General features: G+C 40.1%; 9 protein-coding genes across 18 annotated transcripts in view; 7 read left to right on the top strand and 2 right to left on the bottom strand.

Moving 5' to 3' along the window:
• Positions 1–572, top strand: part of gprin3b (GPRIN family member 3b) — a 5684-nt gene extending 5112 nt beyond the window's left edge. The window contains exon 2 of the mRNA XM_049571328.1: positions 1–572. This exon is cut by the window's left edge and continues 2286 nt beyond it. Within this exon, the coding sequence (XP_049427285.1) occupies positions 1–17 (17 nt within the window). The 3' untranslated portion in view covers positions 18–572.
• A 14069-nt stretch (positions 573–14641) lies between these two features.
• On the top strand, positions 14642–48212 carry zgc:154142 (uncharacterized protein LOC555481 homolog). Its single transcript, XM_049571303.1, has 25 exons — positions 14642–15039; positions 20505–20635; positions 21350–21443; positions 22884–23024; positions 23270–23367; positions 26085–26211; positions 26654–26866; positions 28799–29011; positions 31397–31537; positions 34843–35088; positions 35260–35445; positions 37534–37643; positions 39130–39230; positions 39951–40228; positions 40439–40602; positions 40701–40884; positions 40993–41211; positions 43873–44007; positions 44090–44311; positions 44418–44600; positions 44852–44964; positions 45833–45927; positions 46196–46485; positions 46650–46810; positions 47330–48212. Exons 1-25 carry the CDS (start codon positions 14889–14891, stop codon positions 47525–47527), a joined length of 4194 nt encoding a protein of 1397 aa, XP_049427260.1. The 5' UTR covers positions 14642–14888; the 3' UTR covers positions 47528–48212.
• A 401-nt stretch (positions 48213–48613) lies between these two features.
• On the top strand, positions 48614–123038 carry fam13a (family with sequence similarity 13 member A). 3 transcript variants are annotated; one of them, XM_049566711.1, is made up of 26 exons: positions 48614–48865; positions 57990–58185; positions 61764–61973; positions 64996–65173; positions 69204–69351; positions 74271–74360; positions 75175–75261; positions 80380–80612; positions 88054–88095; positions 99152–99193; positions 99308–99502; positions 101512–101716; positions 105662–105720; positions 106060–106102; positions 111857–112010; positions 114272–114337; positions 116600–116816; positions 117052–117193; positions 117495–117576; positions 117684–117889; positions 118068–118151; positions 118755–118850; positions 120249–120332; positions 121081–121277; positions 121533–121634; positions 121753–123038. In XM_049566711.1, exons 1-26 carry the CDS (start codon positions 48839–48841, stop codon positions 121874–121876), a joined length of 3309 nt encoding a protein of 1102 aa, XP_049422668.1. In that variant the 5' UTR covers positions 48614–48838; the 3' UTR covers positions 121877–123038. The 3 variants fall into 3 exon arrangements, with proteins under 3 accessions (XP_049422668.1, XP_049422678.1, XP_049422685.1); XM_049566721.1 differs by lacking the exon at positions 114272–114337 and having other exon boundaries at positions 48615–48865; XM_049566728.1 differs by lacking the exons at positions 114272–114337; positions 120249–120332 and having other exon boundaries at positions 48617–48865.
• A 928-nt stretch (positions 123039–123966) lies between these two features.
• On the bottom strand, positions 123967–160824 carry herc3 (HECT and RLD domain containing E3 ubiquitin protein ligase 3). Its single transcript, XM_049566740.1, has 25 exons — positions 160732–160824; positions 157891–158243; positions 154246–154405; positions 153691–153767; positions 152437–152658; positions 151167–151258; positions 150632–150762; positions 150224–150375; positions 148976–149049; positions 148088–148212; positions 147867–147926; positions 144350–144461; positions 143569–143758; positions 141576–141739; positions 141314–141427; positions 140963–140989; positions 140755–140853; positions 140442–140612; positions 140211–140354; positions 138451–138617; positions 134914–134980; positions 132266–132348; positions 129650–129833; positions 127462–127564; positions 123967–126608 (listed from the first exon to the last, which is right to left on the bottom strand). The coding sequence occupies exons 2-25, from the start codon at positions 158111–158113 to the stop codon at positions 126400–126402; spliced, it is 3150 nt and encodes a 1049-aa protein (XP_049422697.1). The 5' UTR covers positions 158114–158243; positions 160732–160824; the 3' UTR covers positions 123967–126399.
• A 1842-nt stretch (positions 160825–162666) lies between these two features.
• ppm1kb (protein phosphatase, Mg2+/Mn2+ dependent 1Kb) lies at positions 162667–173210 on the top strand. The gene is made up of 7 exons (XM_049571281.1): positions 162667–162822; positions 164282–164800; positions 164956–165056; positions 167027–167192; positions 167360–167504; positions 169589–169723; positions 171212–173210. Exons 2-7 carry the CDS (start codon positions 164337–164339, stop codon positions 171341–171343), a joined length of 1143 nt encoding a protein of 380 aa, XP_049427238.1. The 5' UTR covers positions 162667–162822; positions 164282–164336; the 3' UTR covers positions 171344–173210.
• A 1327-nt stretch (positions 173211–174537) lies between these two features.
• On the top strand, positions 174538–185603 carry abcg2d (ATP-binding cassette, sub-family G (WHITE), member 2d). Its single transcript, XM_049567872.1, has 12 exons — positions 174538–174664; positions 175966–176129; positions 177679–177894; positions 179012–179071; positions 179167–179281; positions 179868–180020; positions 180110–180267; positions 181665–181816; positions 182027–182128; positions 183004–183254; positions 185334–185416; positions 185585–185603. The coding sequence occupies exons 2-12, from the start codon at positions 176032–176034 to the stop codon at positions 185601–185603; spliced, it is 1407 nt and encodes a 468-aa protein (XP_049423829.1). The 5' UTR covers positions 174538–174664; positions 175966–176031.
• A 5997-nt stretch (positions 185604–191600) lies between these two features.
• Positions 191601–202479, bottom strand: pkd2 (polycystic kidney disease 2). Of its 2 annotated transcripts, none has more exons than XM_049571403.1 (15): positions 201497–202479; positions 200512–200625; positions 197889–198022; positions 197168–197418; positions 196818–197042; positions 196314–196542; positions 196049–196219; positions 195026–195207; positions 194813–194933; positions 194633–194731; positions 194019–194140; positions 193798–193915; positions 193515–193675; positions 193148–193295; positions 191601–192457 (listed from the first exon to the last, which is right to left on the bottom strand). In XM_049571403.1, exons 1-15 carry the CDS (start codon positions 201918–201920, stop codon positions 192254–192256), a joined length of 2703 nt encoding a protein of 900 aa, XP_049427360.1. In that variant the 5' UTR covers positions 201921–202479; the 3' UTR covers positions 191601–192253. The 2 variants fall into 2 exon arrangements, with proteins under 2 accessions (XP_049427360.1, XP_049427357.1); XM_049571400.1 differs by having other exon boundaries at positions 193515–193678; positions 201497–202476.
• Positions 202480–205607: 3128 nt separating this feature from the next.
• Positions 205608–217052, top strand: g3bp2a (G3BP stress granule assembly factor 2a). 3 transcript variants are annotated; one of them, XM_049571408.1, is made up of 13 exons: positions 205608–205780; positions 207802–207920; positions 208005–208086; positions 208566–208739; positions 208992–209082; positions 209220–209325; positions 209451–209631; positions 209958–210059; positions 210809–210911; positions 211003–211062; positions 211244–211375; positions 211494–211621; positions 213756–217052. In XM_049571408.1, exons 2-13 carry the CDS (start codon positions 207826–207828, stop codon positions 214035–214037), a joined length of 1536 nt encoding a protein of 511 aa, XP_049427365.1. In that variant the 5' UTR covers positions 205608–205780; positions 207802–207825; the 3' UTR covers positions 214038–217052. The 3 variants fall into 3 exon arrangements, with proteins under 3 accessions (XP_049427365.1, XP_049427364.1, XP_049427366.1); XM_049571407.1 differs by having other exon boundaries at positions 205608–205796; XM_049571409.1 differs by having other exon boundaries at positions 205609–205796; positions 211494–211612.
• Positions 217053–224808: 7756 nt separating this feature from the next.
• Positions 224809–250869, top strand: uso1 (USO1 vesicle transport factor). Of its 5 annotated transcripts, XM_049571395.1 has the most exons (27): positions 224809–225052; positions 227754–227840; positions 229730–229794; positions 229924–230000; positions 230257–230268; positions 230544–230597; positions 232871–232971; positions 233060–233162; positions 233334–233389; positions 234272–234392; positions 234519–234697; positions 234799–234939; positions 235033–235121; positions 235201–235355; positions 235985–236190; positions 236342–236362; positions 240397–240507; positions 240781–240899; positions 241440–241621; positions 241726–241847; positions 241940–242078; positions 244296–244462; positions 246608–246664; positions 247040–247138; positions 247233–247337; positions 247554–247769; positions 249977–250869. In XM_049571395.1, the coding sequence occupies exons 1-27, from the start codon at positions 224987–224989 to the stop codon at positions 250049–250051; spliced, it is 2925 nt and encodes a 974-aa protein (XP_049427352.1). In that variant the 5' UTR covers positions 224809–224986; the 3' UTR covers positions 250052–250869. The 5 variants fall into 5 exon arrangements, with proteins under 5 accessions (XP_049427352.1, XP_049427353.1, XP_049427355.1 ...); XM_049571396.1 differs by lacking the exon at positions 230257–230268; XM_049571398.1 differs by lacking the exons at positions 230257–230268; positions 230544–230597.
• Positions 250870–253525: the final 2656 nt, after the last annotated feature.

The following is a 253525-nucleotide window of genomic DNA, read 5'->3' as shown; positions in this document are numbered from 1 at the left end:
CCTCCGTCCTCGAGTAGCACAGCACAGAGGTAGCCAATGTCAAACTCCTCCCTTTTCCTAGAGGTCAAAATGTTTGTCCTCCCCTCATCATTGCAATGCCAAGTGAAAGCGTAACGGGACAACGATCCCTGTAAGTAAGTATACTGGAATGTTGTAGCATAAAGAGTCCAACTATGTGTGATGTTTGTGATCAAAGAAGGTAGGAAATAGAGATATAAAAATGAACAACCCAAGATTTATTTTCTAGAAATAGATATTATAAAAAGAGAGAAGACTTCTAACAGTTTTTAAATAACAGAGGCAATAATAGTGAAATGCATGTACATTAGTTACAACGGCAGTGGTGTGACCTGAGATGAAGTCACCGGTCATGGGGTTGACATATTACTTACTGTCAGAATATTTGTGCAAATATATTAAACCAACATCTCATTGCATTTTGGTGCATTTGGTATATGTTTTTGAGGTGTTTTTTGGGGGTCCTATATTTATAAGATTGCTGTATTTTCTTTTCATGCGCATTTCTTTTTAGTGAGTGATTACGTTGTGCAAAAAAGGGACTGTATGCATACATGCGCTGTTTAATCTCTGTTCTTCTTTGGTTTTCTATTAAAACAAGTAAAAACTAAGTTGAGCTTTATATATTCTTCATTTTGGACCTCTTGGCAAGAACTTAGGTGCTTTGTTTGTGACATTTTACTCCTTGACAAACAGGTTTTTTAATTTATAGATATTTGTTACATATTTTATATACAACACAGAACTAAACAGCTTAGATAAAATGGGTAAATAAAAATAAATTATAATAGTGGGCACTATGTCCATCCCCAAACCTCATCACCAGACAGAAATAACATGAAATATATATACAAACAAATAGCAACAGAAAACATGATTCGCAGGAAACGTAGAGTTTGGCTAATCCAGGTTAGGAAACCTTTGTCACATGGAAGATGACAGCATCGGTCCAATGTACTCTGAGGCCCGTTTCTACCAAACACTTTCAGTATGGTACCTTTGGAACGAAAAGTAACCCTTCAGACATGGCACCTAGACCCTAGCGTTTCCCGTGCAAACAGTAAACTGCTCTTAAACTGCTCCGTCCAGCACTCACTGTATTTCCGCCTTTATCAATCTGCACTTGTTTATCGTCCAACGAACGGAGTTACACGTCGACATTTTCAGAACAAAATAGAACAGGCTGCAGTGAGAGTCTCTCTCCATGGGATATTTAAAAATAGCGGGTTTGTGTATTTAGTCCTTCTCAGGCAAGCTAAGGGGTTTAGTGTCGCCATAGCCCACAGGAACAATGCGCCGCAATGTTTTTCTTTATATTTTCTTATATTTCTTTATATTTGAATATATGCCGTAAATTAATATATATAAAAGCTTGAAGATCCACTCATTACTAAAAGTATATGTGTCACATAAAAACTAAAGTAATGGTCAAAGTTGTCACAGTGATATTTAAGGTGTACTGATTGATTCACTTCATCACCTCAGGCATTGAGTAACATTACAAGTTTACGTTCTACCTTAAAAGTCGCCGGCAGTCGGCCCAGTGAATTAAGTTATTTTTGCTCCAACTACAGCTGCGGCAAGAGGCAGCAAAACTTCCTTTCATTTTATAGTTACAGTTTACTATTAAAACTCTCCACAGTATGAACAGTGGTTACAAGAGCTTCAAAACCAGCCACAACTCAGCCCCGTGCAGAGTGACCGTCTGCTATTGACCAATCAATGGGCTGCAGTGTTCACAGCTCCACCCTTTAGTACCAGATCTGTGTGCTAGGTACCCCAACAGAGGGGGGACTAAAAATGGGGACGGTATGGAATGGTTCCATTGGTACCATCCACAACAAAAAAGCGCACCAAACTGAACTGTACTGTACCATACTGCTTGGATGGAAACAGGGCTTAAGTAAGGGTCCCAAACTTTATAAAAAGCATCCACTGAAGAGTGAAGCACACAAGAAAATATTCTTTGGGAATGTACTCCATTATAAGATTGTGCTACGACTTTTTTGATGGAGAGAAATCCTTGATCCAAAAGAGAAAAACATTCTTTTTGGCAGCAAATGTCAATAGATTGTCTTGTGTCTGATATTTATAATATGACCATCTGGGAAACAAAGTTGGAGGTACATGGGGTCTAACTCTATTGGAACACCAAATATAACACACAGTTTATCCACAATACCCCACCAAAAGCTTTGTAACCTCATCAAAAAGATTTAACACAGTGGGGCTTTACAGGAATGCTCATAAAAAGAAATAAAGCCTGAACATTAAAGAAATAAATCACACGCATCAATAACTCACGGTGAGGTAGTGTGTGTGTGTGTGTGTGTGTGTGTGTGTGTATGTGTGTGTGTCTAAGCCAAGTGCACATGTCAGGGGATGTGAAAGCAGCACGAAACATCAACGCAGTCCACAGGAGATACGAGAGAGTGACAGACTGCAGCTGAGAGTAAAGATACAGTCGGTTGTAGACTGTGCTGGATAAATTAGTGTCAAGCTTAATGAGACAGTTTCTGATCTCTAACGAGGGCACGATGTTTGTTCAGATGCTAGTTAGCTCCCAGCTCTTCCCTGTTTTAATAACAGGAGATCAACACCCCAAAGTTTTGCATGTGGGCCTAGTGATAAACATTTGAAAGCAATGCAAGCTTTTACATGAATCCACCAGTTTGCATTGCTTAGCTTTGTGTGGACAGAAGATCTACAGGGTTCAGTCAGCCAGAGAAAAACATTCAGTGAATTTCTGTGAAACAGTCTTATAGGTCAGTGAAGGGCAGGAGAGGAACGATCTTGGGGATGTTTCGAAGAACAAGCTGTATTGTGTTGGGCTATGCCTTGTTTTGTTGTAAGGCTGAATCAGAGATAAGATTCTGAGCAGATCAACTGGAACAAGCGCAGAGAAGGCTAAAAAAAAAAGTCTGTTTTAGTTTTATCTGCATTGAGCAGAAGATATTGTCTACTGCTTATTGTGTATTGTATTGTCAGTAGTGGAGACCTGAGTGCTGAGGATGCTAAAACATGCCTTATCATATGCAGGCATGATAGCAGTAATATAAAAGCATACAGGTACAAGGGCATTGTTAAGATCAGCCCAGTAGGCAGAAGAAAATGTTGGCATTGTGTTTCTCCAAACCACATTTACATTTGTGCGTTTCATATGTGTCATGTTACTGTTTCTGAAGTGATGTAGTATATGAGCTGACTTTGTAATCAAGAGGTGGAGGGAATGGTGGATGGCTTGCCACTAAGGCGAGATACCTGCCACACTGCAGAGCACAGTTTCAAACCATCAAACAACAAAACCTGTTGTGACTTAGTGAGTCGTTGGTGTGTTTCCAGCTGCTTTTTAGGCACCAAATATGGGTGTTTTTAGTGACCCTTGGCCGTTTTTTGGGCGGCATTTCAGCTCCGAGAAATGGATGTTTTTAAGCAACCCGTAGCTAATTTCCGAGTAGGGATAGTGCCATTAAAAGTGGTTGTTTTAACAGAGACATTGCTGCATCTCCTGTGGTGATATAACCACAAAAAGCTGTTTTTTACCAAGACATCATTGCTTTTCCAGGGAGGATTGTGCCACCAAAACTAAGCATTTTAAGCCAAAACATGATCTTTCCTATACATATCCAAGTGTTTTTTTGTGCCTAAAAGTAACCACACATCCACCACAGCATTGCTGTAACATGAAGTTTCAATGCGTTACTCAATAATCTACAAATGTAACATACTCAGGGTGTGCAGGAACACACAATACCAACATTTTCCTCTGGCGATTGGTTTGTTAGGACACAGAGACTTTCTAAATCTAAGATAAGACACCATTAGTCGTGATTTTCAGAAGTGGTACTCGAAAGTGAGTTGCTGGCCTACAAACTTGCAGTATCTTTTCTCTTCATTTCTTTAAGGCTCTGCACACCCACACAGGTTTTCAACTTGTAAACAGTGTACACATCCAAATTAAGACTGGGAATCTCTTTTTCTCCCCAGTGCTCAGATATAACTGACTTGGCACCTAATAAAACAGAAGTGCCTGAAAACCAAACAAACATAGGGGACTCATGCCAGCAAAGTCCCCCTCAGTTTTACTTCATCAAAGCCAAATTTAATGGAAATAGTGTTACATTTTTTAACCCTCACACTTCCAGTTCTGTAATTGTATCACAGCTTCAAGCTGTTTGCTGACACTTGCAAGTCGTGAATCTTTCCCATCACTAATATCCATTTCATGTGATGTGCACGGGGCATAAAACCTCCAGTCAGGTTAAAATTTGATGAGGCTGTGCTGCATATAATTAAGCAGCCTGTAGACACCCACACAGTTCTGAGAGAAGATCTAAACACATAACCTAAGTGAAAAAACCTGAGTGTGTTAAGCCGGGTAGCTTTGTTTTTTAGCAAAAAATTTGCTGTCTCCGCATCCGGATAGTAGTACATGAGGCAGATAATCTGAAAATAACATGGCCCTGTCTCCTAATGGTGCAAGAATCAGGAAACAACCAATCAGAGCCAAGGAGTCTCTAATGCAGCTGCAATCATGTCACTCACTGCTTGTGAACTGCAGTTTAACTGTCAAACTAGGCAGTGCTGATCAGAAATATGAAACAAGATTCTGTTACTTCATTGCCGATTTCTGGCATCTAATGTTTTCAAAAACGTATTTTAGTGTACTGTTTAGCTGTAAAATGAGAAAATTGCTCCTCATCTCGTCTTGACTGTGTCCAACATGGCAGCCAGGTCACAAACTTTCTCATTCTACAGCTGAACAGAACAAAAATATGTTTCTGAAAACATCTGAGGTCAAAAATAGATGATGCACTGACGGGATCTTGTTTCATTTTTGACCAGCACTGCCTAGTTTGACAGTTTGACCGCAGTTCACGGAGTTCATGTCAGTTACTGACATGATTGACAGCTGCTCTCTCTGAAAATGACCTGTGATTGGTTAGATATTCTAAAGCCTGACAACAGAGCCAAGCAGAGTATCAGAAGTCTAGTGTTCTCTCAGACCACTTGAATTACAATAAAGTATATTATCGGATTTTTGCTAAGCAACACCAACATTAAACGGCCTACCCAAGCTTAAAGCAGGGTTTAGAAACCTCAGGACATGGTCTGAATAAATTCCAATTAACTTTGTTTAGAATAAAAGCAATTAATAATGTCAGATCTTTGGAAAACTGTAAAAATGTATATTTGGAAAATAGATAGAAATAACAGCCATGTGGTGAATATTTTCGATTAGTTTTGTTCTGTTAGTTCTGATTAACTTTAGGCAGCATGATCCTTTTAGACTTTCAGGCAGGTAACCTAGCAAATCAGATGCAGTAACCATAAAATGATGTGTTATATGATTTTAAATGGAATATTCTGGGGTTCTTGTTGCACAAAACAAGACATCTGATGACATCAAATTGGGCTTTAGGAATTTTCTTGCTATTTTCTGATCTGATTTTGTTGTTTACTCAAAACAATTAATGTGTTTTCAAAAGGCTTTGTTTCGACTAAAACACTTCATACTTTCAGAAAACCATTCTTTCATAGTGAAAACTTCCTTTCAGTGTGAATTTACTGTCCTGACCAGTGAAACGCTGATTTCAGGCGACTGCTGTTATTGTCTTAACAAGCATGTCACTTCCTGTTAACATCAGGATGTGATAGCAGGGAGGAAAAAACTCCCCTAAACTCGTAGTCTCTGTCACAACCTGTAAAGTCAGACTAAAGCGCCTAATCTTTAAGCCCTTTTTTTAACGATCCACCAGGATCAGAGGACACAGAAGTTGTGCTTATATCTGTCTCGCCGACCTGCTCAGATTTGTGTAAGAACAAGAAGCTTCTCTGGAAGCTGCAGTAACCCCCATGACCTCTTTACGTACTCTTATTTAATATAAGTCTCATCCTACGGAGCCGATGGAAGGGTGCCAAACTGACATCACCAATCTCAGTCATGTTAAGTAAATTCAGCCTCAGGTAGATTAATGTCTCGCTCCCCTCCTCCTGTTCCAGCCGAGGTCAGTTTCTCCTTTACACATAGACTCTGTCCATTTCTGCGTGCCCGCCTGGTCACCAGCCTTAATTCAGATTCTTTCACTCTAGCTTTAATTAGCTTCTGTTTCAATTTTTAATAACCCCCTACTCACTGTGCCGTTATGCCTGGTTCCCATTTGGAAGTGCAGATTAGATTCGGCCACAGGCGGCGGGTTAGCACAGGGGGAGATTTATTCCGATGACAGGGAACGTGGAGAGGGATTTCAAAAGCACATGGACACATACCACCCACTGCTGTCGTTACCAGAGGACAGCATTCAACTTGCTCTCAATATTCACCTTGCTGGCTGTGTGATCCATGCCCTCCATGGGTATTTTAATTAACACATACCTTGGGCACATAACTGCACTCATATATGGGAACAGATACCCAGCAGTGGAGCATACTGTTGATCCAGTCATCTAAGGCACACACTGTGAGTCATAGAGCTGTGCTGGGTTTGAATCTGTCCTGCCAACTATAAAAAATTAAAGGATAAAACTGGTGTTATTATATATTTTTTACAGTCAACAAATCCTATATGTCCAAAACCATTCCTTCTCTGAGAGGAATAGGTCTACATTTTTGGAAATATGCTTATTCAACCTGGTCTCACTCCAAAGATGCTGAAATCCGGCACTTAGGCAGTGACTTTCGCTGTCAGACACTGATGTAAAAAGCCATCCTTTCACCTTGGCATGATGTAAATATGGCGCCCAGTGGCGTCAGGGGGAAACACAGCGGGACAACAACGAAAGTTAAGGCAGTGGATGTCTGAATAGGGTAGGTGGAAGTGGTGGTGGATGGATCCAATAACCACTGACTTACACCTGAGAGGCTGGTGTTCACTTCCCGTGTGATTGTAAGGCCATGTAGTGCATTTATTTTGAAAGAGACTGTATGTAAATTGTAAATTTCCTGTGAAAATGGAAGTGTATTTTGAAAAGACAATGCATGTAACAGGCTGAACTCTACATAGTGGCCCAGAATGTCAACCACCAACAAACTCAGGGTACCTTGCATGTCGTATGTTGACGTGGAAAGTCTGTGACCAAACGTGGATATGTGACGAGGAATTTGTTTTTGGGTGGAGAGTTAGATGAGTAGATTCTCACCATTACATCTGCACAGTAAATGTGAAGCTTCAGCCAGGAGTCGCTTAGCTTAGCATAGCATAGCATAAAGACTGGAAACAGAGGGAAACAGCTAGCGTGGCCCTGTCCAAAAGTAACAAAATCCGTCTACCAGCACCTCTGAAGCAGTGTCCAGCGCAGGTCTGATTTTTAAGACCTGCTGCCAAACCGGATCTGTGATGTGTAATATTGCATCTGCCTCGCCACCCACACACATGATCAATCATATCCACAAGATCTGTGCCCGACACAAAATAGTAAATCTTAACCATGTGCTGTTAAAATAATTCGCTTTGGCAGCACTTTTCAAGTGATCATTTTTGGGACATTTCATACATGTAAACTAAGATACTTTATTTTAAAAGGAAGGTTATTCAGGAAATACAGTTTCTATGAATATGTTTTGCCTTTTCTCATAATATTGAGCCGCACAGCTCCTCAGTTAACGTGCCTGTTTGTAACATACCTGATAAAGTCTCATATTCCAGATGGTGCAGAAGAAAGAGCCAACACACAAAGTCAGTGGTCAGAAGATTAGAATATTAAAGCATGATATTTATGAAAAATATTACCCACGATATGACTCACAGGTTCTTTTTCTCAATCCAGAACCAAACCTGCAAATAAAATTCAAAATACCACTACCGAATCACCTATGTCAGTCACCTGCTGGGTATCCGCGGGTACCCAACCTGATGCAAGATGCCGCTCTAAAGCTCACTATGTTACATCTCATTTGTTTAATGCAGCTTGTTAAGACAGACTTTGTGAAGTAATTTGTTCAGATAAGGCAAGGCTAGCTGCTTCCACTTGTTTCCAGTCTTTATGCTAAGCTAAACTAAGCTAAGCTAACCAGCTGCTGGCTCCAGCTACATATTTATCACACAGACGTGACAGCTGCATCAATGTTCTCATCTAACTTTCTGCAAGACAGTGGATAAGTGTATTTCCCACCCCTCTAATACTTATGTCTCCTCATACGGTGGCACTCAGTCTCAAGCTACTGAAACCTTAAAACTAGGTCACAAATGTATTGTTTAATTGATTAAAAAACTCTCATTAATTTCCTACAACAACTGGGCACTGTAGTTTTCATCCAACAGGAATAAATAGTACATTTGTTGGTGACTGTCTTCAGCAGTGGACTGACACACATTAAGTGCACTAGTGATTATTTACTCCAGTAAGACAGTGCATGTGGGACTGAGTCAAATTAAACTACATGTTCATCACAATGAAGGAGCATCTTTAATCGTTTTTGGGCAATAATGGAGGTCTGCTGCACAGGGAATGAGATGCATCAGGCTTTAGCCACGGTTATTAGGATCAGTTTATTTCCATGTTTTCATGGGATTTAATGACATTAGAAAAATATGGAATATTACCAGCTGCATCCTTCAGAGCTCAAAGGCCCTAGAATAAATGAAAATGTATTGAAACTGCAGTAATGTTCACAGCTATAAAGAATATACTGCCTGTAAACTGTCATGTAGTAATTGTGGGTTTTGTTTAGCCCCAATGATCCTTAAAGAAATGTTTTTGTCGTGTTTACCTGTAGCTCCATCTCACTGTTAAAGCTCTGTATTTTGTTTTTCCTATATGCAAGATGCCATAATGAGTAATTGCACAACATATCTGTCACAACTTAACACTAAAGTGTGGAGTTATGTTTCCATTTGGTAACTCTTATTTTTGTATTTAAGAACATAACTTTTAACATATAACAATGTGCTTTTGGAAACACTGGTGATTAAATTAAATATCTCTGAGACACGACAGTGGTGACAGCTCAGCGCTAATACCCAGCTTGAGAGCGAAATAATAATCTCTCAAGTGTTACCACTTAACAAGGAAACTACCAGGCTGTGTCAGAAGATAAAATTAAAGACTGATAGTCCGCGAGAGGCAGCAGGAGCCCCCTGTTACAGCCCAAGGGCCTCGGCTGACTCACGCTGAGATGTTGAAACTAATGATACTAGTGCTCTGGGCAAGCACAGGCTGCAGGAAAACAGCAAAAAAACAGGTAGTGGTTTGAAATATATACTGGATATTGTTGTTTATAAAAAGAGAAAACATTCACTTAGATTCCTTTGTGCTTTTACAAGGTGGAACATTGCCAGACTTGATTTAAAGGTCCAGCGTGGAGGATTTAGGGGGCTATATTGGCAGAAATGTTAACTATTATAATCAGTTTCTTTTCTTTAGTATATAATCACCTGAAAATAAGAATTGTTGTGTTTTTATTACCTTAAAATCAGCCGATTATATCTACAAAGGGGGCAGATCCTCAGCTATGGAGATTGTCATGTTGCACCACTAAGTTACTACAGTAGCCCAGAATGGAAAAGCAAACACTGGTTCTAGATAGGGACATTTGCGTTTCTGCATCGGCCACCGTAATTCTCCATCATGTTTGGCACGTGGGTAAAGTTTTAGTTGGTTGCAATTTGCAACCTCACCACTAGATGCCATTAAATCCTACACAGTGGACCTTTTGAAGTTTGCAAAACTTTCAAATTAAAAGAAGACAAGTGCCTGGAATTATTTGCATCTTGCATAAGTGTAAGTTAATCTATTTTATAGACTTATCATGAGCAAAGAGATTTGCAGAGACCAACACATTTTCACTCCAAACTCGTCACTTATTGACGTTTTAGTCATGGACTTTCCAAGTCCACATATGACGCACAAGGTACCCTTGGTGCATTGGTTGTTGACGTTCTGGGACACCGTGTTCTCTTCTTTGAAGATACACATCAGTTTTCACGGGAAATTGAACGTTAACATACAGTCTCTTTCAAAATAAACGCACAACGTCAATACAACACTGCAAACTGAAGTTTTTCTTCCTGAACAACAAACACATGTGGTTGGGTTTACGCAACAAAAACAGGTGGTTAGGTTTTGGAAAAATGAACAGGGTTTGGCTTTTGAATCTTAGCAGCGCACACCGCTCTCTTGGGTGAAAGTTGGTGGTTGTTGGACTCATCCACCACCCCTCCCACCTGGCCCCCTCTGACTATCGCCGCATTAACTTTTGTCCTTGTAACAGCAACCAGCCGCGTATCATGCTGCGTTAAAGGACGCCTTTTTTCGTTGGTTTCTGACACTGCAAGTCACTGCCTAAGCACTGGATTTCGATGACTTTGACATAAGAACATGCTCCAGATACACAAAAAAAAGACACATAGCTTGTTGAAAAGACATAGTTGCATACACTCCACATTACGTTATTGTCATTGTAGGTTTTTGCGTTGACCTCCATAGTTGGCAGCCCCTTCGGTGTAAGCATCATCAGAAAAACAGTTTTTTAACGTGTAACTGTTTTATTCTGTGTTTTTACTAAATATCACTATCTCTGTTAGTTTTGGGGAGGAAAAGACCACTGCAGGTGATTCAGCTCACAGTAAAAACCTCTGGAGCATCTGACTCTAAAAAAGGTGAGCACATGTTAGCAAGTGCTGGGCTAGCAGCCCGTCTGCACAGTGCTGAACAGCGTCAGAGAGACACTGATTTGATATATGAAACTTCTTTATTCAGTGTTTTTGCCCGTTTAAATCACCTATTCTCTTTGTTTTGGTGAGAAAGAGACCTCAGCAGATAATTCAATTCCAAGAAAAAAGCTCCTGCACAATTAATATGGAAGAAATTTAAACCAGGAGAAGTTTCAGCCGGTTGCAATCTGCAGTCCTTATCGCTAGATGCCACTAAATCCTACTAAATTTTGCACACTGTTTGTTTAGTTGAAGAAAAGTATGTTGTAATGAAATTAACCTGTGCACAAGTCAAAGCATTTGATCTGCAGATCTTTATCGATTCCTGAATCTCATTCCAGAGAGGCTGTGTTTCTAAGTTAACAATTAATAACAGTCTAAACATCTTAACATTTGAGGGTAATTTGAGACACCAAATTAGGGATTCTTGAGTGGGTAGGGATTACACACTATCTTCCTGACTCAGTTTTATTTGGATGTCACTGCAACATTTCAAAGTGTAAACACTTGCCATGTGTGTAACTCAGTATTAGCATCCTCGGATTCTGGGGGGAATTCAGGGCAGCAGCAACATTTCTGAGCTATAATTGAAGTCCCACGGATAAGTTGCTGTCCTGGTATTGGGATTTGAGATCTGCTTGCAGTGACCCAGTTAGCTCCACAAACACATTAGCTTCTCCAGCTCATATAGGAACCCTTATAGAAACCCTGCAGATGCTACAGCACTTGGACAGAAGCCATCGCAGTTATCCAGACCATCATCAGGATAAAATCTATCCTCTCACGGATCATTTGCAGCAATATTAGATCCACTTTTATCATGGGAATGAGTGTTAATTACTATTTACAGATCATATTTTGAGATTGTGGAGTGGGTAATTAGGGGTGGCTGGTGATCACAGTGTTGCCGTTTAATTCGGCATAACCGGGGCTTCAAAACTGCTCTGGAGGTTTAACAGCTGACTGTTGGAAGCTATGAATGTTTCAGCCATTTGTGTGCTGTTTTTCCCCGATCGATTTTCATCTTCTGTGTTCTCTTTCTCACACTGTGCTTTCCCCCTTTCAACTCCCGACACCCCATTTTGTCTCCAAGCCTCCATTTTTCTGTGTCCCACACGCTCCTTTTTCTCTTTGACGATGATATCATAATGAAGCCAGTAACAGTGAGGTGATTAAAGCTTCTGCTGGCCTCCGCTCTGTAGAATATTTCCCATGAAACGATCTGCTTCTGCTAGCCTTATTTATCCCCGTATTGTATCAGCCAGATAGCTGCAAGTGAGGCTCGTCCTCCTGATGGCCGCTCCGTTCCCAGTGGAATATGTGGCCTACATTTGTTTGTAGTGCAGCGTTTGGCTCTGTGAGTGTGTCCCTTTGTCAAACAATCCCAGTTTTCTGCAGCCTACCCCTTTTGTCTCCTCAAACATTCACTGTTTTGTCCTTCCATCTGTCTGTCTGTGTGTCTTTCCTCTCGCTCTCTCTGTGTTCTCTCAAACATACTGTACATGTATTCAGCATTTTGGCACTCATCATTGATTGCTTACCACTCAGCTCACAAGCACATGCCCTCATAACCTTTATAACAGAGCATACATGTGCACAAGATGTTTGAAAAGGAAACCACATGCACACACACACATACACACGTACTGTATATACACAAAGGTCACCTTCCCTGGCTTCATTAGAGACTGCTTTATTATGGCTGACAGATGTGCCCATAAATCATAGGTCCCCCGGTGGAGCGAGAAGATCCAAAACAAACTGAGCACTGATAAAGGTGAAACACAGTGAGCAAGAGAAGGGTTGAAAGATGCAGATAAGAATAAGTACACACATATCAATATACTGGAGCTATTGACAATTTCGTCAATAACAGGTTTCTGCTATCATACTGCCTAAAAATGAGTTTCTCCCCGTTATCTTAAGTGTCTCCACGGAGAGCCGAGCAGCTTTTGTAACATCGCTGCCTTTTGTCACAGAAAGAAAATGGAAGGAAAGTCTTTATCTTTACAGGAAAATGAAGTGTTAAAGGGGAAAGACCGACAGTTTTGCTCCTTCATTCTGATATATTCAGAGTGAGTCTGATAAAACCCAATCAAGCGTCTTTGTACGGAGACGAAGATCCCTCCTTGTGAAACTCATTACCTCTGACCTCAGTGCTTTTGTGGCAACGCTGCCTCTGTTACTTGGCATTGTCTGCGACACTCCAGAGGAAGTTAATCCTGCGCTGAGAAATGAACTCTTTTAGGTCTGTGAAAAAAAAAACACTCTGATAGACATTACACTTAGGACTTCCATTTTTGAGTGTGCAAGGCAAAAAATGAGTCTTGAGCAAGCAAAACTTTTAAATGGCGTTATCTTCTTTTAACTCATGCCCCCCCTGCTCCATAATTACTCTAGATTATCTTTATCTCTTGTGCTGTAGCCAGGAGTGTAGAAATACTAAGGTCACAATTCAAGTTTACTGTTGACATTTGTGCTATCTCACTATCAGCATGTCTCCAGCAACGTGCACAGACAATTTGGGGGCAGGTGCTCAAGCAAAAAAAAAAGGACACCCCTCTTGTAATTACAATAGCACATCGTTTACTTACTTACATATTTATTTATTTCAATATACAACAAGCAACACTGAGGCTTAGGGCAAACACTAACATTACCTGACTAGCTGTCACCAATGAAGATGCTGCTCTGTGGGGCACCTGATTTGAGTGCAGTAACTGTGGCTGTGACAAGCAAAGTCAAAGTGGAAGCCCAGCTGGCACCGGACGTTAATTGACGTCAGAAGAGTGCTGGACTCTGGCGTTGGACAGATGATGAATTTTGGTTGAAATGAAAATTGGGTTGACGATATTTAAAATGTATTGATTGAAGATTGATTTTAGAATTTCAACCACACATTTCGATATTAGCATGAGACATTTCAAAGACGCTGGGTTTTGGTCACATAACAACACAATTTAAAGATCGTTAAAGCCAGCAAACTATCGTCGTGTAATCATCGTCAGTATTCTACATCAATCTAACGTTGGCTTTAGACATCCTGACATTGAATTTTGGTCACAACCTAAATTTAACCAAATATGAACATCTAAAAACAGTGTTGGCCAGCTCGGAGGGGCAGGGGCTCGTGTGGTCTCACAGAATTAGAGGTCAAATGCAGTTTTCAGGCATTATAACACTTTTATCTGAAATTGGATGCCGTGGACCAAATTAAAAAAGCTAAAAGAAGGAAAAATTGTCTTGCAAAAAGAGCACTTATCTGGTCAGAGGCCAAAGAGGGAAGGGCTTGAGCACCACCCGGGATCTGTCTGTGCACCTGCCTGTTGTGAGTCATCCTTAAAGAGCTTTGAATGGTACTATGGTTCTACAGGAAGACAATGATGAAACCTTTATTGCTTTATCATGGCAGCAACGGCAGGTTGCTTAAACCAACAAATTAAAAAAAAAAACAACAAACTATAATAAAACACCAAGGACATAAACTCAGGGTATCTACACTAGGCTACTCACAATCTCTGGTCACGGCCTTTTGTTGATTTAAATCTGTTGACTATCAATACATTTAATGCTGAGTGTTGATGTAATGAAGGAGCTATAAATAAAACATTCAGTCATCAGTTTTTAAGATAATGAATTTGCTGCTTCAGCCATGAAAACGCTGCTCAACTGTGGTAAGCAGCGAGAATAAGAGACACAGCACTTGATTCACAAACTGCAGTGTGTGATAAAAAAACAATTGAAAAAAAAAAAATTAAAATACTGTATTGTTGCATGATTTTTATGTCCAGCTTGATAATCCCAGCTGAACCTTGTTGCTTATTTCCCCAGCAGCCTGTACTGTGGTCTTTAAACAATGAGGACACACTTCACAGTTTATCTCTTGATACTTAAAGGAACGGTCATGCCAGTAATTATATCTTGTGAAATAGGAGTTGTGAGAAATGATCATGTCGAACATTTAAAGCCAGTGTGACAGGTTTGCCTTTTACCTACCATTTCAGTCAGTTCCCTTGAAAGATATCTTGATGGTCTCTTGATTGGGACACCACTTCCATCAATACTCATTAGCTTGTCGTTATGATACTGTATGATTTATGGCTCTTCACACCCAATACCACATCTGAAGGAGCTCAAGGTTCATCTGTGCTGTCAGTTATAAGCTGGTGAATTGTTGGACCCATCACAGTTTGGTGCATCTCCACCACTTGGAGGAAAATGGACATGGAGAAGGGTCGTCGCCGGTCCAAGGGTATGAGCACCCTGGAAAAGTGTTTGATATTTCTCTTTGTGGCCATGACCTGCGCCTGCATCGGCCTTGTGGTTGTCTACTTCACTGAGAAAGCAGACTCTGATAAACATATAGAAGGTGAGTGTGTATGCTTCATAAATGCATTGTATACTATTTCAAAAATGTCTCAGAGGCGAAATACTTTACAACTTTTCAGTGCATAGTTCTTCTCAGATAAGATAAAGCAATAGTCCTTTTATGGCAGTGTTGTAATGGTTAACATTTCACAAGAAGAGGCAGAAAAAAGTCTGTTATTTAAGGTTTCACTGCCTTATTCACATCTTTGTATCAAGACATACAATGTGGTGAACATTTCAGTAGCTGTGAGGAAATACAAAAAGACAGCGACAGTGTCTAAAATCAGATTGTCACTGCATCAGTGACTGAGCAGCACTAAAACCTGTGTTGTCAAAATGCCACCACTTTAGTCTGAAATGTCTCAAAAATTATTAGATGGATTGCCATGAAATTTTCATCATCCCAGAAGGATTTATTGGACTGATGTAAATGTGGAAGTGCCAAAAACTGCAGTTCCTCAAATGGCCACTTGAGGCCAGCTCCAAAACAGACACACCCCATAGACACCCATGTTAAAATGTCCAACTTTACAGCAGAAATAAATATGTTTACAGCCTGGTACAAAAAAATATTTCGGACTCTGTAGCTCATTTCCCTGTTCTTGACAACTGACCAGGGGGTAATTTTTTATATAACTCACCAATTTACATTTTAATAAGGCTTGAAGTTATGCCTGATTAAGGGCATGGCTGCTTTGAGTGACAGGCTCCACAGTCTATCGTCCCTTTTACACCGCCAATTTAGGGCAGGAATATTGCTCTGTTATGCCGCCTCACCATTCTGTATATAAGGTACGATCGCAGACTGGGGGGACAGAGTGGTCTTGCTGTATTTAAAGGACAGCCTGCAAGACGGGATCATGAGCAGCATGGGTGTGAAATTTTGACAACGTGTTATGATTTGTAGATCACGTAGATTTAAAAAGTAGCTGTTAGCAGTTAGCGGCTATCTCAAAGAAGAAGAACAGCAGCTGTAAATGTCCAAAAATTGGAAAAACAATGAGATTTGGGAGCTCCTACCCTCCGAGCAGAGAGTGAGACCAGCCACCATATAACAGGGACAGTAAATTATTGTTATTGCCATGCTAATGCCATTGTCTTTTAGAAAGCGCTGATGACGTGTATGTTTTATGTCACACTAGAGGCTGACCCTGTTGTATTGCATGTCAAGTCCCTCACGCCTCTTTTGATTCTGATTCTGTAATCACACACACAGTGGAATGATGCCAGCAACATTTGGTTCTGTGTAAACATGCAAAGGAGGCATAAAGAAGGGACTTTGTGGTGAGCTTATAGCACGATCTCTGTGTAAAAAAGGGCTTAAAAGACAGATCCACCACTCACTTCTCCATAGCTCCACCCTCTTGCCCAAATATAGTCACTTCTGGTTTCAATAATCCAAGAGGCACAAACCAGTACAGTCTATAGCCCTATTCATACAGGACTATCTGGGAACGTCATGTGATTTGTTTTTTATCATACTCAGATATGTAATGATGATTGCTGGCTAATACGTATGTTGATGTAGTCCAGTATCAAGTCTCTGTTTAATCATGTAACAAGACAATACGATTTACACTGTAGCAGCTAGTTCTCTCAAAGCTGACAAGGTGGGGACATCTGTAAGTGGATGTAACATAAAAGCATCAGTAAGACACACTGTCGGTAAATATACGCCTAAAACTTTGTTTGTGAACACTAGGCTGTCATAATAGTGTGCACTAGGACACATGGTAGCTACCTTACACTACTGGTCAGCATGTTAGCTTTGTTAGCATGCTGATCTTAGCCTGTAGCTCACAGGACCACCAGCGTGGTTGTAGACTCTTGCTGTAAGATTTTTTTCAAATGTCCTGTAATTTGAAATGTTCCACAACCTTTTCAGCAGCAAATATGAGACCAGGATTTCTGGCAGAAAATCAATTGGAGTAATACAACTTGTCAGAGAATACTTGGTGGTAATTTGTTGTGATGTGAAAGATGTGAGTTAGGATTGTTCCAAGCTGTTTTCAGCCTGCAGGAAAAAAATATGTTGGACATGATTAACATTTCCTCAGTGAGATGTATTTTCCTGTCCTCCTCCTCTCTTTCCTGCAAAAAAAGGTAGATTGCTACAAGTATTTTTTTCCATGCCTGACCCCTTGAACTGTCCTGCTGATTTCATAGTAACAAATAGTAACAAAGTAGTTACCTCCTCCTCCACTCCTCCTTCAGCTCTCTGCAATTCCCTTTGTCATTTTAGAAACCTACTATTTATTCTGATATTAGGCTGGAAAGAGGCTCCTTCTGTGTTAATGGTTTTGTGAGAGCGGACACGTTTCTGCTGCCTTGTTTTGTCTTTGGAAACTGAAGCGAGAGAATTGTTTTGGTTTGCATGACAGGAGTAAAGTGGTGAAATGAATATCAGCTGTACCAATTTGCTTTTAGCATCACAGCCTTTCTACACACCTAAATAAAAGAGAGGCGCACATGTTAGCTGATAGAACATGCAATGAGGAGTGAGGACACTGGTGCCACTTATTTTATTCATTCACTATTTCAGTCTATCTTCATGAAATACATTAAAAGGATCATTGCCCCCAAAACGAGACGGCTTGTTTTACATAACAGAACAACAAGGTGATTATGTTGACAGTTATGTTCCGCCTAAATGACAAAATATATTCCAGTTGTTTTGTTGTTTTAAGCACAGCTGAGCTCCAGACTCCCAAACAGAAGCGGCTGCAACCACAAGGGAGAGCGTGCTGCTGCTGTGGATGATGACATACTGTATAATCAATGCTGTTACCAAGGCATCTCAATTGATTTTAATTTTTTCCCTGCAGATGCCATAAGGTGTTGTTTTAGTTAGTAGAATTTCATGGTAAACATCTTACCTCTGCACCTGCTATGGTGTTGTTTGTATAACAACACATCAAATTGATGTTTTTAGCCATGCAAATTTCAATTTGTCCAAATACCTGCAAACCTAATGACATTCCTGTCAGCTTCAGTGGTCTATTTAGTGCTAATTAGTACATGTTAGCATGCATCCCCATTTCTAGATTTTCCATTAAAGACAAACATACCAGGAAGACAGTGTAACAGTTTAAGGACATGGCTAATTGCACAAAAAAAAAACAATGAATTGGGGGAGGGTTACACTGTTTCTGTTTAACACATAGTGTGACCATAAGAACGCAAGCATGCACACGATCCTACATCAAGACATGATTTCCTTCAACATATAACATTACTTTACAGAGACGGACAAGATGGTTGAGACCAGGAGTGAATATTATGTGTCAATAAAATGACATTGTATTACAAAGAAAGGAGGGCATGAGGTTGTGAGTCCAGAAACGGCCTGATTGTAGCCATGCTTACAAGGTTCAGAAAGTCATTTATTTAAGTTAAAACAACTGGCCTTTCTAACTTTCCAGTTCATAAGTTGCTAATGCTAATCAATCATGCTAATGCTCAAGTTTTTGTGCAGATGTAAGCGTTGGATGCCCAGGAAGCATGTAGCTAGACATAGACATAGAGTGCACACCATAGAATGGTGTGCAAAAGGGACCCCACCTTCCCACAACCATACCAGCATCAGCCTCAAAGGGTTTGATCTATTTTTTAAGGTCTAGTGGGGGTATGTTATGTGCAGTATTTTCAGTTGTATTACCCAGAGTCTTTTTTTTTAACTTTAATTTTATTACTTATTTACAATTTGTTGTAAACATATTGAAACAAAACAGAACTAGAGTCTCACTGAGGTAAATTATATATAGGGAATTACAGTACTCATCCTAGTGTTTACCTGAAACCCATGTTTGCCATGACCATCAAGAGATTTAGGTGGTGTCTCTGGGCCTTGAATTCAGTCCATTTGGTCAATTTTTCCGTGAATTCTGATTTTTGGAGTCTCAGTAAATGAGTCTTTCCATGTCATATATCTCCTCAACAATGTCTTTCCAATCACTTAGAAAATGAGAATCTTTTTGTGCCATTTCCTGGTAATAGTCGTCTTCTATGTTGCTCCCAAAAGGATTTTGATTAAGTATTGATCCTTACGTTGAACAGTTTCTCTTGTCAGGTTGCTTAGGTATAAAACCTCCCATCTGTTCAGTATGGCATATCCCAATATTACAGTACCTTCAGTTCAGTCCATAAATCATTCCAGTATTAGTGTATTACCCAGAGTGTTACACGTGTGGACAGTGATACAGAGTTCCTCTAAATTCTGTTGGGTATTAAAAACTCAGATCTCTGAGTGAGATACCCAGGTCTTGCTCCCATTGCGTTAGTTCATGCAGGACACGGAAGTCATACACCCCAGCTGTAACCAGCTGATTGGATCATTGCTTCTAATCAGTCACGCACCAATCACAACCTATTCTCATAACAAGGCGGTCCATTTAAATATGGCTTCCTACTCACTGATCCTGGCTACGCTAATGCTGCCACACACACACTGCTGCTGGCAAAGCTTTACCTCCTCCACCCAGCTTCCACCTTTCTAATTCAGAGTCCTAACATGGCTTAAAGGTTAAAAGGGTATTTTATGTCTTGCTTTGGCCCCACTCTTGTACACCCTGGGGGGTTCTCTGCATTGTGCTTCCTGTTTTGGTTTAGCATGCTGCTTGTCTGATCCAGGGAGCATCTTAAGAGTGGAGCCATCAGCCCCAAATATAACTCTATTTGTAGTTGTTGCAGTAAATGGTTAAATCTATGACGAGAGTGCTCCTGACTGATTTTTATTAAGGGAGGAGAGGTTTATGTATACCTGAAAGTCTTCCCTTTTCATTTACAAGTTTTTTTGGGGCTGTTATCCAGATATTGATGGCAACCTATATAGGTAACTTTTGATGTTATTTTTGTGATAATAGCTTTTACCTGCAAATAACAAGAGAGGTGATTCATTCAGGCTGAATTTTGTTACCATTTTGCAAGATGTAATTATGGTATTGTCCTTCACAATCTGACCTACTGTCAGATTTATGTTACGTCCTTGCAAAAGTCAGTCAACGGGTTGCCACCTGCTGAAATAAGCAGATTAATTGTTCGGCTAAATTAAAAGTTAGCATGCTAATGTGAGAAACTAAGACAGTGGCCATGGTATATTTCAAACCTGCTAAACATCAGCATGGTAGCCTTGTCATAATGAGCTTGTTAGCATTTTGATGTGAGCATTTAACTTGCAAGTACAGCCTCACAGAGTTTGAGTTTGAGCTGCAAGAAAATAATCTCTTTTATATAAAATTAAATAATAAAATAAACTCTAAACAGAAATTGTAGAATCCTCAACCTGACCTGGTGGTACTGACTTAGCAGCAGTAACAGCAATAGAAAAGTTTTGAGTTTCCTAAGCACTTTTCTCAAAGAGTTCATGCAGGGTAGAAGCTGTTTAACTGTAAAATAGGGTTTATGTTGCTGTATTTAAAAAAATACACAACACAGTAAGAAGCTTCCTCCGTTGTCACACATTTCCAGGACCCGAATCAGGGTGTGGTGGTCCTCAGGAGCTGTCTGGAGACTCGGGCACTTTCACCAGCTTTAACTACCCCAATAGTTACGACAATGGCAAGAGCTGCACCTGGGACATCACCGTGGACGCAGACAAGGTGATCAACATCACTGCTCTCACAAACCTCCATCAATAACAGTCCCCTTTAGACTGTCGTAAACTCTTCATGCAAGATAAAAATGTACAATCAGTCAGCAGATGACTGATGAGCTACATTCACTGTAAATATTTTTCAAGGAGAAGGAGGGGATTTTTCTGTAATGGCCCAAAATTATTTTTCTCTCGAGCACATTCATCTTCTTTATAAGACAATGCTGATCAAAACAGTTCACTCATGTCTCTATTTCAGACAGACAGGGTCTTTTATGGTGTTTGTGCCTGTGTGTCTAATCAGTGGAGTTTGTCACTGTTGGGGAAACTGTCTTATGTGAGGCCAAGCAGTGGAGGACAGCTCGGATGAATGCAGTGGCAGCGTCACGGACAGATGGCTGCCTTGTCTCCTTCATTCTCCTCAGCTCTCCTCCCCACACCCACAGGAGCAAACTAAAATCCTTGATCTTTCTCTGTTTGCATGGCTGCCTCCCTGCCCGCCCGATGCAGTGGCTGCTTTTGTCTCTTTATGTCTCCATCTTCCCTCTGCTTTCTTTCAGCACACATAGACATACATACAGAGGCACACCCTCGAGTACATGTAGTCACACAGACACACACTTATATTTCACACTGAGCTCCTCTCGCCTCTCCTGTCAGCAGCCAGACTTCTCAGATTTAAAAAAGATGGATGAAACACCTCTGCATGTTTCTGTTGCAGGTGATCCAACTGTGGTTTGAAGAGTTTGCTTTGGAGGAAACCCAGCTCTGCACGTCAGACTTCATCACACTGCGAGACTCTCTGGGAACCATTGGTAAAATCTCGCCTGTCCAACCTGAGGGGGAAAAGAGGGGATAGATAGATAGATAGATAGATAGACAGATAGATAGATAGATAGATAGATGGGCATGAACACACCAGCTCTTTCAGCCTGCAGTGGCAGCTTTGATGTCATGCCCAAATCAGCCCATCCATCCATGGGCAGACTCAGCTAGTGAGCCACACAGTCCTGCTGGTCCACTGCACACTGCTCTACTTACAATAACACTCCGCTGGTTCTCCATCCCGGCTGCAGAGTTTAAAGCAGCGTATTGGGCTCACACACATCTTTGGTTTCAATTTTGATCACGGATCATGTATTTTGTGCTCTCTGTCAGTTACTTAGAGGCGAGTTAACCAGGCTGGGGCACAGGCTCAAGTAAGAGGAGCACATTTCAAAAATAAAATAAATAGCTCTGTGTGTTTTTGTCCTTTGTGGTCATTTTGTGTGTTGCTGTGGTCATTTTGTGTCTTGTGATCATTTTGTGTCTTGTTGTGGTCATTTTGTATCTTGTTGGGGTCATTTTATGTCTCATGTGGTCATTTTGTGTCTTGTGATCATTTTGTGTCTTGTTGTGGTCATTTTGTATCTTGTTGGGGTCATTTTATGTCTCATGTGGTCTTTTTGTTTGTTGCTATGGTCATTTTGTGTCTTTGTGCTCATTTTATGCCTCATGTGGTCGTTTTGTGTCTTGTTATGGTCATTTTGTGTCTCTTACAGGACATTTTGTGTTTCAGTGTGGTTATTTTGTGAATTTTTGTGCTCATTTTGTATCTTGTTGTGATCATTTGTTTTTCATTGTGGTCATTTTGTGGTCGTTTCATGTCTCTTTGGGGTGAATTAGTGACTCATGATAATTTTTGTGTCTCGTAGTAATTTTGTGCATCTTTGTGGTCATTTTGTGTCTCGTTGTGGTCATATTGTGTCTTGTTGTGGTTATTTTGTGCATTTTTGTGCTCATTTTGCATCTTGTTGTGATCATTTGTGTTTCATTGTGGTCATTTTGTGCATCTTTGTTGTCATTTCGTGTCTCATTGTGGTCATTTTGTGTCTCCTTATTGTCATTTTGTATCTTGTTGTGGTCATTTAGCATGTCTTTGTCATCATTTTGTATCTCTTTTTGGTCATTTTGTGTATTGTGGTCATTTTGTATCTCACTATGGTCATTTTGTGTCTTTTTGTCGTCATTTTGTGGTTTGTGTTTTTCTTATACTAACAGCCTAACTACCTATCACCATCTCACTCTGGTCGGGGGGCATCAGGGGTGTCTAAACTAATTCCAGGGGAGTCTTGCCGCAACACTGAAATGAATAGCTCCATGATCTTTCTGTAGAGTTCCGTTTTGAAAATGAAAATGTCTGTCCATTGCATCATCAATAAAACTGCATAATTGTGCTGTGTCTCTAATATACATGATTTGTGTGGTGTTTGTAGGTAAATACTGTGGCTACACCAAACCAAAGCCGGTGGTGTCACTCACAAACCGCCTGACGGTTTACTTCGACACCAATGACAGAAAAACAGACCAAGGATTCAAGGCTCATTACAAAGCTGTGGCTCCAGCACTCGCGCCAGGTAGGAAGATGAGTGGAAATCCATTTCAGCAAGAAAATTGCCTTGGCTCTGACATAATGTTGGATGTCTGTCTTATAAGTATATAATTGACCTAGAAAGTAAATGTTATAGAAATGGATGCTAGATGAAGAGAGGGTTAGGGGAAGGGAAATGAAAAAGGGGGTGGGTAGGTGGGGATGGAGGGTATATTGCAGGTATCCTTGAGGTGCTTGTGGAGCTAAAGTGCCCTCCATCCCTGCTGACAGAAATAGCTGGAGCCGGTGGCTTTCTCCAAGGTGACCAGGGGGATCTGATGACCCCAAGCTTCCCACAGCAGAACTACCCGAATGGAGCACTATACCAGGTATGCACATACAGCAGGTACACAACAAGGAGAGACAATAAAAGCAAATGCGACAGCTACATGGTAACATATATTTAGGTTTGTTTTATTTACATCTGAGGAAACACTGCTGACCTTTATCTGAGGATGTTAGGCTGTAGCACATCATACTGTACAGTGTTCATTCGTCGACAGACTGGTAATGAATGTTAAACAGAATATACATTACCAGGAGCATTAGTGGAACTATTTTGTGACCAATACTTCCCTTAAAGCTGTTATAATTTATGTTTTTACATTACATTATTGATCCATGACTACACGTATATGAAAGTGGTCGATCGTAGAGGCAAAGAGAATTATCAGGGAATTATCACCTCACTCTGCTCACCTTAACAGATTATTTTAAATTCTTTTAGGTCATTGTTTTGGATTTTTTCTTTCTTTCTTTTTTTTTTAGTTATGAGTATTGAAAGTTTTACAGTTCTTTCCATTCCAGCCTTGTCTCACTCCCAGACCATCAAAATGTGCCACTTTGGCAGTGTCCCCAGCATCAGTGTAATAACGCCATTGGCAACTCGATTGTAAACCCATCCGTGTCATTATTAGACACTCTGAGAGACAGGCGTAGTTTAAAGATTGTGAAAGTGTGTGGGTGGGTCTGACAAACATTGGTTTTTGACCCAGGAGACATCAGTTGAGGCCTTTGTGAGACTCAAAGCTAGTTTGTAGCAACACACTAATGCCTTTCCAGTTGCGTTTGTGCCACTCAGAACTTGGTGTTTTATAGCGACATTTGTGATCTTTTCCTCAATATAACCAAGTAATTTTGTTGACTAAACTAAACTGCAGACCCCTCTTACCACAGAACCCCTCTGCGTCAAGATACAACTCAAAAGGCTGCCCCCAGCAGCAAAATATGCAGCCCGTGCTCATTCCAAAGTTGTCCAATACCGCCAATTTGTCAGTGATTTCAGTGTGAGACACCTGACGCCAAACACCACCTTTACAGTGTTATGATATGCTGCCAGTCGGCTGTATGGCACCTGCCGAGGGAGGGGTAGTGGATAGGACCAACAAACCCTGGACTTTCACCCAGGAGGATGGTGTTTACTTCCTGTAGAGCCAAACCTTACGTTTTGTTTTTTTTTTCTAAATCTAACCATGTGGTTTTGTTGACATCCCAGCATTGGTAATAGCATACCTGAACTTCAACAGCAGACACAGAAGGATACTTAGACATAGCAGTAACATGTAACATGACATGGGTTGAGAACATGTTGAAATATGACACGTAGGCAAGTAGGGATGAGATCGTGTTGCCAATTCTGCCAACATTGCATGAATGTTAGTGGTGCTGGTGACCAGATTTTTAAACTTAGACCCTGATTCAAGCCTTATGCTTATTTAAGCTAAGCTAATCGCCTCCCCTGCTTTATACTTAAAGGTATATTATGCAGGATTTCCTTAAAAATAATGTATAAACTTATACAAAAGCAGTTCCTCTCAATCATCCCTAATGACCCACTAGAAGTGTGCGGCAATGTATTTATCTGCAGAGACTCTGCCCTCTGCCTGTATTTCCTTTTTTTCTTTTGCTGTGTTCAGGATGTTTTTGGGCGTGTACCCCCACAGTGCACAGGTGAGGTCGAGACTTTATAAAAAGCACAGAAAACACAGCACAGAAAAAAAACGCAAATATAGTGAACAAGAGTAGATCCGGGGTTGATTACACTTTTGCTTTCACTGGCGATATTGTTTACTAATAATAACTGACAATTTCTGCATAGTATACCTTTAATATATAGACGTTAGTAGAAATTATTAATAGAAGAGGATAAGAAAAAATATTTGGGAGGCCTTTATAGGGTCATAAGAATTAGATTTATTTTAGCAAATTCTGTGTATTTCCTTATTTACAATATGTAAAGGAATTACATAATTTAATTGTTACTCTGAATCTCTGGATTGAAAGATTAGTCATTCAATTGTTTAAAAAAAGCAACACTGATTACAGCATTTTTTAATTTAATTTAATGGCTGCCATTTGTCTATCATTTGGATTGTGCCTTTAATAAAGTCCATTGATGAGGTCAGTTCAGGTTTAAGCTGACATTTATAAATCAATGCTAATTACATCTACTAATCACAAAAGAGGATCAGTTAGAGAGAGAAACAGATGAGTTATAGAGGTTTTTATATTTTTTCTACCAGAGAATTTAGTTGTGTGGATTGTGCAAATTTACTGCAACTCAATACTAAGAAGATGCCCTGAATATTAAATCATACCATATTACATTTACTATAGTGTTGTACACAGTGTTTTAGTATTGATTAGCTCGTGGTCCTAAACAAACCTAAAGATTTTAGATTAGCATTTCAAAGTAAATCCATTAGTTATGGATCTCAGCGCAGTTGTCCTGACAGCATTTGTGGTCTTGATCGATGATTAATGCATCTAATTAAATCAGAGTCAATTTTGATGTCAGGGTTTGCATGCTGGGTTTGGACGTGGAGTCATATGGTGTCATTTGGCTGTCATCATAATTTCATCTTTCTTTGCTTCAGCTTGACAGGTTGCCACCTGTCCAAACAAGAGCAGAGTCAATGATGAAATTAGTTATGAGTGAGAGTGTGTCAAAATGCAGCCCGTGTTGCAACGATGAGTTTTAAAAGGGATAATTGTTTGTATGCAGATACAAATAATATGTGTGTCTTTTGTTTCTGTGTTGGATCAGTGGAGGATCACGGTGCCTAAGGGTGAGAGGGTTCGACTGACATTTACTTCCTTTGACCTGGTCCCTGAGGCCTGTGGAGACTTTGTTCAGGTCTACGATGGCCACAAGGCCGGCTCTTCTTCATTCAGTAAGCATGATATGAGTATGCAGTGAGGATTACAGGAAAGGCCTCTGGGAATAATAAATATGATTAGTATGTTTGAGATTTGCAGAGGTTTTAGAATATACCACAATATTTTCACATATCAGTACAGATTATGTCAGAGCTGGGTGTGTGATTATAATGCAAAGAATTTCAGAACAGACTGTGGCCTTTGTTCTACATTAGCAATGTCAACTATGTGGGTCCATGAATAAAAGATGAGCTCAATTAAAAGTTTGAGAAGTTGTACAATGGACAGAGGGTCTGGAGTCTATTTTAAACTTAATGAATGTCTGCATGGACTCCATTGTTAAAGCAGCATTGATTAGTTGTAAATTGTCTGAATTAAAATTTGGGGATGTTGCTGTTATTGCACAAGCCTCTGTTGTTGTTATTCACTTTTTAACACTTGTAAAATTCATCGAAGGTAAATTCTGTGGGGGCAAGATGCCACAGCCAGTGGAGTCCAGTGGCAACACAATGGTGGTCCGCTTCAAATCAGACAACACTTTGACTTCTAAAGGATTCAGTGCGACTTACACCAAGTCCAGCCTTCCACCTGTCACACCCAGGCCCACCACACCCAAGCCCACCACACCCAGGCCCACCACACAAACCACTCAGCCTCCTACAACTTCTGGTAAGCATTCGCTGCAAACTTCTCTCTTCATTTTTTTTCTCTTGTACACTTAAAATAAACCTGTAAGCTGTAAGCCATATATCAGCAAGCCTACACTTCTCTGTCTTGGGATTTTATTTTCAATATACATCTGTTGCTTAAACCTAACCAGGTGTTTCTGTTACCTAAACCCAACCACGCGTTTCTGTTGCCTAACCCTAACCAGGTGTTCATTCATTCATTTTCTAACCGCTTTATCCTCTTGAGGGTCGCGGGGGGGCTGGAGCCTATCCCAGCTGACATCGGGCGAGAGGCAGGGTACACCCTGGACAGGTCGCTAGACTATCGCAGGGCTGACACATAGAGACAAACAACCACTCACGCTCACATTCACACCTACGGACAATTTAGAGTTATCAATTAACCTAGTCCCCAATCTGCATGTCTTTGGACTGTGGGAGGAAGCCGGATCGAACCAGCAACCCTCTTGCTGTGAGGCGAGAGTGCTAACCACCACACCACCGTGCCGCCCCTAACCAGGTGTTTTTGTTGCCTAAACCTAACCAGGTGTTTTTGTTGCCTAAACCTAACCAGGTGTTTTTGTTGCCTAAACCTAACCAGGTGTCTTTGTTGCTTAAACTAAACCAGGTGTTTTGCTGCTGGAACCTAACCATGTGTTTCTGTTGTCTACACCCAACCATGTGCATTAGTTGTTGGAGGGGGAAAAAAACCATCAATTTGCAGTGTTGTGACCTAGTGCGTTTATTTTGAGAAAGACTGTATGTAAATGGTAAATTTCCTGTGAAAACAGAAGTATATTTTGAAAGAAGACAATGCATGTAACAGGCGTCTGACATAATGGGCGTCCCAGAGCGCTAACAACCAACACACCCAGGGTACCTTTCTTATTGTATGTGGATGAGGAAGGTCCGTAACCAAACGCCGATATGTGACGAAGTCGGTGTGAGAATGTGTTGTCCTCTAAGCCCAAATATTAAAAAGTAAGCTATTTAAAAAGTGTGCAACTGATTAATTCATTTCCCTTCATTTCTTGAATCAACTAACATTTGCACTATTCACTCACAGCAAGCTGACACCTAATTCCCAGATCAACTTTGTTTGAACCAATCTGACAGCAACCAGTCACGTTGCAAGAGATGTTAATGGTACTTTACTGAGTTTTAGTTAATTTAATAGGCTACATATTAATATTAATGCTTTACCAGGCTAAGCTGGTGTGACCCTGTTGTTAAAATTGCATTACATTTTGCGTAGAACATATTATGACTTGTTCAGGACTTGTAACTCAAAGTTTACAACTTAGGATTTGACTTGGGATTTGAGTCCAAATACTTGAGACTTGCTTGGTCCCACTTAGTCCAACCTCTGTCAGATATATTTCTCTGCCTTACTGCCAAACAGCATCAGTATCGATATTGCTGCTCGAGCTTTCCAAGAAAATCGTCCATCACGACCTTCATTTTTTTCAGATGACTTCAGAGCTATTTATCAGACAGACTAAATCAATTATCTCTTGATGCACGATTAACTATAATAACATTATCTATTTGCTCACATGATTTATGAGTGCTGTTTTTCTGGCCAATGAGAGCTTGTTGATATACATTACATAACTGTTATGCCTCCCAGTGCAGCTTTCCCCGCAGCTCTAATCAAGTGACAGCTCCCAAACAAGGATGGATGCAAGCTCTGTGTGTAGGAGTGGGGAGATCCCCCTTGAGGTTTATCTATTCATCACTATACTAAAGCAATTGGCAGACAGACCAGTTCTCTCCAGTGGCCAATTAGGGTACTACATAATGAACCTGTTCATGGGGCAGTTTTGTATCAAAGCAAGCTGGTCCTAATCAGTTATAAAAAGACAGTAAACTGGAGTATTAACTGGAGCTCAGAGGCACAGAAAACAAGCTTTTGTTGTCTGTTATTGGGCAGGAGGTGGTCCAGCAATCCTCCAGGGCCGTAAAGGAGTGATCCAGTCCGTGGGTTTCCCAAATCCATATCCTGCTCATCTGAGAAGCTCCTGGAAGATATCTGTGCCCAAAGGATTCCTGGTTAGACTGCAGATCACTGACATGGCCATCACAGGAGAGACTGGACAATGCAAGGAGGACAAACTGGTCATCTCAGATAATTACAGCCAATTAGGTGAGCCATGACATAATGTATATATTAATTCCGTTTTTTTAATTCTCATTCAAAGGAATACTTAACCCTTAAATTGACCATGTGTATGACAAGCACTCACTGTGTGGTAATTTACCTTGTTTTTCTCACATGGTGAATGCAGAATCCAAAAAGTCTCATTTCTCCAGTCCTATGTTCAGTACTTCCCAAACACATGCATTTTCACGAAAATATCACGATTTAAAACATGTCAGTACATGTCAGTCTCGTGGCCAAGTAGCTTACTTGGGAACATGCATGCATATGAGCTCTGGCTGAGCACAGTTTTAAGTGTTTCTGAAGTGTTTTATATTTTTGGCAAAGATGCATGTGTTTTGGAAGAACTGAATGTACGACTGGATAAGCAAAATTTGGATTATACTGCACAAGTTTTGTGAGAGTTTGTAAACTGATGTTTCCTTATAGCTTTGCAGTTGTTAAATGCAGATTCCTGATTACTTCAGTTCAACACAGATGTTTGCCTTTATTGGATTCCTTAGTCACTGTGGTGGTATGCTAGAAAACAAAGTGTCCACATATATCCAAGGTAACACACAGACAGTGAGTAATTGATATACAAATGATCACTATGCAGGTGAAGTATTCTTTTAAAGGAGCTGCATTTGACATTCAGAGCCTGAACCGAGACTGTCTGCACATGGCTCTCAACATGGAAGTGGCTGAGCCAGTGGCTAGCAGCTAACAGTGCTAACAGCCTGAACAGTGCTAACAATGGTAACAGTGCTGACAGAGTCCTGGAGGGTGGGTGTTCAGGATCACATTTTTGCAATGATGCTGTCTCAGTATCAGCAGTAACCACTGCATTAGCTCTGTGCAGAGCAGCAGCGATTAGCTTGCCAGTGGGATACTCACATAGGGACTCACATGCACTCACATGCTACCACAATAGCAAACAGATTAACAATTAACGATTTACAAGTTTCACATTCTGCATATCTGTGTGCCTTTAAGTTTTGACTCCCAAATGCATCTCAGATCATCTCAGAAAATTTTCACTTTTTCTGTTAGAGATAAACAGAGCAAACAAGCAGCCCAACAAGCAGTTATTTATTTATTTATTTATTTATTTTATTTGTTTATTTAACAGGGACAGTGCACAGCTCTCAGCCATACCGAGTTAGCTACTAGCTAATTTTCATCTGTAGTCCCTGAGAAGGAACAGAAAACATATAGTGTTAAGACAGAAATCTAACACTATAGTATAAAACAGACAAGCACACATGGATACAAACAAAAACATCGTCACAGAGCAACATCTTCAGACAACAACAATAACAAAGTTCCACACTATTAAGACACAATGGCAACAATAAAATCACAATGTTAAGACACGACAATAACAACAAGATTACGAACCAGTGAACAATGAGCCAGTGTTTGACAGTTTATGATTGATGGATGCATGATTGGGTTGATTTTAGCCATGATTTTATCTTGGATTAAAAGCCAGTAAAGATACTTATCTCTCTGAGATTAACATTCTCCTGTTCAGAATATAACCTGCTGTTAAATATGAGGACTTTGACTTGTGTTTGTTGCACCTTGCTAACAGCTCTGGTGCTACAGCATAGCTCAATATCTGCCCCCTGCTGTAAAACTGTTGATTAGGATCTTCTTTGCAAAGAGCCCAGCAAACTATACATTGCCTCACCTCATTATTCACTTCAGTGGCTGCAGCGAGGCTGATACAGCGTTATCTGTTGCTGAGTTCTCAAGGACTAAAGCACTGAGGTACAAGTACACATAGGTGGTGAGAATGGTGCGTCCTAAGCCTACTGTTATTTCAGGAGTGTGTGTGTAGATATGTGGAATGCAGAGAGAGATGAAACACAGTTCAAGGTTTTGAGTGTGAAAAGTCATTAACTTCAAAAATCCCTTAAAGCGGGACAGAAATTAAATTAAATTAAACTTTAAATTTACAATTAATGACATGCATCATAGCTCATCAGAGTCTTACCTGGTCTGGTATGGACATTAGCATTTAGTGGCTAATGTTAGCTTCTTGCATTTTAAGAGCATTAAATGTTCAGGCTGTCTGTTGTGTTTATAGGCTCTTGGTAAAAACAGTGTTTTTCTGCTGACATTGTGTTGATGAAGTCACACTCACACACAATAAAGTCACCTTCATTTGTTTGTGTTTCAGCATCCCCATCACCATCCATCAACCGCTAACCACACCCGACACACTCAGTGTCACACCTACTTACACCCAGTAGTGCTTACAGTATTTATCACTCTCCCCTTATCCATCTCCGAAGCATCACACCATTCCCGACTTTACTCTCTCCATTAACTCCATCTTTTACCCCCGTCCTTCCTCTCCCTCCCTCCCTCCCTCCCTCCCAGGCACACACTGTGGCTACCTCCTTCCCCCGCTGGTGGTCAGTGCCAGTGACACAATATCTGTCACCTTCCAGTCTGACAGTCGCCTCACAGACCGAGGATTCTCTGCCAGGTGGGATGCTGTGTATCCTGAGGATATCGCAGGTATGCCAAGGACTTACACTCACACACACACACACACACACACACACACACACACAGAGGACACTGTCACACCTGTGGCACAAACAGGAACACACTCACACCTGAGGCATCTCATTAAGGTTAAAACATCTCACTCCTCTGTCACATGTGTATAACAGCTGCTTGGGGTGCATTCTGAATCACGTACTTTTTTACTTTTAGTATGTACTGCAGCTTCCCTTAAAAAGTATGTGCAGTCAGTATGCACACAATCAAGACATATTACTGTACCAGCTGTCAGTAAGCTGTCGAGCTGTCATCTGCGGGTTAGTCGATGTGCCTATCGTCCGCTGCGCAGAGGATCGTGGGTCAGAATAGCCAGAGAAGCACACTGGCTGACATACTGCAAAATCAGACCGGATGTAGTAGAACATCCTGGTATTTTCGGTATGCTGCATTTGATATACTATGTACTGGGACATACTAAATGTTTTTTTCTGTTTATTGTTTATTTATTTGCACATATAAGAGGAACAAATTATAGAGAGAGTGTCTTAGGGAAGGTGCAGGTGAGGTTAGAAACCCGAGGAGGGCTTATAAATTGACCCCACCCTGACCTTGTTTAGTCAAGGAAAATGAATAATGTACATCTTATGGGGTAAAGAGTAAATACATAATAATAATAATAATAAAAATAATAAATAAAATAAGGTTAAATATGAGAAACAAAAATGAAATAGGAAAGAAGAAATTTAAACAAAAAAAATTAAACGGATCAAAAAATTTTAAACAAAATAACTGTACCACGATCGACTAATCCTAGTAAACTGTTAAACATAGTGTTTAAATAGTTTCATCAATAATCTCTTTTTAAATATAGACAAGGAGGGGGTGTTGTCTGCAAGATTATGATGTTCATTCCACTGTGTGATCCCTTTATATTTAATAGTGAATTGCCCTCTGCTGCTATGGCAGTGGGGGAGATGCAGGTGTCCTGCTTGTCTTGTTGCATATGAGTTGATACTGGAATTCCTACAAAAATATTGTTGAAAGTGATTGGGTGATTCATGACTTTGGTGAATTGCCTTACAGATGAAAATGCAGATGTGCATGATACTGATATCAGATATGGTTATGATCCTCAGTTTAGAAAATAGAGGAGAGGATGGAGCATTAGTGTTTGAATTTGTAGCCGCTCTAACAAAACGTTTTTGGAGTAAGTGGAGTTTATGGAGTTTGGTGGGGTTTGTATTAGCCCAAACAATATTACAGTGGATTAGATATGGGTATATTAAACTGTAATATAAATCAAATAAACTGGGTCTATTGAGGAATGAACTAACTTGGCATACGTTATAGCAGTGGTTTCCAACTGGTCCAGCCACTGGGTCCAGATTTCTCCTTAGTCATTACTTCAAGGTCCACACAGTTCAATGTATTCAGTATCATACTCGCCTTTGGCCATGTCCTTGAGCTAGTTTGCTGCCTCTGCCATGTAGCTGTCCGTTAGTCACTAAGTCTACAGCAGGGAACAGCACTTCAAAATAAAAGCTCTGTGCCGGAAATTCGCTCTACTTCAAAATAAAGTGTGTTTTTTTACAAACTTGACATTCTTTGGGGGTCACTTGTGGGCCATTCAGAACTGGCCCGAGACCCACCAGTTGGGAACCACTGCTATATAGTATGGTAGTATGGCACAGTTAGTCATTGTGTAAGCAGTATGAACTCAGTGAAAACACAGGTCAGAGTACAGTGAAGCATAAAACTCATGATAAAAACTTCTTTATCTTTTTTTATGATGATTATCAGGCATGAAAATGATTCGAGACCTCACGTATAAAGGTGAAACAAGTTTCCTTAGTGAATATAAAAATTGATAAAGTAGCTATATAACAGTGTAGAAAGACTTTTTCACAACAAAATGCACTGCTTTTTACTCAAATAAAAATGCATACAGATTATCAGCAAAATCTATTTCTTGCTCGAATCAAAAATCTCTTAATCGACTAGTTTAGACTGTGCAGAATTCAGCTGCCAGGCTTTTAACCAGAACCAAGAAACGTGATCACATCACTCCAGTTTAGCGTCTTTACACTGGCTCCCAGTATGTTTTAAATTAAGGCTCTGCATGGTCTCTCTCCCAGCTGTATCTTCAACCCCTTATTGCAGTACACGCCAGGACGTACTTTGAGGTCCTTGGGCAGAGGTCTTTTGTCTGTTCCAGAGGCCCGGCTGAAAACCAAAGGGGACAGAGCGTTTGCTGTCAGGGCCCTGAGGCTCTGGAACAATCTGCCTGAAGAAATCAGGTCGGCCGAGTCAGTGATCTCTTTTAAGGCCCATCTTAAAATGTACTTTTATCAGAGAGCCTTTCCTGATTTTACTTGAGTTTTAAGTTCATTTAGACTGTCTTTTATTACATTAATGACATGCAAAGCACTTTGTAACTCTGTTTTGAAAAGTGCATTGGCTCAACGACCATTTTCTAATTCACAATGAATATAAATTGATTCACACTGGGGAATTTTTGTACTTAGAATGTAAATATGATGCCAGAGTGCATAAAAACATAAAAATAGAGCTTGTTTATTTAAATAAATAAATAAATAAATAAATAAATAAAAAGTGCCAGTGGAGGATGCAGGGTCCAGACTGAGCCCTGAATGTCCTCAAATCCCAGAAACGCCCCTGCTTACACCTAAACCTGTGTGCTGCTGATGCTGCTGCAAGTGGATTTGCCCTGTTTATTTCTTTTATCTTATATATTATTAATAACTGTTTATTAAGTGGCCCCTGGCCTCCTGTCATTTTGCAAAAGTGGCCCCCAAGCAAAGCAAGTCGAGCAACCCTGGTCTTACGCATAACAACATTAGCTTTATTTTATTAGCTGAGTATTTTGTATGTAAAATGTTTAATGTAGAAAAAAATAGAGGGGTACAAAGTTCAGTATTTGCTTCTGAAATCTAATAAAGAAACCTATAAATGACCACAAACTGAATTAAGGTATAAATACCTGCAAAGTAGTCTCACTCTATTAATACATGAGTACTTGAGTAAATGAAACACCCAGGTTAATACCCAGAAATGCTCTTTTGTTCTGATAACTTTTTTTATACTCTCCTAAACTGCATGTATGTATCAGCACCAACTAAATGAGTTATAAATTTAGCTTTAACCAATCAGGTTAAGCTTCTACTTTAGCATGATCCTTTGTTTACATTTTGTCATCATGAGATTTACTCTCAAGACTCTCTTTTCACAGGCAGATATTGTAGCTCATCTACACTTATCTAATTACGATCACCCATCACTCCCTCTTCCCCTGTCAGAAATCCAGGGCTGTGGCTTTTCTTCCAAAGAGGAAACCGGAGTTATCAAGTCCCAGAACTGGCCCATGAACTACAAAGCCAACACCGAGTGCATGTGGAACATCGCTGTGCCTTTGGGGAAAAAAATCACACTGACGTTCACCCATTTTGACCTCGAAGCCAAAGATATCCTGACGTCCAAATGCTACGATAACGTAATGCTGTACGACATCAATGGTTTGACTAATGCGCTGCTTCAAAAGTATGGTAAGTTTGTTTGTGTAATTACTACATGATCCCAAAACTGATAGGATTTTTCATGAGAGTCAGTCACATTGAAATCACAAGGAATTAATTTACCCCATTTCAATTCACTTTAGCAGTTAATTGTAAACCTCTGTGTCACTTCATTATGGACAAATAACTCTTTTATTTTAGGTCCATTTTGTGGGACTAAGCTGCCTCGTACCATTAAGACAAGAGGCACCAGGCTGGTGATCCGTTTCCATACAGACTTGTTTACTGAGGCCAAAGGCTTCAGGGCCTACTGGACAACAGACCCCAGTTTGCCTGCTCCCACTGAGCCGCCTGCTCCGACCAACCCCTGGGACAACATCCCCATAGGTGCAGTATCTATCTGAGCCTGAGACAGTTTTCAAACATGTGATTTACACCACAATGTTAAGAGTTCATTTAAAACTGTACAAATATACATGTTTCATGTTAACAATAGATTAACTTGTAGTGATGAACCCACGTGACACTGAAGTTTTCCTCAGCATTGTTTTGGTTCTGTAGCTCGCAACTAATTTCTCATCAACCCTTATTTCCAAGCACAGCAGCTGTTTGCAGCACTCAGGCTTTGATAAAGTGATGGTACACACTTCCTGTTCAGCACCAAACAGCAGACAGAAAAAGGTAGCGTCGAGCTGGTGAACATAGTCGAGTGTGTTTGCTTGGATTACGAAACAGAGCTAAAAAGAGAATACCCATTCAATTTAAGTTTTGTCACATAAACAGATACACAATTCCAAATTAAGCTAATGTTGGTCATAACTATTGGATGTGTAGTTACATTGCAGTAATTTAAACAAGATGTTGTGTTTTTGTTTAGTTACATTTCCTCGCAGAAGCTGCTTTATCAATGAAAAGGGAACTACGCCCATTTTCAAAATTCATCCATGTTGTTCCAATGGTCTAAGACAGTCCAAAAATATTAGTAAACATGAAGAACTCTCACCCAAATCTGAAAAAATAGAGTGCTGAAACTCATATACTTTCTGTCTCATGTACTATACCATCATGGATATACTGACAGTTTCAGCAAATATGACATAAAGTTATTTTAATAAAAGTCACCAGCTGTAGCTTTAAGTGCCAAAACAATTAGTCAGCCATTTTAATAATTGATTTAATACACTTTAATACACTTTCTGTTGACAATGCAACATAAACAATTCAAGTTTCGGCTTCTATGTGAGGATTTGCTTCCTTTCTTTGTTGCATAATCACTGTGAATACAGTAGTTGAGTTTGTGTTTTGGACAACTTATGGACTGAACTACTAATTTATTTATTGGAAAACAGTAGACAGACGACCTAATACTGCAAATAATAGTAAGTCACAGCCCCAGATATTACCAGATTTCACATAGCAGCAGTATACTGTAGTACAACTAAGTATTTTTTACAGTAAATGTGTATTTTATCTGCAAAATATGTCTGATGATTTAGCCTTAAATTTAATATTCTGTGGCGACTGATCTCTCTAGTTATATCACACACTGTCTTCAGGTTAGCAGAGCTGCATTTTCCACCAGTCACACTGACCAACATTTAGTTTCAAACAGCTGCTTAGAGGCTGCACAGAGGCCTGCCTTTATATTCATGCTCCCTCCTCTCCTCACCCCTTCTTCACACCCCCCTCCTCTCCCATCTCCCCCTTGCTGCGCCCAGATGTGCAGTAAAACAAGGTGATATGATGTGCTGAGAACACAATGTGAAGTGGCCTAGTGCTTCACTCTCCGTCCTAGCTGGCTGTCACCCGATCCTCATTCTTCACCCAGCGACGAGCCCCAGGTGGCCCAGGCGCCTGCCAAGCCAATTGCTGAAATAGAGTTTTATAGATGGACTCTGCTGCCTCTGGGGGGTTTTTTCCACCCAGTCTCTGACCAGAGGTGCCCTGTGTGCTGGGCGAAAGAAGACAAAGACAGAGTGAGAGATGAAGGGGAGAAAATGTGGGATAAGAGTGACTGGGACAATTTAGTGTCAACTCCTTAGACCACCAAAAGAAATTTATATCTTCATGCGTACTGATGTTGTGATGTCGAGGAGTCTGGCCTGAAAATGGAGATTTATTTATTTTTTTATGTCTAGTCCATGACCCATTGTTTGGTGACAACAGGAGCATGGTATTATGTTTGCATGTACACTGAATTAATACATTACTGCAGACTAGTAGATTAGTGAAAGCCAAAAACACATGGACAGGAGTGTCAAGCTGGCATGGTTAATTAAGTATTTAAAAAAATATGAATGAGAGCATAAGTGCCAGTGATCTAAACCCACATCCCTACAACACACAGGTTTATCAGTTAGCTGCAGATATCTACTGTATATTCAGGCTTTGTTTATACACAAACAAACAAACAAATGAATACATGCAACCAGGCACAGGATGGATTACAATGATTTTTTCCCCCTTATTTCCTAGAATGGCCCGCCACATGTGGGAAACCAGCCATTCCTCCTGTTGTTGTGTCACGCATTGTGAACGGAGAGACGGCCAGGCCGCACTCCTGGCCCTGGCAAGTGTCCATGCAGGTGAGAGACTGCCGCTCATAAATGTAGAGAACATTATGTAAGAATGTACAGTACAGGATATCAGTGATTGAGATACGGCAGTTATTGATTAATCCTAATGTGATATTACTCACTCATTAATTTTTTTTTAGGTGTCATGCCTATTTTGGCTGATTCCACAGACTACTATACAGACATAGAGAAACTATGAGAAATTATAAATAAAACAAGAAGTATACAAGAAAAAAAGTGCTATATTACAAAATATAACACCATATTTACCAATCTTACTACATAATGACGAAAACTCTGTCTGGGTGTGTCTGTCTGTGTGTGTGTCTGTTCCACGTTTTTCTACTCACTGACATGGTCAATCTATGTGAAACTGCACATAGGTATTGAGGATTGGAATAGGTAGAAGGTGACAAAGCTACCAATGGGTATGGACTAATAATTATAAAAATATAAGAACATTTTAAGAAAATACAGAAATATAAGAAGAAATTTAAGAAATAAAATATATTAAATATGTACAAATACATGCATTGTACCAAAAAGTGTGCAAAATATAAACGCAAGAGTACAAACATCTTCCAGTCTTACATGTACAAAACAAAACATGTGAAAAAGGAAACAAAAGAAACAATAGAAACACAAACAAATGGACAGTAGAAAATTAAATGGAATTCATTTTCTGTATTGTTTAGACAACACATTGGACAGATCCTACTTTTCTTCTTCTAAATTAACATACCGTCCAGTTTCAACAGTGCAAGGTAAAAAAAAAATAGATTTCAGCTGAGCAAGTAGAGATCTTTGCTTTGTAGACAAATAATATACAGCACAATTCTCCACATCATATTCAGTTTTCATCAAAAAAGCAGTTTTAGTTTAGCCCATATATCGTCAGCCTGCTGTCCTCTGTCCTTGGCAAACACAGACTCTCTAAACAAACCAATACTGAGCTTTTCATTATTAAAAAAACTCCTGAATTGTAAAACAATGTGAATATATCTTTAAACCAGGAACCAACAATTTGTTTACCTCATAAATATTTGCCTCGTCAACCTACTTTCATCCATATCAAGTAAGCAATTCCAAAACTGAGCTGTACATATCTTACAACAAGCCTCACATGATTCCCATCCCATGTCTCCCACTGTAGCCAATTTTGGTGCATATTTATGGACACCAAAAAATATCTCATGGCACTGTAATCCTGGCAGTATAATCAAGTACAGTGCATATCAATGAGTAATGTATGCCATCCTCATATGTCCCTCTATTATCTCATATTAATTGACTGATTTGATATTTATTTCAAACATTTAAAAAGATGAACATACAATCAGGCAGACAGAAAGAAAGTAGTAACAATGCCACTACTAACTGCATTGATATACACTTTCAAAAAATGACATGAGTTAATTATATCTGTATTGATGGCGTGCATGTAAATATCTCTAATGGCTTCTTGTGTGCTTGTCGTTGTGTGTGTTTGCTTCAGGTCTGGCCGGCCAGTCGTCCAGAGCCCACGTTCTTCCACACCTGTGGTGGTACTCTTATCCATAAGAACTGGGTACTCACAGCCGCCCACTGCTTCATAAAGTAAATGTTCTGTTTCATCATTTTTATGTACAGTACATGCACTTTTTTCTTTTTAAGAGATGTTCAAGTTGAAGCCCAATCAGCTCCCCTGGTAGAGCGGCTGCACCATGTCAAAGCTGGGTTCTGACTGCAGCTGCAAGGGTTTGATTCCAGTCAGGGCCCTCTGCTGCATGTAATCCCCTCTCTTTCCTCTGCCTTTCCTGACTCTCTCCAGGCTATCACTATCCTCCCTTCAAAAGCAGAAATACTGAAAAAATGAATCTAGTAAACAAAACAAAAAAAAAAAAGAGCTAAGTACAGAAATCCAGATTTTTATTGCCACTTTATTCCGTGAAGTTTTCTCAAACTTCCTGGAAGCCCATTTGTGTAATCTCCGAAGGCAGTTGTTGGTGTCTGTGCTTTCACCTCAGGCTTATTATAGTGAAAAAGCAATGCCTTGTTAGTGATGCCTCAACGCCTCGGCTAATGGTCGACAGAGGAGAGAAATGCTGGTGCACTGAGGAGCCTGTGCACTGTACATGTAGTTTACTGCTGTGAGCAAGGAGGTAGACAAGGTTATGTGCCACGGAGAACTCAGAATATGCTGTGTATGGTACAAATGTATATGTTTTTGTAAAACCAGAGTCAGCTTCTGTGGTGTAGTGACAGTGATGTACCTTGAGGTGGCCTGTACACTGTGTGAGCTGATATTATTGAATAATATGCTGATTTCTTACACAGCTACGCTGATGAGCTGCAGCGTTGGCACATGTGCCTCGGCAAACACAACTTGAACAACACGGAGCCGAGTGAGCGCTGCTTCAATGTGACTGGCATCTATCGCCATGAGGGTTTCAAGTATCCCACAGTGCCCACGGTGGAGTTTGACATTGCTCTGGTCAGGTTAGACGGGGAGGTGATACCCAGTGAGGAGATCTCGTACGCCTGCCTTCCTCCTGACGATGAAGTCCTGCCTGGGGGCAAGAAGTGCTACGCCACCGGCTGGGGAGATGAGACCGGTGCTGTTACATATTTAAATTCATTATTTTATTCATTTAATACAATAATACACCTCTTGAGGAGACACTCAACCCTCATAAGTAAAAAAAAAAAAAAAAAAAAAAAATCCTCTTTGCATAGTTTGCATGCCCTCTGCTGGACTTCAAGTGCAAATACCTCCTGTTTATGCTCCACAGTGTGTCAAGCTGATGTTTTCTTTGGATTATCAGGTGATTCAGTGAATCCTAAAGTTGCTGAGACCCTTAACCAGGTCGCTCTGCCTGTTGTGCCGTATGAAACCTGCAAGAGGATGGATTACTGGTGGTTCCAGGTTAAGACCTCCATGATCTGCTGTGGTTACACCCTGCCTGATGAGCTCAAGTCCGTCTGTCAGGTAAAACAAGTCAATGAGATGATTTCCACATATCTAACTTTACTCTAACTTGTATCTAACAACATGCTGATGGTGTTTTTGATTCGCGACTTTGACAGGGAGATTCAGGTGGTCCTCTGGTGTGCCAAGATACCCCCACCAGTCCGTGGGAAGTTCATGGTATAACCAGCTTCGGCCCTATTGGATGTATTATGAATAAGAAGCCCTCCGTGTTCACCCGCTTCTCCGCCTACCTCCCCTGGATCAACAATGTCATCCGCAGAGACATGTACAATGAGCACAGTATGGATCCAGCCGGTCTATTCTGATCACTTTGCTTATAAACTAAATAAGGTAGGCTACAAAGGCAGAATTTATTGCCGGTTTTCACCTTCAGTCTTTCCTGTGTAGCATCCGGCTGTGGAGGGCCAAAGGACTTGAATGGTACAGCAGGCACCGTGTTCTCTATGGGTTACCCTGGCAGCTACAACAACAAAGCCAGATGCCAGTGGAACATCCGGGTGCCCTCCGGCAAACTGGTCCACCTCCATTTCCAGAATTTCTCCCTGGAGGAGAGTCAGATGTGCTTAAATGACAAAGTCAGCCTCAGAGACAGAGCAGGAAGTTTAGGTATGTGATTATCTGCCTCCTTTTTCTCTCCAGCTGATAATGAATTTGCTGAGTCATTCATTAATATGATTGGTTTATGTTACTCTGCCATTACTCCAGTTTTATTACCAACTGCGACAACATCACAACCACTGGTATTGTTTTCACATTGTGAATCTGAGAGAGAGAGAGAGTGTGTGTGTGTGTGTGTGTGTGTGCGTGTGTGTGATCATGACAAAATGTGGTCCTGGAAACACCTATTGTAGCAGGAAGTACCACAGAAGCTGTTTTGAGTACTTTGCCAAGTGTTAATGTATCTCTCTGTGGTCAGATTTTGTCGGCATGATAGCGCCACAACCGAGCAAGATACAGTTATGAAACGTTACAGGTGTGTAGTTGAGGTCACAATGAAGGTTGAGTTTGAAGATGGGTGTGGTACCAGCAAGAAGACTGGAAGTAGGAGGGGTAGAAAGCAGAGAAAGAGCCATTTCCCCGCCACTTCACGCCCATGGCTCACATTTGTTTTAAGACACAGATCGCTGTGTTGTGGCTGGAGACATCCCGTCACAAGATGGTCTCTATTAGTTATGTATGAATGAGGAGTCCAGCCTGTTCTCACTCCTACTTCGTCAAATATGCTTTGTCAGTGATTTCGGCATCAGGTACCGATGTACAGAGACACTCTTCGTGGTGGTATGATACACACCAGGTAGTGGCTATTTCTCACACTAGTGGCAACGTAGTATACAGAGTAAGAAATTCTTTGTGGGGTGTGTGAGAATGGAGATGGATGGGTCAAACCAACACTGGACTTTCACCCAGGAGCCCACTGTTCATTTCCTGTGTGAAACCAAAAGTCAGTGGAGTTATTTTAATAACAACGCAGTGTGCTAGTATGTGAAGCATGCTATATAAGTGACGTATGTCACCAATGTGATATTAAGTTAGTAAAAATTGTGCTTATTTTAAGCCAAACAAAAAAGATGTTTTTTCTAAACTTAACCATATGCTCATGTTGCTCATCAAATTTAAGGAAATAGATGTAAAAATTAGCTACATAGTAAGTTATTTTGAAAAATACTGTATGCATGTAACCAGCAGAAACTGTATATTTCCTATGAAAATAGAAATGTATTTGGAATGCATGTAATAAGTGTCAACTGATATATTGTCCTTGAATGTCCAAAACCAATGCAGGAGACTACCTGTTGCATCATATTTTGACATTCAGGTCCACTGACAAAGCGTGGGTATTTGACAAGTTGGGATGTGAACAGGTTGACATGTCATATTTAGAGTAATCCATGTAATAGCTTTTAACATATGTCACTCTGAATCATCATCCTCATGGTAGCACTAGAGGAAAAGTGTCAGACACATCAGAGTTAGTAGCATGCAATCTCTGAGGACCACGAAATATCTTCAGAAAATGTTGTGATAATCCATCTGATACAGGGGTGACATTTTTGAATGGGGGCAAGATTAGATCATGTGAAAATACCTGGAGGCCAGCTACTTTTCGCATCATATAGGTTATTATTATTAAAAAAAAAATCACAAGCAAACAAGACAAATGCAACTGTTTCATCTGTCATTGAAAATGTATTAAACTTTCTTCCGCTCCTGAAAGCAGTGGTCCTCGCCGTCAACTTTACACTTCTTTGCTATGGTCACGTCTGCTACCTAGCAGGAGATGTGTGCTGTTAAGTAATTTAGACCTGCTGTCCTCATTTGTAGCCACTTTTTTTGTGCCAACTAGTGGCAGTAAGACCACAATACACCAATCCATGTAAAAACAAGATGGCAGCCATCTCTGCCAAGTCAGTCTGCAGCTAACTCCAACACAAACATGGACAAGGTACAAAACCTGATCAAATTTAATGGTTGAAACTTGTTTATTTATGATGAATAACATTTGTAATTTGACATGCCAACAGATGTAACCAATTCTAGCAACGGTAACGAGCTAAGATGCTGTTAATTAGAAAGTACTTGTTTGAAGACATAAGGAATTTATCTTCACCCAATTGAAGGACAGTGGGACTTTATTATCGTTGATAGTATTTAGGGTTTTTTTTTATACTTATCAGGTCCTACTGATCCCAAATAGCTAGGAGAAATTAAAAAATACAAACCAAACAAAAGTTCAGGATTCAGGAGGCTAATAGAAATATGTCACTCTAACAAGGCTGAAAACGTGAACCAAAACGATGTCTGTCACTTTTGTCATCTGAATAAATAACCAAGTATAAATAGCTCTATGAGATAAAATCATAGAAGAGAGGCCATCAGTTGGATTTATATGTTAAACCTGTAGTGTCAGGCTGCTCTTTGTCTCAACAGTAAAGAATCCAAGGCCCCACCACATCTTGTGTCAACCCTTCCACTACTGAAGAGTGGAGATTACATATAAAAACCTTAAAAGGTCAAAATAGATAACTGCATCTGCGTTATAAGCAGCTTTCCCATTCTTTGGAACTTTATAAAATCGGTGTGCAATGGCCTAATTTTTTTTTTACATTGCATTAAAAATAAATGTATATAGGTTGTGCATGTATATTAAAAAAGGCATAGGAAGCAATAAAGATGTTATTATACTTATAACATCATATACAAGCTCTTAGGGACAGAGGTTCCTTAGAAATGTCAGCCTAACAGTTCTTCATGTTCATTTCTCCTCAGGCACACACTGCAGTCATGTACCGCCTAAAGACCTGGTGAGCGATGGAGACATGCTTCACATCAGCTTCTCCTCCAATGACAAGGTGGTGGACACAGGCTTTACTGCCACCTGGAGGGCAGTGGACCCTACAGAGGGTAAGACAGGAGAAAAGTGTATCTGACAAGACGCTGAGGGAATAAGACTCCACTCAAAAGTAATGCATCTCATTTGTTTCAGCCCCTTGTGGAGGGAGCTTCAGCAGTAATCAGGGTGAAATCATATCTCCTAACTGGCCCAATGACTACCAAGCCCAGTCTGTGTGCACGTGGCGCATTACCATTCCTTCAGCAAAAAGTGTCCATGTAGCCTTCACTCACTTTGAGCTGCAAGCTGTTAACATGTTCGGAAATTGTGTCGACTACGTGGAGATCTTTAATGGAGACAGCATGGCATCACTAGGTTGGTTATTCTTTTTGTTTATTCTCTCTACCTTTCCTGTACAGGTCAGCGTTATCAGCATCAATGCCTGCACAATGAAAAAAACTCTTTGTTATGTGTTCTGCAGGTCGATTCTGTGGCTTTGTCCCTCCACCCACGATCACCATCCCTGGCAACACAGTCGTCATTCGCTTCCTTAGTAATGGAGCCGATCAACAGAAAGGCTTTCGTGGTTACTGGACCACTGATGCCAGTATTATCCCAACTTTGCCTCCTCCACCTGCTAACCCATGGGACAATATCACTATCGGTGAGTGTAGGGTCACAGCGGCCCCGTCTCTGATGTATCTGGTGAGCTTCCCAGTTTCAAAATAGAGCTTGGTGAGAGATAAAATTAAAAGGTTTTGCTCCACTCAGATGGAAAAAATTGTAGACAAAAGATCTAAAAGTGGATTACCTGATGTCTGAACTTAATGGGTCTGCCACTGACTCTACCTGTATGAATACAGGCAGATGATAGCTTATTTATAGATCATTTAACTTTATATTTTCTCTTCCCAGACTGGCCAGTAGATTGTGGAAACCCAGAGGTGAAACCCAGTACAGCCACCCCAAGAGTGGTTAATGGGGAAGAGGCGATCCCCCACTCTTGGCCCTGGCAAGTCTCCATGCAGGTACTGTCAGCTGTTTCTCTAGCTCTGTTTACACAGAGATTGTACTATAGGGCCACTACAAAGTCCCTCCTTTATGCTGCCTTTGCATTTTTACACAGAACTTAACAACTTAGGCATCATGCTGTTCCACACCATGATTTTGGACAGCATGCCGCCATTGCAGAGGCAAAAGAGGCATGACGGGGGCGTCGGTAGCATAGTGGATAGTGCCAGCGCCCCATCTACAGAGGTGATGCCTTGCTGCAGCGGTCACAGGTTCAACTCTGGCTTGCAACCCTTTGCTGCATGTCAACCCCCACTCTCTCTCTCACCCCATTTCAATCTCTCCTGTCCATTAAAGGCAAAAAAGCCCAAAAAAAAACCTTAAAAAAAAAAACAAGAGGCATGACAGGCATGACATATACTGTAATACAACAGCATCGGCCTCTAGTGTGACATACAACATACGCGTTGGCAGCAATTTCTTAACAATAACAGTGGCATTAACATGGCAATAACAATCATTTACTGTCCCTGTTAAATGGCTGCTGATCTCGTCCTCCGCTTGGAGGGTAAGGAGCAAACAAACCTCATTGTTTTCCCAATTTGACATTTTCAGCTGCTGTTCTGCTTTGAGTTAGCTACTAACTGCTATCAGCTACTTCTTAAATCTTCCACGTGGGTCCCATGCATAACACGTCTTGCTGCCCATGATCCCGACTGTCCCATTCATAAAGATGTCACTACTACTGTTACTGCCTTCCATCCCGCCTTAAAGGCGAGAAATTTTCACCTTGAAGAGGCAGTGTAAAACGGACTTTGTGTGCTTGATTAACAGCCATAGAGGAGAGACTTTAATTTGTACAAATGTATATTTCCTCTTCTCCAGGCTACACCGATGTTTCCCATACCTTACATGCACGGTTGTGGAGGTTCCTTGATTCATGAAGACTGGATCCTAACTGCTGCTCACTGTTTCATGGTGTAAGATGCAACCACAGAAACACTTACAGCTCACAGGCTTGTTTTGGAGATCGTTGCAGCCTTTAAAATGCCTGATTTTCTAACAGACTGCAATGCATGTTGCAATGTTTGTAGGCGTCTTTTGCCATTAAACTTCGAGAGAAAGTGAAAATTGCAAAAATATTATTGTAAATTTTATCTTTATGGTTATCTTATTTTGTCTTGCACAATCGCTGAAGTGAAAAGTAAAACTGTAATTTTCACCTTCAATATTCCACCTACTTTCCAGCCCGCTGAATAAACCCTCCTACTGGCGCATGTGTCTGGGGAAGCACCACATGAACTCCTCCATGGACGTTCCCTCGGCAGAGGAATGCTACAAGGTGGATGGAATCATCCGACACGAGGGGTTCGTCTATGAGCAGGATCGCACCGACATCACCAATGACATAGCCCTGGTGCATTTGGCTGAGCCTGTTAATATGACGAGGGAGATCAGCCCCATCTGTCTGCCCAAACCTGGGGCTGTGATGCCTGCTGGGACACCCTGCTTTGTCACTGGCTGGGGAGACGAGAAAGGTAGAAGTGATCATGCATTTCATTTTTCTGTAAAAGAACTGTAGTCGTGATGCTACCTACAGGAACTGGGGGTAACAATAGACGCAGAAGTGGGTATCTCTACACCTTACTATAGCCGCCTTCTACACCTTCTACAGCAACATAAACTTTTACATCTGTTTTAGGTAACCTGTTCCCCAAAGTGTCAGAGAAGCTAAATCAGGCAGCCCTTCCTGTAGTTGACTTCCAGACCTGCAGTAAGCCTGCTTACTGGTGGGACACCCTCAGACCCTCCATGATCTGTGCTGGTTATGAGTCCCCAGATGAGCTCAAGTCAGCCTGCCAGGTGAGACGACACTTTCAGAAAAACTGTTTACATGGATACACTGGGATTTAATGTAAGGGGGGATGATACTTTGTTGTTGATATTCTTGTCAAACCTTCTCACAGATTATGTAAATGATCTGGCATTTCATGATTGGGTCGCCCGTTATGTAACACCCTGTAAACTGTTTTGTTTGTGATCAGTCAGCCTTGATCGCAGTTTTCAGGCGTAATTGGACAAAAGAACATTATTTGTTTGCCATAATGAGCAAACATTCTAGCATGGGCATGGGAAGATTAGAAATTTAGCAAAACACTTCAGAACAGCACTGAAGCTTTTAAATATCAGTAGAACTTTATAGGACACAACACTGACATTTGCCACCCTGAAGAAAACTGTCACATTTTTGATAAACACTGACCTTTACAAATTCCAGGGCACAGACATGATTCATAGTGAGCTGTCAACATCAAATGTTCACCAATGCATCTTCTTACCAGTGCAGTAAATCTTTGGTGATTTACTTCTGCTCTCCCGCAGGGTGACTCTGGAGGTCCCTTTGCCTGTGCGGCCGCTGGAACGAACACGACCTGGGAGGTGCACGGTATCGTCAGCTTTGGACCTCGGGGATGCATCAAAGACAAGAAGCCGTCAGTGTTCACCCGCGTGTCTGCCTTCAGTGACTGGATCGACAGCAACATCAAGAAGTTTATATATGAAAATGGCAAAACCAACTAAAGCCTAAAATAAAGATTTTTACAGTGTTTATTGCTGATTTCTGTTTAAAGTCTTTGTAGCTTTTTATTCAGGGTTCAATATTAAGTATTGCTCTCTGCAAGAGTGTGCTGACTCATACTGTTAGGCTATAGGCATCTTCTCTGGCAGCAAATATATTGTTTCTATTTAATTTAATATTTCCTCATTTTTTACAGTTCACAAATTAGATAAACATTGCACCAAACATTCTGAGGAAATAAAGACAAACAATTCAACTATCTTTGGTTGGAAAGATTCATTTTGCAAACAGAGCAATAAAGTTTACACAAAACTAAAACTATAAACTTCACACTGAACTCTTCTATGCAATTCATATCATTCAGGTGTTGAAAGAGACAGTTCATCCCCAAATCAGATGTTGTGGCATTTGAGCGTACCTGCTGCGCATTTACACTGGAAACAATGAATTTGAGGGCGCAAAAAATGCAGCATGTGTACGGCCCCTTACATTGCATGATATTCTAAAGAAGGCAGACATTTCTACGGCCGATATCTCCTACACTTGGCAGCTCAAACAAAAACAATCTAGACTGATAAAAAGTGCCCCGGGTAAGAGGAGAAATATGTGTTTTTGATTTGGGGGGGAACTGTCCCTTTAAATTACATGTGGATGTTTAAGATTGTTGTACAGCTTTATATAATTAAAAGTAATGGTCTGATTACAAGTATAAATTCTGGCAAATTACAAAAATAACAGCATACTGAAAGTGATTAAGCATTGCAACCATGTTTTGTTTTTTAAAAAATAAAAATAAGATGAAATTCCTTTTATGTTTTGTCATTTAAGTGCAGCTAGTTTGCACAGCAGCATGACTTTGCTTCTCCTGCCAGCTCTCATAGTTTACAGGCTGCCTCCTCCTTTCCTCCCTCCTTACAGCCAGATGAATCCTGCAGGCACAGATTTAAAGTTTTGGGTTTTAACCCTTTAATCACATGACCAGGCCGCTCAGCCAATGGGAGAGCTCGGCTCAGATTTCAGCCTAGGAGGAGAGAGGGGAAGAGGGAGGAAGAGAAAGAGACAAGCAATAATCTGTGCTCATGGGTAGGACAGCTCACAGTGCGCCGGTTCTGACAGCACTTCTTCTCTACACCCTCTCTTCCTGTGCTGTGTTTTTGGAGTATTTGGATGGCACATTTTAAGATGAGAGGGATTCCCACCTCTGGGAAAAGTCCAAGAGTTTGTCCTGGAACAGAGTGAGGAGAGGAGGAGGGAAGATAGCAGCAGATTTTCCCCCTCATCTTTGCCTCCGCAGGCGTTTCTTGTGTGGAAGAATGGGGGCAGGAGCTCTGACCATCTGTGTGAGTAAAACCCTGAGTTGGCTCCAAAAGGCTTCCCATTGAACCTGTGATTAAGGGCTGAAGAATGCATAGCGGGACTGTGTGTCTGCACACTCTTTTGTGATGGTGTTTAATGTTGTGTTTTAAAATGTCAAACAGGGACAAATCTCTTCTCCCTGCAGTAAAACAAGCTTTCCCTCCCTAAGTTAAACTTGACTCACTAAATACATGACTGCTGGCAGCAAGATGAATACTTGTACTTGTGGTCTCAACAAAGAGAACAAGTCTGCCATCTTTTTACAACAGTATACCAGTTTAAGAGCAAACATATGGATAAATACACACATTAAGCTTCATGTTTCCTGTCCGTACCTGTCATGTTTTCCAAGCAGTGACTCAGTACCTCAGTGAGGTCACTTTCCACAAAATTCCCATCATGGAAAAAGTGTCTTTACAAGAATTAAATCACTTTAACACACTACTTTTTAAAACTGAATGTCTCTGGCAGTATTTTTTTTTTGAGTTGAGCAGCTGTTGCCTCAGCTCTGGTGCTACCAGTGGCTCCAGTGGCCACCCACATAGGGTGAAAGAGGCAGGGACAAGGGGGAGGAAGAGGGGGGAAGGCTGGGGGAAGGAGGACACATGCTTGGGCTTGCCATGTCTTCATGAGAAAGTTAAAGACAGAAAGATGGCCTTGCTTGTTAGCAGTTTATTTGTGTTTTTAAAAAGACTTGTTTATCCACTTTAACTGAACAAAATGTTTCAGAGAAATGTTTCGACCAGACACTGGAAATGTCTGCAACAGCTCTCAGTGGGAGACGGGAGACTTTCAGCAGTCATTAGCTCCCAGTGTCTCTTTATAGTCCCTTGACAATAGGTGTATTTCTCTCTGCCGGAAGTTGTAGTGTGATAATATTTTGAGGATGGGGGAGGGGGGAAGGGGATGAGGATTATTAGGCTAATCACAGCAGACTGTCCTGGGGAACAATAGATGCAAATGGGCACCAACAGGAAGTGTTTCCTTTCAGTCTTTATTGTTTTGGTTCACACTGGCTCTAAAGCCAAGTATTGCCAAAAGACAACTCAACAAGAACAACCTTGAAATGAACTTTTAAAGGAATACATCAAACCCCAAATGATCATTTGTATATCAGTTACTAACCCCGTGTTATGTGAAATTTGTGAAGGAAACTGTTTTATTGCAGGCCTCCACAGTGAACGAAGAATCCAAAAAGAGAGAAAAATGTTCATAAATTGAAGTCGTAGGGGTCCATGTTTAACAAAAGCAAAACCATATCAAAGCCTTTGTTTACAAACTGTTGCAGTGTAATCTAAGTATCATTTATCCAGTCATATGCCCAAACAAACAGCCCTTTCAGGGGGATTTATACTTGTGTGGCAGACCCTACGCCATAGCCTATGCATGTGGCGTACGCCGTTGTGAGCATTTATACACGTGCAGTGGTGTGTCTGTGTCGCTCTGCAGTTACACCTCCAAAACTCTAGTTGGTGGCGGAGGTTTCTGTGAAGTGCTGTAAAGTTTAGTTGATTCAAAACACACCCAAAACACACATTAAACATGGCTTAATAGAAACAGTTTCAAAAACAAGCACACAAATCAGCTTCACTATAACTCGCAGCATTCACAGACAAAGTATTTGTCTTTTGCTGGACACATTTTCCCCACAAATACAAAATGCTAATGTTTTTAGCACAAGCCTATGGCATTTTACTTTGTATAAATTAGCTTGGTGACAAGCGGAGATTTCCTCTGCTCATATGAAACCGGGATACATCCCAAAGTATAGATCCCCGAGGATAAGTCACACACAAGACTTAAAATGCAATTTTTGTGGAGGCTTTATTTTCATCACAATTTGTTTGTTATCTGTGAAATTACAAGTTTTGTTTCCACTGAGGGAAATGGTTTTCAGCTTACAAAAATAGACAGGAGTTCTGCGTTGCAGTGACTTGTGTTACATTTTTGGGGAGGTGCACATCAGGCTACAGTGTAGGGTACGGCGTAGGCTCTACGTTGATGCAAAGCGTACGGCGTCGGTACGGTGTTGATTCGATGCAGGAGTATAAATTCTGCCTTCCTTTGGTGTATATGTGAAACTTATGTATCTTATCTTTAAAGCCGGACTTCATCGACAAAAACAGCAATTTTCCCTTCCTTTTTCCTTCCTGGTCTACCTCTGCCACGATCAGTTGGTTTGTTTGTATTAATGTGGGACTTTGCTGAATCTTAAGTAACCCTGTAAAATACCAAAGTCACACAATAACACAAGCAAACAACCGATTGAGGCAGTGGTAGACCAGCAGCTCTGAGAGCTGTACCACGAAGCAAGTTCAACAGAGCCAGGCACTCTTTGCCTGAGCTGGCTCGACAAACCCTAAAGCCTCAGTCAGAGATAACGGGTACCACAAAGGTGGCTATCAACTTGTTCTCTTAACCCGGACGTTCATCTTCTAGCGCTCGTTCACAAGAAATGAGGCAGATGACATGATCAGCACGTCATTTGACAATAATCAATCACCTGCCACCTACTTCCTTTTAAGAACATTAAAAAAGTATTTCACTAACAAGCAACACTGTTGCTTCAGCTAAGGCGTGAGGGGAGTGCTGACAGAAAATTGTGTGAATTCACAAGTTCATCTATTTATATTACCACTCCTGACACACACGTGACAGCTGCACGTTCTACAGCTCTTAAACTTTAAACTTGATACAGCAGATTCAAACGTTATACTCATGTATTGCATTCACATATACTGTACTGACATTGTCCCATCGTGAAGGAGCAATGAATTTTACTGATTAAATATTAACTGTGGAAATACCAATACACTAATTAACTTCCTAAGCTGTGCTCTATTAGCTCTAATATACCAACACTGTGAAACAGACTTCAGCAGATCAGGACCAAGCATAAAAAACATATTTCAAAGTGGTGAAATTATACTGCATTTCGCATGCAAGTAAACATCATACTAATTATAGTGACCTATGAATGTATGATACTAGAATAGAAGGCTCATTTTATAGCCTACGCAGGCAGATGGACTAGAGGACACTACAGACATGTTAAATAATTCAGTAAGAGCAAGAACAACCTTAAATAAAATAAATAATATTCCCTCTCAGATTTTCTGCATCACTGATATACAGTGGGCTCTGTGTAAAATAAAAACAAAACCTAATGCTATACATGCAGTAAACGGTACTGTGATGCTGCTGTAAGTGTACAACTGTGTTTGTTAGCATTCAAGTAACAGTTACATGGACCTGAATAACAATAATAATAGTTTTAATGAGGCTTATCCCAGTTATGATAATATCTGGGATATGGTTTTACATGAGCACAGAGAAATCAGGTTATTCATATCCCCTACATGCAGTGAGTAACTATTATATGGTTATTTTGTGGTTCAAGTATTCCTTTACATTTTGAATATTAAAAGCGGTGCTTAAAGGAAGGGGAGCGTTAGTTCAGAGGGAGGAGTGTGATGTTTATATATACTCAGTTTATGCCTACTTTCACACTAAAGCAGCAACAAGTATGTGTTTGCAAAGCGAGCAACCAGGGTTTTACATGTGAACCAACACTTCCGCTCAGGTGTGAGCGTGTGAACACAGATTACATTGTCTGCAAATTGGGCCCCTCAGATTTAAACTTGTTTTCTCAGTTGCAATTTACATAGTTGCAGAATGAAAGTTGTTGCAGCTTTTCGCAAGATGAGGAAGCAGCATCTGTCATATTAAATCACTGTGCCAGTCACCAAGGAGTAATTTATGTATATGTATTAGGGTTTGCGAGGAGCCTTGTGGTTTGCTTTGTCTTCACCCCAAGAGCATTTTATCTTGTAGCAAGCCTTACTTAGATTGTGTTGTGGATGCTCACTGGATTATAGACCTTTTTCTTTTTCTTAATCTTTTCTATTGGTAATTTTTCAGAATGGACCACAAAACTTCAATTAATAGCCCAGGCTGTTATTTGTTTAAATCACTGAAATCAGCAGGCCTCTGTTTAAGACAGGCCTTTAATTCCTTTTGCATACAACTGTTGTTCAGAAAAGATGGGAAAAACAAATTGTTTATTTAAAGCACTAACTTGTTTAAAAAGTATGCTTCAGATAACATATCAAATAAGAATCATTTATTTGATCCACCTTCGACAGACAGCACATCAGAGAGACGGGAGTTATGCCACTTGAGGATTACAGCACCTGGCATACCGACACAGCGCCACTTTGTCCTGATAAAACAATACTCACAATTTAGGATGGACTTTTATGAAAAAACCCCTTTTGATTCTTTTGATCTGAGGACCCTTACGGACTAAAGGAATATGAATAACTTACAGGATTATTCTGTAGCCAACAACCCAGTTTAATACATCAGAAGAACTTATATTAAAAAAATGAGCTGCTTGGCAACCAGTCCAGGCGTCTAATTGAGATAGCCGTTTATTGTCAAAGTGTGTAGCCACACCGGGCTAGTAAAAGAAACTGGGTGTTTAATTGGGACTAGGCTTGTAATTGAAGTTTTAGGGTACTTGTGAAAGGGCACTGGATCACTGTCACAATATGTAAGGAAGTGGGGTTTTTTATTGGCAAGGTCGTTTGTGTGTTCATGGTGACTTAAATCTGTCTGTGCAGGCTGATAAAACCAGTGCTCCGTTAGACCTAAAAATACTGTTTTTGTGCATGAGGAAGATGTTGTAGATCAAAACGTTGCCTTTAAAAGAGACAAAGAAAGAAGTAATCTAGCCCACAGTGTTCAGACCTCATTTGATCCCTGCAGAGAAGTATTCTTGCCTTGATGTGTGTACATTCGATCTCCTTTTTCTGTGCATAGCTCAATACCAGTACGAAAGCGTATGTGTGTGCATGATAGTAGAGACAGATTAAGAGGACATCTGTTCATTAAGGCCTATCACAGTCAGATAAAGCTCAGACTGGCTTAACTCTTAAACACCTGCATGAGTAGTAGTAGTACAACTGGAGCTGGTTTGCAGTCCTTGAAGGTTCACCTACTGCTACTCAGACTTTGCTTTGACCTATTAACATTATTACCAACAATAAACTGTTACATCTATTGAGTAAACTCATAAAACTGTATGATCTGTTAATCTAAAGTCGTATATTGATTAAATGATATGCACTTAGCTTTGAAAAGATGTACTTTAATCACAATCATTAAGGGCAGGGCAATATATCGATATTAATCTTTGTTAATATAATGATATCGTCTTACATTTTATATCCACATTACTGATGATTTTTTTTTTTTGAAATATCATTGTGTAAATATTTTGTGAAAGCACCAATAGTCAACCCCACAATATCAATATCAACATTTGATCAAAAATAATGTGACATATTGTGAGACAACTAGGGGTGGGAATCACCACAGCATCTACGATACGATACGATGTTAGTTTAATTTGTATTTGTAATATTAAAAATATATATAATAAAAAAATCAATACATGGCACTGTGTGACAATACGATATTGCCACTCAAAAATGTCACGATACTATGCTGTATCGATTTTTAATCCCACCGCTAGGCACAACACGTTTGATTTTTTTCATATTGCCAAGCCCTATCATCATTTAAAGTTGCGTTACTAATCTTCTACACCATTAAGACATATCGATACACAGATTTTTAGGATAGTTTTTTTTTTCTACGACACAGTTAAAATAATATTCAGAGAATTATGAACTTGTGCTTCACTTTGTGTTACAAATACAACCACAGCTTTGTCACCTACTCAAATCACTCATTTATTCATACTATACTGCTAATATCTTCTCACACCTGAAGACCTACCTAGCCTATTATAAAATACAGTATGACAGTGCAGTTTAGCCCATTAAGTGGTGCTTCTTTTCAGGCAGCCATCCAAGCATGAAGCAGTCAAAATTCGAGTGTACTTAATAACCATTTCACGTTCATCGGGAAGGTGCAACTGGCATATTTTATGCACCTGTCAGAGAGGATGACTGAGCACCATTAGCACACTGTCTGCAGAGGCCCGTCAGATGCATGTCGTATTAGCGCTGCCAGAGCATCTGCCATGGTAAAGATCTCCTTAGCCATCTTAGCACCATCTGTGAAGTGTGTTTTTAATCAGCTGATCTGAGCATGGCACATCCTGTACCCAGTCTGTCTAAACTCTGCTTCCTCTTCACCACCCACTGTTACCTTCGCTACATGGTACTGTGACAAAATCATAGCAGGGGCCTCTCATGTCACTGTACGGGTCAGTTCACCCTTTTGCAGCAGTGAACTCTGGAACCACAATGTCACATGGTATTGTCGTAGCCATGGATACAAAACTTTGTTGCTCTGATCATATGCAGGAAGTCTTTTCCTCCTCACCCCGTGCCCAAGTCCTGCATCTGGTTTGTGTGTCTTAACTCTCTTGCTTCTCATGTTCTGACTAAACATAGTCAGAAATGTATTATTCTGTAGTTAAATGTGCCAAATGAATTAGTGCTCAGTGTTTACTCTTTGAGGAAGACAATACGAGTGTGTGTTGTACAATCTGTGCATCTATACACAGAGATAGAAACAGCATGTGGCACTGTTTGCCTTGATAAGTTATCAGATAAGACATACTTAACAGCTGGCGAATGAACACAATAAATATATGCTCAGGCTTTACAAGGTTTGTCCACTGAGGAGAACAGGCACAGACTGGCAATTTGGACACAGCAGTGGTGGGAAGTAACTAAGTACATTTACTCAAATACTGTACAGTTTGATATTCCTGTACCTTACTTCAGTATATTCATTTTTCTTCTCTACATTCAAGAGGGAAATTATAAACTTCTTTCTCCACTTTATTTAATGTGATGGCTACAATTAAGACTTACTTTGCAGAATATGTTTTTACATACAAAAATATACAATGAGTTTAGAAACTGTCATGTATAATTTGTACAAAACTACGACAGCACATTGCTGCCATGTCAAGAAAAGACAAATTGTCTTTACCACCTGGCAACCATTTTTAACTTTTTGTGGCAAATATGGAAGCTGAAAAATTGTAATGAAACATGCTATACTCTCTTATGTCACACAAGTTAATTAATTTGTCGTCATTTTTCTCCTTTTTATTTATTTATTTTTTTATTTTTACGTAGATTTATTTTTTTAAATTATTTTTTATTTATTTATTTTAGTATTTTTATTCATTTATTTTTTCTCTATTAGATTTCTTTTGACGGGTCTGCCTTTCTCTGTTTGTTCCTGGATTGATGGGTGGGTGGGGTTGTCTTTTTGTCCTTACTGGTTCTGTGTTTGTACCACTAATACAAATATTTTTTTTATTGAATTACCAATAAAAAACAACAACAAATGGATCAATATCATTTTATAACGTGAAGTGGTGACAAGATGTTTTTTACATTATAACAATTAGTTACCATACTAAAGCGTGAAACGTTTTATGTTAAAACAAGATAGAAAGTACATTTTTATAACTAGAAAAGTTTCTTGTCATACTGTGATAAGTTTGTCTGTCATAATTTTGTGATTATATCTTAAAATAACAAAAACATCTTGTTAACAATAATCCTTTCACATCATACCATCATACTGATCCATTCTTCTTTTCCTCACGTGGCAACTTCTCTTCTAATCTAGTCAATGGTACATTAAGTGTTAAAATGAGCTCGACCTCAGCTAGCAGAACAATCACTGCAAGTTGCTGGAAACATCAATAAGTCCAAACTGGTAGAAAAATATTTCCGCACACTTACATCTATGCAGTGTTTCACTTTATTGTTGAGCTTTTGGTGATGTTTGCTCTGATGAAGGTCAGATAGACCGAAAGCTCAACAATAAAGTGATGTAAGTGTGTGGAAATATTTTTCTACCAGTAAAAGTAGCAGCACTGCAGTGCAAAAATACTCCATTACAAGTAAAAGGCCTGCATTTGAAATTGTACGTAAGTGTTGGGATCAAAATATACCATAAGTACCTAAAGCAGAAGTAAACATCATGCAGAATGGCTCCTTTCAGAATATATATAGGATATCTATGGAATATAATTATTGATGTATCAGTGTGTTCATCACTGTAAGGTTGTGACTGGTTAAGGTAAAACTAATTTCTTGTACTAAATTTAATGCTGGGCAGCTTGATATATGATAAAATGTCTTGTGTTTTTGGTTGATTTATGATTTTTTTTGTGTTAATAATCTGACTCTTCAAAGTAACTGTTGCCAAATAAAGAGTTGTTGTTGTAGAGTAAGAAGTAGAAAAATTGGCTTCCATGATGTAGTGGGGTAGAAGTATAAAGTACTATTAAATGGAAATGCCAAAGTAGAGTATAAGTATCTATATTTACACAATAATGCGTCAATAAAACCGATCTTGGAATATGCTATTAATATCCTACTTTTACCTAAGTAAAGGAACCAAATGCACCACACACACACACACACACACACACACACACACACACACACACACACACACACACACACACACACACACACACACACTTCACCAGATTAAAAGAAGTTTCTGTTCAAAGAGCCCACTCTTTTATGCTTCCCTCTAAGCTCCACAGACTCCTGAAAGGCACACAGTGGTTTCTCAGAAAGTTCTCCAGTAAAATCTTTTTTATCTGCCAGTCTTTCATATCCAAATGCAGGAATGTGGACTAATAATCCCCCCAGCTCTCAACACACTCAGCACACTACCCATTCAAATGAATAATCATGGTTAAGACAGCTGAGCATCACCTCACCTGAGCTTACTCATCTACATGTGCGCACCTAATGTCTATTTGTGCAGGTGTGCGTGTCACTCTGACAATGCCTTTAACCGAAGGTGTTGCGTGGTAACCTGATATTTGTCGTAGCAACACACACGGCCAGCCCTCCCCTTTCCTCTCAGCTCTCAGCGCACCCTGTCCTCTGTCATGACAGTATGACAGTGCATGTATGGACTCCACAGAGAAAACACCACAGACATTTTTAGTCCATGGAGCAGAGTGAGCCTCCCTCCTCCAGGACAGGTGTCTCTGCTGCAGTGTCCAGCCCGATGCCGGCTGCAGTGCAGCCCTCTGTGCCCATAGTGTCGGTGGCTGACTGCTGCTGTCTGTTCTTCTCCCTGCAGCATGACAAGACAGCGGTGCAGGTTAAAGAAGACATGAAGAGGATGGTCCAGATACCCATACTGCGACCCAGGACAGTGACAGCCAAGCACACCAAAGTGTTTGGAGTGTCCCTGTTAGAGCTGCACCAGAGGGGCCTGGTGGAGGGCGGTGTGCCCCTGGTGATGCGCAGGATGGTGGAGCATCTATGCAAGCATGGTGAGGAAAACACAACATAATAGACTAGAGCAAAAAAATATTGTAATGCTTTTTTGTTTTTGATGAGTGAGCACTAGTACTTTCATGGGACACATGGAGGGGCAAGGCCAATTAAAGCTTTAAAAACAAGTAAAATTTCAAAATCAATTCTAAAAGATACAGCAGTGGGGTAATGTGATCCATTTTCCTTGTTTTAGTCAACACTGGCTGCAGCATTCTGGATTAGCTTAGTTTCCTTATTGAGGTCAGGGTCACACACTGGGGCCGCTTTTTAAAACGATAGAGTATTAAATATCAGTGAAAATATTCAAAATACACATGATATAAAGTTTAAGGAGCAAAAAGCAAAAACAGGTATCGTTACTCCATCACTCTAGAGTAATGGAGTAACGATAGAAGTTGGATGAGTACAAGCGTTACTAAAAATGGATTGAAGTGGTGGGAAAATGCAGATTGCACCTGATTATTGATGTTATTGTCACAAACTGGCTCAGTGAATGTGACAAGCAGGGAGTCCACACTTAATTTATTTTATTAAACTAAGATTAACTTAGGGCGGCACGGTGGTGTGGTGGTTAGCACTGTCGCCTCACAGCAAGAGGGTTCCCAGTTTGATCCCGGGTGTGGGAGCCCTTCTGTGCGGAGTTTGCATGTTCTCCCCGTGTCAGCGTGGGTTCTCTCCGGGCACTCCGGCTTCCTCCCACAGTCCAAAGACATGCAGATTGGGGACTAGGTTAATTGATAACTCTAAACTGTCCGTAGGTGTGAATGTGAGCGTGAGTGGTTGTCTGTCTCTATGTGTCAGCCCTGCGATAGTCTGGCGACCTGTCCAGGGTGTACCCTGCCTCTCGCCCGATGTCAGCTGGGATAGGCTCCAGCCCCCCCGCGACCCTCAAGAGGATGAAGCGGTTAGAAGATGAATGAATGAATGAATGAAGATTAACTTAAATAACCAATGGAGTGTGTAGGTCAGCAAAGTCAGAAATGACTGCCATGCGTGGATGTGTGTCAGGTGTGCTGTGGAGGTGTTGAAGGTGCAAACCAAAAGCAATAATGCCAGGTGGATGTCTGCTGCAGGAAGGGAAAGAACGAGTGAAAACATGAGGCAGCTTTTACAACCTGGAAGGCCTAGGTTAGCCCAATCAAGGCAACAGCCCTCCCATGCCAGTCTGTTATATATGATATAATACCAGTATAATCATTAATTTAAAAAAATGCAGTACTTTAAAGTACAGTATCATTAATCCCACCAAGAGAATGATTGCTACTGATGTGTTGTCAGCACAGATGATAACAATAACTTTAACAAAGGTTTATGCAGACTTGATGCTCAGGATGGTGGATAACATTGCTGACTGGAATGGCGGCAAAAATATATCCAAAAAAATATAAAAAAATGCCAAGCAAAAAATGTAACATATACATCATTTTTTAAAGATAATGCTTGAAAGCACACTGGTAGGGATGGCACTTGGTGTTGACCTACTTTATGATGTCCTGTACTCCTTTTGCTGCACCACTAGATGTCAGTAGAAGAGGGTGCAGCTTTTTCCTCATGGCTACTGAAACTACAGGCCCCTGCATGTGACTTCATCTGCTCTCAGCCATAAATAAAGACTCTATAATAAAATAAAAATAAAATCCTCTTTGGTCCATTCAGTTTGGGGTTTCAACGTCTATACGGTGTCTGCCTCCGCCACAATAACGTGGATGTCAATGTAATTGTGTTTATGGTGTCCAGGGTGCTTAACATTACATTTTATATTTTAAAAGAAATCTAATGTATTTTCAGTAACGGTGTCCATGTAGCTCTTAATAATCTACAGTCCACACTGTCAGCTGGTTTAATTGGATCTATTTCTTAGGTGTAAAGTAGTTCCGAACGGCTGCTCACAAACTGTAGATTATTCAACCCTTAATTGTTTTAAACGAGGGACGTTTGATCTCCGAACAAACAGAGACGGTTATGTGAAAACATGAGCGAATACAGCCACATTTAGTGATTGAAATAACTTTATATTAAATTAGTTTAATGTAATTTGAGCCAACCGGCCTTTTAAACACAGCACTGACAGAAAATAATGGATCTCTAGTAGCATCTAGTGGACGCCATGGAGACCTACAACAACACTGGCAAACTCATGTTAACAGCTAACGGTTAATTAAGCTATTAGCTAGCTAGGATGTAAGTTAGCGTACTAAATGAAATTTGAGCCACAGGTGTCAAGCCACAGTGCTGTAAAGGTAAGGCTACTTAACCATGTTTGGTGTAGCTTCCCATTTCTAACGTTTTCCAATATATTTTATCCACTCCTCTGTCCAAGAGAGACGTTGGAAATAATTAACCTTACAGTTATCACTAACTGCTAACTAACTGTCAGGAAGCTAACGTTAGTGTTAGCAAGAAATAAACCGTTTGTGGCTAACATCAGCTTCATTGTTTGATACTTAACCTATCTATAAACAGGTAACAGTTAAAATGCAACGTTAGCATAACCTTCATATTATTACTGAAAAAGTCTACAGTGTCTATTGTACTCCGTGGTCTCATCTGGTAGGTTTATTAACTGTTACAAGGTAGATGGGTAACTCACAAAGGAAGAAGTGGGTATACTCTAAATAAACAAATGGCTTTTTGGGTTATCCTCTTCCTGATGGGCAGCATACTTCTTCCAGGAACACCATATTAATTAACAACCTTACTGCAGTGGTTGAAATTTAGCTGTCAAGGCAATATAGTATCGTCACATGGGCAGTTCAGGCTTTCCAAAGTCCAAATTAAATAGTTAGTACAGACCCAGATGAGTGGTTTTCATGATCACATTTTGTTGTAACAAATTACAGTACCTGTCAGTGTTAGACACAGCTTATGCACATATATTCTGTGGGGCTGCTGCAAATATTAACAATGCATACTTGCACACTTTTGCAGCTGAATGAGTAACCTACATGTCAGCCATGCATATACAAAGACACAACAGTAACACACTGCTTGACACATACAACAGCGTTTGTTAATGTGAGACAGTCCAAATTCAATAGTTAGTCCAGATCCAGATGGGTGATTATCCTGTTCTCATAGTCCCAGTAGATTACAGTACCCTTAGCCATTTTTATCAGTGTTAGACACAGCTTATGCACATATATTCTGTAGGGCTGCTACAAATATTAACAATGCATACTTGCACACTTTTGCAGCTGAATGTGTAACCTACATGTCAGCCATCCATATACAAAGACATGACAGTAACACACTGCTTGTCACATGCAACACTGTTTATATATTCCAGTGGCTTTTTGGCTGATAAGTGGGTATGCTGTAAACTGCTAGAAAAAGAGGTGGGTATACCCCATATGCCTGTGTATACCCTCCACTACACCACTGTGTATAAACTTTGGCCTGATGATGGTGCTAGAGGAAACACAGGTGCTACATGACAGATCATGGGGTCAGAAAATCATGACAGATCAAAAATGTCACCCCGAGTTAGCTATCTTATTGAATAGCTGATAGATCGGTTGGCTCCTAATGACATGAATCATTATCATCATACTGTTTTTTTCTGATTATTCTCCAGCCTTGCATCAGAAGGGTCTGTTCAGAGTGAATGGCAATGTGCGTGCTGTGGAGACCCTTAAACAGCGGCTGGAGAGTGGAGAGGACGTGGACATTCTTTCTGAATCTGATTGGTGTACAGTAGCCAGCTTGCTCAAACGGTATCTCAGGGACCTGCCAGTGGGTCTGGTAGACTCATCTGTCCAACAGGCACTGATACAGCACCACCAAGGTGAGAGAAAGTAGTTTCTGTTGCTGCAATTCCTTTTTATGTGCTTATTTTAACAGTTATGGGCCTCTTCACTTTTTAAGCAGTCATGTGGTACATTTTCATAACAACTTCCTTAATCCACAATATGATAGTTATACCCGCACGAGTGTAGTGAATATCTGGGTCATGACTCTGATTGGATGATAAGCAAAGCTATCTTTAGGTGCTGAAATGTACTATTAGCACTGCAGTCATGTGCACTGGGCAGGGCATATAAAGGCACTGCAAATTCTGTGTGTGTGTGTGTGTGTGTGTGTGTGTGTGTGTGTGAGAAATAGAGAAGGAGAGTTTATATGACTACTAGATGAGTGATGGACCTCATGTTTCTGGCAATAATCTTGGAGGTCATAAGAGGTAAAGTGAGTGATTTGGCAGGGGAAGTGTCTGTGTGCTCGCTCTCTGCTCTCCTCCATCACTGAGTTCAATCTGTTTAATGAGAGGAGAGTGCACATTTTGGCTGCAGTATTTGGTTTTCCCTCATAGACCCCATAAATATCAGCCTATTTTACAGGGCCTGTGGCCAAAAGCTGCATTAGATATTAGCTCTTCAGTGCAAGACTTGGGCATAACTACTGAGTAAAATGATTTGGGTGTGCTTTGTAAAATTGGTTTGGCCGGTAGGCTACTTGGTAGATGTAAATCAAACATCAAAGGCATTTGATGAATGGATGGATTGTGATATGAAGTTACAGACTGATTAGCTACACATAGACTGCACAATATATTTGTCTGATGTGTCTTCAGTTAAGTTAAAAATTGCTGCACATCTCAATAAGGATAGTGAGTCTGTGACCTGAGTTATACAAGTAAACCAACAAGCTTCATACCATTATTCAGTTACTGTTTTGATAATCAGTCAGTAATTTTGATGTAATTTATCCAGTTTAAACTCCCAAAACAATACAGTGTGTTGCATGTGAGGGATTTTACATTTCTCAACTAATGTTTTCAATTAAATATCATTATTAATTGTGAACTAAATACCTGCAATGGTACTTGCCAGTAAAAGATTAGCCAATTATAGGCATCACATTGAGCTCTGGGAATTGTGATAGATAATTGTCATTATTTCTGACATTTACTATCTGAAAATGATTTAATACTTAATTGAAAAAATAAATGACCGATTAACTGACAATGAAAATACTCATTAGTTGCAGCCCTGAGTGGTTATCCTCTTCCTGATGGGTAGCATTCTGCTTCCAGGAAGGCCATATTATTTAACATCTTTATTGTAATGGATGAAATTAAGCTGTCAAGGCAAAATAATATTCTCACATGGGGAGTTCAGTCCAAATTAAATAGTACACATTCAGATGAGTGGTTTTCTTGTTGACATAGTTGTAACCGATTTCAGTACCTGTCAGTGTAAGACACAGCTTATGCACATATATACTGTGGGGCTGCTTCAAATATTTATACATAAATGCACACTTTTGCACCTGAATGTGTAACCTACATGTCAGCCATGCGTATGCAAAGACACAACAGTAACACACTGCTTGACACATACAACAGTGTTTGTTTATGTGAGACATTTAGACATTTATTTAATACTCTTTTGTAATATTATCCACATAATTAAGCCAAAACGGCTCAGTTTTTTTAGCTAGTCAAAAGTGCTCCCTCCAATATATAACATATGCCATAACCATATACATATACACACACATATATTATTATATTGAGCATGCTCGGTTTGCTATTTTGGTATGAGATTGTTTTTTAACACAGTACAACAATTTCAACCATCTTTTTTATACAAACAAAGGTTACTTCTTCTTTAATGTGTTTTTGTTTCAGTGAGTTCTCCGCATTTTTATTGTTGTGGATCGATTGTTTGCAGCCACTGCTAGTTATAAATTAAAAGCCAAATATTTTCAACAGATACTCCTCTCTTTTTTTGTCCACCATTTCACTTGTATTTTCCTCAGAACAGAACAATAGTACAGAACAATGTCGATATTTATGCTGTCGTGTTTTGTTACAATAGGTGTTTCTATTCATTTGAAAATCAATATGTTGTTATAGAAAAATAAAATAAATAACACTGGTTTTTACCTTTTATTTTCAGTGTAATCTCTGAGGCAAACAAAAGCGTGTGCGCAGCGTTCAGGTGTGAAATGTTTTGCAATGATTTGGTCCTCTGATTATCTGGGTTTATGATGGTGTGTCTGGTGATTTGCATCCTCTGTGTTTACCTGACCTTCACATATGTGTCACTGCATAAAGTGTGCTTTTTTTTTTACATCCCTAGTTGTTCGTTTGTCTAATTTATTAACCTGTGAAAACTTGATGAACCTCTGATGAAAAGTAGCTTGAAAGCTGCCCACAAAATAAAAACCACACACACAAGCGACCATTTACTCAACAAACTTGTGCATGCACACTCACAATCTGAACTTTACTCAAGAGCAGTTGTGATCACCGTAAGCCATTATTCCCTCCTCTCTCGCTCCATGTACTCATACGCACACATTCCCGCGTTCATACTGTACGCACGCACGCACACACTCACGTAGACGCACGCAAGTTTGCGTCACTCATTCATTCGGGATCAGAAGCTGTTTATCCAACTCTGACCCAATTATGTGTCCAGAGTAATAGCATCAACATACTTTAAGGCTCTTTGCTCTAATGCTCACGTAGTTACCACAACTCGAGATTAGATATTACAAAGAGCAGGTGGATGGAAATATAACTACGTTCTGGAGACCGGCTGTAAAACTATAACGATCTGAACATGTTTCACTAAAAGCCAGTAAATCATAAGAGTAAATCTAGCTGCTCGTGTCACTCATCATTTGATCGATTTTGGGTGAAAAGACTTGAACAGAAATGGTTGCTTCAAGCACTGGAGCATTTATCCACTTTTCTAGTTTATATTTTTTATTATTATAAGTTTATATATTTTTTTCTGAATGTAAACATAAAAATTAATTATGACCCCTGCCTTTGACTCTGATATCTTGTGTGTCTGCAGAGTGTGGTGATGATGTCTCTTGGTCAGATATGAGAGACGTACTTCAGCAGCTTCCAGACGTACACTACAGCCTCCTCCGCTACCTCTGCCACTTCCTCACCCTTGTGGAGTGCAACAATAAGGAAAACCGTATGACTGCCTTCAACCTCGCCACCGTGTTTGGACCTACTGTCTTCCAGTGAGTTGAAACTTTTATAAAGGTAGATGTGGTCAAGCTGTCAATACAAACACACGTGGACCAATTTCACCATTGCTCCAGCATTCTCTTATTGATGTTTATCCTTTGTACCGTTGGCATTTATTGTCAGTCTAGTTTCTTCAGACACTTAAGAAAACTTAAAGGGATACTTTGCCAATTTTCAATCAGCTCCGTTAGGATGTGGGTAGCACGTGGAAATGAACTGTGGTAAACTTCCCTCCATCTTACCAGCGCCCAGATCTCCCTACTCATCTCCACCTGAAATTGCATCATCCAGTGGATTAGCGCTGGCTCTAGGGCTGTGCTCGAACTACAGATTGTACTTCTGCACCATGAACTCAGAGTATAGAAGCAGATTGAGAGAACTTCCGCCTCATGCTGCTCGAAATGAGGTTGATGGAAGTGATCCAAAGCAGTTCAGTCGGGAGAGATTTGTTTTTTGTAGTAGAAAGAATATTTATTAACATGTGCACATAAGTCTTTGGCGATTAGACCCCATAGAGATGGTATGATTTAAGGCAGGTGATGAATCCACAGTCAAATAGCGAACCCCCCGTGGGGTCTAGACGCTGGTGGTGGTAGAGATGGTAAAGAGGAGATTAGAGGAAGATGGAGAAGTGCAGAAGATCTCGTTGAGTAGAGGAATGAGCCTTTGTTGAGCTCGTTCTGGACTCTGGATAAGATGGCTGGGGGTGAACTGGATGAGGAGGAGGGCGCAACAATTCTGCCTAAAATGATGGCTGACAGCAGCAGAAGAGAAAGCAGGTATAAAATTTTGCAGTCACATCCTGATTGGCTGACTGAGATTGTGGTAAAGTTTGATTGGATAACTAGAAGAGTGAACACCCATAGTCAGCTGATTAGAGGAAGCAGTGGGAGTGGGATGGAGAGAATTGTGAATGGATGAGCACAAAGAAAATCTCCCTGATTGAACTTAAGCTGAGCTTCATTAAAGATAGTTGCAGAAATCATCAATCATCTAAGTTACTGGATTGCGAATTGTCATTTAAAAAGTTAAAGGTGTTTTAGTCAAAGTGTAAGCCATAATCACACTTAAAATCCAATTTCCAATTATTGGGTGAGAGTTAAATGAATGCCTCCGTCTGACATTGGTTTTAATGATATACACTCAAGGGCACAGGAGACGACTGTTGTTGCAACTGTTTACAGGCCTCCTTTAGTGTGTTCATATCCTTGAAGAACATAATTGACATTCCTGAAAGTTTTGGCAAGTTTGGTGTTTTTACTGTGACCTTTACAAAGCATGTTTGTCACAGTCTTTAAATAACAGAGAAGACAGCGTGGCTTAGTGTGGAAAAAAACAGGCATGTAGACAGTCGTGATAGCTAAAGCTGAAAGATTCAATCACCTTTCCCCTATTTCTGTTCAGTGAGTCAGATATTAAACATTGGTTTCCTATGTCAGAGCAGTAGGATGAATAAGATGATCGCACTCTTATAACATGCAGTACATATTGAGTAAGACTATGAACCGTAAGTCAGGTTTTAACCAATAAATTGTAGGTTTTTTTGTAAATTTTGTCAATCATTTAATACAAAAAAAAGCCTTTTTGTAAGTTGCGTGAAATGAAATCTATGTCTTGGACCATATTCCAATCTTTTACCCTTACAGTACAACCATTACTGGGGAAACACCTACGTAGGTTAACTGAGAAAAAACTGGTACATGAACAAATAAAAACACAAGTTAATCTGAGGGTATTAGCATAAAAGTATTTGTACATATTGAGCACACTGATGCACCTCTCTGTACTGGTCTCTGTCTGTGTCCAAATATTCAGCCAACAGGTGGTGCTCTAGCTCATTTAGAGAAGATAAAATCATGACAGTGTAGAAGCCTGCTAGGGAGACTTGCATCACATTACATTACACCTGAATGTTTCGTCAATACGCTTCATTACATTACATTCATACACTCTTGTATTTAAACTACTGCACCAGATGTTTAACTTTTCATTACATCATCTAAACACCACACACAATAAGTCAAGAACAGTAGATGAGTCTAGTGAACACACATGAAATAAATTTTCTATCACATATATGAAACGGTTTCATTGTGTTCTCACTGTTCATAAATAAATGATGCATCACTGGCTCCAAATCTCTGCAGCTGCTGAACTAAGTACCTCTGATCTCACTGGTCTATTTATGATGGGTTTACTGGGTGATGAGTTTCAAATCATAGTCGCACATTTCGGCCAACAGCTAGTGTTCTCCTGACTGGTGACTTTGGGTATCTTCCAGTAACAAACTCAGATGTTAAGGCTGGGGAACCCTGCAGGATAAAAAGATCAGGTTTTACTAGAAGGAACGGAGAAGAAGAAACTGTAGTGGGTACTCTTTCATACTGTACAAGCTGTTCTCTTCATCAGAGGCTGTACGTGCGTGTGTGTGTGTGTGTGTGTGTGTGTGTGTGTGTGTGTGCGCTGAAGTTATATAATTAGGCTTACAGCCCAGTGTACGTATCGCACAGCTGCTCAGTAGCATCAGTCATCTAGGCCAGTCATGATAATAATGTTATTGACGTATTGAAGTAGGCAAAAATGATCAAGGTCATGTTGATACATATGTATATATCCATATATGCGATATTGCCCTTGTGTGTTTGTTTACATGAGAATGACACCAACATTTTAGACGACATGATGGAAGAATAAACTGTTGGGTTTTCCCACCCTTTGTAAGACCAGGACGCAGTGGGTGGGGCTCAGGCAGCTCCAACACGTACAAATACCGACACACACATTTATTTATGTTTCATTTATTTAGGATATTCTATAGTTTTTCACATTTCAATTCCAGTAGCTGAAAATTTGTAAGAATTAAAAGTTCATTGCCTTTAAAAGATTGTTCTTGTATCATTATGCTGTTATATTATGATGATATCACCGGCATAAGATGGTTTTAAAGTGACAGCAACACCAAAAGTAGTTATCATGACAGGCTTACAGACATCGTACTCAATGTGTCAGGTTGGTTTGTGAGTGGACTTGAGCGCAGATCACAGACAAAGAAACAGGTGGAGTTCAACAGGTTTATTGTCATAGTACTATAGATGGAGAAGGGTTGAAGAGAGGGGGTGACTGGAGACGGCAGAGGGAACAGGTGTTTGGAGAGGGGCGTGGCAGGTAGACTGGCATAGGAAACGACCAAGCAGTAATGCTTAAGGGAAACTATTCTCAAAGATACATGAGCTTGGCCTGAGCGTGGCTACTTGAGACTGGATCAGTGATCTGGCGATGAGTGGGAGGGAAGCTGGATAAGTTGTGGGTTGATGAGTTGGACAAATGATGAACTAATTACAGACAGGTGTGTAGGGAGGCTGGGTGTTGGAGCCATAATATAGTTTTTGTTTGTTTAATTTATCCATATCTCAACACTTGGTATATAAAAATGAAGCTGAACACAGGGTGGAGTATTTATGTGTGAAGTGCGTATAGGTGAGCTCCAGGTAGTGGGAATCAGGTGTGTAGAATGGGAAGCAAACAGTTTTTGACCATGTTATGGAAGCATGTTGAAAAGCGTTGGCATGGAACGGGATAGACTGCCATATCTAAATAGATAACATGCACTGGACATTGGTTTATTCTTAGCTCAGAACACATGTCCGGAACAAGTTCACCCGTTCGCCCCTTAGTGGCTTGTTTAGACATTTTGTTTTTTTAAAAGTCACTACACTGGGTCCAGATTGTCCAGGATGAGAATGAGACAAACACAGATACAAATGCGGGGCACATTAGGGTGGCTGAATTCTTCTTTGTCAATCAGATTTATGACTGACTTTTAATTTCTGTATCAAAATCACTGTTGGATTATTTCAGTGCTGCAAATGAAAGAAAAAAATGAACTGATTAAATTTGCAACTTTATTTTTACTGCTAATTTAATTGAATTTTGATTTGTTTAAAGTGCAACTGTCATGTAAAAAATTGGATGAAATCTGAAGTGTCTGCTGTAATTTTTGGGTTTTTTTTCCCTCTTCTCCAGCGTGGCTCCTGGTTTCGAAGCAATGAAGGACCAGAATATCTGTAACAAGATCATGGTCAAGCTCATCCAGAACTACAGCAACATATTTGAGACCGCCACAGATGGAGGAGGCTGCGCAGAAGAACTGTCGACCCTTATTACTGTCAAGGTGTTGTATACTCAGAGGAACACCAGATGCTAATGTTTATATGAAGTGGATCTGTGCTGGTGGTCAGCACAATGTAATGCAGCTGGTAAGACAGCTACTGTGAGTCACATGCTCTGTCCACGCACTTGAAACAGTATGAGTTCTTCTCTGGCCTACGACCTCACCCTGTGCCCATCTATTGGAGGAGCAACAGTTGAAAATTACAGGCTTATATAATGTCAAGCTTAAATTGATTCAACTATTGATCTTATATCACAGCCTCACAGGGAAGACTCCTCCACAGGTAGCTGTTCTGGGTCTCTGGATGTTGATTTATATTTGCTGCTTCGATGGCTGATGTCTTTATTGATTAGCTAGTTTAACTGGTCTGCTGGTTTTCCTGGCGGCATCTTGCTGCTGCATCTGTAGCTAGCTGAGGAAAATGTGCCTGCGAGAAGCAAACCAAGCAGCAGTTGTGTAAATATATTTTGGTTATTATTTATTTTCAGTACATTTTTCTTGTTTTATGAGAGAGTTGAGCAGAGCAGAGTTGCAGCCAGGAAGGTTTTCTCTCTCTCTCTTTTTTTGAATTTTTATTTCCAAAATTGAGGGTTAGTTCTTTGAAAACTGTGTCTCTCAAAATCAGCAATTTTTACTCAAGCAAAAAAAGAAAGTTTTTTGTGCATTGTTCAGGGTTTTATTGGTTTATTTAGCATCAAAAGTCAGTACACTTAATTTATTAAATTTATTTATAAATTCCTGGACAATGACTCCTCCCCCAGAAAAATTCTTGTGGGTTGAAATAATGAATCTTTTATTGTATTTAATTTTTTTTAAAATGTCTTTATTGTATTTAATATATATGTATGTATGTATGTATATATATATATATATATATATATATATATATATATATATATATATATATATATATATATATATATATATAGATATATATATAGATATATAGATATATCATATATATAGATATAGATATATACTTTTGGCCTGTACTGTATATATATATATATATACATATCTATATCTATATATATCTATATCTAGTACAGGCCAAAAGTTTGGACACACCTTCTCATTCAATGCGTTTTCTTTATTTTCATGACTATTTACATTGTAGATTCTCACTGAAGGCATTGAAACTATGAATGAACACATGTGAAGTTATGTACTTAACAAAAAAAGGTGAAATAACTGAAAACATGTTTTATATTCTAGTTTCTTCAAAATAGCCACCCTTTGCTCTGATTACTGCTTTGTACACTCTTGGCATTCTCTCCATGAGCTTCAAGAGGTAGTCACCTGAAATGGTTTCCACTTCACAGGTGTGCCTTATCAGGGTTAATTAGTGGAATTTCTTGCTTTATCAATGGGGTTGGGACCATCAGTTGTGTTGTGCAGAAGTCAGGTTAATACACAGCCGACAGCCCTATTGGACAACTGTTAAAATTCATATTATGGCAAGAACCAATCAGCTAACTAAAGAAAAACGAGTGGCCATCATTACTTTAAGAAATGAAGATCAGTCAGTCCGGAAAATTGCAAAAACTTTAAATGTGTCCCCAAGTGGAGTCGCAAAAACCATTAAGCGCTACAACGAAACTGGCACACATGAGGACCGACCCAGGACAGGAAGACCAAGAGTCACCTCTGCTTCTGAGGATAAGTTCATCCGAGTCACCAGCCTCAGAAATCGCAAGTTAACAGCAGCTCAGATCAGAGACCAGATGAATGCCACACAGAGTTCTAGCAGCAGACCCATCTCTAGAACAACTGTTAAGAGGAGACTGCGTGAATCAGGCCTTCATGGTCAAATAGCTGCTAGGAAACCACTGCTAAGGAGAGGCAACAAGCAGAAGAGATTTGTTTGGGCCAAGAAACACAAGGAATGGACATTAGACCAGTGGAAATCTGTGCTTTGGTCTGATGAGTCCAAATTTGAGATCTTTGGTTCCAACCACCGTGTCTTTGTGAGACGCAGAAAAGGTGAACGCATGGATTCCACATGCCTGGTTCCCACTGTGAAGCATGGAGGAGGAGGTGTGATGGTGTGGGGGTGTTTTGCTGGTGATACTGTTGGGGATTTATTCAAAATTGAAGGCACACTGAACCAGCATGGCTACCACAGCATCCTGCAGCGACATGCCATCCCATCCGGTTTGCGTTTAGTTGGACGATCATTTATTTTTCAACAGGACAATGACCCCAAACACACCTCCAGGCTGTGTAAGGGCTATTTGACCAAGAAGGAGAGTGATGGAGTGCTGCGGCAGATGACCTGGCCTCCACAGTCACTGGACCTGAACCCAATCGAGATGGTTTGGGGTGAGCTGGACCGCAGAGTGAAGGCAAAGGGGCCAACAAGTGCTTAACACCTCTGGGAACTCCTTCAAGACTGTTGGAAAACCATTTCAGGTGACTACCTCTTGAAGCTCATGGAGAGAATGCCAAGAGTGTACAAAGCAGTAATCAGAGCAAAGGGTGGCTATTTTGAAGAAACTAGAATATAAAACATGTTTTCAGTTATTTCACCTTTTTTTGTTAAGTACATAACTTCACGTGTTCATTCATAGTTTTGATGCCTTCAGTGAGAATCTACAATGTAAATAGTCATGAAAATAAAGAAAACGCATTGAATGAGAAGGTGTGTCCAAACTTTTAGCCTGTACAGTGTATATATATATATATATATATATATATATATATATATATATATATTATATTTATTATAGGCTAATGTCAGTTGAACTGACATTAGCCTATAATAATGGGCTAATAATAATAATAAACTATCCACCAATGTAGCATAAATGTTTCTAAATCTTCCCAATACTTTGGAAAAATGAGTGTCTTTAATGCAATCTACAGCCCGTGTAAAAATATCTAACTTATGCATATTTCACCCAGGGGGACCTCATGTGAATATAACAGAGAATCATAGCTGTGTGCTTTATAGTGTTACAGTGCAAACAGAGAGACACTTACCATCTTAGTTTGCATGATATATTCTTAAGACTTCATTGTTTTTATTCAAAATGCACTAAGGCAGTGCATAATTAAGCAATATCACACTCGAGCTTGTGATGTTATACTCCTATACCTGCGGCCTCGTGCCTATGACCGAATCACAGCCGTGACGATACACAAGTGTAACATCATGAGCTCGAGTGTGATATTGCTTTTATACAACAGTTTAACAGTTAAATAAGCAAGGCTGATTAAGAAATGTTGAAAAATGAGGACAAAATAGATAATTTAAGCATTTTATTTGTCTTCCGCCAACAAAAATAGTTCCCTCAGGACTCCGCTGTCACCGTTGCTATGTAACGCAGACATGGTGCGCCAGGCACTTGCTCTTTATACACATTTATCTGCACATTTCCATTAATTGTGCAGCCGGCGAAATAAGTCTGTGGTGACTGCATGGTGGACTGTCGCTTCACAGGCACAGCCGACTCTGCCTTCTGATCTGACAGTATGTTGCTTTTCTCCAAGTCATTGAGCTCCGCTGATGAAACACTGACAAACCTGGATGTGTGCTCAGATGGATTCAGCTTCTCCTCTCCCTCACCTTCCTCTGATGACCATTCATAGTTCAATTCACAACTTATTTTAGGAAATAAATCCATATTTTTGGCTGTTTGACAGTGGATGAATTAATTAGCCTACAATGCAACTGCTGACCTAACTGACACTAACCGTCAGTTTTGATTCGATTGTTGATTGCAATCAGCTGTGAGGCGGAGTGATACATACACAGTGAAATAACCGTGATGTTGTACTCCAATATCGTCACGGTTTTACTGTCTCTCGACCAATCAGATTGCAGGGCCGGAACTAACTGTTGTATAAAATCACAATAAATTTAATTTTGTTCCAGTCCAGTAAAAAAAGTGAAATTTAGGGAGTATTTGCTGCTCGGGTATAGCAGCAGTATGATCAACTATCATCTTACATGCAGAACTGTAAAACTTTGGCACTTTTGGAAAGACATCCTTCACCACAGTCTATAGCAAATGTCTTGATAGTTGATTGATGACAGTGTTATTGGCAAGAAACGTGACACAGGCCATTTGATGCCATCGAGATTTAGCTCCCTGTGTCTTTGACCTATCACCTCTTCTCTCAGGGTACCCCTCCTACCGTTTTTAACGTCATCAAACATAGTGTCAGCTTCCCATGTGACACTCTGCTTACCATGCAAAATAAAACTGCTGAAGATGTTAATATTCAAGAAATTAAGTGATCATCACATGCAACCTGAGCTCATGAAATGTAAATGTCCAGATTCCTAGTAGCTATAAAATAAAATGGACATAGTGCAGATGTGGTGTCATTTTTATGTAGATAACATTTCCAAATGTCTGTGCTGTGTTGTGAATACCTGTAAGGGCACAGCCACATGAGACCCCGCTGATCTATGGGAAACCCTCTGTCAGAATGAGATTGTCTTACACACAAACATGCACACATACACTCACACATAAACACTAATGCATATGCACAGGCACGCATGGCCTACTTAGGCCCCTTGGCTCCTGACCCTCCTGTTAATGCCTTTGAACGCAGCACGTGTTCACCGGTGTTGCCTTTTCTCTCTGTCACAAAATGCTCATGAGCAGCAGGACAGCAAGAAAGTGTTTATGTTAGTGTATGTGTTTGTGGATGCAGATCAACCTGTTAAAATCTATTCTGAACCCTGTTGTGAAGGCTCACAGAAGACAAGCAAAAGCAGAGCACACATACCCAGGAGTTCCTCTAAAATGACTCCCTCATATGTCATAGCCACTGTTTATGCCACAGTTATAAGAGGACAAAGCTTCCTGGCCTCTGTTAAACATGATCTGTTGCTCCTTTTTTTACTCTACTGTATGTTAGATGTGTATTACAAATGTGACCATCTTCTTCTGTCCTCTTTCTAGTCTCAGGAGGCACACGTGACAGATGCAGACACAAAGAGGTCACCCAGCCACCTCAATGCAGACACACAAACACCGGCTTCTCCAACAAAGGTGTGTGATCATCTTTACAACAGCATGTGTGCATCTTTGTGTATGTGTTAATACTCCTTGGTGTACCTGTCATGGAAGTCTTTGAGTCTGTGTGCTGTGAAATGCAGTGTGCTTGTTTATGCATGACATTCCCGGGTCAAACTTGCATGAGCCATTCAAATTCCCTCACATAGTCCTTTTTAACACCACCCATGTGATCTGTGTGATGTGATTAACATAACATGGGCATGTTTTGGAAAAGCTGTTTCCCAGCACCAAAGCCATTTCTGTGTGTGTCTGTGTAGGTTTCTGTGAGCTTTAAAGATGTTATCAGTGTCAGCTGACTCGTGCTTACTGACGACAATGGTAATTGGGTCACTTGGGTCACAATAGATGGTGACCTTTATAGTAATATGCTGCTGATACTACTAAAAATTATCATTTGTTCTCAGGATAGGAGTCTTTAGAAGAAGCACTTTTCAGATTTGCATGTTACACTTGCTAATACTATGAAAAAGGTTCGTCTGTTCTAGAGAAAACATCAAGTGCACTGCAGGAGCTATTGTATTTTTAGTGTTGCATTTACACTAAGTAGAGTTAGAGTTTTCTCTGGGTACTTGAGCTTCCTTCCACAATTCAAAGACATGCAGGTTACTCAGTTATACACTGAGGAAAACATAGTCATGAATATTATATTCCATTTATGTCAATATATCCCCCTAAATCCTACACACTGGACCTTTAACTGGCTTTGTACTGTTGTAAAAGTAATGTTTCTTTGTATTTGAAATCTTGATCTCTTTATTTTGCATTTTCTCTTCTTACTTTTTCCAAGGCTGGACAAGAAACCCCACCACCAAATGCAGAGATTCTGAACAAATCCTCCACCAACACTCCAAAGGCGAGGCAAAGGAAAAAGAAGGTACAGAATATCACAGTTTGATACTGTCATTAAGTGCTGTGATTAATTGTGGTTGTATAAATGGGATGGCCTAACAGTTTAATACTGTCTATATTTCTCACTCTTTCCCATAAATACTTCCTGCTTTCTTATCTGCTGCATTGCCTTGGTGCTGCTGATTAGCCTGAGGTCATCTTGCAGACAGCCTCTGATGCATGTGGCCTCGTCACGTGACGTGATTTGATAAAGGCAATCTGCTGCAGGAAACAACAACACACTTATATGCAGCGAGAGGCAAACAGGGGCTGCGGTATGCCATTCAAACTGTGTTGTGGTATTATTACAGATGGACCCTGCCATTAAAGCGGCATTGGGGCATGAATTTAATTATAATTAAGGCTCAGAAATTTCCTGTTTGTCCACATAGTAATGGAGCTCTGGCTTCATTATTATTGTTATTTTTATCAAGGTCAATATGAGAGCTACATTTAACAAGGTAAATACTGTATTCATTCACGTGTGTATATGTGATAAAGCAATGAGTAATTTTTATGAGTTCGGCTTCAGTTTGACAACAACAACGGATATTATCTCGCTGTGGTTCTTTCAACTGCAGTTGTAAACAATGCTCTGATGCCATAAATGCAGTGAACGTATCAAGGCCAGTGTCACTGCAGAGATAAAAGAAATGCTGACTGACAGCAAGATAAGCTCAGGAGGGTTAAAATGTCCGATGCTGAAGGATGTTTGTTTCCCTCACTGCCTCAGTGAAAGAGCTTTGCTATAAGCATAGCTGTATGTAACTAAACCTTAAGCATGCATTTAAATACCTGTAGTTACTTCAACCTTCTAACCAAGACTGTAACACTATCTCTGCTGCTTTTACTGTGTGTAGGTGCACAGCTATTCACCAAGCTAAACACACTTGCATTAAAGGTTGATGGCAGCAGAGATCCTTTGAGGTTTCTACTGAAAGCAAGTGTGAAACTGTGAAACAGTTTGGGACACAAATTTAATGACGGACTAAAAGTACTGTTAAAATAAGTTAGTTAGTAGGATAAAGGAAACTGGATTCACAAAAGTATAGACTGCTGCATCACCACTGAAAGATCAACATTAAGTTCTCATGGGTGGTAAAACAAATAGATACTCATCAGTTAGCCCAGTAATTCAATTCAGTAGTTAACTTAACTTGAATGTTACATTAGCAATACATTAGTTCCAGATAGCTTGTATGATGGTAAGCATGGTTAGCAGTACATTGATCACAGAGAAACTAAATTGTACTAAATCACAAGTCAATAATCATAACAGCAACTGTAATAAAAAGAGAAGTGCCCCAACAAGGACATTAGGGGAGTAGGAGATGCTTACGTGGACAAGGTCTGACAAAATGGTGGATGTAACAACAATCATTCTAGTTATATAGCACTTTTCAGAAAGAAGTTAAACAGCACTTTACCGAGTCATAACAACAGGAGAAATTACCAGATAAATAATAGATGAAAGAGAGATTTGAAAGCTGAAACAGAGCTAGCCTGCCTGCTCCTCCTCCAGCAGGTCATTCCAGAGTCATTGGGCTGTGATTCCAAAGGCTCTGTCTCCTCTGGTTTTTAGCCTTGACCTAGGAATATCTAACAGACCTCTACGAGGTAGTATTCAGGCTCAGGAAGGGGTTAGTAAGTCAGTGATTTAGCAATCAGCAGTGAACTAATAGAACAATATTAGGAGTTTGTCTTGTTGGGGACATTTTGAAAAACTAAACCCATTAACTGCTGTTTCATATAGCTACAGCTGACACCAACACTGTCTCCTCACTTCATATGAAAATGAAAGCATCATTTACTGAAAAATGCTTGACCTTCTTAATAATTTATCAAGTCATTCATCATCACTATAAATATTAACTTTTACAGCTGCATTTACCAAACACTCCTCCTCTATAAAATCTGTTTCACTCTCAAGGCCAGACTTTGCACAGATTTGGCCTTGGTAATTGCAACTAAAGATACAGTTAAAAGTATACGTTTTAGACTGATCGCCACTCACACACTGTCAGAGCTACATTGTTTGTTTGGCACTGCGGTGCTGCGAGGCAAAGGTGAGATAAAGTAACAACAAAGTGTTGCTGTATTATCAGCCTTAGGCCAACAGACACACCCACGCACACTCAAATTAGAAAGCCTGGAGCATGCCTGCTGTACCTGTTTTTTTTTATTTTTTTTATGATGGTAATTTGTGTTTTGTTGAACACAGACATGTTTATGTCCATACATGACCTTTGGACTCCAAACTGTGCACAGTTATTATGGGTAGATTAGTATTATATTATTCCTTGTTGTTGAATAAATACAGCATTGAAAGAAAGCCACCAGTAGCTATAGGAGGACCACAAATATATCTGAATATTTTTTTCAGAATGTTAGCTCATACTACTGCTTATACAAACAACCACTGTTTTGAAAACAATGGGGAAAGTAGTCGTGCAAGCAGGAACAGTTATGGATCATATTGCATAGACACTTTGAATGAGCTGTCACCAGCCAGTGAACAGAGATTGGTTTACAGGGGTACGTGTCATTTAAAGGCCAGCTACAACCGTCTTTTCATTGTTGCAGATTATAGAAGAGAAAGTAAAAGTTCTAAATATTTTATTTGGCAGTCTTTTGAGAATTTAGCCACAAACCTTCAAATTATTAGTTAATCCATGATTTAGAAACCAGGTCATATCCTCATTTTGGTCTGTCAGGCTTCTTTGCCATCTGGCCTATTTAGCTCCCACTTGTTGTTGCTCTGTTTGAGCTCTTTTTTATGCATAGGCAGAAACTGAGAAGCAGGACAGGAGGCGGCATGACGGGTCAGTGGTTAACACTTACTGACCTGCAGTTTGATTTTTAGCTATGTCTGTTTGGAGTTTCCATGACTGTGTCTGAAATCATTCACTGTTTAGTGTATAGCCAGTATATACACTCTAGTGAATGATTGTAGACACACTACGTCATTCATGTTATTTTGTAGTGTGTGTGTGTATCAAGTGAGAAATATTATACCCTTCATAGTGGACTCAAATTAGCTTTGAACTCACCATAACTACCATCATGCATTGCTCAGACGTAATACGTAAATTTAGCACTCACAGTGCCAGATGACAGGAATGAAACAAGTAGTGTTAGTCTACTGTAAATTTTATAAAGAAACTAGTGGGAAATTGAGGACTCTAAATTTGTTGCGAAGTAGCTTGCATTTGTCACTGATCAGATTTGTTTGATAAAGTTTTTATAGATTTTTCCTGTAAAGTAAAATAGTTATACAAAAACAAAAGCACAACAGACAAAACGCATAATTGGAACACCCCAACTACATAAATTAACCATTCATCTCACCAACACTGTTGTAGTTCATTCCTTTATTCAATCCTTTATTAGTCCCACAGTGGGAAAATCAGCACCGTTGCAGCATCAAAGAGGACAGTGCAAAACAAGAAGCATCAGTAGAAAACACAAAGTAATGTAATAAGTAAACAGTCGCAGTCACATTATTACACACATGAAGTATATATGTTACACAGTTTAAGACATAGTGATATTATGCCTGAGTGATGACTGATGATTGTAAACAGTAAAAAAGCAAATTATAATAAATATACAGGCTGAGATGGTTGAACTCACGTTATAGTACATATGGAGTGTGGATATTTAGTTTAGTATACACTTTTATATTTATTATGTATAGATTGTATATTATGGTATGTATTTTGCACCTGGATTTTTTAAACAGATTTATTTAGTCATCTTATAAGTATAGTACACTGAAATTTTGTAAACATAGACAAGACTTCTTTTTTTTTTCTTTTTCTTTTATACATCCCCACCACTCCCACCCCAACCCCAATGGTCCTACAAAAAATAAAATAAAATAAATAAATGAATAAAAATTAAATAATATAAAATAAATCATAATAAAAATAAAATAAAAAGTTAGAAAAAAATAAAAATAAACACACACCTTCTTCCATCTTAACATAATGGTTGAGTCCGTGACAATATAGAGGGAAATGTAAATGGAAAATAATCCAAAACAATCCCTAGTTAGATTAAATGTCAACATGTATTGACAGCGTGTGTACCATAAATAAATATTTTATTTATTCTGAAATGTCCTCAGTTTGCTTATGTAATCAATCATATTCCACCTGGATTTTAGGATGAAAATAAACAAGCTAATTTCCACATTAATTTTTCCCTTTTTTCCTTCCTTTTCCTGCTATGTGGTTTTCTGTGGATGACAAATTTAGCTAAATCAATTTCAAAGCCCTGAGGGGCAAAATCCATACCAGGTCTAGCTGAAGAAGCTTGTGGAGCTAATTATAAAGATTCACCCATTAACTGCACCACTGACTAAATGGAGGCAGCATCCATAGATTTTAAAACAGCCCATTAAGTACAAACCCAAATGGAAATGTTCTGCTGATAATTGGTGTAAAGAAAAAACAAAGTAGGCCTTTTAATTCAACCAACAGGCGTTTATCCAGAGCCAGGCCTCTTTTAGCAGTGGGTGTTTTTGACCATTATCAATATTAAGCCTCTGGCGTCAGACCCATTTCATACTCTGTTTACCACAGCGAGCAGGCTATTTGGCCCTAGTGTTCATTAGCAGGCATACAAGTCCTCTCCATATATACTAAGAGAAAGCTCTGTGACACATTCTTTAACACTTCTCCCAGGCATCCTTGGTTGAGACTCAGTAAAAAAAATGCAGAAGGGTACTCACAATGTGGCTGTAATTAGGTTAAGGTTCTTCTCCTACACTACAGTCGGCGGTTCACGCTGTTTATACCCACTCAGGGTCAGCACGGTAAGACAAACATCAGTCTAACCTTACAGCTTTACAGGCTAACCTTTTCTCCCCTCTCCCTTTGTGGGTCTTTTATTGCTCCATACTTCACCTCAGGAGATCTTCAAATGTTTTATAGTAACCTGAGAAAGGGCTGAAAGCTCCAGTGTGTTACTCTGTACGTGTCTCTTGATTGTGCCAAAATGTTCGCATTTGTGTATCACGTACCTCTCGTGCTGTCTCATATTTCCTGTCACGAGACTCACCTGTTGTTTGTATCTCTCTATCTTTCTCTCTACGAAATAGGTGAAGAAAGGGAAGAGTGACGGGATGACTCAAGTCATCCCTCAGCCCAGCCACTGTGCTGGGCTGCCCCGTGCAAGGTCCCACACCATACCAATAATTTTGCCGCTGACCTCAGAGCTTAGAAGTCCCAGTCCAGAGCCGATGGAGACAGCTCACCAAGACACCGCAGATGCTGCTTCACCACTCAGCGAGTGCGACATTAGCCCCTCTGGCAGCATGGATGCCATCAGCAGGTCAGTGTGTATGGTCAGAGAGCATGCACCTGTGTCTGTGTCAAATGTTTTTTGCAAGTTGCAGAAATGGGATAATAGTAATTTTACAGAAATTATTTTATGATCCATTTTGTTTTAAAACTAGAGCTTAGAGCCATATTAATGGTGGATGTTCAGAAATGTACAGAGATTAACCGACAATTTCAGACACATGTTCTGAGTTACATCACTGGAAATTAAATTCATTGCAGAGTTTAGTCAGAGATTACTATTTATAGACGCTTTATGTGCACTTTAGGTATCCTCCATGCGCCACAAACAGAATTCACTTACTCTGTGAAATACAGTCAGTTCTCTAGCAGTTCATCAGGATCACAGTCTGTAGATGTGATCACTTAGCACCGCTGTAAAATAAAACTTACGGTTATATAACACAAAATAAAACTTCACTGCTACGTACATAACATTAAACTATTGAACAATTTCTGTTTTAAATTTGTCATGTCCATTATAATTTTAATGTGGAAAACTAGTGCGGGATTGTAGTGATGGTAAATAGGTTATGACTGCTGTTTGCGTAGGTGATGTGCTGTCAGTTGAGTGTGAGGATGAAGAATCTTGACAGTGATCAAGGATCTAAAGTCCAAGCCTGGTGGCAATGCTTCTTTGGCATGCAAACAAGCCTATTATAAGAAGCTGAAACTGGAACCACTTGGTGTTGAGTGTCCCCGGTCCTGGAATAGCAAGACTACAGCTGTGTCTGTTGTTGGGGCTCTTGTTGCTTTAACCGGGAGTTTAGGTTAGCATTAGCCTGGGCTGTGAACACACCGGCACTGTTTGGCTGAAAATCTTACTGGTGCACTGTTTCAAACCTCTTCTCACACACTTCATATCCAGAGTTTATCCACTGTGTATGTTTTCAGTGATTTTGCCTCCTGTGTTTAAAATATAGTGACGTTGAGTGTAACCACTTAAAGATAAGGCATACGTAGAATCTGTCGCAGTGGAAAAACTATAAAGTATAATGTGGAGCAAAGGACAAAATGTCATATGTGTGATGTAGAAGGTGAGAAATGATGACGCTGTTTTGGCCTCTATTACGACTTGGAGGACAAACTGCTGACCTTTAGTTTGACATTAATCAGGGTTTAAAACCATGTCAGCACCAGATCCATTAACACATTACATAAAAGTTTAGTATGACACAACCAGTGGTGTGCTCTCACATACCTGGGTACTGAATTTCAAATCTCACAGCACCTGCTCATGTATTTTTTTATTATTAAATGAATGAAAATAATAGATACTAAAACATAATTTGCATTACAGGTTTTGTGGATTGTATTTTTATCTTAGAATATGTAATACTTTTTTCTAGTTTTATTGATAATAGCAGGTTTACATTATCTATCAAAAATCAAATACTTTTTAGGCTCTGTGTTTGAAAAAGTCGACCTTATTAAGTTTTTCTTTGCTTTTTATCCCCAAGATAATAAACAGTATTGCATGTGCGACCTAAAATTTGCGAACTCAACAAGTGTAACCATGGTCTCTTAATGCAGCAGATGTTTGTGTCTGCATTAAGTGGCAAATATAATACTTCAAGGTGGTAACAGCTTTCCTCACCATGCCAGGATACCAATAAATCTGCGGGTGGATTTTCCCCACACCCTGAAATCCTTCTTGTCAGGTCGCATCGGGTGACTGATGTACAGACAGCGTGACAGGGGACCCCAGCGAAGTGCGTCAGCTCTCTGGTATTTACAAATAGACGCTGGCAGTGTGCAAAAAGCGTAAAATGACTTGACCATCTTTAATGCAAATGTTTTTGAGTGAAAAACATAGTTTCAGTAACTGTGAATTTGACACATAAAGTCATGGCAAATATATGATAATTTTCCATAAGTGTTTTAATATCTGTAGAGGCTCTCGTGCAGACTTGTCAGCTTGCTCTCACTTTCCATACAGTGATATACATACTGTATGTATGTGTGAGACAAATCTGTGTCAGCAGAGTGCAGCACACACAGCACAGGCCACAAGTGAATTCAACAAATCCAGAATGACAAAGTGAAGGAACTACTTTTACCCCAACATGCTGTATTCTGATTAAAATGTGTTTCTTCATAGATATATACCTTTTATTCATTTTCTGATATTGAATATGAACTCAAAAATTTGGCAAGTATGTTCACACCTTGTTGGTGGTAAAGAAGCAATTGAAATGTATCTGATGAGAAGTGTACTAGATTTGACACATGCACCCTTCTTTCCAGGAACTACTTCTGTCCTAAGGGACACTGCTCGCTCTGGTCACATCCAGCACCGGCTGGCAATCAAATCATCATTCTCAGGGATTCCTATTAGTAGTTTCACTTTTAGATACTCTTGTGTGTCAAAGCTGTGACCGCTCTACTGTAGCAGAGCACGGGTCCTAAATCTGACTGTGGTTAACATGTTAACACTTTGCCTCCTCTCTATCAAATTCAGTAATCCAGTAATACTATGTGCCACAATGCTCTCACCTGCACTTGAAATACGACACCAGCCTCGCTCACCACACAGGTCACATGAGCCAACATAGCAGCATCATGTGAACTTATTCTGTTCTCAGCATTGCGTAGTTACATGTAGGGGATGCATACTGGCTTTTGTGTGGAGTTGCCATGGTTCGCTAAATCTTGTGATGTAACCATCAGGTTTCTTAGAAGCCCATTGGATATAGGTGGGGGTGAGGAACATTGCAGTGTGGTGTGAGTGCAGGTTCCCTGTGGGTGTAAGGGCATTGTTGGCTGTCTGTCAGGAAGTGTCATTCATCAGCCTGAAAGCCTGACAGCACATATTTACAGAGGGAACCTGCTGGCTGGATCAGACTGGTTTTCCTGTACTTTTCTTTAAATCTTATAGAAGACATTGACCCTTAATCATAGAGAGATTTTAGGCATTTGAAAAGTCTCAGTCAACCAGGTCACAGGATATCAAAGGTCATCCAAGAGGCTTCTTCAATTTTCTCATGCCTGACTCTCCTCACCGGTAGAGAGAGCTGAGGCCTCTTTGATAAGTGGCAAATTTCCTCAAAGATGCTGTTCTAGATGTTGCCCAACAGAGTTTTGATGCTTCATCAAGTTTCAGTGATAGACCTGAGGGAAAGTCAGATACCTGGTCTGATGGTGAGGGAAAAAGGATGACTGCAGGCGCTCTCAAGTCAGTAGTCAAAATCATCTATCGTTTTTTTGCTTGTGCTATTACCCAATTAGTTGATATCAGAAAATTAATTGGCAACAATTTTAATAACCATTGAGCTAACGTTTCAAGCATAAATGCCAAAAAATTTGCATATTTTAGCTTCTCAGATGGACACTTTTCAATATTTTCTAACAGTGTGAATTATTTAAAATAACAGATCCATATCACGTCTGTAAACTCATCTCACTGGTATTCCTTAAGTTCACTTCAGAGCAATCATTAGTGCAGAGAAGAAAGCGTTTTAGAACGTTGCAGCGGTCTGAACTGGCCGGTCTGAGCTCAACTCAAGCCGGCTCATGGTGTCACCTACAGCTCAGCTGGTCAAATCGCTGGCAGGTTTTAGAACGTCAGGTACATCACCTGTTTCAACAGCCAGTCGGCTTGTAGTGAGGTCTGCTGGTCAAGTCAAAATGACCGCAGATGGCATTTTTGCTTGCCATGAACTGAACTGGCAGGTTTTAAGATGTTGCAGACCAACGTCTTGCAAGTAGTTGTTTGTTTCAGCTCGTCTCCTGGCAAGTCTTTGGTCTGAACTGGGCTTTGAAGTCAAGTATGTGTCATTTTGCTTTTAACATCAGTGAGGTGCAGCAAAGGTAGTGGTCGCAATATATAGACTTGACACAAAACAAGATGTATGTCAGAACAGATCATAATTCATCAGTAAATCGTTACACTCTTGCAGGTCTAGCTTTCCCTTAGTTTAAATCCTGAAGCATTGTTTCTCCGTGTTGTTTAAGGCTATTTTCTCTGACAGAATAATCATATATACCAAGTACAGCTTCACCAGGCATATCCAACAAATAGTCTAGGCCCTGACCACCACACAGTTTGTGATCTGAGGTATTTTAAGAATGTCCAGGACTCAACTAAAAGTTGATAGTTTGAGGGTCCTGAATGGACTGGAGGTTAAACAGAAAGCTGAGAGCTCCATGCTTACCATTTGTTTTGCAGCACCAGCTCAAAGAATAGCTTCACCCAACCTATTTTTGAATAAAAATCGTGTAAAAATTGATTGATGATTAATCAAGTCATTACAACTACAATATGCGGCACTGAGGCAAAGTTGTAGTGATGACACCTCCAAAATAGAGTTGTTAAAAGTGTTTTCACATCTGAGATTTAATGAGAACTTTAGACTTCAGTGAGTGTTGTTGCGTGTTGCAGGGGGATTTTGGAAAAGGTACAGCACGACAGGGCGGAAGGAGAGAGGCCCTGCCAAAATTTACTGGCGGATTATTCAAGTGACCAGCATCCGCTCAACCAGACTACCTTTGTCTACACATTTTAAAAAATGACCAGAATGACCAACTTGTCATTGGTAGTTTTCCGTTGGCCCCAGAGGGATCAGGCCTTCTCCGAATGCCCCTACAAAGCTTTCTGTTATCCCCTCACTAAGGTAGTGGGTAAGCAGGATTTCCGCTTTTGCAATTCACAGCGGCAGTGACGGCACATATTATTTTAATACGCTTGCCAGACTGTGTAACACCAGTTAAGAACATGGGTGTGGGGTGAAAAAACATTCGCCTCTGAGGCTCTGAAATAATGTGAAAGTGTTTGTGGTGAACTAAACCTACCCCTAAAAGTGCCCCTAAAAGATGGCTGGAGGAACACGTGCACATTTCCTGTGCATTGTGTGATTTCAGAAGGTTTTTTGAGTTCAACGAACTTTGGCCCATTTTGATTCCTGTCTGACTTGAAACCTAAATCCATTGTTTTGAACTTGTAGAGGTGCTGGCTGAATGACCAAAGTGGTCTCCCCTCCCCTCAACACGCCTGCCCCTTTTACTGTAAGCCACATGAAGGCACGTCACGTACCAAAGCACAAACATTCATCGAATAACTCCACTCAATAACAGCTTTCTTTCTGTGTTTGAGAACATCTGAGACTGCTGTTTACAATCTAAAATCAGACTGATGTTTATTGGCACAGTTATCTCATACTGGAAACTGTTTCAATTTGGTATTTGATATCTTAAAGAGGGAAAGAAAAAAGACAAAACCCAGCAAAACAGAATATTCTCGCTGCTCTGTTGAACATCAGCAATATATGTGTCTGCTCCTCTTTGCTTCTGCTGAGCCAAATGTGATTCCGGGGGGAGTAAGACACACACAAATCTTTCTTGAGATATTTATTACTGGTAGCTATTATGTCATTATTTAGAACATCTGGCTTTTTATTATCAATTATTCTGTTGAATGTTTTTTGTAATTCATCTTTGCTTTGTTTTGTTCTTTTAAACACTGGAAAACTGTGACAAATTACCACCACAGTTATGTCATTGGACTCAAACGATAAATACTCAGTTGAGCAGTTGATATGTCTAAAACGTTACTCATGCAGTGCCTTGTTTGTCAACATTTTTGAACGTGAACTTCTGCCCAAATCCTTTCTGTTGGGCATTTGTAAATTGAGAGCATTGTTAGAATTTTCTGGAATTTTCCAGCACATGTTCACTTGTACGTTAGCATCCACAAAAAAGCTCCATTGGGAGTTTAAACCGACGAATAGTTTCCCTGTTGTGTATTTTACAGAGAAACTGTAGGCCATTTTCACATCAGACATTTTGACTTGTCAGAGTAGAAGAAGTGCAGGTGTTCAAATAAAATTTACACGCTTACAGTTTTTATTTTCAGGTGATTATACACTAAAGAAAACATACTTATTCTATCATTTTCCATTCCCCCCTAAATCCTACACACTGGACCTTTAAAAGCCGACAACAAACTATAAATCTGGTTGACTTGCTGTTTTAAAAATACATTTTAAGGGTATTTTTCAACCTGGTCCCTATTTTCCCATGTTTTTGTGTCTAAGTGACTCATGAAAACAACAGTTTTTGAAATTGGTCCAGTATTGAACCACTGCTGCCAGCAGCAATGAAACAGGCTGCAGCGTAAACACTGAGTGCAGGTGCGCCATGTCAATTTACATCCATTAAAAGTGCTTGTTTTTTCCACTAATAGGTTCAGATTGTTATTATGAGTGTGTTATGAGCATTACGGAACAAGGGTCCAGAGAAATTAAACGTTTATCCATAAATTTGTTTGTTCCATTCTGTGTTGTGTTCAGGTCTCGCTAACGCAAAGTCTCGTTCTGAAATCCCATGAGAGGTGACTTGTTGCAGGACGATAAAGGTGGAAGAATGAGTGAGAGTTGGAGAGAGGATTGCTGGTATTAGTTTGTTGTGTTGGAGTACAGAAAGCATATCTTACTCGTATTTAAAAGAATTTCAATGTCTATCACATTTTGCCAACGTGAAAAAAATCTGTGAGATTTCAGAACAAGGCTTCTCCTTTAGCGAGACAGAAGAAGGAAAAAAACATGGAAAATTGTTGTATTTTTCTGTAGGTTTCTTTCCATAATGATGTAAGACACTCATAATTACTATCTGAGCCTGTCAAAGGCAAAAACAAGCACTTTAAATGTGTAAATTTAGGGGTGCAACTGCTCCAAGTGGTCACATTGTAGCCTGTTTTGTGTCTATTGGCCACAGCACTGGACCAGTTTCAAAAATTGTTGTACCCATGAGTCACTTAGACACAAAACATGAGAAAACAGGGCCCAGGTTGAAAAATACTGGGGTCACCCTTTGACATAAAGTTTAGTTGTCACATAGTGGCTAAAACATCAATAAATTCAATAGTAAATAACAAATTAAATCTAAATATATCAAATTAAATTAAATGGTATAAAGACAACCTTGGTCTAACCTCAAGGTGTTACATAGTCAGATAGTTCAGGTTTTGTTGCAGTGTTTTTCTTCCTGCTTTGACTTTAGAGAAGATAACACAGTATTCAGCTCTGCTTAGGCAAACAACACTAAGTGATTATGAAATTTTCAGCTTGTAAGCACCAGGATATGAAAATGTTGAGCAACCTCAACATTCAGTACCAACACCGAGTTCCTCTTATCGTTGCATAATTTCATCATGTGTCGCTGGCATACATCCAGAGGCAGCAGCCAGCCTATATTCTAGAGCAGCACCCATTTCTCTTTTGGTTCATAATAATTACCAGAGACAAGTTCCACAAAGGCACTGATCTGTTGCACTGCATAGCTATTATTCTGCAGACAAAAGCCAGCCTTATGCTCCTATTTTCAGCCCCAGTGACATGTAGTGATGGGGGTCGGGGGGTTAATGTTTTTATGCCGTAGCACCTCATAGCCACACTCTGCAGGCCAATTAATCATGTGTGTTTGTTTTCATATTTCAGCTCTCAAGATGAAGAGAGGCCGATATCTCCTTTCTACATGAGGTAGGCGTTCTCTCTTTGCACTAGGAAGCTGGCAGAACTTGGTGAGTGTGTTGTTTTGGGCTGGAGGAGTGGGGGAAGTGTGCTGCCTTAGTGCATTATCATTGGAAACAATGGAACCATCGGTTAGAGAGAAAGCAGGGCGGCGTGCACATGCAACAGTTTGCTCACCACTGTTTTGGTTATTGTGGCGGAGGCAGACGCAGCACATGTTAAAGACTCACCGCCCAAGGAAAAGACACATCTGGGTGAACACACAGAATGATGTGATGTTTAAGAGCAGTGTCAGTATGTTAATCCATTTATTAAAATATTTAGGAGATTAATTCATAATGAAAATATTCTTTAGTTGCAGCTCTTCATTAAACCAATATTACTGAATCTAATACCTTTCTGTCATTAATGCTAAAGTGAAACAGAGTCTTGTGAGTAAAAATGAGCATATTACAAGTGAATGAAATTACAGTATGTATCCAACATACAGTAAATGTTTTTGAACGTGCAAGTGGAAACGTTGCAGCACAGCCTGACCACATCTACGTGATAGTCAGCTGTTAATCATCAATGACCCTACTGTCATTGTTTCCCATTTAGCCCTCAGTGTGTGTTGACCTAAAGCCCTAAACCTCAGCAGATTGTCTGGCTGTGTCAACGGCTGCTTCCTCAGTTAGTCATTTGGAGTTGGCACATTTTGTGTTGTTTGCTGACATGACCTCAGAGCTGATATGGCTGCACAGCGGCTGTTTGTATGCATTTTTTTTAGCATTGCTTTTCCCTAAAACACAGGATAATTGTTAGAGGAACTAGTGTAACGCACACAGCTGACGAAGAAGAATGCTGCACAACTTTAAAAGCACTTCATGATTCATATTTTATATGAATTAGAAACCCATAGTCTGATTAAATCTTGTTGCAGGTAACATGTACTTCAATATCTTTGTTGTGTAGCAGTAGCAATCATGGATATAACCAAAAACAACAACAAAAAAAACCCCTTTGCATAAATTTTGACTAGAACATCTTGTCCCTTGGTGATAATGTGATAAAACACAAATCCTTTTTTTTCCATGACGGGAGGTCAAAGGTCCCAACTGTTACTCTAATCCAAGTCCCAAACATGTGGTCAGTCGTAGGGTCAGCTGAGTACATTATGTGTACAATATAATACATAACTGTAACCTGTTGAACTGTGGTATTGGATATGTAATATAATCTCTTTGTATGTATTAATCTCTGTACTCAGCATACTCAGTAGTAAACTGGGAGATGGCATTTTACAACACTACTCACATTTTGCAAGTCACATAACATCCAATTTAAATTCCATTCATTCACAGGTCTCTGTAACTCATTATATGGCATATGCAGGAACACAGGAAGTATGCATACATGTGTATATGATATAAAGGAATACAGTAACCATGTATGTACACCTTTGTCTACCCAGTGTATGGACGCTGTACACATATGTATTGAAAATGTCTATAAAACTTTTTCTTTTGACTGAAAATAGTTTATATTTGAACTCTGTGGGTATAGTTGACATGTTGAGAGGACGTGAAGGTTAGGATGTACGGTTATTGTGTTCACTTTGATGTTTATTCATGTTTCATTCATGATTCCATTGGATAGTCTCTCATAGTTTTACATGTTTTCACACGAAGAGTGGCCAAAATAGTTGTTTCAAATATATATTTTTTTTTTTTTAAAAATAGCTTGAAAGAGAAATTCAAATCGTGGTTGCTTTAGTTACAGTTACAGAAATGGTTGGACACACAATGTTGGAAAATGGTGGGATTGGGGGGGGTCCGAAAGTAATCATATCCTCTGGAAAATTTCTGAAGAAGCATACTGGCACCTTAACATAATCATGAAGACAGTGTTAATTTGCTGATGTTTACCATTTTCTTTGTCTTAGTTTATCTTAAAGGAATATGTCACCTACAAAATGACCATTTGTTTGTCAGTCACTGCATGTTACCTTGAATTCCCGAAGAAAACTTTTCTCGCATGCCTCCAACGTGAACAAAGAATACAAAAAAGCTGAACATCCTTCATGAATTCAAGTAAAAGAGGACCGCACAACTGTATCAAACATCTGTATACAAACTCCCATACAACTCCTGCAGTATAATCCAAGGATGGATGGATGTTTTGACACAGTTTTGCCAGTTAACTTTAATTTGTGAGGAATGTTTGCTTTTTTTATTCTTCACTGTAGAGGCATGGGAAAAAAACAGTTTTCTTCACAAATTCAAGGTGACACACGATGAGTTGCTGATAGACAAATGGTCATTTTGTGGGTGAAGCATTCTTTTAACATGCTCACATTTGTTAGTTAGCGTAAACAAAAGGTACAGCTGAGGCCAGTTGTAGATACCTAAATGCCATACTTAAGTAAAAGTACAGGTATTTTACCAGAAAATTACTTTAACAGAAGTTAAAGCCGCCTATTAATATTACTGGAGTTAAAGTCTTAAAGTATCTCATATTTACTGTACTTAGGTATCATACTAAATGTAATTTAAGCACTGAAAGTAAAAGTACAAGTAAGTGAGCAAGCACTTAGAATTCTGAGGATTATTAAGGTCATTTCTCCTTAACGTGAGTACAACCTTCAAAATGGGGCAAACATTACACCTGAAGATAAACAAGGTCTTCATGACAACTTCTCATGAAGTTTGTCTCATTGTTGAGTGAAATGCTGTAACCAGCATGTAGCATCTGATCTGACATGCAGCCTTGGCTTCACTGGAAATTGAAACTTAACTGCTGCTTTGTGAGCCCTTGCTTGCACTTGCCCTTATGTGATTAACCTATGATCTAAGTTTCAAGCTGCAACCACTGATTTACCTAACCTTCCGATTTTATTTTGTAGTAACAAAGTAATAAAGATGCTCAGGGGAAATGTGTAAAGTAAAAGTATACATTTTATCTTTGTAAATTAGTGAAGTAAAAGTGAAAGTGTACAGAAATCGAAAAAGTCAAGTGAAGTACAATACTCCAAAAATACAGAAGTATTGTAACAAAGCCAATAGTTGTTGGAATATTTCAGACCAGACCAGTGTGCTCAGCTAAATGTTTGCTTAATTTCTCAAATGTGAAGATTTGCTGCATTTCTCTGTTTTGTGCCATTGTAAACTTAACATCTGTGAGATTTGGGCTGTTGGTTGGGCAAAGGAAGCTCTTTGAAGATGTTGTCTTGGGCTTTTTTATACACTAAAAGGTCAATCAATTAACTAGAAAAACAAGTTAGTAGTGATAGTGATGTCATTTGTTGCAGCCACGCTCTGACATCTGTGAATGACTAAGACGAGTGTTTGTTGTCACTTTCTCTGTCTAACTCCCATTCACTGCTCTCGCTCACGTTCACCAATGACTAACTCAATGGCCTACTTGTACTTTGTCACATATGCTCACACATACCGTACGGACTTTCTCTCCCTCTGCTGAGGGCTACTTGCATTCCTTCACACACAAAGACTCTCAGGCTGCCACATGGGAGCTTAACCTTAGCCCAGTCAAAAAGGATCATAGATCAGCATAATTTTCTTCCTGTGTGTGTGTTGACCAAAGACTCTAAAGGTCCTGGCTAATATCTGACTGTGGTGTAATACTGGATTACCTGAATGGACGCCCCTGGGTACACAGTGTGGAGGCTTTAACTGGTATAAGCTACTGCTTTAGGGCTTTGGAGTTGTTTCCTCCTTGCTTTTTATGCTGTAAAGAACACTTGACTTTAAAACCCCAACACAGACACAATTACTGAACATATTATTTAGTTCTTACTATTATTTGTGGAGCAGTTTCCTTAATTAGAAGGTCCTGAGTGAATCCATTATAAAAAAGCAAACGTTAAGCTCTTGTTATACAAAGACTTGCACTGCTGGCTTTTTAAAATCACACTCTGAAACAAAAATAGCACAATTATGCAATTAAACTGCCAGACCTATCATTTCATTACAGACCTGACTTTACAGTAAATCTTACCGACACCATCAAACTAAAAAAAGGAAAGGAAAAAAAAAACCAATTTTGTATTTTGAGTGTGTTAAGAAAATAAATATTCTAGTTCTGAAAAGAATAATTCACCATTTATTTGGGGAATTTTTTTAATTGTTCACTTTCTTGCTGGGAGTTAGATGAGCACTCTCATATCTGACCTTTAATATAAATGTGTAGCCAGGACACTCTTTGCCTAACTTAGCATAAAGGAGAGAGGAGGAAACACTGAGCCTGGTTCTGTCTGAAGGTAAATATGAAATAAAAAAAGATTGCCGCATGGATATTTGCACAGGCTTCTGAATTAAACAACACTCTGCCAACATCTACTGCTGGTCAGTCAGTTTATCAGCCTTGAACTTGACAAGATTTAAGTGGACACATTTTTCTAAAAGAAACTCTAACTTTCCCAAGAATCACTTAAATGAAACCAGTGAAGCCAGGGATTTCTACCTGCCAAGATAATCTTGGTGCTTAACCTAAAGATGAGTTCAAGACTGTACTCCCACTGAAGGCAAGATTTATGGATTCAGCTCAGCTAACTTTGACCCTGGACCTCTGGTGCACAGCCAGAGGTGGGCATAAACACAGACCCCAGTCAACCCCGACATTACAACTGAAAAACAGGGTTGAACCATTCATCTCAGGTAGACTGTTGATAAATTGGAATATGGAAGTCTTAATGAAGCGTGCCAGCCAACAGAAAAAGGCAACACAAAAAAAAGTTGTATGGAGCAAAAAGGGGGGGGGAAAGCAACCGAGATGAATCAAGCTTTAACTCAGGTTGTAAGAGATGCCACCATCAGAAACATGAGCAGGAAAACAAATTATACTGCTTCCCAGATGCTTTGGTCTGTGAGATAAAAGAGAACATTATTCAACTGATAAACACCCTAAAATTAATCAAATTATTCTACATATGGGAGCCAGTGATGTATGTATGGAATCTCACTGAACTGTTTAATTCTTTGGACATAGTGGAGGCTCATTATTATCAGTGGACAACAGCCAATAGTCAACAGGGGGATCAACCTGCCAAACCTGCAGTTGAAAGGGATCAACTGCATTGATAACTTCAGTCTGTTCAGGAGACAAACACATCTTTTCACGGCAGATGGTTGCTGCTTAAGTAGATCTGGAGTTAAAGGACTGATGGAACATTCTGGATTCAGTCTGCGACACCCTCAGCCAGGCCTCAGATTACACACCTGAACAGACAGCTGCCTCAGCACCACAAAGACAAAACATCACAGCCTCAATGTCAACACCTCCTAATTCCTCCTCCCTTCACTCCCCCCTGCCTCACCCCTTCTGGAATTCACTTATGAATATGGAAGTGCTGGTTAACGCTGGCATAAAATTCCCCCCAGTCACTGCCACATCCTCTTTCTCTGCCCCAGCCAAGCACATTGTGTAACACCAACTTTGCTGATAATGCAAACGGCAACGAGAGAATAGCTCTCTCCTGCCCGGGTTGACGAGACTGGTAAGTCTAACCAGATCACCAAATGTTTTCCTCATCAGTGTCCTCACACCTCCCCTATAACAAACTAAGATCAGAGATTAACTTGGTGAGATGTTAATGGATGCCACTAAGCTGCACTGCCACATCTCAAATGACCGCTGTTCAGAATCAATGGCAAGCAAATCTGCCTGGCATAAGCGCAGACAGGAAAGAAGATGCCTAGGGCAGACTGGATACCAGTCCCACATCTGCTACCTCCAATGTGCCTCCTCTGTCTTCCATTGGGTGTGGACCTACTGCCTTATACAGAAGCCCTCAACGAGGCCTGGAGCAGGCTCTTCTTCTGGACTTGGTGTTACTATTCCTGTTTTCCTGTACTTGCAGATAGTTATCAAATATTACAAATGCCATTGACGTGGTTGCCCCTGCTGTAGTAAAGGACATCTCTGGTAAGAAAAAAACCACCAGGGAGAATTTTCATGCTGGTAAATACGAATGAAATGGGGCGTTGGTGGCTTAGTGGTAGAGCAGGCGCCCCATGTACAAGGCTGTTGCCGCAGCGGCCCGGGTTCGACTCCAGCCGTTGGCCCTTTGCTGCATGTCACTCCCTCTCTCTCTCCCCCTTTCACACTTGTCTGTCCTATCCATTAAAGACTGAAAAAGCCCCAAAAAATATCTAAAAAAAAAAAAGAAATACGTGTGAAATAGAAATCCCCCTCCTGGAGGCTTGTGGTCCACATTGTGTTGTTCTTCAGCAGAAAAGCTAAGGCTGATTGACACATCATACAGTAGCTAAAGGAGTGGCAATGACTTCACCAACGGCTTCCTGAAAAGTTCAGAGGTTTTCAGCTAGAAGCACTTGGGGCAACTACGCAAAAAAGCCGTAGTGCTCTGAAAAAGGACGTTGGGCGCGGCACTCTCTCCTCATTGGGAACAACTGAAAAAGACACTGGTGCTCGCAAAAGGCATGTGAACACAGGCTCTTAATATCCTCCCTACAATCTTTTAACAGCTTTTAACAGCAGTTGAAGACTTCATCCCATAGGCCCCGAAAACTGCAGCTGTTGAGCCACTCTTAATAAAAGAATAATCTCAACAACTCACGAATAAACAGTTATGACCCATACAGACTCCTCTTTTCAACAGCTCAGCCGTCTTCACCCAAAACAACAGTTTTGATGTTTTCCAGTCTGGATTTCAGCCACACCACAGCACCAAACCTGTTCTTGTTAAGGTCTTCAGTGACGCTGAAATCATTTGAAATCCTGACTTAAACACAGACAATGGACAAGTTTCAGTCTTGGTATCATTCGATGTCTGTGCTGCATTTAACACAGCCAACTGTCACATATTACTAGACGGACTGGAAAACTGTATAGGACTGTCTGGCACAATGTTAACCTGGTGTAAGTCCTCTTAGAAGGATACTTGTGTAATAGGTAATTACACATCTGAGCATATAAAAATTACATATGGAGTTCCCCAGGGCTCCATTCTCGGGCCTCCTCTGTTCAAGATCTGTGTGCCTCACTTGTGTCTTATCTAAAGCACCACCTTGCTGTGAAAGGTGCCCTACAAATAAACTTGCCTTGCTTATGTATATGTAATTTCTGTTGTGTAAACCGTCCACTGGCCTCAATCCAAGTTCATGTTTGCTCTTTCACAAGTGACTGGAGCAGACCTTGACTGAACAACTGTTATTCTTACACATATTGTTTTTAAAAATCCTCATCAGGGGTAAAGTTGGATCATTGTCATCCCTGTAACTAATACAAACAGAAGCAAGTTTGTTTCCCATGTTGTAGTTAAACAATAATTGTAGAAAGGCAAGAAGTGAGCCTAGTAATAAAACTTAAAAGCTCTTATAAAGTTTTACAGCTTGGAAATAAAATTACACAATGATTGTGTTGCGAAATCATGAGCTGATCAGTTCCTGAATAGTCACTTGACAGGGGTTGGTGGTATGATTTTGTAGTTGTGGAATTTATGTGTTCAAAAAGGATTTATGGCTCAGCTCACTCGTATTTTGGTGGTGACATTCTCATTATGTTTCTGATGCAATGACTCATCCCTTTTGCTATATGGTCTCTTTTGCCAGTAGTTTATGACTCAGACTGTTGTTATTGGACACCAGGCCACAACACTGTCTCATACCTGAGCTGTTTCACACTGTTGCATCTTTAGTTTTTTCCAGCCAGTAATGTGACTTTCTGTGGTAATTTACCAAATTGCCACACGACGTCTTTACCGTACCACCCCACAGACTATTTGGGACGATGATAGCTGCCGTGAGATATTTAATTACTAAATGTTTCACATTTGACACGGACAGGCAGTCGCACTCAGCTGTTTATTTCATCAACATTCTAAATGCAGCACAAGCAGATATATAAGAAAGCTGATGTCATGTTACAGACCAACATGGACAGTTGATTTGTTCGTTTATTTCAGGATGTCATGAAAATGATCTATAGTCCAGTATACTATAGTTTCCTCTCTTCATTTCTGGGAAATTTTTCTTACAAATCTAGGTTCTGGACAGTGTTTTTATGGTTGAATTATTGACTCAAACACACCACAATGGCTCAAACAATCCATTTGCTTTTGACATTTTTATCAGGATCAACGACCCTTAACTCTTTGCATTAAAGTGGGTCTTGAATCCAGATTGTACCTAGATATGATTTAACTGGTTGACAATCAGACCTGGTATTAATATGTCTCCAGTGTCCACTTTGAGATCAAATCACTCTGTCCAGCTCAAACAACCAAACAGTTTTAGCCATTCTCCACTGTTACTTAGCCATTGTTTCGTAAATGACTCGGTTGTGATATGAATTGCCAAGTTTTGCTTGTATGCTTCTCTGAGACCTAATGTTAGATAAATCAGAGCCAATTAGGAAGATTAAGAGGGCAACAGCGAGATCGACGAGGATGAAATAGGCCTACCTGAGTGAAAACACGGTGATTGACAGGAAGAATACATTACAGATGAAGGAGACACTGCAGAAGTGTTAGCATCGGATGAGGGAGAGACCCTACAGCTTCAGCGTCTGGTTGGGGAGAGTTGCTGCTGCGTCGCTTGTTTGGAACAGTCACGCCATTATGTGTTTCCGCCCACATAGTTTGTGTATGTGTGTTGAAAATACAGTTGCATTGACCCTTATGTTCAGTGTGATCATAATGCCTCCCTGACCACTTTCAGAGGTAGTTTGGCTAAACAGATCACAGTCCGTCCTTAATGTGTTTTTTGTGTGTTTACACCTGTACTCATCAGGTGGTCAAGCGTTATCTGATTAAAATCCAGTCACCCAAAATGTGTTTTAATGCAAGGTGTAAAGGGGTCAAATGAATCGACTAATTATGATGACATATAACAAGAATTTGACGTTAGTTGTCGGTAGTTCTTAATATACGTGAACACATAATCCTGTCTAACACCAATTATCTCCAACAAGGGGACTGTTCTCCTGTAGGAAATAAATCTGAGGGATCACAAGATGGTTAAAGGTATACTACGCAGGAATTGTCGGTCACTGTTTTTAAACATCGCCAGCGAAAGTGAAGGCCAACCCCAAATTCACTCTCACTCTGCATCGGGCTTTGTTCGCTTCCGTTTGTCAGCACTGTGCTGGTGATATTTGTAGCTGCCTTCTTGTAAAGTACTTACATGCTGTCCTGAACACAGCAAAATTAAAAGAAAATAAGAAAACACAGACAGAGGGCAGAGTCTTTGCTGATACAACTCAAGGCATCACAGAACAAAAAGGTTGGGCACCACTGCCTTAAACTGTCACAGCGTCAGTGCTAAAATTGCAACACAGGGCATGGTGCATTTCTTGAGGTGTAATAACCGTCTTACCCTGGCACATACTCCAATATATAATTAACCCTCTCATCACTTTTATATCAAGAGCAGATTGCAGCACAGAGTACAGTCCTCGAACGTTTTGGACAGATCTTCAAAAAGTCCTGTCGTACAGTATTTCAGGCCTTAATGCTTCCACTGCACCTGACATTCGCAGGCTTTAAAGTCTGAGGTTAAGTCATCATTAGTAAGCTATTAAACCGTTTTCTCTTGCTTTAACCTGTTTCGTTCACTGCCAAGTCTATTATTAGGTAGTGAGTTAATATTTTTCCCACAGTGCCCTGAGATAATCAAGCCGTTTAGTCTGGTGACTCTGGAGCACCTGTGAGCCTCAGCTGACCTAACTTTGACTCCTCTCTCACCCCTCTTCATGTTCTAGCTGTCTGAATAAATGAAACTAAACTTCAAATGTTTAAAAATGTCAATAAAAATATACCCACCATTTATTGCCCTATGTTTAATGATGTGAATTTGTTCAGCTCATCTAAAGGATCATCCGGTTATCACACGATTGGTGCCACTTTTTATCTGATTCACTGTCCTGGCTTACAGCTTTGATTACGTCAATTCAGGTCTGAGCCATTTTGCGCAGGTTCACCACAGTCACCTTCACAGAGTACCATCACTTCATTGTTATCTCTATCTTTATCAGTGCAGCGTACTCTGAAAAGCTGTGCTATTACTGTCAACACCACTGTTTATGGAAGATTTTGTCAGGTCACCCCTACACACGTGAGTTAGCTGCATTCCAGGAAAAGCAGACATGACAATTATCGGTTTGTGAAAGCTGTGGGGTCTTTTTGGGGAGTGAAGATGAAGATTGGTGCAAAAATGGCAAATTAGATTTGTGCAGTCTCTTCAAATAAGTTCTTCAGAAAGTCTTTAAAGGGATACTTTGCTGATTGTCAACCAGCTTTGTATCATAACATTGTCACTAGTATGTGTAAATGAACTGTGGTAAACTTCACTCCAACTTACCAGCACCCAGATCTCCCTGCTCATCTCTCAGCTTAAATACATTGGATGATGCACAGGCTTTTGATCGAACTACAGATTGTACTTCCACATTTTGTATGCTCGCCACCACCAGACACAAAGAGTATAGAAGTGTAAGGAAAGAGACTCATATAGCACAAGTATATTCATCTTTCTACTACATAGACAGTCCATTCTTATGAAAATTCAATCTTTCTAGTGGTGAAATACATTTTTAATTGTAGTAGAACAGTTGCATCTAATAACAAACCAAGCTGTTTAGTCAGTATGATGACGCTACCGTCTGACTTTGAATGTAATAGCAATTCACTATCTTTACATCTACATACAGATATATTTAATTTGATATAGACACAGCCTTTCCATATAGTATAATGGCCTGTCATTTGTCATTCGGTTTCCTGCAGTTTACATGCCTGTGTGTGCATGCCTGTGAGAACAACAAAAATGAAAAATACAGATGAAGCCAGAGATCAGTATGGAAAGTATTGACCATACACTCTACTGTAGGACTTATCGGTAGTCATAGAGGCTGGCCACTTTGCTCCCAGAGGACCTACTTATGCTCTGAACACAGCTCAAGTTAACACTCACTCATGCACACTAGATGCCTTGATCACCTAGGGCCAGAACCAGAGCCTGGGGGATTTTCAGCGTTGCTCAGTGACCTGTTGTGACCACCTGTTTCAGCAGCTCAAACTCACCTTCACTTCTTGTTTTTCTTTCAGTAACCACCTCTCCCCTGTCCACTGCACACCAGATGTGGTAAAGTAAGTGGACTTATTAGCATCACTATAGTTTATCTAGAGATAATTTCTTATATTCTACTTTTTATGAAACTTATTGTTCCTTAAAGCCCATCATTCCTTTTCTTGGTCCTTCAGTTTTCTGGACAGGACGATTCGCTCAACAGTGGAGCAGCACCTCTTCGATGGAAACTCTGTAGGGGATCAGAGTTCAGAAGACTCTGAGTTAACCCCAGGACCACAATCTCCAAGGGTTACGCCAACTGCCCGACAGAGACGTCGACACCAGAGAGAGCAACAGGAGGAGGGGCTGAGACAGAAAGAAAGAAACAGGTACAGTGAGTTTGTCATCATCATGAGCTTGGTAGCTACCAGCATGAGATTAGTGGCTTGTCTTTAGTAGCAACACTGACGTGCGCTGGAAAAATCTTGTTCTCATCACTTAATTTTTGTCTGTCATCGTGTCCTTAATATCTTCACTAGAAAATGTATAAGTATGTATTGGAGATATGTTTACTAAAAAACATGTTTTCCTTCATATTTACCCATCCACTCAAAACAACAGAACCTTTCAGCCCACCAGTCACACACACTGAACTATTAGATTAAATCACGAGTGGGTAGCTTTCACATCACAAGATATATTAATACATTAAGACAAAACAAAATGATAGGAAATGAATATATACAGAATAAGGAGTTAGTATTCCACTCAGTAGAAATGTTGGCCATAAAATAGGCTAGCCAATTTACCAAGTTCAGGAAGTTTTAGTGAGATATGCTGTAGAAGTTGCCTGATACCACACACAGTTGTCATCTCGTTACACTCCGTTTCTATCTTCAGTCCGAGATTGCATCCACTATGACTGATTTCTGTGGGGAGGGGGATTTGTTTTCTCTAACCAATCACTAAAGACAACATACACGCCTGAATCTTGCATTATTGTAAGTTCACACTGATGCATTGCCATACCAAAATACCTATTTTGCCAGGGTTATTAGAGTGGAGCGGAGCGAAGTGAAACAAACAACCATGTCGGGTGATATTAAGAAGACGTTGATTTAGAACAGCCTCAATAGCACCTTCTGTCTTGTCTATAGAACTTGCCAATATTGTTATCACTCCCCACTGGGTCCAGCACTGCTTGACAACAGCGTTATGGTACATGTCCACAGCATCCGTCATTTCCACACTTACCATTTATTGTCTGTACAAGCAGTCATACAGTGCATTCTGGTAGAGTTTCTAGAGATGGGGTGTTCCCTCCTCATTTGCATAAAATTGAATGTAGGCTACTTTATGCAAATCAGCGGAATCTGAAGTGACTCGCTGCCACTGGAAACAATTGTCAATCAAAAATGAAGACAGATTCATTTACTGCATTTCTCACCTCTTTTCATTTTCATAACACAAGAGAAATTCTCCAAACGAGCCACCATGTTGGTTCAGTTTAAAATTTGGGAGCAGACAGTCTATGTACTTAGTGGCACGCCCATCAAGCATCCAGTGCTGGGAAGCGGCATGACTCCTCACGTCCAAAAATGCCCCTGTGGACACGTACCACTAGTCCCCCAGTGGGGCGCATCTGTTGTTTTTTATTTTAAAGTGCTGTTTCATGCCAGATGAATCAGTCAACTCGACCTCAGTGGAGTAGGTGCATTTAAAGGTCTGGCCCCAGGTAATTACAAAATACCATCTCTTGTAGAAATTATCAGTGGAACCTCTAAAGATGTATTCATTTTTTTTCTTCAAATATTTCTTACTGGATTGACAGATGATCCTTTTCTCTTACCGACAAATATGACTAAGACGAATATTTTTTGCACTATGATTTCCACAAAGCAAAATAAAATGCCATTCATTACTAAAGTCTGACCTCAGCGCCTCTCTGCAGATGCCTCTATTTCCAGTTGGTGGTAACAGTAAACATTCATAAGGTTTCATTCTGTGTGGTAAGCTTGTCCACTGAGATGTGGTACAGTCATAACAAGTGGAGTCATCGCAGTAAGAGGCTAATCCTTGTTGATGGAGGTGGGCAAGAGTCTGAGCGATCAGTAAGACATGGATTAGAGGAGTGCATTAGTCCAAAGAAGGCAGAAAACGTCAATAGGAGTGTGGACAGTAAATAGACAGTAAACAGAATTAACTTAAAGCTAAACAGCACATTAGCTGCTGGAGAAGGTATAAGTAAATGAGTTATCAGGATGATCTCAGCATTTAGTTTCCTGAAGCATCTCTCCCAATGTCAAGCTGATGAATACAGACCAAAGTGTGCAACAGAGAGTGAGATGGAAGGCAGATGTCTCATTTCCTCACCGTTTTCTTTTCCGTCTGAGAGCAGAGCTGCATCGGTCCAAGCAGACACCAACAAGGAGAACATCCCGTCGAGCGGTGGGAGCAGTGCAGGCAGCGTAGGGGAGAACACGGGCAGCAGCGTGGACTCGCAGGGAGGCCAGAGTGGTCACGCTGAGCGCACCCCCAAGCCCAGGAAGTCGAAACACAGCCCAACACTGGTGCAGCTCACCGACAACCAGGACGCCCACACGGTGAGTCATCACACTTTTCTCTTCATCTCTCTCTGTCTTAGTGATGTGTCTCCATCTTGGCAGCATCTCTCCCACTGTTCTCTGTTCAGTAGATAACTGTAGATATAGTAGGTCAGTAGATAACCTCGAGAAAACAACTTTCTGTCAGTTGTTGGAAGCAATATCTAGGCTATGTTTTTTCAGTCTGCAGGGAATTCTGAAATCTCATCCAGTTTTTACGCATCAGAAACTAAATTTTATCAGCAGTTAACAGTCATTACAAATAGCATCACCACAGATGTTTTCCTCTAATGCATTGGTTGTTCAAGCATTCAGCTCAGCATCCTTGTCATCCTTATTTCGGACTCACTGCAAATAATCAACAGTTGCAGTTAGCAGGAATCAGTAAATGCAGACAGTGGCGTGTTGGACGATGACAGGAAACAAGATGCAACTGCCTAATGGTTCCCCTCATTGTACAGCAGCTTCTAATATGCAGCATGCCACACTAATTGTAAAACTCCTTTTCCAGAAGCAGTGCTAATGTAAGGGCCACTTGTGAGTGTGCAATTAGCTGCAGCTTTTATCCACCAAAGAAGATGATGATGCACCAAAGAGCAACTTGACAACTATTGTCATGTTGGTACTCGAGACCACAGTGTAGAGTGCTCCATATTTGTGTCATGTAGAGGGGAAATGATTGTATGTCTCTAATGCAGAATTTATTCTGTTTGCTGAAGCCTCTGAAGGTTTTATTGTCCTCAGTTTCCATCCTGAAGGAGATTCTGCTAGGGCTGGGTGATACCATGAGAAATTTATCAAGAGGTACAGATGTTGCTCTACCATTTTTACCCAAGTATCCTATTCCTCAGGGTGAATTAGATAATTTTAGGCACTACTACAAATCAGTGAGCAGGATTGTTGATAGAATCGCTGGATTTGCAGAATTTTTGCATCGATTTATTGATTTATTTATTGAAGCACCTTGATTTTTCAGGCATTTCAGTCACAGGATTTTGCAATACAAACAAAAAAAACAGACCATTCCTTCTGGTTATTTTGTCTTAACACCTTCTCAGTTGAAAAATGTATTATCATATTAATATTGTGATATAAAGTTACTATGACTTGATTTCTGGTCCCGACTGTCCATAGTATCAAATATCAGAAGCTGTCGACCGCTAAAAGCTGACATTGAGTGCTTACTTGAATTTGTATTCATATTTACTTTTCCTTTAATCAGAAAGTTAAAGATTTAAATCAAAATGTCCATTTATACTGTAGATTATTTAGGCACAGTTAGAGCTTGTTAGAGAACATTTACCATTTTTGAATTTGGCTTTTTTTCCTCAAAAGAAATAACGGGTGGATGGATGGATGGATGGATGGATGGATAGATAGATAGATAGATATTATACAATACACCATTAAAAACATACACACTCTTTTTTATATATGAAACAGTAGTGCAAATAGGCAGGTAGGAGCTGCTAGACCTGAAACCATTCATGTGATTCGTCAGTCAATGGCAGATAATTAATTGGCAACAACTTCCCAGTTCCCAGTGGTGAGTAGATGACTCAAAATCTATACTCATCGTAAAAGTACAATTCCTCCCATAAAATATGAATCAAGTAAAGTAAGAATTACATTTGTAGAACAGATAATTAACCAATTTAGGATAGCCCATACAATTGATATAAGAACAATCTCCCACTCTATCATAATATCAAAGGTTAACATTACACATGATAAATTAACAAAGCTAATGTTAGCTAGGTAACTACATTTTCACCTACAGTATGTGCAACTTATGTCAGTGTGCTTGCTGAGGTAAGAGGAGTAGTTTTCAAAAGTGGAGATCTCAGCCACAGCCGGCACTTCGTTATGTAACTGTTGGGTTTTTCTTAGATTCTGGCATAAAACGTGCAGCCAGATGTGGTCAGGGCTGGAGGCTGGAGCCTGCCTCTTGTTCTGGGTTTTACTCCATCATCATTGCATTGTAGTCAAAAGACAGGTGGTGCTTCCTTTACTTCCAGGCAAATTGGTATGTGCACCAGAGGTGCTCCTTTGAGACGTGCTATGCCTCCCTACACTCAATCCCCACATTTAGAGCAGACTCGCTGTGAAGAAGATGGCAAATGTAGTGAAGTAAAAATTAGGTTACTGGCTCAAAATGACACTTGAGTAAAGAGTTGAATTAATGTTTAAAATAAGGAACATGAAAAGTACTTGTTCCTTAAAAAATACTCTTATGTGCGTTACTTGCAATGCGTCACTACCCACCCATCGTGCTGGTTCCAGCATCTCAAATGTGAGGATTTGATAATAGACCATTTCAAACCGGACAACATAAACATTCTAAATGGGTCCCTTTGTATTTCCTGTTTGAATGTATGTTAATGCAGAAGCTGACAGGAAGTAAACAGGGACCAAAGTTGTTGCCCTAGCAACAGAATAGCAATGAAACAGTCCATACCATTCTAAATTAAATATCTTGAGGTTTTGGATTGGTGGTCTGACAAAACGAGTACTTTGAAGTCATCACTTTCCTAATCTCTCAAGACAGATTCTGCAATTTACATTGTAGTAAAGGAAGAATTTTTTTTTTTTTTTTTTAACCGATGGATTTCCAGATTGTCACTTCCCTGACATTTTAGAGAACATTAGATTAATCTGCCATAATCAGTAGATTAACCAATGATGAGCTTAGATGTAGCTCTAATACATGCCCTGACCTATCTCCTGCTGTATCTCTACATGTAGGTTAAGAGTTAGGAGTATGAGACGATGGTAAAATATTCAGTCAGCTATCTCTGGCCTGCCATCCAAACATACAGTGAGTCATACCCAGCAGTAGTGTAGTACGGTCTATACGAGGAGTATTTGAAAGCAGTCAAAGTCACGAGGTGGACATGGTGTGAACCACGTAGCTCCAGTTACTTGATCAAGTCTTTACAGACTCTTCTTACACCGCAGCTGTATGAAGGCAAGTCAAGTTACTATTCAGTCTTGGCTCATCAACCATGTGTGCCAGTGTAAAATGTATTTGACCAACTGATGCAAATAGATTAATTCAGTTTACACACTAAAGAAATTGAATCCCCACGCCAGTCTCTTATGTAACAGTATAGACGACAATCGATGCCTTGACATACTTGAGGTCCACTCTATATGTGATAGCTGGCACAATCATGATTGGCTGGGCGGTGGTGTTGCTGAGTGGTTGATGGCAGAGGTTTCATGTTGTTGAGGATCTGCGTCTGTAAGTGTGAACAGCTGTCTCTGAATGTGAGCTAGTTATGTCAGGAACCATTGAGGGTAATTAGGAGCTCTATAAGTGTCTCAGGGGAGTTACCCCTGGTGCCGTTGATGTCGAGCAACACGACACAACATGACACAGTGTATGTAGTATTTCTTTCTGTTTAATCTTTTTGATAAATACATTTAAGTTGTGTTATTATACAGTCATATCAAAGTTAATACATTTAATGCTTAAATTGCACCACCCAACGCTCATCTCCAGACTCCACGTCTTTAGCTGGATGTGTTTAGCCATGCTAGCTGCTCTGTGGATGTCAGTGCCAATCGGCTCATCCACCACTTTGGTCCAGAGTGAAATATATCAAAAACAACCACAGGATGGATTGTTGTGAGTGTTATTTTTAATTTTGTTTTCCCTTGGAATGTTTCTATTATGCACCAATACACCAAAGCAAATTCCTTGCATGTGAAAAGCTATATGGCATTAAACCAGATTCTGATTCTGATTTTAAGTTGGGCTGCACAATTAATCAAAACATTATTGAAATCACACTGTCGCCAAGCGCAATATCCAAATTGCGGGAGCTGCAGTTTTTTGAGAAAGGTCAAATGTGTCACAACATGTAATACATGAAGCATAGTGGTGCTACAGATATGACCCGGCCTACAAATCATGTTTGAAATGTGTCTGTCTTTTTCCAGTTTAAGGAGTGTGTTGGTGAGAAACCTGGAGTCAACCACATGGACGCATTTCAGAAAGGGTAAGCTCTTCAAAACTATAGCTTGATCCCTTTGAGGAATTAAAAAAAGTAATTACACTTGGTGAACTGCCTTTTCTCACAACTTTTACCTTTCACTATAAAGCAGTTGTAGCACCTGGTACCTGAATGTTTGTTTTACATTGATAAGCTACTGGCTGCAGCTCAGTCTGTGATCTTTAAGAGATCTATGTGGCAAACTGTGATGTTTATAGTGTATGCTTTATCTGATAAAGACAGGCAGCAAAGATAAATGTATTTGTATGTATAAACTCTGTGACTGATTGGTGTCATCAGTCAAAGCTTCTTTTACTAAAGTGGGTTCTCTGTTGGATTTTTCAGGAACGATATTTCAAGAAAAGACGACCTTCCTTCTCCTTCACAGGTAAGTTCAAGTTCATGATTGCCTTCCTTTGAGCCTCTCTCTCTCTCTGTTAGGTTGAATTGTTTATTTCAGCTCTCCTCTTTCCACTTCTTACACAGTGGATCCGCTCTACCATGCAATGCCACTAGAAAAAAACAAAAGTTTCAGATTTGAGGGAGACAGCTGTGGAACAAAGGGAAGGGCTGGGTGTTGAATTTCAATACTTGTTTGGTACTGACTGAAATGTGTCAGTCGCACCAAGGTTCAGAAACTTCCAAGTCCCAAACACATCAAATACTTGCTCAGACTTGTACTTTATTTTACTTGTTCCTGATTTAGTTAGTAATTTTGCCAGTTTTAGAGTTTGCTATTTAAGCAAAGTTCTGCTCACAGTTCTGCTTTTGATTGCAAATAATGTGTAGAAAAATTATTGCTTCAGTATCTTACATAAAAAGAATTCAAATGATTTCATGTAAGACAAGTTAAAAAGACATTAGACAGCATATGAAATGAACACAAGGCAGGATAGAAAGAGTTGGATTTCAAAAGAACAAAACAAAATAGGAAAATAAAAGAAACGAATAAAAAATTGCAGTGTGAGATATGAATTTGACTGAACACGAAGCAGTGGCAGACAGAAAGTGTAAGCACTTGGAAAAGCTCTGTGATACTAGCCTTCACAACACAGTGTTACTCACCAGTGTTAGTGTCACTTCTGCAACTGATTTGTTGAATAGAAACTCCACTGCAGTTCCACAGAAACATATAATTTCACCTCTGACAAAGGGAGATTTTAGCATTCTTGCAAAAAGGGATTTTCCTGCCGTTAAACACACACACACAGTTGATTCTCAGCCAGCTGTTCAAAACATTGCAGAAAAGACTTGCACTTTTGATTTGAAGTTTTGTGTTGCTGTCAGTGTGAGCAGAAGGAAACAAGTCACCTTCTCCATCTGCTCGTCTCCAGTGTTAATCTGGACCAGCAACGCTGAACAGAATCATGCAGCGCTGCACCAATATGGTGAGTCTTTTTTAAGCAGCCCAGATGGATTCTGAGGCTTCAGCTCCGCCGCCACCACCACACTGTGCCACTGAGCGGCCATCTGGAGCCCGTGTGGCGCCGATCTGAGAGAAGGCTGGCCCAACAGCCTGTCAGCTGGCCATTAAAGTGCGGGATATCACACAGACATGATTGTTACTGTCAGGCCATCTCTGTCTTCCTCTGAGCTGCAGTTAGTTGGATTAGTTAATAGACTGATAATGTGTGCATGGTGACCTCTTCACCTGTGGCAGATTTTTATATACACACTTAAATTCTGTTTATTTGACTTAAATACACAGTATTTTAGTGACCTTGCAGATATTGTGACCCATTTAATTTGCTGATTAACCACTCAGTAGACTGAAAGATCAAAAGTGAAATCAGTAAATAGTTGTTCGATAATCGTAGTTGTTTCTCAAACAAAAAATGCAAAACAATCATTTGCACCTTTTTAAATGTTTTGTGCAGTTGCATGGATAACTGCATATATCTGTGTTTTGAACTGTTGGTTAGGGCTACAACTAATGGTTATTTTAATGTTGATTAATCTGTCGATTATTTTCTTGTTTAATCAATCAGTTGTTTGGTCTGTACAGTGTCAGGAAATGGTGAAAAATGTAAGTGTTTCCCAAAGCCCAAGATGACATCTTTAAATGTCTTGTTATGCCACAACCCAAAGATACTCAGTTTACTGTCATAGAGGAGGAAAGAAAACAGAAAATATTCACAATTAGAAAGCTGGAATAAAAGAATTTCAACTTTTCTTTTTTCTCAAAAAATTACTCGAACTGATCAATTGATCATCAAATTAGTAGCCGATTGATTTAACAGTTGACAATTAATCAGTTAATCGTTGCGGATTTACTGTTGGTCGGACAAAATAAGGCGTCACTTTGGACTCATTAGACATATTTGTTAGAGTTTTCTGACATTTAAAAACTAAAAGTTTGATAAAATGATCAAATGCAAAAGTGAACAGCGAATTTATGAATAATGAATGTTGTGTGAAAGAAAAATTCAGGAAAACACTTCCTCTATTTGGCATCTTTTATTGTGATGGAACACATGAGCCCTTAATCTCAGTATGTTGCTGTGTTGCACGTCTTAGTACGTCACTGAGTGTCTTGTTCTAGCTTCAGTCCCTGTAAACACACACGACTCCCACATTAACAGTTGAGAAGATGTATTTAGTGACTTAGTAGTGAAAATGTTGAAACAGTTTTGTTATGCTACTAATTATGCAATAGCCAGTAGCTCTCAGTTAAAGTTAATCAGTCTGTGGAGCAACACAGTTTTTTGACCTGTGTGCCAAGTTGAGGGCAAACAGAGTGAACACGTTGTACCCACGACATCAGAAAACTGATATTTGGGAGAAGTGACAGTTGCAGAGTTTTTTAGCAGCTCATGTGTGCAGGTCAGGTTATCTATCGTAGTGACTGCAACACTGACAGCTCAATTATATGCCAATATAAACATCAGAGTAGATTTTATTTTGCAGCGGATAAAGTCTTTTACTTGTTGAATTGAACAGAAAGTGTGTGTGCATGCACATAGATGTGTTTTGAAAGTGTGTGGCGAGAGCTCGACCACACAAAGATGGTGAGAGAGAGCGAAAACAAAACAAAGCTATCAGACAGGAAGTCTATGTCAGGCCAGATCCTCCACTATTTGTTGGTGTGTGTGTGTGTGTGTGTGTGTGTGTGTGTGTGTGTGTGTGTGTGTGTGCGTGCGTGCGTGCGTGTGTCCAAGGTTATACGCTTGTCTGTGTGCCATCTCAGAAAAATGCCCCCTAAATTCCACTCTGTTTGTACACTTTGTGTGTAAGCCCCCCAAACACAGCTTAATCATTATCTAATGCATCCCCTCACCCCCCACTCCTCCGCGCACACACACACACACACACACACACACACACACACACACACACACAGTAGCTCTGTCTATCTCACCCCTCCTTTGCACCAGCTGGACCCCTCATGATGATGTAATTGTGGCTCGAGCGTGTTTCAGTGAACACAGTGGTTGATGTTACAGAGAACAGAGTGCTGTGTGTGTGTGTGTGTGTGTGTGTGTGTGTGTGTGTGTGTGTGTGTGTGTGTGTGTGTGTATACATTTGTCTATTTACTTGAACACAGCAGGATCACACTGAGCTGGAACATCTGTGCTCCTGTTAATCCACAGCATTACTCGTCAGAGTATCTTGAAGTGGGTTTACATTGTTCTCTCTGCACTGATGCCAGTGGTTCAGTTCATTCATTGATTGATTAATCAGTTAAAATAAGCAGGATAATCTAATCATCAAGTCTTAAAATATGCACTTCTTTTATCAAACTGTGATAATGACTCATTTGCATATAAAAGGATTTGACAGCAAGAGTGCATGCTGCTGAAGGAACTTTGGTCCCTTAAGAGTCTGAAAAGCAGATGATATAATTGTAGATGTATCACGTGACGAGATGTGATTCATCTCTTACCTCTGAGACCTTACCATTACATAACATTCATCCAGGAGACTCTTGTGTTTCAAAGTCTAATGAGTCCATACTTTAATTGCAAGATGGCAACACTTAGCAAGATGGCACTTAAAGTGCAGCAGTTAACAAGCAACGAGTTTAGAACAAAGCCGACACAAGCTGCTAATTAACAAGTTTTTCTTTGATCAAAAACTTTCTGATTAATAAGTTACTCAAGAGCAGGCTGCTGTTATGTTAATGAGCAAAGATGTAATGAAGTCTTTAAATATCTGTGAATATGTAACACTTTCAGTTTGGATTGTTCTTGATAAATTTGCCTCAAAAGGTGCTAAGTAGAACAAAACCAATAACGTAAAGGGATAATTTGCAGATTTTCAACCAGCTTTGTATCATAACAAGGTGCGATGTATGTGGAAATGAAATAAACTTCCCTCTGTTTTATCAGTGCCCAGATCTCCCTGCTCATCCCTCACTGATTTTTGGCATTCTTCATTGGCTCTCATGCTGTTGATTGAACTACAGATTTTACATCCGCATTTTTGTATATCCGCTACCACGGTCACAGAGAGTTTAGAAGGGGATAGACGGAGATAGCCACCTAGCTCTCCATCATTCTTAAACTCAGACCAAACTTGGATCAAACTTGCACCCTCTGGGGACTCAGAGGTTTTAGGGTACTGTGATAAATGTGCCATTCTCAGATGATGTATAATTTGACCAGATGTAAGCAGTATTTTCAGAGTCACATGACTTTTTTGTATTCAGCACAAATTCAGCTCCAATAACTTAACAATAACTAGACAGTGCTGATCACATATATTCAAAAATATAAAAGATTCTGTCACTGCATTGCCTATTTCTAACCTAAAATGTCTTCAGAAACATATTTTAGTGCACTGTTTGGCTGCTATATGAGAATTTGTGAACAGGAGGGTGCCATGCAGAGGCTGAAAATACTGGGATCAACCAGTGAAACTAAGCAGTGCTGATAAAATAAGATCTTGATAGGAATACGGTGACGGTAAGAGCTGCTCAAGGGGGAATTCCTGCTGCTAACAGGAATTCCTGCTGCTAACACAGTCTGACTGTTCTCTGGGCACTAATACGTCTCTGTGTCCTCTGTGATTCCCGTCACATCCCCGTTATTTCTCCTGTAACAGCTGAGGAGACGTGATAACTCACTGTTTGGCCGCACAACACACACACACACACACACACACACACTTGAAACTAATTACGCTGTTGCACTGTAATCTCTCATGAACCTGCCAACAACAACAACAACAACAACAACAACTTGGTATCATGAACAAAAAAACAAAACAAAACAAGGGCTGTTGTAACCAGATTCAAGTGCACCCCTTCCTGTAAGCCATCTGTGGCATTTATGAGGTCTAGTAGCAGTGTGTCTTGATCTGTTTTTCCTAAAAATAGCTTGGTCCCACGCCCAGACAGAGGAAATAGGACCCCGTGGGCTTACTGCTAAGTGATCTGTGGACACTTTGTTAATACATTACCCGCTGAGTATGTTGTTTCCCTAAATTATTTACATTACACCAATATTTGATTAAACAGCTTTGATTGAGGATAAGTAAAGTGGAGTTTGAGATAGAGGGAGAGAGAGGAGAAACTGGTGGGTGATGAGTAAACAGTGGGAGAGCTAGAAGAAGTAATGAGGTGCTGGAGGAGAAGACCTGCATGTAATATCTCTGCTTTAAACTGGATGTTTGTCTGCAGGCAGAGACAGATAGGGAGAGAAAAAAACCACCCTGTCAGCCTACGTGTGCTGGCTCACAATCTGTTTGCCTTTTCTTTTTTTTTTCTTTTTTTTGTCCTCACCTCCTCCCGCCCTCTCTGTCTCTCTTACACCCCATCCACCCCTCCCTCTTCTCTGCCCTTGCTGCTGTGAAACAAACAAGTCCAGAGCAGCACAAGGGTGGGGAATATGTGCATGTCAGGCAAGAGAGAAAGCGAGGAGGACTACTGTAGGGAGAGAAAATAAGAGAAGAAGGGAGGGGTGAGGGATTCCAGGGGGGCTGAGGCACGAGGCGGAGCCTATCCACTCCTGCTTTCTCACACACAGCCTTAGACAGATGGGCGGATGTTTTGGCCGCAGAGGCAGCCAATTGCGAGCAAGGAACAGCCCCCTCCGTTAGGGCAGGGCCAGTCTGTGGGAGTGTGTGGCTCAACTTAAAGAGTGTGTTCACAGGCTGGTCATCTTTGTTGAGCGCTCTTTTCTTTACTCTAATGGTTGTGCAGACGTCAAGGATGAAGATCCAGGAGTCGCCTGTCACTTGTGACACGGGAAGGATCGGCGGTGGTGACGTGCGAGGCTCTGACCCGGATCACGAGAGCTGTGAGGACGTGCCCCGGCTGGACCTGACAGCACTTACTGAGGAAAACAACTGGGGAGGTGAGGCTACAGGCCATCTAACTGTTGTTTTTTGTGCTTGTATTTTTCTTCCACATGCAATGCTTTATTTCTTAAATAGGTCCAATGCTATCTGGAATACACGCCTTTTCACACAAACATGCCCCAACAACCCTCCACCCAGCTCTGCACATGGGTGTCTGGGTAGCAGCTGCACACCTTCTGCTGCCTCTCCTGCTCCTCCTCCTCCTCCTGATGCAGCTCCTTCTGCCTCTCCTGCTGGATTTAATTGTAAAAGATCCTCTTAAGTTCTCTAGCCACCTATATCTGGAGGAGAAACACTCGCTGGAGACGTGCTTGTTTGTTCGGCTGGCAGGATAAATCAGCACGGCAGACAGTGTGTTGTTTTGTTGCTGCTGTTGAAGTAGACCACATGGGAACCTTGAATCTTGTAATCATCTCTCAAAAGAAAACATGAAGGTGTAGCTAAGCTTAGAGCCCCTCCTGTGGTTTTATATTAAACAGGATGTATCAGTGACTAGGCAAATTCTGGCAATGAATTGTTTCCAGACTCAGCTGCTGTAATTCACAGTCAGAAATCAATCATTAATAGGAGGTGGAATGGTGATAACAGTGAACAAGGCAACTGGCTCTAGAAACTTGGCTTATATTCGGAGAGTTATTGATCCTGGTTTAAATGTTCAGACTTGTGCTCCATTTGAAGTCAGTTTAAAATTGACGTTGTGAAACGTTTGCTCTAGCACTCCCAGATTAGTGATGGTGATTTTGCAATCAATGGCAGCTTTGCACGAGATCAAATTTTAATGCATCTAAGAAAGTATGTCAGGTTATTTTTGTCATTCCTAATGCAGAGTTTGCAGAAAAAGTCACGAGAGCGGGATTATTCCTCCTCCATTTGGAATCCGTCAGACCTCCTTTGAGTTTTGATTAATATGTTTGTTTATACAGTGGCGTTGGCGTTTGTGCAGAAAGGAAATCGTGCACAATCGCTGTGCACTGAGACTGTGATTGTTTTGTTAGGATGTTGCGACACAGCAGAGGTGGGTGGAGGTATCTGCGTTGAGCAGTGAAAGCCAAGCATTTTGCTGTACTGTACACTGGAATGATAACCGACAGGTTCATTTCCACAGTTACATACTGGTAAAGGGCATATTGCAACATGCTCTGACATCTTTTCCGCTGCAAACACTGGTCTTCACTCCCACCACCACTGTTTCCTGTTTGATGTGGCAGTCAGAGCAAAACTGTTCCACGCCATAAATCTCTTAACTTCAGCAGCCTCGTGTTTGGAGCATTAGCAGACCATTGCTTGTTTGTGGAGCTCTCTAGTGGCCAAATGTGATAAGTGAACAACAACAGAGGCTTGTGAGAGGTTGTTGTTGTTGTTGCTACGTGCAGCATTTGCAGCATGAGACAACAAACTGATTCTTTAGTCTCTATTAAGGTATAGTGTTAGTTGGATTAGCTCTCTCAGTGGATACATGGTGTGTGCATGTAATTAAAAAACAATTAACTTGAGGGAGTTGGTAGCAGAGGGCAGTTTTGTAGAGTTTGTTCAGGAAATTGACTGTCCAGATGGCTGTTAAATGCTGATATTATGAGGATATTTTGTATTAGACGACTTGCCTGGTGTGTGATTTTTCTTGGCTTTTCGCCTTTTCTGAAATCTCTCTCCGTACATTCTGTCCTGAATACATAACTGAGTTCATGGCAGCGAGGACGCCACAGGGAGCCTGAATGATTGGCTGTGACAGGCCATTCAGATACAGTACAGTATCTCCTTTAGGTACCACCACTGCCACTACACAAACTGCAATTATGTAGGTGAAGGAGAGCCAAAGAGATTTATGTTCTGGCGAAATAGGCCAAGCTGAATAGGCAGTCAGTAAAGTGGTATAATGGTAGTAAGTACTGTGTGTGCACGCTGTACAGAAGGTGAAATACTGTACAAATGGGCTTGCGAGTGGGTGAGGGCATTAGGCAGTGGTGCGAGGCCTTTGTCCCAGTACACTTTGTGCCAGCGCCTGTCATGGTGACCTGATATTTGCCGCCGCTCTGTCCTTGCCAGCGATTGTGGAACGACATTAACAGGCGTTTCATCAAGAGTCTGTAGCTCATGTGTCTTGTTAATTAAGGGTTAGGGAGATGCTTGTTATTTTGATTTCCCATATGGGGAAGGGGATGCATGTTGGTCCTTTTCTTACTTCTGTTTCTTTGTTTTCATTCATTCATCTTGTCCTCTCAGACTCCTTCTCATCTCCACCTCTTTTCTCCTTCTCTAGATTCTCCCTTCATTAGCACTCCTTTCCTTGATTTCAAAAGTATTTTCCATTCCAGTTGTTGTGATGGTAAGTGTTCCGTTACCGTCAGTGTTGACTGACTTTGCTACAAACAGCATATCCTGCGAGAAAGAAAGAAAAGGCTGTCTGAGTGACCTTTTCCACTGCATGGCAACATGCTTGAATGATCTGGAACATTGTGGCCGAGCGTCTCACACTCACAGCAACCTTTAGTGAAATGGCAAACTGGCTTGTTTCTTTCTTTCTTTTTTTTGTTTCATTAGTCTAGTTAATCCTGAACTATCCACAAGAGGTTGATTTAAAGGATTAATTTCAAATGCCATGGAGCCTCAGTGGTTGGCTACACTGCTCGGCATTTTGAGCTAGATAATAGCCCTCAAAGGAAGACATTCGCCATGATTGAGAGTCTCACCTGCCGCTGTGAGCGAGAGCTAACATGCCAAGAGTTGTGACTTGATAAACTGCACGTACTTAAAAGTGCAGGAGGACCTGCGGGAACCAGAGCTGAAATTTGAGCTAAGTTGCTTCTCGTACAGCCCAACTCACCCCAGCTAAGAAAAATATGCATGTGCCGTTTAAAACTGAGCGTTCATATTTACACGTGTGCTTTCTGACACCTTGAATGTTTGCACTGACGGTTGGTTGCCCTCAGAGCTTGTTTTCTCTACCTCCATCTCTTCTCCCTGTGTAATGACTCCTCTGTATATTTCTAAAGTCTCCTGACACCTGATGTAACAGGTCTCACCTTTTCCATAAAATCTACATTATTGTTCCTGCTGAGTTTTATGTTTTCACATAGTTTCTATAGAGTTTTCTCTTCTTATTGTAACAGTGAACTCTCTCATCAACAACCTGATATTTCTCTGCCTCTGTCTCGTCTTTCTCTCATGCCCATGTGCTTTGACAGACAGACACTGTGCTTATCTCTAACCATGCATAGTGGAAACTAAAACACAAACTCATCACCAAACCTCTCAACAGGGGTCGCGCCCTGACATTATCCCACAGAGAGCCAGGCATTATTAATAGCCCAGGGATTGTCAGGGGTATCTGCATGGCTATTTTCACCAGACATAATTATTGCCAAAGTGGAGACTGTAACCAGGGGATGAACAGAGAGAAGCAGGGTGGGCGTGTCTCACCCACAGTTTCTAGAATAACATCTGTGTCCATGGAGCCCCACAGGAAGTTTTTTTAGTCCCACGATGGTTACAGAGAGAGCAGCTTCGTCGTGTCCAGAGACTTTCACATAGACGGAGAAGATCCAAAAAGATGTTAGATGGGGGGGAAATTACTTTACAATGTCTTGGAAGAGAACAAGTGCTGATGTTTGGAAAATTAATGCTGGACTTTCTCAGAACATTTGACCCATCTTGTGTGTGACTTGTTTTTTAAAAAACAAACAGATTTTAGCAGGAAAGAAAAAGCTGGTTTCATTTTGGATGTGGTTTCAAGTTGGCAAAAAACCCACATTTGTTTTATCTAACAAACTTTCTCTTGTTTTATTAGCAAAGAGCAATCTGGACAATAACTAATTTAAAAGTCGACTAGACTAAAAGTAAGATAACATTTAGAAAACAGTCAAAATTGAGCACAATTTAATCTTAAAGTTTAAACATTGTCCGAAAAAACATTGCTTATAAGAGCCATTTGAAATCCTTAATCCCATTTTTCCATAACCAAATCATGCTTTAAATGCCGCTGAAATGTGTGGCTCTTTGCACTGTGTATTATGAATGTCATCCTGCAAAACATGACAACAACTCACTAAATAAAAGTTAACAACATCTGTTTACTGTGTATTTAACGTCCTGACTCATCTCTGTCACAAACAAACACAGAGACATACTCAAGCGGTAACTCACTCATGTGTGAGGGCGCAGGCATCCCCAGTATTTTCCACTATTTTTGACTTTTTAAAGAGAAAAAAGTTATCTGTTAGCCTAAATTTCAGTCTCAGCTCCACTGTCAAGATAGTTGTAACTGGTTAAAAAATCAACCCTAAATAGAGTCGACAAAAGAAATAAAAGGATTCAGATTCATAAGCAGATTTGATACTGGATTTAGAGTTCAGTATATCATGTAGTTCTGTAACTACAGAGCTCTCATGGTTAATATGGTGAATCTGCTGTTTCCGGACTAAGACAAGCTTTTTGTCTGTCCGCCAGCATGCAGCACATTTCCAAGAACCCCGGACTAACCTGTCTTCTATTTGCATTGTGTCAAATATCTTGTGTCCTCTTTCTGACAGCAAAACAAGTGTCACGTGTTATGTTTTCACACAAGGCGTGTTTGTTTGTGTGTTTCTAGAACCGGTCCCAGCCTTCTCGCCACTACAGAGGGAGAGCATGGACCGCGAGGAAGCTCGACTGTCCCCTCACGCTGGGGGACGTCTGATCCGCCAGCTTCTGGAGGAGGACAGTGACCCGATGCTCTCCCCTCGCTTCTACGCCTATGGACAGTGCCAGCAGTATCTGGACGACACTGAAGTGCCTCCCTCGCCACCAAACGCACACTCATTTGTCAGGTAAACACTTGACATGTTTTTTTTGTTATGTAGAAGCAAGTAGGAAAAGGAGCTGTCAGTAATAATAGAGTTCCTCTCCGGGTTTTAATTAAACGCCTAAAAAGTCTTTCCACGTAACACCGAAGTTTCCAGGCAGAAATGTTCAGCCGTGGTCTTGTATATAAGAAACACCATTTGAACATGCTAACAATTAAAAACTTTTTTTTTTCGCTGGATGGGGTGTTTTTGTCTCCAGTCGCAGACGGAGTTCGTCTCTTGGCTCCTGTGACGATGAGAAGGAGGAGCTGACGTCGGCCCAGATCACAAAGAGGATCCACGTACTGAGGAAAAAGATTCACAGGTTCGAGGAGAGGTTTGAAGAGGAACGTAAATACAGGGTAAGAACAGTAGTAACAACCAAAATCGGACTCAAAAGACATTTTCAGAAACCATAAACAGGGTCGTTGACTGTCTGAAGAGACCCCCATGACTCATTAAATTTAATTGTAAATAGAGAATAGAGGTTGTGCGACTGTTTTTAAAGGCCAATTGCCTCATAAAAAGCCCACTCACAGCTCTACTTGAGATTTATGGTTGATACAGTTACATTCACGTGAGCAATGATTAGAGGTGCAGCTGCTTTATTTTGAAAGACGAATCTGTTCTCATCTGTTCTATCGCTTTATTTTGTTCATCCAGCCATCCCATAGTGATAAAGCTGGAAACCCAGAGGTGCTGAGATGGGTTAACGAACTGGCCAAGCTTCGTAAGGAGCTAAAAGGTAAGACACGGAAATGAGAAGCACTCCCAAAACAACTGATGGACTGTCTGTATTGAGATAAAACTAAAATCAGGACAGCTCATATATAGTTTCCTTCTCCTCATCAGAAAGCAAACTGATGAAGTCTGAAGAGGATCTGCCACCTCTGACCCGCCAGCGCAGCAACACACTGCCCAAAAGTTTCGGCTCTCAGCTGGAGAAGAAACCCCCACAGGAGAAAGTGGCGAAGCCTCCGGTGGAGAGCAGCCTGGAGACGATTCTGAAGAGGCTGCAGGAGAAGAGGGAGGAGGTGAACCGCCCTGAGGACATCAAGGTAAGACCACGACAACGTCACGCACTCACTAGGCCGGATAAATAAAACATAGACCGACATATCCAGCAAATGGATGTTTCGTGTAAGATCAACAGCATACATTTTTAAAGCAGGCAGAAACACTGTGAACTAATTTCTGAAATGTTTTCATGTTTCACTTCCTGTTCCCCACTGACAGGATATGACACGGGAGCAGATTGGAGCAGAGAAAGTGGCCCTGCAGAAAGCCCTCCTCTACTACGAGAGCATACACGGTCGACCAGTAAGTCTTCCTTCGAATAAACAAACACAGACACACAGATACACACAGCCTCCTCAAAAGGCCGACCCAAACTGTACATCAGATCTCCTGCCAGCCATGTTGGCCCAAACACGAGAACATGTTGTTTACCACTTCAATTGTGACCCAGATTGCAAGTCAAGGGTGAATAATGTCTCGAGCCAGTGTGTTTATGTGGTTAGCTTTCACAGTGAGTGGGTTTCAGCTAAAAATGAAAGCATGGATGTGGTTTTTTTTTTTTAATCTTTGTTTGTATTCATTTTACAAAACATTTGTTGTCACAACAAACTGAACTGTAAATGAGCTGTGACATTTTTTTTTTTGCCATTTAATCCCTCGTTAGTATTGTTGTATATCAGGAGGCACAGCCGACCTTTCTGTCACCTCCTCACGCTGTGCTCCTCTATGTTTTGTGGTTAACGACCTTCACGCTCTAAAGAACAGGCCTGTTGTGGGCTGGTGTGGGTTAGCTGTCATTTTGTGTTATGTTAGCGCTGTGGCTAGTTAGTCTGCAGGGAGACAGAGGAGGCCAGAAAGAAGCTAATGCTTTGCTAACAAGGTGTGCCCCCTCTCTTTCTGCTTTAGGTCACCAAGAATGAGAGGCAAATCATGAAGCCCCTGTATGACAGATATCGCCTGGTGAAGCAGATTCTGTGCAGAGCCTCCACCATCCCCGTCATTGTAAGTATCGCATCTCAGCCTCCCTCCCTGTTATTTTCTATTTTCCTCCACAGCTGCCCGTTTGTTCTGCCGCTCTTTGATGAGCAGGCCGCAAAGATACCCACATTGTCGAAGCGTCTGCAGACACTTAATCCCAGCTCATGTTGGCTTTAGTCCCTGCTGTGGGAGCCCGTGGCAGTCATGCCACAGACGTGTTATCCACCTTTCTAAGTCCAGCTTTAGCAGCTCAGCGAGTCCCCAGGTCGTAAAGCAGCTCATAGGTGGCAGATTGAGTTCACAGGATGTGACATCATGAACAGCTGAGTGCAGGGGAAGGTCAGAAACTGCAGAAATCGTCAACTTCCCCATGATGCGAGGACTTGTTTGCTCTGAAGTGTAGACAAGAATCAGTCTTGTTAATGTCACTTAGTTGCATAAAAGGACGAGTGTATATGCTTCCTTTTTACTAGTATTTGTATTCTCCACTATTTGATAACCATTTTTATTATGTAAGATATGATCTGCGGTATATATCCGTTATATAACGCACTACTGTTAATCCCCATCATGCAAATTGGGACCATTGCCATGGAGTTATGATGCAGCTTTTAACCCTTAACAAGCACCATACCTAAAATAAAAACTGTACCTCTTTGACATGATTATGGACTCCCCAAAATTCAGACTTTGTTTCCTGAACTGAATGTAAAGAGGCAAAAACATGGTGGAAAATGTATTTTTTCTCCCTGTTTTTAAAAGTGTTGTTACTTAATTCTGTATAATTCTGTTTCATACACACTCCTGTTACAAAATAAGGAGCAGTCGTGATATTTAGATCTTAAAATCGTTTGCATTCATGAGGCTTCAAACAAGTCAACTTACTCTAGTCTTGCCCCACATTCACAGCGCTGTTAAAGTTTAAATGGAATCGAGTTAGGATTTTTTATTACTGTCATTTGGACCTCTTGTGAAAAATCCGGTGGCGTTAAAGGAATGCTTCACCCCCAAAATGATCCTTTGTATTTCAGGTGCTCACCTCATGTTACAATGAATTTGTGAAGAAAACTTTGCTTTTCTCGTATGTCTCCTCTGTGAATGATATATCCAAAAACTGAGGAAATGCTTGATGACTTGAAGAGATACAGGAAACATGAACTAACAAACTCTCCCACAACCAGTCATATGCTCAGTGCCTCCCAGACACATACATTTGTCCCAGGTGCGCTACTCGTCCGTGCTCAGTCAAGTATTCCTTTACGTTGAAAATTAAATGTAAAAAAAAAAAAGAAGGGAAACGTCAGTTTAGACAGAATGTGGCAACAACATGAAGGCACTGTGGCGTTTCCTCGTGGTTTTGCTGTAAACACCAGCGTGAGCGTCTCAGCGTGGTTAACGCCTCCTTCTTAACCGTCACCACAGGGCTCTCCCTCCAGCAAGCGCAGAGGTCCACTCCTTCAGCCCATTATCGAGGGCGAAACCGCACTCTTCTTCGATGACATCAAGGTGAAGAGCTGCTGCTTGAATAATCAGTCGCCAGCTACCCCGCCCGCCCCGCCCCCACCTCCCTCCAACCCTAACTCCCCCTCATTTACCCACCATCCACCCCTCTAATGAACCTGATTGCTGCCTGTTGATTGGGCGGTTGCCTGTTTCCTGCCACCAGCGCCTGTAGAGACGTTGAATCAGTAGCTGCCTGGACCTGATGTTTGAACTGCTCTGTGATTTTTTTAGCTGTAGATGTTGTGTTTTAAAGGATTGCTCTGGTTTATTACAGCTTGGGTCTTATTTTTACAGTTTTGACCATCATTTTTAACAATAATTATATTATTAATTGTCAGCAATGATAATAAGCAAAACAAATGATGATCAAAGCTTTAAAAATAGCACCCAATTGTAATGAAGCAGAAGGAATCCCTTTACATGTGTGTTTAAGGCAAACTGTAATCAGTCTGTGTATTTTGCTGGCTGTAGTAGTTTCAGGATTTACAGAGTACATAAAGCTGGTTCTCGGAGTGTGTGTCTTCTAGACATGCCTTCATTAACTCCATCCATATGCACTAATGAGTATAGACATGAATCACAAACCAGGACCATCGAAGTGCATTGTGCTGCTGTACTGTGGTGATTTTGAAGCATTGGTGACTAACACTGCACGACCCTGATGCACCGCAGTGTTTGAGCCTGGAAGCCGTCTGACAGCCTCGCCTTTCCAACACTTGGCCTCCATTTGACCTCTTTGTTGTTTCTGCAGGAGGAAGAGGATGGCTCAGAGGATGACGGGGACTCAAAGACACAGTTCACCGTAACCGTCCGGCCTGACCTCAGTGTGCTCGGCTTCCTGGACCACATGGAGGAGGACGCGGACGGTTTCATTTCACCTGTGGATGAACTTTCACCCTCTAAGCATGTGACGGACATGAGGCTGTCCAACCTGCACTCCGCCACTATGTAAGTTGCTAAAAATGACACATAACAACAACAGTGGTAGCGTCACACTAAAGGAATCTGGCGGTACCTACTATGTCACGCTAGCTTCTCAGATTGGGCTAAATAACGCTCCAAAATTAGGCAAGATTAATCTCATTTTTATATTGGTACTTTTACCTAAGCTAAATATCTGAGTACTTCTTCCACTACCTTAGACACATGTAAATATTATAGTCTGAGATAGTTAAGTATTTCTATTCTACTCTAATCTTACAGGGAGGAACTCGTGGAGCAACTCCAAGAGGCCCGGGAGGAGAAGAAGCGACTTCGCAAAGCTCTGAAAGAGTTTGAGGATCAGTTCTTCAGACAGAACGGAAGGTAAAAAAATAAAAGATTACATAAGGACAGAGTGAGAGGGTGTAAGAAAGGCATTCACATAATTGGTTTTCCACTGCAGAACCTCCATTTCTTAATGTTTGTTGTCTTGTTGCCATAGAAACGTGCAGAAGGAGGACCGCTCCCCGCTGGCAGTCGAGTACAACGAATACAAGCACATTAAAGCCAAACTGCGGCTGCTGGAAGTCCTCATCAGCAAAAGAGACTCCACTAAGTTCATCTGAGACAAAAATGAAAGACTCTAAGAGGACTTTGGAGATTGAGTCGAACACATCTCACCCTGTTTGAGAGAAGATATGATTTTCTTTCTCGTTGCCATCTGTGCCGCTCTTGTATCTGGCTCGGGGGTAAACTGTTCACCTGGTAATCTGTTGAGCTCAGTGGGGTTTTTCCTCTGGAGCCCGCAGAGAGCCGGCGACCCACGACTGATTCAGAGCGACACAAAGTCACCTGCTTCACCTTGAGAAGTTCGCTTTCAACAATAACCTCACCTTCATGAGAGGACGTTTCTCCAGACACCCACAAATAACCTGAATCACACTTTTATTGCTAATAATTTATTTCTATCCTTTTGAATGTTTTTATCAGAGAAGTTATTTTTCTCACACTTTACTGTAGAAGAAGTCTTAAAAAACTGTGTAAGTAAAATAACAGATATGAAATTATTGCTATTTTTAAAGAAGGATTTTTGCGATCAAGAAGTGTGTATTTTTGTAAGGGAGACGTTAATATTTGTATAACTCCAATCAGCTTAACAGTATTCACTAATTGAATAGCTTTCTCTATTTCAGTTCTGACCATCATAATATCTGAGATAATCTTTTGTTGCTTCCCTAGAAGTTGAATCGAGTATTTTCTCACTAAAAGAAATGGTTTAAAATATTAACACAACCCAAAGACAGTGACTCAGAGTACAACCTATGAACCAAAATAACTCATTTTCAGTAAAACAGCTTATTTTTGTGATCACTGGTACTTAAGCATTTGACTGTTTTTTGTGCATTGACGTGCTTTTTTCCCATTTCCTTACTGTCAAAATAAGCTATTTCTCGTCTTGAAATCACTGGTATGTTTCTGCTCACACTGATAAACATTGACAGACGTTTGTGAGATGACTCCTGCAGGGCGGCCTGTGTTTCCTTCTCGTCCTCTCCGGAGCTCGTTTGGTTCTTTTGTAAATATGGATTACTTATGTATGTTTACATTTCTGTGAGCGAGTACATTTTTCCTTCCTTTCTCCAAAATGGATGATTTATCAGTGTGAATTTCGTTTTTACTGAATGTAAACACTGGCGAGGCTTAATGAATTTTGAGTGTGTACATTTTAGTACATAAATTGTATTTGTATTTTGTATATAATATGAATGAAATCATATTTTTACTGAGTTTTTTTGGCTGTGTGGATTTCCTTTGAGTGACTGAGTTGACGTGGAAGCATTTTAGGTGAAGGAAATTCCTCTTGTGCACAGTACATCACTGTTTCAGGGCTGTGAATAACAATTATTTTTCATTTTTGATTATTCTGACAATTATTGTCTTGATTAACTAACCTATAGTTTGGTTTAAAGACTCAACTGGCACTGGACGTCAATATGATGTCAGAGAGATACTTGACTGTTATGTTGGACACACGTTAAATTTTGGATGGATTGAAAATGAAGTTGACAATATTTTAAATGTCTAAAGATGTTAGATTTCCACCTTGTGTGGATGTGAACATTATGATGGTTTCCAAATGTTGGATTTTGGTCTCCATACCAACTAAATATTGTTATTCCTTTGTTGAGATGAGGTTAGCATGAGAAGTTTGGCAGACTTTGGATTTTACCAAACAACAGAACTTAAAACCAACAAAATATCATCTGTTGTCAATATTCGATGTCAAATTCACATTGGCATTAAACGTTGTCCTGACATTAAATTTTAGTCACCCGATGTCATAACATAAATTCAACCAAATACCAAGGTTAAATAACACTGGTGACCAGCTGGTGATATTCAGTTTACAATGATATACATAAATATTCTGTGGATCAATTACTGAATTTGTTCCAGAAAAATCAAGCTGCTAAAAACAAAATGTAATATGTAAAAAGATGGTAAGTATATGTAATGAGCTACAAAGTAATTGTTAAACATATTTCTGTCCAATAATGCAATCACCAAACACTGTATTGTTTTATTTAAAAAGTTGGCTGGAACACAGAGCTTTGTGTAGATTTCAGACAAATATGCAAAATCACATTTTCTTGTAGCACATTAAAAGGTGCAAAAAAGTCAAGGGCTGCACAAACCTTTGCATAGGACTAAACTCTGCAGGAGAAATGAGCTTTAATTAGACAAATACTGACTGAACATGTAAGAACATGTGTGTACATGCAGTATAGAGCTAAGCAAGAAGATGAACTGTCCCAAGAAAACATCTCAGAAGAGTCCACTGTTTAAGACCTTTAGAAGAAAAGCCCAGAGTTATCACTACATTACTGGGCTGTTTCAGATTGTTATTGCTAAACAGATGTGTCAGTGTGACCTGGTGGGACACATCAAGTCATTTACTGTCTCAAGTCACTTTGACACCACTGTCATGTATGAAATATATAAAAAATATATATGTATATATGCAAGACCATGTCACACACTTCACGCCAATGCACGATCTGATTAAACATTTGGATTAAAGAGGTTTGACTGTAGGAATAAATACAGTATCAGGGCAAGATGTGCAACAAACTGACTAGCGAATTAAATAAGTTATCTGCCCACACTGTTAAATACTGTGTCATCCTCCAAGAAACATTTTACAGTCATAATTTACTTATCTGCGACTTGGAAACAAACTAATTACAATTATTAATTTTAATGAGTAAATATTTTGTAGTAAATGCAACTTTTGGACATACATACATTTACTGGCTTTCTGGTTGAGAAGTAGCTTAGCATCGTTACATGTGAAGCTACAGCTAGCAACCGCTTAGCTTAGCTTAGCTTAGTTTAGGAAAAAAGACCGGAAATCGGGGAAACGGCTGGTCTCGCGCTATCGAACAGTTACAAAATCTTTTTTTTTTTTTTTTAAGTTTTTCTTAAGTTGAGAAAGCATCATTTTATAACTCATTTGTTAAGTCTGTACGAAAAAATATGTATAAAAACGACAAATCGCCATTTTACGCAGGGTTTTGTGCCGCAGTATTTCTTAGCGCGGCGCTGTTGCTAAGCAACCAGTGGAAAAAGTTTGTAGTGTTATGCTGTATTACGCGACCCGTTACATCCTGTGACCTGAATATGCTTTTAGGCTATATAAATTCGTAACCCTATCTAAATACTATGATGGCACCATGTTTGGTAACAGCTATCAGAAGAAGGCATGCACTAATAATAACTAATTAATAAATGTTTGCTATCTTAAATTAATTTCATCATGAAGTCATACCTAATGGGTCACAGAATACGGTGTAACACCGATATCAGCTAAGAGAGAGCGGGTACATAACGCCACGTAAAACGGTGAGTTGTTGTCTTTACACCCTAGTTTTTGTACGTATAAAACAAATAAGATATAACGGGTAAGATAGTACACTTAAATGGTGGTGGTACGTGAGTTTTATTCCCGCTGGACAGAGCCAGGCTAGTTGTTTAACCCCTCTCTATTCTTTGTGCTAAGGTAAACTAAGATAAGATAGGCTGGGCTAAGCTAAGCTAAGTAGCTGTTAGTCGCCACCTCAGATTCAACAGTCAAACATTAAAACCTAACTCTCTGCCAGAAAGCTAACAAGCGTATTTCCCAAAATGTCTAACTCTTTAAATGACAATCTGGTTTTTGCTCCCACTCAAGAACATGCACACAGACAACAACCACTAAAAATCAACTTTTAAAGTCAGCTTCTCGTGTAGGTTTTGCTGTAGAAGGCAACACTGTTGAATGCAGGTTCAAGACAAAGTCAGCTTCTCTGTGATCCACAGCTCGAAAGGAAAGAGGGATTGCAAATAATATTCACCATGTTTCACCTCTCTGCCTGCTGAGTACTCCCACATTGTCCTTCTTTAACCTCAGGCAGAGAGGACATGCTGGTGTCCAGATTTAAAAGGATCAGCGGGACAAACACTCCTCCCAATGTCAAGGGTAAAGATTATATTCAAAGTGCTATTTACATACATATATACACATTTTTATATTTTGTCAAAAAATAACCACTCTATTTAACCAAGTAAAAGTAACAAAAAGCAGATATATTGTCTCAAGATAATAACAGAATTATTTAAATGTAAAAAATAGAATTTAAGGAGCTGAATATAAAGTACAAAACAAAATAAAATAATTAAAGACCAAAATAAAACTACGCAAACGTCCAAAAAGCCTGAGTTTCTCAACCTCCTCTGGCCTTTGATTTTTGGTCTTATATTTTTTATGATCCCAGGTTCTCATGTAAATTTAAGTATGTCATTAATATTTCAGGAGTGTGATTAATTTCAAATAAATATCCATACATCAGCATTTAAAGTATCTTTCAAATGGTCCTTAAAGATTGAGAAACATGGCCGAAAGCAATGAAAACATAATACTCTGATTTATATAGATAGACCTTTCAGATTCAAGACGCTTAACAATCTTGTGAGATACTCTTGTGAGAGTATATAAAGAGAGTGATCTTCCTGTGTCCCCAAGTCCGAGTCCCACTACACTCTTTTGACACTGACACGGGGGTCATATTGCTGTTAAAGTGCATTAAAGCTGCTGCAGGTCTCCACCTCCTCAGACCAGGCTGAAACCCTCGTACTGCTCCACAGCCCGAGTGAGACGGCGGCGCAGGATCTCTTTGGTCTGGTAGCGGGGCATGTCCAGCAGGTTGTAGCAGGTGTGGGCCACTGGCAAGTAGTGCTCCTCCGCTGTGGTGGACTGGATGACAATACGCAGGCTCTCCATGCCGTGGATGGGGATACGATCACTGCCGGTCAAGAACACTGCAGGCAGGAGACAGAGGACAAAGTAAGAGTCAACTACTAGAAAAAAATTTCTAAGCTCAAAATGTGGCTGCATGACCTTCCAAGCAAGGTGCTGGTTTGACCAACAGGAGCAGTTTGGGGTTCAACCTTGCTAACCAAGCTAACAGCTAGTATTAGGGTTATTTCCACTCTCTCATCTAAGTATGGTCACTTCTCATCACTTCTGGCTCCAAATATCCAAGACAGCAAAATGCCAAACTCGAGGCTTCAAAGTGGGGGTCTGCAAACCAATCGATGACATCATCATGGCTACATCTGTTATTGTATACAGTCTATTCTCTTGCGCTATAACACTTCAACATGTGGATAGGGGGACCTGGAACTAAAACCCTCAACCTTGCGATTAGTGAATGACCCGCTCCACTTACTGAGACCCTTTAAAATACAACCCTACTGATATCAGATTTTTAAGACCAATATTAATATTTTAAGAGTTTAAAAATCTGATAACAACATTGGCTGATAAATAGACAAATCATTTTGTTCCTCCTAGACCTCTCTTTCTTCTCTGGGGCTAATGGCTGAAAAAACTAGGACAATTCCTTGTGCTGTCAGATGTGACGACTTTACTGTATCATGTAATTTTTTTAATCTTATCTCTAATCTTTTATAAGCTTTTCACCTCACACCACACTGGAGTGATTTACCACAAGGCTCTTTAAATTATTGTCAGGTGTGAGTTATATATAGTAGTATATTCTCAAGCGAGAACAAACTGCATATTATTATAGTATTTACAACATGTTTGAGGGCGAGAGCGTGAGAATTAAACTGTCTTGCACTTTGAGCAATGAGGCAATTAAATGCTTACATAAGAACTGCTTCTTCTTCTCCAGAGAAAACTCGTGGAAAACCTCCCAGAACAATCTGACTGTTGGATGAGTGGCTGTGTATTCCCCTTTGTAAACAGCGTTCTGCGAAGAGAAAAGAAGTGGTGATGAGAAGCATTTCCCCGTTTAATCGTCATTAAAACATTTCCTCTTTTGCAGCAATTTTTACACATCATGCATCAGTTAAACAGATTCCTCTGAAATATGCATGTACTTTGGTAGTTTCTGCACCTACTGCATAAATTTTGTATACAAAATTTTAGAGAAGTCTCTCATATTTATGTTGCGTAACAATCCCTCTAAGGTTTTCCCACCGATGTAGTGTTGTAATCTGCACAACAGCGACACAAGTGTTGATATAAGCAGTAAAATATGTGAAACCAAATGCTGAACTACAAAACAAACTACCACTATTATTCACATGAATACAGCTTTTTTTACTGTTAAATTGGTTTAAGATGTGAGCACTGTCCCTGCTAAATAAACTAATAAAATAAATAAGAGCTACATTATGATTAGAGATATTTAATTGGGGATTTTATTTATTAGTTGTAAATATATAATTTTGAGAATTTTGGCTAAAAGAATGAAAGAATGAGATCACAGATACAAGTGGCCGAAATGAGTTTCCTCTCTCGGGTGGCAGGGTCAGCCTTAGAGATAGGGTGAGGAGCTCGGACATCCAGGAAGAGCTCAAAGTAGAGCTGCTGACTTCTTCATGTCGAAAGGGGTCAGTAGACGTGGTTTGGGTATCTGATCATAATGCCCCCTGGGTGCCTCCTGCTCAAGGTGTTCTGGCACGTTCCACTGGCAGGATGCCCAAGGACAGACCCAGAACATGCTGGAGGGATTACATATCTCATCTGGCCTGGGAACACCTTGGGGTCCCCCAGGAGGAGCTCGAAAACGCTGCTTGGGAGAGGGACGTCTGGGGGGCTTTGCTTGGCCTGCTGCCCGAGCGACCCGGCCCCAGATAAGTGGATGAAAATGGATGGATGTTTATTGCTGTAAATTTATCAGTCTAACAACATCCTTTTGATCTTATGTTTTGTAATTTATCATTAGTCTCTCTATATTTTCAGTCATGACAATTACGGTCCCCTGAGTATGAATCCTGTTGACTTTGGTGATCCCTAACTTTTCCTCTAATAACACCATGAGGTCGACATTTTTAGTCTTTTATTCAGATACCTCAGCAAGTATTGGACGGTTTGATGTGAAATTTGCAGTGTTGGCAGAAGTACTCAGATCTTTTACTTAAAGGGACAGTTCACCCCCAAATCAAAAATACGTATTTTTCCTCTCATCTCTAGTGTTACTGATCAGTGTAGATTGTTTTGGTGTGAGTTGCTGAGTGCTGGAGATATCGGCCGTAGAAATGTCTGCCTTTTTTCAAATATAATGGAACTAGATGGCACTTGGCTTGTGGTGCTTAAAGTACCCAATACATTTGAAAAACTCAACAGCAATGACATCTAGCGCCATCATCAGGTCCGAATTTTACGTAGTCCAATACTTTGGTTAAGACTTAACGTCTGCAAAACTAATGACATTCAGCCTCAGCTGTACTTGTGTTTAGGGCTAATTGTCAATTGTCAGCATGCTAACACGCTAACCTTAGATGTTAAGATGGTAAACACATTTTACCTACTGATGTTGGCATTTAGCTCAAAGCACTGCTGTGCCAAAGTACATAGCCTCACAAAGCTTTTCTCGGTTACAAAAATAAATAAAGTTAAAAAAAAAAAAAAAAAAAGATGTTATATATGTCCAAACTACAAAATCTTTTATTGTGTTGAGCAAGAAGAAACAAAACCTGCAGCTGCTGAACAGATCTGTCCAGTAAAAGTCAGTGAAAGTTAGGACGAAGTCATGAGTCATGAGTTTCTGCTCATTCACCACTGTGGCTGTCAACTAACCTGCCAGATGGTGATGATGTATAAATCAAATGTACAGCTCTGTACAATGAAACGTGATCATCGTCACAAACACTCGCATCACAGCACATTGAGGGTTCCATGTTCCAATCCAAATATGAGGTTTCAGTGTGTTCACTGACCACAAACAGGAAGTGGTTTGCAAATTCTGCTGCAGTACAGTAACTCAGAACTTGTGGACTCATTGTTACAACAAACACTGCACATATAGATTTTCAAACCCCACACCAACCTTCTCCATCTCCTCCCAGTTGTAGTTATTGTTGCCGACCACCATGGCCATCAGCTCAGACGGCTGGAACAGCGACAGGATCTCACCCCCGCACACCTTCAGGAAGCCAGATGAGAACGCCGAGTACTGCTCGCTCACAGAGTCTGAGAACACGTAGCGCAGGTAGGCCTCGACAAACTCCTTCCTGTATCACACACACACACACACACACACACACACACACGTTAACTAAACATTCAGGTTATTAATTCGCTTGGCACAGATGCTGTACGCTCATGAATCAGTTTATAAGAAAATAAATTATTCAGACTTCAAGGTGTGACTGTAAACACTGGCTTCCTCCTCTATTGTGTATGCGTTTGTGTGTGTTTCTGTATGTATGTAAATGTATGTGTGTGTGTGTGTGTGTGTGTGTTATGACTAAGTGGATCATTATTTCAGCCATTTTTTTAAGATCACAGCAGTTCATTAACAAACTTCTAGTCCAGCCTGTTTATATCTCAGTGAGCTGTGACTGCCGAAGTTGCTCAGGTAGATTAAATCAATAATCTCTTCAGTTATATCCAACTATCCACCTGTGAGTCCATCATTACAAATGCTTGCGGTGCAGGTAAACATTACTGAGCCCTCTAAGATTTATTTAAGTTTTAGAAACCACACTAAACCTAAACCGCATAAAATGATGAATTTAAAAAATAATGTAACATTTCAATGTGATACAATATTGCAGCCATAAAAAGCAAGGCATGTATTAGTTTAAATGCCTCCATAAATATAAGCATCATATAGCATCAGTGAGGTATCAGAACAATTTACAATCAATTTTATATTCATTTGAATTTTATTTAAAAATTTAATAAAGTATTCATCACTGATAAATTCATTGAGATGAACAACATGTAATAAAATTAATACTTTAAATACATTTTGCAGCTTGCTGGTAGTTCAACTACATTCATATTTGCGCAAGTAGTCAAATCCAAATTTTTTACGATTTTATGTGTAGCTAACTGACACTACAAACAATTTGTACTCCAGGTATAGCAATGAATTCAGTTGAGTTCAAGGGTGTGACTTGAGTTGAGCTTAAGAAATACGTGCAGAGAAAAAACAAACAACCAACAGCCTGTCACATACTGTACCTGCAAACACCGTAAGAAACAATCACTCACACCTCTCTCTTAAAAAGGTCAGAAGTTGAATTTCAAATCAGTGTAATAGGATGAGGTATTCAGTTCAAAACCCTTTATAATTCATTTTATTTATATGACGCAACGTACTGAGCGGCAGTCTTTCCAAGTTTGTGTTTACCCATCAAGGATCAACGGTTAACCTAACCTAACCCAACCTAACTTGAGTTTACATGACTTCACTTCACAGTATCAACAACAGCTTTAGCAATGAGGTGTTGACTGATTTACAATCCCAAACAGAAAAAAACATTGCACTGTTTTGAACCCTCTTTCACCACTCTCACAATATAAACCTGTCCTTAATAAAATGATGTCTTGCTGTTTTATGACATACAGCCATATCATCCTGTTTAAACAGGAAAATAATGAAAACAAGGAAGCAAGATGCTCCAAAAATAATATTAATAGACTGAGTTTCATGAAGTAAATTAGGCTGCAGGGGAAACCTGCTTCTTAGCTTCATATAATAAACCAGCATGTAAACACTTGGAGTAGCATTCCTGGAGCAGATGATCATATAAAGAAATCATAAGCTGACATCAGTTTGTCGATAGCAGGAAAAAAATGTTGGAAACAGTATTCAGGACAGTCTGAAGCCTTTTTGCTCACAGGAATTATTTTTTATATATGTTTACCTCATTATTTGAAACTCTGGCCACCTTTCATATGAACATTCAACACTGTAATAATAAATATATGACATAAATTAATGAAAAGCATAATAGATCCCTACAAATCCAATCACACCCACACTTTATGAAGCCCTGCGAACACAAACACTCCGATTAACTAACCTTCAGTCTCAACTAAACACGTCTCCCTCAGTGTGTGTGGATGTTTAACACCACGGCACCAACCACTTTCTCTGTTATTTTTTCTGTTATGAGTTTATATGTGAGTGTTGAGGGGATTTCACAGGAACAACTTGGGTCACTGCCACTCTCACCATCTGTTCATCACCAGAAGCCAGACGTGTTGACACCGCCCACACCGCAACTCTCCTCGGACTCCTCCACATAACACTGTAATCAATGCCACTGGCACAAGGACGAGCTGAAGAAACAGGGTGGTGATGGTGGAGAATAACACGCTGGATGGCGCTTAAAATACCAAAATCTTTGTTTTCTATGTTTTCAACACAGAGCATGACCTTCAGACGGAACAATGGCAGACAAGCTGCCAGCTGTGTGAGCGACATGATAATCTCAGTGCTGGAGAAATAATATAATTAAAACCTCGGAGTCATGTTTGTCTTTCAGACATAACAGAGTGTAGAGCAATAAAAATATTCATGACACAAGGTCATTTCGAATCAGGACATGAAGTGAAGGAAGAGCTGATGAATTTATTCTTAAAAAAAGGACTGAATCTGCTGAATTATGGGCTTAAACTATCAGATATTTGATCCATCAAGCTGCCTCACCTGTTGTTTTTGTCCACACTGATGCTCTCTCCTCCAGGTATGAGCTCTTTGACTTCTGTCATCCCGTAGTTCTCCCTGGTGATCTGACACATGAACACAACAGCCAGTCTTAGAACAGGAGTGAAGTGTAGACATTACATATCTTTTTCTTATTGTCAACAAATTCAATAAAAAGACCAAAACTAATATGAATTGATCGTGGCAGTCGAACATTGGTGGATCGTCTAATGAACCCATCTAATATTAGATCACATTCTGGGCACATGAACACACACACAGAGCGATCACCGACGCAAGTTTAAATAATTTACACAATAAATATTTTTTGTTGTCATCTCTGCCAGGCATAAGCCTGAAGATCATGCATTTGATCTTGCGTATGTGTGTGTGACTGTGTGTATGCGTCTGTCTGCAGTTTATCTCGAATACGACCAGACAAATCAGTCTAATAGTTTGTGTGTACATTTATGACTGTATTCTCAAGAACCTCTTGTGGTTGCGGTGATTCATAATTGTTAAGAAACCTGTTTTATTGACCGTTCTATATCGTCACTGACTGCTGACTCGTCACCTCTCTTAACTGGCTGGTAGAAGCGGCAAGTTTTTCCAGAAATCTGCTCGGCTAATAACAACAAGCCTCACCTGGTCTGTTACAGGCCACATTTTGGCCTTTGTCTTGTCTCAAAAACTGACATCCACAGAAAAGTTTAGTCTCATTTTGAGCATTTTAAGCCTATTACACTAGCTGCTTTTAATAATTCCAATCATTAATATTAATGATTCTGATCTCTGTGTTTTTGGAAGCAGATTGGAGCCAGATTTCGTGGTATTCCCTGTCACTACCGCACACACATTATCCTGCTGCTGTAAACACAAGTGCACTATCTGTGTATTAATCCGCAACTACACATAGTCGCTAAAACTACTGCTAAAAACTGCAGTGTCCAGCTATTTCAACAAACGATTTAGCCTTTTTTATTTATTTATTTATTGTTTATTTGATGTGGACATCACAATTGCATTGGATGGACCAGATGCATTGTTTGAGTGTTTTAGCACACATGCTAATTCGCAACACTTGTCCACAGGAGGCTTTTGAAATGATAAAATAATAAATGTAAAAGGAAAAGAAAAGAAAAAAATGAAGGGTACAGTAACATACAACAGTAAAAGAGAAGTAATTTTTCAGATTAAAATAAATACATAAGATACAAAGCAAAGGCAACATGATCAAGTAATCAACCAGTTAAAACTATCCATGTGAGCACTGTTGTTTTGATTTTAGCCATTGTTTAAGTCCTTTGTTAAAAGCATTATTGTTGATCTCTAATTTTAGTTTAGTGGGTAGAGAGTTCCAAAGTTTTGCCCCCTTTACAGAAAACAGACTGACAGAATGAAGTCTTGTATCTTGGGACAAGACAATCACCACTGGTGGAGGCTCGTGTGGAGCTCTGACGCCTGATGGCCAGTTCAGAAAACAGTACTGACACATGATTATTTAGACATTTAAAAAACAATTTAAGAGTACTAAAATTCATAAAAATTTCAAAGGTGAGAAAGTTGTGTTTTCTTAAAATGCGGCAGTGATGCCATCTCATTGGTTTCCGGTCCATGATTTTTATTGCCTGCTTGTATATTGAGATTATAGGTTTTAATGTGGTTGAAGAAGCTTGTGACCATGATGTGATGCATTATGACAAATGGGAAAAAATCATTTCATGCATGTACAGTTTTGCAGCTTGATGTGACAGGTTCCTTCTAATAAAACGAAAGCAGTTAAGATTTGGTCTAACCTTGTTACAGATGTACTTAACCTGACTATCAAACTTTAAGTTCTTGTCCAAAATGATGCCTAGGTACTTGACTTCATTCACTTCATCGATGATTTCCTTCTTAATCCTGACCTCAAATACATCATATGCGGGCCTTTTACGCATGGAGAATCACATGGATACAGTTTTTTTGACATTAAGAGTTAGATGGGGTAACTCGAGCCATTCAGAGATATTCAATAAAGTCTGTGTCAGATGCTCACCTGCCAGGCTGGGTGTTTTAGTGGACACATAGATGACCGTGTCATCAGTGTATATCTGGCAGTTGACATCTGGACAGCAACTTGGTAGGTCGTTGATATACATTGTGAACAACAATGGACCAAGAACAGACCCTTGGTCTGCGGTGTGTGTTTTTAAATCAAATCAAATCAAATCAAATCAGCTTTATTTATATGGCACTTTTCATACAACAGTAACACAAAGTGCCTCACAGAGGTTAAAAACAACAAAGATCCAAAACAGAAAACAAAAAGAAAAGAGAAAACCCAACCCTCCGACCCAACAAAAAGCTATTTAGCTCATAAAATTGAGTTAGTAGCTAGGTAAAAATGATCTAAAACAGAGACATAAAATGCATCAAAACTAAACATGAAACGTTTTTATTTTTATTTTAAACTTCTTCAACAGAAACCAAAGGGCTTGGAGCTGGGTGCCACAGACAGGGTCTGGAGGTCATAAAGTTTTAAGAGGATTGTTACGTTGTTGGTTTCTGGTCTTTTCATTTAATTGGGTTGATTTGTTGACCATAAAATACCCTAAATGCATCCTTAAAGTTAGCATAAAAGAGAGAAGCAGGTGAAAAGTTGCACTTACAGCAAAGTTTAAAAGAAACGTCTCCTCCACATCACCTCCTTCATAGTCTAGAAGCTGTTGTAGACTCCTGCAGAAAAATAAACAGAAGGAGTGGATGTCTTAAAGGACCAATATGATTGACACATGATCATGTCAGTGGAGTGATGTTAAAAAAAAAAAAAGGTGAAGGCAATCATCATTACACCACACGGTATGACTCTAGCCAAACATTTCATATGAGAAATGGCTCCTTTATGCATATTATTATTGTGCATAGCTGAGTAGTTTATTTATAGTTGAATAGAATATATCTCTGACTCTGTGGGATCTTACCTCTGCTTTTTCCAACATATCACACAGTTTATTACATTCACCTGCAGATTTAAATCTGTCCCTATTTGACTTATAAAATGAAAACCAGGAGCAGCTGTGTCTGTCCTACAGCTGCATGGATCAAACCAACATGGTCTGTTAGATTAAAAGTGAAGTGGAAACATATTAGCTAATAACACCACAGGAAATGACTCAGAGGGAGTGTTGTGTTAGTTTTCCTGCAAACCGCATGCTGGATATTTACCACCGAAAACACAGGAAACATGGAAAGAGGAAGTGAAGCTGGCAAAGGAAATGATAATTAGTGAAAGAGGATTAGATACTGTCCTCTTTTAATTTGACCCCAGCTACATAAGACAATAACATTAATTAGTTTTGAGCCACTGCATTTTACAGTTATGTAAACAATGTCTTATCTCTTTCTTGTCAGTGTGAGGTAGCCAGTATTGTGGCTTTAGTCTGTCGAACTTGAACTGCTTGAACTTTTCCGATAGTTAAAATTAAAGCATATTACATAAAATGTTTCTCAAGATCACGTCCTTTAAGGTGGTGTTGACTCTGTTAGTGTCACAACGTCTGCGCAGCCCGTCTTTTAGTTTTCAGAGGACTAATCTCAAAATCAACAGTCAACTAGTCTCAATCAGGCAAAAAGGAAATGCTGATGCTTCCTGCTCCAAATTCAATGAAAAGGTATTTCCCACTGGCAGTCAATTTCACTGCTCCTTAAACAAAAACACACTGGCTATGCAAGCTTGCTTAATAATTGTACACTATGTAGTTTCACTTGTAGCCAGAGAGCAAGAATTTCTCTTTGAGGCTTTTTTGGCGTAACCTGACGCACCAGATGGATTGTTACAAAAATCCGCCAGCGAGGCCATCATTGGAAACTTTTTGGAAAAGGGCAGGCACTTTAAAAAAATACTTGGCAGGTGACCGGATGAACCATCTGTCTATATCCGTCCATAACAGGCCAGTTGGGAGAAGAGTGAGAAGAACTTTTCCATCGAGAAAAGCCTTCAGTTCCTTTTCCTCTTTCAATGAAGAAATACTCTCTAGCTCTGATATAACTGACGCTGTTGCAGTAAATTCATCGCAATGTCAACTTGCGTAATAAACTCATAGCAAAGGTCTGAGATATTGCACTCTTCTTGATTTCTTTGAGTTAGTCATAGGACATTATCAGCAGAAAACTACACTTAAAGGGGAACTAATGTTTTTTTCAACCTGGGCCCTATTTTCCGATCTACTTTTGTCTAAATGAGTGATAGGATGTTCAATAGTTGACAGTTGACATTTCTCTAGTACGAAGCTAGGGCTGACCTGCCTGCAGTCCATGAGCGCGTGCTATATTAAATAATAGGGCACTCAGTCAGTGTGAAACAACGCCAAAATACGTCCAATAAAAGTGATTTTTTTTTTCCACACAGATAGGCTTGGATTGTTAGTATAATTATCCGACAACTAGCTGGATTCGGACATGTTCCTCTGCCTGTTGCAATTTTAGTATATGTGCTACCGAAGTAACACTGCTCCCTCTCTCTCCTCGTCCACTCTTCAGTTTCAGTGAGCTCTGCATCCGTGTACGTCCGTGTACTCCGTGTTCAAATAAACACGGTCCATCCAGATCCAGTTGGTCAAAATCGGGTAATAATTCGGACGTTTGTTGTGGCAAGTCAAAACAATCGGAGAGTGAAAGCCTGGCTCTGAAATCTCATGTCTCGCGAGATTTGAGTTGTTGCAGGAAGTTACCATTGGAATGACCTTACACACGCAAGGAGTTACTCTGTTTGGAGTAGTCATGGCTGAATTTTTACCCAATTTTGACCAACTGGATCTGGATGGACCGTATTCATTTGGACACGGAGTACACGGATGTACACGGATGCAGAGCTCATTGAAACTGAAGAGCAGACAAGGAGAGGGAGCAGTGTTACTTCGGTAGCACATATACTAAAATTGCAACATGTCCGAATCCAGCTAAAAGCAAACAAAGACATTCATTTCTCCTTTCCCTTATGTTGTCGGATAATTATACTAACAATCCGAGCCTATCTGTGTGAAAAAAAAAAACACTTTTAGTGGATGTATTTTGACGTTTCACGCTGTCTGAGTGCCCTATTATTTAATACAGCGCGTGCTCACGGACTGCAGGCAGGTCAGCCCTAGCTTCGTACTGGAGAAATGTCATATATTGAACATCCTATCACTCATTTAGACAAAAGTAGATTGGAAAATAGGGCCCAGGTTGAAAAAAACATTAGTTCCCCATTAAAGATGTATCACTTTTTTTTATTGGTGCCTTTTGTGCTCTCTTAGATGTTCAGTTTATTCAATAAAAGAATGTTGGACATCATTTCCTGTTATTTTTTAATTAATTAAACAATTTGTCGTACTTTAGGAGTATATCGAAAGCAGCAGAAAGGCAGAGCTGAGTACATTTTTATATTGTTTATCATTGGGATGGAGTTTTGATTTCAAAGGTGGAGGGAACACAGTTCAGACACAAATCCTCAAAAAACTTCTATAATTTGGGAGGTTTGGAAATTGCAAACGTTTCTGTTGAGCTGCTGGCTGAGTGTTTAAATCATTTTGAATGGGAGCACAAGAAAAGGGCGGAGGATGAGTTGTGGTTGCTGTTTCTGCATGGTCCTATTGCGTGCAGTTTCTCCTGTTTTTATATGTATAAATATATATGCAAAATACATTTTCGGACTGTTAACCGTGGGGTTAACACAGCTTAATACTGCATTCTGAAAAAGTGCATAACCCACGTCCCCTATGTACCTCGCAAAATTACACCTGTTAGCCGCATGTTATATCGTTATTGCGATTTGCAACATTAGTGTATATTTTCCTCACATCCTGCAGCCCTAGCATCCATGCTAACCTTATTGTTGTTTCGAACAAACAGCGTCTTCACATTGTCACACACCTAAACCACATCTGTAGCTGCCAGTAGCTCCTCTCAGGACACTAATTAGTCCGAACCACTTGTGGTTTTGACACAAATGCATTGAAGCGTGACAAGATGGATTCTCGCATGATCTCCCAACATCGCAACAATCCAGCTGCCGTGCAGGGTTACTATTTACTTCCTTTTTAAAAAGAACAAAACTAAAGCCATAACAACTTCCCACAGTGAAATGTCTAAGAAAAAACAAAGCTATCATCTGTGTGAATCTTATTGCTGTCCTGCTCTCCTTAACAGCTCAGATGGGATGTTACCTGGCCTCAGTGGGGGAGAGCTCCTTGAAGTCCTCCAGCGTCGGTGGCACATCGAGCAGCTTTTTGTAGAGAACCAAGGGGAAGTGGAGGTCCACCACCGTGGAGTTGTAGATGGCCAGACCGCAGATGATCCCGATCAGGTGAAACCAGTTCTGTTCAACAAAACACTGCAAACACACAGATAAGAACATTATTTTACTGTTGCTTCTCTGTACTCATCTAACATCTACCAGAGCACACATCACAGTGTACATCAGCATAACTGATGACTCAAATAACACACACCCCACAACTATAGTATGAGCATGTCCCTAAAAAATTTCTGTTTCTTTGTGTTTCAAACATTTTTCTTCTACTCTCCTCTTCAAACTCTGTTCCATGACATCTGAGTAAAAATAATGAATGTTTTCAGTTAATATAATAAATAAAAGCAGCTTGATGTTGCACAGATATAAAAGGTCATGATGATTTGATCTGTTTCATTGCTCAATCTTCATCATTTGAGTTAAGTAACCAGAGGGTCATTAAGTTCAAGGACACATTTTTCTTATAGAGGTGAGTGTTTTGTAAACCTGAATGTTCCCACTGATGTAACACCAAGAAACAGATGCGTTTCTTGGAAAATACAGCTAAAGGTCAAACAACAGCCAAAGCACACACTCTGGAGACCCATTATGAGATTAATGCTATCAAGTACTGTCAATTCTTTTTTACATAACTTGGCAACCCGTCCTCCCCTCCCATCTCAAATTATTTATTAAAGGTTCTGTATGTGACATTCAGATCATTAATATAGCAGCAAACCACTATTTGTGTTGTAATGATATTGTGTGTGTGTGTGTGTGTGTGTGTGTGTGTGTGTGTGTTGTAACCTGAGCTTCTCCATGGTTTCTTGAGGTAGAATGTCTGGCTGCATGTGCATGTTAGTGCCTGTGTGTATCACACTGGATGGCTTATCATTGCCACTTCGCACTGCGCTCATACAGGGGTTATTGCTGCCATTGTGGCCGGTGTCATTGTAGAAGCATAGCACACACATAGATTTGAATAATAACTAGATATCAGATGCCACAATGGCGCTTATTGATTCCAATGGAGTTGCTCACCTGGTGCATACGCTTAAAGTTTTCTAGCCTCTGGGTTGACTTCCACGGTATGCGGCCCACTAAGTATGAGTTCTTGTCAGCTCATGGACTTTACATTGTGATGATGTCACAGATTTTTAAATTGCTTTTCTCGGCTTGAGGAAAAATTTACCAATATAAAACCACCATGGCTCAAAAATTCAGAAGAGTTCAGAAGAGAGATTCAGTTTGTGGTGTCCTGTCAACAGACGTCACTTTTACAGTGGTGGTTAATAGGGAAAATGCTTTTTGGGCCACTGGGGATTTTTTGCTGCGATACAGCGTGTGGCCACTGTGAGAAATTTGCTGGAAGGCTGAGCTGCTTTCCTGGGGCCCTGAGCACCCACCCTCCAGTTCCCCCAAGTCTGACAATGAGTTAGCTTTTTTAAATTTTATTTATTTTTTGCATTTATATGCAGACATCTGTTTTTTAACTAGATTTAACTAAATGACCCATGCACAGAAGAAGAAGTCTTGGCCTGGACATCCACTGGCTACACAGGATCAGCCCAAAATATTGGCCCTCACCCCAAGAGGCTGTATCGTCATCAGATGATAGCCTATGGAATCTGAGACTGGAGCCCCTTTGAACTGTATAAATTTAACCATTAGCACGTGAATACAGGATTATCTTACTTTGTCTGAGAACCACAGCAGGTTGGACTCTTTGTAATGTGTGAACATCCCATACACAGGATCCATCAGCTCCTTTAACAGCAGCAGGAAGAACTCTTTTGTTACTCCACCTGCATCCACGGCCTCCTCTCCATCAAAAATCACCTGGAGGGAGGAGGAGTGGGTGATGTTTTCTTTTATCAGAATCCTAGATCTGCAGTGACCTTCAAAAACTTTAGACGTAACTCTCACCTTGAGCGGTTTCTTGAGGTCCACATCAGAGTACATGGTGAGCTCACGTAGTGTGTCACTTACTAAATGGTTCCTGCGCACATGGAGCACCAAGTAAGGATTCCTAGCAAGGTGGGGTTCCAGCGTGAGCAACATGAAGACGTTGTGTAGGTTTGCACCGCTTACTGCCATCTTTGTAACAGTCACAGGTTGAGGTGGCAAAAAGCAAGAAAAAAAGAGTCAAATTTTTTAAAATACTTTTACTGAGAACAAGTGAGTTAAACCTCAGTGATCTAACTATATAAAACCACAAGATCAGATTTACAGCAGGTACCTGCATTTGCAGTTCAGCGTCTGTTTGCAGCATGGTTGTCTTGGCTTGAGCGTTCAGTATGAACGGGTAGGCACATAGGTTCACCGCGGGAAAGTCACTCTGCAGAGAAAATAAGGTCATATACTTACAGCATTTATGACACCACAAAAAGGTGATCAAATTAATCAAATATGTAACTTTTGATGCTCAAGTACAATCTTTAAAGTACCTGTGAAGGGGAGGATGATCCCACTTTCTAAAATACAAAATGAAAGAAAGTCATTTGACCTGACTTACAATGAAAAACAAGGTGAAGAGCAGCAACTGTAATGAGATTAAGAAATCCCTTTAGGGCCCGAGGAGTTAGAGGGGCTTGTCTGTGAACTTAGACTCTGATTGGCCAGCAAGAACTGACAAACAGCGACACACCCCTAAGCAGTTCTGGATAAGATTCCTCACTGTCTCTGCAGACACTGGGAATAACATGAGTAAGGAGCATGTGTGTATGTGTGTTTGAGTAGCTTCAGCAGATGTCAAGTAACAAGGAAGTGAAAAATTGTTGGAGAGCGTCAGTACTCACAATGTCAGCTTTACTCAGAAACCATTTGAGGTAGTCTTCCTGGATGTCCACCAGGCTGGTGATGTCAGGGATATAAAAGCGGTTGTACTCTACATGGCGGGCCTTTAAGTTTACCTGGTAACAGAGAACAAACACCTGCCTCAACTCCAAGAAATGTCAAGGTACACAGTAGGACGATTTGATTGATTTGAAGGAAAAGCACATTTCCTCCTCAGACTGTACTGAGGGACAGTGTAGGCTGATGACTTGTTCGTGTGGATACCTTGTGGAGTTTCTCCAGCAGCCTCAGTGTGGCAACAAAATAATTTTCGTAGAACACCGGTACGAGCAGCGTCTTGCCTCCTGTCAGCATGAACACAACGATGCTCTTGTACATGTCAACCATTCTGGTGAACACGCTGCCGTCCACAAAACACCACCAGTTATCTGCAGGGGCAGAGACAAAGGTCGAATTAAACGACAGAACAAATACCTGGCACTGAGAAAACATGACAATATTTTCCTACAACCACAAGAGGAGTGTCTCCATTGATCTGTCAGTGTTTTTGAACGTTTCTAGATGTAAACATGTTTGTGTTCAAGCTTATTCACGCACAATTTTGAAACCCATAGGCTTTTATCTGATGATGTTAAAGCGGGCCAATATATCAGGCTGATCCGGAATAGCAAACAGATATTAGGGCCAAAACGTCCTCTAATGTGCACTGGCCATTTCAAATCATGTAGGCAGATAAATTAAATAATGATATCTCATTGTTAGATGATTACCAATGGATTTCGAGAGTGCATTTCAACCAATGCGTTCTGCCTCTCCACACAGACTGTTTACCTGCCGTTCAAACGAGATTAGTCAATACTTCTCTGACAAACGGAAAATAGAACACTTTTGATAACCAAATCTTGAGCTGTTGTCTACAGATTCTGCATATATAGGCAGATATATGTTTAAAGAGATTAACTCATGCATGAACAATAAATGTGAAAAAGCAGGGCCCACATACATGTACTGTTTGTATACTGTATTTGCAGGTATCAGAATGCTGATCAATTGAAGAACTTGTTGAATGTTGGAATGGCATCTAGAAAACCCTCCCCACCATACTGTTCAACATTGAAATTAGAGGGTCTCGGGACAATCCAACATTTACGCCCGCTTCGCACGGCGATTGGTCAGATGTGAGTTGAGAACTTCTGTCTCTAGCTGTCTTCTTTCATTCTTCACACAGTTAGTGCAACACCATGAATGTCTTTAACTTTTTAAATTTCTTAAACTTTTTTTAATCATCCCAATAATGTGGCTTTTGCCACAACCAAAACAATTGTTGGATCAATATGAAAAGTATTGATGTTAACATTTTTTGCAAGGCTTAACAATGGTGTTTAAATCATAGACTGTAAAAAATAATGGACATAACTATCGTAACATCACCTATTGGTATGTGGACTCCTGTTTAGAAGCCTTAGGTTTGGCATTTTGGCCGCTGCCATCTTGTTCTTTTGGAGACTGTAGCGACACCTCACAGACAGCCTAACACTCAAAGTGGCCGCAACCCTAACTGTGCATAACTTTAACCCTAAATAAAAATGTAAATGGGTGAGTTATCTAAAAATTCACCTCCTGAACAGTTGTCACGAAGGGAGTGATTAGCTATAGAGATCAAAACCATTTTTTGTACCCGGCTGTAAACGTGTTTATTTCTGCTGTAAAGTTGGGCATTTTAACATGGGGGTCTATGGGGACCAACTCACTTCTGAAGCCTCTAGTGGTGATTTGAGGAACTGCAGTTTTTGTCACTTTTGCACTGGCTTCATTATTCAATTCCAGAGGTTGCTGCTCGACTTAAATAAATATTACGATGTTTCGAGGTAGTCCTAAGCTGAGATCTTTTTTGGCTGTGTGGCAAACCGTTTCTTTGGTTTTGATTCTTCTCAGCTGAAGAGCATTGCTTACTGAACTTTACTACTGTGAAAAGGACATCTGATTTTACCAAATATCACTGTTGGTTTTAAAACCAATCCATCAGACTATATTTCCTGTATTTCTGGAATCATGTTCTTGCTTGTTGGTGTTAAATAAGTGACATGGATGAGGATGCTGACGAACTATAGATGATTAGTAATGTGGTGTGATGGTGCCACAGCTGTTGACATAACATGATGTTCTGTGTTCAGTGTTCTGCTCCCTAAGACGCTTTTAAATTACTTGATTGTTATACAAAAGAAAAACTTGTAATGAGTGCATGCAAGCATGATACCCAATACTTTGCTGGGGTTGGTGTCTAGCCGGAGGATGGCCATTGCCAGCGGGATAGTGAGGCGGATGTAGTTCTTGGAGTCCATCAGGGCCGGGTACTCGGACAAGATGAGGTAGATCCTCATGGCCTCGACATCAGGAGGAGAGCGCGGCAGCTGAGGGATCAACAGACTCTCAAAGCTCTTGGTAGCCTGAACAGAAGAGTTGGGCACAGAAAGAGAGAAGATTATGTTTAGTTCTACTTTTAATTAAACATGTTTAAGGGGGAAAGTATTTGAAATGTATTATATTAAAATATGTTTGAAAGCTACAAGTATTAATAAATAAACCAGATAAATTTATGAGATGTTTTTCAATTCCCAAACAGCTTGGATAAAAAAATATCAGTCAGTAAATTTTGGGAGAGGCTTTTAGCGGTTTGAAATGCGGCCTCGGTCTCCACACAGATTATAATTCATGTTGAGGTGCATGGACCCCAAAGCTGTCATTACTGAGCTAATGTTAGATGTTATGACTCACTGCTGGATCTGCCGCAGAACTTGGTATACTTTCAAAACAAGACCAGTATTCACATTCGGATATTTTCTTAAAACCACAAGCTCAACATCCAACAAAGTTCCTCCTTTGACTGCTTCATTACAGTGACAAAAACCCAAACAGGAAGCTAGTTTGAGTCTTCATTCGATATAAAATCTGAGTCATGTTAGGCCCTTGCTCAGAGGAGAGAAGAGATGTTATTACCTTGTGCACATATAATTTTTAAACACACTATTCATCAGTACCTGCTCCAGAAGTCCAGAAAAGGCCGGTTTGTTGAGTGTCTCAAATAGCGTCCTGACAGAGTTTAGATCGATGCCTGGGATCTTTGGGTTGGTTTTGAAGTGGGTGTCATCACTGAGAAAGTAAACAAAGACACGATTATGTGTCCACTATCCATGATGTCTCACTAACAGGGTAATAATAGGTCAGAGCTCAGATTCAGGGACTTTGCCGTAAAGCCTCATTGTGAAAGGCACACGCTACTTTGGATTAAACACCAACGGTTAGATGAACACACAGCCTAAAGGTATTAATGTCAGTCTCTGAGCAGATCTCCTCTTCAGCCGGGTAGAGTTGAGGATAGTGAGTACAAACTGATGAACACGCTTGCACAAAGCCAACAAAACCCTTCGGCAACTATTTAGAGTGTAAGCCTTCACATTCTCCAAGCACAGGTTTTATTTAGTCATAGCACAAACACATCAGATCTGATCTGTGGAGACTGTTTGCCAAACAAAAAACACTGATGCAGATATTACACTGTGAGCACTGATCCACTTTATTTTGGGAACTACTACTACTATACAGGATTTTCCGACACAACAACATACTATATACAGTAGACTCATACAGGAGTCATCACATATGCCCCACTAGAAGTGTGTGGCAGTGTATCTTTCTGCAGACCCTCTGCCTTTATGTTCTTATGTTCTGTGTTCGGGAAGTGTATGGGTGTGTATCCACCCATCTTTGAGGTGAGGTCAGGGCTTTATAAACAGGTAGCAACTGGGTACCAGGCCATGAGCAGCAGGCATCCAAGAGACACAGTGCCAAAGCAATGCAAACATAGCAAGGCAACAGGCCAAACGAGAGTGAATCTGTGGCTTGTACTTTCTTTGGCGAGCGTGTTTACAAACAGTAACCGACAATCCTACACGATAAACCTTTAACGAACAACATGAGCAGTCTCATGGATCTCAAATCTAAGATGGATACAATGAAAATGACGACACAAAACAAACAAGTTTTAGATCCCTGACTACAGTTTACATATAGGTCATGTTTTTGCTGACCATTATACAGTTTTATTGATGTGTTTATGATGTGTTTTTACCCTTCAGTAGGCAGGTTTCCAGCCATTTGTATGTGATATAAAACTTTATTAGTGGACTTTTGAAACCTTAGTGTAACTTTTGTTGCAGACTCAGGGCCATATCTTACACCTAGCGCAGAGCTGCACATCTGTCATTACTAGTCTCAGACAGATGCAGTTGTCATTTTCATGGCCAGTGCTGACATTGTGTAAGTAGCAAATGTACTTGTACCCATCTGTGCGCCAATGGGCGTGTCATTTTTAAAATAAGGTGTGGTCAGGTACATTGTTGGCATATTGATATTTTGAGGCAGCAGGAAGTGATTGCACCATTGACCAGAAAAATCCAGGTCTAAAGTCAATCACGGATTATTTTCTTAATATTTAAAAGGCACATTTATTTTAAAGTAAGATGCGTCTACACAGTCGGGTTCACAACACGCTTACACTGTCCTTGTTACAAACACAGGGACGTGTGGATGGGTTGTGAGTGGGCAAAATGAAAAATCAGGTGCACCTGTTTTTTAAAAGGAATGGGAGATGACACTAGCCAGCTGCATTCATGTTGTCTCAAAACACACCCTATAATAAATTAAGGGACTGAATACAACCCCTTTGCCCCTTGTGTCGTACTTTGTACCCAGATATGCACCATTTAATTAGCAAAAGAGGGCGGAGCAAATCTGTTTAAATGTAGCAGCAATATTTCAAGATTATGTGCTTAATGTTTGACAGGTGATCAAGATGATGAGTATTGTTATCTGTAGGTTTGACCAACAGTATATGTGATGAACACAGAAACAGCTTAATTAAAATATACTATAGCATCAGACTAAGCACTGTCAAATTTGATTACAGCATTTAAAAAATATCAAAATTATTTAAGTTTTTGTATGACAATGACCAGATTCAAGTAGTTATTGTCAGTGTTTGTGTATTCCTTATTCAACTTTTTTTTTGTTGAGTGTCAGCTACTGTCTCCATTCATTTATTTTTGTTTTCACACGTGGGTGTACACTTCTGAATTATAACAGTAATATCATTGTGGAACAAAATGTAATCAAATCACGTCATATTAATCCCCCTCATTGTTCCTTCCCTTTCTCACATGGCTAGTGGCAGAAAAAAATATTCAGGTCTTGTACAGAGATACTCTGTTACAAACACAAGTATTAACATTAAAATATACTTAAAGAACAAGGGTAAAAATGGCCCATTTCAGATTACTGTATAATATATTAGTGGATAATAATTATTGATGGATTATTGTATGTATCACTTTAATGTGGCAGTTGGTAAAGATGGGGCTGAGTGTATCTACCTTTTATGTTGCTGGTAGTTTTTGCTAAACTTATTTGTAGATTTTTGCATTTAGAATCTTAATCTGCAAAGCAAAATAAATGTAGTTGAGTAAAAAGTGCAACATTTGCCTCTTAACTTTAGTGAAGTAGAAGAATAAAGCAGCATAAAATGGAAATGCTAAAGTACAAGTAAGTCAAAATTGTTCTTAAGTACAGTATGCTGGTGGTTTCATTGACTTATAATTTCTGGTGAGTGTCACTTGGTTCAGAAGACGGTTCAGTATGACGTAGTTTAGGTTGTCTCCATACTTCTGTTTTCCACCCGGATGGCGGCCACAGTTCATTCCCTCAACACGATAAATATCTGCTGATGAATCTGTCCTAAAAAGCCAACACACCTTCACACACACACTGACAGTGACCGAACAGATAGCATCTCTCCCAGCCCTGACGATCAGCATGTTTAGGTGGATGAGACATGGACCCTGTGAGGTCCCGGCTGAATCAGTTCCCAGGAGTCTAGCCTACATGAGTCGCACCAGGTCCACAAACACATGGTGGAGGTGCAGATAGACTCAAAAGTGATGAAAACCTTTTTAAGTATGCTGTACTGTCCAATTTAATTTGATAATATATTCTTCAATCAGTGAACAAAGCCAAACAGATACTCTGAAGACTAGTCTGCTGTGAGAAAAGCGACATGTCTGTAGCCTGTACGAAGGCCTCTGCTTCTCCCTCTAGACGGCAGGTATTAGTTTCACCTCCACTCCTGAACTTAAGTGCCTTGCACACAGCGCGGTTATGTACAGAAGATCCATTGTGACCACCTTGATTAAATCTTGTATAACCAGCATGGGGCTGTTAAGCATGATATCACCTCCTTATTTGTTCCATTTGTACTAGCAGTCTGTGTTTTGTGCTTTATCCCCTCACCATTTGATGCTTTAAAGCAGGGATACGCAACTTGATTTGCTCGGGGAACACTTTCACAAAATGACAGGGGGCCAGTTGATGTAAAATTGTTGTAAAATAGCAGAAAAATGGTTAATCTTAGTCTGAAAAGTGAAATACAAGAATCTCCAAACTGTATTTCAGTACAGTACTTAAGTTGGGCACTAAGTCAGTTATGTTAATGTGGTGGTGTACCTTTGGTCCAAGAAGCTGGCGTTCCAACAAGCAGTAGAGGAAAGCTGAATTATGATGTCACTGTGCACAAAAACAAAAAAAAACAGTACAGAGAACATTAACATATATTTGATTTATTAAAATCAAGCCAATTGATACTACACATCTATATGAGAAGGGCCATTTTAATATACAGTACAATCAAAAACATTTCAAACAGTAACGTTTATTATATGACTTACTTTGTGACACTTGAGTCTGTGCTGTACATCAGCTTTAACCTCCATGAATTTAATCTTTCATAATTGATTGGGGAGAGTGATCTACTGATATTTATCACCCTGAAGTCTTCTGGGGGGACACAGTTCTGCAGAGAGGAAGATAAACAGAGATAAAAATCATGGACATTTGGAGGACTGAGATAAAAATCACGGACATTTGGAGGACTGTTTGAACTGGTATTTCCACAGTTTGAGCTTCGGTCTGGGTTGTGTCTCTTTCCTCCACTAAGATAACATAAATAGGCCACGCCTGAAGTCTAAATACTCTGCTGTAGAGCCTGAATGTGTGTTATGTCTTTATCAGCGCACATTCCTGACAAGTTGCTCGAAATTTGTAGCAGACAGTTGTTCCATATGGAGTACAGCTCCTTTGTAGGAAGTGGGAAGAGCTTAGACATTAATGCCACCCTGTGGTGAAACACTGAAACTGATTAAATGGAAAGCATCATCAAAAGAAAAGTTATTTTGGGGGTCTTTTTTTTATTAAGCTGCTTATTTTGAAATTGTTTTAAATCAGCATTTCTTCTGTAGTGATTGTGATTAGGTTGAGGTTTGTGTTGAGGGTTAAGTGCTGATGGTAAGGCTAGAAGAAAGGTTCAACTTACAGTCCAACTTCAAGAACTAACTCAGGTTAGACGATACAGTGTGCAGTAAAAAACAGTGTGCAGTAAAATGCTGAATAAGATGTTCAATTGCAAAATATGCTGCAAAAGTTAGGCTTTCAAGTCTGTGATTACAGAGCTGCAAAAACTGAGGGGAGTGGCAACATTTAACAGAAAACTATAGACAGTTACAGGCAACAAGCTGAGGAGGGGAAAGGGTTACTAAATTCTTAATTAAATCACATACCTGATCATTGGAGTACAATAAGAAGCTATGGTCTCCTCCACAGATGATTTTGGTCACTGTATATTGTCTTGATTCTAATAAAGAGAGAGAAACAGCAGGTTAGCTGGGAAACAATGTATAACAGTTAATCAAATAATTAGTTTGAGTAGATGTAGTTCTTGCTTTTTGAAGCATTTTCAGCTGTGGAAATTGTATGACCATGAGTATACTGCTGATGGATAAAGGATAATATATTGTGGCAATAATCAAAATCTGAAAATCTAATCTTTGTAAAATAGTTTTCATGGTCAACTTCTATCTTAGAAAAGATTCTCCTGTGTCCCACATCCACTGGATTATAATTTCAGCAAACACACATCACAACCTAAATTTTGATCATTGAAATACCACAAATAGTGTTCATCCGACCAGTCAAAGTCAAGTCACCTTCATACACTGGTGGCAAAGGCTACATGCAGACTGGAGGAGCCGGAGATCAAACCTCTGATCTTCCGATTAGTGAACTACCTGCTCTACCTCTGAGCCACAGCCGCCCACTTTTATTACAGTTTATTAAGAAAAATCTGTCTTTAATCTTCAGTTATTAACCTGTACATCAGCACTGCCACAGTCAACATGACAGTTAAGTACTCATCTGGCACTAATGGGACATTTCTCTACCATCTGTGAAAACTGTAACAGGTTGTTATTAGCTGATTACACAACTTTATGCCCTCCAACTAAAAGCCAATGTCCCTTAAGTTTTGAGCTCTCTGAAGCTCAAATTTTACCTATGTTTATTTCAACTATGTAGCACTTTAAAAAGCAAACAGGTTTTGCACCCAAGTGCTTCACAACACATACTGTATATGCCTACAAGTATAAAGGCATATGAGTGCATAGATGTTGTGGAAATAAAGTTGATTTCATATAGAAACAAGTTTAAATATAATTTAAATCCAGTGAATCATGTAAAAACAGAAAAACAGCTTAAACACAATTAAAAGATGGTAGATGCATCTTAAAAGCATCGACAGACTCAGCCTGTCTAATGGCCTCTGGCAGGATATTTTTATGTCTATGGATGACTGTAAAGTGGTGATAAAATTTTCGCCCATGTAGTTTGTCTTCATATTTGCAAATAATACATTGAACAATTAATCATGCCATAAAAATAGGGAAAGTATACCTAGTAGCCAGGCATTTCAAAAAGCCATTTAAGCCACAATCATATATGTCATATATGCTGTAACAAAGTCTTCTGCTTACCTGTTTTATGGAAATTCCCAGTCAGAGAACTGGACTTGACAGGAAATGGGGTCCTGGCATCCCCCAGTATTCCTGTGCCCAGCTGGCCGTGGCTGTTACAACCAAACGCGTACACTACACCAGTGGAAGGCACAAACGCCAACGTGTGGTGCCTGACAAAAGGGGAAAAGCAAGATTTAGGATGCAGAGGGACAGACCCTGCCTCTGATACACTGAGGTCATTAGTTCATTAGACAAATTAAATGTCCCCTTGATCATAATCTTTAGTTTTTTTGTTGATACTGTGTCAGAAAGTTGTTTATAGTTGACACAGTTTGAGCCTCACAAATATATCACTGTACTGAGTTGCATCAGGTTGTACATGTGTGCAAAATAAAATGGTCTGTGTAGGTTTAGAAGAGATGGTACCTGCCACAGGTGATCTGGGACACCTCAGTTCCCATGAGCTCCAGCACTCGTCTGGGTAAAAGTTCATTGTTGGTGGAGCCGTGACCAAGCTGACCCCACGAGCCTTCACCAAATGTAAACAAGCCACCGTCCTGCCAGAGACACAACACAGAAGTCACCTTTCTGTTGTTATTATGTGAGACAGATTCCTGGAATAGTAATGCACTGAGTCAAAGTAAAATATTTTGTTTTTCTACTAGACTACACTTAAAGCGCATGTGTCAGGTGCTAGATTAAGATTAGTGAGGGTTAGGCAGTCTGGCTGGAATAAGATTTAGATTTTTATCTGTACTAAAGGTCACGTATTAAGTAGACAGTCACGACAGCAAGAATACTCAAACTGATCTGTCAAATATCTGACAGCTGACCGCGTAGCAATTAACAAAACTAGACTTTCTTATACTTGGTGGCATTCTCTCAGAGGCAGCAACACATGTTTATATCATGTGAATCTATTAACTGAAAAGCACTGGTGGGGGTTTATCTGCAGACGTACCTTTGTGAGGGCTGCTGTGTGCTCATCTCCACAGCTGATGTGAACAACTTTTTGAGACCTCAAAAATTTGATGTGGCACGGGACAGCACGGTCTGAGGGAGGTAACATTAAGAAGACAACTAAGATCACTCTGTTCTACTGTGTGGTGTATTTACAAATGAGTGATACAACTTTGAGGAACATGGTAAGTTCTGCATTTGGATCTTGTACTGTAGTTGCAATTTATCTGTGGCTTTGCTGTCCAATAGTTTTGTTTTTTACTTCTGCTTGTATATTTCCTATAGATGAACACTTGAGCACAATCCCATTTCTTATTTTTAACCCTTTTCCTCAATTCTGAGTACCCCTTTGCCCCTCGGAACAGTGTTATAAGGAGTAGTGGTTGAAATCTTCCCCTATGAAATGGGCAACCCTCCAAGACCCTGATATGTCATCAGTATCATCATCAGTGGCATCTGTGTAAATAGACACGATTATGGCAATAATGGTATTATCACACTGACATTTACCATTTGTCTGATGGAAATAGAAAGCATGGATGCTCCTGATTTTCATGCTCTCAATCGATCGAACAAGTCATCACAAAAAAAAGAACTGTTTCATTACCAAGCCACTGATAGTTCTCTGTAGGCTAACGTTAGCAGCCTGTAGTCCTACCCTGCCAGTCTGCACTGATATTAGAGGAGTGGCAACACGTGCAGCCACTTCCCTGCTGAACTTAAGTCAAATTTTGGGCGTCGTTTGCCATCAAAGTAGGGGAATGGGACATGGAAATATGTCAAAATGTGGGACTATCATGCACAAATCAGCAATAGCAATGGAACGTCAGCTAGCTAGCTAGTTAGCCACCAAGACATCAGTATACTACTATCGATTTCTTTTTTTTGTTTTGCTTGTTATAGAGAAATCGAACATAATACACATGACAATACAGTGGTTATTGTAATATTTACATCTTTTGTGACAAAGAAAATACATTTGTGGGTTTATTTGCTCGTACAGCCATCTTCAAAATGATTTCTTACAACACTTGGTTTGAAGTGAGCCTCTGGAAAACCTTCCTATGGAGGGCCATGTAACCTTAACACTTTGCCCTACCTTTGCCCCTAAGAAACGTGAGACCGCAAAATGAAGGAGTAAAGGCTAAGTGGTAGTCGCAGTTGGTGTATTGGGATTGAGCCTTAGTGCTCCTATGAAACATACACACTTCTCTCTCCAGTGTCAAAAAAATAATGGAAGTGTCTGCCTTCTTTATCCAGCTGATTATTACCTTGTTTATCATTGAGACCCAGTTGTCCGGCTCTGTTCTTGCCCCAACCAAATACAGCCCCGGACAGGGAGAGAGCAAAGCTGTGGTCTCCCCCGGCGGTAATCTGTGCCAGAGGAATACCTGCCAGAGACTTCAGGGGGTGAGGGGACAACTTGCTGGGCTCCCCTCTCCCGAGACCGAGCTGACCACTGGTGTTCTGGCCCCATGTGAACAGCTGGCCATCTGAGAGTGACAGAGAACAAAATACAGGTAACTGTACGTTTATACCCATTATCACTAGTGCAGGCAAATATAAATTTGTTTGGTAACGTGGCACTGTCTAGTTCTTAAAATAAATACATCTCTCACAGACCACTCTCTCTCTCTAGCCAATCTGTCTTGTTGCGTCACAATCTTTTGATACCAAAAAATAATCTTTAAGAAATAACAGATTGGAAAAAAAGTTCTTAAAATACATAAACAATGGCTGTGTCCCAAATCTAAATGTACTGTAGTTTAGTTTAAAGCAGGCGTTATCAGTGTACACAGACCAAAATGCCTCTGGACACAAGAACCAATCAGAGCAAGAAAATGTACGACACAGCAATGAGCGACACATGCAAGTTGAGGCAGTGCTTAGTTGGTTGTTCAAGCAGGGGGAAAAAAAATGGTCGCCGGGTTACAAAGTTTCTCAAATTACAGCTAAACAGTGCACTAAAATGTGTTTCTGAAAACATCAGAGGCAAGAAATAGTCAATCCAGTAACAGAATCTTGATTCTTATTTGAAAGTGTGTTGCACTGGATGGAGCAGAGACTAGTGACACTGCTCTGTCAATCATCTTAGACATCTGTCCCATATTAGATAAGCAGTTATGATTGGCCTGCCCAGGATCTGGCAGATGGAAATCAGTTTGAACAGGAGGGAGACCAGACGCATCTGCCACAGCAAATGAAACATTAGCTCGCAGAGTCGTCTGGTTCCCAGGCTATGTCTGTGGAGATTTCCAAATTCATTTGATTATCAGCAAATTACAGCTTGTGCTGTATTTTGGAGGGCATGTTTACTTGACTGACAGGAGTCTCTGTCACAGTCAGCTTTTGTGATTGCCAATAATCAATTAACTGACTGAATTTCACTTACCATCTTGTCAGCAAAGATGAATTTGAGGTGCATTCTGGTGCAGAGTTGAAACTATGAGTCTAATCTGGATATGGACAGAGTCTGGACAAAACTAAACGACTCATGTGCTAGGAAGAGAATGTGTCTTTCACACCTTTAGAAAGTGCAATGCAGTGCTGATTCCCACACATTACTTGAGAGATCCGGTGGTCACACAGCCTCTTGACCAACCTAGGAAAAAAAACACTTGTTATCAAACTATAAAAACATGTCTGAAGCTACTCAGTGCTCACTCTGCAAATTAAAACTCATATTCTCCTCATTTTATCAGCTGTCAGAAGATTTCATTGAATGCTACCATGGTGACATGGCTAAAGTTTGGAGATTGTCCAGCGTAAGAGACCTACATTTATTGGCTTTAATTAGACAGTTTTTATGTTTCTGAAAATGTCTAATTCATAACAGACAAGTCTCTGAGCCTAACTGTAAAGCCTGCCCCAACTTCACATTTATAAAGGTTTCACTGTACTATCATGGGAGCAGAATAATTCAAAGCATTGTTATTTTGGATGTATGGCTTCCTACAAACTGAACCCAGTCATAGCGCTTATACCCAAACCTCCAATCTCTTCAAGGTCATTTTCTTGATGTCTTTTTTCTCCTGTCAGGCTAAAAGCTTGAATTCCTCTATAGTATGTTAGTCATTTACCTTGGGATTCGAACAGCCGTCTCTGTAGTCCCCAGGCCAAGCTGGCCCCCTTCACCAGCTCCCCACGCAAACACTTGACCCTGCTCATTCACCGCCATGGAATGGGCCCGACCACACGACACCATTGTTATTGTCTGAGTATCCAGAGCTCCTACAAACTCTGTGGAGAGGAGGAAGAGCGTCACATGTAAGCATGACATAAAATTGGGTCAAAGTATGTAAAGAGAGCGTGTAAATGTATGTACTGAATTTTCATTTTCAAGTACATTGGGTGCACACTAGCCTGGCCCATGATTGTCATACTTTGTATGGTTTTACTTGCAGTTAGCAAACTATGAATCAAGATAGTATTTAATTTTATTCCAGGATCTGATGAAACAGAGAGCACTTGTCATGCCCTCATGGACCCAACCCATGTGAGGCATTTAGCATGGGCATTTCATTTTATCTTTTGGACCACCCAAACTTAGATAGTACCTCGACAGAAAACAGGCATGTACTGTATGTAATATTAACATAATAACACCTGATATTTAGGGGCTGGGAAGGTATAATAATAGACATACACAGAAAAATATCTGAGTCATCTGCGCTTTCAGCATGCGCTGTAAAAGTGGGCTTGTCTCCATCTGTGCCACACCATAGAAAACAGAGCAGTGCAGCAGGAAGCACTTGTGAGGCGGACATACTGTCGTGCAGATAATCAGAAACTGTGTAGTTGGTATTAAGTTTCCTGCCTGGTTTCCTGCTATACAGCTGGTTTATCATAGAGGGTTACAAATGCTACAGTTGCTAGAAAAAAATTACAAATATGCTGTGGTTTCTATTCAGATTATATTACAGTATAATTTTAAAACATTCAATCCACAATCTACATTTTGTAGGCTTATATTCAAGTCACTAAACACACCTGATGAAGGCCTAAAACATAATTTTGTAAAGTGATTACAGTGCTTATGAAAGGTGTGGGACATCATCCAGGCACTTTCTATCCCACACATTTGTCACCAAGGTTTTTTTATGTTAAGGTATGCAAGAACGTTCTCCTGAATAGGTCTGTTTATTTGCTCAAGGTCCAGTGATTCCTGCATATATTCATTGTTGTTACAGCTTCACCCACATGCCCATACAAAGTAACACAAACTTCCACCCACATGATACCACCACAGACCAACCACTGTCTGCAGTCACTTCACAAGCCATGAAAGTGTTTCAGATCTCCAGGATATGGTTATGTGGCTAGTCGTGCAATCTGATGTTCCCACTCAGAAATGGAGGCAGTCCATACTGACACTCTGTACAGTTTGCTTTGCATTCAAACATTTTTTGCATACAACTAAATAAAATCCATAAATTATGAAATTAAGCTTGTGATATTGACACATTTTTGCAAAAGTCATCCAGATTGTGTGATATCTAACAGCTGTAAAACAGGAGAAACTTACAGATACCTGCAAAAATAACCTTTTTCCTGCATTTTTGGAAAGCTTCATCAGTTTTACACGCAGAAAATCATAATGTTGTAACAACAGCACCATGAGATATTCTCAAGAGTGTGTAAGTCTACCACAGAAATTCAGTTGTAACTGCTATGATATATCTGTTTTAGTTTAATATTACTTTTCAGATCAACAGGGTTTCGTGGCATCTAGCAGAGAGGTTGCAGAAGTGAAACTTCTCCCATGTGCCAAGCATGTTGGAAGACTATGGTTAGACTACATGTGACGCTGATTTCGTCCCTTGTCCCTTTCTTCCTTTATCTGCGAGTTGCCGTTTTGCAAATTCCCTTTGTGACAGGAAACAACAACAACCTCCGAGCTGACAACTTACATCCTGAAATTGGCACGTTTTGACAGAGATTTCGACCGTGCAATAAAGAATGCCTGCTTTGTTCTTCCAGTAAAACTGTTGTAGAAAGCAACTTGTGAACGCACCTCGGAAAAGCTCTGAGAGTCTCACAAGACTCTCGTGCCCCCATGTAGATTTGTTTTCTGACATGGTAAGTTTTTAGGTGATTAGAAACGAATGAAAACATAGTTATGTATATTATCCCAGCTGGCATCAGATGTCAATATGATGTCAGAAAGACGCTCAACTCTCACATTGGACCGACGTTACATTTTGGGTGGAATGAAAATCAGATTGACGATATTTTAAATTGTTATTGACGTTAAAATTTCACATTGTGTGGACGTTAACTTTATGAATTTTTGCAGACAGTGGGTTTTGGTTTCCATACCTCGTGACTAAATGTTGTTATTTTAAGTCAAACTGTGACACGTTTGGATGATGGTGGATTTTGGTTATTTAACAACACAACCTAAAGCCAACAAAATATCGACATCATCTGTCATCAGTATTCTACGTCAAATTGATGTTGGCAGTAAGATGTTGTCTTGACACTGAATTTTGGTCACCTGACGACACAACTAAATTCAACCAAATGTCAACAATTAACGACATTGGTGGCCAGATGGGGTAAATCATTTCTGCCAATAGATGCCTCTAAATCCTACACGCTGGACCTTTAAGCCCTTTCTAACACCAATGTTTGCTGTGTATCAACAAGACAACAGCCATGCAAGTGGCTCCATGAGGCTGAAGTCAGGCCCAGTGAGCTAAATGCTAACACCAGCATGCTCACATGCTCACAATAATAATGTTTACCATGTTCCCTATCTTAGTTTAATCTGTTAGTATGCTAACATTTGTTAAATAGCACTAAACACAAAGTACAGCTGAGAATGATATGAATGTCAGTGGTCTTGAAGGTATTTGGTCATAAACTAAACTGTTGGACAACACGAAATGTTGACCTGATGTTGGTGGTGGATTAAAAAGCGAGGGGGATCAAAGTTACTACAGTTAATCCTCTTGGAACCATAAATTGCTCCAAATTTTATGTCAATCCATCAAATAGTGTCCTAAGACATATGCTTGGGGACTCTCAGGCAAATTAAAACGAAATTTAAAACACTGAGACCAGATAAGAACAAGGTAAGACCACAGATAGTGACAAGATAAACAGTGACAAATAACACTAAGCATAAATAATAATATTAGGTGTGTCTTGAACATCAGTAAAAGGCAGCATCGAGTTAAAGCACTATTCAAGTTATTGCACAATATAAAGTGCATGTGCTCAGCAGATAAAGGTCTATGTGTGTGAGCATGTGTTGTGGAGGAGGAGGGTGATGAAGGCTACAGCTCTGGAGAAAAAAGCTACTCCTCAGTGTGTTAGTCCATGTTTTTATGGTCCTGTATCTCTTTCCTGATTGCAAGGTGGCAAACAGACTGTGTGGAGACATTTCGCTGTGAATCACAAAGGTTAACCACATGGTGGCACTCAAGCAGACGTCAGGGGATCATTTGCCTGTGCAAACTTTCATGGTGATCGTCTAGTAGTTGTCAAGGTGTTTCGATCTGGAACAAAGTCTGTCTGGCCGACAGACTGTCATTGTCATCCCTAGAGCCAAGCACCACCAATACAAACAGCCTTTGTAAACACACCATGTCAAGTTCACCCACATTCTGACACCTGCTTGGTAGCTTTCCACTCACAGTCACTGACAACAGTACAGCCGGGTGGTGCTGTAATGATTAATCAGAGGTCAGTGAATCTACTGTTAGCGCCTCAAAGCTTACCTGGGGAAGTGCCTGGTCTGTCGTGGCCCAGCTGCCCACAGCTGTTAGAACCACATGTGTACACACTACCATCATGCAGCAGGAACATTGAGTGTTGCCCTCCACAGGCTACCTCTTTCAGTCCCCTGCCGCTGAACACGTGACAGTTCCTGGGCTCAAATACAGGGTTCCTCTCTATACCAAGTCCCAACTGTCCATCCTTTGCATTCCCCCAGCACAGCATGTTGGCGATGGGGAGAGGGGATGAGCACCAATCTGAAGAGGCAGAGGGAGTGACCGCCAGATGGAGGAAGACCAAAAATGTTCAGGCTTGAGAGCAGCCCCGCTTTCTCCTCTTCATGTAAATTCCAACCCTGGAAGAAACAAAACACGGGGTAATTATTATATCATCTTTCTTTACTGACCACACATACTGATCACCGTGCTCTATGTGTAAACCTGTGATGTTTTTTAAGGATAAGGTACCGGTTTAGAGGTGGGTGTGGCTGTGTGTGAGAATGATGTAAGCAGTATGACAGAAGAACAGGGCCGTGTGTTTAAATAAACCCTGTCAGTGTAATCCCGGCTTAAGCAGCTCCAAGCAGTCCCGCCTTACTGTCCATACACATGCTATACATGCATGTTACTGACTGATTTAGCTTTGGGCAATAAAGAAATGGGAAGAGAACATGATAAGAAAAACAAATTACATAAAACAGGAGACAGGAAGACAAGGAAAGGTCACAGCAGCTTTGAACTGAACGCAGGAATCTGTCACCTCATCAAACTAATTCATTAGAGGCTTAAAGACCAGGATTACCGAATAAATTCATACCAAGGACAATCACATCTACGCTGTAGACATCTGACCCCAATTTGATCACTTTGATGTCCATCTGACCTTAAATTTGAAAAGCTGTTTGCTCTCTGTCTCTACTGTAGATCAGATCTGTGTGAAGAGAAATAGCACTCTTGTATATACGCAACTGCCAATTTGCTTAGTACATTCAGCTAAAATTAATAAAGTCAAATGCATAAAAAATAAAATGATGAAATTATCATTACAGTTTAAATATTAGTTGATTACTGACAACTGCAAATTACTTGCTGAATACTTTTATATTAATGCATTACTTGTTTAAAGGTCCAGTGTGCAGGATTTAGACATTTAAATTGGCAGGAATGGAATATACTATTTATGATTTCTTTAGTATATAATCACCTGAAACTATGAACCATTGTGTTTTTGTTGCCATTAATATCTACATATGGATCAGGTCCCCTTCCACAAAGTCTGCTATGTTGTTTCTACAGTAGCTCAGGATGCACAAACCAAGCACTGGCACTATTTGCCATTTGCGTTTCACATTGGCCACCGTGGTTCTTCTACACACAGAAGAAATTTCAGTTGGCTGCAATGTTGCAACCTCACCACTAGATGCCACTAAATCCCACACTGAAAATATTTTTTACACAAAATAACAAAACATTAACCAGTTCTAATTTCTCAAATTTGAATATTTGCTCAATATCTTAGTCCTTTACACAAGTAAATTGTATATCTTTTAGACTGTTGGTCAGACCACATAATCAGTCTGACGATGTTAACTTGAGCTCTGAGAAACTGTTTCCACTATTTTCTCGCATTTAATAGACATAATGATAAATGGAGCAACAGATTAATCGACAGTCGAAATAAATGTTTACTGTTTGCTCTAGTTATGATGTTCAGTTTTTGTTTAAACTGTTACATATCAATGACAGTAGACTAAATATTTGAAACAGCTCTCAGTGTTTGGTATTGGTATGGCTATTTGATTAAAATGTTCACTGTTCACTAGATTTTTCTTACTGTTTTATGTTTGTATGTTAGATTCTAGGTTGCTGCTCACTCAGTTTAATACGATGCAACTCAACAGCACAATCTTCCATCTCTGTAATGAGCATGACATTGAATCAGCAATCAAAATTAAATTCTTACATATTTTCAGTCACATTTACACAAAAAATTCTCCAGCCGGACAGACCAAATAACTACAATAATAAATAGCATTTATGACAGTGATGAGATTTTGCTTTCTTTTTACATTTAAACACATTAAACTTAAAATCAGCCATTTCCCCAGCAGCAGAGCATATATATAGCAGCAGAGCATATATATATATATATATATATATATATAGGTGTGGTCTGAAATTTCATGTAAGGTGGTGTTAAAAAGGTCTTTAAAATTCTTAAATTTAACTTATATCTGTAGACACCCTGAAGACAGTAATGAAAATGAGCTGTGAGACCACAGTAAGTAAACACTGAATAAAACATGAAAACTTTATCATAGCTAATTTTAGCTCACCATAACGCCCCTAACTTCATCTCCCAATGGACTGTTTGAATCCATGTTAATTGCAGGTGGATTACATTGTCATTATCAAACATCACAGTCACTTTAACATGGATCCCGTTCAGTTAGCTGTGTTTACTGTACAGTGGTCCAGCATTATCATCTGTGAGGACATGTATTTAAGGTTACGTTAGCTTGCTGTTAGGGAGAGAGCGAAGAGGAGTGGCCTGCGTTGTGTAGACATTATTAACACAGTGTGCAGGCGTAGCTGAATATCCGTCATGACATTAGCTGGTTGAACAATTCACTAACTAAACGGAACCAGAACAGACAGTTTGATGACCCACACCAGCCGTTACAGTTAATAGTTAGCTATTTAACCTTAGCGAGCTACAGCAGCGCTAACTGTCAGTGTTATGGCTAAAAACACAGACACCCGCTGGATAACCGATGTCTAAACTGTATATAAAACAGTGCTGATATATAGATGATTCATCCAAAATTAAAATAAGGTGTTTACCTGCACAGATGCATTCTGAAATTGGGCGTCTGGTTTCGGTTCCGCTCAGAAAACAAACGAGGAAGTACCACAGCTGACTACGTCACTGGCAGGAGAGCTGCGATTGGCCCGCCGACCAGGAAGTGCAAGTGTTACAACAAATTCTGTGACCCATCACATTCTGAGCTCTGTGAGTCCTATTGGACTTTTTCCAATACAAACGTCTCTATCTTAACTGGATCACAGATTTTATTTTGATGGCAGCTGTTGCAAAATGGTGTCTACACAGTATTAAGGCAGTGTCACTCATTTTGATAGATAGCTGTTAAGAAAATAATAACCAATAGACACAGAAAGAGACAGATTTTAATAGTTGTTATAAGGGAAACTGTAGTGTATAGAGCTGTTTGAAAGTGACTTCTAACATGCCAATATCTAACTCTTAAGTCTTCTAGTGTAAAATTATCTGAATCAGGCCTACATTAAAACTAGAATCTGCGTTTTTCTTTTAATATGATTTTCGCAATCTGCTGCTGCTGCTGCTGCTGAAAAAGTAGGCTTGTGTATTGTATTATGTTGGTCTATTCTGTACACATGGCATCTAATACATGGATCCCTCCTTAGTTGCTCTCCCCTCAACTGAGGTTTTGACCATTTTCTTTCCTCATTAAAGGGTTTTTTGTGGGAGTTTGTCCTTTTATGAATTGATGGTGTAAGGATAGAGAGTGTCATATGCTCTACAGATTGACAATCCCCTTGAGGCAAATTTGTGTTTTGTCATTTTGGGCTATATTAATAAAATTGACCTGTTTGACAGAAGTAATAAAGTTGCTCATGCTTGGAAGCATTAGAAATATACAGACAAACTTAAAATTACTTCTTATATCTCAAGCTGAAGTACAGTTAGACATTTGTTACAAAAGTACCCATAAAGTCCGCACTTACAGGCCGTTTGTGCTGTCCTGCTCTGGATATAGATGGACAATAACACAGTCCCTCAGTCTTCAACTTAATGGAGTCCTATTAGCAGAGCAGAGAGCAACGTATCTTTGATTTACAGGCTATTCAGGCTTGCAACAGAAAACTATATTATGTGCACAGGCTCCACTGTGCACCATTAGCATGTTTCTCTAAAGGTCACTGTCAACCATTAGCCAAAACAGAAAGGCATCTCAGACAAGATACAGCTGAGTTACTGTAAAAGCACAGACACCAGTATTTGCCCTCTGTTAAGCTTCAGGCTTAGAGTGTGCAACCAAACTGGTTATCATTGTGAGATAGGTGGCCTGAATACCTCATGTTTGAAAATAAGTAAGTTGAGCAACATCTTTTTGATTTTTCCCACATGTATTGTCCTGTATGTAAGGATGAAACAGAACATTTATTTCACACAGCAGTGGGCTGCTGTAAATACCCAAGTTCTCATGAATAACCACGGGTAAGGAAGAATGTAGGGTCTGGATGATTGGACAGTGGAGCCTGAAACAGACACAGATTTCAATGTGTGGATCCATGAAGTCAGTGAATGAGGAGAACTGATTACAGAGTTCAAATGTGAGAACAAATTAGTCTTTCAGATTGCTATAGATGTAAACTATACCACTGCATGTTCAGCTGTTCCTGTATTTGCCCTGATAGATGTGTACTTATTTATTATATTAAGTCCAATATGAAAAGGTTTGTCCTGTGTATCTTATATTGTTTTATACTGATTTGAAATCACACAGTCAAACTCCATAGAAGCTACGTTTAGTACTAAAAATAACATGTAATAAAAGTAAATGCTCCTCTGGCTGATGGAGGCCGGAGCCCTCTGTCTATGCTACGGCTCTGCGGGAGGCCAACGATGCAGATTGTTGATTGGTCCATACAGCTGTCAATCACGGTTTCAACGACCAATCATCTGCAGGGTGCTTGGGGCGTAACAGTGGGCGTAGAAGATTCTGGGCTGCTGATTGGCGCGGCCTGATCACAGGCCGTGTTTGATAACATTGAGAATCCAAAACACTGAGACGAGTCGAGGACGGCGGTTTTTAATTCAGTTTATTAGCGAGCTATTCTCAAGAAATCAGCGGAGGCCTGAAGCGGTTTAATTAATCTTAAATATCTAAGGTATGACTTTTATTTAATACACCAGTGAAAGGTCAAAGGGATGGGCTCGGTTATGTGGGACAAACTGCGAACTTCTAGCTAATGCTAGCATGAATTTAGAATGCTAGCCGTCTAGCTAGCTCGTTAATGCTAATGCCGCCGAAACGGAAAGCTAACCTTAACGTTAATCCAGTCGCGCTTTTCGTAAATGCAATACGATTGTTGTTGTTGAAATATTCCTACCGAAACACGGGCGCAACCATGGTGGCGCTTGTGTTTATATTATCGTGATGCTGGGGAACTGTTAGCGCAATCAGCTATCAGGAGTTGCATCATTCATGTGGCGTTAACGTCGATGTTAACGTTAATGTTGTTGTAATAAATATGTATTGCGCTAACGCTACTGCTACGTTTTGGGTCTTGTTGGATAGAAAGGTCGCAGATGGAGTGTATTTATTATTTCCCGATTGTTTTCAAACGTTATGTATACATTAGCAGTGATTTAGGTACGTTAATAAAACAGGGGTCATGTAATAATAAGATTTGCAATAGACCAGTTGACAAACGCAAAGTGCTCAAAGCTATACATGTGTAATAGGGTTATTTGGGGTCGTATTTTAAAGATGTAAACTCAAGCGATATGAGGCTGCACCTAGCTCTTCATTTTTGATCAATCTTATTTTTTTATTTATTTTATTGTGTGTAGAAAATAGTGAAATGTCCATCACAATTTCCCAGGGCCAAAGGAAAGGAGATTAAACCTGGAGATAATCGGTTTGTTTTTAAGGAAAAATAAATTTATGCTAAAGTGAACTGTTGTGCAGCAGTTGCAATACAAAGTAGGAAAGAGCGTAAATAATGTAAAATGTATATAATAAGATAGAAAATGGCAGAAAAAATAGTAGGCCAAGTAACAGTAAGGAAGAGCAAATATTTGGCTTTTTCTGTCTAAATGATCGGACAGGACCATTTGATCAATTATAAAAACAATTATTGATAAATTTTCTGTCAGTCAGACGACTCTTTCAGCTTTATTCAAGACCTGTCATAAAGGACTGCACATTCTGTTCTTAGCTAGGTCACTATTTTAAGCACCTTTTGTAAACAAATTGGAGCTTCAACCTGTGCTTCAGTCAATCAATCAATCAGTTCAATTAATTTTATTTATAAAGCCCAATATCACAAATCACAGTTTGCCTCACAGGGCTTTACAGCATACGACATCCCTCTGTCCTTAGGAACCTCGCAGCGGATCAGGAAAAACTCCCCCCAAAAAAACCTCAGAGGAATCTCAAGTGTTTACCCATCAATCAATGATTCACTTGAGTGATTTTCCAAGACTTTTAACACACACAACACAGGGCTGGTAGCAACGGCTGCAGCATTTTAGACATTCTGGTATGGCCTGAGCAAGCATGTGATGTTCATCAAAATTCAGTGTCCAGTCTAACTGTCCTATTTTTCTCAATTGTTTGGACAGAAGATACATCTACCTCTGCATCCAGTGCTTCTCCGGTGTTTGTGCTGTCAGGGTGATGTCAGCAACTTGTCTCGCGCGCCTAGCAAGGTGCAGTGGTCCTCAAGTGGGACGTAATAGTCTTTTACAGATGATCCCACTCCCATTCCTGCAGTACAGCCACCTCCAGTTAACACTCTTCAAGAGACAAATTTACAGCCCTTCAGGAAGTCGGCCCAGCAACACGCGCTTTGATCCGGACAGCAGTGGCCGCCCCACTACCTGGGATTCATTTGGCATCTGGGACAATCGTATAGATGAGCCTATCCTGCTGCCTCCCAGCATTCGCTATGGCAAGCCCATTCCCAAAGTCAGCTTATCGAAGGTAGGCTGTGCCTCGCTCATCGGCCAGCGCAAGGAGAATGAAGACCGTTACAAGGTTTCCCAGTTGACTGACAACATCTTATACTTTGCTGTGTTTGATGGGCATGGCGGACCAGAGGCAGCTGACTTTTGTGAAAAATACATGGAAAAATTCATCAAGTAAGGAAGTTGTTAAATATGCTGTTATCACCTATCTAAACCAGTCTTTGTCACAGGAAATTAATTGACTGATTCCCAATTTCAACGTCTGAAATTGCTAGATATTCACAGTAGCTGACATTCTGATCAATGTCGTCTTTTGGTTGTTGTTTCAGGGACCTTGTGGCAGAGGAGCCTGATCTGGAAGTAGTTTTAACGAAGGCCTTCCTTGAAATAGACAAAGCTCTTGCAAGGCACTTACACTTCTCTCCAAGTGGTAGGTTCTTTTATGTTACATGGACATAGATAAACTGTGAATATTTATACGTACATGTGTTTATGTAATGCCACTTTTTTTTCTTCTCTCTTTAAAGCCTAACTTACTTATCTTACCTAGGCTTTGAATCCTTGGATATCCCAACTGACATGACCTGAGATCTTTTGGTCAGAGGTCTGTCATTTAACCCAAAGTTACTCAATAAGTCAGCTACAAGTAGAGCAAACACTAGTGCTTCACTGCTTCACTACTCATCTACACACACAGAAAGGCAACAAATTAAAGGAAAAACCTTAGTTCATGTGTGGATAAACATACTGAATGTGGCTCTTTCCATGAAAGAGCACAAACAGTCACTGAATGGTGTTCACAGTCACCAGATCCCAATCCAGACAAACACAAGTGGGAGATTGTGTGCTCCACTACCAGTGGGAGACCCAAAATGAGGGAATATCTTTTGAAAGAATGGCACACATATCTCTCAGTAGAGGTCCAGTGACTTGTAGAGTATATGCCAATAGACACTGAAGCTGTTGTGGGCATCCAACACTTCACAAAGACTCTTAATGTTGGTTTTTCCTTTAATATGTCACCCAACTGTTGATGTGTTATTTCACAATTTGCAAAGTATACTGTTTAGCATGGGCATTGAAACTGATATTCAGGGTAATTTGAGCACCGCTCAAAAAAATGAATGCAAAGCATTTCTCTCAGTACATTATGTGGTCTGGTTTGCCCTTGTCATTTAGAAACTTTTAAAATTAGCTTGACTTTTTTTCAAACAGCATTATGTCTGATTGATATAAAAGCTAGTATACATGTAATGTGGCCATACATCGGCCACGCTGTGTGAAATGTCCCAATATGCTTGTGTGTGTGTGTGCATGTTATCTACGGCAGCTGCTGACCCAGCTAAGAGCTGGAGGCCCTTGGCACCAATGTGGATGACGAGAGGCTAGATATTGAAGGAGAGTCCAGCGGGTCCTAAATCCTGGACTACTGGAAGGTTCCCTATCTTTCTCTAACTCCTCTCTCTCTCTCTCTCTCTCTCTCTCTCTCTCTCTCTCTCTCTCTCTTCCTTTTCTTCTCTCACCAAGTGTTTACCAAACTTCTTGTGAGACAGTGCTTCAGTTTGACTAGTTGTATGAGATGTATGTCGTCAGTGTCCATGAGATGTAACATGTTTAACATGCACATTAGGCTAATGAAGCAAACACATAGCTTAAAATCTCAAGCTAGTCGTCTCATTTATCTCTTTGGAGATAGAAATGTCTAAAGCAGCACAACAAATATCAGCAGATTAATCCACTTAGTGACGTTTGATGCTGTTTTATTAAATTTGCAAGCCCTTAAGGAACTTAAATATCTGCTGCTCCAATACTCTTTGCCAGATAAAGTTGGCTGGAACCATGTTCCTGAGTTTACTGTTTAAAAGACATCTTACTGTTTCCCTGCACTACTATTACTAAACACCAAGTAATTATTTGATATCACTTTCCTTATGACAGATTATTGCTGAATTATTCACATTTGTAACTCTGGACAAATGCATGCAAAACATAGAAGTAAAACCCACCCTCTCAGGAAGTATTAGAAGTAGTTTCTTTCTTTGCATCAGTTTATGTGTTATTTTTTGGTATATTAAGATCAGTACTGAGCACTGATAATTGTCAGTTAACATTCATTATTTTAAGTTTCAGCCTTAGACTTAACTCTGCTGTAAAGTCTGCTCTGGACCTCAACTCTGTGCTGAAACAGTTCGACGTGCATGTGTGACTGCCTCCTCTATTGTTTACTGTGTAATCTCTAGCTCCACTATCTGACTCCCACCCATGTGCTCATGTTTTAATGTGTGGATGTGAGCGTGTGAGATACACCATGTGGATGTTGTGAACAATGTGGACCGTGACTTTATGTGTGGATCTTTATGGTTCGTTCCTCCTCTGATATGTCCTTTTATGTCTCTGTAGTACCCGGGGTGAACGCAGGAACCACCTCCACCGTGGCCCTGCTGAGGGACGGCATTGAGCTGGTGGTGGGCAGTGTGGGTGACAGCCGGGCCATGCTTTGCCGCAAGGGCAAGGCGCTTAAACTGACTGACGACCACACTCCTGAGAGGAAGGACGAGAAAGAGAGGTACAAAGACGTCAGTAATGCCACACATTTAAAGGTGGTGTTACTGGTGCTGATGGAGTTGTATCTACAGTAATGAGAATGATAGTGTTACTGTTATTGTTAAAATCGCTCTTTCTCTGTCAGCTGAAGTAAGGTATGTACTTCTCTTTCTCTGCACCTGCCTCAAGGATAAAGAGAAGTGGGGGCTTCATCACCTGGAATAGTTTGGGACAGTCGAACGTCAACGGCAGGTTGGCTATGACGCGCAGTATCGGAGACTTTGACCTGAAGAAAACTGGGGTCATTGCTGAGCCTGAAACCAGGAGAGTAACGGTAGGTTTATTAAAGTGGAGCTTGTCGCACCTTTAGATGATATTTTAGATGTGTTTGAGTGTTTCAGGCTGATTTATACAGGATTTTAATAATGTATATATAACCTAAATAATGCGTGCTAGCTATAAGGGGCGGTACTGTCAAAAATTCAGCTTCTCAACACAACGTGCGTAGAATCTTTTTATTGTTGATAATGTTTGTCCAACAACGTAACGGTTCGTATTTATGGAAGTTTATGGATATGAAGCAGTGCCACTGGAAATGGTGGGGCGGTGTAGCGTAGTTCAAGCAAGACAGGACCGTAGGACAAGACAAAGACGTTTTAAAATGGTGGAATGTAGCGAAAGACTTATCCGTCCACTTGTCACAATGTACTTAATGGTTTCACAGACCACTTCCATCTACAACGCTGCCTCTGTTAAATGGTACATTATTACAGCCTTCTCCACCGTCACAATAGGCCCATTTCCACCGCAGGAACTTCAGGGTAATTTTACGGGGCCGGGGCCATTGGTGCGTGTCTCCACCGCAGGAACCACCCCCGAAGGACAGAGTTCCGGAACTTTTACAGGGGCTAAACAAGTCCCTGCCTCGGAGTAGGTACTCAGAACGGCCCCGAAAGACTCCTGGCTGGGGCTTGGGGTTTACTTGGTGCTGATTGGATATACTCAAGGAGGGATGTGACGACAACAGAAAGCAACAAAATAGCCGGCATTTTTAAAACTCAGCAGACGAGGGTTAGCTCGTTCATATAGCTTTTGCCGCCATGTAAAAAAACCTCACTATATGGCCCGTGAAAAAAATATTCTTTCCAGCAGATATCTTAGTTACAGCATGATTGAACTAGCAAAGCAGTTTTGTGTTGCTATGTGTGGTATTTATTCAGTTTTGGGAAATCACGATGTCTAGAAAGCATCAGTGGCCGCAGCAGCAGCAAAGCTAACATCAGGATGTCATCTGTTAAAAGCCTCCCGTTGTCGGATACGACATGAAACTATTCCAGTTAGCTCAATCATGTTGTAACTAAGACATCCGCTGGAAAAAATATTTTTTCACGGGCCATTTAGTGAGTTATTACAGACACCGCCATCGGCTAACGGCGTCCCTATGTCGCCCCGGTCAAAATGGTTGCGCAACGATTACGTCACATCCAGAGGCAGCCCGTAACTTTACAGGAACCTTCCTCGTACTCCACTCAGTGGAGACACGGCGGTTGAGAAGGCCGAACGAGAGGACGTTCCTGTAGTAGTTCCTGCCCCCCAAATAGTACCAGGAACTTCTTCAGTGGAAACGGGCCTCATGTTTGTAGTTCTCAGAAACTTTTGACTCTAGTGCCATCTAGTGGATGCATCTATGCCAACATAAAGGACACAGAAGTATGTGGCCAGTGATGGTTAACATATCTTTCGGTACTTAAAGGGAGTATAAAGTCTTAACACAGACTTTTAACAAACACTCATAACATAAACGTCGTTTATTTGCATATTTTATCTCCATCGTAATAGTGATGACGTAAAAAGTTAAGGTAATTATTGCACTTCTAGATACATATATTTTTGTAAAGACATTCTCCTACATGCAAACATTTTAATTCTGTATAACCACATTTTTACATTGTCATCAACTTGTTAATTTGTCTATGAAGACACTATAATTAGGTATTGATTTAGAATTTTAGGGCCCATGTAAGGTCTTGTTGAATTTAGTTTCTCGTATAAATTATGCTTCATTTCCACTGCATGGTTCAGCTCTACTAGTCCCATTTTTGTACAACTGGCTTTCCTAGGTTTTATCTCCGCCTCACTGTGGGCTGCTAGGTGGGGTGTTTAGTTGATTGTTATAGCCACGTTGCAGGCTGTCTTTTTTTAATGTGCAGGATGTCCTGTGTCACACAAGTGACGTTTCTAGTGATGGTTCTCTCTGACAGTCAGTGGTCTGTAGTGCTTTAACTCAGCGGGTCGAGTCGAGCTGTGCCATACCACGCAATGAAAAGAAGACTTTATAACAATAATTCAGCGCTGCTTGGTGGAAAATAGTCTTTAAAAGTGAGAAAGGTTTCTTAATGATGCTTGTTCTCTCCTCAGTTGCACCATGTCCACGACGCTTTCCTGGCACTAACCACAGATGGCGTTAACTTCATTATGAACAGCCAGGAGATCTGCAATGTCATCAACCAGTGCCACGACCCCAAGGAGGCAGCTCAGAGAATATCTGACCAGGTGAGACATTAGCACTTGGCCTTTAACTACACCCTCATGTTGTATGTAAAGTAGAAGAGTTTTCTGATTTGAATGGCCATGGCTTTTCTGCCTTACCAAGCGCTTAAGTTTATCGGCAGGCATCTTTGAATTGTGGCAGACAGCTTTATGTATTTATTAGGATTAAAGTTATATGTTTTGTTAGACAGACAATCAAAATCCAACAAAAGTGTCCACAAAAATTACCCTTCCGTCACACTTAATATTTTATGGAAAGATTAACTCGTAGCATATACACTGTTGAAAGTCTTTCAGAAAATAAATATTATTTGCATTACTTTGTTTAGGTGCTGTTAGACAGGGGGCGGTTGCCACCAGTAAAATCAGCTCCTGCATTGTCTCCCTTGCTGTGGTTTATGTGGTTGCCATGGTCATATAACAAGCCGAGGCATCATGTTTGAAAAATTGATCCATTATAAACTCTGAATGCTGTTGCAACAGGCTGTTTGATAGAATCTATTTTCCCCTTAAGAGGATAATTCAGTCAGTGTGTTATTACCTTAAGTGGATGTCAGTCGACATGCCCCCAGTTTGGAGAATCAGGCTGGAGTCTGACACAGAAGCTAAGCAGTCTACTACTGTGAAGGGGTCAGTATTGAAACGTATTCTAGCCACCTAAAAAAGGCCCACCTAAAATCAATTAGTATCAGTTTAATAGCATGTTATATGCAGAATATTTTCACTGCTTTACCTTACTGTCAGACAGGGATTGCTCTCTTTAAAGCTAGACTTAATTGAGAAAACTGATTATTCAACATTGCCAAAAACAGAAGCAGTTGAAAACAGCTGATCCTACCACTGCCTCGATCAGTAGGTTAGTTTGTGTTCTTGAGTGGCTTTGCTGTCTAAAATGGTTAGTACGGATTCAACAGAGACACCCAAAAACACAAGCTAACTGATTTAGGCAATAGTAAACCAGCAGCCCCTGTTTTCAGCGAGCCAAAATTACCGTTTTTGTCTGGTGGCTTTTAAGACAGCGTAGCTGGAAACTGAAGCCATCAACGACTGCCTTGCAGAGCAGCAGGCTGTGTGACGGAAAGATAAAGCAGTGAAAATACTCCCAATATAGCCTACACCTAAACTGCTGTAGAGTTTTTTTTAGGTAGGACTGTTTTTAGGTGGCAAAAATATGTGTTGCTGCTGACCCCATTCACAGCAGTGCATTTCTTAGCTTTCGTGTCAGCACTTCTGCCTATTCTCCAAACTGGGGGCAGCCGACAGACATCTTCTGTATGTAATACACTGGCTATGGATAAGCAACCCATACAACTCTATAGAAAAACATCTAAGTAGAGATCAATGCATTATTGCTATGGAGCATTAGGTCATCTCAGGTCCAAGACAGTTGCTCCAAGTGTTGAAGGAGTAGAGCTAGCAAACACCCCGTCAGCAAACCTTTTCACACATCTTCATGCTTTTTTTAATCATGATGGTCCGCCTCTCTCTCAGGCTCTTCAATACGGCTCGGAGGACAACAGCACAATTATCGTGGTGCCCTTTGGTGCTTGGGGAAAGCACAAGAGCTCGGACACAAGTTTCTCCTTCAGCAGAAGTGTTGTGTCAAGCGGCCGCTGGGCGTAGTCAGCAGGATGTTGGGTGAAAAGATTGCGGTCTGTGGACCTAATTAATGTGTGCAATACAATCAAACAGTGCCCTTGTGAAAACATTATAAAGAGTGCGTTTTACCCAAATAATAATGATTATAATAATACCTAAGGGTTACAATGTGTTAATTAGAGTAGCATGATATTCATCAGCCTCTGTGACATAAGAGGCAGTGAATTCACGATGTGCACTAAATGAAAAACATCCTCTTTATAACACGTTTTACTCTACTGGCGAGCCAATGAACATAAAGGTGCTTAAAGCGAAGAAGTGTTTGAGTGGTAGACGGGAATTCATGATTACATGAAAGCAGTCACTTGTTCAAATGTAGCCTGTTCTACATTAGAGAAGATTTTAAGACCGTCTGCCATTCAGATAATTTTTTATGTGTTTATCCCAAATTTGTATTTTTTATTTTCATGGCAACTCGGAAAGTTGCCGTTTTAAAGAAATTATACATCTGGATTTTACCAGTTGTTTGACGCCTGCAGTCTTACCATTTCTCAGTGTTAAGGTTACGACCACATTGATGGATGACAATGGGAAAACACAATAGTTAAACTGCACTCATTTGTCAGATGATTGAAATTAATTGAACCCTTGTAAAAGAATGTCCCGACTTCTGAAGCACCATGACCTGCATGAGGAGGTCTTGATGACTGTATGTCACTTCTGGAGTCTCCTCTTTGTCGTTTGGGTCAAGAGCTAAGTATTGCTCTTCTAAACTCGTCCCAATTTTGAGCCCAATTGCACAATCGCGGCGGTTTGCGAGAAATGAACCCCGAATGTCCTGTGATCTAGTGAACCTGTGTGAATGGACTTGCTTGATGCTATTTATATAAAGAGCATTTCAGTGGCTGAATTAAAATATTCACGTTTCATGCAATTTAAACTTTGCTCAAGTTTGTGTCTGTGTTCATATCTGTACTGATTTGAAACAGGTTGTGTAAGGGCACTAAATAGGTGTTCAGGGTACAGAAGTGTACAGTGTATGTTTTGTAAATAATTATATTTATTTACATCTGGAACACTGATAGTTCTCATTTATTTAATAACACGTCTAAAGACAGTCTCATATCAGAATATGTCACACATGCAGGACCTTTGCTTGGGTGCTCGTATTGTGCAAAGCTACATCATTTTGATTGTAATTCCTCATTTACAGCATTTACGTGTCACTCTGAGAGATGGAAGCACATTTAATGCAACACTAAAGAAATGTTCAGCTAAGAGCCATGTTTGACAATGTGAATGTTTGCTTAAATGCCCTCCATGACTAAAAGATACAATCAAACCCTGCAGGGTATCGGAGTAATCAAGCTGTGTGAGTTGTCTTGGCTGACCTCATGTGAGAGGACACATTACCAGTGTAAGGCAGACCATTAGATCGACCATACTGTTTTTGTTCACCGTTGATCTTTTGTTTTGTGGTTGTTAAAGCTAGACAAATGCACCACTTCATATTTATCATTGTTCTATCTGTGAGATTTGCAAATGTTGTGCAGCCATGATTGTTTTCCTCAAACACCACATGTAGATTCTGTTGTACATAGTTTTCCCCGCTCATTCACATACTGAGTGAAACCATAACTTATTATAAGGACTTCGTCTTTATAATTATAACGTCCTCTTTACAAACTTCCTCATCTGTTAAAGTTATCTATCAGTGTGTTGAGTGTTTATTTACTGTATATTTGTTTCACTGCCTTTGAAATACAGTCATTGTAGCTGTGGACCTGTACCTGACTGGGACCTTAATGTGACTGTTTCAGAACACTTTGTTAGTACTGTATTTCTGGTCTTAATGGCTTGTGACACTTCAATTAAAAACTGTACATCCAAAGTTATGTTCTCATGTGTTTGTTATAATCTGTTGTATGTGGTAATAGTTTATGGGAATGTGTGAAACATACATTTAAATATTTTACTGTACTATGTCAATCATAAAACCATAATTTAAATTATTTACATTTTATGTAGGTAAGTTGTGAGTACTGGTGTGAGACACCCCAGATGAAAACAGTTTTTCCATGAACTGGTCAATTCTGATTTATTTACACATCTTCTTTCAGTCAATTTGTGTCAATGTTGAGATTTGTTTACACAGACCAGTGGAAAGAAAACATCCAAAATACACATTTAGCTGTTTATTTTAGTTCAGATTTATGTTCTGGAAATGTATGCAAAGAACATATTTGATTAGATAATTCATCAGTTGCATGTAAAAACAAACTAGAAAAAACCTGTAATACAAATAAATAATTGTCTTAATGTAAGTAATCAACTGAAAAAGTTGCACAGTGATATTTGTTAAATTTTTTACCCTAGTGTCCTTTTTGTCTAAAAATGTATGGAATTTTATAATACATATCTTAAAAGGCCATTTTCTAAAAATTAGTTTCTTTCTCATACTCTGGGCCAAAAATCTCAACTTCAGTAACAATTAAGGTTTTTACAGAGGGATTTGTTAATATATTATTAATTTATATAATATTTTATTCCTAAAAAACATGGCGATCATTTTCTTATTTATATATTTGTATTTGATTTTATTGTTTTATTTTAATATATTATTCATAGTCTAATTTATATAACACTTTATTCCTTAAAAAACATGGTGATTATTTTTATTTTATTGTTTAAATTTATTTATTTATTTATTTATATTTCATTTTTTTTTCAAGGCTGCTGAAAGTATTTTCTGATTTAAGGAATTTTTATAAAGAAATACCCAAAATTTTCCTCTGTAGAAACCTTTGACTCATTACATCCATCAACAAAATGAAACAAGAATTTTTAACCTTTCTTTATCCAGTGTGCAGATTTCTCCTGTACAAATCATTGCAAATCAGCACACATATGATTAGATAATGCATCATTTAATCATAACATTTTAGCGAACTTGTACCACAAAAATATTTTACTGTAAGTAATCAAGTGAGGAAATTTAATGGTGGTGTCTATTAGTTACAAAATGTAACCTATTTACCTGGAGTGTCCCCTTAACGTTCATTAACTATAGACTTAAGGTCATTATTGATGGACCACACAAATAAGATTATATGTTTTTTAAAACATTACTGTGCCATAGAAACCTTTAAGCTGTCTGGTAACTTTGCTTTGTGCTGTGCGCGCTCCCGCGAGGTGCATGCGGTGCTCGGTGGTCAGGAACAACTATGCTTTATCACCAACCGATATATCGGTGTACGGTTTTTGCCAGCCACTAACTATCAAGACACAGTATTACCATAACCGTACAAGACTTCGTTGAATTTAGCTAAGGGAAGACCGGGTAAGGTTAATGTCAAGTTTTAAAGTTAACGTTATCAGTCTCCTGTTATAAAAAACCGATGGGTCCAGTGAAAGACAGGTAACGTTAATGTAATACCTCTGTGTTCTCACAATAACCGTTATAACAGTTATCAGCCTCTGATGTCTGGCTTCATTAGTAATGTTAACGTTAGCTTTATAACTGAAGTTGGCTCGAGCTAATTAGCCAGCTAGCTTACATCGGTAGACAAGTTTTATTGTATATTGAAACAGATAATTACGCTAACAGGCGCTAATAGTATGGCCACTTTCTGCGCATTTGCTTATATATGCTAGCTATTCTTTTAAAACCTCATTTTACGTTTTAAATATAATGAACCGTTTGCCTAGCTAACCCCAGAGTTAGCCTAACTGCCAATGCTAACTTGTGAATTCCCGCCGCTTGCTTTGCTAGGCTAACATTAGCTAACGAACAACTACAGTATCATTAGCCTATGAAACCGTTTACAGTTTGTTTTTCTAATTTATCTTTTAGTCTGAAGGGTATTGTATATAATGTTAGCAGCTGCTAATAAAAGAAATGCCTCTTTTTTACGTTAAAGGACCAAGCTGGTGGTTTTGCATGTTTTAACTACAAATTAAAGATGGTGTGTAGACAGACAGACAACTGTTGGCTAACTTTTTTGCAAACCATGGTGCTGCAAGTGTTGGGGTATGTTTTCCCGTCCAGTAGTCATTGATTTCCATGCATTTAAGAAATAAAAGAGACTTTATTGTCTGTCATCCATATGCAGTGCAGTACAGAACACAGAAACAAAACTGTGTTTCCCTGGTGCTGGTGCAAAACCAAAGAATTAACAAATGAACAATGTGCAATGGACAAGATACAAGACAAGGTACAGACATATAGTGCAATAACAAACATGGAGTGCTACAATAGAAACATAAATACAAAAAGTGTAAATAGAAATGGAGGAAGTATAAACATTCATAAAGTGACAGTGCAGTGATTTGTGTATAGTTTGAAATGAATTACTAAGCTCACGAAACTTGGCCAACTTGTGTACTCTATCATAATCTGCAATAATACTGGTTTATGTTCAAAATTATTTTAAGTCTGCTCTGCTCTTCCAAGCAGTGATAATGTAATTAGACAGATAAAAACTGTGATAAACTCTCTTTGATAAGTTGCACATCTGTAGTATGTTGCATAAGTCTACCCAAAGGTTTCTCAAACTGAACAGAAATGTTACAGGTATGAAAATACTCTCTCCATTTTAATCATTTATATTTGTGAGTGGTAAATAAAGGGTTAAACCTCTGTGCAGCTTGGTAGGATCCCAGCTGAGTGTGGGACTGGATGGTGAGGCACATGTCCCTGCTGTCATGAGCTGATGTTAGTCAGCCTGCACAGTTTCTCTGCACCAGCAGCACTCCTGAAGGCTGCAGCAGGATCTCCGCACCAGCAGCCTTCTCACACTCTCACAGCCCGGTAAGTCACTGTCACAAAACTTTTCACTACTTTGCAACATCATGATGGTGGTGATCATTTTCAGAGGATTTCTGCAACACGTGATTTATTTGTTTTAAATTTTGGTTCTGCAAGACTTGGTTTATCTAATTGAGAATGGAGCACGAAAATATTCTTACTAAAAATCAATAGTTTTGGTGAGAGAATCAGTGCTGTAGACACTAAAGTCATGGTTCTTGTGTGTGGTTTTTATTGGTAAGATAAGTTTTTATTTGGCTTTTTCTGTCTGTTTTCAGTCTCTCTGTTACCCACAACTTCAAACTATAGAGTTCCTTACAGAAAATATAGCCATTTTTCCCTTTTTTCAAACTATACCAAGGACACAGATGTTGTGTGTTTTATTGCTGGTTAAATAAGCTCAGTTTGAACAAATTTAATTTGTTTTCAAATTGCACTTTTTGTCTTATTAACTGATCACGAGTGGAAAATCAGGGTTTAAGTCATGTAGTGTGAACTACATTTTGAACCCCAGTATATGTCTGCTGATGGGAAGTTTTTCTTAAATGGTCTGTCCTTCTTTAAAGTCTTAAGTACATCAGAAAATGGGAGATGTTGAATTCTTTTAGCAAAAATATGACATGTCCTCACATGATATAACATTATAACATGCAATAAAGATACGAGACAGATATATTATTAAAATAGAATAAGTTAGTTCCATCCGGATTTCATTTAACAGTATCTTTAAAACTATTAAATAAAAGGAGTATTTCACAGGCATACCTTTAAGAGACTCAACACCACTGCTTCAATCTGCGGTAATTTTGAGATATATTTATTTTGAATTACTAATATTACCATAATAAACACTGATAGATCTATGTCTTTAGCAAAATTAAGTATATTTCCCTTTAAAGTGTTACCTAAGGCAGACAAGCGTATTTTCAACCTTGCTTCCTATAAGGAGAAATGTGTATGAACATTTGCATGTTTCACACTCGCATGATAGTTTATTGCCCTTTGAAAAATACTGCGGAAAAACTAGTTGGATGTTGAAACATTGCTAATATTTCATGGGACTGAGTGTGTTGCTGTCACATTATTTTCCCCACTGAGGTTTTTGCCATAACCAGCTGTGCATGTGCAGTACCTGGTGTGGTTTCCTCCACCATCACGTTTTAAACACAGGGTTTTCCCCAGGAATTTATTTTAGCTGATGTGATACTGTAAGCCACACAGATCATAACACATCACCTCTTTTGGTCAATTAATTTGGTACATAACGCCCTAAACAATCATAAAGACATAACTTTGGTTTAAGAAATTGGCAATTTCTACATACATTTAGGAACTATGATAACTTAAAAAGTGGAAAATGACAAAGTTGGTCATCAGGCTAAATTCTGCCAAAAAAGTATTAAATATACGACTCCTCTCTGGCCTTTTTTGGAGTATATCACAGGGCGGCGTGGTCATGGTCGTGGTCACATAAGTTGGTAACATATTAGTAGGCTAAAGGATTGATTTCCATCAGATCAGTGTCATCTGATATGGTTTGTTTTCTGCACAGGAGAATGGAGAGAGCCAATCACATCAACATTGCAATGATAGAAGATATCGGCACCAACGGGACAACCGGGTCAAAGGTCGTCACAGCCATGGACCAGAACAAGCAGCCGTGTGGCTCCACTGTGAGCTTCCATAACATCCAATACAAAGTGCAGCTAAAGAGCGGCTTCCTCTGCAAACGGAAAACCAGTCCCAAGGACATACTCGTTGACCTCAAGTCAGTTGTAAAGATTGTAAAAGCTCTTTGTCTGTTCATCTTTGTCAGTCATGTCTGTATGTACACATCTTATCACCTCACACGTTAGTATCCTGCACCTGTTGTGGAAAACAATATCCAAAAATACATAGATGTTTTTGACCTGTGGCACATTGAGCAGTTGTAGTTTTCTCTAATTATTTTCAGTAGAAAGTCAATTAAATTTTTAGTGATATGGTTTTACAGATTGTTGCTAATTTATTCTTACTTAACCAAACACACACTCAAAACTGCCTCAAATAAATTACGAGCATTTTCTAAGCAAACAAGCCAAAATACGTCATTGACTTTCAGAAACACATAGTTCAATTGATAGTTTTTGGATCATTATAAATATATATTACAATAAATCTAAATTTGGGAGACTGTGTTACAGCTAAAGCAATCCAATATGGCTCATTGTATCCTTACCCAAAGTAGAACAATAGTGAATGGACTCTTAAACTTGTTTCTTTCTGATGGTTTTAAACACAGCTGACATTTCCCATGGAAGAATGAATAATTTCACACAAATTTCTGGGCCTTTTCCCGCCTCAGTGTTAATTATATGATATTAAGCATGGTTTCTTGCATATAATCTCTCTGATGCACTAAAGAGCAGTCTGCCAGGGAAGCGAATTAAACACTGTCACGTGATCCTTTGTCAGGCTTTTATTCAAGTCTTTTAATTCCATTTTATATCACTGACCCTTTTCTGCTATTGTGTAACTGTTCGCTCTGAAGTCCAAGGATTTGCTTTTCAGTTTTTACACCTCAGTATAGATTCTTTTTTGTGTGTATGTGCAGCATTTAAGACATATTTATGATATCTGTGCAACTGCAAAATCCTTTTATCAACATTATGCTCTTTGGGATGAGGGAGGGAGGAAAAGTGTTAAGAGGAAAGATCACATTAATCCACTTGTTTCACACTTCTAACATTTGTAATTGCAGAAGTGATACTATGATGTGGAAATCTTAGCTTAAACACCATAGGAATTAATGCAGACCCTTTAAATATGTCCCAATCTTTGCCTTTGAATTCTTTTTTTTTTCATGTTAAACTGGTTACATAGAGCTCTGTGTTACTGTCTTGCAGTGGAATTATGAGACCGGGTCTCAACGCAATTCTTGGACCTACTGGGAGTGGAAAATCTTCGTGAGTATCACACGGATCTTCAAGAAGAAAATGTATTTAAAAAGTCACCTGCATTTGTTGTCGATATGATTGTTAAGTGTTGTTTTTGTTCAAAGATTTTTGGACATTCTGGCTGCAAGAAAGGATCCATCGGGTCTCTCAGGGGAAGTACTCATTGACAAAGCACCACAGCCTCCAAATTTCAAGTGCCTCTCTGGCTATGTGGTTCAGGTGCATTTGAATTCATACATTTACTTAAATCTGCATGCACTGATTTGTTTGTTTTGATCACTTGTTTGTGTCCACCTGATATTTATGTCTGTTACTCACTCCCTGGTTTGGTCTCTACCAACTCTTGAGACAAATAACTGGCACACACATATACACATATACAGGAAGAAGGAGCTCTCTCAAACACACAAATGATGCTCTTACCATGCAAAAGTTTTCCTTTCACTCCTCATCAATAACGTTCCCATTCAAAATTGTCCCACCATCTGCTGGCCTGACCGGGCCTGAACCAAAACTGTCGTTTATGTCATACTTTAAACCAGGGGTGCTGAGGTGGACCAAATAACACTGGGCATAGCAGACGGCCCCGTTCATTCTTAAAGTACTGCAGTAAAACTATGTTGTAACTTTAAGTGAAAAGAGGTCATTAGATTAGTGCTAGCAGCTTTAAATACAAAGTTTGCCACGTTCTAAACTGTTAGGTCAACAATTCTCTGCATAACAGGTCTGTGGAGATTTAAGCTACAAAACAAATGATCCTCTCTGTCTCTGACCTTTGACCTCAAGCTCTTGTCTCCCTTCCTAGGAAGATGTGGTCATGGGCACCCTGACGGTGAGGGAGAATCTGCGTTTTTCTGCAGCACTGCGGCTGCCCAGCTCTGTGCCTCAGAGTGAGAAGGAGGCTCGAGTCAACCACCTCATTAAAGAACTGGGTCTCACCAAGGTGGCTGACTCCAAGGTAAAGATACACACATGTCTGAATGACTTATCCAACCTTCAAGACATGAGGTGAAAGTCAGGATAGACTGATGTTTGCGTTTTCCTCAGGTGGGCACACAGATGACTCGGGGAATCTCTGGAGGAGAGAGGAAGAGGACAAACATTGGCATGGAGCTGATTATTGATCCTTCAGTTCTCTTTCTGGATGAACCGACCACAGGACTGGACGCCAGCACGGCTAACTCTGTCCTGCTGTTGTTGAAAAGGTAATAAAACAGCTTCTCTGTTATTCTCCTGATTTTATAATGGATTATATTCAGAGTCGAGTTTTAAGCTTCATCCGTGCCCTAAAACTACACTTACATCCTATGAAATGTAATTTAACCTTAAAACAAAATTATATGTACATGTATATGTCTTTTTTTTATTTAAATCATTTTATTTGTCACATGAAATTAGAGATGTACCGATACCACTTTTTCCTTCCCAATACCGATTCCGATCCCTGAACCTTAGGTATCTGCCAATACCGAGTACCGATCCAATACAGCGTGTTATCGGAGGCATTTCCGATACTAGTATCGGTACAACTCTACATGAAATTATATGAATACAATTTCAGTGAATGTAATCTCTCAGTTGCTTTATTTGTGCATTTAAAACGTTTTGGCCTGCTGTATCTACAGGGGAAAAAGGCCATTATCTGGGTGGTTGGGATCTTTAATGGTTCTTCCAGCCATATATTTGCAGTGCCTGGTGTAAACATCCTTTAGGCAGGGTAGAACAGCACCTATAGTATGTTCAGCCGAATGAACCGGTCTTTTCAGGGCCTTGCGGTCCTGTTCGGTGCTGTTTCTGTATGCTCTTGATGATGCAGGAAGAGAATTCCTCATTATTTGAAGGGATATTTCACTGTTTTGGTCTCTGTCCATCGTATGTATTGCAGCACTGCTTTGATTTTTATTTTCATTTTTTATTTTTTTTATTTATTTATTTTTTTATTTTTTTATTCCCAGAGGAAAGGATTCTGGCTTTAAATGCGTCATTTAAATATACATGTCGAGCCTAATAGGCTTCAATCAATCAGTCAGACTTTACTTGTATTGCACACTAGTGTGCAATATATTGTTTTTTAATTTGTTTTTTTCTTTTTTTTATCATCATCACCATGTCAGCTGCTGCAATAAGCACATCATGAGAGACTGGGATATTGCACTCAGATTTTTTAAGTTAGTTGAAAAAGAGTATCAGTAGAAAAACTTCACTTTGAAATGTAATTATTCTTTATTTGTTGGCGTCTTTTGTGTTTGATTCAGTGTTTAGTTTATTTAATATAAGAATGTTAGAAATAATTTCCTTTTAATTTTTTGAAGTCAATCAATTTGTTGTATTTTAGCAGTATACTGAAGACAGCAGAAAGGCAGAACTTAGCACATATATACAAAAATATCAATATCAAAAATATCGTTATCACAATATACAACAATATTCTCGCTTATTTTCCTCATATCGTGCAGCTCCGGTAGGCCAGTGTGCAAGTTTTTCTGTTTTAGCTTTAAAACTTTACTTTGATTAAAATCTTGTTCTACCACATTTTTTTTGCAATTACAAGGCATCTTTATTGTTTTTATATTAGTATATGTTTTACTATGTGTCTTTTCAGGATGGCCAGTCATGGAAGAACAATAATCATGTCCATCCACCAACCACGATACTCCATCTACAGACTGTTTGACACTCTGACTCTGCTGGTGGGTGGTAAAATGGTGTACCACGGACCAGCGCCAAACGCTTTGGACTACTTCGCCAACATTGGTGAGTATGTGGAAAGTTGTTATCAATACAACATACCATCTGACATTGTTATACCGTTCCTGATGTTTCTAATGTCACCTGGAAATACACATAGGTGGTTGTGCAGCTTTATTCTCATAAATGGTAGTAAATAAATCAGGCAATTAAAAAAACTGTCTTGATGAAGCATGTTCTGATATTAAACACTGATCATTGTGATCTGTGTCTCAGGCTTTCCCTGTGAGCCCCACAACAACCCAGCAGACTTCTTTCTGGATGTTATTAATGGAGACTCCACGGCTACTACCATGACCAAAGTGCATTGCTCAGAAGGTAACACCATTCATACACCGTAGCATAAATACTGCTGTCAATATGGTGTATTAAGCAAGAATTTGTTGCTGCATTGTCTATTTCTCCCGTAAGATGTTTTCAGAAACACATTTTAGTGTACTGTTTAGCTGTAAAATGAGAACGTTTACGAGCCAGCCTCCATGTTGGAGAGAGTTGACTGGAGTAGAAGTCTCAACGGGCCCAAAAATTCAACCTGAAACCGAAATGACCCGAGGGACTTGAAGCCCAAAACCGGCCCGGCCCGACATCATCACGCACATCACTGGGTCCGAGCCCGACTGAACCCGAGTTGGGGTTTTTTTAAATGGAAGGGGTAAAAAATGATGCTCCCCCTGTGCGCCTCAGCAGTCTGGCTTCCCTGGCTTAAATACAGTATCTTTAATCACTTAAAGTCAACCAATCATTCATATCCCAAAATAATATCACCAGACAGACAGGCTTCAACGTCAGCGTGGGGGAGAGCATGTAGCGCTGCGCCACTGCATTTAATGAGCCGCAGCCGCTCTCAACACTTTTCCTGCACCTGAACGCTGACTGACTGACTGAACTTCGCTCACACTTCACAGCAGCATATCTTGTTTTAATATTCTTTTTTCGTCAGAACGGAATTCAACATTCTTTATTTTTAGCCTCGGGTTGAAATTGAGAACTCTAGACTGGAGTACCAAGCACCTCCCCCAGGCTGGACCAGCTATCTCATTTTAAAGCTAAACGGTACACTAAAACATGTTTCTGAAAACAACTGAGACCAAGATTTTGTTAATCCAGTGCTTTATGGGATTAATGGTGTCTTTGGGGAAAACTGTTTACAACACTTCAATCTGTCATATTCCTCCTGTATCTCCTCTGGGCAGATTTGGACTTCGAGGATTTCAGTGGCTCCAGGCAGAGCATCGAGGAGCGCCTGGTGGAGGAATACAAGAACAGCAGCTACTCCAGCGACACGAGAGCTGAGCTGGACCGCATCGTCCAGGATAAGAAGTGTATCTCATGTTCAAAGTCCCGCACCATCACCTACAACAGCTCCTTCTTCCACCAGCTACGTTGGGTTCTTAAGAGAACCTTTCAGAACCTCATGCTGAACCCTCAAACATCTGTGGCCCAGGTATACATCACCATTACTCATTTTAAACACAAAACTCATCATCTGTGGTAAAAATATGACAGTCATGAATTTAAAGTCTGTATAGGTTGTAGCTGCTACTGTAGGAATGCGCGCTCAGCACTGGGCCTGCTGTGGTAGTCCGCCCGACCACACACACACACACAAACACACACACACACACACAGTGACAGGGCTAACTGTTGGCATCACAGCTAATGTTGTAAATTATTAACGGGTTTAATGTTTCCGTGTTAGTGTGAGTTTGTTCGGGACTATTTAATGGCTCGGTGGTGGATGTTGGTCACTGCTGTTCTGTTAGCTTGTGCTAACAAGACGGTTTCTGAACTGTCCGTTCGCCAGAGGAGAGCAGCTCTGACTGTTTAGTAATTAAAAATTAAAAAAAATAATAAATTTCAGTCGATACCTTAAAGGTTTAGAGTACTGATACTCAGACTTAGTATTAGGTAATTTATTTGAAGTAAAAGTAATTTTCGGTTGGCAGCAGCTACCGTACGTCCTGTTACACCCCTGTTACAATTTGAATAATTCATCCTCTAAAACTCATAAACAATGTACAGCATAGATTTTTTTTAAAGTTTTAATTCATCTGATGTCAAAGTCTCAAGACAGTTAAGTAGGTCCTCATTTTCGTGACTTTAATGTGCCTCAGGTCTAAGCCTACAGCTCTAAATTATTGATCTGATAACGTCTCAGTTTTTGGTTTTTATGTTAGTTTAAACATGTTATTATCACTTTTACTTTGTTCAAACAGTCCAAAAAGTGAAAAAAGCAGAAAAATAAGCAATGTCAGCGCTGTTATCATCTTGAACAGGACACAGTGACAGCACTTTGGAGGGGTCAAGACTTAATGCTCTCATTAGTCACCCCATGGCGGCAAAATGCCGTCAGAAGTCTCCTCACTTTAGGAATTATTAACAGCTAATTGGCCCTAAATAAGTCAAAATAATCCTACAAGAGGGGCTCTAGGTGGAGTGGGCGCGTTAATCGGCTTTGCTGACTGTTGTGACCCCACTCTTGCCTCTTAGGGCCAGGATCTGAACTGATATCATATCTGGCCAAAGCCCCTTGGCCCCGGTCCTGGACTCATCACATGATGGCATCATGACCTATCACTCCACTGCCCCGCTTTCACATGAAGGGCTGCGGGGAATGAGGTGAAAGAGGCTCAACCTTAATAGCTTATCCCTTCACCCTGGGAACCGCTTAGTCCCGTCATAATCTGTAAATTGTTAGGATTAAAACTTGTGTCGCTTTCATTTTCTCACTCTTTTCTGTTGTCCCCCCCTCACCAACAGGTCTGGTTGTTCTCGCGGATATGCCGGTGTGGTGGAGGGGAAGGGTGTCCACTTGACCCCTGATCCCCAGAATCTGACTTTTCTGTCAAAGAGGACACTGTTTAGGTGTTATTTCCATTCATCTAAAATAATTTATAACAGTCCACAGTTAGAAGAACTGAGGCGACTCCACTGGTTGCAAAAGAAGTCTGATTTAATAGAAGTCTATGAGAACATGGCCCCACTTCTCACTTGAATTATTACCCCAATAAACATTTTCCTAATGAGTTGATGTTCTCAATCACTAGTTTTAAGTCTTCTTCAGTGCAGCATGATGTTCATTTTGTATATTATGGTCCCACATAGAGTAAAAATTACAATAAATCAGGGTATGCTTCAGGGTGTGGCTACCTTGTGATTGATGTTTAAGATGTGTAAAGAGAACTGGACACAGCGTTGGGAACTGGGCCCTGTTCATTCCTATGAAAGTTGGTCAGTGGCGCATGAAGCCAAAGAAGTTAAACTTCCCATGTGTACAATCACCCAGATCTTCCGCATTGTTGGGTCCACAGAGCAGACACACTAGAGACTTTGCTTGCCAACTTCCGTGGCTAACTTCCAATACAGCCCTCCAGTAACTTGAATGGTGATGAGATGATTTAATTGTGCGGCTCTTCTAGACACTGAAATGATATTGGACTAATATATGCGAATTGTACAAGCAGGTCTTTCTTGATGGTTGTCACTGCTTCTATTAAAGACTCTCATGTTTGTGTCTGTGCAGCTGGGAGTCCACATTTTCCTTGCCCTCATCGTAGGCGCCATTTTCTTCGGGGTCAAAGACGATCAGAGTGGTATCCAGAACAGGTGAGAGACCTGCTGAAGTACATGCTGCACATGCCGTCCGAAGTCTGCTTTTTTTAACATCCGAACACCCAAACCTGATATATTTACTGTGCACAGAGGGTGGTAGTTGCTATCGTGGACAACAAGGTCATGTCCTCTGTGTTTTATGTTGGAATCTGTGTTTTTTAGCAACCTTAGGAAAAATTAGATCATTCTACAATGAAAAACTAACACAGTGGATTTTTTTAGGCAGATGTAGAATTTTTAAGACTCAGTGCACTTAAATTTGGCTTCATTCAGGCATTAAAACATTTTGAAGACATTTTAGACATGACTTGAGTAATTAAATAAAAATAAAGAATACATTATGTAATAATAAACAAAAGAACACCCAGCTATCACTCAACTCTCATTTGAGTAATTTACCTAATCTCACAGTTTTCCTCATTGGTGCAGACCTCCTCTTCCTCTTCCAGGGAAATTATACTAATTTAAAACTATTCACTGCAGCAGGGCTGACTTGTCTAACTTCAGCAGTATGACGGCTATAATAATCTGTACATCTGTCATAATGTGCACACAGGGATAATATTTAGATCATGTGGCTGTCTCTCATGGGCATATTGATTATTGCAACATGTTTCCTAACAATTGTTCAGGTTTATAAGCCAGTCACTTGCTTTTAATTCCTGCGTAACTAATCCTCTTACTGTGTTTTATTGGGCACAACCTGGTACTCACAAGTCCAGTGAAGCACATCAGAAAACTCAATGGTCTCCCTCTTTCTCTTTGTGCATGCTTCAGTGGAATATAAGGACCTAATGTCATTATATTCATGGTCAATGCATAGGCAGTATGGCAGACTGTGGTGAATGCGGCTTAAATGCCTCAAGTTATTCAGCCGTCCCTCCTTTTCATTGGGTGCAGGGCTGTAGTGGAGTCAGTCACCTTTTAAGTCCCTGTATGTACATACGGACCACACCACATTAAGTACTATAATCTGGCTGTTCTTTAGCCAGCTCTCTCTTAAGAGTCAACTCTTTGTTAGCATAATAGGCAAAGCTATTTAATTTACATAACATGTCTCATTAGAGTTAAACTTAGCTGTAGTGGAATATAACTAAGGACAGTTTTCATGTACTCTACTTAAGCACAGTATTGAGGTACATGCAGACTAGTGAGTGTTTTGATTTTATGGGATTTCTACTTCTTTAAGGCTACTAACAGAATCTTTGTTCTTGTTTGTATTTTGTTACCTTTGGACAGAGCCCGGCTAGCTGTTTCCACTCTTTGTGCTAAGCTAAAATAACCAACTGTTGGCTGTAGCTTCATATTTACTGTACAGTCCTCTCATCTAACTCTCAGCAATACAGTGCATGAGCTTATTTCCCAAAATGCTGAACTATTCTTCTAGCGGGCCAGCAGTCATAGCCAGTGTTGTGCAAGTTCACAAAGTTTAGTTCACACATTAAAATTAATTAGTTCACACTCATTTCTATGTGTTGCCTCAAAATCATTGTCGATGTGGCATAAGGTGGGACTTGTTTATTCAGACCTGGCGGGCCCAATTTGCATAAAACAAGATCTTTTTTCAGTCGGAATCGGTACTGATTTATTTTTACAACTCTGTCATATAAATTATATAAAAAATATCAGCAGCACTGTGCTGTGATGTCGCTGTGATGTCACTGTTGTCTGAATTGCCACTTGCACTCGTAGCCATGCAGGTGTTGTACTGAGGTCTGTTTCCAAAATAGTGCTTCTCTCCTGTTAAAATGTGGAGAGAAAATAATGATTGGGTTTTTTTTGCTGTTTTTCTTACAGGATGGGCGCCTCACGCCAACAAATTGAAAACGATCAGATAAATAAGATTTAAACCAGCTTAGTGCTGAACCTTTTAAGCCAATTAAGTGATCCAGTCTCTGCAGCAGAATTTGATGGTCAATTGTGTCAAACGCTGCACTAAGATCTAATAAAACAAGTACAGAGACGAGTCCTTTGTCTGAAGCAATCAGAAGGTCATTTGTAATTTTAACTAGAGCTGTCTCAGTGCTATGATGCACTCTAAATCCTGACTGAAATTCCTCAAATAAATTATTATCCTGGAGAAAATCACACAGCTGGTCTGCGACTACTTTCTCAAGGATCTTTGATAGATATTGGTCTATAGTTGGCTAACACCTCTGGATCCAGGGTGGGCTTTTTTAGTAGAGGTTTAATTACAGCTACCTTAAAAGACTGTGGTACATAACCTGTTAATAAGGATATATTGATCATATCTAATATATGAGTGTTAACTATAGGTAAGACCTCCTTAAGTAGCCTAGTTGGGATGGGGTCTAAGAGACACGTTGATGATTTGGATGAAGAAATCACTGCAGTCAATTCTTGAAGAGAAATTGGGAGAAGCAATCTAAATATATATTAGATTTTACAGCTGTGTTTGAGGTTAGATAGGTACTATCTGAGGGCAGGAGGTCATGAATTTTGCCTCTAATAGTTAGAATTTTGTCATTAAAAAAGCTCATAAAATCATTACTGCTAAGGGCTAAGGGAATACAAGGCTCAATAGAGCTCTGACTCTCAGTCAGCCTGGCTACAGTGCTGAAAAGAAACCTGGGGTTGTTCTTATTGTCTTCTATTAGAGCTGAGTAATAGTTTGCTCTGGCATTGCGGAGGCCCCTCTTATAAGTTTTGAGACTGTCTGTCCAGATTAAACGAGATTCTTCCAGTTTGGTTAATCGCCAATTCCTTTCAAATTTTCGCGATATTTGTTCGCGATATTTGTTTTAACTTACGGGTTTGAGAGTTATACCAAGGAGCGAACTTTCTTTGCTTTTTTAACTTCTTTTTAAGAGGAGCTACAGAGTCGAGCGTTGTTCGTAGCGAGCCTACGGTGCTATCAACAAAATGATCAATTCGGGAGAGGTTAAAGTCGGCACGGGAAACCTCTGTTACTGAAGGTATTGGTATTGAATTTAACGACGAAGTAATCTTTTCCTTAAGTTTTGCGACAGCACTATCTGATAAACATCTAGTATAGTAACTGTTGCTGAGTGGCGTGTAATCGAGTAAAAAGAAATCAAAAGTAATCAGATAATGATCCGATAGCGAGGGATTCTGTGGAAAGACTTTTAGGTTATCAATTTCAATTCCATACGTCAGAACTAGATCAAGGGTATGGTTAAAACAATGAGTAGGTTCATGTACACCCTGACTGAAGCCAATGGAGTCTAATAATGAGATAAACGCGGTAGCCAGGGAGTCATTATCAACGTCGACATGAATGTCACCATGCCTCATTTATGAACTACAAAACAAACAGCTCAAACATTGATTGTAACATTGTAATTAAGCAGTTGGGACTGGTGTTATTTCAGATGTACAGGTGAGCAGTATCTGGACTACCTGGGAATAGAGTACACCACCTGGGGACTGTGGGAGAATCATGTGGCTCTGACCGCAATGACCTTCATATTCCTCATCATCGCTTACCTGAAACTCCGCTATATCAAGAAGTTCACTTAAATGTGTGATTATGTATCTTTTATTGTTGTCTTCAAGGAACCAGGCAGGTAAATGTTCAAAAAGAATTTCACCAGTAAAGGAATAGTATGACATTTTGGGAAAGACACATACCTTCTTTTTACATGGAGTAAGATGAGATGATTGATGCCACTCTATCAGGCCAGTTCACAGAACAGATTGAGGATATTACACAAGTGATATCACAGCGCAAGCATGCCCATAAAGTCATTTTAGGTAGTTGTTATCAGGATGCTGTGTGTTCAAGTGTTGATTCTCCTGATGCGTTTTGGTTTTAATTAGAGGAATTGACAACAGATTGACGACAGATTGATTGGCTATGTGTGGTGACTGCGATCGGTACTCAGCATAGCAGTGATAGCTACTGTGCAGACTGTGGCTCCAAGTGATGTCACCAGGGTAAGATGGCAGTAGCTGTACCCGCAATATTTTGGCTTCATTTTTGTACAGGGGGAGTTAAGTGGAGATGCGGCGTCCATCTTCATATCCAGTCTATTGTTACCACGAACTTTCTGAAGATGTTAATAATTTCACATAAACTGCGTGTGGCTCTTAGAACTGATTTTTGTGAACTGTTTTTCTAATGAGGCTTTTTTGCAATTTTCCACCAAATATATCCATATTACCTAATTCACATACGTGCAAACAGAAAAGGAGCACCAAGTGTGGAGTGTGAGTGTGGGGCTGGAGCCAGGAGGCAGTTAGCTTAGCTTAGCTTAGCTTAGCTTAGCGTAAAGACTTAAAGTAAGGAGGAAACAGCTGACTGACTTAGTTCGAAGTTCATTAATAGATCTTCCGCAGCTAAAGCTTACTCGTATGTTGTTTGTTTAATCATTACACAAACGGAAATGTAAAAAGCACTTCTGCACAGCATTTCTGTTGGTTGCCTGAAAACCTCACTGTGACAACAAGACTCTGGGAAGTCACTGTGTCTGGCTGTCATTTGCCAGGCAATAGTTACAGCATGTATCTCAGTATTAAAACACAGACTGCTGGTTTAGCTTTAGAGCGTATTTTTTAACTATGACAAGAGTCAGGCTAGCTGTTTGCCCCTGCCGCCAGTCTCTATGCTAAGCTAAAGTAGCCTTAACACAATGTTTACATATTATCTCCTTATAAAGTTGTTATGGTGAACGTGTTAGCAAACAGTAGCCTGTTTACTCATCCAGCAGACAGTCTGCTGTGTCCAAAAGTCATGGCATGAGAGTCAACCATAACAGTAAAGCTGCGTGACTTAAAACCAAAACCAATTACTTTCTAACAATGTGTTTCATTCTTAAATTATAAAAATGTTAATTAGCTTAAATTAGCAGTTTTAATGAACAGATATGAGTATTGATCTTCTTATCTTACTCTAAGCAAATACACAATTTTTCCCAAAATGTCAAACTGTTTGAGTGTGTCTACGTTTTGCACTTAAATACTTGGATATTCAGTACAGGTAAAATAATACCTGAATGTAAACATTAGTGTAACTGTCATTGGTGAAAACCATGTGTCTCTGAAAAACTTTTTAGGAGCTAATAATAACAATGTTCTTTATTTTTCACAGTGTTGAAGTGATTTTAAAGCCCAACAGAGAGTTTTCTGACAGTCGTTTCAAGATTATCACAGAACATTGACGTGATTATGTGTGATGTGTTTCTTATTTATGAATATTTACATTTACCGTATTATTTTAAAACCAGATTATGCCTTTTTTCAGTACTTTTGTAACTCAGTAATCCTGATTATTCAACTTTTGTACAATTACTGAATCTTTCTTAACTGTAATTGAGCACTGATTTTTTTTTTTTTTTAATAACTGTAGATATTGTAGAATTATATCACATACATTGTTAGTATGTGTATTTTTTTGTTCTTACCAAAAAAAAGTCTATACACATTTATGTTCTGATGCAGCTTTTTGAAAACGTATAAACATTTTCACTTAACGTCAGACTTTGCGTTTTTCTTTCAGTGCAGTGTGTTCTGATGTTGACATACAGCAATTGTATGTAAGTGTCGGTAAAGTTTTGGATAATTATCTTATTTAAAAAATACTTGGCAACACTTTACAGGTCTGTAATTTCAGGATAGTTTCCATGGAAGTTTTCTTAAAGGTGTTCTTTCAACAACTAATTATAAACTATAAACTTTAAAACTGCAGCTTAATACAGCGACCAAAATAACATAATTTTGTGTCTATTTCTGTAAGTGTTACTGAATACTTAAATTAAATAGTACAGTATTTGTACATCAGCAGACACATTTTTGAACGGATTGCTGTGGTGTACATTTACAGTCGTAAATTTAATGTTGCATAACTTATCTAGGGTATCCTAGGGCCTAAAATCAAATAAAAGTATATTTTTTTGATCATTATACACAAAAACTATATTATTTCACTAGGTTTTATATATTTGTACAACTATAAGCATCAGCAATGAAGGAAATGCGATCATAATATTATAAAAGAGCATTTACATTCAGTAAACTACAGATGAGGTCAGTAGATCACATTGTTCTGTACACCAGGAAAAGGCATTACTGATTTGGCTCTGATTAAAATCTAATTTAAAAAAAAAACAAGCTTATATTTTATTAACACTTTATTTGGCATAAGAGATTTTTAAAAAAAGAAATAGATTGTAAAAAAGTAAGGCACAGGAGAAAATAATAATAAATGCATGGGTTTCCCATGAACACTAGTCGCACTCCAAATTGAAGTTTGTTTCAAGTTACAATATGTATCATAAAATGATGATAAGCTATTTAATCTGAAGCTTAATTGACGTACAGAGGATGAGTAAATATGACAGAATGTGCCACACTTGTACCTACTGCGTATTAAAATGATGAAAGAACAAATAATCAGCATAATTAACAGTCATAGAAACTTCTTTTTGGTGTTTGTGTAAATGCTGCAATGTGTGGATACAGTAATCAGAAGCAGGTGAGATATTTCTCATGTAATACTAAAGTCACGCTGAGTGTGCTGAGGATGGTGTGTTATATGAAATACTGTGGAACACTGTGCTGTAAATCCTTCGTAAAAGTCTCTACCACACATTCTCATGTTTCCCTTCATCATCCTGTGAAAGTAATACTTGATAATAGCTTTAGTGAATACTCATAGATGTCTCACAGAAGAACTGTCAGTGCATTGAAGTATCTGAGGTGAGGTGCGTTTGATTCTGTCACCTCCTTTGTAATGCTACTTTGTTCTGCAAAAATGGTCCCACCTCTTCAGTTACTCATATCGCTGCAGGGAAACTTCAAATGAAGAGTTTCTTGCCAGAGTGAAATATCCTTCATCGGGCCAAGTCCTCCTCACACATGGCTGCTCCCGTTTGTGTCGAGGCCGTCGGTGGACAAAGAGGAGGATGGGCGAGGCCTTGGGCCAATAGGAGTGGCCGGCTGTGGGTGGCTGACCTGTGAGGCCATATCGTCAGACTCCCAGCGCTCCAGTTCCTCCCTCACCAGCCTCTCCATCTGCTCCCTGTGGGCGTCTGTGTCCCGTCCCACACGCTCATCCTGACAGACAAAAACAGATTGGAGGAATCTAGCTGTGGGAATCAAGTATCTTATGAGATAATTAATTTGTCAGATTTTTGTGGAAAGCAGGCTGTAGGCCAGTTACTTAGAGGCCCAGTGTGTAGGATTTTGTGACATCTAGTGGTGAGGTTGGGGATTGCAACCAACTGAAACCTCCTGTGTGGCCGACACAAAACTACAAACAGCCCCATCTAGTGCTAGTGTTTGATTTGTCTGTTTTGGGCTCCTGTAGAAACAACATGGCAGACTCTATGGAAACAGATTTGCTTAGCATGTAGATATATACGACTCATGCTTTATTTTGACACCTTTCCCCCGTTTCCTCAGCACTGATTGGCTCCTTTGACTCTTTGTTCACTCATTAACCTGAGTGAGTTCACCTGTTCACCCCTATTTAAACCCTGGACACCATTTAACCCATTTTTTCTTCATCGTCACATGGGACAAGAGTGCTGGTTAGCAGTTTCTTTCTCTTTGGTTTATCCTGTGTATAATTTTAACTGAGGATTATTTACCCTTATTAAAATGGACATTTATTTAATTTGACTGAAGCTCTCAAAGTGTGTATTTTTCTTCCAGATTCAAACCCATGTGTATTTAACATTTATTATCGCAGCTTTAAGTGCGTGTAAACGCACAGCCACTGACTGTGTCTCTACTGCCTCTCACCTCCAAGACTCCGTCCAGCAGTCTGCCCAGCACATCTCTCCTTTTGAGTTTAGCTCTCTCCATGGTTTCCAGCTTCACGATCACAGCGTCTATCTTGGACACTATGCTGCCGATCGAGTGCTCCATCCTGTCCACACGTCTCACCAGACTGAGAAACACAGAGCGGTTAGTGCCCTTATTATTTTACATGGTAAATGTACTACAGTAAGAATCAATCAGATTAATATGAAAAACTCAAATGTGTGTATATAAACTGCGTATCTTTGACTATGACATTTTATTACTCATCAGTTATTAGCTCAGCTTTCATTCACTGATTAACAGTAAAGTTACAGTATAATAAAATTTAATAATAAAAGCTCCATACACTTGAAACTCTTCATAGGAGACACCGCCTGAGCTGCTGCCGCGACGACGAGAGCTGTGGCCGCTGTCCTCATCATCGTCTTCCTCTGAGTCATCCTGGGTGCGAGGGAAGCTCCGCCCGCTGCTGGGTCGGGTCAGCGAATTGCGTTCCAGCTCCAAGTCCTCCTGGCGAGCGAGCAGAGACACACTGAACATCTGCAGGTGCTGTGGCTGAGCGTGAACGACCACATACATGCAGGGTGTGTTGTGTTTTTCCACGTGTTGCTGCTGGCATCATCACTCACTCTCTCTTTCTCCAGGTCATCTCTCATCTGCTGGTGTTCGTGCTCCGTCAGCTCCTGGTCACCGTCGTGATCGTATTTGGCAAAGATGGCTTGAATTTCTGCGTCTGTGTGGCCCTTTCTGAGCAAGGAAAAAGGTCAAAGCACAGTATGAGTTTGACAAATACAGAAGTAAACTCAAATAATATAATAGTTTCGAGTTTTTATCTTTCAGTTTTCTTCACCCTTTAAGATCCTGGCGGAGTTCATCAAAGTTCAGTTTGCCCCCGGCCTGACGCAAACTGTCAGAGATGTCATCTACTGCCGTCTTCTTCAGTCTCAGCTTCATCAAAGCTTTGTTACAACCCTAAGAGAGAAGAATACTTACATTTGGAGCAACCTAAAGAAGCCGGTTACAGTTTATGGTACACAAACCACACTTCTACTATCCAATGCTTCTGCTCCATTTTCATAAAGATACGTCATTCTGTATCACATGTTGTGAAGCTGACACACTCTGGGTTTCCTGCAGAGAATCAATTTGAGACTTCTATTCACATCAGAGGAAATTATTTCAGTTTTATGAAGTATATCAAGCTTCAGGGAGAACAACTAACCACTCCACTAACACCTTTACTGGCAGAAATCCTGCTATTTTCTAATACTCTTTTCTAATATCTGTTCTCATTAAATTTTTCCAATATCTGTATCTGTGAGTGCGTAGATGCAACCAGACCCAAAAACTGCAATATCTGGAGTAGCTTCTGGAGCTGCTCTGTCGTTATTGCTGCAGCAGCTGCTGTTGATTTAATGGATTTAATCTGCCCGGCCGACATGAATAATACATGTAGTTCAATACCTTCTTAATGAGATCAGTCATTTCCATCTCAGACCTCTGCTGAGACATGTCGGCCTTCACCTCAGAGTATGTGTCGTTGATGATTGCCAGGAACATGTTCTGTATGGAGAGAATAAGAAAAGGTGTTGTGTTAGAGGGTGTGTGTGTAAACAACAACAAACGTGACTACACCGGACTCACCATGAGGATGAAGAAAATGAAGAAGACAAAGGTTGTGAAGTAGATGGGTCCAAGCACTGGATTCGCCTCCTCTATTTCTGAGAACTCAAAGTCTCCCAGGATGATGCGGAACTGAGTAAAACTACACAAACACAAACAACATTTTTAAATAACAGGAAACATCAGCTGACGGTGGTGTTTGTACATTTGAGGACTATACTTCGAATCACATACATGCTGGCCTGGAAGGTACTGAAATCGTTGACTTGGGTTCCGAACACCAAGTAGGCGAGCTGAGCATACGCCAGGAAGATAATGAAGAACATGATGGCGAAACCCACAAGGTCCTTAGCGCAGCGAGACATGGTGCCGGACAGCTGACTCATGGTCTTATTGAAGTTGATGAACTTAAACAGCTGAGAGGAGGAGCACAATTATGAGGATTAGTGGACTTCACAGAACTGTAGGTGGGTTCTTATCACAGACTGTTTAAGATAATGGACGTAGCCACCATGACGTCATCCATTGGTTTGGCAAAATATCTGTTCTCGACGTCTTGGATTTTTGGAGCCAGACCATATTTGAACGAAAGGGTGGAGCCATTCCCAATGCTAGCCACTAGCTTGATTGGCACAGTGCATTTACTGCTATGGTTAACAGTGATAATGCTAATGCTAATTTTTGGCAAATTAAATACAAAATGTAGTTACTGGAAAAACTGAATATCCAACGCTGAACATGACTTTTTTAGGTAACCAAAACATTAAAGTTATTTTTTTTTTATTAACTGCAAACGCAGTAATATTGATGGCTATGGCTACGCCAACACTCTGTGAATCTGGGGTTACGTAATGATTAACAACGTTGCTGCTGTTGTAGAGACTAGCGACAAGATGACACCCACCTGTCTCTCAAAGTGACCACGCCCTTGACTATGCATGACTTTTAAGTCTTAATAATATTTAAATGGTTGAGCTCACCCCAAATACAGTTGTCATGAAACAGGAAATTAGCTGTAGAGACCCAAACCTTTTTTTGTTCCAGGCTGTAAACATGTTTACTTGTATATTTTAACATGGGGGTCTATGAGGATTGACTCGCTTTTGGAGCCAGCCTCAAGTGGCCATTAGAGGAACTGCAGTTTTTGGCACTTAAACACTGGCTTCATTTTTCAGTCCCGTTGGTCGCCAGTTGGTTTTTATGTATACAGTGTGGTATTTTTGGATTGATTATGGTGCAAATGGTACAGATTCATACCTTGACCCAGGAGAAGAAGACGATGACCGCAGCCACGTGATTGAACTGGACCTGCAGGTTGGCCAAAGGCTCAAAGCTGGGGTGAGCGTTGTGGTTCTCCAACAGGCCTTTCAGAAGGTTGCCCACCATGGCTGTTCTGGTTATGTTCATGATTATGGCAACAACACTCAACTGGAGAAAAAGAGCAGACAACAAACTTTGTCAGTCTTGTTAAAATTACTATGATCTAACTAATAATAATCCGGAGTACGAATTTGATACACACCACAACAATGAGAACATCCAGACAGTTCCACAGGCACTTGAAGTAATGCAGGCGGTGGATGCGGATCTCCAGCACCTCCTCCACCACATAGTAGAGGATGAATAGACAGAATGCTACCTCGCACACACCCACAAAGTAGTCCCAGCTGGACACATATCGTATTAGACGCACTGTTTGGAACTGCCAGGAGGTCACCACACCACCTGTAGCAGGGAACTCCACCAGCAACCTGAAAAATGCATCAAATCATATTAACTGTCCATACTGGCACTTTTATATTTTAGAGATAAATCAAAATGAAGCACAAGTATGTACATCTAGAATTTCACAAAATAATTGCAAGTTTATTTTTGCATTTTCAGACTCTAATGACTATTGAAGATTCCTAAAATGTGTCCATTTGTGCCATTTATTTGTTACACACTGTTACAAATCCAGAAATAATCATTAGGCACATCCCTGCACTATATTGTAAATGGATATGTTGTGACTGATGAATCTTACCTGGCGATACAGAAAAGGTTGATGTTCCCATTGTAGACAGAGAAGTCGAGAAACACAGCCCTGGTGCCTCTGTCCAGCCACAGATGGTCTCTGAGAAACTGCAGTTCGTTTGCTGACTCCTCTTTAGTACGAGACAGGTCTTTGTAATATCCTCCGCCTCCATATTTAGATATTTGACCCCAATAACTGCTCCCATTCATCTCACTCTCTGTTGTGTACACCCACCTGAGAGACACCAGGAAGAGCAGATTCAGGATGTACACATTTGTTGATGTACTAAATATGATACAGCTCTAATGTCCTATAAATCGGATAATGTAATATAAATTAAATTAAAAGCGCGGGCTTACGCTGTTCCATTCTTGGGGCCGAAGGAGGCCGTGTCCTCGTTGGTCGGGGTGTACATGTTGTAGCAGTCCTGGACCTCGTCTCTCAGATCTTCATGGACGGTGCAGGACTCATTGCGAACTTTGACCTGTCGGAGCCGTGGCACCCCGAGGAGGAGGTTCTCATAGTAGATGAGACTGTGATTCTCAGGCAAGCTCTGGTTGTTGTACCACACCTCCCAGTACATGCCATTGAGGAAAGGTCCCTCTGTGAACTATACGTGTAGGACAGTCAGGATTGCAACACAGAAGAGGCCGGGCGGAGGTTTGTTTGAGGGTTATAGGTACTTACTTATAGGTACTTTTGAGGGTTATACATACACACACACACACACACACACACACTCAACTGTCCTATCAATTAAAGGCAAAATGCCCAAAAATATCTTCAAAAAAAAAAAAAAGATGGAGCTACGGTTTGTGAGCTGTATTTCTCATGTGTGTTTGCATGAAAAAGCTTCAATGTACTCTGTCTTATCACAAGAGTAGAAGATTAAGCACAGCTACCCACATTTTACTCAGATGATATTTGTACTCGTAAAAAGTACATTATCTCTACCAGATACTCGTTACATCCGGGTACTCAACTCAACCCTAATGAAAGTTGCATAAATTTTCTCACCTAACTCACATCAAGAAGGCTAATAATGTATTTCCAAAAATCAAAATGAAATTTGCATTTTACCTTCCAGAAATCCTCCATGGATGAGAGGCTCCTAAAAGTGGAAGGGTCCCCAGCAGACAGCGGTGTGTCCAGGAAAAGCTGAGACATGACTTTGGTGTAGTAGTACATATTGGCACTCACCATCCCGTAGGTCACTGCAGAGCAAATCACAATACAACATGATCATTACTATGCGCGATATTCCTGTTAGCATGTGTTACAATGCAGAATGACATTTGTGCTTTTTGTTTGTGTGACACTGCCAAGACCTGACAAACACAAAAACTAGCTCAAAATTAAACTTAAAGGCGCTGTATGTAAGAATGTGGCCAAAACGGTTACTGCACTCAAATTCAAAATACTGCCACGAGTCGTGTCCGCCCCCCCTCCCCTACAGATTCGAGGTTGCTGGACAGCGGCACGCTGGAGACTGATTTGTTTGCCCACGGGCGGCTGCCGTGGCAGGGCTGCGTCGCCGTGTCCTTGATCTTCAGTTTTCCAGCGGATCGTTCGAGCAAGTCCGGCTTCTCTGCTGCTAACGCTGCTGCCGGGATACAGCTCAGGAGCCGGCTGCTAATGCTATGTACCGGGACACTGCTATTGCTGCTTGCCGTGCTGCTGTAGCTCAGTCGTAACTGTAACTGATGCTGAGACTCTACTGACTGCGTGACTGGTAGACGGCAGTGGGTGGAGCAACAGGCCAAAACACAAATTCAAAACATAAAAATGATTTGCGGACCGTAAATCTTTTTTTTTAAATGCGAATATTCTGGCTGTACTATTGTTGTTGGTGAGATCAGTATGTTATATGAACATTATTCCTTAGTCTCTGTGACATATTAGGAGGATTTTATGACTATTTGCTTTAGATTTATTACATATAGCTCCTTTAATTTAGTTTCACCTATACCTTACTATTCCTGTAGCACTACTGAGTACTCATCGGGGAGCAGCTCTGGAAACTGCATTTAATAGTTGTGCTCAGCCTGGCAGAATATGCCTCACTCCAGTCTGCTGGGAGATCATTTCCTGATCCACCCTAAACCACAGTTTGGCATTTGCAGCAAAAGAGAGTAGAGAAACTTTACCATTACTTTTCTCATCACACACATTTTACATGTGTGATTTCCATCAATTTTTTTACCAACCCAAAATGCAGCCATCGCATTAGTGCTGTCGTTGGAATCTAAACCCACTGATGAGTGTCTGAGATTTGATTTTTAGCTGCCAAAACCATTAAGCAGTCACTGTGAGCATGGAAAATATCTCTTCAGCTAAAAGAAAGGTGCCCAGGCTGGCGTATTTGGTGCCACATTTTAAAGAGCTCTCTCTGACTCACTTGGATCGACTGCCAGTTCACTTCAGTCCAGGACTAACTTTAAGGGCTCAAGCATGTACTTTATATGTATGCCATCAAAATGGTGCACATATTTTGGGTGTGTTCCTTAAACCATGTGATCATTTATAGCTATGTTTACACCACAAGTCCTAATACCCAATGTGTATATGTTATTACATGTTATAGTATACTTTTTTGCAGTTATTATACAAGTAGTCAATATACTTTACTGTCTGGAACTAACAGGAAATGATGCAATGGGTGCTGAATGGCAGTGCTTTGTTTGTTTGTTTTTGTTTGTCTGAGATCTTCCTGTAGCTGTCGCACCACCATGAACAATTCATTTAAATATTTTGCCACTTTAAAAAACAAGCAATTAGGCTTACTAACTGTTCTGAGATTATGTAATTTTGTCTTTTTTTTTTCAGTGTGAAAACACTAGATACCATCTACACAAAACACCTAATGGAATTATTAGGCAAGCCAACTACTAGGCTGCTTAAAGAAATGGGAATTCAAGGCCAAGACCAACGTCAGGCCATCAAAGCCCTCTCTGGTGCAGCCAAACGGTCAAGCCGGTGGCTATGGATTAAGATGAGCCCTCCGGAGGTGTTGTGGTGAAGGGGGGTACCCACCTGATAACCCCAATGAAGCTTTTACCCTCCCTAAACCCCCACTCCCTCCCCAGGCACATCTCCAAATTTCACTCATAATCTTAAATCTGTGTGTTGTTGCACAAATGAACAGTTAAACTCCACCTGGATTAAAGTTAGTAGAGGGAGGTGGCGTGTACGGGGAGAGTCCAGTCTGCACAGATGTCTCTGCTTGGCTCTGCCTCCCAATCGTACTTTTCTACCTACCTATGCTCTTTCCTACTTTTCTATCCATCTAACCTTAACCCTTTGGCTCCCACTCAAAAAAAACCCTGACAGTACTATTACTCCCACTCATAATCTCAAGTATGTGCATCGAGTTATTATAACATCTAGTCCTAAACTGAACAGTATGAGGAATGGAACTGGAACACAGTTTAAGACTGGAGGGTGGGCTGTGTATTAACAGAGCCTTGTAGCACATGATTAGGCTCCAATAGCACTTTTTCCCTATGTTAGTTACTCACTAGATGTGCAGGTAGTCCAATCCAGTCATGACCACCTATACATTCACATCAGTTCAGTTTAAAATTGCCTTGGGTCACATTTATTTCTCTCTACCTATCACAGATGAGTCATTTCTGAAGGGCATGCCGACCAACCTTTAACATAAATCTTATGTCATTTTGCAGGATTTTGCTTGTTTACTTACAGATACAGATAGTGATGAGGAATGTGATATATGTGATCATCTCCCTCAGTACGTTCCTGAGGTATCTCTCTCGACTGTTGTCACTGTCCTCCATCAGCTCTGTGCCCCACAGAACTGTAAAGAAAAAACAGAGATTCGACAGGACATCAGCATATCGTAAAACTTCAATTAGTGGCCCGGGCTATTATTTGCTTAAATCACTGAACTCACCGAGCCTATATTTGGGACTGGCGTCTATATGGGACAGGCCTTTAAATCCTTTTACACAAAACTACATTACATTGGCTACACTAGGGGTTCCCAAATGTTTAAACATTAGACCACTAACCTCAGAAAATGTGAGATGATTTAAGAAGACACTGTAAGAAAAGGGAATTTGTAAAATCACTTTTTAAGTGACAGTTAGATCCAAGAGTTTATCCTGTTTTCCACTTAACTGTGCTTGATTTTCTTCTTTCTATTATTTTACCTTATATTACCGAACTTTGTTTTACCTATTCTGGTCCAGCCAATGCCTTTGTTATATAAGCTCACCATCTGGGTTGATGTTATATTTGATTATATTAATTTTCTGTATGAAACAAATTTGTTTTTTTAAAAGTGCTCTATAAAGATTATTATTATTGTTACCATTACTATTATTATTATAACTTAGCATTGAACTTTAGTAGATGGGTAATGTAGGGGCACTGATAATAATAGTGGGGAGGGTAATATTTCTAATGGCAAGTGTAAATATAATATGGATAAATCTATATTTACAGAATGGGGGAAACTATGACTTTAAATCAGTGCCATAACCCTACAAATCTGATAGACATCTTACTGTACAGTGAAAAAGCTTGATTTACTTTGGTATGCTTGATAGACACTACAGCTCTAAACCCTGACTACCATTTATTTATACATTATTATCATGTTATTGATCTGTAGATAATAAATAAGCTATTCATGTTTAAAAGAAAACATAAAAATAGAGACTTACTTCTGATCTTGTGGAGTATCTGCTTCATACAGCTGCGGTGATCAAGCCTGTCCTGCTGCCGAGCATCCACAGTCGGGGTCGGGTACAGTCCTCCCCGGGCGATGTGGGTGCTGCTGCCCGCGCCGGTGTAGCTGCCCAGGCCGCTGCTGCAGCTGCTGCTGGAGGCCGTGGACACCGACCTCCTCCCGGGGCTCGCCGGAGGCCAGTCGGCTTCCATGATCTCATCCTCGGGCTCAAAACCCGGGTTGTCCCGGCTCCACGCTTGTCTGGACGGAGGGGACGGGGTGCCTATGACTCCTCCGAGACCCAGGTCTTGATGCTGGATGTTCTCCATCTCTATCCCTTCGCTTGAGTCGAGTCTGTGGGGCAGCCGGCCAGGCTGGCTCTGCGGGAGCTGCTGCGGTCTGACTCGGGATGAACTCATGGTCCAGTTAGCCGTTATATTAATCTGGTGTGGGGCATCTGAGAAAAGCTAAACCTTATAGAGAAACGCAAAAACCTCTGATAAACGTTTATAACGGTTGAAGCATGTCGAGCACCTCAGAGATACTCAACCGTTAAACGCCTAAAAACAAAGCTAATTAGAAAAGTTACTCAGCTAAATAACCTACACACATAACACGTTACACTATATGTTAAAGTCACGATATAAACATTTAATTAACGGTTTCCTGCTCCTCATAGCAACCGTTAGTAGTTTTCGCTCTCAACTAACCGTTAACAAAACTTTCCGATCCTCAATTCCGTCTCAAAAAACGATGTCCTCCGTTACAAAGCGATGCCTTTAAACCGTTTAAAGTTGTTACCTATTAAACTATTAAAATTACCACCTAATTAGCCTTTTACATGTCGCTGACAGACGCATTAAAACTGCCGTGTTTATGTGGACGAAGAAGAAGAAAGATACTTTTCTTGCCCCAGGACAGCCATCTTGTTCTTGAACTGTTCCCCTAAAAAACCCTCTCGAGCTCATTTGTGTGGGACTCAGATTACATTAGGAGTCATGGCGTCGCAGTAAAGGATGGAAAACACCTCTGTGGAAAACATTTTTCTTCAGTGACGTTTTTTATTTCTCAATTATTAATGGCTAAAATTGACAAATTGCAAAGATTGAACTGCTTTGGGTTTATTTTTGTTGTGTCGTAATAATCTGAAATAAATTCCTCAAAGTAATAATTTTCTTTGAAAGCTCATTTAAACCCTTTGTGGCCATCAGGAAGCCTTACATTTACTTGAAAATGTTAAATACAGTGTTGAGATGAATATAGACATTACATACTGCTACGTTACATAACCGCTGTATGTTTGGGTCAGCGGTTGCCATGACAACAAGGCACTTAGCTAAGAGCAGCTCACTGACAAGAGGTCTGCATGTGAACCTGCACTGCAAATGCAAAGCCAAGAAAAGGGAGCTTTAATGCCTATTATGGGCAGTAAAGATTTGCACAGTGAAACGACGTTGCAAAAACTGAGAAAATGCCATTTTAAAATGCTGTAACAGGTGTTTGAGGACAAAACCACAACTGTAAGTGGTTAATTTAACTTTTATTTTTTAACAGCAGCAGTAGTAAAAGTGAAAACAGAATTTCTGATAAAAAATATAAAATATATTCAACAAATCAAATATCAAAACTACTCTAAAGGGTGAGTTGTCATACATGTACAGAAAAAGAATGTATGGCAAATAAGTCTGCAAAATATTATTTTTACAGATAAAAGTAATTGTTCTATTTATCATTCTATTTAAAACAATTAAAAAGAATTGTACTCAGAAGAAACTGTCTACCCAAGGTGTACCCAGGACATCTGATAGCAACTGAAAAATATCTCACCAATATGTTGTGACTCGTTGGCTAGTGAGGCTGGTAACTGCCCACAAAAGTCGCACGCTGGACTAATATTTGGATACATTTTACAGAGCTTATTTTAGAGTTTCTTTTTTGAATAAAGCAGATAAGTTGCTGATTCTCCAAAAATGTGCTTATTTCAGACCTATTTTACATCAGACTGTTATATAAATCTAATAACACTGATAATACCCGAGTTCACTTTAGCAATCAGTGAATGGTTTTACATTTCAGGTCAGAAAAAGAATAATTTCCCAGTTGATATTACCTATTATTGATTATGTTGACAGTGTCTATCAAAACACATCTCAGCTTGTAAGGTGAGGTGAGGTGAGTTAAGGTAAGGTGAGGTAAGGCATTCGAAGCAAAATATAATAAAGAGACAGGGTGAATGCCTGATTTCACACTACTGACTGATGGGATAGTATAGATTTTGCACAGTTTAGCATGAACTTGTCTTAGACCACTTAATGTAGTGTATAATTCTCTGTAGATTTGTTTTCAGGTGTCCATACAGAACTCATCATTGCACATTCATATGAATCACTGAATTGGTTGTAGCCTAAATCTAGAAGGCAGTTTCACTATACGTTCATTTTCAAATGTGTTCATTTCAATTGTCCCTTATATTTGGAACAGTTTTTGACTCCATGTAGTTCCTTATATCCATTCAGACATGCAATATCCCTTTCTCTTTGTCCCAGAATTTTCAAAAATGGTATCACTGCTATGGTTGTTCAGACCTTTACCTTTATTGTCCCTCGAGGGGACAATACAGAATACAGAAAAGGACATCATAAATTACAGTTAAAGGAATATGGTGGATTAATGGAAAAAGGAGGGACCTGATCTCCAAATTCTTTAAAAATAAAATCATCAGCTCAGTAAAAGAACAATATAATTTCTACATAAAGTCAAAGTCAAATAAAAAAATGAAACCAGTCCTCCTCAGTATTAAAATGTCCTTCAGGATGATTTGTTTAAATTTGTGTCAAAGGCTGGTTAGGCAAAGGTCAGTTCACTTGCTGAGTTAGGCTACATTTAATCATTGGATTATAATATTTCTTATTTGTTTGTTTGCTTGTTTGTTTTATTGTGACTCTTGATTTTCATCAAAGCAACAAAATACATAAATCGACATGCTTCTGTTACGTTTTTTTTTTTTTTTTTTCAAATTCAAGAGTTTTATTTTATTTGATGTTGTGATTTTTTTTTTTTTTTTGTAACCAAAATGCTGGCTCATGAATTGTCTGCTTTCCAAAGTAAGACACAGAGCTTGTTTTACCACTTGGTGGCGCTCAGTATCCAGACATGTGAAAACTGCGCCAGTGACAACACTAAACATCAGGATCTGCATCCCTATTACTAAATTTATACAAATTTGTATCGAAGCACAGTTCTTGTTTGACACACAATTTATCACAAAACAAACAAGACAATGATGCAACAGGTTTTGCTCCTTACAGCAGTTCAGATAGCACAGATAGAAAAGCAAGATGAATGGTGATAGAATACTCATGGAATAAAGATAAAATACAAAAAAATAAATATCAGAATTAGAAAAATATAAAGTACTAAATTTAGACACAACTATACACTCAATACTATTTACAATATACACCTTTCACTTATGCACATATGTTTAAAAGAATATGTATATATAAATATATGTATGGAAAATATTATCCAATGTATGACTAACTTATCCCTCTTGTTTGTCATTTACAAGAACAAATCTCTGCAGCTGCAGTGACCATTCATGAGGTGACACAACCTAGTTTTATCATTTTGAAAAAGCTCAAACCAAATATGAGATAACCCAGATGACAATAATAATTGGGAATAGGATGTAACTATTCTCACACCTTATGATGAGTAATCTTCATGTACAAAATCCAGGAGTGCACCTCTAAGACCATGGGAGAACATGTGTACCAAAAAGGCCAGTTTTCAGGAATATTTGGTAAACATGCAAATGTTTGCAGATTATATTATGAGGCCATAAACTGCATAAAATTATAAAGCTTTTGAGTTTTAGGTGAGCAAAACGGATAGTAACAGGAAGTACTATGGGAGACAATAGTGTGTTTGTCAACACTACAACAGTCTGGTCCAGTGTGTGAGTGTTTTTTTGGGACAGCATTAGTAGAAAGTTTTGGGGGCGTGGTTATTTGTTTGGCGTCATAATTTATGTTGCCTAGTGTAAACAGTCCATTGGCTGAATCTGTCTGATGGGGGTTCCCTGCCCCAGATTGCAGGGGTAAAACAATAAATAGAACCTATCACTTTAAATCTTCAATCTCTGGTACAGCAGAGATCATAAACTGTTAGTTAGTGGAGCGACGGATATATCACCACATACACCTAGGATATATTTCTAAACAGTTTACAGCCGGTTACTCCTAGAAATTTATTACAAATAATTCTGTCTACATAGGTAGGTCTTTCATAAGGTAAGTAAACCATCCTGCAAGCTAAGCTACGAGACGGCTGACAAGCTAACGTTAACCGAGCGAGCTAACGTTAGCTGCATTGTCTGGTCAAAACCACGACTACTCAACAGACAGGCAGTAATCAATCAGGGTTGGCAGCTAGGTGTGTCGCTACTGTACAAGAAGCCCACATGAACCGTTTGGTTAAAAATTACGAGGGTCAATTAAATTAGTCAAATCAGCCGTCCTTTGTTTTCCTAGAGCTAGCATAGCACTGAACTTGTTTCATTGATAAAGCTTCGACAGGCAGCTAAGTTGGTGTGACGCTAATTTATTTAAAAGTTTGAGCAAGCTTTTGATATCGCTAGCGGTATGTACCGATTATTACGGAATTAATTATAAAGTAATAGTCGATGTAAAATTCAGAGCCTCTCTGGCATAACATGGACACACTTTAATGGTGCACTACAATGGCTATCGCCGGGCTCAACGTTATGTCTGTTTGGTGGGTTTCCCCGCTTACAATCAGTTGTGTGTGTGTGTGTGTGTGTGTGTGTGTGAGTGTGATAGTACGGCAAAGTAACATCGTGTCATATGTCCATTTTTCTGTGTTTACAGACTCTACCAATATGTTCCTTGACATATGTTACTCCCGCATTTTGTAAAACTGTCAGCCGGCTGAAAGAATAACGACGACGCCACAAGTTAGCTTGAGCTAACGTTAGCTAGCTAACTAGCATTGCCGCAAGCTTGGCGTTGATTTTCTAAATGCCGGGGCTAGCGTTAGCCATTTAAGATGACAGCGGAGAGGCCGGTAGTGTAAAGTCTATATTCCCTCCGTTGTTTTTACAGTCTAGATAACGTTGATATGGCTGACAGCGTGGGCGCACAATTTCTAGGAAAGGAACATACGAGGGAAATCATGAATCTGTCATGTCGTGTGGCTAATGAACATGCGACAAATGTTAGAGATGGGAAAATGTTGTTAGCCTAGACATGAAAGGCCTAGCTCACACAGCAGGCCACTTATCTACAAAGGGGTGCACAGCTGTATGTAACACATGATGTACATTTTTAAAATCAGGATTTAATTATAGTCAAGTTAATTTTCTCTGCTGCCAAACTTGAGCGCAGCACCAGTAGCTTCCCTTTTTATCTACAGCCGGTTTCCCTCTTTGTCTCATTGGATGAACGTGATGGCGCAGTTGAGTGTTAGCTTGTGTGCTAGCCAGCTAGCTAAACAGTCAGCTGTCTTGTTTCTGCCATAGGAATGATGTGGGTCAGATTAAACGTGGGAGTGAGACAAAGCAAACGAAACGATGTTCAGTCAAAATGAATTGTTGTTCACATTTTTTAACTTCCTGTTTTTGCTACTAAAACCTATCTTTGCGGTTTACCTGAGGTATAGCAAACGTACATGTGTACTAATATGGACTTCCTTAAAATGGCCTGACCTCAAACAACTCGTATAGCTGTCTTACTGACGTGATCTTCCAAGTCTTTGTCTCTTTCAATTGGTTACAAACGTAGTAGATGCCTCTCGCTAAAACTAATGTAATCTGATAGAAACAATTTCAACCCTTGTAAAAGCTGAAATGTCCAGTTCTTGCTTGCGTGTTGTAACGTTTAGGTAATTTTGAGGCTGCAATTCGTGTGTGATGCTGTTGAATTATTTTGTGTTACACCAGAAATTAAACATCAGGATGAAATATGAGAAACACCTGTCAGTATAATGCAATATAATTCACCTGCACTAAACACAACAATGACCGTGACCATTTATTTCAATCAACACCTCTCTTAAACAAAAACTAAATAAATAAAATGAAGATGATGATAATCAACAGGAAGGAAGGGTTTATAGCAGGGCTGTAGTATTAGATGGCATTATTTTTTTGTACCCGTCTACCTCCTTAAAATACCAACTGTGTGTGTGTGTGTGTGTGTGTGTGTGTGTGTATGTATGTTATCGTCTTTTTCCAGATGGCATGATCATAATTAAGTTCTTGTTTATCTTCTGTTTCAGCACTTAATATTGTTTACCAAAGAAATGGTGATGGAGAAGCCAAGTCCCCTGCTTGTAGGGCGGGAGTTTGTGAGGCAGTATTACACACTCTTAAACAAGGCACCAGATTTCCTGCACAGGTAAATGCCAAAATGTGATGTGATCGACCCAAATTCTGTGGGTGTTAAGAATGCTCTCTGACTGTCACATATTTGTGCCATTAGGTTCTATGGGAGGAATTCTTCCTATGTTCATGGAGGACTCGACCCAAGTGGGAAGCTGGCAGAAGCGGTTTATGGACAAGCGGTAGGTGCAATACATATTCAGATTGAAAATACTGTGTAGAGAGTGTCTGACACAAGGTTATTCATAAGTATGATAATATAAGTATTCCTTTTTAATGAAATTAAATAGAGCAAAATGAATCATTGGCTGCATTTGAGGAAGAAACAAACGTCTGCCTTTTTTGTAACAACATTTTATTTCCATATATCAGTATTTCTGGCAATCAGGTCTGACCAAAATGGAGTCAAATATAAAGATGTGCATCCTCAACCTGCTTTCAAGGCTGAGCTGAATAATAACTGTGAAAGTAAACCATACTGGGGCAGACCTCAGATAGATAGCTGCCAAATTCTTTAAGTAAATGGAAATCAGCATTAATCACATGCAATGCATATCTTTTTTAAATGACACGATAATGTTAGTTTTTGCAGAGCCGTCCCTTCCTTTTCTCTTCATAGTCTTTTTTTGTTTGTTTATTCACTTGTCTCTGCATCTTGTAGGAAATCCACAAGAAGGTCATGTCCCTGCAGTTCAGTGAATGCCACACAAAGATCAGGCACGTGGATGCTCATGCTACACTGAGTGATGGAGTGGTGGTGCAAGTCCTCGGAGAACTGTCCAACAATGGTCAGCCAATGAGGAAGTTCATGCAGACTTTTGTGCTTGCTCCAGAGGTGAGTACCCTTCTACCTTTCATTACTGTTAACAGGCATTGAGGTTGAGTTATAACAGCAGTAACAGATAATTATCTCTATTTATGGCTCAATAAGTGTAAACAGAAATTTTGGACATTTTATTGAAGCTGGTAACAGGGGAAGAGCTGCTGTTGCTACAATGAATTGATCCTTGATCTGATTTTTAAAATGGACCCTTAAACATTGAAATGTGTGTGGATTTTTTTTTTCTCTTTTTGTACGACAAATTAGGGTTCGGTGGCAAACAAGTTCTACGTCCACAATGACATCTTCCGTTACGAGGATGAGGTCTTTGGAGACTCTGAAGCTGAGCTTGATGAGGGTAAGATGTTCATAAATATCCCCAATTATTTTTTATTTGTGAGCTATCTTTCGGTCTGTTCATGGGTAAATGTGAGGGTGCTGTTGAAAATATCTTCTCAATTATTAATACTTAATTATTTTCTTGCCCTCTCTTAGAATCAGAGGAGGAAGTTGAGGAGGAGCCAGAGGAGAGGCAGCCATCCCCTGAACCACTTCAAGAAAGCCCCAACAGTACCACCTATTACGAACCCCACCCTGTCACGTATGCTTAAACTTAATTATAATCTCAGTAATATATATTACTTTGTTTCTCTGTAAGAAACCTCTATTTGCCTCTATAAACATACTTTTCTTTTGAAGTGACAACATGCTTTTTGTGCACTGTAGTAATGGAGTAGAGGAGCCCATGGAGGAGCCAGCTCCAGAACCCGAGCCGGAGCCTGAACCTGAGCCCAAAGTAGAGGAGATAAAGCCTGAGGTAGACGAGAAGGTTCTGGAAGAGATGGAGGAGAAAGCACCGTCACCGGTCCCTGTGGAGTCCCCACCAAACACACAGGAGCCTCCCAAGGTGAGACTGATGTGTCTCTGCATTCTCAGTCACTTCTCTGTATCACATTATCTGGGTCCACACTAGTCTGCATTCATGACTCTAAACTGAAGTGCCCAAATCCCTCTCCTTCAAGTTAGGTTTGTTCTTTGATGTATCAGCTATGCTACATGTTTAAAGATGACTTCAAATTAATAAAAAGCTGTTTGTGTCATTGATGTTTGGCAACTTGAAGACAGTTCCCACACAGGAAAAAACCTATTTTCAAAAATATATACTAATATTACAGTACGGTATTGAGAGGTAGTTGTTGCAGCCCTAACAGTGCATTACTTCATCCCTCACAGACTTTCTCATGGGCCTCGGTTACCAGTAAAAACCTGCCTCCTAGCGGCACAGTCACCTCCTCTGGAATGTCACCCCATGTTGTTAAAGTTCCAAGCTCACAGGTAACCAACTAACACTAGATGTGACATTTGCAGCATGTCATAAAACTTAAGCAGTTTTCTTATAAAACAACAAATTGTCAGCACACATTATAAATGGGTCACTATACAGAATAGCACCGCAGTGTTTCATTTCAAATACATAGTGCATTGAAGACTAGATGGTGGTTAATTGTAGCAGTGCATTTGAAGTGAATGTGAGGAGGTCGATTTTGTGCAATGGCACTTCTGTAACGAAGTGTTCAGGAACATTAAGGTTTGCCCTTTTCAGACAGCAGAGTCCCACAAACTCCAAATAAAGGAAATTCACTTTACACACGTGTGTTTTAGACGGGAGAAGGTTTTCTTAAAAAAAAAAGGGGGGGGGGGGTTGTGGTTTTGCTAGTGTCTGTATTTATCGCTCAAAGAATATAGCCGACTGGGGGTTGGTTTCCGGACCTGCTGCCCGCTCTCTTCGAGCGATGTGGTCTGTAATGGTGGGGAGTGAGGTAGAGGATACACTGTGATTCAAGGCTCCCGCTAACGTTAGCTACATAGACGTGAACATGAAGCCGGAGCCTTCTGCTCCAGTTAGCAGGCGACTAAACTATTAGCAACATTTTTTCTTTATCTCTGCAACGCTTTGCTGGTATTGAGAGTCATCTTGAATTCCAGTCAAACCTACAGCTTCATGTTATCCATGTGATAAATGCAAGGATGAATGGATGTGCAGTTCATTTAATTTTTTGTGTGATGCTCCTCTCCTCACACAGCCCAGAGTTGAAGCCAAGACGGAGACACAGACAGCACCACTACGGCCCAGAGACCAGCGCACACGGGACAGACCAGCCTTCACTCCGCGGGGTCCCAGGCCTGGTAATGCCAAAAGTCATTTCACAGATTAATGAATGTTTTTAGCTTTTCATTTGGTTTATCCTTATGGCCTACATGTCTGTGTCACTCTTAGATGGTGTTGCATCTTCGGAGTCACAGACGGGAAAACCACACTTGAGTTTTGTTAACAAAGGTAAACATTACCCTTGAAGTCACAACAAAATGAATCTAAAACCCTGTTGTCTTACACGTGGTTTGAGTTTAACGCTCTTCATGCTGGGAATTTTACATTTATGGATTTTTTTTTTTTTTTTTTTTTTTTTGGTGCATGTGAGCTGATGTGATGTGTTTTCCCCCACTCTTCTGACCTGCAGGTGGCAGGGGAGAAACTGAATCCGGTGAAATGGACAGCAGGCGGATCGTTCGGTACCCAGACAGTCACCAGCTTTTTGTTGGCAACCTCCCACATGACATCGACGAGAGCGAGCTCAAAGAGTTCTTCATGAGTATGTTAACTCGGAAGGCAACATCTTGTCAATACATTTTCCATGTCCTGTAGAAACCAGACAAAGCTGTTTTTTTTGAGTAAATATTGGTTGAAATACACTGTTTCTTTCCTTGCAGCATATGGAAATGTTGTGGAGCTGCGGATTAACACCAAGGGCGTCGGTGGGAAGCTTCCCAACTTTGGATTTGTGGTCTTTGATGACTCTGATCCTGTTCAAAGAATCCTGGGGGCCAAGGTAGAAGGGGCATGTATTGAAATTTCATTACCCACTTTCATTGGTGGTGGTTTGGTGACACACATTTCTACAACTATCTAACATTAGTGAGGATAAATCCCTACATTAAATATCTTCAACATTTGTGTGTCATAGTACATATATAATGTTTGTTTCTCATTGTCATAACGACGACTAATCAAGCACGCAATTAAGTGTCTAAGGTTGTGTTCAGACCAACTGAAGCATTGCGTTTAAAAAACAACAACAAAAAAAACACAAGGAGCTGTGTTGCTGTGTTGAAACAGGTGCAGGTGATATTAAATATGAACCAAGAAGAGCTGTTTGAAGGCTCAACAAATATCAGGACGCAACACTGCTTTGAGGCAGGATATCATGACTCTAAAAAGCTATCATTTTCAGCTTTATCTTAAAACTGAAAACAGACTGCCACCGAAGCGTCATATGACGTGCATCAAGTCCCACTCCAATAGGAAGTGTTGCACTGCAGCTCATCAACAGAAGATCACACGCAGTTATTACTGTTCTTAGTATAACATTTGTACTTCCACCTCTGCATTAAGTTAAAATCATGTGTGTAAAACCAGTTCATGAACTTGATTTCTCACCTGAAGAGCCAATCTTCACAGCTGTGGCTCACAAGGCAGGATATTCTGGCTGTTGTCTTTATAATGTCAGGACTGTGGGCCATAGCTCGTGATATTCCTCAGCCTCGACAGATAGTGTCTCCTCATCCATCTTCAACGCACTCAAGGGTAGGCTGTACCTGATTCAGAAATATGCAAGTTGAATCAGATTTGGCTGTTGAATACTAATATTTGATCATTCAGAGTTTGTTTTTTTTTTTCCCCCCATATATAAAGTTTTAAAGTTTGAGCAGGGCTCAGTGGAACACTCAATGTGACAGCTTCATTCATGTAATATAGTAAACAAACTAACTGCGCTAACGACAGGTCAGAAATGTGTAGCAACATTTTTTTTGCCAACACTAGATTTCAAAGGACTGTGTCCTGTTAAGATGCCGTGAGCTGTAAATTCACAACTTCTCAGCAGAAGAGCGAAGAAAGTGTTTTCTAAGAGTGCAGAGTCTCTTTTCCTCTGTGACGCTACCTGTGTGTCAACAGCAGCTTGTACCAAAGAGTAGCATGAAAGTAGAGTGAAAGTCAAGAGCTCTCACTCAGCAGCAAAATCTGGGGACCAAAATGTCCCCAGAAGTACACTGCACAGTACACTGTCTTTCACAAAAAAGACTGCTTTCTCAATCTCAGTCAGTTGAGGGGTCTCCAGCTACTGACTTGAATCTCCGACAGTGACGTGGGTGTTGCTAGTGCACCGGCTTTGGTCCCTGTTTACTTCCTGTCAGCTCCTGCATAAACAAACACCCAAACAGGAAATACAAAGGGACTTATGTAGAATGTTTATACTGTCAAGTTTTAAAAGATCTATACATTTATGGTGAGGAGAGGAGTCGAGCTGCCACAGGAGAAGAAGAGCTGCTAAGGTAGTTAAGATGTACAGGCAGGAAATTTCATTTTCAGGGGCAGCAAGGCTGGAAATGGGAGAGTGGCATGAAGTGTTGGCCTTTCTACACAAAATGTCCCAGGCCAGAGAAAAACTGACACTGGACATTTATAGAAAATCTATTTACTGACATCAGAAATAACTGCCCTGTTTACAACCTGCGTGTTTGGTATGTGAATAACCAAACGTGCTGTCTTTTGTCACGACAACCGTGAGGTAAACAGGAAGAAATACTTACGTTACAAAGTAATCCACCAGGAATGTGCACTTGCATGTGTTTGATTGACAAACGTGTTGCTGTTGCTGTAAACCAGTTCAGCTGGGCCACACATTTTTGCCTCCACTGCAACATCAGATTTGCCTCTTTCAGATGAATAAAGGGACTGCATTTTCCCACGCTAGAGTCGGTCTAAACACAGCCATAGAGATGAAATAGTTTCACTGGCAGGGACACAGAACTTGTCAGGTCAGACCAGTGTGACACAACAGTGCTTACATGGAGTCTGGGACAGATTGACAAACTTGTGTGTGCAAACCAGTGAATGATGTGGGTTGTGAAATTGACACAGGGAAATATTCAGTACCTGTTTCGGCTCTCGTGACCGTGCTTTTCTCCCTGCAGCCCATCATGTTCCGAGGTGAGGTGCGTCTGAATGTGGAAGAGAAGAAGACGAGGGCGGTGCGTGAACGAGAGACCCGCGGCGGAGGAGAGGAGCGCCGGGACATGAGGCGCAACGACCGAGGCCCTGGAGGTTCGAGAAGCATCGTGGGAAGCGGAATGATGCGAGATCGCGACGGGAGGGGACCACCACCTCGAGGCGGGATGGCCCCCAAACCTGGCATGGGCTCTGGAAGAGGCTCCGGCGGCCAGGGAGAGGGTCGCTTTACAACCCAGCGCCGCTGAGAAGAGCACCACCTGCAGTGTGGAAGTAGTTCCGTGTTCTTCATCTTCAACCGTTCTCGTTAACGAAAAGAAATCTTCATGTATAAACGTATATATTTGTTTTTTGTTTTATTTTTTATTTTTTGTTCCCTCTTTGCTTTGGAATGTGACAGCCTGTCAACCTTTGTTTGTGAAATAGACAAAACATAATAAGCAAACAAAAAAATTTCGCTTATTAGTTGTGAGCTGAGCATCCTTTTTCGGGTATCTCAAGAATTCACAAACTTTAATTTGTAAATTCGTGAAAAAAGGCGAACCAACCAGGAGTAATCTGCCACATTAGGAGGGACTGATGAGACTTTTAACTACGATAATACAGCCCATCATTTGGAAAAGAGATTATATGCCTTGACTTAACTGGGGCGCTGCTTCACGAAATCCCTCTATTGCACATTTTATATGGTAGTTTTCTGCCCGTTACTGTTGGAAAAGAGTGAGATGCAAAATTTGTGCAGTTCCAGGGGAAAAGCTTGCCTTTTACTTTTTTCCTTTTGAGAGACCACTGCTTCAAAATTGCATAATGCACTCATCAATATGCACTAATGGGTACTTTTGTCGTATTACATTGACATCCATGCTCGGAACGCAGCTGGAGAGACCTGTTTTGTCTCAAAGCGATACGACTTTCCGGGGCAGGCCTCGCTCACAGCCGGTCTGCTGTGACCAATGTACTTTTCACACTTTTGACCCAAAACTACGCTTCAATTACTGCTGGATGGACAAGATGACAAGCAAATCTACATTATATTTTTCCTCATTTATAAATCGACTTAAAAAAAACAACAAAAAAAAAGCTCAAATCCTGGACTTTCACCAAATGAGTGGGGGGACAAAGGATAAACAAGAAACAAAGTTGAACAATAGAAGAGTGGTGGTAACGATGGCGGCTCGCTCTGTTTTTTTTTTTTTCTTCTTTCTTTCTTTTCCTTTTTGATTCCAAGTTTGCTTTTCTCCATGTTTTTCCCTGCCAGCTAGACCGCGAAACTGGGACGGACGACACCTTCCCTCCCTCTTCCCTCCCTTCCTCTCTAAGTGCGGAGTAACAGAATAAATGTACAGCAAAAATCATAGTTTACTGTATGTTTTGTTTTCTGTGTATATTTTAATTTCTCTCTCGACTTGATAAAAGCATGAATGGTGCCTTCTATTTCACCTTTTCCAGTCTTACTGAAGCAGTTCGGGGCGTTCGGCCTCCTAATACGGAGCTGTTCATTTGGGACTCTTATGTTTGGGAGCAGATAGGAAAAAAAATTGCAGTATTCACGAGTTATTTCAGGTGCATATTTCATTTTTTCCATACTGTTTTACTACCTAAGATGATCTGCTGTGAGTTTTGTACATTTGTTTTGTATTGTGTCTGTTCTGGGTTTTGTAGAGACAGTAGGTGCCTCCAGTTCTGTTTGATGTTAAATGGTTAAGAGGTACATCTGAGAACAACCCCCCACCCCCACCCCCACCCCCCACCCCAAAAAAAAAGGTACATTAAAGATGGTGGCAGTGAAATGCTTGCTCCGTGGTTTCACAAGTCATAGCTCTACACAACTGTGATTTCAGAGGACTTAAGTTTTCAGTTTGGAAAGAGTTAAACGTCTCACAGTGTGATTGAGATTCTGTTGATCCTTATGTTCAGGCTGACCATGGCTTTTACAGCACTCGGGTTAATCGCTGGACTCAAAAGTTGTCAGACTGTTCTTCTCTCGGCAACAATTTTGTAATGACCTGTGTGGGCGGGCTGGCCGTACTTCCAGCCCTACAGACTAGCAAATAATTGTGCTCACTTTTTTCTAGCCATTTATGCATTTGTATTTTCATATGCTGATTATTCATTGTGCTTATTTTATTTTTATTTTTTCCATTCAAGGCAAGTGTGATCAGGTTGCCATACTAGTCGTCTCCCTCTGGTCCTCTGTTTTCTTTTGTACCACTTGGCAGGGAGGGAAGACCTTATGGTTTCAGCTGGAAAGGAAAACATGACAAACATGAGATGTTAATTTTTTTTATTTTTTTTTGTTAATCTTGCACTGAAATGGGAAATGATATCGATGTAGCATTTTTCTGGACAAATATACTAATGAGGTCTTCCTTGTCTGGTGGTATTGCACTATTTACAACATTTCTGGGACAATCTGTCATTTTGAACACAGACTCCAAATTTCTCATCTGGCAGTGAAAAAAGAAAATATTAGTGCTCAGCATGATATTATATTCTCTCTCTTTTGCAGCTAAAAAGATTTGATGTATAGACTCGGCATATTTTAGTTAGTTTCCCACAGAAATGCTCGGCTACTTTCCCCTCGTAGTTGAGGTCACTAGTTTTCAATAGAGAGACTCTTAATTTGTTACCATCAGTCGTTGACCTAAAGTCACAGAAAAATCACAGCTGTTTGGTCCTTGAGTGTTTTAAACAGACGGTTTCTCACGGATGCCTCTACCACGAATGTTTATTTGTCAGGTAATTGCTTAACTTGAGCACTTGACTGCAATCATACTTTTTACAGCAATGGTCAGTGAAGAGGGTGACGAAGAAGAGCCATCATGCTTTCAGACCAATTTGTGCTTTTTACATTGAAGTGGTGGTAAAAACGTTTGAGGATCTAAATTTACAGTTGGGTAGTTTATTCTTTTTCACTGAGGTTTTTGACGACCCAAACCCTTTTCCAAACGTTTAAAGGATCCTCAAAAGAAAAAAGAAGAAGCTGTAAATTAATTTTCCTGTGGTTGAAAATGCAGTAGAGTGGATCCTCATTGTGAATCATTCCAGTCCTTTTTGAATGGAAATAGAAGTACCTTCTTGGCTTTAGCAGGTGTGGTAAACCATTGGCTGCCATCTTAATTTTACTGTGTTTACCCTTTACTTGTTGCTAGTACAAAAGTGTTGCAGGTGGAGAATCTTTTTATTTTTTCTTTTGTTCTTTTTTCCTTTCTATTTTGAATGTGTTGGACTTAACATACAATAAACTACTGATATCAGCACCACTCATACCGTTTGTCATGTTTACAGGTTTCTCCATAAAAGGTAATACCTAAATAAGCTGTTATTGTGCATTACTCCTGGCAGGTTTGTTGGGATCGCTCAATCGCGAGAAGAAAATGATGGCATTGTATGTTTCTGCCACACATATGTTAACAGTTACATGTTTCATTTGTGTCGTATCACTGTGATGTAGTAAATGAGGTGACTTTGGAGAGGTCATTGGGAGGTGGAGGCAAGGTTGGATGTGACACTATGGCCAACTTGCTGACCCCAGTTCGAGATCAACAGGCAAAACCAGTTGTGTTTTAGCAAGTCGTTGTGTTTCCAGTTGGGATAGTGCCAAGAAAACCAGTTGTGTTTTAGCAAGTCGTTGTGTTTCCAGTTGAGATAGTGCCAAGAAAAGCAGTTGTTTTTTTGTAAGGAGGTAGCGCTTCTTTTCCAGCAGGGATTTTGCCCCTAAAGCCGTGTATTTTAGCCAAAATCTGTTTTTTCCAAATGATAACCAAGTGGTGTTTGTGCCTGAACCTACCCACACCTAAACAACAATGTTATAATAATTTGATAATTTACAAATTTAATGTAACTGTGATTTGCAGAAACGTACAATGCCAAGATTGGACAGATTTGACAGCTGAAGTTGATGCAGAGAAAACTTGCATGATTATTTGTTTTTATCTTAAACAATTTGCACTTTGCTTAGAACACAGTTTTTACTATCAGCCCTGCCTGGAGGCATTATGTTTTCAGGTTGTCCATTCGTCCATCCTTTTCTTGTGAACGCAATGTCGAAGGCAGTGGTTCCCAATTAGGGGGTCGTGGGTCCAGTTTGAATGGACCACGAGTGACTCGCAAACCTGTCAAGTTTGTAAAAAAACACACTGTATTTTGAAGTACAGTGAATATACAGCACCGAGCTTTTATTTTGAAGTGCCTTTTCCTGCTGTAGAGTGAATGACTAATGGACAGCTATTTGACAGAGACAGCAAACCAACTCAATGACATGGCCAAACACAAGTATGACGCTGAATGTATTAAACTGTGTGGACCTTGAACTTATCTGGACCCCGTGGTTGGACCAATTGGGAACCACTGGTCTAAAGAACACCTTGAGGAAATTTCTTCAGATTTGGCACAAACATCCAATTGGACTTAACGATAAACTGATTAGATTTCGATGGTCAGAGGTCAAGGTCAGTGTGACCTCACATCTGTCCCATACTTATGAATGCCAGAATGGAATTTCTTTGAATTTGGCACAAACGTCCACTTGGACTGAAGAATGAACTGATGGTCACAGGTCACTGTGACCCCACAAAACATGTAGTTGGCCATAACTCAAGAATGTATATGCTAATTATGACAAACATCTCTAGTTACTATTCAGTGCCATACCTCAGACATTTTGTCAGATACTGAATTGGTGACACTAATCTTGGGTGACCATCTTTAAACTGTGTGGATTGTACTGATCTTCTGTGCTGCCGGGTTGAAGACATGTATGACGCATCCACATTTTGCCAAAAAATTCACTTAGTACCCACCACATATAGAATACACCTGTAAGTCTGAACAGACATGGATGTAAACTCTTCACTGGTTGGCAGAGGCTTATAACAGTGAGGTTATGCCGCATTTGTTTGGCAATCCAGGCCGGCCATCTTCATCGTGACGTCAGTTCTACCGACACGGTCTACCTGGACCTTGCCCGAGTTTGATGACGAGACCTCCGGGTAGAACGGGTGTTCTTTTGTACCTTTCCGGACCGGAAACCATATCAATCCCGGTTCCGGCTACCAATAGAATTACACTTATTTAAAATTAAAGGGGCACTCCACTACAGCTCAAGATCAGTTTACTTCTGTGGCTCTGAAAAAGCTTTGTCAAGTCTGGATAAAATCCCAGCTAGAAACTTAAACACAAAGCCTATGTAACAAACTGGGGGTGTGAAATATGTGGGTGTTCACCAGGCAGGTAGGGCTACAGATGGATTTACATTATGGAATGCTTCTGGGCTACTTCTGATAATTTGGTGCTTTAACTTTGCAGTGTTGGTGGAGAAAGCAAACAAATCTGTAAACACACTACATTCTCTGTTTTCCTCGGAGACTCGTCGTTTTTTGGATTTGGAATCCATAGCTTATCAAGCTAGCGAGACTCAAGATTAGCCACTGCCAACATTTAGAGAAAAAGGCGCCAGGTCATAGACATATGACACATTTTAGTTGGTGAAATGTTAGAAAGTTTTATTATTTGGTGTTTAGGCTGCACATTTTTACAATCAGAGAATGTAAGCATCACTTTAGGCCTACAACAGCAATAAATGAAAAAGAAAATGTTAAAAAAGAAAACAATCATTTCCATATATGTTTTTTGTCAAAGCCACATGGAGCCACTGGAGAGGGGCTAAAGAAGTAGTCTACCCCTGACCCATACTTTGGACTAAAGGTTTGGATGTCTCAGTTTTGACCATTGATTTTAAGTGTCGTCCCTCCCAAGTCCCCCTACCGCCTCACTAAAGTGGAAGTGCAGTACTCAGTGGAGGTTTTGACCACTATCAGTATTATGGAGAAATATTTTTATGTGTGGCTCCCCGTTTTTTCGCTACACGATACACATGGTTGCACATTATTTTACCGATCTACAGGTGGGAGTAACATGTCAAGAGACACACTAATGAGCCAGCAAAGTAAATTAAGGAGAGGACAGCAAGCCAGTGAACATAAATGTTAAAAAATGCAGAAAACATTTGAGAAAAAACAGCTTTTGCTTTATAATAAAGGAAGTATGTTCAACATGTTGATTAACACTGTTTGTTTTGGTGAATAAAACTGAATGCAGAAGAGTAACAATAAAACTCCACCCATAGACACCTTTAAATCTGAAAGACACCCTTAGACTGAAAGTTAGTAACTGCATGCATGTAGCCTCACATGTTCAAAGGGTTTAATCAGTGTCATCCTCCAGCATCTCTTCAGTCACTGCGACTGCCCTCTTCAGATGAGTCACTGGATGTGGAATCAAACCTCCGAGCCTGAAGAGGACCTCTTTGATTTCCTGCTGGATTGTTTTGAGGGCGCACTGAGAGGAGTTTGTCTCTCAGGAGATCCAAGAACCACTGAGGAGCTGGGAGAAAGCCAGATGCACCAACAGGTGAGTGTGGAAGAAGCTGACCGGCCCCTTGTCCGTACACATACGACCCTCCTCTGACTGGAGAGTGGAGAACGTAGTGAGGCATGATAGGCTGGTAGAGGACATGAGATGGAGGAGGAGGAGGAGGAGTCGGAGGAGGAGAGCGAGGAGGAGGAGGAGGAGGAGGAGGCTTCTGTCCTGGTTTACTGACTGGGACTGAAGGTGGAGGAGGAGGAGGAGGCTTCTGTCCTGGTTTACTGACGGGGACTGAAGGTGGTGGAGGTGGAGGAGGAGGAGGAGGAGGCTTCTGACCTGGTTTATTGACAGAGACTGAAGGTGGAGGAGGAGGAGGAGGCTTCTGTCCTGGTTTACTGATGGAGACTGGAGGTGGAGGAGTGGTGCTCACAGGATCATCAGTGTCAGGAACAATCTGACAAGGAGGGTCCTCATTTCTTGCCTCAGCAGCAGCAGTTTCTTTCTTAAAGGACCCTGAGGAAATAAGTAATACAGATAATATTTAGCAGGACATTTAAGTTCAAACATGTCGTGCTGAGAAATTAATTCCTGTCGTACCTTGTTTGCCATTTCCTGAAGATACTTGGTGATAGTTGACGGCATTGTGCCTAACAGGAAGAGCCCCTTGAAGAAGAGACAACTTATTATTCCAGGATCTTATAAATTCATTCATTCATCTTCTAACCGCTTCATCCTCTTGAGGGTCGCGGGGGGGGCTGGAGCCTATCCCAGCTGACATTGGGTGAGAGGCAGGGTACACCCTGGACAGGTCACCAGACTATCACGGGGCTGACACATAGAGACAAACAACCATTCACGTTCACATTCACACCTATGGACAATTTAGAGTTATCAATTAACCTAGTCCCCAATCTGCATGTCTTTGGACTGTGGGAGGAAGCCGGAGTTCCCGGAGAGAACCCACGCTGACACAGGGAGAACACCCGGGATCGAACCGGCAACCCTCTTGCTGTGAGGCGAGAGTGCTAACCACCACACCACCATGCCGCCCATGATCTCATAAATACTGAGGTCACAAATACTTTGTTAAATTAATAAATACAAATTATTTGCAATGATTTTATTGGATTTTCAACATTTTATGTATCAAGTTTACTGTTCATAATAAAACAAATATGTTTAAAAGAGTAAATTAAAATTAACAGAATTTATTTATTTATTTACTTATTTTTAGCAAGTCTAAGATAGTCCAACTAAATGCAAAATACAAAATAGGAAAGAAAAATAATCTGAAAATTTTGCAAAAAATATTTTTGGCTATTTTCCTATCAGTATGTACCAAAACATATATTATTTGAATTTTAAAACCTATTTTTTTTTTTTTTTTTTTTTAGTTAAAGGCCCTTAAAACCCAATTTCTCAATGATCATAGGAGCCATGGGGTCCTACAAGAATACCTAATGTTTTGTTAAAGTTAAAACAATTTTGGTGATTTCACATTAATGTCTGTATTTTTTTTTATTGTGCTTTTTTCATTTGCTCTAAGTTGGTGATGCTCTGCCAGAGGAAAAATAAAATAAATAAATAAACAAAATAACAGTCCCAGTGAGTCAGATCAGTTGAGTTTTTGACTATTAAGCTTATAATAAATAATAACTAAGGATGTTTTTCCGACTTTAGCTTTGGTTGTTGCTCATTTAGTCGTAAATATTTAATGTTACACTGGGATTTTTACATTTTCAGAGGTTCCAACTGTTTACCAGTATGAAGCTCTGAATGTTGTATCAAAGAAAAGTCTTGTGGGGACATAATTAATTCTTTTTTATTATCTTAAAAGACAGAATTGAATATATGTAGCCTAAACGATACTGGAATCAGTCTACAAAATATATGGAATTTACACAAAATGTCTCTGTCCTTTATACAGTATATATTACTCCTAATGATGAGTCATGATTGCCGAATCGAGTCTTACCTGTGTTTTGTGAGCACAGGAGAAAAATCAGAGCCGTTGTCGTTTTCAGATCCATCGCTGACAGAAGACGTTTCCTGAAGACCCTCTGAGAGGCTTTTTAAAACACGATGTGACACCTTATTTGTTTTGCTATTTTGTTTGTGTTATGACTCAGGCGTTGTATCACTCTGTATATACTGTAATTATCATGTATATGATCTCACTGGATTGCTTCACTGTATCAACAGAATCTTGATGATTACTTTAATCACTGAGTGCACAGGACTCAGCCTGTCTTATTTTCTCTTTTTAAGTGGGGAAAAACAAGTTCAGTGTTTCAGCTCTGTGAGAGACACAAATAAGAAGTACAAGATAGATAATGCAGGCCTGCAAAGTATCTAAAATTAGATAAAACATTAAAATGCTCTTGCATGTATTTGTTGGTGATAAAAACACCATAATACAACATCCTGCAATAATATAACTGTATGAAAGGAGCCATTCTGCTTTATGAGAAGGCTACTTTTACTTTTAACACTTTAAATTACTTTCTTGTGTATTTTACTTAAGTAACATTTTGAATTAGGACTTTAATTTGTAATAGAGTATTTTTAAACCATGGTTTTTCTACTGATTCCATACTTACAGCACTACATGTTTATGCATCAGCAATAATACTATACTGATAGTATGCTAAAGTGGCACTGACAGAAACCTCTCTTCTGCTTATTGACTCCTTTTATTTTCTATATTTATTTATATTTTGCAGAAGAAATACCTGCACTGTCCAGTGGCATAAGGTAATTACCACAGGCCCCAGTCCACGCTACTGTGACGGGGCCTAGTGCACGCTAGTAACTGGTTATAAGGTGCACAAACACACTACAGGCAACTGTTTATAAAAAAGGCCAGAGGAATCTAATTTAGGGAGCTTTGCTATTTATTTCTCTTGTTTGTCTCTCTGTCGTCATAATAATAATAACAATAATAATAATAATCTGTATTTATAAAGTGCTTTTCAAAACAGAGTTACAAAGTGCTTTACATGTCAATAATTGAAACAAACAAGATATGACAACAACAGCTTTAAAAAGAACTGATAAAAACCCCTTCAGTGTATAAAAACGGAGGAAGTAAAAGACAGTTTAACTTAAACCTCGAGTACAATCAGGAAAGGCTCTCTGATAAAAGTATGTTTTAAGACAGGACTCAAAAGAGGTCACTGACTCAGCTGACATGACTTCCTCTTGTCCTTTCTTACTGCTGCTGACTGCCATCTGGACTTGCAGATGTGCTCAGCTTTTCAGTCTTAAAAGATTTTGCACATAAACTAGTTACTGTATTGTATCGTCTTGTCACATGATTGAATAGAGACTTGACACTAGGCAGCATCAACATGCATGTTACCTGACAGTCATCATAGCACACCTGTATATGACAAAATAAGAAATTATATATGTATCTAAAGTTCATATAGAATAAGCAAACAAATTTTGTCATAGATTGCTAGTGCAATTTTACATGGAAAAGCAAGCAAAAGAAAACTAACTAAGAGCCATCTAACATATTTAAGTATTTTATTGGGAGTCCTGGATGAAAACTGTCCCCAGATAATTAATACAATTACTCTGTTGGGTAAAATACTTTTAATTAAAGCTCAATCAAGTAAAAAATTGAATTTATGTTTCCTGAAAAATACTGTGCAATCTCAATTTCTTATGGAAAAAAATCAGTGCTGCAAACCATTGTAAAATAACACAACATAGCATGAAATGGGAGAAAATTAGTTATAGTGAAAAGTGGAATTATATAGCATTATAACTACACTCTACCTGTCATATAAACTCATTTATTTATTTATATTTTTTCACAAGTGCCATTAACTTTTATATGTCATTTATATGTCTTTTCTTTATCCACTTTGGTCTGTGTAAGTCTAACTTTTGTTTTGTTTAATTTGTTTTTGTTTTGCCTTGATTGTCTTTGTGAGGTCATATTGTCATGTCATGTTGTGATCTGTCAAATCTGTGATTTGTCTTAATTTATTATGCTGATCTGTTCTATTGCACGTCTGTCCATCCTGGAAGAGGGATCCCTCCTCAGTTGCTTTTTCCCTGTTAAAGGGTTTTTTTGGGGGGGGGAGTTTTTCCTTATCCGCTGCGAGGGTCATAAGGACAGAGGGATGTCGTATGCTGTAAAGCCCTGTGAGGCAAATTGTGATTTGTGATATTGGGCTTTATAAATAAAATTGATTGATTGATTGATTGATCTGTGCTTTGTGTATTATTTTTTGGCTGTAATTAAAAAAAGACGGTAATCATGGTGGATATGGGTTTGCATTTTTGAGGGCATATAGCCTATAATAAATGGCACTATTTTTAATTTGATGTGAGTTCTTTGAACACAGGTGTAGCCCCCCTCCCCATCCAACGGGACCTAGTGTAACAGCACTGCCTGCACTGTCTTTATTTACGCCCCTGGTACTGTCAGAGTATTTTTGCATCATTTTGCATTATTTCTTTCATTGCTAATTTTGCATTACCTTTCTCACAGTGATGACCTGAATGAAACTGGTCTTTGTGTCAGTGTATGAACTTTCAAACACACTATCATCAATGACTTTTCCTTGCCCTTTAAATAACTGATCCCAATTGTCTGCTGATCAGCCACGTATCGCCACGTCTGCGCGCATGCGCAGTATTCCCATAATTGTGTTCCGGGGTCGATCCGGGCTGATCTGTCAGAAAATCTTCAGTTAGTATCGGTTTTTCCTTTCACATTCATATAGTTATCACACGGACGACTGAGGGAGTGTGTGAGGGATTTTGTCAGAAGGAGAGACGCTTTGAACACGGCACCGAGAGGACGTCTGTAAACATGAACTTCTTCAGAGGAGTGATGGGTGGGCAGGCAGCCGGGCCGCAGCCGTCCGGAGCGGAGACGGTAGGAAACCAGCCCGGCTAGCTGCGGCTAGCTGCGGCTAGCTGCAGTTAACTTGCTAACATTTCCACCGCTGTGTACCCGACAAGCTGAGTGAGACACGTCAGCAATAAACCGTGTCTATCATACACCGAGGGTTATTTCTCTATTTCTCCTAAAAACACCAAGAATGACATGTGAATAAACTGGAGCCTGTCTAAATTAAAACAACGAGCTAGTCAGGAGGCTAATTAGCTAACGTAGCATACCTGTCAGTCAGCAGCAGGCTGTCTGACATATGTGCTGGTGTCTCTACGTGTAGCTGTAATGAATGGGGAAATGAATGAAAGAAGACGGACAGGAAGGACATTAGGAGTATTAGCTGTTATTCGCTCAATCAAAAATGTTCTACAACATCTTTATTTTCAGTAACCTCCAACATAATTCATGTTTATAAGCAGTCTGTCAGATAAGTCATTCTGTTACAGCACCCTTTGCACTCTGCACCACTGCAGACGTCATTGTGTTACTGTTGTTTACATGGGCTAATATACAGTCTGCTTATAAATATCCGTGTACAAAGTAGTCAAATATTCATACTCACATTGATAAGCTTTGTTGTCTGTGTTTTTGGCTGTATTTGTACATTGAAAGCCACTAAAACCATAGTCAAACTCCTTGTATGTGCACAAACACGTGGACGTTAAAGCTGTTTCTGATCCTGAGCAGAAGCTAATATACTGTAAAACTCCAATTTATAGCCTGGGCTGTTATTTGCTTAAACCACTGAACTCAACAGGCTTATATTTGGGACAGGCATCTACATGGGACAGGCCTTTAATTTCTTTTAAACAACGCTGTTGCTCAGCAAATTTTGGAAATACAATCAAATTGTGTTTTTGAACAGTATGAATATTACATGTGTAAAAGTTAGACTTTGAATAACATATCAATTATGTTACGACACTTGTTTCACAGCATCTGAGGATGACAGCACCCGGCACACCGACACGACCAAGTTATGAATGTTTTTATAACAACATTCATAACTTGGATTAATTTTCATGAAAATCACATTTGATTCTCTTGATTGGTGGACCGCTACCAAGTAAAGGAATAAGAATAATTTACCTGGTAATCGACAACTTCTGAGGAAGGCAGCAGTCACCACTTGTTTTTTGTCATGCCGGTAAATCTGAATGACTTAGGGTCTTCTCTGGTGCTCATGGCTTCAGTAAAATGAAATTAACCGAGCTAACAATGTGTAGCATCTCCATATTGACAAAAGTTAAAACATTTATATTTGTATGCACAATCCAACCAGCTAACGAACGTCAACAGTCCAGTTTTATACATCCAAAGAACTTCTATTAAAATGACTTGCTGGGCAACCAGAGCAGGCGTGTGATTGAGACAGGCCTTTATTTGTCAAAATGTGTAGCTACGTCAGGCTAGTAAAAGGGACTGGGCATATTTTGGACTAAGCTTTTAATTGATGTTTTCTGGTTTATTAACATTCAGTAAAAAAGATAGAATTAAAAGCATTTAGTGCCAAATAAAAAAATAGGCCACCTTCTTGTAGTGCACTGTCATGTAGATCTGCAGCTGATGGTTACTTTCATTATTGATTTATCTATTTATCACAGGGATACTCAACTGCCCTGCCCAGGGGCCACTTTTGTTAAATGACAGGAGGTCAGGACCACTTAATAAGCAAACATCAATAATATATATCTGAGATTGAATAAATGAGATAGATCCAGTGGCAGCAACCCTGCACAGGTCAGGTGTGCACAAGGGCATTTCTAGAATTTGAGGACATTCAGCTATTAGCCCCAATCTGCTGGCACTTCTTTTATAAATAAGCTCTATTTTGATGCTTTATTATGCACTCTGGCATCTTATTTATTTACATTCAAAGTACAAAAAAAATTGCAGTGTGAATCAGTTTAATTTCATTGTGAATTAGAAAATGGTCAGCAAGCTACCCTGCACCCTATCACAGACTACATTTAGCCAATGGGCCATAAACTGAGTATCGCTGTTTTACTGTCTACTCAATAAATTGTTTAGTCCATAAAATTGTGAATATTTTTCATCACAATCTCAGGTTCAAACATCTTCAAATCTGCATCATCTGCCTGTGTTAAGCACTCAAACATATTCAGTTTCCAGTGATGTAAAATTAATACAAGTATCAGATCCTGACAGGGTGTAATCCCAGTATGAAACACACCTAAGCTTAATGTACAGCAGCATGTGAGATGCATGAGTTTTGCAGGCATTGCACGAGTGTCATAGCCACATAATCAGATCCTTGTCAGTAGACAATCCTGTTTGGGCTGTTTGGGAAGGCATCTTGTCCCCCCTGCAGGATGCACAATACATTCATCATGAAACTGTGTTAAAGTTTTAGGCGTCTTTCCTAATACTGGTATTTAAAAAGCAACTAAACATTAATGCATTTTTTCAAGTTAGTAAATCATATTAACTGTCAATTTATTGTATGACTGTGACCATGTTAACCAAAGAATGTTTTTTCCTTTACAATAATTTACAAAGATTACAGGACAGTATTAAAAAATATGCATTCCTGAGTAACAAAATGTTTTCTGTCAATCATCTTATGACCCCTCCGACCACAAAAAGAAAACAAACAACAACATTTTGTGATGATTCTTTGTACTCCTACTCATAAAGTAAATAAGGATTCCTCTATCAACAGATTCAGAAGTTGTGTGACCGGGTGGCCTCCTCGACGCTCCTAGAAGACCGCAGAGATGCTGTCCGGGCTCTCAAGTCCCTCTCAAAGGTAAAGTGAAAAGACAAATTTAATGGAAACAGTTCCAGTAGTGGACTTATGAGGTACACATCACTAAAACTAATGCAATCTAATACAGCAGTAGTCCTCCCATCATTGATATAAATAGGGTGGACAATAAACTAGAAACACCTGTCAGTATAAAAAGCAGTTTCAAAAAGCAAAGCAGATTCATTGCAGAGCTGTTTTTGACTACAGTAGATCTTATAAACTGGTAACTGATTGTGTAATGGGGTTTGTGTGAAGCCACATTCATGATGCTTCCAGTGGGTGTTCAGTGTATTAACCTTTTTTAATTTACACGAGAGGCTGTCAGCAGAGGAGGAAATAGCAGTGGAATTAAATCCCCGTTCCCCTGTATTAACGTCATGTAAATGAGTTGGGTCCTTTGCGAATGTTTTCTCCTCTGTCACACTGTCATGGATAAAGCTCTCATTTGTCAAACTCTGCTGAATGAAATGAACTAATCATAGACATAAACCTCTCGAAAGCCACCTCTCAGTTCTCTTCATGGACAGTTTTGTTACTGGCTGCCACATCAACCATGAGTAATGAGTTTATCAGGCATGAATAAGGGGTTTAGGAGGCACAGGGTTTCACATTAAACCACAGCAGTGTCGGTGCTGGTCAAAAACGCAGACACGGATGTGTTGACTTCCTGTATTTTATAAGAAACACAGTATGTATAAGTTTATGAATGTTGTTTTTTGAATGTTTTTGAATGTTGTGTCCTGTCAACAGTAAACCATTGAACTTATGAGTAATATTAAGATACCACTGTTGGTTTATAAGTCATGGATGGTCTGGACCATGGAGAGAAAGCATATAGATGTTATGCACCACTACATATCTGGAACAAACTTCCAGAAAACAGTTTTTTAAAAGGGATAGTTTGGATTTTTTTTGGTTGTATGAGGATCTAGTATAGTCACTTTATTATCTACAGTTGATGTCAGTTTGTACGCTCCAAGTTTTGAGAGAGACAGGAATCAGCGATGGAAAGCAGCATACTACTGTGGATAGGGGCAGCAGCAAAACATATGGCCTACCCAAAAAGTCATTACCAGTTTAAGTGGACGCTATGTTGAGAATATTATCACCATTTTACCTTGCTGTCAGAGAGCCCTTTTCTTTGGCACCACATTTTCTAAACCATAGAACTTCCATATTCCTACACATCTCTCTCTTTCAGCTCGTTCAGTCTCTGTCTGCAAAAGCTCTTCCTTCGCATACTCTGGTTCATAAAGGTATCCTCCTGTCTCCACAGTGAGCCTCATTTATTCTCCACTGTCATAATCAGTCAGCTTTCTATTTTACTGTATTTGTTGTCTCTTCTATAAACCATTGAAAGTCTGACACAATCAGCTGACCTGTGGCACAGCACAGTGTATGCTGTGCAGTGTGTGCTTTTGCGTAGGAATACAGACATGATCGAGTTGAGAAAATGTAGTGCCAAAGAAAAGAGGGTGTCTGACAGAAAGGTAAAGCAGTGAAAATATTCTCAGTGTAGCATCCATTTTGGACTGATATTGATTTGTTTTTTAGGTTGCAAAAATACATTTTGATGCTAACCCCCCTCCACAGCAGCACATTGATTAGCTTCTGTGTTGGCATTCCTGCCACATCTCCAAACTGGCAATGTGCTGACTGCCATGTATTGAGGGTAATAAACTAACTATGGATAAGTACCTCATACAACCCCACTTAAAAAATCCAAACCAACCCTTTAAGTCATGCTTCTGTGTTTATAGCACCTTTTATTGAATTAAATCTGGGACTATTCGCCCTGTAGCTTATTTGTCTTTATCTTAACAACACTTCGACTTGCGTTCTTGTTATAAGGTGCTTTACAAATAAGCCTTCCCCTTTATCTTTTGTAGAAATATCGCATGGAAGTTGGCACACAGGCAATGGATCACCTGATTAACATACTGCAAACCGACAGGTATGTTGATGTAGCATTTGTGTTTCTGTGTGGTCATGTTGGCCTAAAAAGAGTTTTGTATTTTGTTTGACTCAAGACAACGAAACCTGTGTTTTACTAACGCTCTGCTTCTTTCTGCTACGTGAATAGGTCTGACTCTGAAATCCTTGGTTATGCTTTGGACACACTTTACAACATCATCTGCAATGATGAGGAGGAAGAACAAGGTATGAAACCCTCCCAGTATTATCAGAAATTAAGAAATTCACGTTCAATTGGTTAGTGTTTGGAGATAATTCCTCCTAATTGTGTGGCTACTGTAAATGGGGATTGAGCCATTGTTTTGTTTGCATGTGTAAATGACTTAAACTCATGTCAACTGGACATCAGTGAATTTGCATTCCCCTCGTCTGTACACTGATATTGACTGCTTTAGTTAAAGATTCTCGTCTCTCTTTTCTCTTCCATGTTTTAACTCTACAGATGAATCAGAAGGTAAAACTCTTTGACTGTGCATGATGCTACCCCCCCTAACCACCAGCAGTACTTACAAATCATACGTTGTTCTTGGTTGGGTTATGGAGAAAGAGCACATTAATAGTCTTCCTGCAGTGCACAGATTGTAACCAGCTGATGAAATTAAAGTTTGAGTTGTTGTCATGGCGTATCTTCACAAGAATCACTCAGCTGATTCTTCAGAGTGGTTGAAATGGATGCAAGCTTTTGGGTGAGGCTTTAAACTTCCTCTTCCCCCCACCCTGCCCTCGCAGACGCAGTTACCCCTCTCCCTGCTTCAGGGAAGCAAAAGAATGTTTCCATGCCTGGTCAGTACTGAAATCAAGCTTTCCCTGCTGTAGTTATAGGAGCGCTGTTTAACTAACTTAACTAAAATTAGTTGGCACTAGAGAAGTGACTAGAAGATGTTTGGGTGGTAACAATAATGCTTCACTAATCCCATCACATCCCTGAGCCTCTGTCTGTTAATATGTCATCACTCATTGCTCCTTTGTTTCCTTCACATTTTAATACCTGGTTGTTTTTGCACTGCTGTGGTGAAATTATACTGCTTAGTCTTTTGATTTTTAAAGGTATACTGTGCAGGAATTGTCTCTCCCTTCTTGTAAATACAATATTCAGACTTGGGCCTCCTCCCTGCACTGCTTGTTTCTACACTGCAAGATGCAAGATACAAGAGTACTACTGTAGGAACGTTACATTTGTTGTAATGGAAAAACCGATACTTCAGTAAGCTAACTAAGCTAACCACTGGTACCTACTGTCCAACAGAAAACAGGTCAACTCCCTGTTTCTCTTCATTCCCATGAAAATGAAAGCCAACCCCAGATTTATTTGCATTTTGGAAGCTTTATCCTTTAGGCATGTTGCCTAGCTTTATTTTTATTTATTTATTTAGTTATTTTTTCGGTGCTGTGTCCTCGAATTTCATAGCCTCTTCTTGGATACCTGTTATCTATGGTCTGGCACTTGGTCACTACCTTTGTATATAGTCCCAATGTCACCTATGTGCTGTTATTGGCTGGGGGCAACACACCATGGCTCAAATGTTGCAGCCCATAAACGTCCCGCACACAGCAAAATAATAAGGAAATTAGAAAATGCAGGCAGGGAGCAGAGTTTCTGAGGATGTACACACTGCCAGACACTTCTGCTGTGATTGAGAGGGATTACTTTTGCATTAGTCTATACATTACTATACACAAATCCTATACAGTATACCTTTAAGTGTTTTTTTTAATCAGTTTACCCAATTTACAAAAAAAATCATATTTCCTCACTTTCCTGTAGCTTTTTGAGATTTGTGAATTGTTGTTAACAAGCACATATTTCAGTCTACATTAAGTGATTTTGTTTTTGATTGATTTTGTTTTGTAAATATGTTAGTGAATAGTTGCCTATTTACATATCCAACACACTGAGAGCAAACGTAGTAGTAATTTGGGATAGTGTTTCTGGCCACCTGGCTCCATTTACCTTTTATTAAATTTTGGTCTCATCCATTGAACTCTTATTTGCCATATGCTTCACCATTTTATCTTCACCAGCCAGTCGCTAGTTTTTTCTGCCTGTCGATAGGTGCTGGGCAGCTGGAGGACAGTGGTTTTATTGGACTGCTGAAAACATCTGCTTGCTGTGATCAGAAATTACGCTGATGACAGCAGTGAGAGTGAACCAAAACTGTAAAGATGTGAGCTGGAAAACCAAACAATGAGCTAAAAGAAGCAAAAAAGTGACTCCTCTTACATTGCATATACTCGTTTGGTCCATTGCTAATATGGAGATATTGAGTATTGTAGCTTTAAATGTAATTTTCTAGAGCCACAACATTTTGGGGGGGGTTAGGAATGCAGTAGGAAACAGTGAAACCTTTATAACGTCATCATATTGTGTACATTTGCTTGGGTACAATATTGAAGAACGTTTTCAATAGTTTGAAGTTTCAAATCTCATAAATTGTTTGTTCAACCAAATAAAAACCTTCTGTTTTAATACTAATTCTGAAGCCATAAAATTCTCACACTGTTGCAAACCTTTTTGGGGTTGAAGCAAAAATCTTGGAGACGGATGCATCAAAATATGGATAAATACATCTAAAACTATCGGCATTGCTTGCAGTTGAAATACTTTTTAAGTTATGGTCAGATTTCCAGGTGGGTATACACTGACTCTCAGTGCAGTGATGTTGCTAATTTGTCACACTAAAGCTCTCAGCACACCTCACATTAAGTGTTTATTTCCATGTATAGAATCACTTTTATAGCAACCTTGTTGCGCTTACCCTCTTCACTCTTTTATCCAGCTGTCCCCTCATCTGTGTGCCACCCTTTTGTTTTCCCAGAAGGCGCGTTCACAAGTATCACCCTGAGCATGTGCAAATTTCTTTAAAGGATTCACATATTACATATAAAGTCATTAATCAGTAACAGTGATTAAGACTTACCGAAAGATTTGCATATCAGTAAGTATTGCTTTCTAACTCAGGCTGATTGTTATGGACAAACCAACTCAAACCGCTCACTAGACTGCTGCAGGGTTTATTGGAGGTGTTGTTAATTTCAGCTTTCACCTCACTTCACAGATGAGGCTGCCCAGAAGCAGGCTGATGACCTGGGTGCCCAGTTCACAGACCAGTTCATTCAGGACCCTGAACATGTGACTCTGCTTCTCACTCTGTTAGAGGTAACAAACCTTTTCTGTTCCAGTGGCATGTGTTGTAATATTAGTCCAACCAACTGCCTGACGTATTCATGCACTGTATGATTTTTAGGAGTTTGACTTCCATGTACGCTGGCCCGGGGTGAAGCTGTTGACTGCTCTCCTGAAGAACCAGGGTCCCCAGGTGCAGGGTATCATTCTGGTGAGCCCCATGGGTGAGTGTCTCCACTCCACATCTGATCACACTGGTTTTGTAATGTCACGATTTTACTCACCATCAGTTTAATATCATCATGAAAAGCTGACAAGTTGCACAAAAAGATGAGTCAGTCTATCAAAATGTCACAATATTTAATCATCCTTTTTATTCATGTGTCCATCCGCAGGTGTTTCCAGATTGATGGACTTATTGGCAGACTCCAGAGAAGTAATCCGAAACGATGTGAGTACTTGTCCCCGCTTTCATGTTAAGACCAACTTAAGCTCTGTGTGAAAAAGTGCAGTCCTTTCATTCATTTCAATGAGGCCTGTCCATTGACCAGCAAAAATAGTTGTTCCTGATTTAATTTGTGCTGCAACGCTATCTAACGTCATTCAGCAACACGCTGCATTTGCCAGTTAAACCAATGTGCACATTCCTGGTGGATTACTCTGTAGTGTGAACGCTGTATTTACTGTATAGTTTACCTCACACAACAAAAGATGAAATAACTGCGGCTTTGGCATCTGAGAAGGCTTCATACCCGCACAACTATTGCTATGTTTAGCAACGTCAACACTACTACTGCGGTGTATTCAAACCCCTTAAATGGAAAAGTTTTTTCTAAAAAAAGCTGCTGACCGGGCTTGCGTCTTAGTCTGGAGGGGCAGAAACTGGGTCTTTTAAAAATGATGACGCAGACACCTACGTTCACTTCCTGACTGGTTTTATCAGTCTTCCAAATTTGCTTTCCAAATCTATGTTTTCCACAGTCCTAACAATGTTACTGTCAGCAACAGTTTCAACCCCGTCCTCTGTCCAAGCATCGAAATTTTTGTCTATTTTGCATGTACTGTCCTTTCTCTGTAGCGCTTTTTCTGCAACTGTGCAACCAACCGCAGAGAAGAGAATGTGCTTCCTGATTACACTGGCACAAGCATGCCCAGTTTGCATGAATGGTCACGTGATAAGCATTTTTAGGCGTGTCAGTATGGATGGTGATGATTTCTCAAACGGTGCTAAAATGCTTGTGTGAATGGAGATTGTTGTCATTTTAAAGCACTGTTTTAAAATGAAAGGGAACATCAATCAGATGAATGACGACCTGTTTTTCGCCTCCAACAGGGCCTCCTGTTGCTCCAACAGCTGACCAAAAGCAATGCTGCCATTCAGAAAATTGTGGCATTTGAAAATGCATTTGAGCGTCTTCTAGATATCATCACAGAAGAGGGCAGCAGTGATGGAGGTAAAGGGATTTTGAGATATGGAAGTTACTGATCTTCAATACAGAATTGTCTCAAAGTATTTACATACAATCCCTATATGTCTATATGTCCCTGACTGATTCGCACATCCTTCTCCCTCTGTTCAGGCATTGTGGTGGAGGACTGTCTGCTGCTGCTGCTCAACCTGCTGAAGAACAACAGCTCCAATCAGAACTTCTTCAAAGAGGGCTCCTACATTCAGAGAATGAAGCCCTGGTTTGAGGTCGGTGATGATAACTCTGGCTGGTCTGCTCAGAAGGTCACCAACCTCCACCTCATGCTGCAGGTAGTGCAGAACACTCATGTTAAACTGTTGCTTAAATCTATTCACAAATTCAACAAGCACAGTGATGACGATAACGTGATATAATTTTGTTCTGTTCCCAGTTGGTGCGAGTCATGGTGTCTCCAGTGAACTCTCCTGGAGCTACAGCCAGCTGTCAGAAGTCCATGTACCAGTGTGGGCTGCTGCAGCAGCTGTGCACCATCCTCATGGCCACTGGCGTGCCTGCTGACATCCTCACTGAGGTAATGACAGAGAGTCCTACCTAATACAGAGAATAGCTTGACTTTTTTGAGACATAGTGTATTCAAGCTCATGATGTGGCCGCTTTCTTTCAGACCATCAACACTGTATCAGAGGTCATCAGAGGCTCACAGGTCAACCAGGACTACTTTGCATCTGTCAACGCTCCTTCAAACCCACCAAGGTGAGACGCTACCAGTGAACCAAGACATTGAATCTCCCATATTGATCTGTACTGATCTCTCCTCTTCTTCTGTCCATAGACCTGCCATTGTAGTGCTGCTCATGTCCATGGTGAATGAGAGGCAACCATTTGTGCTTCGCTGTGCAGTACTCTACTGTTTCCAGTGTTTCCTGTACAAAAACCAGAAAGGACAGGGGGAGATTGTGGCTACGCTGCTGCCCTCCACCATTGATGGTAGGTTACACTGGGACGAGAGCATAGAAGTGGCATTATCAGATCTTTTAAGAGTTTATAGACAGTTTGTCCTGATTAGACACCATGTGTTGTCTTTGTACAAACAGTATTCAAGTAGGTTAATACATTTTATGAATCCAGTGTCAGACAAAACAACATATAGGCTCATACAAAACTAAATCCTCTCAATCATCACTTATGACCCACTAGAGGTGTGTGGCAGTGTATTTATCTGCAGAGACTTTGCCCTCTGTCTGTATTTTCCTCATTTTTGCTGTGCTCAGGATGTTCCTGAGTGCGGAACTTTATAAACAGGTTGGCAACCAGGTGCCAGACCGTAGGCAGCACACGTCCAACAGGGGGCTTCAAAAATTGCAGACACAGCACTGAAACCAAAACATAAAAGCGAATATGGCAAATCTGGAGTGGGCCTTCGCCTTACTTTCGCTGGTGAAACTGTTTGTTGTTTGCAAACAGTAGCCGGACGGGGTGAGGCGTTTCTGTGTTGAAGTTACACAATGCATATTACCACACCCAAAGATGGATTAACATTTTTTTATTCTGTCTTCAGCTTTATTTCTGTATTCACAATTATTTATTTACTGACTCGCTCTCTTTTTTCCCCTCAGCCAATTCCATCTCAGCGGGCCAGCTGCTGTGTGGAGGCCTGTTCTCAGCAGACTCTCTGTCCAACTGGTGTGCCGCTGTGGCCTTGGCTCACGCCCTGCAGGACAACCTCACTCAGAAGGAGCAGCTGCTGAGGGTCCAACTGGCCACCAGCCTGGGAAAGCCCCCCGTCTCCCTGCTGCAGCAGTGCACCAACATCCTCTCCCAGGTAGGACGATAACAGCAGCACTTAGCCACAGCAGTAAAGATGCTAACAGGATATGAGTGTCTGGATAGGAAGGATTTTTGGTAGATAAAGGTTAATACTTAAGTGTCAACAACAGTGAATAGAACGGTGTCACATTATTGTGGTTTTGCAGGGAGATAAGATCGTCCGGCGGGTAAGTAATGTGTTTGTGTGTGTGCGTGTGTTGTGTTGTGAGTATTTGGGCAGCACCTACGCTGGTTATTTTGGCTTGGCATCTGTAGAAGGGATCTCGTTGGCCGACTTGTTGGGGGATCTTGCTTCCCTTTTAACTCTTTACTACCCCTCTTTCGTCCCTAACTTACGGCTATGACCCCGTTCTTTCTCATCAGGGTGGCACACGGTTGCGCTCGTCCCCACAGAGTTGAACGCTGTCATTGCTCTCACTGTGTTCACTAGTGGGAAGTACACAAGTGGACACCTAAGATAGGTTTAGAGAAAAGGGGCGTAGCAGCTGTTTCTTGTGGTTTTGTCATCCTAACACCTGCTTTGAGCTGTGACCTTGGTTTGTATGCTGTGTAAGCCCTCATCTGTGTGTTCAGGATGTGTCCTGCAGCAGCTTTTGGGCCTTTCTCCTGTCCGAGTGAGAGATTGCTGCTTTTAGTTGTCTGGTTACTTACATGTACAAATGCTCAGTACAGGTGCCACAAGATTTTATAGTTTATACTAACAAGGATTATTCAAGCTTTACTGTAGATTCAAGTTGTTATAAAAATCGATTTAAAGGGAAGTATTTTACAACCTGGACCCTATTTTCCTAATGTCTTCATGTCTAATGCTGTGTTCACACCAAATGTGATGTGAATTTTTGACTTGCAGTACTTGCACAAGTTTAAACGCTAGAGTATTTGTGTTGACTGGCTTCTTCCATGCGTGAAATCGCTGAATTGATGAATGAACATAAGCCAGTACGTCCTCGGCGTCATATGTCCCTGGAGGATCTCAATGCTGATTGGGTATCACGGCGTGAATTGGTCAAAGAAGTTCAGATTTTTCAACTCTCGCGAATAAACATACAACGTGAAATTGCTCTATTTGCTTAATTTGCGCCGCTTACTTCATGTATTTTGCGTCATTCTCGTTGCGTCCATTCGCGTCTGATCGTGTCATTACATTACCTTTACATGTAATTCACTCGGGGGAGTTGTCTTATTTGCACCCGGTGTGAGCACTACATAAGTGACTAATGGAGACAACAATTTTTGAAATTGGTCCAGTATTGAGCAAGGGTGCTGCAGCTGGCAGACGTGAAATAGGCTGCAATTTAATCTTCTGAATAATGGTGCACCATCAGTGTGTGTCCATGAAGTGCTTGTTTTTGCCACTGACAAGCTCCGATTGTTACCTTTTGCTTGATCCAGTGTGGTTGTTATTGTGTCTAACCAAGTCTTGCTCAAGAAGAAGTCTCGTTCTGGAGTCTCGTTTGTTGAGGTCTTGCAGGAAGACAATAGACAATTCTTTGCGTGAATCCTTGCCATACTGTTGTCAGACACTTAAAACAACAACCTGAGCCTGTCAGTGGCAAAAACAACCTCTTCCTATTGACATACATATGCCCCGAAGGATTACATTGCAGCCTCTTTTGTGGCTGCTGGCTTCAGTGCTCTCGCTCAATACTGGACCTATACAAAAAAAAAATGTAAAGTTTTGTTTTAAGGGTTTCAGAGTTGAGATGAAGGTTGAAATCATTCAGCCATACTTAACCAACCTTCCCGGTTTCTCTGGGTGTTACATTGCTCTCCTCATGCGTCCCCTGGAGCTGCAAATTCTTCTTTTTATCTCCTGTTGTAGATTTTGCAATGAGGGTCTTTGGCAGTCTGCTGAAATGCACAAACTTGGCTTCACCTTCCCGGTGAAACTCCTTGGTTTCGGTTAATTTGATCTTAAGTGAGGTGAGTGAGTCTGAATCAAGGAAATTGGACTCCTATCCTAGGCAACCAAAGTTACTTTGTCATGTTCAACTAGATGAAGTAACCAGGGGGCCAGCATCAGGGCTTGGTGTAGGAATCTAGTGTATTGTTGGTAAGGCAGTGGGCAAAAGCGAACATCTTTGTAAACTTACCTCTGGTATTACCCCAGGGGATAAAAATCAGCTCTTAAAATGTCTCTTTTTTGTAGAGAAGGAGTTTGAGTACATGCAGGATGTGGAGTGATGTGTGTGTGTTGTTGTGGCTTGAGGAGAAGTGCAGGTTTTTACTGGACTGTTCCAGTAAGGAGGGAGCTAATCCAGAAGGTGAAGCCCTCACCTGTGGTCCTTAACTTGAGATAATGACTGGAAAAAATGAGATTGGGAACAGGGTGAGGAACTCGGACGCTCAGAAGTAACCTGGAATATAACTCCTGCTTGTTTGTGTTGAGAAGAGACAGCAGAGGTAGTTCAGACTTCTGAGCAGGTTGCCTTCTGGACGCCAACCTGTAGAGGTAGCCTGAAGTAGACCAGTTGGACCAGTGTTAACATTGTTTTTCTCACATCCCTATGAGCCCCCAGGCTGACGAGAATGTGGTCAGTTTGCTCTGACAGTTAAAGATAATGTATTCATGTTAAAACTCATTGTAACAGTGGTTTTTAGTTTTAAAGGAGGAATTGTGCCTTTATTCTTCTGGCTCGAAACTTCAATTTTAACTGTTAGATTTTAGTTTTAACCACAATCGCCGTCACAAACACACACAGAAGCTGAGTGTATGACTTTTTTTTTTTTTTGATGCAGAGGCCAATGTTTGTTCAACTTGTGGTCATTTTCCTGTCCTTTTGTTTTCCTCCTTATTTTTGCATTTCGTCACATTTGGAGACAAAATCTGAAAAGGTGATTTCGTAAGTTTTTGTAGTTTGTAATGCTGATAAGTTTTAATTTTTACCCACATCTTCATCACTCAAATCTCCATACTTACAAACTTTCTTGGCATTTCACTTCAGGAAAGACGTCTGCTCTTCTTAAAGCATGATGTGCATTAAGTGTTAATGCACCATCGTATTAGCGGCATCAAAATAGTTTAGAGTTTACAGATTATATTTGCCTCTGCACCGTTTTAATCTGGATTTTTTTTGCATTCCAGCTCCATGAAAATCACAATTTCTTTTTCTGCAGCTGATTGAGATTAATTATTTTTAACTGCTTCATGACTTACTGGCACAAGTTTCCAATAAATGTCTGTCTATTGGAAGCTGACTTTTGTAAAGCGGAAATGTAGATCTTAAACCTCTCTTTCTCAAAGCTGTTTTCATGGAAATGCATGATCATTTTTATACCACTTCTTTTTTTATTGCAGTTCCTTTTTCATTTTTCAAAAGCACCTTCAGCAGGTTTTTGCTTTGCATGTGCTGCCAGCTAGAAATACAGTAAAATATCAATTCTGACTTTGTGATACTTGGATTGCAAGTCATCAATCGCTCGCAGAATTAAAATTTCAAACCACAAACTAGTTGAAAATTGTGGTATACGTGATGCCTGGAGGTAAAGATGTGGGCTTTTTAAGGCTTAAAGGACTTTGATTTCTTAATACAGGATATCTAACCTTGTTTGAATATAATAATGTATTAATTTTGACTGTGTCCTTGTTTTTTGTTTGTGATAACCTTATTAACTACTAATGGTTGATGTGATCGAAGTGCTCCCAGTTAAGCTTCAGTGGGTTTATTTGACCATTTTCTTATGTTTGTTAACTGGCAAAACTCCCTACATGACAGGATGGGAAGAAAATTGGATTTACTGTTGGAAAAGTGCCAACAAAATTAATGCTACCTATAACACCAATTCATAATTAAGCACTTTTGTTGTCATTTTATCAGCCCCCCCCCTCCCCTTTTTACTTTGCTTTTTCCCTGTTTGAATTTAATACATTGGCAATAATTTTGTTGGATTTCTTTTGCAAATTATAATTTGCTCTTTTGAAAAAACCGCATGGATAATGTGCAAATCTGGACGAAATCTAAAAGTCTACAACCAGGATTTAAATTCTAATTAATTGAAATTTTAGTTGCCATTCTGATCATGGTTACGATCATGTATCTTGATGTACGTAACTTCCCACATTTAACATCTTCATTGTCTAAGCTCAAACTATTTTAATAGTAGTAGAATATTACATATTTGGACTCTTCTTAGCAATTTTTACTGTAATTCAAAAAGCACATGTTGACATCTGTTTTGTTTTTTCTTTTTTTCTCTACAGGGCAGTAAAGTGCAGACCAGAGTGGGCCTCCTCATGTTGCTGTGTACTTGGATCAGCAACTGTCCGATCGCTGTCACACACTTTCTGCACAATCAGGAAAATGTTCCCTTTGTATCCTTGAAGCCGTTAACAAGCCATCCACCAGTGAATGTCTGTATTTAATCATAGTTTTGTTAACTAGCTTTAAACTCAGTCTTAATTAAACTTCTTTCAGATGGACCTTTTATTTTTATTTTTGATTAATAACTTTTAGGAATACAGTTAAATCTTCTCAGCTACGTTCTATATAACATTGTATTCCACTTCTAGGTTTAAAGAAAGTGTGTGTTTGAGACAAAAATGCCTGGTGTTGAATGAGTCCTTGACTGAGTGTGACTCCTGCAGCTGACAGCACAGATCTCAGAGAATCTGGGAGAGGATGAAAGGCTGGTGCAGGGTCTTTGTGCCCTGCTTCTCGGCATCTGCATCTATTACAACGACAACTCGCTGGAAAACTACACCAAGTAAGTGTCAGCTCACACACACCCTGAAAATAACACAGTAAACACGATCCCTGAACTTTGCATGAACTGGCATAGTCTAAAACCCCAGTTTAAATTCAGTTTTGCCACATATGGTTGTGTTTGGTCGCTGAATTTGGACTCAGTAAAGCTTCACAGTGGGAACACAGTTGTATGATATGTACAGATACAGTATGGGGATCATACAAGTAGCTTCTTGTTCTACTGTAGAAACGCAAGTGCTATTGCAATTTCAGTTTGGATTTAATTATTGAGGTTTATGATAGATAGCTACAAGTAATGATCTTTACTTTTTTCTACTTTACTATTACTGTGACATCTCTGTGAGTCTTTGTTGTGCAATAAATGTGTATATATAGTATATATTAACATTTAAAAACATGCATGAATACTTAATCAGGATTTTCCAGAATTGTACCCATTTTAGCCAAAGTTCATCTGACTTAAATCATGTCATCATAGTGTTGGTTGAAAAGCTGTGTCCTGTTTTAAGATGTGCCACGTTGTCTCTGTCCTCCTCAGAGAAAAGCTAAAGCAGCTCATTGAGAAACGCATTGGAAAGGAAAACTTTGTAGAGAAACTGGGCTTCATCACCAAACATGAACTGTACTCGCGGGCGGCTCAGAAGCCGCAGCCCGTCTTCCCGTCTCCGGAGCAGATGCTGTTCGACCACGAGTTCACCAAGCTGGTCAAAGAACTAGAGGGTCAGTCGCAAATAATCCTCCACGTCCAGTGATAGTTCATTTATCATGGCAGTAGCAAAGTTATTTGGTGTCTCATGAATTACTGTTCTCCCTGCTCCGAACAGGTGTGATCACCAAAGCAGTTCATAAATCCAGTGAGGAGGAGAAGAAGGAAGAGGAGGTGAAGAAGACATTAGAACAACATGACAACATTGTAACGCAGTATAAAGAGCTGATCAGAGAACAGGTAAACAACACACTTATTCTGTGTGTGGTTTTATTTGTCATCTCTGCATACTTGACTGTTGACTGATTAATTTTTGATTGTGTGATCCTCAGGATGCTCAGATCCAGGAGCTGAAGGAGCAGGTAGCATCCATGACGACTCAGAACGAGCAAATGCAGAACACAGTCACCCAGCAGCTGTCCCAGATCCAGCAGCACAAAGATCAGTACAACATCCTCAAGCTAAAATTAGGTGGGTTCACCTGGCTGGTTGAGGTTTTATCTGTCCTTGAGAAAGAAGTACTCTGTGTCTGGTTTGTTAGTTGAATAAATTGCCATCCCAGCTGATAACATTTTACTGCTGCAGTGCCAAGATACGGGGCGGCAGTGATATGCAGCGACATCGCAAGATACAGTTTTACAACAGTATGTGCACAGGGCAACAACATAGATACAGTCATTACTTATAGGAACACACACAAAATATCACATCCTTAAACGTTGTGGGGGAAAAGAAATTATTTGCTATCATGCTGAAGAATTGCATTGTCTCTACACAGAAATAAACTCCAAAATCCAGAGGTAAAGTTTTTTTTCCCCCATGTTCCTGTGTCTAAGTGACGAATGGGAACAACATTTTTTGAAATTGGTCCAGTACTGAGCGAGGGCAGCGGCCAGGCTGCAGTGTAAACACTCAGGGCATGTTTGCACTGCCAGTTTATCTCCACTAAAAGTGCTTATTTTCTAGGTTGGGTGGAAAAGGGACAGTGAAATAATTACTTTCTGTACAGTGCTCTTGTGTTTCACCTGATACAAGCCAGCTGTTGTTCTTTTTCACATGTCTCATCTACATTTACGAGCTCCTTTCATTATGATCTCCTGTTCATTAGCACACGTCCAACTGGTTAATGTCCTTGCACTAGATCAGAGAAAATTTCCCAGAGGGTGCGTTTTTGTTTCCCCCTCCTCTACTTTGGGAACCTCAGCAGTATGTACTTGTGTTGCGGAGATTGTTTGTCTCTATGAGCATGAATTAGTGTTGTTAATTTTTGTATTACTGGGCTATGGAGTTTCATCTGTTTTCATTAGAAGAATGAGAGAAAGTAGAGCAGAGTGTGTAGTAGAGGCAAAGGAAAATAAACCTGTGTTCATTTGGGAAAATGGCTGACAGGCTCAGATTATTATCCAAAGTGTCTGACATGTTGGGAAGGATCCCCACAGAGATAGATCTTTTTGTTAAAGTGTAAGATCCTTTTTGTTTTGCCACAACAGCCCCAAAATCACTGTCGCCAAACCCACCAGACTCCATTTAAATAAACAGTAATTTTATCATCGTATCTGATTTTATTTTACGATGACAGAACCAAAATAAAGCTCACAGAAACCATCTTGCTGTTTGATAACGCAGTCAGGCTGGAGGCTCATGTTATCTATTACTATTTAAAACCAGTGTGTTTGATGTGCCCCTAAAGGGATTACAAAAAAAGACTTAACTAAGGGTCTTTTCACACCTGCCCTGTTTGGTTCAGTTCAATCGAACCCAGTTTCGTTTGCCCCCTATGTGTGGTTCGTTTGGGCAGGTGTGAACACAGCAGTCGCACTCAGGTGCGCACCAAAACAACCAAACTGAGACCTTCTTGATCTCAGTCTGGTTACAAACGAACTCTGATGCGATTCGTTTGTGGTGAGAACGTGTTCCGACCTCGATCTGAACCACCTGCAGTCACATGACACATTGTTTGGGTTAAACATGAGCATGTTACAGTCCTGGAGGATTATTAATGTGCACCTCCTCCTGTACTGCCTTAATATGCACATTCAGCACATCCAATGCATCAAAACATTGTTTTCTAGTTGGAGCCGCGCCTCATTTTCAGACTGTATGGTTTGACTAAAATGAACAATGACAGCAATATAGTACACGATGACCAGCGCTAAAATCAACCTGTGTAGTTGTCCCTCCATTGTGACATTAGAAAGTGTCACATTTATCTTGCAAGTGTACTCTTCAACGTTTTGTTTACTTCCTGGATTGTTACCGCATGGAATTTCTAACCAGTAAAAAGCAGTTTTCTCGCGCAAGGCATTTTATCTGGTCCACCTGTAAATGCCCAACTCTAGGCAAAGAAAATTAGTCCCTGATTCAAACCAAAGCAAGTGGACTCTGGGTCTGAAAGCTCCCTAAAACAATCTGAACTCGTCCCTTAATGTGATTATTTACTCTACAAGAACCACACTAATAAATCATCCAGGCTGATATAACGGGTTGTGTGCCATCAGATTTTTTTAAAACTCCTGAATAATGAAATCCAGTATCCCTAGAATTATGTCACCATATTTCCAGTAGCTGATGTTGCATTTAGTGCATGTGTGAATATCTGTAACATCGACATCTATATGACATTTTAACTGAGTGTGTGTGTGTGTGTGTGTGTGTGTGTGTGTGTGTGTGTGTGTTTTATAACTTCAGGTAAGGACAACCAGAGTCAGTCTAACAGCCAAGGAGAGAGCTCTCAGGTGAACGGGCTGCAGACGGAGGAGCTCACACAGCTCAGAGAGGAGGTGGAGGAGCTCCGCAAGCAGCATTCACTCCTTCAGACACAACTCAGTGACAAAGATGCACTCATCAACACCCTGGTTAGTAGATGTCTATGTTCAGTGTGTTTGTTTGTGTGTGCAAGCTTCAAGTGGAGGTGGTTGAGCTGTGTGGGGAAATCACACACTCCTCCAGACACAGTGACACACTGGGCGGAGTTTTGCCTCAGACAGCAGCGGTGGTCACTGTTCAAACACCAGAACATGATTGATTAGCAGACAGACTAATATTCAAGTCATCAGTAATTAGTTGACTTTATTACACAAACTGTGTTTAGTTATCTCTGGTTGGATCTATACATAACATACAAACAACAGACAGACTCTAAATAATACACGACATGCACTGAACGTCTGACCACGCCTTTACTGTCATGGTAACAGACAGACAACAGTACAGTAATAGTCATTAACTACAGTTTTCATACAAACCAAACCAAGCTAAATCAACAAAAAATATCACATCAAAATCTTAACAAAACACTTTGTGTTCATTTTAAGAATTGTATGTATCTGTAAGACTGACTGAATCAGGGCCAGGACGCATGCCACGTCTTTAGCCGCCTGGAAAACACAAGATCGGGCGCTGGGTGCTACCCTTGTGCCAACTCTGTGCCAACTTTCAGGGCGCAGAGGCAGGTTATGAAGTTACTAAGCAGGCGTAACACGCACTGAATCATAGCCTGCTTGCCTGATACCTTGAATATGGAGCTGATCTTCGTCAAGGTGGTTTTTAAGTGTGTATTAGGCCTAAAATACTGTCCATGGCACATATTGAAAGCTCTGGGTAGCCCTGCACAAAATAATCAGCATCTTTCCCATATTTATCACAGACTGATATTTACAGAAGAAAGGGAAGATACACCAGCTTTGATCTGTTGTTTCTTATCACATGACATGCAGTGCACTTTGCTGCGTTCCAAAATCTCAGGGTGCAGCCATGCACTCTGAAAAACGGGCGCTTGGGAACGCTTGCGTGCCGTGATGGCATCGCTTTTGCTTTTAATGAGTCTTTTGCGTGTCTACATTGAAAAGAAGGGATTTGAGAGCACAAAAAATGCGCCATGTGTACCAGCCCTTAGAGCTGCAACAATTTGTTGATTAATTGATTAGTCAGTTGACAGGAAGTTATTAAGCAGCTATTTTGTTAGTCGATTTATCATCTAAGTCAGGAGTCAACACTTTTCAGGCCAAGGACCCTTAGCTCAAAGAGAGAGGGAGCAGGGACCCCCTACTACGTACACTTTGTAAACTGAGTTGCGGGGTGCCAAGTAGCTCACCTGGTAGAGCAGGCACCCTGTTTACAAAAGCTACGTCCTCGCCATGGCAGCTGCAGGTTTGATTCAGACCTGCAGCCTCATTTCCCACTACCACTGTCCTTTCAATCAAAGGCCAAAAAATAATCTTTAAAAAAACAAAACTGAGTTTCATTTGAGATTATTCTCTTAGTATTTGTCTTGTGTGTGCTGGCCTGTAACTGCTAAGTCAGCAGCAGTTGTAGCATAGCTATATGCATTAGCCCGACCCTTGGCACTGTTGCCGGTGGTTTCTTAGGTGGACGGTTTGTCAGTCTTTTGCTTGAAAAGTTATAAAACGATTCATTGTGGCTCACAAGAATGTCCGTACACTGGGAATAATAATACAGCTAACTGGCCAACATGTTTCAATAGTACATAAATGTTAGCTAACTAGATCACCCTGCCATTATAGATAAGTGCCACACAGTCATTTAGCGTTAGCTAGCTCACATGACGGCCTATGGATTGATGTTAATGTATATTTTCAGACATGTTTAAATTCTTGGGGAAAAAAAAAATCAATTAAAACTCAAATTATCAATCAATAATTTGGCGGCTCTCCTGCAGTTTCAGATTCTTCAATGTGATGATTTGCTCTTTTGTTTTTTTATCACTGTAAATTGAACATCTTTGTGTTTTTGACTGTTGGTCTGACAAAGACAAGACATTTGAAGTCGTAACCTTCGGCTCTGGGGAAACTCTGATGGACGATTTTTGCAATTTCCTGACACTCAACAGACAAGGAATAAGAAAATAATCAGCACATTAATCGACATTGAAAAATGTTTCTATTGCAGCCCTATTCTGATTGTAATCCTACAAGTAGAGTTTTACTTTGATCATTTTGCTTCATTCATGTATTTTGTTTCCTCTGTGTGTGTAACTGTAGCGGTCAGAGAAAACAGAAGGTTCAGCAGCAGGATCAGACAACACAGAACTGCTCAAGGTGAGTTTCATCACTAAAACACACTTCCCCCGTGTTAATTCTTTGCTTGTGGGCAGATGTGAAAGGGGAGGGCTGGCATCTATATTTGTTTGTAAGAGATGAAACCAACACCGTCGTTCTTAATTCTTTTCGACTTCCCTGCCTTCTGTTACTCAGCCCAGAGCCCATTTGGAATGTCATCAGCGTTATCCCTAAAAACCTTCATCTATGTTTCAGTATTTCATTTCATTCATTCAGATTCATTCAGGACCCCCTCGCAAACGAGATGTTGCATCTCAAGGGGTTTATCCCGTTAATAAAGAAATGTCAGTATTTCAGAGATTTTGTACATGACATGTATTTTTGTAAGTGTTGTTTGACTGTTGTCTGTTGCAGGAGCTGGAGGCTCTGAGGAGTCAGGTTCAGTCTCAGTCGGCAGAAATCACCCAGATGAAGACAGAGAGACAAGAGCTGCTCAGAAGAGCTGAAGCCGGGGTAAATATCAGGCAAATGAGACATTTTGTGGCAAATATATCACATTATTCTTGATGGATACTAAATGAATCATCCTCCCACTGGTGTCTCTCAGTCTTCGGACGCAGTCTCCAGCAGTGACGGTTCATCAGATGCTGCCAAGATAGCAGAAGTAGAGAGCAGACTGGCAGCACAGACAACCGAGACAGAGAAACTCAAGGTGTGTGGGAAAAACTGTTGCAAAAAAATGTCACCCTGATGCACTTCCTGTATGTTTACACCAGTTGGCTCTGATCTCTTTGAAATGTTGTATTTATTCATTATATATTTTATTTCCTTGGCTCCCATTATTTGTATTTATGGATTATTCTATTCAACATCTACACCCTTTTCTACCTGTCTATTCTGTCCTCTCCTTCCTCCTCCTTGGTTTCAGGAGGAGGCTAAGAGCCTGTCGCAGAGTCGGGCAGAGCTGGAGCAGCAGCTGGCCTCAGCCAACAGCACGGTGGCCATCCTGCAGACGGAGAAAACAAAGCTGCAAACAGAGGTGCAAGAGTCCAAGAAGGAGCAGGACGACCTGCTGATGCTGCTGGCAGACCAGGACCAGAAGATCCACAGCCTCAAACAGAGACTCAAAGACCTCGGAGAGACGGTAGACAATCAGTATTTGTTATGTTTGTGGTGATTGAAGGTTTCACAGATAAGAGTAAAATCCAGGAGTAGAAAATATGGAAAAATATCTCAAGTGTTAGTCATTGCTCCACTTAAAAAGGATATTTTTGTTAACTTTAGGTGTATTTAAATAAATATTGAAACACACACATCGGGATTATCGTCAGAAAGAGGGTTCAAAATATATTTTAAAAAAAACCACAAGTATAAAGGAAACAGGCACACAAATGATTTTCTGAATGACCTCCCTGCATGTTTGACTAAATGCAGCGGGGAAAAAAACATGTTTCAGCATAAAGCCGTACACTGGAGGATTTTAGAAATGATATTGTCAAATTCTAACCCCTACTGTACAAGCAGATCGTCTGGGATGTGAAGCCAAAGCTCATGATTTATGTGCTCACACTGTATGGTCTGATCGTCAAGCCACGATCATACGGGGTTCCCACGGTCATGAAATCCCTTGAAAAGTTATGAAATTGGAAAAACTGGAAATGGTTTGCAATTAATGTCACCAGTATCATGCAATACATATTGGTGTGTGCAGCTTGTCAGCGACAGGATTGTCTAACAAGTGAGCAAAGTTAGCAAGCGCTAGCAGTTTGCGTATTTGCAAATGCCTGCGAAGTGAATGTTTCATATAATTTGGCTTTCAAATGATGAATATGATACATGGCTCAAGCGAGAGGCAGACTGTAGCTGCGCTGGATGTACGCTCTGCACCAAAGCGTTTGACATTGGCAACATGGGGAAGCGGCTCTGGTCAGTCATGCTATAAGACAAAGCATCAAGATAACCAAAAGGCTACTTAACAGACTGCCAGCATCAGCACATATTTTGTGCCTGCCATCCCCAGGCACAATAGTTGTGTCCAGTGTATGTGTACACACAAAGGCACTCTGTTCCACTTCATGCTATATTTTCATTACAATGCCTGTCACAGAGCACACTGGAGCAAGAACCTCATTATGGTGCCCTATGATAAGGTAAGGTAAGGTAAGGTAAAACTTAAATGTCTGCAGGGGGCAGTACAAATACATAACACACAGAATCCAGTATCACACACTGTCAGGGGTAAATCATGCACAATTAGTGGCCACCGATGGTTAAGAAAAGCGATCACAGACAGATTGTTCTACATTTAGGGAGGCAGAACCTCCGCCCTGATGGAAGCATCTGAAACTCAACATGGAGGGGATGCTGAGAGTCCAACCAACACAATAGACCGAGCTTTAGAGGTGACCCTCTCTTCACACAGATGCTGGAGGATACTTTACAGGCCTATATTACTTGAATTGAGTCATGAAAAATAGGGGCCAAAATATTATGGAAAATTTGCAGAAAAGTTTTGTGTGGGAACCCTGGCTCATACTTGACTGTGTAAAATAGAAACTAAAAAGGTCTGTTAGCTCCAGTGGACCATTTCGGCTATTGACAACTGTCAATAAAGATTGATTTAAAAGCATCAGGCTGCGGGCAGGTAAAAGTCTCTTTTGCTATCAGAGTCTCGCTTCACTTGTAGAGACAGACGTCCCTAAAATAGCTTTAAAGTTCATTTTTGTCTAAGTTTTGATTCCTTCTCTGTCTTCGGCATGTGCACGCAAGTTAGCAGCATCAACAAACTAGCTGGGTATAGGTTACACTGTACACCTGATTGACTGAGAAAAAGGGCATCTTGATCTTGGGGAATTGAGTTGTGGCATTGCTTCAACTGTGTGAGAAGAGTCTGATGACAGCCAACCAGAATTTCTGACTTGCCAGAAATTGCTCTGAATGACCGACGGCAAGGTCGTGAGCAGTTGATCAGTCCATGGTTGGTCCTCACTCCCCCAGTACACTGCACGGTAAATGACACCTGATGAAGCTGAATTTTTTTTCCGACCATAACAACAGTCGGGTCAGAAACTGTCTGAAATCGTTCAGTGTATATCTACCTCATGTCCTTAATATTGTCCTCTGTACTTACTCATTAATTTTATCTGACTGTCGAGACACAAAATAGACTGAAAGCTTTTATAATCTTAAGCTCTTCTCTCAGTTTAACTTCTTATCTGTGGTGGTAGTTTTTGGTAGCAGAGATGTTGTGAGTAGTGAGCTTCACATCTTCAAACAAAGCGCTTTATGTCCTGATCACTCAGCTGTGTTTCGTGTGTTTGCTTTAGTTAGACTGTGGCACTTTCCTTACAGGTGGACGATGAAGACGACCTGGATGCGCGGGACCAAACAGACGACGACTACGAGGAGGATGAAGATGAGGACTAGAGGAAAAAACACTGAAAGAAAAGAAAAGGAGAAATGGGAATATTTGTCTGCCAACAGGCGAGAGAAGAAACTTTGCAGAAACACACCTGAGAAACTGAAGAGTAGGACTAATGTACTGGTGCAGTTTCTCTCCCCAGCTGCCATGCGATCTTCATTTTTCTTTACCTCCTTGTCACGTCACATGTACATGTTAGTTGTTTGAATATTTTTTTCCCCAAGGATTCAGTTTTCAGTGACGGCGGAAATATTTGGACATGTCAGTGCATTCATCTCTGCTACTTTTGCCATCAGCTTGTGATGGATTTTACCAGTCTTGTGTTTATTGTAATGTACCGTCATATAGTTTGTAATCACAAGAGAACGCTAGGTTAGTATTTACACACAAGTCATCTGGAACATTTAGAGAGGAGGATTTAAGATGTAGCAAAAAAATGCAACCGTAAGCAGATTTGTTATTATTCTCGTTTTATCATAAACACGATGCAGCCGTTAGGAATCTCTGCAACCTTGAATTTATTTTCACACCTCTTTGGTTTGAGTTCAGTGTGTATTTCAACACTCACTTTTTCCATTTCACTTCGACGACACACCCTAACCGCTCTACAATATGCTGCAAAAACACTGACAGAAAACATGTAAAGACAAAAAAGATATTTTTGCAACTTTTTGTCCAGTACTGGCATCCAGCTTCTGTATGATACTGTGTAACTTATCAGTTTATGAACCACGTTGAGATGAATAAAGAATCTATCAGTCTGAATGCCTGAATGGAGGTATAATTGTAGATAAATAATTAAATTTTACTAAATCCACAGTGAGACTTTTGTGTTTGTTTGTTTTTTTCAGGTCATTCATGTCTAAATATAGGACTGGATAACTTTTAGAGATGCCAACACATACTGTAAGCATCTTGTCAGTACTAATATGAGACCTGTATTGAAATATCTTTGTGGTATTGTCATATCCACACTACCAAACATATTACGGCAAATAATGGCAATGATCGCTGATATTTCTTGGACATGAAAATATGCCTGCAAAACACTTTTTGTTAATGTAACTAAATAAACCAGACGTGTACACAAATGTTTCTTGAAACAGGACATGTCTAAATTCAAAATGTCCCAGCAGGATTTGAAAGGGGATGTTTTGGTTTTGTCTTCGTCTTTATCACTAAACCACTGATTGGTTTTTGACATTCGCTGCTTGATGGATGGTGGAAAGGCAACCAGATGGTGTTAAAGGAGAGAGAACAGAAAGAAACGGAAATGATTAAGGAGGCACTGGATTATATATCACGGTTATTGTCAGTACTGGTATATCGTGACACCCTTATCTGATACACAGCCCTTTTGTGACTAATAATCGAACAGTATTATATATATATATGTCAGTGGTTCCCAACTGGTCCAGCCACAGGGTCCAGATTTCTCCGTAGTCATTAGTTCAAAGTCCACACAGTTTAATATATTCAGCGTCATACTTGTGTTTGGCCATGTTGTCAGGCTAGTTTGCTGTCTCTGTCAGGTAGCTGCCTGTTAGTCACTCACTCTACATCAGGAGAGGGGACTTCAAAATAAAAGCTTTGTGCCGGGAATTCACTGTATTTAAAAATAAAGTGTCTTTCGGTCCATTCAGAATCGACTGGCGACCAACTTTTGGACCACGACCCACCAGTTGGGAACCACATATACAGACATTATAATAACAGGTAGACAAAAAGAAAGATAATCCAACAGTTAAAAATTTCTTACTGAACTGCTTTTACTGGAAACAAATATCAACATCAACACTCTAAACTGCTCAGTTACAGTGTGCAGCCATTTGTCCGAACGTGGTCACCAAAACCTGAAAAGAAGGCTGTTCAGCTGTCCTCCAGTTCATCAGAATGATTTCAATCTTGTCCTGTTCTTCATTAACTGCTGAAAACAGATAACACCTTACAGATAGTCAAATATATGGCCCGTGGGCCAGAACCTGCCCGCCAAAGAGTCCAATCTGGCCCACTGAATAACTTCGCTCATCTAATATTGATGCACGTGTGAAGGCTAAGAGGTGCCAGGTCTCAGGAGCAAGTTAAACAGTGAGCATCCTACATCCTCACATTAAATGCTGCTGCAGAAGCTTTTCCACCCTGACCAGGATACCATTCTCTGAAAAAAAAAACAATGAATACTTACTGTCATATTTTAGGATATTGAACACTGTGTAAGTTAAATTACTGTTAATCCACAGCTTCAATACAAACAAATCTGTCTCACACACAACGTGGGTGGAACATTATGTGTAAGGCACTGCCAAAACTTTTGATTTGTAAATGGTTTGTAAGGCAGGGAAAAACAAACATGCTTCGTCACAGCTTCATCTTTAGCTTGGTGTGGTGCTGCCATCATTACCACACAGGACTATTAATGTATGGAAAAATGCACATGTCATGAGAGTGTGTAGCAGACTGACTGGATGTGGAAAAACTGAGACACATTGAAGTTGAAATTGAAATGTATACACTATTTTAGAATATACGTCTTTACCCTAAAAGAGAGGGAAACATATGGAGGCGTTATTTTTAGTTATTACGCAATGGTTTCACTGGTCTGGCCCATTTGAGATCCAGTTGGGCTGTATGTGGCCCATGAACCAAAATGAGTTTAAAGTTTGGCAGCATACAAACAGTGACCTTCAACCTTTACTTAATGCTCTTCCACATTTTATAAAGGCCACAGAATCCTTTAAACAAAGTCTGTTAAACCTAACGAGAGGCCAACAGAAGCAATCTTAAATTTGTTGCTCATTTATGCCGAGGCAGCGTGAACAAACCCGCAGCTGTGTTTATGAACTTGTGTTTGTTTTACACAGCCCAGACAACTTGTCAGAGCAGTTAAAGTATTCGACCCCTGTAGCCTCTGGGGACGAGGAGACACACTTGCTTTGGGTAAACCACGCCTAGAAGAAAAGGCGCTGGGAGCAGCCTGAAGATTTGTCATGAAGAACAAAATCTTGTTTGCCATGTTTCCACACAGCCCTGCCCAGGTGACGAGGCGCCCTGCTGGATCTGCTCTCCTTCAGCCAGCGGTGTGACGTCTGGTCAGGAGGAAACTTCCTCTGGTTTTACACACTGTGTTTGCTCTGTAAGGTTAATATCTGAGGCAGAGTCCAAATCTAGTGATGAATTTGACAAGCAAACATGCCGTGGAGGTTTTTCTGGAGGAGGTGATGGGTTTGTTGAGTTTGTGACAAACCAGAAATGAGGAAATGTTTTGCATACAGCCCAGGTAACAAACATTTTCTGTCATTAACATAGCACCACAGACTCATACATTAAGTCCTCTGCTGTACCAGACAAACTCGTAGCACAGGGCTCTCTGTAAGTTTACCCTGAATTCGCCGCTCATGCAGTTTGTTGCAAGTAATTCAAGATGCTTTTTCAAATCTTGTTTGTTTTAGGAAAATCATATTCATCTGTAGTGATGACGA

Source organism: Epinephelus fuscoguttatus, linkage group LG3 (genome assembly GCF_011397635.1).
Source record: "Epinephelus fuscoguttatus linkage group LG3, E.fuscoguttatus.final_Chr_v1".
NCBI lineage: Eukaryota > Metazoa > Chordata > Actinopteri > Perciformes > Serranidae > Epinephelus > Epinephelus fuscoguttatus.
Note: the sequence above shows the minus strand (reverse complement) of the source record. Positions and strands in the feature narration are given on the sequence as shown.

Bases quoted from the DNA above. Each gene is read 5' to 3' on its own strand.
- g3bp2a (XM_049571408.1), top strand. From the start codon at position 207,826: ATGGTGATGGAGAAGCCAAGTCCCCTGCTTGTAGGGCGGGAGTTTGTG. The intron at 208,740-208,991 runs GTGAGTACCCTT...ACGACAAATTAG, and splicing joins CTTTTGTGCTTGCTCCAGAG to GGTTCGGTGGCAAACAAGTT. The intron at 211,622-213,755 runs GCATGTATTGAA...TTCTCCCTGCAG, and splicing joins TGGGGGCCAAGGTAGAAGGG to CCCATCATGTTCCGAGGTGA.
- ppm1kb (XM_049571281.1), top strand. From the start codon at position 164,337: ATGTCAGCAACTTGTCTCGCGCGCCTAGCAAGGTGCAGTGGTCCTCAA. The intron at 167,193-167,359 runs GTACAAAGACGT...ACCTGCCTCAAG, and splicing joins AGGAAGGACGAGAAAGAGAG to GATAAAGAGAAGTGGGGGCT. The intron at 167,505-169,588 runs GTAGGTTTATTA...TTCTCTCCTCAG, and splicing joins CTGAAACCAGGAGAGTAACG to TTGCACCATGTCCACGACGC.
- pkd2 (XM_049571400.1), bottom strand. From the start codon at position 201,920: ATGAGTTCATCCCGAGTCAGACCGCAGCAGCTCCCGCAGAGCCAGCCT. The intron at 194,934-195,025 runs GTATGTGATTCG...GTGTTTGTGTAG, and splicing joins AGTACCTTCCAGGCCAGCAT to TTTTACTCAGTTCCGCATCA. The intron at 192,458-193,147 runs GTGAGAGGCAGT...TTTGTCTGTCAG, and splicing joins TGCTGGACGGAGTCTTGGAG to GATGAGCGTGTGGGACGGGA.
- abcg2d (XM_049567872.1), top strand. From the start codon at position 176,032: ATGTTAGTCAGCCTGCACAGTTTCTCTGCACCAGCAGCACTCCTGAAG. The intron at 179,282-179,867 runs GTGCATTTGAAT...CTCCCTTCCTAG, and splicing joins TCTCTGGCTATGTGGTTCAG to GAAGATGTGGTCATGGGCAC. The intron at 182,129-183,003 runs GTAACACCATTC...TCCTCTGGGCAG, and splicing joins CAAAGTGCATTGCTCAGAAG to ATTTGGACTTCGAGGATTTC.
- herc3 (XM_049566740.1), bottom strand. From the start codon at position 158,113: ATGCTGTGCTGGGGGAATGCAAAGGATGGACAGTTGGGACTTGGTATA. The intron at 140,990-141,313 runs GTGAGTACTGAC...TTTGTATTTTAG, and splicing joins TTCTGAGTAAAGCTGACATT to AAAGTGGGATCATCCTCCCC. The intron at 129,834-132,265 runs GTGAGGCAGCTT...TGTGTGATACAG, and splicing joins AGTGTGGACAAAAACAACAG to GAAGGAGTTTGTCGAGGCCT.
- uso1 (XM_049571395.1), top strand. From the start codon at position 224,987: ATGAACTTCTTCAGAGGAGTGATGGGTGGGCAGGCAGCCGGGCCGCAG. The intron at 240,900-241,439 runs GTAAGTGTCAGC...TGTCCTCCTCAG, and splicing joins TCGCTGGAAAACTACACCAA to AGAAAAGCTAAAGCAGCTCA. The intron at 244,463-246,607 runs GTTAGTAGATGT...GTGTAACTGTAG, and splicing joins ATGCACTCATCAACACCCTG to CGGTCAGAGAAAACAGAAGG.
- fam13a (XM_049566711.1), top strand. From the start codon at position 48,839: ATGGGGGCAGGAGCTCTGACCATCTGT. The intron at 112,011-114,271 runs GTGAGGCTACAG...CTCCTTCTCTAG, and splicing joins TGAGGAAAACAACTGGGGAG to ATTCTCCCTTCATTAGCACT. The intron at 117,577-117,683 runs GTAAGACACGGA...TCTCCTCATCAG, and splicing joins GCTTCGTAAGGAGCTAAAAG to AAAGCAAACTGATGAAGTCT.
- zgc:154142 (XM_049571303.1), top strand. From the start codon at position 14,889: ATGGACATGGAGAAGGGTCGTCGCCGGTCCAAGGGTATGAGCACCCTG. The intron at 15,040-20,504 runs GTGAGTGTGTAT...ACACATTTCCAG, and splicing joins CTCTGATAAACATATAGAAG to GACCCGAATCAGGGTGTGGT. The intron at 46,486-46,649 runs GTAGAAGTGATC...CATCTGTTTTAG, and splicing joins TGGCTGGGGAGACGAGAAAG to GTAACCTGTTCCCCAAAGTG.